The following is a 288,358-nucleotide window of genomic DNA, read 5'->3' as shown; positions in this document are numbered from 1 at the left end:
CTGACAGGGGAACACTATACTATGCACGTCAGCCCCCGTTCTGCAGGCGTTGTATGGCCTATGGCCATATCCTGGCCTCGTGCAGCGCCAAGAGGTGTCGATTTTGTGGGTCGGAAGAGCACGAGGCCAAGGAATGTGACGAGCCCAAGGCTTGCCACAGGTGTGGCTCAAGAGCACACCTGTGGCATGATTGCCCGGCTCGTCACAGGTCATACGCGTCTGCAGCTGGGGGGGAGCGGGGGATGGGGGGAGGAAAGAGAGGACACACGCGGATTGTACAGATGGCACAGGGGAAAGGACGGAGAAGGACGAAGAAGGGAAGAAGGAAGAGGCGAAAAGGAGAGAAGATGGTAAGAAGGAAAAAGAAGGAGAGATTAAAAAGAAGGTTGAAGAACGTAGAGGAGCAGAGAAGAGGGAGAAGGGGACAGTGGTACGAGAAGGAGTGGAAGAGGGAACGGGGACAGTGACGGAGAAGGAGGGAGGAGTGGAGGTGGGAGGGGGGGGGGGGGGAAGGAGTGGGGGACAGCCTGCCAGGCTTCCTCGAGGTCGAAATGAGGGATTTGGTGAAGGATTTAGCGGGGATGGGACGTTGTGTCTCCCCGCTACCTCCTTCACCAAAGAAGAAAGGGATGAAGAGGGGGAGCTTGGCAGGAAGTGAGAGGGAGGGGGTGTGGAGGGGAGGGGGGCTAAGAGAGTGGCGGGGGAGGGGAATTTGTCCTCCCGGTTTGCCTCAGCCCCTTGCATTTTAGTGGATGACTCCAGTGAGGGGTCGGTGGGCTGTTTGCTAGAGGGATCCCAACTCCTGTTTGAGGGGATGGGGTCCTCTACATGCAGCCCCGAGGCAAACAGGGAGGGGGGGATGGTGGGTGGGGAGGACCCAACACACTGCCTGGGTCATGGGTTGGGATGGAGGACGGGGGGGCGTCAGGAGTGGAGAGGACGTCCCCGCCGGTGGAGATGGACCAGGGGAGCATCGGGTGAGTCTCCTGGTTTTTTCTTTGGTTTTTGGGGTTTATTTGTTGAAAAATTTTAAATTAATAGTTCTGTTTCTTTTTTTAGTCTAAATGTTAGGGGGTTAAGGGATAATGTTAAAAGGAGGGCGGTGTTTTGTTATTTAGAGGGTGTGGGGTTTGATTTCTGTTTTTTACAGGAGGATCATCTGAGGGATGGTGGGGATGTGTGTAGATTTAGGAGGGAGTGGGATAAGGGGGAATCTTTTTGGGGCATAGGAGGGGTGCACTCAACAGGAGTAGGGATTCTGTGTGGGAACAGAGAGGTTAAGGTAGAGAGCACTTTTGTTATAATGCAGGGTAGAGTATTGGGGATAGATGTCAAGTATAGAGAAGCTAGATATAGGTTAATTGGGGTGTATGGGCCACAGGTGGCGGCAGACAGGAGGGAGATGGTGGACTGTCTGGCGCCCCTGTGTGTTACAAACAGGCACTTGGTGATAGGAGGGGATTTTAATATAGATTTAGGGGTAGGTGGTGATAGCAGTGCAGGCGCCATCACTGGGCTAATGGCTTACCATGGTCTGGTTGATGGTGGCCTGCACACTACTCCGGCAATGGTCGGTCCTACATGGCACAACTCCAGGGGGGTTGCGCGGAGGCTCAACTACATTTTTGTATCCAGGTCTTTGGGTCAGTTGTCTGGGCGGCTGGTGCCTGTTTTCTTCACGGATCACGACGGGGTGTTCCTGCAGGTAGGGTCGCCAGTCTGCCTCTTCGGTAGGGGGTACTGGAAGTTCGGGATATACTGGAGGAGCAGGATTTCGTTGACACGTTTTTTTGTTTCTTTCGGAGGCTTGACGGCCTCTGGTCCATGTGCGAGGGGGTGTTAGAGTGGTGGGATTTAGTTAAGGTGAGGATTAGGGCTTTTATAATAGGATATTGTAGAAGGAAAAAAAGGGAGGAAAGAAGGGAGGTGGATCGTATCCAAAGGTTAATTGAACTCGAGTACGAGGCAGGCAACCTCGGCGGGTTGACTGACTGGGAGAGATCCGCAACCCTAAAGGCGCAGCTCAGGGAGCTGCAAGAGCAGAAGGCTCGAGCTTTCCTGGAGCGTGCGCATAGTGGCTTTCTAGAACATAATGAGACTTGTTCCGCTATGTTCTTTAAGTCGGTTAGGGCCAGGCAGAGTAGGAAAGTAATGCATTGAGTTAGGGAAGAAAATGGTAGTATATTAAGTAAACCAGAGGAAATGGTCAGGGTGACAACTGATCATTTACAAGGTTTATTTAAGGAAAGGGAAATAGATGTAGAGCAGGGAAACGTGTTTTTAGAACACTTGTCCCGGCGGCTGCCAGAGGACATTAGAGACGTGATGGAGGCCCAGATCTCACTAGAAGAGGTTGAGAGTGCTCTTAGAAGGATGGGAAAAGGGAAGGTGCCTGGGTTGGATGGGCTGCCGGCTGAGTTTTACCTCAAGTTTTGGGGTATACTTGGACCAGTGGTTCTCGAAGTCTTGAAGGCCATCCTTGAGACGGGGGTCCCGGGGGGATTAATGGCTGTTGATGTGCTGTCACTTCTTTATAAGAAGGGGGAAGCAACTGACCTTGGCAACTGGCGGCCATTAACCATGCTGTGCGTAGATTACAAGATTCTTGCAAAGGTTTTAGCAGACCGGTTGCGCACAGCCCTTCCCTACGTCGTCCACGAGGATCAGACGTGCGGGATAGAGGGCCGCTCCATAAGATGGAACCTACAGTTGATCAGGGATTCCATCGCTTGGGTTGAAGATAGAGGGCTGCCTTTAATGGTAGCAGCGCTAGATCAGGCGAAAGCTTTTGATCGCGTGAATAGATCTTTTCTATTCAGGGTGTTAGGTAGATTAGGATTTGGGGAGAAGTTTATAGGATGGATTCGTACATTATATGTCGGAGCGGGGTGTCGAGTTAGTGTAAATAGTCACTTAGGTTTTTGACCTCTCGTCTGGGATCAGGCAGGGATGCCCACTCTCGGCTCTCCTCTTCGTTCTGTACATGGAGCCTCTGGGGGCTGCCATTAGGGCAGACACAGGGGTGGAGGGCTTGTTGATCCCTGGGAGCAGTGGGCTGCGTGTTAAGATGACGCAGTACGCCGACGACACTTCCTTGCTGTTGTGCAAGGACTCGTGCCTGACAAGGTCTCTTGCCATCATTGGGGATTTCACCCAAGCGTTGGGGCGGTTCTGAATCATGCAAAGTCTTCTGTTAAGTATTTCGGAAGATGGCGCGGTAGGACGGATGTGCCCGGGAGGTTATCTCTCTGTGAGGGGGCCCTGAGGATTCTCGGGGTCCATCTTGAGACCTCTGGCTCAGCGACGCTGAACTGGAACATGGGTATCGCAGTGGTACAGAAGAAGCTAGCAATGTGGAAGGCTAGGTATTTGTCTTTTATGGGCAAGGTCCTGGTCCTAAAGGTGGAGGTATTGCCATCTCTTTTGTATTTGGCATACATCTACCCATTGCCGACTTGTCTGAGAAGGTCTCTAGTGAGGCTTGTGTTTCAGTTCATGTGGGGTGACAGGTACGAGTGGGTCGCCAGGGCGCACATATTCTGTCCCATCGGGGAGGGAGGTAGGGGGGTACCACATTTCCCCCTCAAGCTGGACGCAATTTTTGTTTCTTTTTTGTTAGCGGAGCTTGCTCAGCCAGTTATACACCCGTCCGGTTACCTCCTGCGGGTGTTCTTCTCGTATCAAGCGAGAAGCGTTATAGTGTGGTCTAACGCGAGTCCTCGGGCGGAACAGCTGCCGTGGCACTTTGGCCATGCGGCCAAGTGGCTGCGTGCGCACCCCGAGGTTGAAGTTGCTCAAGTAGGTTTAGACCACAGGCACCTGTACGAGGAGGTCAGGCAGGCAGGGAGTCCTGCGCCCGTAGCGGGCATCTCGTCAGTGGTCTGGGAGGGAGTGCAGGCGCGGGGCCTGGACAACAGGTTCAAGGACCTGAATTGGTTGAGCCTCCACAAGGGCATAGTTTGTCGCGATCCCCCACCTGTCCAAGATCTGCTTGTGGCAGGGAGGAGACTGTGCGCCATGCCTTCTGGGACTGTGCCTTTGCCGGACTAGTATGGGCTAGGGCACGGGTGTTGCTAGGTGTGGTTAGGAGTGATTTTGTGTTGACAAGGGCTAGGCTAGAGAGAGGCGTAGGGAGAGTGAGGGGAACGGATAGGGACAGGTTTCTGCTCTGGCTTCTCATGAGTCTCTTTAAAAGGGGATTGTGGGAAGCCAGGCAGAATTTAGTCAAGACAGGGAGAGATTGGGGGGGTGGAAGGGATAGGGAGGAGGGTGGAAGTTGATTTGAGGGGGAGGATGAAGAGGGAGGAGAGGAAGTGGGGGCAGCATGCGGCACGGGAGAGGTGGAAGGGGGGATTAGGGCTGGGAGTGTTAGAGTGAGATTTGTAAAGGGATAGATTAGGGCAGGGGAGATAGGGAAAGAGTTAGGTATTGGTTAGGTATGACGGGGAGGGACGATGCTCCCCTGAGGTTTGTTTTTGTTTGATGTTTTTGTAAATAGAATTAATTAAGAATGAATGAGAATTATGATTTTGTAAAGTATGAATGGTATAGATGGTAATAAATTATTTTTTTCAATGTCTTTTGTTTGCCTCTTCTTGGGCAGATTTAGTGGGTCTCATGGTGGGTGTCTTTTAGGTTCCAGTTGTTATTACTAGTCAACTTTCAGTGCCCCTCCTAAAAAACAAAGTTACAGTTTGGGTTGCATATTGCATCTGATTTAATAGTTTAAATCAATGGCATTTCCTTAGAATGCTCATTCTTTCAGTTGTTTGTCTTCTGTTTGTTGTGTACTAAGTATTTCTGTTTTTTTCATTTTTTTTTTCTTCCTGTGAAGCCACTGTGTTGCATCCTTGTCTGAAATGTGCTGTATAAATTAAGCTTGATTTGATTTCATCCAATGACTGACCAATCAACAAACTCTTGGTCCATCTTAGTATGAAAAACAGTATCAATCCCACTTTTCAAGCCTGCTGAAGGCGTGGTGGAGTGGTAAACACCACCCCCGGCTCTACCAGGGGCTTGAGGTGGTCTCCTGCAGCTCTGCTTATGTCATGTTCTTTGGCCTTGCCGTTACATTTCTTGACTGCCCCTGCAACACCGAAAGAAACACATTTTGTCATATTATATAAAACATTCAAAGTAATGGAGCATCTACGGCCTCAGTTACACCTGGCACCTAAATGTGACTTCTGTCATCTGATCACTCCAAGCTGCATTAGGTTCAGATCTACCAGGATGGGCCTTTGACAAGTCCCAAATGCAGTCAGGCCACTGAATATAAAGAAGCAATGTAAAGATATGGGGTGAATTAGTGGGGTAAAGTACATTCTACACAAATTACCTTCATAATAACAAAGAACAAATGTGTGTGCCTGATGGGAAATTAATTTTCATACAGCCAAAAGGGGTGAGAAATTACACCAATATCAGTGGACAATTTGCACTAATGTAAATAAACATGGATGATGGAACATATTCCCTTTTGCTTACGTGATGAACCACTAGGGGGACATAAATATTTACCATCTAAACCATGTGTGACCTCTCACCTCTCTGTCTGTAGAAGTGTTCTTCCTAACCAGTCCCTCAGCAGCTCTCTGACTGAGCTCCACCCTTACTGGGTCTTCAGAGGAGAGGAAGGCTGAGGAGGAATGGAAGGATGAATGGATCAGTCAGTCAATAAAGTGTAGAGCTGCTGTCTGACAAAATCACAATTTTAGTCGTTCATTAAAGTAAATGAGGCTTTATTACTACTGAATACCAACTATCAATCACTTTGATTGTGTATTTTCAGGTAGCGATACATCATTGGGACTTCCCTAGCCCATTGAAGTTGACATTTACATGGTTAAGTTAGGGGTCAGGGTTTAGGGTAGGGACGACCCAAGAATTCCAGATAGCATTGACCATTGTGCATTTGTAACCGATGTGAAATGGCTAGCTAGTTAGCGGGGTACGCGCTAATAGCGATGGTAACGATGTTTCGTGCGAGGCAGTTGATGTGTGCAGAGTCCCTGGTTCGAGCCCAGGTAGGGGCGAGGAGTGGGACGGAAGCTATACTGTTACACATTATTCTGTCTTTTTTACGTAGCAGGTGTAAAAGACAAGACAAGTAGGTGCGCAAGTCATTATGTTCATTGTAGTTAAAGAAAATTGTGCCTAATTATGCCAATCTGTGTGTGGGGTTGTTAGAGAAGAATGTGATTGTCAGCTCTAACAGTCCATTCTCGCACCTCATCAGGCTCTGAAAAAGTCTTCATCGATGACGTGTTCCTTCTATTCCATGGGACAGCAGAGGAACTTCATCGATTCCACTCCTTCATCAATACAAGCATCAATACAATACTGAAATTAATCTTCACCATTCCGATCGTTGGACGATACTTCTCTCGTCAATCATTTTAAATACTATACTTAAAAACTGGAAATCAACCAATCCTCCATTAACGCAATAGAAAGGTCAAATGCTTTATTATCTAAAAATGTAAAGTGCTGGGCGACGGTGAGAAATAAAATGGTGCAGTTTGAGGCCATGTGAAGGACAGTGATGCAGGAGCTGGAGAATGAGGTGTGTTCTAGTGGGTCTGGGCAGGTGTGATGCAGTTAATGGTGATGGGGGTGTGATCTAGTGGGTCTGAGCAGGTGTGATGTAGTTAATGGAGATGGAGGTGTGTTCTAATGGGTCTGGGCAGGTGTGATGTAGTTAATGGAGAAGGAGGTGTGTTCTAGTGGGTCTGGGCAGGTATGATGTAGTTAATGGAGAAGGAGGTGTGTTCTAGCGGGTCTGGGCAGGTGTGATGAAGTTAATGAAGATGCAGGTGTGTTCTAGTGGGTCTGGGCAGGTATGATGCAGTTAATGTTTGTATGTTTTGTATTGTTTATAAAATATTTAAAAATTTCCATTGCAAAGTTACACCTCACTGTTCTATTTTTTTTAGTTATTACATAAAACCGATGAGAATTCAGAAGAATGATAAAGTCAGGTGTTATTAAGTAATATGGAGGACCAGCCTATTCCCTATGATGTCAATTACAACAGAAATAACTTCAAATGTAGAACTTTAAATTAATCCAATTATTTGCGCTCATGACTTGGGTGATTAAAGTAAACCACAGTTTTGGAAATACATAATGCCAACTAACCAAATATCAAAGAATGTTAGCTATATGCAGTTATCTTAGCCAGCCAGCTAACGTTATTTATTTAGCCAACTAGCTATTAGGCTAAACAGCGTAGCCAACCAGCGCGGTTATGGTCAGTGAGACCAACTACCGGAGACAAGTTAGAACCCAACTAACAGTAAGCCAAGGTGGAAAACGTTACAAAACTCCTGTAGTCTAATTCACAGAAAACATTCTGAAAAGTAGTGATGGGGAAGTAGTGAAGCTTCCTGCGGCATTGGCTCTTTCCAGCCAATTGTGTAAAAAAAAGGTTAATTACTCAAGGCTTTGAGCAACACAGCATTTAGAACAGCCACATTTTTATAGATGAAGTCCACCGTAGCCTTCGTGTCTTCTATTAAACCACTGGCCGTGTCGAGAGCATCAAATCCATGCTGCGTTGTGGGTGACTGGCTGACTGATTTATATATAATAATGAGTAGTTATTTATGATGCAAGGGGATTTGTAAATTAGTCAGTCAGCAGTCACCTGCACTGTCGGCTGCAATGTCGAACGAGCCCAAATGAATCAATACAAAATCAGGTGTTCGACAAAATTATTCTTCAGACGTCATTGATCACGTGGTGCTGATAAAGTGACACTGCTTTGAATTATACTTAGCAACTTCATTACATGCCTCATAGCTCCAGTCTCAAACTGAACCCCGTTCCTGCTGAAGAAGAGGAGGTCTGCTGGATGGAGAAAGCTCTCGTGAAAGAGGAGGAGGAAGAGGAGGCTGTTACAATACAAAAAGAAGTCGAGGTTGAGGCTGTTCCCGTGAAAGAAGAGGAGAAAGACGTCTCAGTTAAAGAAGAGGAGAAAGACGTCTCAGTTAAAGAAGAGGAAGACTCGTTCAGACTTAAACAGGAGGAGGTCGACGACGACGTTTCAGTGAAAGAAGAAGAGGAGGGGGAGGTGACTGTCACATCGAACAATGAAGAAGAGGAGGAAACTGGATATCTGGGCCCGGTTTCCCAAACGCATCTTAAGGCATCCGATGGTTCTAACGATGAACGGGCCCTGATTAACACTAGTAAGTACTGTCTTAAACAGAAGCACAAACTCTGCGGTTGTTGAACTGATGTGTGGTGTTAAAGGAATTTTGCAATTGCCACATCCATATTTTGACTTTTAAATGATTTATTTATAGGCATTGATTCTTGTATATAAGGCGTGCCTCAAGCACTTGGTTCCCCTGTTGTACCCCATCAGAACCCCAAATAAGCTTTTTTTTTTACTCCAATGTTTAGAAACAATGTAAACAAACACTGTATAGCCTCAACATGGTTAACTATAATGCTGATATCATGGATGGTCAGTCCTTGCATCCATAGGTCTGTCTATGAATTTGAGAGTAGTTACATTTCTCCAGCCCCATCCATCATTTTATTACCAAAACAGTGGTGTAATTACAGCTTTGTTATTGGTTGAACTGCAGATTGGTTAATTGTTGTGTGGATTTCTTAAAGGGGCAATCTAGTTTTTAAACAAACAAACAAAATGGCTCTCCTGAGCTGTGTTGGAACACAACTAGTACGGTTAGTATGAGTTATGTTAATTGAGTATATAGTATGCTTATTGGTATGATGTGGCTTCACTGCAGACTGTGGGACATGAACTACCTTCTCTCTACTCCTTCAGCTATTTTCACTGCCTCCACATAGGACACCTGCTGGATGGGCCTGATCATCCTAGCTACTGTGACATCCTTCATCTGTACAGGGCACTTCAGGAACCTGATTCCCATCACGAATACAACATGCTTCAGCTGACGACAGATTTATTCCTTCGACAAACACTTGCCACATGTCCAAACTTTTTTACAATTGTAACACTGCAGCGGCTTCTATATATCTTTTTACATAAGATGGGAGAACCACTTCACCAAACCACAGTAAGACCTTCCGTCTAACATTGATTTTAATCAATGTGCATCTGCCCAAAATGTTTAACCTAAACCACACAAAGCTTTCTCCTTTTGCACTGTTGACACACAATCATTATCATACCTTTCCTGGACACTCAAACTGATTCCACTTTACCCAATTCATCCTTCACCATCTTTGAGACCGTTAAACAGGTCGCCCACAAACATCCTTGCTGATGATTCCCACTCTGACCCTAAACTGCTGTTCATTACCAACTTTAGCCCTTTTCACTCCAATGTTATTCACCATCCTCCACTCAGTCTCAACAACTGTCAATGTGGGGCACCGGTTAGTTGAGGTAATATGTACATGTAGGTAGAGTTAAAGTGCCTGTTCTTCACCATCCTCCAAGCAGTCTCAACCGTACTCACGCCAAGAGAATTCCACAATGCTGCCTCATTGCTCCTCCAGTCTTCCCCTGGACTCCCTCACTCTGTGCTGTGAAAGATGTGATAGTTTGTGTTCTCAAAGTAGCACCTATATTGTTCTCATTCCAGCACATCTGTTGCTTCACCAATGTGTTATCTCTTTCGTCTGCACGACTTGCTGTCATTTTCCCTTCCTGATTTCCTTCTCTTGGAGGTCTCCACCAAGCTCCTACTGTCTGTAATTCCTCCCTGGTTTCTTAATTGATAGTCAAACAACAATATATTCAAGGTGCTGCACATTCTATTCCAAATCTAGAATTAGAATCGTCATTGTGTTTCCATGATTTCAACAGTTAACTAAGCCTATAATGTGGATACCAAGCTCTCAATCTGCTACACTACAATCCCTTCGATGAGAATGGGGGCGTGCTCAGTGTTTAGTCCCAGGGTCCTTCACTTCATGATGAGCTTTGAGGGACCATGGTGTTGGAGTCTGAGCTGTAGTCGATTAACAGCATTCTCACATAGGTGTTCCTTTTGTCCAGGTGGGAAAGGGCAGTGTGGAGTGCAATAGAGATTGCATCATCTGTGGCTCTGTTGGGGCGGTATGCAAATTGGAGTGGGTCTATGGTTTCTGGTATAATGTTGTTGATGTGTGCCACGACCAGCGTTTCAAACACTTCATGGCTACAGACGTGAGTGCTACGGGTCGGTAGTCATTTAAGCAGGTTAACTTAGTGTTCTTGGGCACAGGGACTATGGTGGTTTGCTTGAAACATCTTGGTATTACAGGCTCAGACAGGAGATGGAAATGTCAGTGAAGACCCTTGCCAGTTGGTCAGCGCATGCTTGGAGTACACATTGTGGTAATCCGTCTGGCCCTGCAGCCTTGTGAATGTTAACCTGTTTAAAGGTCTTACTCACATGGGCTGCGGAGAGCATGATCACAAAGTCGTCCAGAACAGCTGATGCTCTCATGCATGTTTCAGTATTACTTTCCTCGACGCGAGCACAGAAGTTTATTTAGCTTATCTTGTGTCACTGGCCAGCTATCGGCTGTGCTTCCCTTTGTTGTCTGTAATAGTTTGCAAGTCCTGCCACATCCGATGAGGGTCGGTGCCGGTGTTCCAGGGGTATATCAATCTCCCCAGGGTAGCAGTAATACGTTGAGAGATTTGTTCACAAAGGGTTACCCCTCCCATAGGTGGCTCATTATTGGGATTCATTGCTGATTCCTACCTGTAGCTCACTATGAAGTGTCTCGTGATACAGATAAAGGGCCCTTTTGGAGATGGGTGGTTGGTAGCGGAGTTGAGGGAACAAGCAGGGTTGGACACGGCCATGTTATTATCCCACACAGTCTCTGTGGTTCATATGAACCCCATTCCTGGGAATTAGATTTGATTACAAATCGTCCCAGTCTGTTACCACAGAAGGGGTCCGTTTGTCCCATTTCCAGCAAGGTTACGAGGTGCTTTGTCATTTCCAGAGTCAGTTTATATTGGTACTGTCCATATGTAGCTTGTTTTTGGTCACAGAATGGCTGAATAAGTGCAACATTTTACCTGGAACTAACTATGCAGAGCATAGCGCATGTCAAATGACTTTAGCTTCCCTCCAGGCCTGAGGGCACACACTCTCTAGTTGGCTTAAATTAAAGATATGGAAAATAGGAGTGGCAATATCGTCCGCTATTATCCTCAGTAATTTTCCATTTAGATTGTCAGACCCTGGTGGCTTGTCATTGTTGATAGACTACAATAATTGTTTCACCTCTTCCACACTGACTTTACGGAGTTCTAAATTACAATGCTTGTCTTTCATAATTTGGTCAGATATACTTGGAAGTGTAGTGTCAGCATTTGTTGCTGGTATGACATCCCTATGTTTGCTAATCTTGCCAATGAAAAAATCATAAAAGTAGTGGGCTTTGATAAATGATCCTTCTGATTCAGTTAATGATGGAGCAGAGTTTGCCTTTTTTTCCAAAATTGTAAGGTTCTCTAAAGCTTTTTACTATCATTCTTTGTAATTTATCTTTTTCATTATCTTTTTCTTCAGTTTAGTCACATGATTTCTCAATTTGCAGGATGTTTGCCAATAGGTTGAACAGCCAGACTTATTTGCCATTCCTTTTGCCTCATCCTTTTCAACCATACCATTTTTCAATTCCTCATCATTCCACTGGGATTTGACAGCTTTTACAGTCATTTTCTTAATGGGTGCATGCTTATTAGTAACTAACTGGAATAAGCAATTTCATAAATGTGTGCAGTGTCTGGTTGCTCCTCATTACATACCACAGAGCAGGAAATATTCTTTACATCCTTAACATAGTAGTCACCTGTTTTTATTAAATAATTGAGACACACAAATGACTCGAGGGAACCAGAGATCAAGATAGCCAAACCATAAGAAAAAAACTCTTCCTCCTCCCGCTGCTGCTGACCTTTGTAAATTCTGACGTTATGGTCCTGAAGTTTCCAGTAATAGGCTACAACAGCAGGCGTAAACCTTTTCCATTTGGTGCCAATTTATCTGACCATTTCTACTGATCTGGTGCCAGTTGTGATTTTCATATTCACATTTTACTGGAACAGTTTAATTTCATTTGTAATATTAATTATAATAGAAAATGATTTTGAGATAGACTATGATTAATCTACATTCATCTAAATTAAAATTATACAAATCTAAACTTTTACTGCCATTGCCAACTATGTAAAAATAGCCTACATAAAGCCAACAAATAAAAGCAGGTAGAAAATATCCAGATAAAAATAAATCACATTGGCTGTGCATTGCCTGTCTACATAGTTGATACTGTTTCAAGTTTTATCACCTAGGTTATCCGAAAATTGACACAAAATATTCAGGGCCCCCAGTTTCCCCGCGCCAGTGAGTTTGGGACAGACACAGCTGTAGGATATTTGTGTAAGGGATAAGAAGTACTCAGGTATTTTATGACCTTTCCACTGGACCAGAGCATTACATTTTTCCCATTCATGTCAAGTGGTTATCAAGAGTGAGAGCTGGAAATATTTTACAAATACTTTGAGCAACTTTTGTCATTCACCAATTAGATTTTAATAAGACTTTGTTTACTTGCTGTTTTGAGGTTAAGAAAAAAAATACTTTGAGAAAGTCCACAAATCATTAGTGGTGGTGCATAAGTACGATCAGACATCCCAAAATAGGTGCATCACTCTCTGTTTGCTAAAACGCAATTTGGTTGCAGAAGCTCCTCCATGCTACTGCGTAAATCCCTGGTTATTACAATACCATAGACCTACTGTAGGACCCATAACTTCACCTAACAACAACATAGACCTACAGAAAGGTGCCTATATTGGAGACCAAAAGTTGTCTGGCACACTGCTTAGGATTTCAACAACTTTAAAAACGTATTTCTAGCATACAATCGTCGATGTTACTACTAATGGGAAAACAAGACAAAATATAACTTCTTGTTCACTTGACTGTCTTAAGACAAATGTCAAATAATTAACATTCATTAGACGTCATTGTTTGTACAACATAATGGCTATGCTGTTGGCATCACCTTTTTTACAGTGTATTTTGCTGTTGTTGGCCTTAAACGACCTGTCTGTCTTTTTGTTCACACAGGAGAGAGACGGGACTATCGTGGATCCTCTGGGGGGCCTCAACAACATCATGATCATGATGCTGATGAAGCAGGGAAGAGTCCCTCCATGTCAAAACTCCTCAAGAAACACCAGCAGAGACCCACAGGGAAGAAATCTCATTGCTGCTCTGACTGTGGGAAAGGTTTCAAATCCTCATCAGAACTTAAAGTACACCAGAGAACACACACAGGAGAGAAACCTTATAGCTGTGATCAATGTGGGAGGAGTTTTACTGCATCTAGTGGTCTGACAGTACACCAAAGAACACACACAGAAGAGAAACCTTATAGCTGTGGTCAATGTGGGAGGGGTTTTACTACATCTAGTGGTCTGACAGTACACCAGAGAACACACACAGAAGAGAAACCTTATAGCTGTGATCAATGTGGGAGGAGTTTTACTACATCTAGTGGTCTGACAGTACACCAAAGAACACACACAGAAGAGAAACCTTATAGCTGTGGTCAATGTGGGAGGGGTTTTACTACATCTAGTGGTCTGACAGTACACCAGAGAACACACACAGAAGATAAACCTTATAGCTGTGATCAATGTGTGATGAGTTTTACTGCATCAAGCAATCTGATAAGACACCAGAGAACACACACAGGAGAGAAGCCTTATAGCTGTGAGCAATGTGGGAAGAGTTCCGGTTGGAGCGAGTGGTCGCATCTGCACGTCGCTCCAACGGGTAGTATAACTTTTTCATTATATTTCATTATATCACAACGGTTTGATTTGTCTTATCTTAGCAATTTCTTCTCAGCTAGGTACATAGCCACACAGGAGAGAAACTCTTATAGTCTTTGTATCAAAGATAATTGCGTAATTATCGTATTTCGCCGTCCTAACGTAGTCTTCACTAGCCAGCTAGCTAACGTCCACTGATTAGCTGCACTGGAGAAACTATTACACTCAACTGAACGACTTGATTAGTTTAGTGTTAGCTAGCTACATAGCTGTCTTTGCTGTCTTCGTATCATCGTATCCAAGATAATTGTGTTGTTTAGGTTTAGAGTGTGTAGTCTTAGAGTGATTATCTTAATTTACCGAGGTTAGCTAGCCAGCTATTTGTCGTCCTTAACGTAGGTGACTCTGCTAGCTAGCCAACAGCTAGCCAACGCTAGCCAACGTCTTCTGTATAGAACTCAACTACCCGGTCGCACTCACAGGTAGTATCACATTTCCACTTCATTTCATTACAGTACAACGGTTTGATTTGTTTGATCGTAGCTAGCTACTTAGCTAGCTACATAGCCGTCTTTGTATCAAAGACAATTATCTGTATCAAAGATAATTGTGTAGTCTAGAGCGATTTTCTAGGTTCGCTAGCCATCTATTGTCGTTCTTTTAACGCAACGTAACGTAAACAACACTGCTAGCTAGCCTGCTAGCCCCCGAATAGCAACACTGCAGAAACTATTACACTCAACGGAACGACTTGATTAGTGTAGTGTCAACAACGCACCCACTGCCAGCTGGCCTACTTCAGCAGTACTGTATCATTTTAATCATTTTAGTCAATAAGATTCTTGCTACGTAGCTTAACTTTCTGAACATTCGAGACGTGTAGTCCACTTGTCATTCCAATCTCCTTTGCATTAGCGTAGCCTCTTCTGTAGCCTGTCAACTATGTGTCTGTTTATCCCTGTTCTCTCCTCTCTGCACAGACCATACAAACGCTCCTCACCGCGTGGCCGCGGCCACCCTACTCTGGTGGTCCCAGCGCGCACGACCCACGTGGAGTTCCAGGTCTCCGGTAGCCTCTGGAACTGCCAATCTGCGGTCAACAAGGCAGAGTTCATCTCAGCCTATGCCTCCCTCCAGTCCCTCGACTTCTTGGCACTGACGGAAACATGGATCACCACAGACAACACTGCTACTCCTACTGCTCTCTCTTCGTCCGCCCACGTGTTCTCGCACACCCCGAGAGCGTCTGGTCAGCGGGGTGGTGGCACCGGGATCCTCATCTCTCCCAAGTGGTCATTCTCTCTTTCTCCCCTTACCCATCTGTCTATCGCCTCCTTTGAATTCCATGCTGTCACAGTTACTAGCCCTTTCAAGCTTAACATCCTTATCATTTATCGCCCTCCAGGTTCCCTCGGAGAGTTCATCAATGAGCTTGATGCCTTGATAAGCTCCTTTCCTGAGGACGGCTCACCTCTCACAGTTCTGGGCGACTTTAACCTCCCCACGTCTACCTTTGACTCTTTCCTCTCTGCCTCCTTCTTTCCACTCCTCTCCTCTTTTGACCTCACCCTCTCACCTTCCCCCTACTCACAAGGCAGGCAATACGCTCGACCTCATCTTTACTAGATGCTGTTCTTCCACTAACCTCATTGCAACTCCCCTCCAAGTCTCCGACCACTGCCTTGTATCCTTTTCCCTCTCGCTCTCATCCAACACCTCCCACACTGCCCCTACTCGGATGGTATCGCGCCGTCCCAACCTTCGCTCTCTCTCCCCAGCTACTCTCTCCTCTTCCATCCTATCATCTCTTCCCTCCGCTCAAACCTTCTCCCACCTATCTCCTGATTCTGCCTCCTCAACCCTCCTCTCCTCCCTCTCTGCATCCCTTGACTCTCTATGTCCCCTATCCTCCAGGCCGGCTCGGTCCTCCCCTCCCGCTCCGTGGCTCGATGACTCATTGCGAGCTCACAGAACAGGGCTCCGGGCAGCCGAGCGGAAATGGAGGAAAACTCGCCTCCCTGCGGACCTGGCATCCTTTCACTCCCTCCTCTCTACATTTTCCTCCTCTGTCTCTGCTGCTAAAGCCACTTTCTACCACGCTAAATTCCAAGCATCTGCCTCTAACCCTAGGAAGCTCTTTGCCACCTTCTCCTCCCTCCTGAATCCTCCGCCCCCTCCCCCTCCTCCCTCTCTGCAGATGACTTCGTCAACCATTTTGAAAAGAAGGTCGACGACATCCGATCCTCGTTTGCTAAGTCAAACGACACCGCTGGTTCTGCTCACACTGCCCTACCCTGTGCTCTGACCTCTTTCTCCCCTCTCTCTCCAGATGAAATCTCGCGTCTTGTGACGGCCGGCCGCCCAACAACCTGCCCGCTTGACCCTATCCCCTCCTCTCTTCTCCAGACCATTTCCGGAGACCTTCTCCCTTACCTCACCTCGCTCATCAACTCATCCCTGACCGCTGGCTACGTCCCTTCCGTCTTCAAGAGAGCGAGAGTTGCACCCCTTCTGAAAAAACCTACACTCGATCCCTCCGATGTCAACAATTACAGACCAGTATCCCTTCTTTCTTTTCTCTCCAAAACTCTTGAACGTGCCGTCCTTGGCCAGCTCTCCCGCTATCTCTCTCTGAATGACCTTCTTGATCCAAATCAGTCAGGTTTCAAGACTAGTCATTCAACTGAGACTGCTCTCCTCTGTATCACGGAGGCGCTCCGCACTGCTAAAGCTAACTCTCTCTCCTCTGCTCTCATCCTTCTAGATCTATCGGCTGCCTTCGATACTGTGAACCATCAGATCCTCCTCTCCACCCTCTCCGAGTTGGGCATCTCCGGCGCGGCCCACGCTTGGATTGCGTCCTACCTGACAGGTCGCTCCTACCAGGTGGCGTGGCGAGAATCTGTCTCCTCACCACGCGCTCTCACCACTGGTGTCCCCCAGGGCTCTGTTCTTGGCCCTCTCCTATTCTCGCTATACACCAAGTCACTTGGCTCTGTCATAACCTCACATGGTCTCTCTCATCATTGCTATGCAGACGACACACAATTAATCTTCTCCTTTCCCCCTTCTGATGACCAGGTGGCGAATCGCATCTCTGCATGTCTGGCAGACATATCAGTGTGGATGACGGATCACCACCTCAAGCTGAACCTCGGCAAGACGGAGCTGCTCTTCCTCCCGGGGAAGGACTGCCCGTTCCATGATCTCGCCATCACGGTTGACAACTCCATTGTGTCCTCCTCCCAGAGCGCCAAGAACCTTGGCGTGATCCTGGACAACACCCTGTCGTTCTCAACTAACATCAAGGCGGTGGCCCGTTCCTGTAGGTTCATGCTCTACAACATCCGCAGAGTACGACCCTGCCTCACACAGGAAGCGGCGCAGGTCCTAATCCAGGCACTTGTCATCTCCCGTCTGGATTACTGCAACTCGCTGTTGGCTGGGCTCCCTGCCTGTGCCATTAAACCCCTTCAACTCATCCAGAACGCCGCAGCCCGTCTGGTGTTCAACCTTCCCAAGTTCTCTCACGTCACCCCGCTCCTCCGTTCTCTCCACTGGCTTCCAGTTGAAGCTCGCATCCGCTACAAGACCATGGTGCTTGCCTATGGAGCTGTGAGGGGAACGGCACCTCAGTACCTCCAGGCTCTGATCAGGCCCTACACCCAAACAAGGGCACTGTGTTCATCCACCTCTGGCCTGCTCGCCTCCCTACCACTGAGGAAGTACAGCTCCCGCTCAGCCCAGTCAAAACTGTTCGCTGCCCTGGCCCCCCAATGGTGGAACAAACTCCCTCACGACGCCAGGACAGCGGAGTCAATCACCACCTTCCGGAGACACCTGAAACCCCACCTCTTTAAGGAATACCTAGGATAGGTTAAGTAATCCCTCTCACCCCACCCCCCCCTAAGTTTTAGATGCACTATTGTTAAGTGACTGTCCCACTGGATGTCATAAGGTGAATGCACCAATTTGTAAGTCGCTCTGGATAAGAGCGTCTGCTAAATGACTTAAATGTAATGTAAATGTAAATGTTTTCCTACATCTAGCCAGCTGACTTCACACCAGAGAACACACACTGGAGAGAAACCTTTTTTCTGTGATCAATGTGGGATGAGTTTTACTGGATCAAGCAATCTGATAAGACACCAGAGAACACACACAGGAGAGAAGCCTTATAGCTGTGATCAATGTGGGAAGAGTTTTTCTACATCTAGCCAGATGACTTCACACCAGAGAACACACACAGGAGAGAAACCTCATAGCTGTGATAAATGTGACGAGATACTCTGATAAACGATCTCTGATCAAACATCAGAAAATACATATATGAAGAAGTTGTTTCATGATATCAATCAAATAATGTCACAATGTAGAATGTTTTAATATTGTAGTAAGAGTATTTTAATGATGTCACAATGTAGAATGTTTTAATATTGTAGTAGGACTATTTTAATGATCGTTTGCCCTGTTCAATTGATTGCAGCATGATATGGATATTAGCCTCAGGGGAAATCCAGGCTCTGAATTGAAAGAGTATTATTTAACAGAAAGTGACTAACAAAAAAAGAGCTGTGTTACACTTACTGCATTGGTGACCCACTTTAATCAAAATGCAGCACTTCAACATGTAGCTAGCTGTTTTCGACAAGTTGAAAAAGCTGCTTGTTTAATTAAAAAAATATATGTAATATGATAATTGTTGCAGATGTTTGTGTATATATATACACACACACACATGAAAGCAGTATAATAAATTGTTAATTATAGACCAATCTGACATCACTCCAGTATTTCTTTACAATATTCAAATGCTAATTGTCTTTATTCTACTACTGAAGAAGCATGACTCAAATCACCTACTCATATTTCAAACATTCAGCCTGGCAAAAGATGCATGTTTTATTATTCCATGCCTCATCTTTAAGTGAACTATTGCCAATACATATTAACAATGGGGTGAACATTTGGTTTTGATTTTCATGTTTACAATTTATGTAACAGTTATTAATCAATTATTTATGCAACCAGCGGACAATTGTTGGGTACAATTGTATTGACAATGTTGCCCTGCTATTAGAACATCAGGATTAATTCTCAGATGTGCCAACCCAAATGCATGACATTGGGGACTGGGCCCGATCGACTCCCTTTGAAAACGGACAATGTGGCATCAAACATTTTATTATAGTGTAAAAATACTACAAAGTGTAGCATACCACCCTGCATACCACTGCTGGCTTGCTTCTGAAGCAAAGCAGGGTTGGTCCTGGTCAGTCCCTGGATGGGAGACCAGATGCTGCTGGAAGTGGTGTTGGAGGGCCAGTAGGAGGCACTCTTTCCTCTGGTCTAAAAAAATATCCCAATGCCCCAGGGCAGTGATTGGGGACACTGCCCTGTGAAGGGTGCCATCTTTCGGATGAGCCATTAAACGGGTATCTTGATTCTCCGAGGTCATTAAGGATCCCATGGCACTTATTGTAAAAGTAGGGGTGTTAACCCCCGTGTCCTGGCTAAAATCCCAATCTGGCCCTCAAACCATCACGGTCACCAAATAATCCCCAGTTTACAATTGGCTCATTCATCCCCCTCCTCTCCCTTGTAACTATTCCCCAGGTCTTTGCTGCAAATGAGAATGTGTTCCCAGTCAACTTACCTGGTAAAATAACAGATAAATAAAAAATACTAACGCAGCACGTGATGTCAATGGACGTCGAATTATGGGCCAAATCAGGTCTGTGTGTCTTCCTCTAAGAACCTTTTGGGGTTAATTTTTTAACTCTCTGTCCACTCTCACTCCATTATAAAAACATATATTGACAATATTGAATTAATTAATTGTTTATTTAGTGGCACCACAAATGTGAATTAATATTTAAAAAACAATTAACCAAACAAAACACATTACAAAATTGCAACATTTCTGCAGACATGTCAGACCATAATAAATAATAAAATTACTTTGTAAAGTGCTATTCATGACATTTAAAATAATGATGTACAAAAACAACATAAATTAAAAATGAATCATAGGAAAACTAACAACATCGTAGACTTGATGCTAAATACAGATTTTTCAGCTTTAGTGTGTATATCGTATCCACTTAGTTATGTTAGGAAGTTTGCCATTTTATGACCGGCCCTGGTAACTTCACCCCAACTTCTCTTATCCCCAGAACACAGTAACTTAACAACATAAGTCTTTTTCTGACATTTTTGGGAACTTTAAGGGAAAAAAAAATACAGCCCTAGCATAGCCCCAAGTCCTATGGAGACGTCCTCGAGGGCGTGGATGTTCTCCCCATCAAAGGCCAGCGGGATTTCACTCTCATGGTGAAATGGATTTCCGCCGATGTGCAGTGAAGAGCGGTGAAATCTGTGTCAACAAAAGTAAGAAAAGATTAATACACATACAGTTAAAGAACATAACAAATGTTCAGCTGTAGTTTTATATAAGCATGCACACCTATGTTTATGAAGAAACAGATTATTGGTGCATAGGCATACCTTGACACGGACATAAAGGCCACTCGGGTCCTCATTGAAGAGGTTGGGCAAGAGCAGAATCGCTGCTGTGGTCTCCAGTCCAAGTGAAGTAAAGCAATGATCTTACAACAATTTTATTACGAAATACATTAGAGAAAGGGAAGGAATAAGAGCAAGTACCTCTTCTGTATTGTCCTTCAGGGACTGTCAAAATAGCAGGATGATGTCCTCACCCCTGCCTCACTTCTCTAACTCTGATAGTCCTTGAATTATATTTTTTGTCTATATCCATTCCATGGACTTGATTTTTTCTGAGAAGATCTGAAAAGATCATTTGCACACATTTTTATGCTAATAGATTTCAATTTGTATTGACTGCTATGTAGGTTAAATGTACACTTCAAATGCAGCTGTCCTACAACATATCTGTTCCTTCTTCTTGATCCCAATTGCATTGTGTCCATGTTCTGTCTTATAAGAATTTCAAAGGAAGAGAAAATGTGTCAAAGAATAGTCTTACAAGCATTAACACACACATATAAAGATAAATGGCATCGACATACAATTGAATGAACATATTGGAGAAAGCACTAGCCAATACAGTACTGCCATACAGTAACAGAACTGCCCAATTTTATCTGGCTGACTTGAAAGATTATACTCAACATTTTGCTGTGTGGCAATACTGTGTTTGGATTCTGAAGGGCATTTATACAAAAGAGGTAGTCTAGACAATGTATTAATACCATTATGCATTTGAATCCCATCTACAGCTACCACCTAAGATACTAATTTCCCTCCACAAGGGGGAGTACATGTAACGTTTCCAAAATGGGATAGTATTGTACATTTAACGTTTTCAAAATGGGATAGTATTGTACATGTAACGTTATGCCCCCTTGTGAGTTAATAGTATTACATGCTGTAGCAGGCTAAATGAAGAGGAAGACCTCCACTGACGATTCAGTTCATTGTAACATCTCGTCTGGACAGGTCACCGTTGTTAGTTAGTTAGTTAGTTAGTTAGTTAGTTAGTTAGTTAGTTAGTTAGTTAGTTAGTTAACGTTAGCTAGTTCATTATCACAATAGTTAGAACTGCTCTAGATTGGTAACTTACGTGAATGAGTGTAAAGCCATGTTGGCTTTATGGAAACGATATGCAATATACGGGAAAGAATAAAGTTGAGGGAAATAATCCAAACCTTGTTGTGCCTAGTTAGGACATAACGGCATCTAGCTAGATAACGGTACTGTACTGTAGCTCATACAACGCCGACAGTCAAACCCGGCTTTCTAATATTTACCATAAGTAACTATAGTAAGGTTATGGAAGATATTCACAGAAAACCATCATTGTCTTCGTTATTCATTATTATTATGTTATATTATTATTATAAATAATTTCGATACATATTCAAAGCCAAAAATCAACCAAAACGTAATATGTTTAACTTGTTGTCGCATTCAAACTTGTCACCATTGTTTTCGGTTGTAATTGCGAAGTTCCCGGAAGAAGTCCAGCAACAACGGAGGTTCCTCGATGAACCCACCTTCTAACAAGTTATTTGAATAACATTTTGGGACTGTTTTTCATTGACCAAGAACCCTACGGTTCTTTGGGATCTGAGAACAACTCCATTTGAACCCTTCATTTTTAGAGTTGTAGTCGGCTCTATTTACTCTCAGATTCAAAACATGATGATTCGTATCAACGATCAAGTCAGCTGCTGCTGCTCCAATACAGTATGAGGTGCGACGGTGAACTGTCAGTGAACTGGGCATGTCAGCTGCTGCTGCTCCAATACAGTATGAGGTGAGACTTTGAACTGATGTTGAACTGGGAAGTCAGTCATTCATTCTGAGTACCCCTGAGGGGCCTCTGTGTTGAGGATCAGCGTGGCGGATGTGTTGTTACCTACCCTTAAAAAACATGAGCTGGCGCACATCCAGAAAAAAATAGTTTGTGTGGAGGTGCTGACTAACGGGCGAATAAACTATAAACTATCAAAATAAATAAAGTCTCTCCATGTATAAACTCCCAGCAATTCAATGGGTTTTTACCAACGTTTCCGCATCACTTCAGGGTGATGTCATGAATACTTGAACCAGGTTATGTGAACAGGCAGTGCAATTAGTGTCACCAATGACAATAGTGAGGGGTGTGTCATAATGATTAAGTTAATGAAAATTAATTTGGGAAACTGTTAAAAAATAGTATATGGCATATTAAATATATTAGGCTATTTTTTTCATATAGAAACATAATGGAATATTGTACATCATCTTAGCATCAACATACATTATTGTTACATTCAATTTCACATAATAAGGATATTTCATATTTTCAAGTTCAGAAGTCAGAACCCATCACCTGCTATGTAAAAGAGACAGAAGAATCCACAATGGTCAATGCTATCCGGGATGCTTGGGACATCCCTACCCTAAACCCTAACCTTAACCATTGTAAATGTCAACTTCAACGGGCTAGGGACGTCCCAAGGATGTATCTTTACCTGAAAATACATGATCTAAGTGACTGATAGTTGATGTTCAGCAGTCATAAAGCCTTATTTACTATAATGAACTACTAAAATTGTGATTTTGTCAGACAGCAGCTCTACACTTTATCGACTCATCGATCCATTCATCCTTCCATCCCTCCTCAGCCTTCCTCTCCTCTGAGGACCCAGTGAGGGTGGAGCTCAGTTAGAGAGCTGTTGAGGGACTGGTTAGGAAGAACACTTCTATAGCCAGAGAGGTGAGACGTCACACATGGTTTAGATGGTAAATATTTATGTCCCCTTAGCAGTTCCTCACGTAAGCAAAAGGGAATATGTTCCATTATCTATGTTTATTTACATTAGTGCCACTGTCTGACGAGTCAAAGAACAGTGAAGTGAACATATGTGGTACAAACCGGCGACGGCCGGGTGATTAAATCATTGATGAGATATCAGTAAGGGGATAGCTAATTACTATTCATTAAATCTGACGCCGAGGGGATAAATTGTAATTTTGTCCCGTGACCCGGTCAGCGCAGTCTGATAGCTTTCAATGATGAGGGATCACTTTTGAGGCCTGGATTAGTTCCGATAGGGGTCAGGGATAGAGATCAGTAAGGGAATAGCTAATTACTATTCATTAAACCTGGCGCCGAGGGGAAAAAATTGTAATTTTGTCCCACGACTCGGTCGAAGACCAGTCTGATGAAGTCCATTGATAGGGATCGGACAATCGGACAATGTGTATTAATTCTGATAGGGATCAGCACGGTAGAGATTAGGGATAGATATCAGTAAGGGGATAGCTAATTACTATTCATTAAACCTGGCGCCGAGGGGAAAAATTGTAATTTTGTCCCGCGACTCGGTTAAAAATGGACACTTGGGCTATCGAAGAGACACGCAGGGTACAACTGAATATATATTTCAATTGGTCAAAATATACATATATATTTACTAAAACATACAATACATGACAAATGGTGACCCCGACGTGATCTGGTAAAAAGATATCGCTGGACATTGGTGTGCCAGCCGATTGGCCAGTACTGTCGTCGGACGGTGTGTCTCACAAATCCTGACCGGTCAACTAAAAAGGGTAAGCAGACACCTGTTGTGAAAAACTAAAGTTCTGCACATTGGAGTTATCCAAATTTAGTTTTGTGAGACACCTGTTTGATGTAAGTTACTAAATTTAAACTATTATGATGTGTGAGATTGGAAAATAGTTGAGAAAGTAATATCTCCATTGGCAACTGCAATTTTATTATTGATCAACCATACTTAATGGTGCATTGTGTATGGGATGTACTAGTGTGCCTGGTTGGTAGGTGGTAACAGAGATCACTTACCACGTGTATGAATGATGGGTAACGGGTGGCCACCAAAGCTTGAATGGATAGTCTGGGTCTACATGTATGAGTGGTGAGTAACGAGTGATCACCAAAGTGCGAATAGAAAGTCGTATGATGCGAACGTGATGCATTAGGCAGGGCCAAGTGTGAATGACGGATATTTCAATTGAATACTCGGACTTGAGACCGATTTAGCCTTCGAGAAAGGGTCTCTCTAAGGTCCTAACAAAGCATAAGTGTGTGTGAAGTACATTGGGTAGTGAAGTAAAGGTGATAATCTGGGGGACACTAGACTTCTGAATACCCTAGGGGACCCACAGTGCATAATTGAGTTCTTACTTTAGACCTAATTGGGGGCCGAGTGGAGGAAACTGGGTGAGAAGCTGTACAGAGTATGGACAGAAGGTGGGGCTATTGCATCTCCTACTGGTCTGCTTGCTGGGGAGAATGAAGATTTGTGTGTGTCTGGTGTAAATTGAAGTTTACTGGCGTAAATGAAGATTTGTGAGACTCAAATCGTGTGCATGAAATACGCTTGATATTCAGTCGGGGACTAATATCGGTATGAATGAGGTCGGTGACCAAGCGAGTGTGGTACATTAGGTATTTCAGTTGGAGCTGGTACCGGTGAGAATGTTGAAAAAGTCGCAGGCTTGCTGATGAGAGTAATATCATAGAATATTGAGGGGGTGTGCATGACTGTTGGAAAAGGTGTTAAACTCTATTAACGTAAAATTTTGTGTGTAGAGTTATATTATGAGGTTTGAACTATACTAATATTGTGGAATTACATAATCAACATCTGAACATACTTACGATAAACATTAATTGAGCCACTGAGTAATAGATAAGATATACACTAGGTACGGGGCGACGGGTGTGGTCGATGTAAGACGGGAGTGGTGTTCTAACCAAGTGCTGAGAAATAAGGTAGATTTATTTTGTTCTTTTAATTAATTTACACAAGTACTCCCCGGTTATTGATTTTGGTTTGATTGTTCAGATAACACCACTGAAATTAAACAGGAGGTTAAGGTAGACTAACATTAGAATCTGTTTTCATTATGGGGAACAATGAAAGGCCCGCAGAGGGGATTGCAGGCTGAGGTTTTTATGTTAAAGGGACAGTGCACATTTATCACAGTTGTGTGTGTGTCTAATGGCTGGGGATTTAAGAAGTATTTTTGGGGAGACAATTTGGAGAAACACGAATAAAACATGAAACACAGAGACAAATTATTTGAGTTTGAGGGGATTATCATAATTATTAGGTTTTGTTTTTGTAGTAAACTTTTGGGTTAAGGGGATTTTCACGTTCCCAGAGACATGGTATTTTACAGCTGGGGGAAAAGGCAGACGGAGGGGCCCTCCCCCGCACTGCAGAAACCTTGAAAGTTGGAGAGAAGAGAGGAGAGGTTTTTGGAAAGGGGGGGGCAGGACAGGCAAAGATAGCAGTTGCTGAGTGGAGACAGGTGGGAGAGTTGGACATGTGGAAAATGTAGGGGGCGCTCCTACAGGATAATGTCAGAACATAAGGATACTATACTAATCTTACCTAAGTCATTATTTAGAGTAGGTAAGGTTGATACCTGGGCAGAGCCAGGTATCAAAAGGGGGATGGGTAAATTGTGGTCTAGGATAGGATGGGGACTATTGGATAAGAAACTAATAATTAAAAAAATGTAAGCTAACAATTGGGCATAGAAGTTAAAGATATAATCAGATAAAACATATGAGAAATTTATTGTTAACCAAGCCTGTATGTCCAGGATTTTATGCATTACAGGTGAACTACAGGTGAAGTCACTCAATCCAGTCCCAGAGGCTTGGGGACCATAGAAGACCCCTGGTGACAGCTAGTTGAAAGAGCTACCCAGATTCATATCGCACGGCGGATGGGTAAGACACTTTTTCACTGTCGGACAATAAACAGAGTTCGGGAGAAGAACTGGAATTAACAGAATTCCGGGGGCCAACTCTCGAATGAAGTAAACCCTACCTGTCCTATCACCCCTGTTTTTGTTCATAGAAGTGAGGATGTGTCTGGCTCTGGCTAAGTGATGTGTATTTTGTTCCAAAATAAGCATAAGAGATCCCTAGATCTGGGTATTTGTGAGTCGCTCTGGATGGGAGCGTCTGCTAAATGACTTAAATGTAAATGTTGACAAGAAGTTAGAGTAGAGATTACATGATAACCGACTTCGGGGGGGATCCCACAAGGGTGGATAGGTTTTCCATGATATGGGGGAAACCTGGGAGCAATGTTGAACTTTGTAAAGGTGATGTAATCCTACTAACCATCAAAACTATTAAGCTCTCTGATGCAGGCACTCACACCCTCGGACTACAAAGGATGAGGATAGACATGATGGGTGTGTTTTCTATTAAGGTACTGCCAAGACCAGAGGTAACCGGACACACTCCTCTACCACCACTGTGTTAAAACATACCATTCAGGTAATTAATGTTAGAGACTATTTGGCTATTGATCAATTAGGAACTGGGACTGGTTTTGATGGTAGGGACAATTTGTGGCTGTCTTATATGAGGTACACAGCTAAATCCCTGAGAAGAAAGGACTGCATTATTTGTAGTCATGCTAGACCTGTTCTGGCTACACACCCATTTGGTGTTGGGGCATTGGGGGCAATTACAGTTGCATCACGGGTACAGGTAATGGCATTGATTATGGGAGATTGCCTGAAGCTGATTGCAGTAGTAACATAACCATTAATTCCACTTGTGGATGATGTGTGGAGCCAAAAGAGTGCTGAGATCCATTCTTAGAGGAGAATGGCAAGGTACGTGTGGTCTGACCAGTTTGATAATTCCACTGACCATTGTTGATGTTACTGCTGAACAGCTGTTGGGTTCTGTATCCAGGGGACCTGAAAACATTCCATCCAATGGGAGACATAGACGTAGTGCTCCATGGACAGAGGATGTAGTTCACATACACTAACCTGTTGGGAGTGCCAGTGGGGGTTCCTCATGAGTTTCAGGCCTTGGGTAGGAATGATGGACTCTGGCACTTACTACCTATTATGGGTCCAGCCATAGTGGATGCTAGACAGACTGCATGGATTAATTATATCTACTATAATCAACAGCGTTTGGTGAATTACTCCCGTGATGCACTCACTGGTATGTCTGAACAGCTTGAGGCCACATTTGGGGTTTCCAGACAGAATAGACTTGCCTTGGATATGCTTCTTGACAGTCAGGGGGACGTCTGCAAGATGTTCAGTAAACAATGTTGTACGTATATTCCTAATAATACCAGTCCAGATGGTGGTATATCTAAGGCGGGCTTGATACACTATCTGCTAAGATGAGGTCCACGGGGGGGGGAGGAGTCTGTTCTCTTGGCCTGGTCTGGTAAGTACACTGGTATGATGGTTACTGGATTTCTGACCCTAATTCTTGTATTATTTGTTATTGATGTGATGTGCTGCTTGCATCATACTGTGTTTTAAGAAGTTTGTTACAGATGTGATGAAGGCTTCAGGGAGGATGGGACTGACTGAGGATGACACATGGTATGCTGGGTGAGGTAGTAGAATGATTTTACACCACCACAGTTCCTTGTTATACATTTTTATGATAGGTTTTCTTTCCAGTATGTTTGTTCTCCCTGTTGTGAAGGTTTGGCGTTCCTGGGTGGGCGAGGAGCCCACCTGGTACAGGATAGGAATAGGAGTAGCTGAGAGGACCAGATGGTTTCTAATAATTCTTTACTCTGTTTTCCATGACCAAAGTTTTATCCTACATCTTACATGTCAATAACAATAAAGTTTTATCCTGTTTTTGATAAGTGACACCCTTCTGGGTGACAAAAGGGGGAAACAAAAGCATACAACAAAGGCATATATCACTTGTTATTTATAATAAACTTTTTATTATTTTCATGTAATGCTATGACTACTGAAATAAAGGATAATGAGTGACACCCTAGCAGGTGTCAAAAGGGGGGCTTAAATTTCACACTATTTTCTTTTATTTTACATTATAGCCATTACCATATATAAGATTGAATATTATCTGCTGTTGCCTTGTGTGGAGGTATGTATGTGTTATGCTACCTAGCTGATTTGAAACATTGTTAAAAGTATCAGGGCCATGGAACTGTCTCATGCTGGAAAAATACAGAAGGGAGGGCACATTCAGAGCGTGGGTTGCGAGAACAAGCGGTCTTTTTGTTAGATAACAGGAGCCAGGTGCGAGATAACGGTATGGAGCATGAGACCCATCTTTCAGTTTTTGCAGCCATTTTGGGAGGGGGATCCAGTTGCTTTTATTGATTAAGCTTCTCCATTGTATGTCGTGTCCCATCTGGGATGGGAAGAGGGGGAAATTATTTTTCTTTGTGGGCCATTTCCGTATAGACTTACCTAGTATGGGCTATTTTTCCTTTTTGGATTATGTTTTCGTTTTTGCTTGGAGTAATGTATCTGGACTGTATCACATCTCTTAGGAGATGTGAAGAGAGGGAATCACAGCGTTTTCCCGCTGGAAAAAGTTGGCATATGTGGACAATCATTTTACTTTTATTTTGAGCGGTTCTCCGCTCTGTTAAATGAGGGTTGTAAGTTCCTAGGTGGCTGGTAGCCAACTTAGTACATAGTGGGATTGAGTGGAGAACATGATGGTAATACATATGTCTATTTCTGTTTAATACCGTGCCTTATTTCATAGTCCCTTTGGGAGAAGTTTCTCTTTGTGTCTGGATATAGTTAGGTTGTGTCACGTCTCTGGTGAGACGTGAAGAGAGGGTTTTGTAAAGAATTGCTGTTCTCTTATGCAAGTGATCAGCCTACTGCTAAATACATGGCTACAACTCACAGTAAAGCCTGTGGGGTCCCCTACAGGATAGCTCCCACATTACACACTGACTGCCAAACCAGCGCACACACACAGTCTCCTTTAGCTGAACGGATGTGACGGCGGGATTCTAGAGTGACGGACGGCCCAGCTGAGCCAATGGCGGAAGACTACAGACTACACCCCAGCTGAACCAATCCAAAGATCCGATCTCCCAGGATCAACCTACTTTCTGTTTTGTATAAATTGTATTGTAACGGTTCACTCTTTCTCTTTTCCTGCTGTTCTGTGCGAGCGAATGGGAGAGCCGTATTTACGTGTACCAGATATTCTCACTCTGAATAAACTGTCGCTTGTAGTACAATTTTACCACCTTGTCTGAATCGATCCTTAACCGGCTCACCCTTCTAATATCCTTTTATCAACACTAGCTTCTAGAACTCTCGTCTTCCTAAAACGTACGAGCTTCTAGAACTGTCGTCCCCTTGGAACGAGACCAAACAAAACTCATCTCCAATACGGAAATTCAAAATCATTTGTGATCCCTGGAACGCACTGCACTGGCTAAACACAAAACACAAATCTTTTTGACTGCCCAACCTTGAGACGATCAGAAACCAAGTTGTCCTCACCATGGACACAAGCACTAAAAACCCTGTTGTTTTGACAAGTAGCAATAAATCACTGATATCGATTAGGGGGGAGATCAGGTTGTACTTGCTGTTGAAACTAACACCCAAAAAAACACATGGAAATGGGAGATATCTTTTAGATCACTGGTTAGAGGACAACCTGCAGAAGACAGTCAGCTACATTTTGGAGAGATGCATGTAAATGTAGGGGTCGCTAAACAAAGGAACGCAATACTTATTTGCCATAAAATTTGGGGCGGCAGGGTAGCCTAGTGGTTAGAGTGTTGGACTATTCACCGAAAGGCTGCAAGTTCAAATCCCTGAGCTGACAAGGTACAAATCTGTGGTCCTGCCCCTGAACAAGGCAGTTAACCCACTGTGCCAAGGCCGTCATTGAAATTAAGAATTTGTTTTTCACTGACGGTTAAATAAAGGTAATATCTCATTGATATCATGTTAAAATCAATTGTGGGAGATGAGGTTGCACGCCCTGTTAAAACTAACAGCTCAAAAACCACACGGAATCTGGGAGTAATGTGTACATCCCTGGTTAGAGGACAATGAGTAGAAAACAGCTCGCAATATTTTGAGTTGTTGCATTTTGATTCAAGTGGGTCCACAACATGGTACGTGTTACACAGCTCTTTTTGTGTTAGTCACTTTTTGTTAAGTCACATAAATAACACTCTTCCATTTCAGAGCCTGGATTCTCCCCCAGAGGCTGATATCCATATCATGTTGAAATCAAATGATAAGGGGGCAAAAGTTTAGGCTTCTACATTTTGACATTATTAAAAAACTCCTACTACAAAGTGTTAACATCCAACATTGATATCATGAAACAACTCCTTCATGTATTTTCTGATGTTTGATCAGACACCTTTTATCAGAGTATCTCTTGTCACATTGATTACAGCTATAAGGATTCTCTCCTGTGTGTGTTCTCTGGTGTAAATTCAGCTGGGCAGATATAGCAAAACTCTTCCCACATTGATCACAGCTATATACGGTCTCTCTCCCGTGTGTGTTCTCCGGTGTGATATCAGGCTGCTTAGGTGAGTAAAACTCTTCCCACATTGATTACAGCTATATGGTTTATCTCTTGTCTGTGTTCTCTGGTGTGATATCAGGCTGGTTGAATGTGTAAAACTCTTCCCACATTGAGTACAGCCATAAGGTTTCTCTACTGTGTGGATTCTCTGATTAATTTTAATGCCTGCTGAGGAGGTGAATCTCTTCCCACCATCAGAGCAGCAGTGAAGTCTCCTCCATGTGGGTCTCTGCTGGTGTTTCTTGAGTTGTTCTGATGTGGAGAGACTCTTCTCTGCCTCATGAGGTTGTTGAGGCTCTCCAGAGAAACCACAGTAGTCCCGTCTCAACAGCGGAAATCCACTGTAAAAAGTGATGCCAACAGCATAGCCATGAAGCTGTACAACAAACAATTGACTTTCAGTAATGCATGTAATGATTATTTGACATTTGTCTTAAAATGAGCAATAACAGTCTTGTTTTCACATGGGTAGTAACATCTAAGCTTGTAGACTACAAATAAGTTATTAATGTTGTTGAAACTGTAAGCAGTGTGCCAGACGACTTTTGGTCTCCAATATAGGCCCCTTTCTATGTTTAATAAAATTGTGGCACGAGTGCGATGCAAATGCAATATGTGTTATGCAGGTGAATGAGGACCCAAAAGCGACTTGGCGAAAACAGAGTCTTTATTCCAGTAAAGGAAATAGGCAATACTCCTAGACAAATCAGAGCAGAAAACAAAACATAAAAAACTAATTCCACTCGTAGTGACGAGGACAGACTGGAGACTCGACCATAAACTGTAGGTTGCCTCGGGAAGGCACCGACCGTAGCAGACTCAGACACCTGCTCACACGTAGCATCTGAGGGAAACAAGACACAGCACGGCGAACAATATACAAGGATCCGACAGGACAGAAACGGAAGACAAGGGGAGAAATAGGGACTCTAATCAGAGGGCAAGATACGGAACAGGTGTGAAAAGAATAGAAGATTGATTAGGGGAATAGGATCAGCTGGGAGCAGGAACGGAACGATAGAGAGAAGAGAGAGAGGGAGGGAGAGAGAAAAAAGGGAACGAACCTAAAAAGACCAGCAGGGGGGAAAACGAACAGAAGGGAAAGCAAAATGACAAGACAATATAAGACAAAACATGACAGTACCCCCCCCACTCACCGAGCGCCTCCTGGCGCACTCGAGGAGGAACACTGGCGGCAACGGAGGAAATCATAGATCACAAACGGTCCAGCACGTCCCGAGAAAGAACCCAACTCCTCTCCTCAGGACCGTAACGGAAAATGAAAAAAGGGGAAACTAGGGTACTACTCTAAAAAAAAAATGAGACACGGGTAGAGAACTGAAAGCTTTAGAGCAAACAGGACCAAACAGGCCAGGAGAGTAACAACTAGGGACAGACTGAGACACAGCAAGGGCAGGAACAAGAACAGGAGAGATGCGGTGGCAGGGAACAGACTGAGACCCAGCAAGACCAGGAGCAGAAGCAGAAAAAAAATTACCAGACTTATTCTGCGCGCAGTCCGAACACGCAGCCACGAAACGGCGCGTGTCACGCTCCTGAGTAGGCCACCAAAAGCGCTGGCGAATAGAAGCAAGAGTACCTCGAACGCCGGGATGGCCAGCTAACTTGGCAGAGTGAGCCCACTGAAGAACAGCCAGACGAGTAGAAACAGGAACGAAAAGAAGGTTACTAGGACAAGCGCGCGGCGACGCAGTGTGCGTGAGTGCTTGCTTAACCTGTCTCTCAATTCCCCAGACAGTCAACCCGACAACACGCCCAACAGGAAGGATCCCCTCGGGAACAGTAGAAGCCACAGAAGAACTAAAGAGACGGGATAAAGCATGAGGCTTGGTGTTCTTAGTACCCGGGCAATAAGAAATAACGAACTCGAAACGAGCGAAAAACAACGCCCAACGAGCATGACGCGCATTCAGTCGTTTGGCAGAACGGATGTACTCAAGGTTCCTTTGGTCAGTCCAAACGACAAAAGGAACGGTCGCCCCCTCCAACCACTGTCGCCATTTGCCTAGGGCTAAACGGATGGCGAGCAGTTCACGGTTAGCCACATCATAGTTACGTTCCGACGGTGACAGGCGATGAGAAAAATACGCGCAAGGGTGGACCCCATCGTCAGTATCGGAGCGCTGGGACAGAATGGCTCCCACGCCCACCCCGACGCGTCAACCTCGACAATAAACTGTTTAGTGACGTCAGGTGCAACAAGGATAGGAGCGGATGCAAAACGCTTCTTGAGGAGATCAGAACAACAATCATACGACCGGTGAGGAGGAAGGGAGTTGGTTCTGGACCGACTGAAGACCGTGCGCAGACCATGATATTCCTCCGGCACTCCTGTCAAATCACCAGGTTCCTCCTGTGAAGAGGGAGCAGAACAAACAGGAGAAATAGCAGACATTAAACACTTCACATGACAAGAAACGTTCCAGGAAAGGATAGAATTACTAGACCAATCAAAAGAAGGATTATGACACACAAGCCAGGGATGACCCAAAACAACAGGTGTAAAAGGTGAACAAAAAATCAAAAAAGAAATGGTCTCACTATGGTTACCAGATACAGTGAGGGTTAAAGGTAGTGTTTCACATAATATACTGGGGAGAGGACTACCATCCAAGGCAAACATGACCGTGGGCTCCCCTAACTGTCTGAGAGGAATGTCATGTTCCCGAGCCCAGGCTTCATCCATAAAACAGCCCTCCGCCCCAGAGTCTATTAATGCACTGCAGGAAGCTGCCGATCCGGTCCAGCGTAGATGGACCGGTAAGGTAGTACAGGTACTTGACGGAGAGGACCGTCTAGTTGCGCTTATCAGTCGCCCTCCGCTTACTGATGAGCTCTGGCCTTTAACTGGACATGAAATGACAAAATGACCAGCGGAACCGCAATAGAGACAGAGGCGGTTGGTGATTCTCCGTTCCCTCTCCTTAGTCGAAATGCGAATACCCCCCAGCTGCATGGGCTCAACACCTGAGTCAGTGGGGAAAGATGGTAGTGTCGGAGAGAGGGGAGACACAGTTAACGCGAGCTCTCCTCTATGAGCTCGGTGACGAAGATCTACCCGTTGTTCAATGCGAATAGCGAGTTCAATCAAAGAATCCACGCTGGATGGAACCTCCCGAGAGAGAATCTCATCCTTAACCTTAGCATGGAGTCCCTCCAGAAAACGAGCGAGCAACGCCGGCTCGTTCCAGTTACTGGAGGCAGCAAGAGTGCGAAACTCTATAGAGTAATCCGTTATGGATCAATTACCTTGACATAGGGAAGACAGGGACCAGGAAGCTTCTTTCCCAAAAACTGAACGATCAAAAACCCTTTATCATCTCCTCTTTAAAGTTCAGATAATTGTTAGTACACTCAGCGCTTGCCTCCCAGATAGCTGTGCCCCACTGCCGAGCCCGACCAGTAAGGAGTGATATGACATAGGCAATCCGAGCTCTCTCTCTTGAGTATGTGTTGGGTTGGAGAGAGAACACTATATCACACTGGGTGAGAAAGGAGCGGCACTCAGTGGGCTGCCCAGAATAAGATGGTGGGTTATTAACCCTAGGTTCCGGAGGCTCGGAAGACCCGGAAGTAGCTGGTGGCACGAGACGAAGACTCTGATACTGTCCTGAGAGGTCGGAGACCTGAGCGGCCAGGGTCTCAACGGCATGCCGAGCAGCAGACAATTCCTGCTCGTGTCTGCCGAGCATCGCTCCCTGGAACTCGAGAGTAGAGTAGAGAGAATCCATAGTCGCTGGGTCCATTCTTGGTCGGATCCTTCTGTTATGCAGGTGAATGAGGACCCAAAAGCGACTTGGCGAAAACAGAGTCTTTATTCCAGTAAAGGAAATAGGCAATACTCCTAGACAAATCAGAGCAGAAAACAAAACATAAAAAACTAATTCCACTCGTAGTGACGAGGACAGACTGGAGACTCGACCATAAACTGTAGGTTGCCTCGGGAAGGCACCGACCGTAGCAGACTCAGACACCTGCTCACACGTAGCATCTGAGGGAAACAAGACACAGCACGGCGAACAATATACAAGGATCCGACAGGACAGAAACGGAAGACAAGGGGAGAAATAGGGACTCTAATCAGAGGGCAAGATACGGAACAGGTGTGAAAAGAATAGAAGATTGATTAGGGGAATAGGATCAGCTGGGAGCAGGAACGGAACGATAGAGAGAAGAGAGAGAGGGAGGGAGAGAGAAAAAAGGGAACGAACCTAAAAAGACCAGCAGGGGGAAAACGAACAGAAGGGAAAGCAAAATGACAAGACAATATAAGACAAAACATGACAATATGGTTGTAGAAACTCCTCCCTGCTAATAAGGAAACCGGTAGTTATGGATGTAGTATATCTGCTAATGAGGAAACCACTAGTTATGGATGTAGTATATCTGGTAATGAGGAAACCGCTAGTTACGGATGTCGTAAATCTGCCTGAGGAAAAAATGGTGAGCAAAGATTTTAGTTTTCACGATGTATTCTGAATGTGAATATGGGAAAACTCAGGGGAGTAACCTCCATTTCCAGGTTGCGTATGAGTGCATTTCACACTACTTTGGATTATAATTGTAAGGCTCGGTTGAATGTCCTGCTTAATATAATGTTTGTGTCATCATCGCAAATCAACCGCTTTGTAGTTAAAAAACCCGTCAACCAGTAAAATCCTCTTTGGCTTTTCCATCAGCCTGACAATGAGGGTTTGTACACTGTTTGTCAAATTGGCCCATAACTTCACCTAACAAATATAGGAAAATTGCTCTGTGTGTTGTACAATAGCCTATCCATCAAGGAACAGTTCTCTACACATTATGTGTCCAAACACGAGACACTATAGTAAATCAAGCAGACAATAACACACTATAATTTGTTAGGGATGTTGGATCCAACGTGGAGCACGGCATAACTGTCTTTACCAGAGTAATGAATGAAGAAGCACTTTGGTTGTTGTTGCATGTCGTGAAGTGTGTCATGTGACTGTCATTCAGAAAATGATTTCCTGGATCAGCTGATGATAGTTTAACATGTGACTGTAACTAAACAGCTACAGTATTAAGAATTATGTGTATAACTATTGAAGAACCACGTTAATGACAGTATACATTTGGGTGTTGTCAATAAAGTTAAGGTGACTCTCGGTTAGAACCATTGGATTTTGAATACTCTGAAATTATTTAGAATTTCTTTGAGCATGAAAACTGTTTTCCCAACTTAATATAAGGAGACACTAAATGTTACGTAGGTAGAGTGCATTTCAGACATATGAATACAAAAAACTGTCCTAAGAAGACAATAACCTAAACCACAAGGCCAAATCTACACTCGAGGAGCTTACGAAGATGACTTTGAATGCTCCTGAGTGGCCGAGTTACAGTTTGGACTTAAATCGTCTTGAAAGTCTATGGCAAGGCTTTAAAATGGCTTTCTAGCAATGATCAACAACCAACTTGACAGAACAGGAAGGATTTTAAAAAGAATAAGGAATATTCACATGAAGATCTGTCTCCTATTGGATGACATCACGACTTCCCATCAAGCCAAATCCTTAAATGCCTTACGATGACATCACTCACTCCTTCAAGTTTGCAGTTCTCTAAAAAAACACTATTTTGCCCAAAACATTTATTTGTTTCCCTTTAATGTGTTTATACTTTACTGTATTTATATCACTTTTCAACAGGAAAATTAAATTTCACTGGAGGACATCATCAACAATTCATACATTTTTTTTCTCACCTTTATTTAACCAGCTGAGAACAAGTTCTCATTTACAAATGCTACCTGGCAAATAGAGTACAGAGGCAATAAAGGCAATAAGGCAATAAATAGGCCATAGTAACAAAGTAATTACATTTTAGCATTAACACTGGAGTGATAGATGTGCAGATGATGATGTGCAAGTAGAAATACTGGTGTGAGCAAAAAATGTAAATAAAAACATGGGAATAAGGTAGGCAGTTGGATGGGCTATTTACAGATGGGCTGTGTACAGCTGCAGCAATCGGTGAGCTGCTCAGATAGCAGATGCTTAAAATTAGTGAGGGAGATATAAGTCTCCAACTTAAGCGATTTTTGCTATTCGTTCCAGTCCAGAGAACTGGAAGGAAAGGCGGCCAAAGTAGGTGTTGGCTTTGGGGATGACCAGTGATATATACCTCCTGGAGCGCGTGCTATGGGTGTGTGTTGCTTTGGTGACCAATGAACTGAGTTAAGGCGGCCTAGCAAAGACTTATAGATGACCTGGAGCCAGTGGGTTTGGAGACGACTATGTAGCGAGGGCCAGCCGACGAGAGCAGTGGTATATGGGGATATGGTGACAAAATGGATGGCACTGTGATAGACTGCATCCAGTTTACTGAGTAGAGTGTTGGAGGCTATTTTATGGATGACATCACCGAAGTCGAGGATCAATGGGATGGTCAGTTTTACATGGGTATGTTTGGCAGCATAAATTAAGGATGCTTTGTTGCCGATTCTAGATTTAATTTAGGATTGGAGATGCTTAATGTGAGTCTGGAAGGAGAGTTTACAGTCTAACCAGACACCTAGGTATTTGTAGTTGTCCACGTATTCTAAGTCAGAGCCGTCCAGAGTAGTGATGCTGGACGGGCGAGCAGGTAAGGGCAGTGATCAGTTGAATAGCATGAATTTAGTTTTACTTGCGTTTAAGAGCAGTTGGAGGCCACGGAAGCTCGTCTGGAGGTTAATTAACACAGTGTCCAAAGAAGGGCCAGAAGTATACAGAATGATGTCGTCTGCGTTGAGGTGTATCAGAGAATTACCAGCAGCAAGAGCAACATCATGGATGTATACAGAGAAGAGAGTCGGCCCTCTGATTTGACACACCCACCTGTAACACGCGCTCCAGCAGGTATATCTCTCTGGTCACCCCCAAAACAATTCCCACTTTGTCTGCCTCTCCTTCCAGTTCTCTGCTGCCAATGACTGGAACGAACTACAAAAATCTCTGAAACTGGAAACACTTATCTCCCTCACTAGCTTTAAGCACCAGCTGTCATAGCAGCTCACAGATTACTGCACCTGTACATAGTCCATCTATAATATAGCCCAAACAACTACCTCTTCCCCTACTGTATTTATTTATTTTGCTCCTTTGCACCCCATTATTTCTATTTCTACTTTGCACATTCTTCCACTGCAAATCTACCATTCCAGTGTTTTACTTGCTATATTGTATTTAATACGCCACCATTGCCTTTTTTTGCCTTCACCTCCCTTATCTCACCTCCTTTGCTCACATTGTATATAGACTTATTTTGCTACTGTATTATTGACTGTATGTTTGTTACACTCCATGTGTAACTCTGTGTTGTTGTTCGTGTTGAACTGCTTTGCTTTATCTTGGCCAGGTCGCAGTTGAAAATGAGAACTTGTTCTCAACTTGCCTACCTGGTTAAATAAAGCTGAAATAAATAAATAAAATAGATCAGCAATGGTGGCTTGCAAACAGTGGATAGTAAGTAGCCCACCTTTGGAATAACTATGTATAGTTAGAACTGTAGTATTCTGTACAACTGTAGTATCCTGTATAACTATGTATAGTTATAACTGTAGTATCCTGTATAGCTGTAGTATCCAGTATAGCTGTAGTATAGTGTATAACTGTAGTACCCTGAATAACTGTGGTATCCTGTATAACTGTAGTATCCTGTATAGCTGTAGTATCGTGTATAACTGTAGTATCCTGTATAACTATGTATAGTTATAACTGTAGTATCCTGTATAGCTGTAGTATAGTGTATAACTGTAGTATCATGTATAACTGTAGTATCCTGTATAACTGTAGTATCCTGTATAACTATGTATAGTTATAACTGTAGTATCCTGTATAGCTGTAGTATCCAGTATAGCTGTAGTATAGTTATAACTGTAGTATCCAGTATAACTGTAGTATCCAGTATAACTAATATCCTGTAGAGCTGTAGTATCCAGTATAACTGTAGTATCCTGTGTAACTGTAGTATCCTGTATAACTGTAGCATCCTGTATAACTGTAGCATCCTGTATAACTGTAGTATCCAGTATAGTCTGGGAGGAGGTGAAACCACTCAGGCTTATTTGATGTGATCTAATGTTTTGATCATCTAGTTTGCCCTGCAAGCATTCAGTCACCAAAGGGGGTCGTTCCTTTGTTTATATACTGTCTCATTGACAAAATGAGTATATTTAGAATTTAAAAAATATGTAGAATTATTTGTTTACAGAATTCCTTTGTCTCAACCCAGTACACAGTAAACATACCAAGGCTACACATTTGATTATTTATTTACAGTTTGGAGGGTGTGGGATTCTGTGTTTTACATTATAGCCATTACTATATATACACTGCTCAAAAAAATAAAGGGAACACTTAAACAACACAAATGTAACTCCAAGTCAATCACACTTCTGTGAAATCAAACTGTCCACTTAGGAAGCAACACTGATTGACAATAAATTTCACATGCTGTTGTGCAAATGGAATAGACAACAGGTGGAAATGATAGGCAATTAGCAAGACACCCCCAATAAAGGAGTGGTTCTGCAGGTGGGGACCACAGACAACTTCTCAGTTCCTATGCTTCCTGGCTGATGTTTTGGTCACTTTTGAATGCTGGCGGTGCTTTCACTCTAGTGGTAGCATGAGACGGAGTGGAGTCTTACAACCCACACAAGTGGCTCAGGTAGTGCAGCTCATCCAGGATGGCACATCAATGTGAGCTGTGGCAAGAAGGTTTGCTGTGTCTGTCAGCGTAGCGTCCAGAGCATGGAGGCGCTACCAGGAGACAGGCCAGCACATCAGGAGACGTGGAGGAGGCCGTAGGAAGGCAACAACCCAGCAGCAGGACCGCTACCTCCGCCTTTGTGCAAGGAGGGGCACTGCCAGAGCCCTGCAAAATGACCTCCAGCAGGCCACAAATGTGCATGTGTCTGCTCAAACGGTCAGAAACAGACTGAAGGTGGTATGAGGGCCCGATGTCCACAGGTGGGGGTTGTGCTTACAGCCCAACACCGTGCAGGATGTTTGGCATTTGCCAGAGAACACCAAGATTGGCAAATTCGCCACTGGCGCCCTGTGCTCTTCACAGATAAAAGCAGGTTCACACTGAGCACGTGACAGACGTGACAGAGTCTGGAGACGCAGTGGAGAACGTTCTGCTACCTGCAACATCCTCCAGCATGACCAGTTTGGCGGTGGGTCAGTCATGGTGTGGGGTGGCATTTCTTTGGGGGGGGGGGACAACCCTCCATGTGCTCGCCAGAGGTAGCCTGACTGCCAATAGGTACCGAGATGAGATCCTCAGACCCCTTGGGAGACCATATGCTGGTGCGTTTGGCCCTGGGTGCCTCCTAATGCCAGACAATGTTAGACCTCATGTTGCTGGAGTATGTCAGCAGTTCCTGCAAGAGGAAGGCATTGATGCTATGGACTGGCCCGCCCATTCCCCAGACCTGAATCCAATTGAGCACATCTGGGACATCATGTATCGCTCCCTCCACCAACGCCACTATGCACCACAGACTGTCCTGGAGTTTAGTCCAGTTCTGGGAGGAGATCCCTCAGGAGACCATCCACCACCTCATCAGGAGCATGCCCAGGCATTGTAGGGAGGTCATACAGGCATATGGAGGCCACACACACTACTGAGCCTCATTTTGACTTGTTTTAAGGATATTACATCAAAGTTGGATCAGCCTGTAGTGTGGTTTTCCACTTTAATTTTGAGTGTGACTCCAAATCCAGACCTCCATGGGTTGATAAATTTGATAATTTCCATTGATAATTTGTGTGATTTTGTTGTCAGCACATTCAAATGTAAAGAAAAGTATTTAATAATAATATTTAATTAATTCAGATCTAGGATGTGTTATTTTAGTGTCCCCTTTATTCTTTGAACCGTGTATATATGAGTAAATATTATCTGATGTTGGCTGTGTGAAGTATCTGCATTTGTGCACTTGAGCATCATCATGAGATTAAACAACTGCTTGCTACATCTACTTGCCTGTCGGTGTGTGTGACAAGAACTGAGTAACATGGTGTGACCTGCATGTTGCAAAACTGTAGATAACAGCCCAGCAGATGCTTTGTCCTTGCGTTTGTATGTATCAATATTGAGCACATGGTGTGACTTGCTGTATCTTACAAAAGTTGTGGTTAATTAGGTATAGGGAGGGAGCGCCTGCGATAGGCTGAGCAAGTCTAAACCACGCTCAGCCTCTACTGTGATAGACATTGTTCCAACCCGTCTGTTGGCCTATCACAGTATAAGAACAACTGTTTACGTACATCCTGTCAGTTCCCTGTTCTGCCCTGCATGGTATCACAGTGAGCCAGTATATATGAAAGTTGCATTTGCCATTTATTGCTTAGTTAATAAAAAATACATAGTATACAATCGGTGACTCATTGTCATATTTATCCTGATACCAGATTCGAATTTACACAACTCTAACAAGGGTTGGGGGTCTGACATCCAGGAGACACATTTTAGTTCTAAATGGTGCCGTTCTGTTATTCTTTTCAGCTTCTTTTTCCAAGCATCTTACATTACTCTGAGACTAGTTATCCTGGGACCTAACATTACTCTGAGACTAGTTATCCTGGGATCTAACATTACTCTGAGACTAGTTATCCTGGGGAATAGTTTCAATACATTTGCAAAAAACCTAAACCTGTTTTTGCTTTGGCATTATGGGGTATTGTGATGTCATTATGGGGTATTGTGATGTCATTGTGGGGTATTGTGATACATTTTAGAATAAAGGGATGCACCGATATGACATTTTTGGCCAATACTGATATCCAATATTTTCCTTGCCCCCCAAAAATTATACCGATAACTGATATTTAACATTTTAGAGGCCTTTTAAGCATTATAGTACAGCATTCTAATAGTTAACACACACACGGACGCAGCGGTCTAAGCCACTGCATCTCAGTGCAAGAGGTGTCACTACAGTCCCTGGTTCGAATCCAGGCTGTATCACATCCGGCCGTGATTGGGAGTCCTACAGTAGTTGTCTGTTATTGGTGTAGAGTGGACAACAAAGGAGAGGGATCCCACATGTGGATAGGAAGATACAAATTATCATTATAATGGAAAATATTCATTTAAAATCCAGGAATTTTACAACTTTAGCTCTCTAGGTCAAGCCAGTAGGCTACAGTAGGTTGTATCTCTCTAGGTCATGCCAGTAGGTTACAGTAGGTTGTATCTCTCTAGGTCATGCCAGTAGGCTACAGTAGGTTGTATCTCTCTAGGTCATGCCAGTAGGCTACAGTAGGTTGTATCCAAGTGGAAACAATTATCAATCCAATGTGGAAAGTGTCAAATTTGGTCAACAACAAAATGAATGGCTTATTTGCTACGTGATGGCCAGAAACAAATAACTTCCATCTAAAACTCGTCAGTCTATTCTTGTTCTGAGAAATGAAGGCTATTCCATTGCCAGAAATTGCCAAAAAACTGAAGATCTCGAACAACGCTGCGTACTACTACCGTCACAGAACAGAGCCAACTTGCTCTAACCAGAATAGAAAGAGGAGTGGGAGGCCCCGGTGCACAACATTGTAGTATCTAGTTTGAGAAACAGATTCCTCACAAGTCCTCAAATGGCAGCTTCATTAAATAGTACCCGCCAAACACCAGCCTCAACGTCAACAGTGAAGAGGCGACTCCGGGATGCTGGCCTTCTAGGCATTGCAAAGAAAAAGCCATCTCAGGCCAAAAAAATAAAAGATTAAAGGTGGGCAAAAAAACACATACACTGGACTAACAAAACCGGGCTAATAAACAGAACAGTATAATATATATTTTACGTCACACTAGAGTCATTGTATTGTCTTATCTCGCAATCAGAGGTTCAGACAACTGCGTTACCCACGCTTCCCGCATGTACAACAGATCTCCAATACAACTAAGTTACTACGTCTTTAACCACAATGTGTTGTTACATTGGTGGGTAAAAACTCATTTTTTCTACCGAATTAATCTTTTGTCTGAAAATTAAATATACATTTACTCAACTGCATTACCCACTCCAGTCAACAGATGTCGTCTGTGACATTAAGGCAATGCTGTTGGTGTGACGTATAATCTAGTGGACGGAACGCTTCTTTCAAAAGCAGCAACAGTTAGTCCGCCACCTCGGTAGCTTGCTCGACAAAATAGCAGAACCAATTAAACTCTTTAGATGCTTTTGTGTGTTTTAGCCACTGTGTTTTAAAAACTCACTTCTGTCGTCTAGTTAGTTATCCAATTGAATATTTACTGTGTTGTTATGAGTCAGCTAGCGGGCTGGTTAAGTTAGCATTAGCCTAGCTAGCTAACATCTCCAACCATGAGGTTACTAAGCTACTCTCCTCCTGCTAAAGAAGAGGTCTGCTGGACGGAGAAAGATGGACTGTGGCTGAATGTTGTCGTGAAAGTAGAGGAGGAAGAAGAGGATGTCTCAGTAAAAGAAGAAGTAGAGGGTGAGGCTGTTACAGTGAAAGAAGAGGAAGATGTGTTCAGAGTGAAAGAGGAAGAGACATTGGGGCTATTCCACAGAGCAAAATGTCATTGAAAAGAAGACCACGTCTAGCATATGTTCTGTTGTAGTTGAAAATATGTATTTTCGGGTCATTTTTTAAATGACTTTAAAACAACATAATTTTAACGTACTTTCAGTAGCCGAGTGGTTAGAGCTTTGGGGCAGTAACCGAAAGGTTGCTGGGTCAAATCCCCGAGCTGACAAGGTAAAAAATATGTTCAGCCCCTGAACAGGGCAGTTAACCCACTTTGTCATTGTCAATAAGAAGTTATTCTTAACTGACTTGCATAGTTAAATAAAAAGTGGACTAGAGTTCTTGAAGCTAGTGAGTGTTTGGATTCTATAAAGAACATTTCGGGATAAAATAATACTATTGTATTTTATTAGTTAAAGTATTTTTTTTTCCTGTCTTCAATTGTTGACAGCCAGTAGACTATATTGTAGAAGGTGGAGCATTGTAGTTGATAATGATAAATGGAAGTTGTTTTATGTTGGTGGTGAGCAAACATCCCCAACAAAAAAATATAGGATATATTTGTTGTCTTAAAGGGGAAGGTTTTACATGCTTTGGTTTTTCCATTTATGTTTTGAGGTTGAACCTTAGCTCGTTAGCACGTCTAGCTCGTTAGCACGTAGGACGCACTGATTGGTGTCACCTCGTTAGTCAGTATGTGTTACACCTGTGCTGGCCTGTCTATCTCGTTAGTGGGAAGGAGTCTGAGCTGGTCCAGGTTCTATTTAAGAGTGTCTGGCCCAGTGCTCCAGTTGTCTTGGTAGATGTGGAGAGTCAACACCTTTTAGTTTCTCCATCTTCGTCCTATTAAAGAAGATGTATTCATTTCAGGTCGAAGGTAGGATAGGAGGGAGAGTTTTTCCATGTTTTTCCATGTTTTGTTTCTATTGGCTTCTGTGTAAAAGAGAGCTTTTTTTGTGAAGATGGCACAGAAAAATCCCCACATAGGGGTACCTGGGATTGGTCTGGTTAATACCGTGAGGTTCTCTTGGACAGATAAGGAGAAGGAGCCCTGGGGGAGAGAGACATTCAGGAGAAATGTTCTGATGGGATGCCTACAGCTGGAAGTAAAAGATGAACATTCGAGACGTGTAGTCCACTTGTCATTCTCCTTTGCATTAGCGTAGCCTCTTCTGTAGCCTGTCAACTATGTGTCTGTTTATCCCTGTTCTCTCCTCTCTGCACAGACCATACAAACGCTCCACACCGCGTGGCCGCGGCCACCCTACTCTGGTGGTCCCAGCGCGCACGACCCACGTGGAGTTCCAGGTCTCCGGTAGCCTCTGGAACTGCCAATCTGCGGTCAACAAGGCAGAGTTCATCTCAGCCTATGCCTCCCTCAGTCCCTCGACTTCTTGGCACTGACGGAAACATGGATCACCACAGACAACACTGCTACTCCTACTGCTCTCTCTTCGTCCGCCCACGTGTTCTCGCACACCCCGAGAGCTTCTGGTCAGCGGGGTGGTGGCACCGGGATCCTCATCTCTCCCAAGTGGTCATTCTCTCTTTCTCCCCTTACCCATCTGTCTATCGCCTCCTTTGAATTCCATGCTGTCACAGTTACCAGCCCTTTCAAGCTTAACATCCTTATCATTTATCGCCCTCCAGGTTCCCTCGGAGAGTTCATCAATGAGCTTGATGCCTTGATAAGCTCCTTTCCTGAGGACGGCTCACCTCTCACAGTTCTGGGCGACTTTAACCTCCCCACGTCTACCTTTGACTCTTTCCTCTCTGCCTCCTTCTTTCCACTCCTCTCCTCTTTTGACCTCACCCTCTCACCTTCCCCCCTACTCACAAGGCAGGCAATACGCTCGACCTCATCTTTACTAGATGCTGTTCTTCCACTAACCTCATTGCAACTCCCCTCCAAGTCTCCGACCACTACCTTGTATCCTTTTCCCTCTCGCTCTCATCCAACACCTCCCACACTGCCCCTACTCGGATGGTATCGCGCCGTCCCAACCTTCGCTCTCTCTCCCCCGCTACTCTCTCCTCTTCCATCCTATCATCTCTTCCCTCCGCTCAAACCTTCTCCAACCTATCTCCTGATTCTGCCTCCTCAACCCTCCTCTCCTCCCTCTCTGCATCCTCTGACTCTCTATGTCCCCTATCCTCCAGGCCGGCTCGGTCCTCCCCTCCCGCTCCGTGGCTCGATGACTCATTGCGAGCTCACAGAACAGGGCTCCGGGCAGCCGAGCGGAAATGGAGGAAAACTCGCCTCCCTGCGGACCTGGCATCCTTTCACTCCCTCCTCTCTACATTTTCCTCCTCTGTCTCTGCTGCTAAAGCCACTTTCTACCACGCTAAATTCCAAGCATCTGCCTCTAACCCTAGGAAGCTCTTTGCCACCTTCTCCTCCCTCCTGAATCCTCCTCCCCCTCCCCCCCTTCCCTCTCTGCAGATGACTTCGTCAACCATTTTGAAAAGAAGGTCGACGACATCCGATCCTCGTTTGCTAAGTCAAACGACACCGCTGGTTCTGCTCACACTGCCCTACCCTGTGCTCTGACCTCTTTCTCCCCTCTCTCTCCAGATGAAATCTCGCGTCTTGTGACGGCCGGCCGCCCAACAACCTGCCCGCTTGACCCTATCCCCTCCTCTCTTCTCCAGACCATTTCCGGAGACCTTCTCCCTTACCTCACCTCGCTCATCAACTCATCCCTGACCGCTGGCTACGTCCCTTCCGTCTTCAAGAGAGCGAGAGTTGCACCCCTTCTGAAAAAACCTACACTCGATCCCTCCGATGTCAACAATTACAGACCAGTATCCCTTCTTTCTTTTCTCTCCAAAACTCTTGAACGTGCCGTCCTTGGCCAGCTCTCCCGCTATCTCTCTCTGAATGACCTTCTTGATCCAAATCAGTCAGGTTTCAAGACTAGTCATTCAACTGAGACTGCTCTCCTCTGTATCACGGAGGCGCTCCGCACTGCTAAAGCTAACTCTCTCTCCTCTGCTCTCATCCTTCTAGATCTATCGGCTGCCTTCGATACTGTGAACCATCAGATCCTCCTCTCCACCCTCTCCGAGTTGGGCATCTCCGGCGCGGCCCACGCTTGGATTGCGTCCTACCTGACAGGTCGCTCCTACCAGGTGGCGTGGCGAGAATCTGTCTCCTCACCACGCGCTCTCACCACTGGTGTCCCCCAGGGCTCTGTTCTTGGCCCTCTCCTATTCTCGCTATACACCAAGTCACTTGGCTCTGTCATAACCTCACATGGTCTCTCCTATCATTGCTATGCAGACGACACACAATTCATCTTCTCCTTTCCCCCTTCTGATGACCAGGTTGCGAATCGCATCTCTGCATGTCTGGCAGACATATCAGTGTGGATGACGGATCACCACCTCAAGCTGAACCTCGGCAAGACGGAGCTGCTCTTCCTCCCGGGGAAGGACTGCCCGTTCCATGATCTCGCCATCACGGTTGACAACTCCATTGTGTCCTCCTCCCAGAGCGCCAAGAACCTTGGCGTGATCCTGGACAACACCCTGTCGTTCTCAACCAACATCAAGGCGGTGGCCCGTTCCTGTAGGTTCATGCTCTACAACATCCGCAGAGTACGACCCTGCCTCACACAGGAAGCGGCGCAGGTCCTAATCCAGGCACTTGTCATCTCCCGTCTGGATTACTGCAACTCGCTGTTGGCTGGGCTCCCTGCCTGTGCCATTAAACCCCTTCAACTCATCCAGAACGCCGCAGCCCGTCTGGTGTTCAACCTTCCCAAGTTCTCTCACGTCACCCCGCTCCTCCGTTCTCTCCACTGGCTTCCAGTTGAAGCTCGCATCCGCTACAAGACCATGGTGCTTGCCTACGGAGCTGTGAGGGGAACGGCACCTCAGTACCTCCAGGCTCTGATCAGGCCCTACACCCAAACAAGGGCACTGCGTTCATCCACCTCTGGCCTGCTCGCCTCCCTACCACTGAGGAAGTACAGCTCCCGCTCAGCCCAGTCAAAACTGTTCACTGCTCTGGCCCCCCAATGGTGGAACAAACTCCCTCACGACGCCAGGACAGCGGAGTCAATCACCACCTTCCGGAGACACCTGAAACCCCACCTCTTTAAGGAATACCTAGGATAGGATAAGTAATCCCTCTCACCCCCCCCCTTAAGATTTAGATGCACTATTGTAAAGTGACTGTTCCACTGGATGTCATAAGGTGAATGCACCAATTTGTAAGTCGCTCTGGATAAGAGCGTCTGCTAAATGACTTAAATGTAATGTAAATGTAAATGTAATGTACTATGCCTTCAAGGGAATCCCATCGAGAAAGGATATGATGTGACGTTACAAGTGGAAGAAAAACACAACGAAGTTACGAAGGAGGTGAGAGAAGGAGAAGGAGCGAAACCCCTGTGCCATTACATGATGACCAGCCTGGCAAGGAACAGCTTCAGGGTGGTCACCGTAACCATGTACAATCCGCACGTGAAGGATGAAGAAGTGAGGGCCTTTCTGGGGAGGTACATGGACAATGTCTCCTCAGCGAAGTACCTCAGGGACTCCCTGGGTTTCTGGAACGGGAGAAGAGGTTTCCAGGCGTTACTCAGGGAGTCCCCGAAGAGTGTGGATGACTACCTCCATCCTCCGGCAATGTTTTCCCTGGGGGCTGACAGGGGGACGCTGTATTATGCCCGTCAGCCCCCGTTCTGCAGGCGTTGTATGGCCTACGGCCATATCCTGGCCTCGTGCAGCTCCAAGAAATGTTGTTTTTGTGGGTCGGAAGAGCACGGCCAAGGAAGGCCAAGGAATGTGACGAGCCCAAGGCTTGCCACGGGTGTGGCTCGAGAGCACACCTGTGGCGTGATTGCCCAGCTCGTCACAGGTCATACGCGTTTGCAGCTGGGTGGGGAGCGGGGGATGGGGGAGGAAAGAAAGGACGCGTGCGGATTGTACGGATGGCACAGGGGAAAAGACGGCAAGAGAAGAGGATGGGAAGAAGGAAGAGGCGAGAAGAAAGAGGAGTGAAGATGGAAAGAAGGAAAAAAGGAGAGAAGAAAAAGAAGGCGGAAGAAGAAGGAGCGGAGAAGAGGGAGAGGGGGACAGTGACTGGGACGGAGGGAGGTGTGAAGATGGGAGGGGAGATGGAGGAAAGGAGTGGGGGACAGCCTGCCAAGTTTCTTTGAGGACGAGACAAGGGAATTGGTGGAGGGGTTAGCGGGGATGGGACGTTGTGTCTCCCCGCTACCTCCTTCACCAAAGAAGGGGAAGAAGAGGGGAAGTTTGGCAGGAAGTGAGAGGGAGGGGGTGTGGAGGGGGAGGGGGGGGCTAAGAGATCGGCGGGGGGGGGGTACATTGGCCTCCCTGTTTGCCTCAGCCCCTTACATCCTAGTGGGGGATGACTCCAGTGAGGGGTCTGTGGGCGGTGTGCTAGAGGGATCCCAACTCCTGTGTGAGGAGTTGGGGTCCCCTACATACGGCCCCGAGGCAAACAGGGAGGGGGGAGGGTGGGTGGTGGTGAGAAACCCAGGGTGCAGGGCACCCTGCCTAACACACTGCCTGCATCCTGGGTTGGAGAGATGCAGGAGGACGGGGGGGCGTCAGGAGTGGAGAGGACGTCCCCGCCGGTGGAGATGGACCAGGGGAGCATCGGGTGAGTCTCCTGGTTTTTCAAAGTCTTCCGTTAAGTATTTCGGAAGATGGCGCGGTAGGACGGATGTGCCCGGGGGGTTATCTCTCTGCCGTGGGCTAGGGCACGGGTGTATGTGCTAGGGCACGGGTGTTGCTAGGTGTGGTTAGGAGTGATTTTGTGTTGACATGGGCTAGGCTAGAGAGAGGCGTAAGGGAGAGTGAGGGGAATGGATAGGGACAGGTTTCTGCTCTGGCTTCTCATGAGTCTCTTTAAAAGGGGACTGTGGGAAGCCAGGCAGAATTTAGTCAAGACAGGGAGAGATTGGGGGGTGGAAGGGATAGTGAGGAGGGTGGAAGGTGATTTGAGGGGGAGGATGAAGAGGGAGGAGAGGAAGTGGGGGCAGCATGCGGCACGGGAGAGGTGGAAGGGGGGATTAGGGCTGGGAGTGTTAGAGTGAGATTTGTAAAGGGATAGATTAGGGAAGGGGAGATAGGGAAAGGGTTAGGTATTGGTTAGGTATGACGGGGAGGGATGATGCTCCCCTGAGGTTTGTTTTTGTTTGATGTTTTTGTAAATAGAATTAATTAAGAATGAATGAGAATTATGATTTTGTAAAGTATGAATGGTATAGATGGTAATAAATTATTTTTTAAATGTTATTTTCTTTGCCTCTTCTTGAGCAGATTTAGTGGGTCTCATGGTGGGTGTCTTTTAGGTTCCAGTTGGTACTAGTCAACTTTCAGTGCCCCTCCTAAAAACCAAAGTTATATTTTGGGTTGGATATTGCATCTGATTTAATAGTTTAAATCAATGGCATTTCCTTAGGATGCTCATTCTTTCAGTTGTTCGTCTTCTGTTTGTTGTGTACTAAATATTTCTGTTTTTTTTCTTCCTGTGAAGCCATTGTGTTGCATCAATGTCTGAAATGTGCTGTATAAATGAAGCTTGATTTGATTTCACCCAATGAATGACCAATCAACAAACTCTTGGTCCATCTTAGTATGAAAAACAGTATCAAGCCTGCTGAAGGCGTGGTGGAGTGGTAAACACCACCCCCGGCTCTACCGGGAGCTTGAGGTGGTCTCCCGCTGCTCTGCTTATGTCATGTTCTGTGGCCGTTGCCGTTCCATTTCTTGACTGCCCCTGCAACACAGAAACACATTCAGTAATATTACATAAAACACTCAAAGTAATGGATATGGAGAATCTATGGCCTCAGTTACCCCTGGCACCTAAATGTGACTTCTGTCATCTGATCACTCCAAGCTGCATTAGGGTTCAGATCTACCAGGATGGGCCTTTGACATAGTCTGGACGCAGTCAGGCCACTGAATATAAATAAGCATTGTAAAGAGATGGGGTGAATTAATGGGGTAAAGTACATTCTACACAAATTACCTTCATAATAACAAAGAACAAATGTGTGTGCCTGATGGGAAATTAATTTTCATACAGCCAAAAGGGGTGAGAAATTACACCAATATCAGTGGAAAATTTGCACTATTGTAAATAAACATGGATGATGGAACATATTCCCTTTTGCTGACGTGATGAACCGCAAAGGGGACATATTTACCATCTAAACCATGTGTGACCTCTGTCTGTAGAAGTGTTCTTCCTAACCAATCCCTCAACAGCTCTCTGACTGAGCTCCACCCTCACTGGGTCTTCAGAGGAGAGGAAGGCTGAGGAGGGATGGAAGGATAAATGGCTCAGTCAGTCAATAAAGTGTAGAGCTGCTGTCTGACAAAATCACTATTTTAGTAGTTCATTAAAGTAAATAAGGCTTTATGACTGCTGAATACCAACTATCAATCACTTCGATCATGTATTTTCAGGTAGAGATACATCCTTGGGACGTCCCTAGCCCATTGAAGTTGACTCTTAAAGGGGTTAAGGTAGGGGTTAAGGTTAGGGTTTAGGGTAGGGATGGCCCAAGGATCCCGGATAGCACTGACCATTGTGCATTCTTCTGTCTCTATCACATAGCAGGTGATGGGATCTGACTTCTGACCTTGAAAATATTACATATCTTTATTATGTGAAATCTAATGAAAAAATAATGTATGTTGATGCTAATATGATGTACAATATTCCATGATGTTTCTATATGATTACAATAGCTTAATATATTTAATATGCCATATACTATTTAACAGTTCACTAATTAACTTTATGATCAAAACCAATGGAAAATGGATCAATGATGGCTAGAAGACCGGTGACGTCGACCGCCGAGAACCGCCCGAACAAGGAGAGGCAACGACTTCGATAGAAGTCGTGACGACCGTAAATATTAGAAAGCCGGGTTTGACCGTCGGCGTTGTATGAGCTACAGTACAGTACCGTTATCTAGCAAGATAACTGTAGTGTCTTAACACTTAGTACTTATTTATGTAATAAGAAAGACTCTGAATACAAGCAATTGAACTGGAGCTTCACATTTACTCAAACTAGTTAGTACCAGAATAACATAGAACAATACTGCACATGACCAAGGGCGCTTCATCCTTAAAGGGGACATCAGTAATTAACAGAACATAACAATAACGTTATGTCCTAATTTGGCACAACTAGGTTTGGATTATTTCCCTCAACTATATTCGTTCCCATATATTGAATATCGTTTCCATAAAGCCAACATGGCTTTACACTCAATAATGTACGTTTCCAATTTAGAGCAGTTCTCAGTTTTGTGGTAATGAACTAGCAAACGTTAACTAAGTAAGGACGGTGACCTGTCCTGACGAGATGTTACAACGAACTGAATCGTCAATGGAGGTCTTCCTCTTTATATAGCCTGCTACAGCATGCAATACTATTAACTCACAAGGGGGCATAACGTTACATGTACAATACTATCCCATTTTGGAAACGTTACATGTACAATAATATCCCATTTTGGAAACGTTACATATACAATAATATCCCATTTTGGAAACGTTACATGTACAATAATATCCCATTTTGGAAACGTTACATGTACAATATTATCCCATTTTGGAAACGTTACATGTACAATAATATCCCATTTTGGAAATGTTACATGTACAATAATATCCCATTTTGGAAACGTTACATGTACAATAATATGTACATGTACGTTACATGTACATTTTGGAAACGTTACATGTACAATAATATACCATTTTGGAAATGTTACATGTACAATAATATCCCAATTTGGAAATGTTACATGTACAATACTATCCCATTTTGGAAACGTTACATATACAATACTATCCCATTTTGGAAACGTCACATGTCCGCTTTATTTATCTTAATTATCTTTTCAGATCTTCTTAGAAATTAATAAAGTCCATGGAATGGATATAGACAAAACGAGATTTCAAGGACTAGCAGAGGTAGAGAGGCAGGGGTGAGGACATCATCCTGCTATTTTGACAGTCCTTTTAGGACAATACAGAAGAGGTATTTGCTCTTATTCCTTCCCTTTCTCTAATGTATTTTGCAATAAAATTAGCAAGTGTAGTAAGATCAATGCTTTTCTAGGACTGGAGACCACAGCAGCGATTCTGCTCTTGCCCAACCTCTTCAAAGAGGAGCCGAGTGGCCTTTATGTCCATGACATGGTATGCCTATGCACCAATCATCTGTTTCTTCATAAACATAAGTGTGCATGCTTATATAAAACTACAGCTGAACATTTGTTATGTTCTTTGTTAATTGTATATGTATTAATCTTTTCTTACTTTTGTTGACACAGATTTCACCGCTCTTCACTCCTTTACTGCACATCGGTGGAAATCCATTTCACCATGAAAGTGAAATCCCGCTGGCCTTTGATGGGGAGAACATCCACCCCCTCAAGGACGTCTCCATGGGACTTGGGGCTCTACTAGGGCTGTATTTTTTATTTTCCCTTAAATTTCCCCCAAAATGTCAGAAAAAAACTTTTGTTAAGTTACTGTCTTCTGGGGAGAAGAGAAGTTGGGGTGAAGTTAACAGGGCCGGTCATAAAGATGGCAAACTTCCTAACATAACTAAGTGAATATGATATACGCAATAAAGCTGAAAATCTGTATTTAGCATCAAGTCTACAATATTGTTAGTTTAACTATGATTCATGTTTAATGTATGTTGTTTTTATTGTACATCATCATTTTAAAATATATGTATATATGTCATAAAAAATAATGTTATTATTTATTATTGTCTGACATTTCTGCAGAAATTTTGCAATTTTATAATGTGTTTTGTTTGGTAAATTGTTTTGTAAATATTAATTCACATTTGTGGTGCCACTTAATAAACCATTTTTTATTTGATTAATATTGTCAATATTATTATAATATGTTTTTATAATGGAGGGAGGGTGGACAGGGAGTTAAAAAATTAACCCCAAAAGGTTCTTTGAGGAACCATGATAAGGGGTTCTTCAAATAACGTATAGGGGTTCCCACAAAATGTTCTTCAAATAACTTTTTTAGCTTTTTGTCTGAAATTATTTTCTTAACTGCGATATCAACTCCAGTCAGCAGATGGCTATGTACGTCTTTCAGGTGATTCTGCCACTGTGACGTATAATCTAGTGGACGGTCAGACACTTTGGTTCACTCTAACTTGTTGGAAAAAAGGTTTATTCAATCAATCTAGCAACTCCTCTCAGTCCTTAAGGGCAGTTTTATTTCAAATGTAGTACCCGGACGAGGAAAATCCAATAACGTTTTATAGTTTCATCCTTAGGGTAATTTTATCCTAAAGTGGACACACTCCGATTAGTTTCTGAAACAACTGCCCAGACTTTGTGGACTGTTTAATAATGCTTAAACCTCATATTTATCAAATGATCCATTAAAGATACCAACTTAAAACCTATATTTGTCTACATATGGGTTGTTTAAATTGTATCTAATTATATTCCCAGTTTTACTTTATCAAATCTCTAGTAATCATAATAAACACATACAATTCATCATATTTTCATATATTCACAGAATCCATATAAAACGTAAGAAATTATTTAGGTACTCACGAAAACCATTCATTTGGCTTTTTCAAGGACTCTCCATAGCTAAGAAGCAGCTCTCCAAACATAATCCCAGCAGAATAAAAAAATAAACTTTTGTTTCCCAGACAATGACCATGGGATCGTCAACGGTTCTCTAAACTCCCAAACACCACGGGAAATTCAAGCCTCCCAGGAACTATAGACCTTCCGCTGCTTTCTAAAATATCATCCCGTTTATTATCCAAATTTCAATCATCTGAGTAAGCATATTTCTATATGTTACTATCCAAACGTCAGATTGACTCATTTCCACATTCACACAACTCTCATCAGTCACACAATGCTATCCCCAAACATAACTAATCAATGAGTTGTTTTTCAACAATATTTTAACCTGCAGGAATATTTTCACATTTCTATACCATGGTTAGTTCCTATGATAATGCAACTCATACATTTACATCTTTCAATACTTCTAAAATGGGGTCCAGGTTTAAAAAAATGACAGGTGCACCTTAATATCTTATACGATATCATAAATGGTCTTAACTAGTAAACACAGATTCTAGTTTTCATCCAGTTCACACAGATAGCTGCCTCCGCCCTGTTTACACCTCCACACAGCAATACACACTCAGAGCCTACTGACTGGGACATGTTTACACCTCCAAGGTGCCCCCCTCACACAGGAATACACAGTCAGAGCCTACGAGAATTTTCTAAAAACTCTACTTTACATGTTTCGCTCGTCTTTTTAAAAACTAAGTTTGAGATGTGGAATCCACTTGTCTCGCTGCCTCTCAGATCAAAGGTGGGACCATCTGCTCCGTTCCCAAAGTGTGGTCTCCCTGAGATCCCATGTATGAGGGATCCCTCGTGCACGATTTACCTGGGTCGTCAGGAGCGGTCACCAAGTGAAGATTAACATCGCCATCGTCAAATGTGGTTCATTTCTTTAATATCAAATTAGACAAACTTATCACACAAGTCAGTTACATTTAAATATTTATTCACTTATTAATAAGAGAGCAGGTCAATACAACGCACAAATATAAAGAAGAAGTTACAGGTCTCTGAAAGCCAGAAATCTTGCTTGTTTGTAGGTGACCAAATACTTTAATATTTTCCACCATAATTTGCAAATAAATTAATTAAAAATCCTACATTGTGATTTTCTGGATTTTTTTTCTCTCATTTTGTCTGTCATAGTTGAAGTGTACCTATGATGAAAATTACAGGCCTCTCTCATCTTTTTAAGTGGGAGAACTTACACAATTGGTGGCTGACTAAATACTTTTTTGCTCCACTGTATTTTTTGTCAGGCTGAATGTTTGAAAGATGTGATTTGAGTCATGCTTATTCGGTAGTGGAATAAAGACAATTAGCATTTGAATGTGGTCAAGAAATACTGGAGTGATGTCAGATTGTTAATAAAATTGATTATAGAACAATTTATTACAGTGCTTTCATGCGTGTATATACACAAACATCTGCAACAATTACAGTGCCTTGCGAAAGTATTCGGCCCCCTTGAACTTTGCGACCTTTTGCCACATTTCAGGCTTCAAACATAAAGATATAAAACTGTATTTTTTTGTGAAGAATCAACAACAAGTGGGACACAATCATGAAGTGGAACGACATTTATTGGATATTTCAAACTTATTTAACAAATCAAAAACTGAAAAATTGGGCGTGCAAAATAATTCAGCTCAGTGAGGTTGGATGGAGAGCATTTGTGAACAGCAGTTTTTAGTTCTTTCCACAGATTCTCGATTGGATTCAGGTCTGGACTTTGACTTGGCCATTCTAACACCTGGATATGTTTATTTTTGAACCATTCCATTGTAGATTTTGCTTTATGTTTTGGATCATTGTCTTGTTGGAAGACAAATCTCCGTCCCAGTCTCAGGTCTTTTGCAGACTCCATCAGGTTTTCTTCCAGAATGGTCCTGTATTTGGCTCCATCCATCTTCCCATCAATTTTAACCATCTTCCCTGTCCCTGCTGAAGAAAAGCAGGCCCAAACCATGATGCTGCCACCACCATGTTTGACAGTGGGGATGGTGTGTTCAGGGTGATGAGCTGTGTTGCTTTTACACCAAACATAACGTTTTGCATTGTTGCCAAAAAGTTCAATTTTGGTTTCATCTGACCAGAGCACCTTCTTCCACATGTTTGGTGTGTCTCCCAGGTGGCTTGTGGCAAACTTTAAACAACACTTTTTATGGATATCTTTAAGAAATGGCTTTCTTCTTGCCACTCTTCCATAAAGGCCAGATTTGTGCAATATACGACTGAATGTTGTCCTATGGACAGAGTGTCCCACCTCAGCTGTAGATCTCTGCAGTTCATCCAGAGTGATCATGGGCCTCTTGGCTGCATTTCTGATCAGTCTTCTCCTTGTATGAGCTGAAAGTTTAGAGGGACGGCCAGGTCTTGGTAGATTTGCAGTGGTCTGATACTCCTTCCATTTCAACATTATCGCTTGCACAGTGCTCCTTGGGATGTTTAAAGCTTGGGAAATCTTTTTGTATCCAAATCCGGCTTTAAACTTCTTCACAACAGTATCTCGGACCTGCCTGGTGTGTTCCTTGTTCTTCATGATGCTCTCTGCGCTTTTAACGGACCTCTGAGACTATCACAGTGCAGGTGCATTTATACAGAGACTTGATTACACACAGGTGCATTGTATTTATCATCATTAATCATTTTGGTCAACATTGGATCATTCAGAGATCCTCACTGAACTTCTGGAGAGAGTTTGCTGCACTGAAAGTAAAGGGGCTGAATAATTTAGCACGCCCAATTTTTCAGTTTTTGATTTGTTAAAAATGTTTGAAATATCCAATAAATGTTGTTCCACTTCATGATTGTGTCCCACTTGTTGTTGATTCTTCACAAAAGAAAATACAGTTTTATATCTTTATGTTTGAAGCCTGAAATGTGGCAAAAGGTCGCAAAGTTCAAGGGGGCCGAATACTTTCGCAAGTCACTGTATCATATTACAAGTCCTTTTTAAACAAGCAGCTGTTTCAACTTGTAGAAGACAGCTAGCTACATTTTGAAGTGCTGCATTTAGATTAAAGTGGGTCACCAACGCAGTAAGTGTAACACAGCTCTTTTTGTTAGTCACTTTTTGTTAAATAATGCTCTTTCAATTCAGAGCCTGGATCTTCCCCTGAGGCTAATATCCATATCATGCTGCAATCAATTGAACAGGGCAAACGATAAGGTAGAACATCATTAAAATACTCCCACTACAATGTTAAAACATTTTACATTGTGACCTCATTAAAATACCCCTACTACAATGTTAAAACATTCTACATTGTGACATGATTTCATTATCATGAAACAACTTCTTCATGTATGTATTTTCTGATGTTTGAGTAGAGATCTTTTATCAGAGTATCTCTTGTCACATTGATCACAGCTTTGAGATTTCTCTCCTGGGTGTGTTCTCTGGTGTCTTATCAGATTGCTTGATACAGTAAAACTCATACCACATTGATCACAGCTATAAGTTTTATCTCCTGTGTGTGTTCTCTGGTGCACTGTCAGATATCTAGATGCAGGAAAACTCCTCCCACATTGATCACAGCTATAAGGTTTCTCTCCTGTGTGTGTTCTCTGGTGTATTTTAAGTTCGGATGAAGATTTCCAACCTTTCCCACAGTCAGAGCAGCAATGAGATTTCTTCCCTGTGGGTCTCTGCTGGTGTTTCTTGAGGTGTTTTGATGTGGAGAGACTCTTCTCTGCCTCGTCAGCATCATGAGGTTGTTGAGGCCCCCCCAGAGGATCCACGATAGTCCCGTCTCTCTCCTGTGTGAACAAAAAGTCGGACAGGTGGTTTAAGGCCCACAACAGCAAGAAATACACTGTAAAAAAGGTGATGGCAACAGCGTAGCCATTATGTTGTACAAACAATGACATCTGTAATGAATGTTAATTATTTGACATTTGTCTTAAGACAGTCAGGTGAACAAGAAGTTATATTTTGTCTTGTTTTCCCATTAGTAGTAACATCGACGATTGTATGCTAGAAATACATTTTTAAAGTTGTTGAAATCCTAAGCAGTGTGCGAGACAACTTTTGGTCTCAAATATAGGCACCTTTCTGTAGGTCTATGTTGTTAGGTGAAGTTATGGGTCCTACAGTAGGTCTATGGTATTGGTATAACTAGCAGTTTCTGCATTAGCATAGAGGAGTTTCTGCAACCAAATTGTGTTTTAGCGAACAGAGGGCAGAGAGCGATGCAGAGAGCAATGCACCTATTTGGGGATGTCTGATAGTATTTACGCACCACCACTAATGATATGTGTAGCTTCTCAAAGTAATGTTTTCTTCACCTCAAACAGAAAGTAAACAATGTCTTACAAATACTTTGAGGAAATATTGATTAGAGTAAAATATTTCCAGCTCTCACTCTTGATAACCACTCAACATGAAAGGGAAAAATGTAATGCTCTGATCCAGTGGAAATGTCATAAAATACCTGATTTCTTCTTATCCCTTTCACAAATAGCTTACAGCTGTGTCTGTCCCAAACTCACTGGCGCAGGAAACTCTGAGGGCCCAGAATATTTTATACAATGTTGCTATCACGTTTCGGACAGACCTAGGGAATAGTTGATACACTGTTTAAAGTTCTATGTAGACAGGTCATGCGCAGCCAATGTGATTTAGTTTTATCTGGATATTTTCTAGATGTTTTTATTTGTTGGCTTTATGTAGGCTATTTTACATAGTTGGCAATGGCAATAAAAGTTATTTAGATTGTATAATTTTCATTTAGATTTATATAGAATGTAGATTAATCACAGACAATGATTTTGAGATACGATTATAAGTTAAATTACTGTTCCAGTAAAATGTGAATATGAAAATCATAACTGGCACCAGATCAGTAGAAATGGTCAGATAAATTGTCACTACAAATGGAAAAGGTTGCCGACTGCTGTTGTAGTCTATTACTGAAAACTTCAGGAGCATAACGTCAGAATTTACAAAGGCCAGCAGCAGCGTGAGGAGGAAGAGTTTTTTTCTTATGGTTAGGCTATCTTGATCTCTGGTTCCCTCAAGTCATTTGTGTGTCTCAATTATTTAATAAAACAGGTAATTCCTATGTTGATGATGTAAAGAATATTTGCTGCTCTGTGGTGTGTAATGAGGAATTGAAAAATGGTATGGTTGAAAAGGATGAGGCAAAAGGAATGGCAAATAAGTCTGGCTGTACAACCGATTGGCAAACGTCCTGCAAATTGAGAAATCATGTGACTAAACTGAATAAAAAGAAGAAAAACGACACAACGAAACAAAGATAAATTACATAAAGAATGATAGTAAAAAGCTTTTGAGAATCTTACATACAATTTTGGGAAAAACGTAACTGAATCAGATGGCTCATTCATCACAAAGCCCACTACTTTTATGATTTTTTCATTGGCAAGATTAGCAAACATAGGGATGTCATACCAGCAACAAACGCTCACACTAAACTTTCAAGTATATCTGACCAAATTATGAAAGACAAGCATTGTAATTTAGAATTCTGTAAAGTCAGCGTGGAAGAGATGAAACAATTATTGTTGTCTATCAACAATGACAAGCCACCGTGGTCTGACAATCTAGATGAAAAATTACTGAGGAAATAGCGGACTATATTGCCATTCTTGTTTTCCGTATCTTTAATTTAAGCCTACTAGAGAGCGTGTGTCCTCAGGCCTGGAAGGAAGCTAAAGTCATTCGACATGCGCTATGCTTGCATAGTTAGCTCCAGGTAAAATGTTGCACTTATTCAGCCATTCTGTGACCAAAAACAAGCTACATATGGACAATACCAAAATAAACTGACTCTGGAAATGACAAAGCGCCTCGTAACCTAGCTGGAAATGGGACAAACGGACCCCTTCTGTGGTAACAGACTGGGACGATTTGTAATCAAATCTAATTCCCAGGAACGGGATTCATATGAACCTACAAGACGAGCTAAATAACTTCTATGCTCGCGTCGAGGTAAGTAACACTGAAACATGCATGAGAGCATCAGCTGTTTCGGACGACTTTGTGATCACGTTCTCCGCAGCCGATGTGAGTAAGACCTTTAAACAGGTCAACATTCACAAGGCCGCAGGGCCAGACGGATTACCATGACGTGTACTCCAAGCATGCTCTGACTAACTGGCAAGGGTCTTCACTGACATTTTCATCCCCTGTCTGAGTCTGTAATACCAAGATGTTTCAAGCAGACTACCATAGTGTTCTTGGGCACAGGGACTAAGGCAACCTACCTAAATTACTACTGACCCTTAGCACTCACGTCTGTAGCCATGAAGTGCTTTTAAAGCTGGTCATGGCTCACATCAACACCATTATCCCAGAAACCCTAGACCCACTCCAATTTGCATACCGCCCCAACAGATCCACAGATGATGAAATCTCTACACCTGGACAAAAGGAACACCTATGTGGGAATGCTGTTCATCGAGTACAGCTCAGCGTCCAACACCATAGTCCTTCAAAGAGCATCACTAAGCGAAGGACCCTGGAACTAAACACTGAGCACGCCCCCATTCTCATCGAAGGGGTTGTAGTGGAGCAGGTTGAGAGATTCAAGGTCCTTGGTATCCATATCCTAGGTGTCCACATTATAGGCTTAGTTAACTCGTGAACTGTTGAAATCATGGAAATGACAATTCTAATTCTATATTTGGAATATAATGTGCAGCACCTTTAATATATTGTTGTTTGACCTGACTACCAATTAATAAACCAGGGAGGAATTACTGACAGAGTAGGAGCATGGAGGAGACATCCAAGAGCGGAAAATCAGGAAGGGAAATGACAGCAAGTAGTGCAGACGAAAGGGATAACAAGTTGGTGAAACAACAGATGTGCTGGAATGAGAACAATATAGGTGCTACTTTGCGAACACAAACACTCACATATTTCACAGCACAGAGCGAGGGAGTCCGGGGGATGACTGGAGGAGCAATGGAGGAAGCAGGGATTATCTTGGTGTGAGTACAGTTGTTGAGACTGAGTGGAGGATGGTGAAGAACAGTGGGGTGAAAAGGGCTAAAGTTGGTAATGAACAGCAGTTTAGGGTTGGAGTGTGAATCATCAGCAAGGATGTTTTTGTGGGAGACCTGTTAACGGTCTCAAAGATGGTGAAGGATGAATTGGGTAAAGTGGAATTGGTTCGAGTGACCAGGAGTGGTATGATGCTGATTGTGTGTCAATAGTGCAAAAGGAGAAAGCTTTGTGTGGTTTAGGTTCAACATTTTTTTTAACCTCTTCAACCTATGGGGGCGCTATGTCATTATTGGATAAAAAAACGTGCCCGTTTTAAGCTCAATATTTTGTCACAAAAAGATGCTCAACTATGCATATAATTTACATTTACATTTAAGTCATTTAGCAGACGCTCTTATCCAGAGCGACTTAGAAATTGGTGCATTCACCTTATGACATCCAGTGGAACAGCCACTTTACAATAGTGCATCTAAATATTTTAAGGGGGGGTGAGAAGGATTACTTTATCCTATCCTAGGTATTCCTTAAAGAGGTGGGGTTTCAGGTGTCTCCGGAAGGTGGTGATTGACTCCGCTGTCCTGGCGTCGTGAGGGAGTTTGTTCCACCATTGGGGAGCCAGAGCAGCGAACAGTTTTGACTGGGCTGAGCGGGAACTGTACTTCCTCAGTGGTAGGGAAGCGAGCAGGCCAGAGGTGGATGAACGCAGTGCCCTTATTTGGGTGTAGGGCCTGATCAGAGCCTGGAGGTACTGAGGTGCCGTTCCCCTCACAGCTCCGTAGGCAAGCACCATGGTCTTGTAGCGGATGCGAGCTTCAACTGGAAGCCAGTGGAGAGAGCGGAGGAGCGGGGTGACGTGAGAGAACTTGGGAAGGTTGAACACTAGACGGGCTGCGGCGTTCTGGATGAGTTGTAGGGGTTTAATGGCACAGGCAGGGAGCCCAGCCAACAGCGAGTTGCAGTAATCCAGACGGGAGATGACAAGTGCCTGGATTAGGACCTGCGCCGCTTCCTGTGTGAGGCAGGGTCGTACTCTGTGGATGTTGTAGAGCATGAACCTACAGGAACGGGCCACCGACTTGATGTTAGTTGAGAACGACAGGGTGTTGTCCAGGATCATGCCAAGGTTCTTAGCGCTCTGGGAGGAGGACACAATGGAGTTGTCAACCGTGATGGCGAGATCATAGAACGGGCAGTCCTTCCCTGGGAGGAAGAGCAGCTCCGTCTTGCCGAAGTTCAGCTTGAGGTGGTGATCCGTCATCCACACTGATATGTCTGCCAGACATGCAGAGATGCGATTCGCCACCTGGTCATCAGAAGGGGGAAAGGAGAAGATTAATTGTGTGTCGTCTGCATAGCAATGATAGGAGAGACCATGTGAGGTTATGACAGAGCCAAGTGACTTGGTGTATAGCGAGAATAGGAGAGGGCCTAGAACAGAGCCCTGGGGGACACCAGTGGTGAGAGCGCGTGGTGAGGAGACAGATTCTCGCCACGCCACCTGGTAGGAGCGACCTGTCAGGTAGGACGCAATCCAAGCGTGGGCCGCGCCGGAGATGCCCAACTCGGAGAGGGTGGAGAGGAGGATCTGATGGTTCACAGTATCTATAATTGGCAGCTTTGGAAAGAAAACACTCTGACGTGAATTTGGTTAGTGTTTATTTTTTATTTTACGTAATTAGTATGATTTGTTAATCCCAAATATTTTGCGTTTTGGTTATTTTTTATAACCCCGTACAGTAGGTGGCAGCAATACACCTGATGGGTGTAGTCTGACTATAAACCTCAGAGAAGACGACATGGTAGGAACCAAAGTGTTGGTCATTGTTTCCAGTTGACCCTAATTAGATGTTACATTACATGTTGTTTTCTTACTTCATGTAGCCGGCTAGCTAGCCAACATCTTCATACTTCGCTTACTCCTCTCTGATAAGATACCGCAGCACAAACATGCTTATCTAGGCCTACACCAGCACCAGGCAGTATTATAGCTAACTACGTTTGCTCTGACTCTTAATACATTTAGCAAGCTAGCTAGCCCGCTAAGCCCGCCTTGCTAAGAAAAGACCATCTTTCGCCTTTAATGTAATGGCATGAAAATAATTGCTAGAATATTATACAATGACTTATCAACAGCTCTAACAATTTGACCCCAACAGGAAATCTACACTGGCAGTTATAGAAAGACCCATTTACTATATAACCATTGATTCCAGTGATTCTTGAAGAATATAACTTATAAATGCCTCAAATGTTTCAACCGTATTACCCCACCAGAAACCAAAATATAAGCTTGTATAACGCCACTGTTTGTAAACTAATACTATGGCTGAGGAGTAGGGTCAATCCAAGCGTTCTGACCTCACAATGACAGTAAAGCACCCAAGCTAACTGGATAACGTTGGATAGCTTGCTAGACACAAATCAGAGAAAACCTCACTCTTACCATTTTACTTGCCCTAGCAGAGCTGGTTGGGCTGTTTTCATGTTATCAATAGCGTTGGTGACTAACTGTGCTGCTGGCAACAAATTATTTTGAGCTTTTTTGCAGATGTTTACTGACACTGGCCATATTCAATGGGTTATTAAATTCATCAGTTATTCTGCTCTCTAATCAAGTCAATAAACATTGGGTAGTTAGTTAGAATATAGTTACTAAACTGGCAAGTTTGATGTATAAGTAGCCAACTAACGTTAGGTAGCTAGTTAGCATACCGATACATACTGCTGTAAAGATATGCTTTGCGTCTTGTCAGTGTAACGGATGTGAAACGGCTAGCTGGTTAGCGGTGGTGCACGCTAAATAGCGTTTCAATGGAGCGATGGCTTTTAGATAATAAAGCATTTTACTATTCTATTGAATTACCAACAGAGGATTGGTTGATTTCCAGGTTTTAAGTATAATATTTAAGATGACTGATTAGAAAAGTATCATCCAACCATCGGGTATCTCACTGCATCCTCATATGCCATGTCTTGAAATATGCAGACAGACATATTTAAAGCTATTTTACATTATAATACTATTCTTCTGACAGAAGGGACCCTTGTCACTACAGCCAATCAGTGAGCAGCTTCCCTTCCCCCACATCTCAGGCAGTTCTGTTAGTCACAACACTTCCCCTGCTTTCCTCAACAATGGAAAAGCCCCCTGAACTAAAGCCTTGCCATTTTTACAATTAGGAAATAATACTTCATGTTTTACTGGTACCTCAGCCAGCATTGTGAATGGTTAGGAAATAATATGTCATGTTTTACTCGTACCTCAGCCAGCATTGTGAATAGTGTCTGAGGCGGTGACATACTAGACCATGGCAGTATATCTAATACTTAGCTGTTTTTAGTTACTCATGAAAGGTCTGTGGTTTTAAGTTCCTGACCTTGGAATACATTTCTGGCAATGCTGGCAGGGTCTGAATCAAACCCAATGTCCACCTGGCACACTGACAGGGTCTGAATCAAACCCAATGTCCACCTGGCACACTGAGAGGGTCTGAATCAAACCCAATGTCCACCTGGCACACTGACAGGGTCTGAATCAAACCCAATGTCCACCTGGCACACTGACAGGGTCTGAATCAAACCCAGCAGTATAGACCTAGTCTGTTCATTATATACATCTACATGATGTATTGTTACACCATGTAGGAGCAGTATAGACCTAGTCTGTTCATTATATACATCTACATGGTGTATTGGGGCGGCAGCGTAGCCTAGTGGTTAGAGCGTTGGACTAGTAACTGGAAGGTTGCGAGTTCAAACCCCCGAGCTGACAAGGTACAAATCAGTTAACCCACTGTTCCCAGGCCGTCATTGAAAATAAGAATTTGTTCTTAACTGACTTGCCTGGTTAAATAAAGGTAAAATAAAAAAAATTGTTACACCATGTAACAGTATAGACCTAGTCTGTTCATTATATACATCTACATGATGTATTGTTACACCATGTAGGAGCAGTATAGACCTACAGTTGCTAGCTACTTATTTAGATGTTGTTTGACTTAATGAATCTGCTTTGAATGTGCTGTAGCAAACATTTTTTTCGCACTAATCAATCAACACATTCAGGTCTTTGTATGTCTCAATACAATAGTATTGTAAATTATTGTAAAATAACCTTTGTCTGAAAATAGAATATGATCCTCAGACGACGCTGCCAGCGTGACGTATAATCTAGTGGACGGTTCATCAGAAACAGGACGGTTCATCAGAAACAGCTCGTCAACCACCTCAGTAGCTTGCTAGACAACATAGCCGAGTGATTCAAGCTATTTATACGCTTTCGGTGTATATTAGCTACTGTGTTTTAGACACACTTCTGTTGTATCTACTTGTTAACCTATTTAATGTAATATTACGGGATTTTGTATTAGTCAGCTATAGTAGCTGGCTGGTTAAGTTAGCACTAGTCTAGTCGCTAATGATAGCTATCTAACATCCCCGAACACGAGCTCCCTAAACTACTCTCCTCCTGTTAAAGAAGAGAAGGTCTGCTGGACGGAGAAAGAAGCTCTGGGGCTGAACGTTGTTGTGAAAGAGGAGGATGTTACAGTAAAACAAGAAGTAGAGGGTGAGATTGTTACAGTGAAAGAAGAGAAAGACGTTTTTGGAATGAAGTATGAAGAGGGGGAGATTATTGTCACATTAGAGGAGGATGAAGAAGAGAAGCCTGGAGATCTGATTGACACCAGTAAATACAGTGAGTACTATCTTATAAAACAGGGATATTGATCTGATTAACACCACTAAATACAGTGAGTACTATCTTATAAAACAGGGGCACAAACTCTGCAGTTGTTGAACTAATGTGTGATTTTTAATAGGGCGTTCTACACTTAAATATGTTTTTGTACTGTATGAATTGTTCATGACGTCCCCCAGGGATTTTTCACATTTTCCTGTTGAAAAGTGACATAAATACAGTATGTTTTGAGCAAAATAGTGTTTTTTCAGACAACTGGAAACTAGAAGGAGTGAGTGATGTCATAGTAAGGTATTCAAGGAGTTGGCTTGATGGGAAGTCGTGATGTCATCCAATAGGCGACTGATCTTGTCATGTTTTGTCTTATATTGTCTTGTCATTTTGCTTTTCCTTCTGTTCGTTTTCCCCCTGCTGGTCTTTTTAGGTTCGTTCCCCTTTTTCTCTCTCCCTCTCTCTCTCTCTTCTCTCTATCGTTCCGTTCCTGCTCCCAGCTGTTCCTATTCCCCTAATCAATCATTTAGTCTTCCCACACCTGTTCCCTATCTTTTCCCCTGATTAGAGTCCCTATTTCTCCCCTTGTTTTCCGTTCCTGTCCTGTCGGATCCTTGTATATTGCTCACCGTGCTGTGTCTTTGTATCGCCCTGTCGTGTCATGTTTCCCTCAGATGCTGCGTGGTGAGCAGGTGTCTGAGTCTGCTACGGTCAAGTGCCTTCCCGAGGCAACCTGCAGTTTATTATCGAGTCTCCAGTCAGTTCTCGTGATTACGAGTGAAATTGTTTTTATGCTTTATTTACCGCTCCGATGTGTCTAGGAGTATTGCTATTTCCTTAAACTGGATTAAAGACTCTGTTTTCGCCAAGTCGCTTTTGGGTCCTCATTCACCTGCATAACAGAAGGATCCGACCAAGAATGGACCCAGCGACTATGGATTCTCTCTACTCTACTCTCGAGTTCCAGGGAGCGATGCTCGGCAGACACGAGCAGGAATTGTCAGCTGCTCGGCATGCCGTTGAGACCCTGGCCGCTCAGGTCTCCGACCTCTCAGGACAGTATCAGAGTCTTCGTCTCGTGCCACCAGCTACTTCCGGGTCTTCCGAGCCTCCGGAACCTAGGGTTAATAACCCACCATGTTATTCTGGGCAGCCCACTGAGTGCCGCTCCTTTCTCACCCAGTGTGATATAGTGTTCTCTCTCCAACCCAACACATACTCAAGAGAGAGAGCTCGGATTGCCTACGTCATATCACTCCTTACTGGTCGGGCTCGGCAGTGGGGCACAGCTATCTGGGAGGCAAGCGCTGAGTGCACTAACGATTATCTGAACTTTAAAGAGGAGATGATAAGGGTTTTTGATCGTTCAGTTTTTGGGAAAGAAGCTTCCTGGTCCCTGTCTTCCCTATGTCAAGGTAATCGATCCATAACGGATTACTCTATAGAGTTTCGCACTCTTGCTGCCTCCAGTAACTGGAACGAGCAGGCGTTGCTCGCTCGTTTTCTGGAGGGACTCCACGCTAAGGTTAAGGATGAGATTCTCTCTCGGGAGGTTCCATCCAGCGTGGATTCTTTGATTGAACTCGCTATTCGCATTGAACGATGGGTAGACCTTCGTCACCGAGCTCATAGAAGAGAGCTTGCGTTAACTGTGTCTCCCCTCTCTCCGACACTACCATCTTTCCCCACTGACTCTGGTGTTGAGCCCATGCAGCTGGGGGGTATTCGCATTTCGACTATGGAGAGGGAACGGAGAATCACCAACCGCCTCTGTCTCTATTGCGGTTCCGCTGGTCATTTTGTCATTTCATGTCCAGTTAAAGGCCAGAGCTCATCAGTAAGCGGAGGGCGACTGATAAGCGCTACTAGACGGTCCTCTCCGTCAAGTACCTGCACTACCTTACCGGTCCATCTACGCTGGACCGGATCGGCAGCTTCCTGCAGTGCATTAATAGACTCTGGGGCGGAGGGCTGTTTTATGGACGAAGCCTGGGCTCGGGAACATGACATTCCTCTCAGACAGTTAGGGAGCCCACGGTCATGTTCGCCTTGGATGGTAGTCCTCTCCCCAGTATATTATGTGAAACACTACCTTTAACCCTCACTGTATCTGGTAACCATAGTGAGACCATTTCTTTTTTGATTTTTTGTTCACCTTTTACACCTGTTGTTTTGGGTCATCCCTGGCTAGTGTGTCATAATCCTTCTTTTGATTGGTCTAGTAATTCTATCCTTTCCTGGAACGTTTCTTGTCATGTGAAGTGTTTAATGTCTGCTATTTCTCCTGTTTGTTCTGTCCCCTCTTCTCAGGAGGAACCTGGTGATTTGACAGGAGTGCCGGAGGAATATCATGGTCTGCGCACGGTCTTCAGTCGGTTCAGAACCAACTCCCTTCCTCCTCACCGGTCGTATGATTGTTGTTCTGATCTCTTCAAGAAGCGTTTTGCATCCGCTCCTATCCTTGTTGCACCTGACGTCACTAAACAGTTTATTGTTGAGGTTGACGCGTCGGGGGTGGGCGTGGGAGCCATTCTGTCCCAGCGCTCCGATACTGACGATGGGGTCCACCCTTGTGCGTATTTTTCTCATCGCCTGTCACCGTCGGAACGTAACTATGATGTGGCTAACCGCGAACTGCTCGCCATCCGTTTAGCCCTAGGCAAATGGCGACAGTGGTTGGAGGGGCGACCGTTCCTTTTGTCGTTTGGACTGACCAAAGGAACCTTGAGTACATCCGTTCTGCCAAACGACTGAATGCGCGTCATGCTCGTTGGGCATTGTTTTTCGCTCGTTTCGAGTTCGTTATTTCTTATTGCCCGGGTACTAAGAACACCAAGCCTCATGCTTTATCCCGTCTCTTTAGTTCTTCTGTGGCTTCTACCGATCCCGAGGGATCCTTCCTGTTGGGCGTGTTGTCGGGTTGACAGTCTGGGGAATTGAAAGACAGGTTAAGCAAGCACTCACGCACACTTCGTCGCCGCGCTTGTCCTAGTAACCTTCTTTTCGTTCCTGTTTCTACTCGTCTGGCTGTTCTTCAGTGGGCTCACTCTGCCAAGTTAGCTGGCCGTCCCAGCGTTCGAGGTACTCTTGCTTCTATTCGCCAGCGGTTTTGGTGGCCTACTCAGGAGCGTGACACGCGCCGTTTCGTGGCTGCGTGTTCGGACTGCGCGCAGAATAAGTCTGGTAATTTTTTTTCTGCTTCTGCTCCTGGTCTTGCTGGGTCTCAGTCTGTTCCCTGCCATCGCATCTCTCCTGTTCTTGTTCCTGCCCTTGCTGTGTCTCAGTCTGTCCCTAGTTGTTACTCTCCTGGCCTGTTTGGTCCTGTTTGCTCTAAAGCTTTCAGTTCTCTACCCGTGTCTCATTTTTTTTTTAGAGTAGTACCCTAGTTTCCCTTTTTATCGTTTTTCGTTACGGTCCTGAGGAGAGGAGTTGGGTTCTTTCTCGGGACGTGCTGGACCGTTTGTGATCTATGATTTCCTCCGTTGCCGCCAGTGTTCCTCCTCGAGAGCGCCAGGAGGCGCTCGGTGAGTGGGGGGGTACTGTCATGTTTTGTCTTATATTGTCTTGTCATTTTGCTTTTCCTTCTGTTCGTTTTCCCCCTGCTGGTCTTTTTAGGTTCGTTCCCCTTTTTCTCTCTCCCTCTCTCTCTCTCTTCTCTCTATCGTTCCGTTCCTGCTCCCAGCTGTTCCTATTCCCCTAATCAATCATTTAGTCTTCCCACACCTGTTCCCTATCTTTTCCCCTGATTAGAGTCCCTATTTCTCCCCTTGTTTTCCGTTCCTGTCCTGTCGGATCCTTTTATATTGTTCACCGTGCTGTGTCTTTGTATCGCCCTATCGTGTCGTGTTTCCCTCAGATGCTGCGTGGTGAGCAGGTGTCTGAGTCTGCTACGGTCAAGTGCCTTCCCGAGGCAACCTGCAGTTTATTATCGAGTCTCCAGTCAGTTCTCGTGATTACGAGTGAAATTGTTTTTATGCTTTATTTACCGCTCCGATGTGTCTAGGAGTATTGCTATTTCCTTAAACTGGATTAAAGACTCTGTTTTCGCCAAGTCGCTTTTGGGTCCTCATTCACCTGCATAACAGATCTTCATGTGAAATTCATTATTCTTTTTTAAGTCCTTCCTGTTCTGTCAAGTTGGTTTTTGATCTAGAAAGCCATTTTCAAGCCTTACCATAGACTTTCAATACGATTTAAGTCTAAACTGTAACTAGGCCACCCAGGAACATTCAATGTCATCTTGGTAAGCTCCACTGTAGATTTGGCCTTGTTGTTTAGGTAATTGTCCCGTTAGGACAGTTTTTTTGTATTCAGATCTCTGAAATGCACTCTAGCTACGTAACATTTAGTGTTCGCCTTATATTATGCTGGGAAAACAGTTTTCATTTAAAATCCTAAATAATTTCAGAGTTTGCTAAATCCAATGGTTCTAACCGAGAGTCACCTTAACTTTGTTGACAACCCCCTCGTCGATACTGTCATTAACGCGGTTCTTCAATAATTACACATTCTTAACACTGTTTAGTTACAGTCAAATGTTCAACTATCATCAGCTGATCCAGGAAATAATTTTCTGAATGACAGTCAAATCAGGGCAGCAGGTAGCCTAGTGGTTAGTGTTGGACTAGTAACCAAAAGGTTGCAAGATTGTAAAAATCTGTTGTTCTGCCCCTGAACAAGGCAGTTAACCCGCTGTTCCTAGACCATCATTGAAAATAAGAAGTTGTTCTTTACTGACTTGCCTAGTTAAATAAAGGTAAAAAATAAATAAATGACAAACATCACGACATGCAACAATAACCAACGTGCTTCTTCATTCATTACTCTGGTAAAGACAATTATGCCGTGCTCCATGTTGGATCCAACATCCCTAACAAATTGATGTTTATAGCGGGGTCTCGTTAGTCTGTTTGGAAACAGATACTTTGCTCATAATGTGTAGAGAACTGTTCCCTGATGGATAGGCTATTGTACAACACACAGAGCTATTTTCTTATTCAGGACATTTAGAATGACAATACGTTACAGAGTAGCCTAGTGGGATTTTTCACAAAATTGTCTGGTTATCAGGTTATGAAATGTCATGACAAAGACATTTTAGTTTCCATGTTTCACCTGAAATATGAAATTATTTATAGTCCTAGGTCTATGTTATTGTTAGGTGAAGTTATGGATCCTACAGTATGGGTATGTTGTTGTTAGGTGAAGTTATGGGTCCTACAGTAGGTCTATGTTGTTGTTAGGTGAAGTTATGGGTCCTACAGTAGGTCTATGTTGTTGTTATGTGAAGTTATGGGTCCTACAGTAGGTCTATGTCGTTGTTATGTGAAGTTATGGGTCCTACAGTAGGTCTATGTTGTTGTTAGGTGAAGTTATGGGTTCTACAGGAGGTCTATGTTGTTAGGTGAAGTTATGGGTCATACAGTAGGTCTGTGTTGTTGTTAGGTGAAGTTATGGGTCATACAGTAGGTCTGTGTTGTTGTTAGGTGAAGTTATGGGTTCTACAGTAGGTCTATGTTATTGTTAGGTGAAGTTATGGGTTCTACAGGAGGTCTATGTTGTTGTTAGGTGAAGTTATGGGTCATACAGTAGGTCTGTGTTGTTGTTAGGTGAAGTTATGGGTCCTACAGTAGGTCTATGTTATTGTTAGGTGAAGATATGGGTTCTACAGAAGGTCTATGTTAGGTGAAGTTATGGGTCCTACAGTAGGTCTATGTTATTGTTAGGTGAAGTTATGGGCCAATTTGTTAAACACTTGTCAGGCTGATGGCAAAGCTAGCCAAAGAACATTTTACTGATTGAAGTATTTTTTAAAAGTATAAATCAGTTGATTTAACAACAATGAAACACATTTTATTAAGCAGGACATTCAAACGACCCTTACAATTATAATCCCAAAATACTGTGAAATACACTCATAAGCAACCTTTAAATGGAGGCTGTTTTTGCATTCAGCCTATGAGATCTCCTCTGAGTTTTCCCCCACGGTGGTGAATTAGTGAAAAGACAGAGAGCTTAATGTGAGTTTCCTTGAGTAGCACTCCTGATCTTGTAATATTCAGAATTCATTGAAAACAAAAATCTTTACTCACCATTTTTGCACCAGGCAGATATACTACATCCATAACAAGCGTTTTCCTTATTGGCATGAAGATTGCAACCAAATTGAGTGTACATCGCCCTTGTGCCACAATTTTAGCAAACAGAGAAAGGGGCCTATATTGGAGACCAAAAGTTGTCCGACACACTGCTTAGGGTTTCAGATACTTTAATAACTTGCTTCTAGTGCACATTCATCGATGTTACTACTAATGTGAAAACAAGACAAAATGTCACTATTGTTGCTCACTTGGCTGTGTTAATTGTCAAATCATTTTAACATTCATTACAGACTTCAATTTTAGGAAACACAGAAAGGAGCCTATATTGGAGACCAAAAGTCGTCTGGCACATTGCTTAGAATTTCAACAACTTTTACTTATTTCTAGCCTACAATCATTGATGTTACAACTAAAATATGACTATTCCTGCTCATTTTAAGACAATTGTCAAATAATATTAACATTCATTACAAACATCAATTGTTGTACAACATCACCTTTTACAGTGGATTTTCACTGTTGTGGGTCTTTAACCATCTGTCTGACTTTGTTGTTCATGCAGGAGAGAGATGGATCGTGGATCCTCTGGGGAGCCTCAACACCCTCATGATGCTGACGAAACAGAGAAGAGTCTCTCCACATCAGAACACCTCAAGAAACACCAGCGGAAACCCACAGGGAAGAAATCTCACCGCTGCTCTGACTGTGGGAAGAGATTCACCTCCTCAGCAGGCATTAAAATTAATCAGAGAATCCACACAGGAGATAAATCATATAGCTGTGATCTATGTGGGAAGAGTTTTACTACATCTATCCATCTGACTACACCAGAGAACACACACAGGAGAGAACTTATAGCTGTGATCAATGTGAGAAGAGTTTTACTACATCTAGTCATCTGGCTGTACACCAGAGAACACACACAGGAGAGAAACCTTTGAACTATAATCAGTGTGTGGAGAGATACTCTCATAAAATAAATCTGATTACACATCAGAAAATACATTGTCAGAATAGAAATGACAAGATGATTTTATAATATTATTGCATCAGAATCGGGGGTTCTTAGAAGGGTTGCTAGATGGGGTTGTTAGATGGGGTCTCTGAAAGAGACACAATGGACAAACAACATACTTTTAAAACTTGTCGCTAAATCTTAAGCTTATCGTTAAAAGATATCTCCAATTTCCATGTGTTTTGTTTAGTTGTGTTAGTTTCAACAACACGTACAACCTGATTTCCCCCCTAATAGATATCAGTGAATTATTGCTACTTGTCAAAACAGCAGTGGTTCTGGTGCTTGTGCAGGTTATAAGGTGCTTGTTTTAAAAAAATACAAGTATTATGATTATTGTGTCAGATGTTTGTGTATATATTACATCTTATGTTTAGGTTTTCAATTTATCACTAACTGTTTCTGCATATTGGTTATTGATTTGGACACGTTAAAACTGTGTTTTGACATTGCGCTATCCCACCCACTATGCCCGATGTCCAATATATATTATAGTTGAAAGTGAAAGTTGAAAATATGTATTTTCGTTTTATTTTTTCAATGACTTGAAAACAACTTAATTTCAATTTACTTGCAGGTAGCCCTGTGGTTAGAGCGTTGGGCTGTCATTAATCAGAATTTGATCTTAACTGATGTCGTGTCTTATGCTATGCCGGATTAAGTGATATGACATGCTATTCTATAAAATAATTTCTCTGTAATTAATATTATCTGACTAAGCTAATCAGGTAAATGTAATTAACTAGAAAGTCGGGGCACCACGAAAGAGTGTTTATAGAGCTGTTATCTTCCGAATAAACTCTTAACGACCAAGTAATATTTTACATCAATAGCAGTCAATATTTAATCCTCACCTTATTCAGTCTTATCTGAAAGTTGTACATTCTTGGTTATCTTCACGAACCCTGGCTAACAAGTTGAATCAGCAATGCAAAATTGTGTTTAATTATTTATTTACTAAATACCTAAATAATCAAACAGAATTACACATACACAGAATAGATCATACATTGAATACTAATTGTTATAAAGGAAAATGTCTCTAGCGGATGGAACAGATGACGGCTGGTTACACAAAGAAAGGGGGTTGGGTTTGAGTGAAAGAGTGGGAAGTGTCGTGGAAATTTCCTTAATTACCAAATGATGAGAGAGCAAATCACACACCAGTCAGAGTTATGCTTAATCTTCACCTTTAACATTTCAGTATCTCTAATTAAAAGTTGAGAGTGGTCAACATAATGGCAACTGGGATCGTTTATACGTTTATAGCAAAGAACCACCCCCCCCCCCTCGTCGACATGACAAGCCACAGGTCTTAGGAACTTACACAAAGAAAGACTTTACTTCAGAGAGGAGTATCCCCTAGCCAGACAGCATTGGCTATAAATTATCATTCAGTTTGGCCTCCTAAACAAAGCTCTTATCTCATTCTTGGTACAAAATGGTACCAATACATTACCCCCACCCAATGATATATATCAATTGTCATTTTAGACCCCCCATCCCAAATACAACCAATTCTGGACAAGCTCACGGAGAGGAAAGTGAGCCTCTAGGTCAAGATAAGGGCAATGAGAGAGGGAACATAGAATGGTTCCAGACACTACCATCCTCCACTCCCCGATGGGAAAAGTAGGGAGTGACTGGCACACAGACATTGTGGACCCAAGAGATAATTGGTTCCCCATCAATCATCTCTTCACATGGTTTAAAATATAAGTTTACACATGACGACAAGCTTGACCTCTCCCCTCTCTGTGGCCAAAGTAACTGAACCCTGACAGAGAACAGATAACTGCAAATGGCCACCACTATAGTACAACAAGATACTTCTCATCAGAATGTAACTCACAAGCATATAATGAAAATAAAACATCTTATCTATGTTACCCAACTAATTCTGATTTATCCCCAACATAAGACTGAGTGACAAAGGGAGAAGCTATGCTATCGTAAATTCACGTAAATTCAGTATCTTATGCATTCTAAGTAACCGCTCATTTGAAAAAGGAAAATGCAATAAATATTTACTCTGAGCTGCGCTTCGGTAGATTGGTCGTAGATAGAAGGCCGGGTTGTCCAGCATGGATCTCTTGTCCTCTGAAGAATGTCTAGCGGTGAAATGGAGCGTGGTAGAATGGGTACTTTGTCTGTCCTCTTCTAGCCCACATTTACAGCTGCTGTTGCTAACGTAACGGCTAGGAGATATCACTTCTTTAGTGAATAAGAGTTCAAAGTTCATACCAAGTTGCCATGCTATATGCTCATGCTATATTCTGGTGGGTATAGTCGAAATTCATCCTGTCAATCGTAATCTTCACGTTGAAATTCAATGGTAATTTCGTTAGGTTATCATCTTAGCCCTTTCAACGTGGGAACCGTCGTCCTGTCGTCCTTGGAACACAAAGTTGAATTTTCGTCAACGGGCTTATATCAGGGTGAAGAGAAGGGGGTAAACACTCCCCAACAGGGATTTTGCTGTTTCATAGTTACATCTTCCTTGTGGTACCTTTACCAGGCATCTTTAGTTCTCAAAGAGTAGACTCTTCAACTCGCCATTGCTCTATAGGATTCCCAAAGACTTGTATCTAGACATAAAACCAAAATCGGTACAACCAATGTCCGTTCTCTCATTTAAGAAGCTAAAATTACATTTAATCTTTTCACAAATAGTTTCATATTTAAACATTTAAATTGCACAACAATTCCATGTGAATCTGTGAATCTGAACTAGAATGTGTCGACTTTCCAAGATACAGTTTATGTTTAATATTATATATTATGTCATCCTGTCATTAGTAGTAATGTCTCGGACAACAACTGATCTGATATTATATTCGTTAAGTACCAACACACATTTTCAACTGGTTGGATTACCGAAAGGAGAAAGGTATTTACGGGGGTCATAAACATCCCCCAACAGGCCAAGGTCATGACACTGACTTATTTACAATGACGGCCTACCCGTTAACTGCCTTGTTCAGGTGCAGAACGACAAGATTTTTACCCTGTCAGCTAGGGATTCAATCCACTAACCTTTCGGTGTCGCGGTAGGGGATTTTGCTATAGGACCGTTAAGGGGGAAGGGGAAGAGAGGAATGCATTGCTCTATAGACAAAGACGATTTAAAACCATAAAATCGATTTAATGCCTACAGCCGTTTCCCAATACTGCTTGAATAATGGCTTTATATACAGCATGAGTTGGCTGTCCATGTAGAAACTAGACTTGTTGCCCTTTGGAGTTTCTACTTTTATTCAATGTTTGCAATTCACACAGTTGTACATGTTATTACAGTTTCTTCTTTGTCCTTAATCTATAAAATCAACAATCATCAAAAAACGTACTACTATTAATGCCTTATATATGTATTACAACAAGCGGTTAATTACCTTAGCACAGGTTGACCTGGTTGGTCCCCAAAGAGTATGTTCTTCCACTCACAGTTTCTCTAGAGGCTTATCCAATCACTCAGTATCTGTTTCTCCTACTAGAAGTATGCGAAAACAAAAGAGGATCTTTAACCTATGTTAGAACCAACCCGGCTATAAATCTGGAGAGATAAGATAAGGACAGGGAGAGCCCCTTCAGGTTTTCAGTATCTGGGGGGGGGGGGGGACTGGAACTGTGCTAAATGGTAAAAAATTGTGGTGAGACTCATGAGAAAATCCCTATGCTGGTGTGAATGTATGTGCGTAGGTTAGGATGGTATAAAAGGAATGTATTTGTGTAAACTGGAGCGCTCTCGAGAATAAATGCTATTGGCTAATTTTGTTAGATTGGTCTCTGACTATTTTATGCACAAAAGGATCTTACAAATTCTTAGAAACAGACAGAGTGATTTCATTTGAATTGGTTAATGAACAAATAATAACACAATTCATCTAACACAGACCAGCTAGATCTACTGTCTCTATTACATTATGGTAGACCTACTAGATCTACTACCTCTACTACATTATGACAGACCAGCTAGATCTACTGACTCTACTATTTTATGACAGACCAGCTAGATCTATATTCTCAATTATATTATGACAGACCATCTAGATCGACTGTCTCTATTATATTATGACATACCAGCTAGATCTACTGTCTTTATTATATTACAACAGACTAACTAGATCTACTGTCTCGAGTATATTACGGCAGACCAGCACGTCTACTGTCTAAATTATTATATGACAGACCAGCAAGACCTACTGTCTCAATTATATTATGGCAGACCAGCTATATCTAGAGTCCATAATATATTATGCCACACCAGCTACATCTAGAATCCATAATATATTATACATTTACATTACATTTAAGTCATTTAGCAGACGCTCTTATCCAGAGCGACTTACAAATTGGTGCATTCACCTTATGACATCCAGTGGAACAGCCACTTTACAATAGTGCATCTAAATATTTTAAGGGGGGGGGTGAGAAGGATTACTTTATCCTATCCTAAGTATTCCTTAAAGAGGTGGGGTTTCAGGTGTCTCCGGAAGGTGGTGATTGACTCCGCTGTCCTGGCGTCGTGAGGGAGTTTGTTCCACCATTGGGGAGCCAGAGCAGCGAACAGTTTTGACTGGGCTGAGCGGGAACTGTACTTCCTCAGTGGTAGGGAGACGAGCAGGCCAGAGGTGGATGAACGCAGTGCCCTTGTTTGGGTGTAGGGCCTGATCAGAGCCTGGAGGTACTGAGGTGCCGTTCCCCTCACAGCTCCGTAGGCAAGCACCATGGTCTTGTAGCGGATGTGAGCTTCAACTGGAAGCCAGTGGAGAGAGCGGAGGAGCGGGGTGACGTGAGAGAACTTGGGAAGGTTGAACACTAGACGGGCTGCGGCGTTCTGGATGAGTTGTAGGGGTTTAATGGCACAGGCAGGGAGCCCAGCCAACAGCGAGTTGCAGTAATCCAGACGGGAGATGACAAGTGCCTGGATTAGGACCTGCGCTGCTTCCTGTGTGAGGCAGGGTCGTACTCTGCGGATGTTGTAGAGCATGAACCTACAGGAACGTGCCACCGTCTTGATGTTAGTTGAGAACGACAGGGTGTTGTCCAGGATCACACCAAGGTTCTTAGCGCTCTGGGAGGAGGACACAATGGAGTTGTCAACCGTGATGGCGAGATCATGGAACGGGCAGTCCTTCCCCGGGAGGAAGAGCAGCTCCGTCTTGCCGAAGTTCAGCTTGAGGTGGTGATCCGTCATCCACACTGATATGTCTGCCAGACATGCAGAGATGCGATTCGCCACCTGGTCATCAGAAGGGGGAAAGGAGAAGATTAATTGTGTGTCGTCTGCATAGCAATGATAGGAGAGACCATGTGAGGTTATGACAGAGCCAAGTGACTTGGTGTATAGCGAGAATAGGAGAGGGCCTAGAACAGAGCCCTGGGGACACCAGTGGTGAGAGCGCGTGGTGAGGAGACAGATTCTCGCCACGCCACCTGGTAGGAGCGACCTGTCAGGTAGGACGCAATCCAAGCGTGGGCCGCGCCAGAGATGCCCAACTCGGAGAGGGTGGAGAGGAGGATCTGATGGTTCACAGTATCGAAGGCAGCCGATAGGTCTAGAAGGATGAGAGCAGAGGAGAGAGAGTTAGCTTTAGCGGTGCGGAGCGCCTCCGTGATACAGAGAAGAGCAGTCTCAGTTGAATGACTAGTCTTGAAACCTGACTGATTTGGATCAAGCAGGTCATTCTGAGAGAGATAGCGGGAGAGCTGACCAAGGACGGCACGTTCAAGAGTTTTGGAGAGAAAAGAAAGAAGGGATACTGGTCTGTAGTTGTTAACATCGGAGGGATCGAGTGTAGGTTTTTTCAGAAGGGGTGCAACTCTCGCTCTCTTGAAGACGGAAGGGACGAAGCCAGCGGTCAGGGATAAGTTGATGAGCGAGGTGAGGTAAGGGAGAAGGTCTCCGGAAATGGTCTGGAGAAGAGAGGAGGGGATAGGGTCGAGCGGGCAGGTTGTTGGGCGGCCGGCCGTCACAAGACGCGAGATTTCATCTGGAGAGAGAGGGAGAAAGAGGTCAGAGCACAGGGTAGGGCAGTGTGAGCAGAACCAGCAGTGTCGTTTGACTTAGCAAACGAGGATCGGATGTCGTCGACCTTCTTTTCAAAATGGTTGACGAAGTCATCTGCAGAGAGGGAGGAGGGGGGAGGGGGAGGAGGATTCAGGAGGGAGGAGAAGGTGGCAAAGAGCTTCCTAGGGATAGAGGCAGATGCTTGAAATTTAGAGTGGTAGAAAGTGGTTTAGCAGCAGAGACAGAGGAGGAAAATGTAGAGAGGAGGGAGCGAAAGGATGCCAGGTCCGCAGGGAGGCGAGTTTTCCTCCATTTCCGCTCGGCTGCCCGGAGCCCTGTTCTGTGAGCTCGCAATGAGTCGTCAAGCCACGGAGCGGGAGGGGAGGACCGAGCCGGCCTGGAAGATAGGGGACATAGAGAGTCAAAGGATGCAGAAAGGGAGGAGAGGAGCGTTGAGGAGGCAGAATCAGGAGATAGGTTGGAGAAGGTTTGAGCAGAGGGAAGAGATGATAGGATGGAAGAGGAGAGAGTAGCGGGGGAGAGAGAGCGAAGGTTGGGACGGCGCGATACCATCCGAGTAGGGGCAGTGTGGGAAGTGTTGGATGAGAGCGAGAGGGAAAAGGATACAAGGTAGTGGTCGGAGACTTGGAGGGGAGTTGCAATGAGGTTAGTGGAAGAACAGCATCTATTATTATTATGACAGACCAGCTACATCTACTGTCTCAATTATATTATGACAGACCAGCTAGATCTACTGTCTCAATTATATTTTGACAGACAAGCTCGATCTACTATCTCAATCATTTTATGGCAGACCATCTAGATCTAATGTCTTATTTGTATTACGAAATACCAGCTTGTCACGCCTTGGTCATTGTATTTTGTGTTTTCGTTACATATTTGTTCAGGCCAGGGTGTGACATGGGTTTATTGTGTTGTCGTATTGGGTTTTTTGTAGGCATTGGGATTGTGGTTGATTAGGGGTGTGTCTCGTTTAGGCTGGGCTGCCTGAGGCGGTTCTCAATCAGAGTCAGGTGATTCTTGTTGTCTCTGATAGGGAACCGTATTTAGGTAGCCGGGGTTTCACTGTGTATTTCGTGGGTGATTGTTCCTGTCTCTGTGTAGTGTTCTAAAAACAACTCTCTTTTTGATTACAGGGTGTCTTTCATTCTCCTTTGTCATTTGAAACCGTTCTGTCTATGGCAAAATGAGATTTAAATGGTTTTTTAGAGTGAAGTACATCAAAAAAAATCAAGAGAAAACTGCAAGACTCAATAGAAGACAAAACAAGGAACAAACCAAAAAGACAGGCTTTTGAAAAATTAACTATTTTTCATAAAATTGTACAGTTATCTTAGCTATCTGAATTGCTAGCAGAATTGTTTACTTGTTGCTAAGCAGTTGCTAGGGACTCTCCTGGAAGAAGCTAGCTAGCTTACAAAGAATAACAACAAAAAATATCTAGTTAACAGAAGAAAGGAAGACAAAATAAGGACAAAAGAAGGACAGAAGAAAAAGGAAAAGAAAGAGGACAACATAGTGAAACAGTCAGCACTTCTATTGCAACTTGTATTTCGTCGTCCTAACGTAGTCTACACTGCTATCTGCCCAGCAGCTAGCCAGCTAGCATACGTCCACCGTCTACCGAATAGCAGCACTGTAAAAACTATTACACTCAACTGAACGACTTGATTAGTGTAGTGTTAGCTAGCTACATAGTTGTCTTTGCTGTCTTCGTATCCAAGATAATTGTGTAGTTTAGAGCGTGTAGTCTTAGAGTGATCATCTTAATTTACTGAGGTTAGCTAGCCAGCTATTTGTCGTCCTTAACGTAGGAGACACTGCTAGCTAGCCAACAGCTAGCCAACGTCTACTGAATAGAACTTCCGCACTCAACAACCCGGTCGCATTCCGCTTCGCTCCACAGGTAGTATCACATTTTTCATTTCATTTCATTACAGCACAACGGTTTGATTTGTTTGGTCGTAGCTAGCTACATAACTAGCTACATAGCCGTCTGTGTATCAAAGATAATTGTTGTCGTTCTTTTAACGCAACGTAACGTAATCAACACTGCTAGCTAGCCAGCTAGCCCCCGAATAGCAGCACTGTAGAAACTATTACACTCAACGGAACAACTTGATTAGTGTAGTGTCAACAACGCAGCCACTGCCAGCTAGCCTACAAAGTCAACAACGCAGCCACTGCCAGCTAGCCTACTTCAGCAGTACTGTATCATTTTAATCATTTTAGTCAATAAGATTCTTGCTACGTAAGCTTAACTTTCTGAACATTTGAGACGTGTAGTCCACTTGTCATTCCAATCTCCTTGCATTAGCGTAGCCTCTTCTGTAGCCTGTCAACTATGTGTCTGTCTATCCCTGTTCTCTCCTCTCTGCACAGACCATACAAACGCTCCACACCGCGTGGCCGCTGCCACCCTAATCTGGTGATCCCAGCGCGCACGACCCACGTGGAGTTCCAGGTCTCCGGTAGCCTCTGGAACTGCCGATCTGCAGCCAACAAGGCAGAGTTCATCTCAGCCTATGCCTCCCTCCAGTCCCTCGACTTCTTGGCACTGACAGAAACATGGATCACCACAGATAACACTGCTACTCCTACTGCTCTCTCTTCGTCCGCCCACGTGTTCTCGCACACCCCGAGAGCTTCTGGTCAGCGGGGTGGTGGCATCGGGATCCTTATCTCTCCCAAGTGGTCATTCTCTCTTTCTCCCCTTACCCATCTGTCTATCGCCTCCTTTGAATTTCATGCTGTCACAGTTACCAGCCCTTTCAAGCTTAACATCCTTATCATTTATCGCCCTCCAGGTCCCCTCGGAGAGTTCATCAATGAGCTTGATGCCTTGATAAACTCCTTTCCTGAGGATGGCTCACCTCTCACAGTTCTGGGCGACTTTAACCTCCCCACGTCTACCTTTGACTCATTCCTCTCTGCCTCCTTCTTTCCACTCCTCTCCTCTTTTGACCTCACCCTCTCACCTTCCCCCCCTACTCACAAGGCAGGCAATACGCTCGACCTCATCTTTACTAGATGCTGTTTTTCCACTAACCTCATTGCAACTCCCCTCCAAGTCTCCGACCACTACCTTGTATCCTTTTCCCTCTCGCTCTCATCCAACACTTCCCACACTGCCCCTACTCGGATGGTATCGCGCCGTCCCAACCTTCGCTCTCTCTCCCCCGCTACTCTCTCCTCTTCCATTCTATCATCTCTTCCCTCTGCTCAAACCTTCTCCAACCTATCTCCTGATTCTGCCTCCTCAACCCTCCTCTCTTCCCTTTCTGCATCCTTTGACTCTCTATGTCCCCTATCTTCCAGGCCGGCTCGGTCCTCCCCTCCCGCTCCGTGGCTTGACGACTCATTGCGAGCTCACAGAACAGGGCTCCGGGCAGCCGAGCGGAAATGGAGGAAAACTCGCCTCCCTGCGGACCTGGCATCCTTTCACTCCCTCCTCTCTACATTTTCCTCCTCTGTCTCTGCTGCTAAAGCCACTTTCTACCACTCTAAATTCCAAGCATCTGCCTCTAACCCTAGGAAGCTCTTTGCCACCTTCTCCTCCCTCCTGAATCCTCCTCCCCCTCCCCCCTCCTCCCTCTCTGCAGATGACTTCGTCAACCATTTTGAAAAGAAGGTCGACGACATCCGATCCTCGTTTGCTAAGTCAAACGACACCGCTGGTTCTGCTCACAGTGCCCTACCCTGTGCTCTGACCTCTTTCTCCCTCTCTCTCCAGATGAAATCTCGCGTCTTGTGACGGCCGGCCGCCCAACAACCTGCCCGCTTGACCCTATCCCCTCCTCTCTTCTCCAGACCATTTCCGGAGACCTTCTCCCTTACCTCACCTCGCTCATCAACTTATCCCTGACCGCTGGCTACGTCCCTTCCGTCTTCAAGAGAGCGAGAGTTGCACCCCTTCTGAAAAAACCTACACTCGATCCCTCCGATGTCAACAACTACAGACCAGTATCCCTTCTTTCTTTTCTCTCCAAAACTCTTGAACGTGCCGTCCTTGGTCAGCTCTCCCGCTATCTCTCTCAGAATGACCTTCTTGATCCAAATCAGTCAGGTTTCAAGACTAGTCATTCAACTGAGACTGCTCTTCTCTGTATCACGGAGGCGCTCCGCACCGCTAAAGCTAACTCTCTCTCCTCTGCTCTCATCCTTCTAGACCTATCGGCTGCCTTCGATACTGTGAACCATCAGATACTCCTCTCCACCCTCTCCGAGTTGGGCATCTCCGGCGTGGCCCACGCTTGGATTGCGTCCTACCTGACAGGTCGCTCCTACCAGGTGGCGTGGCGAGAATCTGTCTCCTCACCATGCGCTCTCACCACTGGTGTCCCCCAGGGCTCTGTTCTAGGCCCTCTCCTATTCTCGCTATACACCAAGTCACTTGGCTCTGTCATAACCTCACATGGTCTCTCCTATCATTGCTATGCAGACGACACACAATTAATCTTCTCCTTTCCCCCTTCTGATGACCAGGTGGCGAATCGCATCTCTGCATGTCTGGCAGGCATATCAGTGTGGATGACGGATCACCACCTCAAGCTGAACTTCGGCAAGACGGAGCTGCTCTTCCTCCCGGGGAAGGACTGCCCGTTCCATGATCTCGCCATCACGGTTGACAACTCCATTGTGTCCTCCTCCCAGAGCGCTAAGAACCTTGGCGTGATCCTGGACAACACCCTGTCGTTCTCAACTAACATCAAGGCGGTGGCCCGTTCCTGTAGGTTCATGCTCTACAACATCCGCAGAGTACGACCCTGCCTCACACAGGAAGCGGCACAGGTCCTAATCCAGGCACTTGTCATCTCCCGTCTGGATTACTGCAACTCGCTGTTGGCTGGGCTCCCTGCCTGTGCCATTAAACCCCTACAACTCATCCAGAACGCCGCAGCCCGTCTGGTGTTCAACCTTCCCAAGTTCTCTCACGTCACCCCGCTCCTCCGCTCTCTCCACTGGCTTCCAGTTGAAGCTCGCATCCGCTACAAGACCATGGTGCTTGCCTACGGAGCTGTGAGGGGAACGGCACCTCAGTACCTCCAGGCTCTGATCAGGCCCTACACCCAAATAAGGGCACTGCGTTCATCCACCTCTGGCCTGCTCGCCTCCCTACCATTGAGGAAGTACAGTTCCCGCTCAGCCCAGTCAAAACTGTTCGCTGCTCTGGCTCCCCAATGGTGGAACAAACTCCCTCACGACGCCAGGACAGCGGAGTCAATCACCACCTTCCGGAGACACCTGAAACCCCACCTCTTTAAGGAATACCTAGGATAGGATAAAGTAATCCTTCTCACCCCCCCCTTAAAATATGTAGATGCACTATTGTAAAGTGGCTGTTCCACTGGATGTCATAAGGTGAATGCACCAATTTGTAAGTCGCTCTGGATAAGAGCGTCTGCTAAATGACTTAAATGTAAATGTAATGTAAATGTTCACCAGATAGGCTGTAATTAGGTTTCACGTTCCGTTTGTTGTTTTGTATTTGTATAAGTTATTTCATGTATCGCGATTGTTTCATTAAAGACATGAGTAACCACCACGCTGCATTTCGGTCCGACTCTCTTTCGACGAACGAAGAACGCCGTTACACAGCTAGTTATACTGTCTCTATTATATTATGACAAACCAGCTAGATCTACTGCGTCTACAATATTATGACAGACCAGCTACATCTACTGTATTTATTATATTACGACAGACCAGCTATATCTATTGTCTATTTTATAGTATGACACATCAGCTATATCTACTGTCTTAATTATATTATGAGAGACCTGCAAGATCTACTGTCTTAATTATATTATGACAGACCTGCTAGATCTACTGTCTTAATTATATTATGACAGACCAGCTAGATCTACCGTCTTTCTTATATTATGACAGACCAGCTACATCTACTGTCTCCATTATATTATGACAGACCAGCTAGATCTACTGTCCCCATTATATTATGGCAGACCAGCTAAATCTACTGTCTCAGTTATATTACTAAAGACCAGCTAGATCTACTGTCTCTATTATATGACAGACCAGCTACATCTAGAGTCTCTAATATATTATGACAGACGAGCTATATCTACTGTCTCAATTATATCATGACAGACCTGCTAGATCTACTGTCTTAATTATATTATGACAGACCAGCTATATCTACCGTATCAATTATATTATGACAGACCAGCTACATCTACTTTCTATATTATATTATGACAGAACCAGCTAAATCTACTGTCTCAATTATATTATGACATACCAGCTACATCTATTTTCTATATTATATTATGACAGACCAGCTAAATCTACTGTCTCAATTATATTATGACAGACCAGCTACATCTACTGTCTCAATTATATTATGACAGACCAGCTACATCTACTTTCTATATTATATTATGACGGACCAGCTATATCTACTGTCTTAATTATATTATGACAGACCAGCTATATCTACTGTCTTAATTATATTATGACAGACCAGCTATATCTACTGTCTCAATTATATTATGACAGACCAGCTAAATCTACTGTCTCAATTATATTATAATAATAATAATAATATATGCCATTTAGCAGACGCTTTTATCCAAAGCGACTTACAGTCATGACAGACCAGCTACATCTACTTTCTATATTATATTATGACAGACCATCTATATCTACTGTCTTAATTATATTATGACAGACCAGCTACATCTACTTTCTATATTATATTATGACAGACCAGCTACATCTACTTTCTATATTATATTATGACAGACCAGCTACATCTACTGTCTTAATTATATTATGACAGACCAGCTATATCTACTGTCTTAATTATATTATGACAGACCAGCTATATCTACCGTATCAATTATATTATGACAGACCAGCTACATCTACTTTCTATATTATATTATGACAGAACCAGCTAAATCTACTGTCTCAATTATATTATGACATACCAGCTACATCTATTTTCTATATTATATTATGACAGACCAGCTAAATCTACTGTCTCAATTATATTATGACAGACCAGCTACATCTACTGTCTCAATTATATTATGACAGACCAGCTACATCTACTTTCTATATTATATTATGACGGACCAGCTATATCTACTGTCTTAATTATATTATGACAGACCAGCTATATCTACTGTCTTAATTATATTATGACAGACCAGCTATATCTACTGTCTCAATTATATTATGACAGACCAGCTAAATCTACTGTCTCAATTATATTATGACAGACCAGCTACATCTACTTTCTATATTATATTATGACAGACCAAATCAAATCAAATCAGATCAAATCAAATCAAATTTATTTATATAGCCCTTCGTACATCAGCTGATATCTCAAAGTGCTGTACAGAAACCCAGCCTAAAACCCCAAACAGCAAACAATGCAGGTGTAAAAGCACAGTGGCTAGGAAAAACTCCCTAGAAAGGCCAAAACCTAGGAAGAAACCTAGAGAGGAACCGGGCTATGTGGGGTGGCCAGTCCTCTTCTGGCTGTGCCGGGTAGAGATTATAACAGAACATGACCAAGATGTTCAAATGTTCATAAATGACCAGCATGGTCAAATAACAATAAGGCAGAACAGTTGAAACTGGAGCAGCAGCACAGTCAGGTGGACTGGGGACAGCAAGGAGCCATCATGTCAGGTAGTCCTGGGGCACGGTCCTAGGGCTCAGGTCAGTTGAAACTGGAGCAGGAGCACTGTCTCAATTATATTATGACAGACCAGCTAGATCTACTGTATCTATTATAGTATGACATTCAAGCTGGATTAACTGTCTCTCTTATATTATGTGAGACCAGCTAGATGTTCTGTCATTTTTATATAATATGACAGACCAGCTAGATTTACTGTCTCTATTATATTATGACAGATCAGCCAGATCTTCTGTATTTATTATATTTTGACAGACCTGCTAGATCTGCCTTCTCTACTATATTATGACAGACCAGCTATATCTACTGTCTCTATTATAATATGACAGAACAGCTAGATCTACTGTCTCTATTATGTTATGACAGAACAGCTATATCTACCGTCTCTAATATATTATGACATACCTGCTAGATCTACTGTCTTAATTATATTATGACATACCTGCTAGATCTACTGTCTTAATTATATTATGACAGACCAGCTATAACTACTGTCTCTATTAAATTACGACAGACCAGCTATATCTATTGTCTATTATATTACGACAGAAAAGCTAGATCTACTGTCTCAATTATACTATGGCAGACCAGCTAAATATACTGTCTCATTTATATCATGAAAGACCAGCTAGATCTACTGTCTCTATTATATTATGATAGACCAGCTACATCTAAAGTCTCTAATATATTATGACAGACCTGCTTGATCTACCGTCTTAATTATATTATAGACTAAATAAATCTATTGACTGTATTATATGACAGACCAGTTTGATCTATTATCTCTTATATTATGACAGTCCAGCTACATTGTCTGTCTCTATTATATTACAACAGACTAGCTACATCTACTGTCTTCATTATATTACAACAGACGAGGCTAGATCTACTATATTTGTTATATTATGACAGACCTGCTAGATCTACTGTCTCAATTATATTATGACAGACCAGCTAGATCTACTGTCTCTATTATATTATGACATACCAGCTAGATAAACTGTCTCTATTATATGACGGCAGACCAGCTAGATCTACTGCATATATTATAGTATGACATACAAGCTGGATTAACAGTCTCTCTTATATTATGTGAGACCAGCTAGATCTTCTGTCATTTTTATATAATATGACAGACCAGCTAGATTTACTGTCTCTGTTATATTATGACAGATCAGCCAGATCTTCTTTATCTATTATATTTTGACAGACCTGCTAGATCTGCCTTCTCTACTATATTATGACAGACCAGCTAGATCTACTGTCTAATTCTGGTTGTTTTAGGGACTCCTGAAATAAACAGCAAACCAGGCTGTCATTTTGTGATACAGTGGATGTATAGAATCTAGCTAGCTGAAGAATTTTCTGCATATTGAATGTACAATTTTGTAAGCTTTCCTTGCTGATATTTGCCATGCAGATAGATTAAATAACTTAGCTAGCTATGGTCTTGCTTATTGTGCAGTGGATGATCAAATACCTGTATGCCCATGGATGTGTAGCTAGATATCCAGCCGATCTGTGTATGGACCCAACCGTTTGGTATACATATTAGTACAGAACCTAGCTATGAACCTCAGCTATCATAACCAGTTGTATCAACTTCAAAAGAGCCTGAATGACAATTGATTGAGTAGAATTTGTTGTACCAAGGATGCAAGATTTATATACATGTTGTTATTACCATGCATGAGATCCCCACATTGTAGCCTGTACATTTAATATATTCACTGATCATGTACTCTATCTTGGTAAATAAAGGTGCACTTTAGGTATGAATGTATTTTTTTCCCCGATCACAACTTGCAGACTTGTTTTCGTGTTGCTGTGCGTTTTGTTGCCAACCTATTTTGCTACCTGACAACTTTACGGTTTTCACTTTTTAATTACCGTTTATATTTTTGTTTTTTCCCTCAACTTTTTCACTTCGGACGTTTTATCTGGACATGGTTCGTCAGGACCTCCAACAGCCGAAGCTAAGTAGTAACATTAACATGATGCCTTCTAATTGCAGTCGCTGCATTCATAATATACAGGAGAACAATCGCCTTACGGCGAGGATAGCTGTGCTTACAAGCCCAGCTTCAGAAGCAATCGTTAGGCAAGGGTAATTTCAGTGTAGGAAAAGATTAAACAGCGTCTGTGCCACCAGTAAGTACAGATAGTAACGTTAGTATAAATCCCCTCGCACGGTCCCCGCAGCCGGACAACTTTCTCACGGTTTCTGGAAGGAAATGCTGTAGGAATGCTCAACCGGTGTCGCTCATTCAGCCAACAGAAACTTTCAACCGGTTTTCCACATTAAGCAGCGAGTAGGAGTCAGAGGCCGAGTCTTCTCTGGTCTCTACTCCTCTCGTTACGGGGTCTGAGACGCCGAAGCTTCCCACCATTAGCTCTGACAAATTGAAAACTCTAGTCATTGGTGACTCCATTACCCGCAGTATTAGACCATTAGATCATCTAGCGATCATACACTGTTTACCAGGGGGCAAGGCTACCGACGTTACGGCTAATCTGAAGATGGTGCTGGCTAAAGCTAAAACTGGCGAGTGTAGAGAGTATAGAGATATTCTTATCCACGTCGGCACCAATGATGTTCGGATGAAACGGTCAGAGATCACCAAGCGCAACATAGCTTCAGCGTGTAAATCAGCTAGAAAGATGTCGGCATCGAGTAATTGTCTCTGGCCCCCTCCAGTTAGGGGGAGTGATACGCTCTACAGCAGAGTCTCACAACTCAATCGCTGGTTGAAAACTGTTTTCTGCCCCTCCCAAAAGATAGAATTTGTAGATAATTGGCCATCTTTCTGGAACTCACCCACAAACAGGACCAAGCCTGACCTGCTGAGGAGTGACACACTCCATCCTAGCTGGAGGGGTGCTCTCATCTTATCTACTAACATAGACAGGGCTCTAACTCCTCTAGCTCCACAATGAAATAGGGTGCAGGCCAGGCAGCAGGAGGTTAGCCAGCCTGCCAGAATAGTGGAGTTTGCCACTAGCACAGTCAGTGTAGTCAGCTCAGCTATCCCCATTGAGACCGTGTCTGTGCCTCGACCTAGGTTGGGCAAAGCTAAACATGGCGGTGTTCGCCTTAGCAATCTCACTAGGATAAAGACCTCCATTCCTGTCATTATTGAAAGAGATCATGATACCTCAAATCTCAAAATAGGACTACTTAATGTTAGATCCCTTACTTCAAAGGCAATTATAGTCAATGAACTAATCACTGATCATAATCTTGATGTGAATGGCCTGACTGAAACATGGCTTAAGCCTGATGAATTTACTGTGTTAAATGAGGCCTCACCTCCCGGCTACACTAGTGACCATATCCCCCTGTGCATCCCGCAAAGGCGGAGGTGTTGCTAACATTTACGATAGCAAATGTCAATTTACAAAAAAAAAATGTTTTCGTCTTTTGGGCTTCTAGTCATGAAATCTATGCAGCCTACTCAATCACTTTTTATAGCTACTGTTTACAGGCCTCCTGGGCCATATACAGCGTTCCTCATTGAGTTCCCTGAATTCCTATCGGACCTTGTAGTCATAGCAGATAATATTCTAATCTTTGGTGACTTTAATATTCACATGGAAAAGTCCACAGACCCACTCCAAAAGGCTTTCGGAGCCATCATCGACTAAGTGGGTTTTGTCCAACATGTCTCTGGACCCACTCACTGTCACAGTCATACTCTGGACCTAGTTTTGTCCCATGGAATAAATGTGGTGGATCTTAATGTTTTTCCTCATAATCCTGGACTATCGGACCACCATTTTATTACGTTTGCAACAAATAACCTCAGACCCCAACCAAGGAACATCAAAAGTCGTGCTATAAATTCACAGAAAACACAAAGATTCCTTGATGTCCTTCCAGATTCCCTCAGTCTACCCAAGGATGTCAGAGGGCAAAAATCCGTTAACCACCTAACCGAGGAACTCAATTTAACCTTGTGCAATACCCTAGATGCAGTTGCACCCCTAAACACATTTATCATAAGAAACTAGCTCCCTGGTACACAGAAAATACCCGAGCTCTGAAGCAAGCTTCCAGAAAATTGGAACGGAAATGGCACCACACCAAACCAAAATGTTGTAAGTTCAAATCCCCAAGCTGACAAGGTACAAATCTGTCATTCTGCCCCTGAACAGGCAGTTAACCCACTGTTCCTAGGCTGTCATTGAAAATAAAAATGTGTTCTTAACTGACTTTCCTAGTTAAATAAAAGGTAAAGACCTTCATCTGCATTGATCTGATAAACACAGGATAGGTGGAGTATTTAATCAAATTAGACTTCATCTCAACCAGTAGAGAATGTGAAACGCTTTATTGAAAAGCTCATTATCCAAGTGTTATAAATACAAGTTCAATCTGTACATCAATGCACAGATGTTGTGCATTATAAAGAAAGAGGTAGCGGGAGAGGTGTAAAAGTCAGAAAGGGAAAGAGGTAAACACATAGGAGCAGGGAAGGCAGCACTGTGGCTCTCACAGTGCAACCTAAATATTCTCTCAGTTCATCACAATTACATAACATTTGGGCCAACTGGAGACACTGCCATCTTAAAAGCAGGTGAGGTGGCGATGATGGGACTGGGGGTTGGCATCCTCTCACATCAAAACATATCTGCAGACGAGACAGATGGAGATAGAGAGCATGTTTAAGCCTTGTGTTTTTATTTTTTATTCTCACATTGTTAGTCATCAATCAGGAGGTGAAATATAAAACTGACCTTGGATCCTTAACTCTGGGACTACTGCATCTCTGTATTTCAATGTAAAGCATCTCTTTAATAATTGTGACGTAGAAGTATGTCACTGGTCGCGGCCAGCATTTGGTTCTTTAACGCACGCACAGATTCATTACTCCTCCCTGCTCCGTTATAAGATAAGTTAACAATGTGGGTCGACACACAAGTTAACTTCTCTGTCTTAGTGCACACATTTCACATCAATGTTCATATTTAATATAAGTAATATGTATTATACTTATCTATGTTGTGGATGAGCGCGTTGTTTGTTTGTTCTGTTCCCTATCTCTGTAGCTTCCGGGTATGCTGGATAAGGACCCAAGCAAAGGAAATTGGGCTGACTTTGTAGTGCCTGTCCCAAATGGCCCAATAATGTAAATGTGCATATTGAAAGACACTGTCTGTAGTGATGTCATTTTGTAAATGTTATGTGGTGATATTGTTTAAAAAACGTGCTGCAATGTATATCCTTTAGTATGTTTAGTTTATGGAAAATGTAGGTTTTTATAGTAGGTAAAATGTAGGTAATTGCTTAATTAATTAGTGTTAATTGTTCTGAGGGGAGGGGCTAGCCCCACAAAAGGAGCCTCTCAGTTCATGGGGAGGCATTTTGGATTGAGCTGTGAATGGGGCAACATTGTTTTTAGCAGTCCCATAAGGTATACCTTTGATGGCAGTACTGTTGTTTTTGTTCTGGAATCACTATGTAAATAAACACCCTTGCACAGAAGGACTTTTGCGGCTCTGCCATATTTTTATTTTGATAGAAGTTAGGTTTTACAGTATAGCCTTCTGGCCTACTCTACTTGACAATAATACTTCCTGTATAATATAAACTGACCTGGGATCATTAACTCTGGGAATACTGCATCTATCTGTATTTCAATGTAAAGCATCTCTTTAATAATAGTTATTGTTGACCTGACCAAGTGACCTCTCACATCTGATCATGCTGTGCCCTCTATGTAGCCAGTTCAGATGCAGCAGGGGTTCACCGACACAGCTGATATAACCTAGAGGATTTAGGGAGAGGGGGATGAAGTGAAGGAGAGAGACTGTTATTGACAAACGAAGATAGTTAAAGTGACAGTGTTCAACAGAAATTTGTGTGTGGCCTCACCTGGTGTCAACACCACACTAAGTGGCTGCAGAGTACTTTATGCTGAAAAACATGAACGGACACTGTCGTGGAGAATTGTCTCAGAAATATAATACTCTTACAAGAACTTGTGAATTCAATAAAGACTTTAATACAAAGTAGCAAAACTGAGCCCTTCCCTATCACAAACATAACAGGGCCGAGCCCCCCCATGGAAAGAGACTAAATTCTCATATTACAGAGTCCTGCCTTTATAGGATTCTGTCTTTGCATAACGTATAGAGTCCCCTCCCTCTATATGAAAATAGCTTCCCTTGACCTTTCTCGATTATTTTCTTTTCATCTCCGAGCTTGCTTGGTCACGCCCACTAACGCTCATATCTGCTTTTGGTTAGGTTATAATGATGGTAGAACCCTTTTCACGGCCTAAAAATAATGTATGCATTGCATGCTTACGCTTCACGTGTTAGTCATCAGTTATCTTGCTTACATTCTTCTTCCTGTATCCTTCTGTCCATAGTACGTCCAGCTGTCATAAATGTACGTATGGTCTTGGTTAATGTACTCTTTCAAAAATAGAGTATAGCCTGAGTGTTATATGGCCTGGGTGAACTTGACATTGGTGTCTGTCTTTAAGCGGCATCTAGTCCATCTGCTGACTGGACGCAGTTGAGTAAATATAAATTAATAAAGACAGACACCAATGTCAAGTTCAGTAGCCTTGTTTATGCATTGTACAAATCCCTACGTGTGGAGTCCGGGGAACAGTCCGGATAGTCAAATAGCTATCAACTAGATTCCGTAACAAAAACCCACATGGAAAACTGAGATTCGGCAAATAACATATAAAGAGTGACTTGTTTGACACCAAACAAAAAACAGTAGTTACTAAAGCATAAATTGCTAATGTAGGATGTAAAAAGTGGATTTTATGATGTAATGTCAACTTTATACTTTTCTATCCCGGGACCATTCAATTTTCAACTCACCCACAGCAATTCTCCATAAATCTGCTGTGGATTACCCAGAATCCCAAAATAAATTATTACATATGTTATAATTCAAAAACATATCTGTTTGTGCTTATAGGGAACCAGATCTTCAATTCAACTAAGTTACTATGTCTTTAACTACACTGTGTTGTTACACTGGTGAGTAAAAACTCAGGCGTCCTGCACCTTGTTGTCTGAAAACAAAATACAATTTTTACTCAACTGCGTTACCCACTCCAGTCAGCTGAGGGCGGTCTAGGAATTTAAGCTTATGCTGTTGGTGTGACGTATATATTATACGTATATTCTAGTGGACGGAACGCTTCTTTCAGCAGCAACAACAGTTAGTCAGCCACCTCGGTAGCCTGCTAGACAAAACAGCCGAACCAATAAAGCTCGTTCGTGTATATTAGCTACTGTGTTTTAAACACACTTCTGTCGTCTACTTAGTTATCCGATTTAATTATATATTTACGGTGTTGTTATTATTCAGCGGGCTGGTTAAGTTAGCATTAGCCTAGCTAGCTAACATCCCCGACCATGCGGTCACTAAGCTTCTCTCCTTCTAAAGAGGAGGAAGATATCACAGTAAAACAAGAAGTAGAGGGTGGGGCTGTTACTGTGAAAGAAGAGGAAGACGCGTTCAGTGTGAAAGAGGAGGAGGATGTTACAGTAAAAGGAGAGGAAGATGCAGTTTATGGCGTGAAAGAGGAGGAGGAGATGACTGTTACACCGAAAAATGAGGAAGAAGAGGAGGAAACTGGATATCTGGGCCCGGTTTCCCAAACGCGTCTTAAGTCATCCAATGGTTCTAACGATGAATTTAGCCATAAGATGGTTTTGAGAAACCGTTCCCTGATTAACACTAGTAAGTACTGTCTTAAAAACAGAGGCAAAAACTCTGCAGTTGTTGGACTGATGTATGGTGTTAAAGTGGAAATCTGCAATTGCTACATCCATATTGTGACTTTTAAATTATTTATAGCCATTGATTCTTGAAGAATATAACACATTCCTCATGAGTTTAGTTCAACTTTTTTACCCGGTCAGTTCACCAAATAAGCTTTTTTTACTCTAATGTTTAGAAACAATGTAAATCAACACTGTATAGCCTCAACATGGTTAAAACTATCATGTTTATATTTTGGATGGTCAGTCCTTGCATCCGTCTGTCTGTAGTTACATTTCTCCAACCCCATAATCATCTTATTACCAAAACAGTGGCGGGATGGCAGATTTGTTACTGTTTGAAGATTTGCAGATTGCTGGGTTGTGTGGGTTTTTTAAACAGCAACAAAATGACTGCCCAGAGACTTGGTTTGGTGAACAGCTGAGGGATAGTGGAAGGAGAAGTGTTACCACTCTCAAATTCAAAGAGAAAGCTATTGTAGCAACCGTAACCCAACACCTATATTATTATTATTATTATTATTATATTAGCGACCATGTCAAGAAGTTCAGAGATCTTGGCGTAACAGTTATAAGGTGTTGGCTTGACAGTCACTGGACCCAGGTTTGAGTTCAGCAAAGGGCAACCCCATGAATTCACTACACTATGAATACAAGGACTGGTCATCCATGATTTCATAATGATTGTTTTAACCAGGTTTCTAGGCTATATAGTATATTCTAGAATTCATCCATGATGTCATAATGATAGTTTAACCAGGTTTCTAGGCTATATATTATATTCTAGAATTCATCCATGAGGTCATAAGAGGTCGACCGATTATGATTTTTCAACACCGATACCGATTATTGGAGGACCAAAAAAGCTGATACCGATTTACTCAGCCGATTTTATTTTTTATGTTGTAATAATGACACTTACAACAATACTAAATGAACACTTATTTTAACTTAATATAATACATCAATAAAATCAATTTAGCCTCAAATAAATGATGAAATATATTCAATTTGGTTTAAATAGTGCAAAACCAAAGTGTTGGAGAAGAAGGTAAAAGTGCAACGTGCTATGTTAGAAAGCTAACATTTAAGTTCCTTGCTGAGAACATATGAACACTGGTGGTTCCTTTTAACATGAGTCTTCAATATTCCCCTGGTAAGAAGTTTTAGGTTGTAGTTATTATCGGAATTATATGACCTTGGCGTGATCCTGGACAACACCCTGTCGTTCTCAACCAACATCAAGGCGGTGGCCCGTTCCTGTAGGTTCATGCTCTACAACATCCGCAGAGTACGACCCTGCCTCACACAGGAAGCGGCGCAGGTCCTAATCCAGGCACTTGTCATCTCCCGTCTGGATTACTGCAACTCGCTGTTGGCTGGGCTCCCTGCCTGTGCCATTAAACCCCTTCAACTCATCCAGAACGCCGCAGCCCGTCTGTTGTTCAACCTTCCCAAGTTCTCTCACGTCACCCCACTCCTCCGTTCTCTCCACTGGCTTCCAGTTGAAGCTCGCATCCGCTACAAGACCATGGTGCTTGCCTACGGAGCTGTGAGGGGAACGGCACCTCAGTACCTCCAGGCTCTGATCAGGCCCTACACCCAAACAAGGGCACTGCGTTCATCCACCTCTGGCCTGCTCGCCTCCCTACCAATGAGGAAGTACAGCTCCCGCTCAGCCCAGTCAAAACTGTTCGCTGCTCTGGCCCCCCAATGGTGGAACAAACTCCCTCACGACGCCAGGACAGCGGAGTCAATCACCACCTTCCGGAGACACCTGAAACCCCACCTCTTTAAGGAATACCTAGGATAGGATAAGTAATCCCTCTCACCCCCCCCCTTTAAGATTTAGATGCACTATTGTAAAGTGACTGTTCCACTCGATGTCATAAGGTGAATGCACCAATTTGTAAGTCGCTCTGGATAAGAGCGTCTGCTAAATGACTTAAATGTAAATGTAATGACCAATTATATGACGCTACCCATCCCTTTTGCGGGATAATTGTCATCAACAACTGCTGAATTGCAGAGTGCCACATTCAAATAATATTACTAAAAATATTTATATTCATGAAATCACAAGTGCAATATTTCAAAACACATCTTAGCATTTTGTTAATCCACCTGTGGTGTCAGATTTATAAAATATGCTTTAGAGCGAAAGCGTTAAGTAAGTTTATCGATCACTTTACAAAACATTATGAACACCTAGCATCAAAGTAGCTTGGTCACGAAAATCAGAAGAGCAATAAAATGAATCGCTTACCTTTGATCATCTTCGGATGTTTTCACTCACGAGACTCCCGGTTACAGAATAAATGTTCCTTTTGTTTCATAAAGAGTATTTTTATATCCAAAATACCTCCGTTTGTTTGGCGCGTTATGTTCAGAAATCCCCAGGCTCGAGTGGTCACGACAAAGCAGATTAAAATTACAAATAGCATCCGTAATGTCCACAGAAACATGTCAAATGTTTTTTATAATCAATCCTCAGGTTGTTTTTAAAATATATGATCGATAATATATCAACCGGCACAGTCTTTTTCAGCAGCGGGAGAGACGATGGCTGCCCAAGCTCTGTTGTGCAAGCAAAACTCATGCGAACACCTGACGCGATGTTATCTTTCTCGCTAATTCTTCAAAATAAAAGCCTGAAACTATGTCTAAAGACTGTTGACACCTTGAGGAAGACTTAGGAAAAGGAATCTGTTTGATATCTCTTTAAATGGAGCAAAGGCAGGCAGGCTATGGAACATGGAGCTTGGAGCCACTACCTGGTTTGATTTTCCTCAGGTTTTCGCCTGCAATATCAGTTCTGTTATACTCACAGACAATATTTTGACATATATTCTAGCATCTGTGCCTGAAAAATAGCCCGTTTACTTTGGGAACGTTATTTTTTCAAACATAAAAATAGTGCCCCCTAGCTGAAAGAGGTTAACCTTTGACCATTGGATGTTCTTATAGGCATTTTAGTTTTGCCAGTGTAACAGTATAGCTTCCATCCCTCTCCTCGCTCCTCCCTGTGCTCGATCCAGGAACACAACGACAACAGCCACCCTTGAAGCAGCGTTACCCATGCAGAGCAAGGGGAACAACTACTCTAAGGCTGTGATGTTTGAAACGCTATTAGCACCCGCTAACTAGCTAGCCATTTCACTTTGGTTACACCAGCCTCATCTCGGGAGTTGATAGGCTTGAAGTCATAAACAGCGCAATGCTTGACGCACAACGAAGTGCTGCTGGCAAAACGCACAAAAGTGCTGTTTGCCTACCACCGCTCAGTCAGATACTTAGATACTCATATGCTTGTATGCTCAGTCAGATTATATGCATCGCAGGACACGCTAGATAATATCTAGTAATATCATCAACCATGTGTAGTTAACTAGTGATTATGATTGATTGTTTTTTATAAGATAAGTTTAATGCTAGCTAGCTACTTACCTTGGCTTACTGAATTCGCAGTGGAGTGCAGCAAGAGAGAGGCAGGTTGTTATTGAGTTGGACTAGTTAACTGTAACGTTGCAAGATTGAATCCCCCGAGCTGACAAGGCGAAAATCTGTCGTTCTGCCCATGAACGAGGCAGTTAACCTACCGTTCCTAGGCCGTCATTGAAAATAAGAATGTGTTCTTAACTGACTTGCCTAGTTAAAAAAAGATTAAATAAAGATGTAAAAAAATATATATATTTTTTTTAATCTAAAAAATCGCTGTCTAAAAATACCGATTTCCTGATTGTTATGAAAATTTGAAATTGGCTCCAATTAATTGGCCATTCCGATTAATCGGTCGATCTCTAGTCATAATGATAGTTTAACCAGGTTTCTAGGCTATATAGTATATTCTAGAATTGCCAGTGAAGATTTCCTGTGGGGCAAATTATTAGAGCTGTTGATAAGTCATTGTATAATACTCAGCCAATTTATTTTCATGACCTTACATTAAAGGCAAGACATACCTAGATTCAATTACATTCATAAATTGGTTTGAAATCTTTGTTTTAAACCCTTCTCAAAGTTGGTGCCTTGACAGATTTGTAAAAAATTGTTTGTCATGAAACACTATTTGATTTTAAATGTAACCTTTATTTAACTAGGCAAGTCAGTTAACCTCTTGAAGCTAGGGGGCACTATTTTTATGTTTGGAAAAATAACGTTCCAAAAGTAAACGGCCTATTTCTCATGACCAGATGCTAGAATATGCATATAATTTACAGATTAGGATAGAAAACACTCTTAAAGTTTCCAAAACTGTCAAAATATTGTCTGTGAGTATAACAGAACTGAAAATTCAATCAGGAAGTGCCTCTTATTTTGAAACCTCTGTTTTCCTATGCATGCATATCCTCCATTTTAAAGGGATATCAACCAGATTCCATTTTTTCTGTGGCTTCCCTAAAGTGTCAACAGTCTTTAGACATAGTTTCAGGCTTTTATTTTGAAAAATAAGCATGAAGGATCACATTGCGTAAGTGGATAGGTGGGGGCTCTGAGTGAGTTTGTGCGCAATTGAGTAAACCGGCCATTGTTCCTCCCACTGTTATGGAAAAAGCTACACACTCGGTTGATATATTATCGAATATATTTTTTTTAAACTACCTGAAGGATGATTATAAAAAACGTTTGACATGTTTCTGTGGACTTTATGAAGACTATTTGGAATTTCCGTCTGTGTTGTCGTGATCGCTCTTTCCTGTGGATTTCTGAACATAACGTGACAAACAAATGTCGGTATTTTGGGTATAAAAATCATCTTTATGGAACAAAAGGAACATTTGCTGTGTAACTGGGAGTCTCGTGAGTGAAAACATCCGAAGATCATCAAAGGGAAACGGTTAATATGATTGCTTTTCTGATTTTCATGACTAAGCTTCCTGATGCTAAGTGTACATAATGCTATGCTAGGCTATCGCTAAACTTAAACAAACGTTTGGATTGCTTTCGCTGTAAAGCATCATTTCAAAATCTGAGACGACAGGGTGATTAACAAAAGGCTAAGCTGTGTTTCAAAATATTGCACTTGTGATTTCATGAATATGAATATTTTCTCGTAATATTATTTAGTAATATTATTTGACTGTTGCGCTATGCTATTCAGTGGTTGCTGACGAAAACTATCCTGCTACAGGGATGGGTAGCGTCAAGAAGTTTTAAGAACAAATTCTTATTTACAATGACTGCCTAACCTGGACGACGCTGGGCAAATTGTGCGCCGCCCTATGGGACTCCCAATCACGGCCGGTTGTGATACAGCCTGGATTTGAACCAGGGTGTCTGTAGTGACACCTCGAGCATCATTAGTCATTTAGGTCATTTAGGTCAACATTGGATCATTCAGAGATCCTCACTGAACTTCTGGAGAGAGTTTGCTGCACTGAAAGTAAAGGGGCTGAATAATTTTGCACGCCCAATTTTTCAGTTTTTGATTTGTTAAAAACGTTTGAAATATCCAATAAATTTCGTTCCACTTCGTGATTGTGTCCCACTTGTTGATTCTTCACAAAAAAATACAGTTTTATATCTTTATGTTTGAAGCTTGAAATGTGGCAAAAGGTCGCAAAGTTCAAGGGGGCCGAATACTTTCGCACGGCACTGTAAGTAGGAAAACCTGCTAAATCGGCAGTGTGTCAAATACTTGTTCTCCCCACTGTATCTGCCTCACTAACTTTAAGCATCAGGTATCTGAGCAGCTTACCGATCGCTGCAGCTTCTCATCTAGCCTACCTGGTTAAATAAAGGTGAAATATATATATATTTTTAAATCTTAGCTTTATTGACAACACTCAAATGGATACTGTCATTAACGCGGTTCTTCAATAATTACACATAATTCTTAATACTGTAGCTGTTTTAGTTACAGTCACATGTTCAACTATCTTCAGCTGATCCAGGAAATAATTTTCTGAATGCCAGTCAAATGACAAATATCACGACATGCAACAACAACCAGAGTGCTTATTCATTCTTCACTCTGGTCAAGACAGTTATGCCGTGCTCCATGTTGGATCCAACATCCCTAACAAATTTATGTTTATAGTGTTATTGTCTGCTTCATTTATAGTAGGGTCTTGTGTCCAAACAGACAAACAGAGATACTTAGCTCATAATGTGTAGAGAACTGTTCCTAGATGGATAGGCTGTTTTACAACACAAAGAGCAGTTTTCCTATATTTGCTGTTAGGTGAAGTTATGAGTCCTACAGTAGGTGTATGGTATAGTTAGGTGGAACAACTTAGCAAACAGTGTACAAACTGTCATTGTCAGGCTGATGAAAAAGCCAAGAAGCATTTTACTGGTTGGTGTTTTTTATGTACAAAGCAGTTGATTTGCAATGATGACACAAACATTATATTAGGCTCAAACGAGCCTTACAGTTAAAATCCAAAGTAGTGTGAAATGCAGTCATTAGCAACCTGGAAATGGAGGTTACTCCCCTGAGTTTCCCCCATTCAGAATACATTGTGAAAAACTAAAATCTTTGCTCACCATTTTTGCTCCAGGCAGATATACTACATACAATTTTAGCAAACACAGAAAGGGGCCTATATTGGAGACCAAAAGTTGTCTGGCACACTGCTAAGAGTTTCAACAACATGAATAACTTATTTCTAGTCTACAATCTTAGATGTTAATACTAATGTGAAAACAAGACAAAATATGACTATTCTTGCTCATTTTAAGACAAATGTCAAATAATCATTACATTCATTACATACGTCAATTGTTGTACAACATCATGGCTACGCTGTTGGCATCACCTTTTACAGTGGAGTTCTGCTGTTGTGAGCCTTTAACCATCTGTATGACTTTGTCGTTCACACAGGAGAGAGACGTGACTATCGTGGACCCTCTGGGGAGCCTCAACAACCTCATGATGCTGACGAGGCAGAGAAGAGTCTCTCCAGATCAGAACTCCTCAAGAAACACCAGCAGAGACCCACGGGGAAGATAAATCACCGCTCTGACTATGGGAAGAGATTCACCTCATCAGCAGGCATTAAAATGCATCAGAGAATCCACCCAGTAGAGAAACGTTATTGCTGTACTCAATGTGGGAAGAGTGTTGATACATCTAGCCATCTTATTGTACACCAAAGAACACACACAGGAGAGAAACCTCACAGCTGTGATCAATGTGGGAAGAGTTTTATTCAGCTAAGCAACCTGATATCACACCAGAGAATACACACGGGAGAGAAACCGTATAGCTGTGATGAATGTGGGAAGAGTTTTACTCACATAGGCACCCTGATATCACACCGGAGAATACACACAGGAGAGAAACCATATAGCTGTGATGAATGTGGGAAGAGTTTTGCTTTTTCGAATAATCTGACTCTTCACCAGAGAACACACACAGGAGAGAAACCTTATAGCTGTACTCAATGTGGGAAGAGTTATACTCATTCAACCAGCCTGATATCACACCAGAGAACACACACGGGAGAGAAACCGTATATCTGTGATCAATGTGGAAAGAGTTTTACTCAGCTAAGAAGCCTGGTAACACACCAGAGAACACACACAGGAGAGAGACCGTATAGCTGTGATGAATGTGGGAAGAGTTTTGCTAGTTCCCGCAATCTGACACTTCACCAGAGAACACACACAGGAGAGAAACCATATAGCTGTACTCAATGTGGGAAGGTTTTTTTTACATCTAGCCTTCTGAAGACACACCAGAGAAGACACACAGGAGAGAAATCTTATAGCTGTACTGTATGTGGGAAGAGTTTTGTTCAATCTGGGGAACTGAAGATTCACCGAAGAACACACACAGGAGAGAAACCGTATAGCTGTACTCAATGTGGGAAGAGTTTTACTCAGCTAAATGGCCTGATATCGCACCAGAGAACACACACAGGAGAGAAACCTTATAGCTGTGATCAATGTGGGAAGAGTTTTGTTCAGTCAAGCTCTCTGAAGATACACCAGAGAACACACACAGGAGAGAAACCTTATAGCTGTGATCAGTGTGACCAGAGATACTCTGAAAAAAGATCTCTGATCAAACATCAGAAAATACATACATGAAAGATTTGTTTCATGGTATCAATGAAATGATTTCACAATGTAGAATGTTTAACATTGTAGTAGGAGTGTTTTAATGATGTCACAATGTAGAACCCTAAACGTTTGCCCCCTGTTCTATTGATTTCAGCATGATGTGGATATTAGCCTCAGGGGGAAAATCCAGTTATGAAATGGAAGACTATTATTTATGAGATTTAAGAAAAAGTGACAAACAAAAAGAGTCGTTACACTTACCACATTGGTGACCCACTTGAGTCAAAATGCAACACTTCAAAATGTGGCAAGCTGTTTTCTACAAATTGTCCTCTAACCAGTGATGTACACATTATTCCCAGATTCCGTGTGGTTTTTGAGCTGTTAGTTTTAACAGGGCGTGCAACTTCATCTCCCTCCTCTCAGCACAATTGTGGAATGTTTTAACATTGTAGAATTAACATTTCAATAATGTCACAATGTAGAACCCTAAACGTTTGACCCCTTATCATTTGATTTCAGCATGATATGGATATTAGCCTCGGGGAAAATCCAGGCTCTGAATTTGAAGAGTACTATTTATGTGATTTAACAAAAAGTGACTAACAAAAAAAGAGCTGAGTTACACTTACCATGTTGGTGACCCACTTAAATCAAAATGCAACACTTCAAAATGTAGCTTGCTGTTTTCTGCAAATTGTCCTCTAACCAGTGATGTACACATTATTCCCAGATTCCGTGTGGTTTTTGAGCTGTTAGTTTTAACAGGGCATGCAACCTCATCACCATCCTCTCGGCACAATTAATTTCAACATGATATCGATGAGTGATGACAAAGTGTTGTGTTCCTTTGTTTAGCGACCCCTACATTGAAATGCATCACTCCCAAATGTAGCTGACTGTCTTCTGCAGGTTGTCCTCTAACCAGTGAGGTGAAAGATATCTCCCATTTCCATGTGTTTTTTTTAGTTGTGTTAGTTTCAACAGCATGTACAACCTGATTTCCTCCCTAATCGATATGATCAGTGATTTATTGCTACTTGTCAAAACAACAGTGTTTCTGGTGCTTGTATAGACCGTCCCCTCGGGAACCAGGGACCCTCTGCACACATCAACAACTGACACCCACGAAGCATCGTTACCCATCGCTCCACAAAAGCCGCGGCCCTTGCACAGCAAGGGGAACTACTATTTCAAGGTCTCAGAGCAAGTGACGTCACTGTTTGAAACACTATTTAGCGCGCACCACCGCTAACTAAGCTAGCGTTTCACATCCGTTACACTTGTGCAGTTTATAAGGAGCTTGTTTTAAAAAATACAAGTAATATGATTATTGTGGCAGATGTTTGTGTAGATAATACATTTTACGTTTAGGTTTTCAATTTATCACAAACTGATTCTGCATTTGGACTATTGATTTGGACACGTTTAAACTGTGACCCGACGTACAATATAAGTTTGGTTTTAGTTGAAAGTTGAAAAGAACTAATTTCAACTTCCTTGCAGCTTATACACATGGACTCAGTATAATAAATTGGTCTATAATCAATTTTATTAACAATCCTAATAAATTGAGTCATAAATATAAAATATATGTGTTGTCCTAAGAGGAAGGAGTCTTTGGTTTTTCTATTTATGTTCTGAGGTTGGACTTTAGCATGTATAGCTCGTTAGCACGCCGAGCTCGTTTGCACGTCTAGCTCGTTAGAACATTGTCATTGTCATTGATTGTCACCTCGTTCGTCAGTATGTGTTACACCTGTGCTGTCTTGTCCATCTCGTTAGTGAGAAGGTGTTTCACATGAGCTGGTCCAGGTTCTATTTAAGAGTGACTGGTCCAGTGCTCCAGTTGTCTTGATAGATGTGGAGAGTCAACACCTTCAGTTGCTTCACCTTTTTGGTTTGCTTCCTGTCTTTACGTTTGGTGTGGGTTTTTCTTTTGTTTGTTGCTTCTTGGGTGAAGTTGATGGGTCTCATGGTGGGTGTCTTTTATGTCCCAGTTGTTGTTACTAGTCAACTTTCAATAGACACCCCCATAGTGTCTTTCAGAGCCCCTCCTATAAAACAAGCTTATATTTTGGGTTGGATATTGCATCCAATTATTAATATTTTAATCAATGACATTTCCATAGGGTGCTCATTAGTCTTTCAGTTGTTATTACTCTGTTTTATTTATCCTCTTATGCTTGTGTACTAAATAGTTGTTTATTTTCATTTTTTTATGTTTTTACCTGTGAAGCCATTGTGTTGCATCCATGTCTGAAATGTGCTGTATAAATAAAGCTTGATTTGACTTGAACATATTGCAAAACAAATTAACCCAAGGACCGACCAATCAACAGACTCTTGGTCCCTTTTATTATCCCCCTTTGTCCCTTTGAACTAGACCAGGTACTGTGATACAGCTGCTCTCTCCTCAATGCCATGAACTAGACCAGGTACAATGTTACAGCTGCTCTCTCCTCCTCAATGCCATGAACTAGACCAGGTACTGTGTTACAGCTGCTCTCTCCTCCTCAATGCCATGAACTAGACCAGGTACTGTGTTACAGCTGCTAAACTCACTGAGATGAGGTCCAAAGCCCACCACTCCTTGGTTTCCCCAACCTAAACTCCCATGTTAAAACATTAGTATTGTGTTGTTTAAAAATTCATATGAACTTACTTTCTTTGCATTATTCGAGGTCTGACAACACTGCATCTTTTTTTGTTATTTTAGCCAGTTGTCATTTTCTGCAAATAAATGCTCGAAATGACAATATTTCCACAACCTAAACTCACTGAGATGAGGTCCAAAGCCCTCTCCTCCGTGTTTTCCCCAACCTAAACTCACTGAGATGAGGTCCAAAGAGGTGACATCTAAGAGGTGGTTTGATGAGTAACTTTGCCTGAAGCCTTGTTAGGTTCCCAAGCACTTTAATTTGTTGTCGATGTTTCATGGAAAGAAACAGCAAAGTTAAGCCCAATGTGTAGCAGGTGGACATTGGATTTGTCCGGTGGTCCTGTAGCTCAGTTGGTAGAGCATGGCGCTTGTAACGCCAGGGAAGTGGGTTCAATCCCCGGGACCACCCATACGTAGAATGTATGCACACATGACTGTAAGTCGCTTTGGATAAAAGCGTCTGCTAAATGGCATATATTATATTATATTATCCAGACCCTGTCAGTGTGCCAGGTGGACATTGGGTTTGATCCAGACCCTGTCAATGTGCCAGGTGGACATTGGGTTTGATTCAGAGCCCGTCAGTGTGCCAGGTGGACATTGGGTTTGATTCAGACCTTGCCAGCATGGCCAGAAATGTATTCCAAGGTCAGTAACTTAACCACAGAACCACCCCAGACCTTTCATGCATGACTAAAAACACCTAAGTATTGGATTTACTGCCATGGTCTAGTATGTCACTGCCTCAGACACCATTCACAATGCTGGCTGAGGCATGACATATTATTTGCTAACCATTCACAATGCTGGCTGGGGTACGAGTAAAACATGGCATATTATTTCCTAACCATTCACAATGCTGGCTGAGGTACAAGTAAAACATTACATATTATTTCCTAATTGTAAAAAATGGCAAGGCTTTAGCTAAGTGGGCTTTTCCATTGTTGATGAAAGCAGGGGAAGTGTTGTGAGTAACAGAACTGCCTGAGATGTGGGGGAAGGGAAACTGCTCACTGATTGGCTGTAGTGACAAGGGTCCCTCCAAAAATCTATCATTATTCATTTACATTACATTTAAGTCATTTAGCAGACGCTCTTATCCAGAGCGACTTACAACTGACATGTCAAATTCTCCCCCCAAATCTACCAGACCCTGTCTTGATCTGACAAACAACAAATCATTTTACATTCAAATATGCAATTTGAAATAGTTAAATTCAATCCAGCTGGGCCTTTTTAACACAGACAGTTGTTCCTGCTGTATATGTTATGTCTTTGTACAGACCTAGGATCAGTTCGTTTTATATGCTCTCTAACACAGACAGTTGTTCCTGCTATAGATGGTATGTCTTTGTACAGATCTAGGATCAGTTCTCCTCCAAAATGCATTCACAGTACCAGTCAATTGTTTGGACACACCTACAAATTCAATGTTTTCTTTATTTTAACTATTGTCTACGTTGTAGAATAATAGTGAAGACAACACAACTATGAAATAACTCATATGGATTCATGTAGTAACCAAAAAAGTGTTAAACAAATCAAAATATATTTTATATTTGAAATTCTTCAAAGTAGCCACCCTTTTCCTTGATGACAGCTTTGCATACTCTTTGCATTCTCTCAACCAGCTTCACCTGGAATGCTTTTCCAACAGTCTTGAAGAAGTTCCCACATATGCTGAGCACTTGTTGCCCGCATTTCTCTCCGTTCCGATTCATCCCAAACCATCTCATAGGCATAGTTGTGTTGTCTTCACAGTTAACTCTAATGAACTTTCTTTCTGCAGCAGAGGTATCTGGGTCTTCCTTTCCTGTGGCAATCCTCATGAGAGCCAGCTTCATCATAGCAATTGACGGTTTTTGCGACTGCACTTGAAGAATCTTTCAAAGTTCTTGAAAGTTTCCACATTGACTGACCTTCATGTGTTAAAGTAATGATGGACTGTCATTTATTTTTGCTTATTTGAGCTGTTCTTGCCATAATATAGACTTGGTCTTTCAGCAAATAAGGCTATCTCCTGTATACCGCCCCTACCTTGTCACAGCACAACTGATTGGCTCAAATGCATTAAGAAAGAAAGAACTTCCGCAAATTAACATTTAACAAGGCACACCTGTAAATTGAGATGCATTCCAGGTGACTACCTCATGATAGATAGATGATAGGAGATAGAACAGATAAAACAGATAAAACAGATGGTCAACAGATAAAAGTCCAAATAAAACATAATAAAAAGTACATTTGAATGACACTAAATGGCAGTGTTTTTACAACTAATGCCGGTTTGCCTGAGGCTGGTGCCGTGCAGTTGTTGGTACACATGCATATACATACACTCACTCACTCAAATAAACACATTCAAGAAGACACACATACATGTAATAGTGCCAGACATGCACACAAACATATACAGTTGGCATTGCTGTTATGGTTTTAGTTGTCATTGATGTCCTTTGTTTTAAATGTATTATTTTGTTGTATTATTTTTTTGCATTGTTGTTTGCTGTTTTCTTCTGTCTTTTCCTTTTTTCTCTTTAGTTCATTCATTTGGTTGTTGGTACATTGGGGCGTTCTTGGGTGTGGCGAATGGAATTAATTGTTTTTTCTTCCTGAGGGGGGACAGTGGGAGGGGTATCGAATGGTTGAGGGACAGCTAGGGGGGTTCACATTTTTTGAGGGTTCACATTTTTTGGCCTGGTGGTAGATCGGTGAGCAGGGCATTGACCCTGGATGCTTCTGTGTGTTGCTCTGAAATGGGAGTCTGTTGGGTGACTGGTGTGATGTAGTTGTTGAGTGGCTTCACTGCAAGTATATTGTATGTTAATAATATTAAATAAAAAAAATTTAATCGAAGAAAAAAAAAAGCTTAAGCTAGATATCGAGCTAGTGTGACCTTCCTGGTCCCGTCTCTCAAGTCAGTGAGTCAACACAGGAAGGAGCAATGGATGGATAGTTCATTTATTTCCAAAGCTGCAATTATGGGACACACACAGTATGGATGAATGATCAGTAGTGACGGAAAATAAATAGCACTCCCACAGCAATTCTACATAAATCTGCCCTATAATATACTAACAAAAAAACAGTTGAAATGTTGATCAAAGTTATTGTGATTGTATAGTGGATGTAACAATTCCTACTAATTCATAATTTACTATATTAAATGAATCAATTGTTTCCATGTGTCTCATATTCACTACATCAGAATCAACTGTCATCCATTTTAGTATCAAAATATATTAAATTAACCTGGAAAATTACCCAATGTCCGAAGAAGTATAATACACCTAAACGAACAAAACCGGGCTAATAAACTGACTGGTGTTCATGTTTTATTTATTTATTTCACATTTATCTAACCAGGTAGGCTAGTTGAGAACAAGTTCTCATTTACAACTGCGACCTGGCCAAGATAAAGCATAGCAGTGTGAACAGACAACAACACAGAGTTACACATGGAGTAAAAGATAAACAAGTCAATAACACAGTAGAAAAAAAGATTGAGTCTATATACATTGTGTGAAAAAGGCATGAGGAGGTAGGTGAATTTAGCAGATTAACACTGGAGTGATAAATGATCAGATGGTCATGTGCAGGTAGAGATACTGGTGTGCAAAAGAGCAGAAAAGTAAATAAATAAAAACAGTATGGGGATGAGGTAGTTAAACTGGGTGGGCTATTTACCGATGGACTATGTACATCTGCAGAAGATCGGTTAGCTGCTCAGATAGCAGATGTTTAAAGTTGGTGAGGGAGATAAAACATATACATTTGTCATAAATTACCAGCATTGACGGGACACACAGTGTGGATGAATGATCAGTGGTCGACAGGGTAAAAATAGCACTCCTAAAGAATATGCATTTTCCAGTTAGATACCAATTTGAAAGAGGGATCTTTAGCATAAAACCCACATGGAAATCTGAGATTTGGCAAATAACATATAAAGAGAGGTTTACTTGACACCAAACCAACAACAGTCGTTACTAAAACATAAATTGCTAATGTATGATTTAAAACGTGGATTTTATGATGTAATGTCAACTTTATACATGTCTATCCCAGGACCACTCAATTTTCAAATTCTCCGCTGTGGATTACACCGAATCCCTTACCTTTATCACTGAGTGTATTTACAACGAGTGTATTTACAACGAGTGTAATGTCAACACACGAGCAGCACAGCGGTCTAAGGTTCGGCATCTCAGTGCAGGAGGTGTCACTACAGGCCCTGGTTCAAATCCAGGCTGTATCATAACAGGCCGTGATTGGGAGTCCATTAGGACAGAGCACAATTGGCCCAGTATCGTCTGTGTTAGGGTTTGGCCGGGGTAGGACGTCAATGTGAATAAGAATTTGTTCTGAACTAACTTGCCTAGTTAAATAAAGGTTAAATATATTTAAAACATCACTACACCGTTACAAACTCAGCAGCACAAAGTAGATAATCCATAATACATTTTCAATCGTGCATTGTGGGTAGTTTAGAAGATTTCCTGAAATAAGTTAATAAATATGTAATTACGCAAAAACATAACTGTGTTTCCTTATAGGTAACCATAAAGTGACTACAACTAGCTCACTAAGTCTTTACACTTGTGAGTAAAAACTAATGCGTCCTACACTTTAACTTGTTGTTTGGAGATAAAATATACATTTTACTCAACTGCGTTACCAACTCCAGTCAGCAGATGGCGGTCTGGGAATTTAAAGTTATGCTGTTATTGTGATGTATGATCTAGTGTACGGAACGCTTCTTTCAGCAGCGGCAACAGTTAGTCAGACACCTAGATAGCTTGCTTGACAAAAAAAAGGCAGAACCAATAAGCTCTTTAGACGCTTTAGTGTTTATTAGCCACTGTTTTAAACCCTCTTCTGCCGTCTAGTTTGTTATCCGATTTAATTTCATATTTACGGTGTTGTTATTAGTCAGCTAGCGGGCTGGTTAAGTTAGCATTAGCCGAGCTAACATCCCCGACCATGCGGTCACTAAGCTACTCCCCCGCAAAAGAAGAGGTGGATATCACAGTAAAACAAGAAGTAGAGGGTGAGGCTGTTACTGTGAAAGAAGAGGAAGACGCGTTCAGAGTGAAAGAGGAGGAGGATGTTACAGTTAAAGGAGAGGATGATGCAGTTTATGGAGTGAAAGAGGAGGGAGAGATGACTGTTACATCGAAAAAGGAGGAGGAGGGAGAAGAGGAGGAACCTGGATATCTGGGCCCGGTTTCTGTAAAGAATTGCTATTCTCTTATGCAAGTGATCAGCCTACTGCTAAATACATGGCTACAACTCACAGTAAAGGATGTGGGGCCCCCTACAGGATAACTCACGCACACACACCCCCATCCAGCACACACACAGTCCCCTTTAGCTGAACGGATGTGACGGCGGGATTCTAGAGTGACGGACGGCCCAGCTGAGCCAATGGCGGAAGACTACAGACGGACGGCCCAGCTGAACCAATCCAAAGATCCGATCTCCCAGGATCAACCTACTTTCTGTTTTGTATAAATTGTATTGTAACGGTTCACTCTTTCTCTTTTCCTGCTGTTCTGTGCGAGCGAATGGGAGAGCCGTATATACGTGTACCAGATATTCTCCCTCTGAATAAACTGTCGCTTGTCGTACAATCTACCACCTTGTCTGAATCGATCCTTAACCGGCTCACCCTTCTACATAACCTTTTATCAACATTTCCCAAACGCATGCAATGGTTCTAACGATGAATTTAGCCATAAGACGGTTTTGAGAAACCGTTCCGTGATTAACACTAGTAAGTACTGTCTTAAAAACAGGCACAAACTCTGCAGTTGTTGATTTGATGTTTGGTGTTAAAGCGGAAATCTGCAATTGCTACATCCATATTGTGACTTTTTAATTATTTATTTCTAGCCATTGATTATTGAAGAATATAACACATGCCTCATGAGCTTATTTCAACTGTTGTACCCCATCAGAACCCAGAAAAACTTTTTTAAACCCAAATGTTTAGAAACGATGTGCATCAACACTGTATAGCCTCAACATGGTTAAAACTATAATGTTGATATCATGGATGGTCAGTCCTTACATCCATATGTCTGTCTATGAATTTTGAAAGTAGTTACATTTCTCCAACCCCATCATCATATTATTACCAAAATAGTGCTGGAATGACAGATTTGTTATTGTTTTAACTGCAGATAGCTGGGTTGTGTGTTTTTTAAACAGCAGCAAAATGGCTGCCCAGAGGCTTGTTTTGGTAAACATGTGAGGGATGGGGGAAGGAGAAGTGTGACCATTCTCACATTCATAGAGAGAGCTATTGTAGCAAGTGTGACCTCACACCTAGCGACCTCATCAAGAAGTTCAGACATCTTGGCTTGACAGTCACTGGACCCAAGTTTGAGTTCAGCTCAGGACTACCCCCTGAATTCACTACACTATGAATACAATGACTAGCCATGCATGAGGTCATAATGATAGTTTAACCAGGTTTCTTGGCTATATAGTATATTCTAGAATTCATCCATGAGGTCAAAATTATAGTTTAACCAGGTTTCTAGGCTATATAGTATATTATAGAATTGCCAGTGAAGATTTCCTGTGGGGGTCAAATTGTTAGAGCTGTTGATAAGTCATTGTATAATATTCAGCCAATTTATTTTCATGCCATTTCGTCAATATAGCCCAACCAGAAAAGAGAGAAACTCTTCCTGAACCACCTTCTCCTGCTGGCCTTCGTAAATTCTGACGTTGCTGGTAATAGGCTACACAAGCAGTCGGCAACCTGCATTTGGAGTGCAAATTATCTTACCTTTTTACCTATCTGCTTGCCAGTTATGGTTGTCATATGCACATTTCCATGGAACAGTTTAATTTCATTGATAATAGTATCTCAAAATCATTGTCTGTAATTAATCTACATTCTATCTAAATTCGAATGAAATCTAAAAGTAACTTTTATTGCCATTGACAACTATGTAAAAATAATCCCTACATAAAGCCTACAAATAAAAACATTGCAAATAAATATCCTATAAATCACATGGCCTGTCTACAACGAACTTGAAACATTGTATAAAATATTCTGGGCCCTCAGGTTCCCGCGCCAGTGTGTTTGGGACAGACACAGTTGTCGGCTATTTGTGTAAGGGATAAGAAGTAATCAGGTATTTTCCACTGGATCAGCGCATTACATTTTTCCCTTTCGTGCCGAGTGGTTATCGAAAGGGCGAGAGCTGGAAATATTTTTCAAATGCTTTATAGATCTATTCTCATTTGCAATTGATTTTGATTAGACTTTGTTTACTTGCTGTTTGAGGTGAAGATAAATTAGCTTTGCGAAGCTCCTCCGCTCATTAGTGGCGGTGCGTTAAGACAATCAGAAATACTATCAGGATCCCCAAATAGGCACATTTATAGGCCTACATTTGCGCTCAGGCCAGGTAGACTAGTCCTACTTCTATATGCCTAGTAGGTCGATGTTGTTGTTAGGTGAAGTTTATGGGTCCTACAGTAGGTCTATGTTGTTGTTAGGGGTCCTACCATAGGTGTATGTTGTTGTTAAGTTTTGTGCCAATTTGGCAAGCACTTAGTGTACAAACCATCATTTAATATTTAACCTTAAACCTAATTAATAATTAACCTTAATAATTTGAATAACTCAGTCATCGATGTTACTACTATGGGCCTTTAACCATCTGTCTGAATTTGTTGTTCACACAGGAGAGAGACGTGACTATCGTGGATCTTCTTTGGAGCCTCAACAACCTCATGATGCTGATGAGGCAGAGAAGAGTCTCTCCACAATAGAACACCTCAAGAAACACCAGCAGAGACCCACAGGGAAGAGAACTCACTGCTGCTCTGACTGTGGGAAGAGATTCACCTCATCAGCGGGCATTAAAATGCATCAGAGAATCCACACAGGAGAGAAACCTTTTAGCTGTACTCAATGTGGGAAGAGTTTTACTCAATCATCCAGCCTTATGTCACACCAGAGAATACACACGGGAGAGAAACCATTTAACTGTGATGAATGTGGGAAAAGTTTTACTCGGTCAACTGGCCTGATGACACACCAGAGAACACACACAGGAGAGAAATCTTATAGCTGTGATGAATGTGGGAAGAGATTTGTTGCATCTAACAGTCTGAGGTGTGAGCAGTGTGACCAGAGATAATGTGATAAAATACCTATGATCAAACATCAGAAAATGCATACATGAAGGAGTTGTTTCATGGTATCAATAAAAAATGTCTCAATGTAGAATGTTTTAACATTGTAGTAGGAGTATTTTAATAATGTCACAATGTTGAACTCTAATCGTTTGCCCCCTGTTCTATTGATTTCAACATGATCTGGATATTAGCCTCAGGGGGGAATCCAGGCTCTGAATTGAAAGATTACTATTTATGTGATGTAACAAAAATTGACTCTCAAAAAAAGAGTTACACTTACCACGTTGGTGACCCACTTGAATCAAAATGCAACTCTTAAATGTAGCTAGCTGTTTTCTTCAAATTGTACTCTAATGAGGGATGTACACATTATTCCCAGATTCCGTATGGTTTTTGAGCTGTTAGTTTTAACAGGACGTGCAACCTCATCTCCCTCCTCTCGCACAAATGATTTTAGTGATGAGTTATGACAAATAAGTGTTGTGTTCCTTTGTTTAGCGACCCCTACATTTAAATGCATCACTCCAAAATGTAGCTGACTGTCTTCTGCGGGTTGTCCTCTAACCAGTGAGGGAAAAGATATCTCCCATTTCCATGTGTTTTGTTTAGCTGTGTTAGTTTCAACAACACGTACAACCTGATTTCCCCCCTAATCGATATCAGTGATTTATTGCTGCTTGTCAAAACAACAGCGTTTCTGGTGCTTGTGCAGTTTATAAAGGAGCTTGTTTAAAAAAATACAAGTAATATGGTTATTGTGTCAGATGTTTGTGTATACAGTACATTTTATGTTTAGGTTTTTAATATATCACAAACTGTTTCTGCATATTGGTTATTGATTAAACTGTACGAAGTGGGTTTTATAGCACATTTTATGTTTAGGTTTTGGTTATTGATTTGGACACGTTAAAACAGTGTTTTGACATTGGGTTATCCCACCTAGCAAAATGTAATTAAAAATAAGACTATACAACCAAATATTTAATATTTACATTTCATGTAACATTTAGTAATCATAATTATTTATGTAACCAACTGACAGTTTTTGGGTACACTTATATTGACATTGTTTCCCTGCTTTTAGAATATCAGCATTCATTCTCAGGTGTGCCAAACCATATGTACGAGAGCATGTGGTAAGGTCAACTTGGTTGCTCATTGTCTCAAGGGTGAGCAGTCAAAATATTTGTGTTGTGCATTTAACCAGTGTGTTACCATGGATCACAATTTATTTTGACACATTTTTCCGTGTTGGAGATGAGTTTTATCTCTTATTCTTATCTGTATTTTATTTTATTTTAATTGCACTGTTGGTTAGGGGCTCTTAAGTTAGCATTTCACTGTTAGGTCTACCTGTTGTATTCGGCGCATGTTACTAATATAATTTGAGTTTTGTTTGAACCAAGTGGACGAGAGTTCTCGAAGCTAGTGAGTTTTAGGATTCTATAGAAAGAAAAAGGAGAAAAAATATATACGATTGTATATTATTATTTAGAAATGTGTTTTTTTATTGTTTTAATTGTTGACAGCCAGTAGACATCATGTTTATATTATAGAAGGTGAAGCATTGTAGTTGATTATGTGAAATGGAAGTTGTTTTCTAGTCAGTTGTTCAACTGAAATGTGTCTTGGTCACACTGGTTGGTGTTACCTCGTTAGTCAGTATGTGCTACACCTGTGCTGGCTTGTCCATCTCATTAGTGGGGGGAAGGAGTGGGGGGACAGCCTGCCAGGCTTCCTCGAGGTCGAAATTAGGGATTTGGTGGAGGATTTAGCGGGGATGGGACGTTGTGTCTCCCCGCTACCTCCTTCACCAAAGAAGAAAGGGATGAAGAGGGGAGCTTGGCAGGAAGTGAGAGGGAGGGGGTGCTAAGAGAGTGGCTGGGGGGTGGAGGTAATTTGTCCTCCCGGTTTGCCTCAGCCCCTTCCATTTTAGTGGATGACTCCAATGAGGGGTAGGTGGGCTATTTGCTAGAGGGATCCCAACTCCTGTTTGAGGAGGTGGGGTCCCCTACATGCAGCCCCGAGGCAAACAGGGAGGGGGGGGTGGTGGGTGGGGAGGGAGGACCCAACACACTGCCTGGGTCATGGGTTGGGATGGAGGACGGGGGGGCGTCAGGAGAGGAGAGGACGTCCCCGCCGGTGGAGATGGACCAGGGGAGCATCGGGTGAGTCTCCTGTTTTTTCTTTGATTTTTTATTTGTTGTTAATAATTAAATGAATAGCTAGATATAGGTTAATTGGGGTGTATGGGCCACAGGTGGCGGCAGACAGGAGGGAGATGGTGGACTGTCTGGCGCCCTGTGTGTTACAAACAGGCACTTGGTGATAGGAGGAGACTTTAATATAGATTTAGGGGTAGGCGGTGATAGCAGTGCAGGTGCCATCTCTGGGCTAATGGCTTGCCATGGTCTGGTTGATGGTGGCCTGCACACTACTCCGGCAATGGTCGGTCCTACATGGCGCAACTCCAGGGGGGTTGCGCGGAGGCTCGACTACATTTTTGTATCCAGGTCTTTGGGTCAGTTGTCTGGGCGGCTGTTGCCTGTTTTCTTCACGGATCACGACGGGGTGTTCCTGCAGGTGGGGTCGCCAGTCTGCCTCTTTGGTAGGGGGTACTGGAAGTTAGATCGGGATATACTGGAGGACACATTTTTTTGTTTCTTTCGGAGGCTTGACGGCCTCCGGTCCATGTGCGAGGGGGTGTTAGAGTGGTGGGATTTAGTTAAGGGGAGGATAAGGGCTTTTATAATAGGATATTGTAGAAGGAAAAAATGGGAGGAAAGGAGGGAGGTGGATCGTATCCAAAGGTTAATTGAACTCGAGTACGAGGCAGGCAACCTCGGCGGGTCGATTGACTGGGAGAGATTCGCAGCCCTAAAGGCGTAGCTCAGGGAGCTGCAGGAGCAGAAGGCTCGAGCTTTCCTGGAGCGTGCGCATAGTGGCTTTCTAGAACATAATGAGACTTGTTCCGCTATGTTCTTTAAGTCGGTTAGGGCCAGGCAGAGTAGGAAGGTAATGCATGGAGTTAGGGAAGAAAATGGTAGTATATTAAGTAAACCAGAGGAAATGGTCAGGGTGACAACTGATCATTTCCAAGGTTTATTTAAGGAAAGGGAAACAGATGTAGAGCAGGGAAACATGTTTTTAGAACACTTGTCCCGGCGGTTGCCAGAGGACATTAGAGACGTGATGGAGGCCCAGATCTCACTAGAAGAGGTTGAGAGCGCTCTTAGGAGGATGGGAAAAGGGAAGGTGCCTGGGATGGATGGGCTGCCGGCTGAGTTTTACCTCAAGTTTTGGGGTATACTTGGACCAGTGGTTCTCGAAGTCTTGAAGGCCATCCTTGAGACGGGGGTCCCGGGGGGATCAATGGCTGTTGGTGTGCTGTCACTTCTTTATAAGAAGGGGGAAGCAACTGACCTTGGCAACTGGCGGCCATTGACCATGCTGTGCGTAGATTACAAGATTCTTGCAAATGTTTTAGCAGACCGGTTGCGCACAGCCCTTCCCTACGTCGTCCACGAGGATCAGACGTGCGGGGTAGAGGGCCGCTCTATAAGATGGAACCTACAGTTGATCAGGGATTCCATCGCTTGGGTTGAAGATAGAGGGCTGCTTTTAATGGTATCAGCGCTAGATCAGGCGAAAGCTTTTGATCGCGTGAATAGATCTTTTCTATTCAGGGTGTTAGGTAGATTAGGATTTGGGGAGAAGTTTATAGGATGGATCCGTACTTTATATGTCGGAGCGGGGTGTCGAGTTAGTGTAAATAGTCACTTAGGTGACGTTTTTGACCTCTCGTCTGGGGTCAGGCAGGGATGCCCACTCTCAGCTCTCCTTTTCGTTCTGTACATGGAGCCTCTGGGGGCTGCCATTAGGGAAGACACAGGGGTGGAAGGCTTGTTGATCCCTGGAAGAGGTGGGCTGCGTGTTAAGATGACGCAGTACGCCGACGACACTTCCTTGCTGTTGTGCAAGGACTCGTGCCTGACAAGGTCCCTTGCCATCTTTGGGGATTTCACCCGAGCGTCGGGAGCAGTTCTGAACCATGCAAAGTCTTCCGTCAAATTTTTCGGAAGATGGCGCGGTAGAACGGATGTGCCTGGGGGGTTATCTGTCTGTGAAGGGGCCCTGAGGATTCTCGGGGTTCATTTTGAGACCTCTGGCTCAGCGACACTAAACTGGAACATGCGTATCGCAGTGGTACAGAGGAAGCTAGCAATGTGGAAGGCTAGGTATTTGTCTTTTATGGGCAAAGTCCTGGTCCTAAAGGTGGATGTGTTGCCATCTCTTTTGTATTTGGCGTACATCTACCCATTGCCGGCTTGTCTGAGGAGGCCTCTAGTGACGCTTGTGTTTCAGTTTATGTGGAGTGGCAGGTGCGAGTGGGTCGCCAGGGCACGCATGATCTGTCCCATCGGGGAGGGAGGTAGGGGGGTACCACATTTCCCCCTCAAGCTGGACTAGGGGATAGATTAGGGAAGGGGAGATAGGGAAAGGGTTAGGTATGACGGGGAGGGACGATGCTCCCGAGGTTTGTTTTTGTTTGATGTTTTTGTTAATAGAATTCATTAAGAATGAATGAGAATTATGATTTTGTAATAGTATGAATGGTATTGATTGTAATAAATTATTTTAACCACCACCTTTTTGGTTTGCTTCCTGTCTTTAAGTTTGCTGTGGGTTTTTATCTAGTTTGACTCTTGGACAGATTTAGTGGGTCTCATGGTGGGTGTCTTTTAGGTCCCAGTTGTTACTTGTCAATTTTCAGTGGACATCCCCATAGTGTCTTTCAGAACCCCTCCTAAAAACAATCTTATATTTTGGGTTGGATGTTGCATCCAATTAATATTGTAATCAATGGCATTTCCTTAGAATGCTCATTAGTCTTTCAGTTATTATTCTGTTTTTTTAATCCTCTTATGTATGTTGTGTACTAAATATTTCTGTTTATTTTGATTGTTTTTTAATGTGAAGCTATTGTGTTGCATCCATGTCTGAAATGTGCTGTATAAATAAAGCTTGATTTGATTTCAACAAATGAACTACCAATCAACAGACTCTTGGTCCCTCTTAGTATGAAAATGATTTGTTGATTTGATGTTTGGTGTTAAAGCGGAAATCTGCAATTGCTACATCCATATTGTGACTTTTTAATTATTTATTTCTAGCCATTGATTATTGAAGAATATAACACATGCCTCATGAGCTTATTTCAACTGTTGTACCCCATCAGAACCCAGAAAAACTTTTTTTAAACCCAAATGTTTAGAAACGATGTGCATCAACACTGTATAGCCTCAACATGGTTAAAACTATAATGTTGATATCATGGATGGTCAGTCCTTACATCCATATGTCTGTCTATGAATTTTGAAAGTAGTTACATTTCTCCAACCCCATCATCATATTATTACCAAAATAGTGCTGGAATGACAGATTTGTTATTGTTTTAACTGCAGATAGCTGGGTTGTGTGTTTTTTAAACAGCAGCAAAATGGCTGCCCAGAGGCTTGTTTTGGTAAACATGTGAGGGATGGGGGAAGGAGAAGTGTGACCATTCTCACATTCATAGAGAGAGCTATTGTAGCAAGTGTGACCTCACACCTAGCGACCTCATCAAGAAGTTCAGACATCTTGGCTTGACAGTCACTGGACCCAAGTTTGAGTTCAGCTCAGGACTACCCCCTGAATTCACTACACTATGAATACAATGACTAGCCATGCATGAGGTCATAATGATAGTTTAACCAGGTTTCTTGGCTATATAGTATATTCTAGAATTCATCCATGAGGTCAAAATTATAGTTTAACCAGGTTTCTAGGCTATATAGTATATTATAGAATTGCCAGTGAAGATTTCCTGTGGGGGTCAAATTGTTAGAGCTGTTGATAAGTCATTGTATAATATTCAGCCAATTTATTTTCATGCCATTTCGTCAATATAGCCCAACCAGAAAAGAGAGAAACTCTTCCTGAACCACCTTCTCCTGCTGGCCTTCGTAAATTCTGACGTTGCTGGTAATAGGCTACACAAGCAGTCGGCAACCTGCATTTGGAGTGCAAATTATCTTACCTTTTTACCTATCTGCTTGCCAGTTATGGTTGTCATATGCACATTTCCATGGAACTGTCATGTTTTGTCTTAGATTGTCTTGTCATTTTGCTTTTCCTTCTGTTTGTTTTCCCCCTGCTGGTCTTTTTAGGTTCGTTCCCCTTTTTCTCTCTCCCTTCCTCTCTCTCTTCTCTCTATCGTTCCGTTCCTGCTCCCAGCTGTTCCTATTCCCCTAATCAATCATTTAGTCTTCCCACACCTGTTCCCTATCTTTTCCCCTGATTAGAGTCCCTATTTCTCCCCTTGTTTTCCATTTCTGCCCTGTCGGATCCTTGTCTATTGTTCACCGTGCTGTGTATCGCCCTGTCGTGTCGTGTTTCCCTCAGATGCTGCGTGGTGAGCAGGTGTCTGAGTCTGCTACGTTCAAGTGCCTTCCCGAGGCAACCTGCAGTTCAAGATCGAGTCTCCAGTCTGTTCTCGTCATTACGAGTGGAATTGTGCTTTATGATTGTATTTTTACTTTACTGGATTAAAGACTCTGTTTTCGCCAAGTCGCTTTTGGGTCCTCATTCACCTGCATAACAGAAGGATCCGACCAAAGAATGGACCCAGCGACTACAGACGCTCGTAACACTGCCGTCGAGATCCAAGGAGCCATGCTCGGCAGACACGAGCAGGAATTGTCTGCTGCTCGCCATGCCGTGGAGAACCTGGCCGCTCAGGTTTCCGACCTCTCTGGACAGTTCCAGAGTCTTCGTCTCGTGCCACCTGTTACTTCCTGGCCTGCCGAGCCTCCGGAACCTAGGGTTAATAACCCACCTTGCTACTCCGGGCAGCCCACGGAGTGCCGCTCCTTTCTCACCCAGTGTGATATTGTGTTCTCTCTCCAACCCAACACATACTCTAGAGAGAGAGCTCGGGTTGCTTACGTCATTTCACTCCTTACTGGCCGGGCTCGAGAGTGGGGCACAGCTATCTGGGAGGCAAGGGCTGATTGCTCTAACAATTACCAGAACTTTAAAGAGGAGATGATTCGGGTTTTTGACCGTTCAGTTTTTGGTAGGGAGGCTTCTAGGGCCCTGGCTTCCCTATGCCAAGGTGATCGATCCATAACGGATTACTCTATTGAGTTTCGCACTCTTGCTGCCTCTAGTGAGTGGAACGAGCCGGCGCTGCTCGCTCGTTTTCTGGAGGGACTCCACGCAGTGGTTAAAGATGAGATTCTCTCCCGGGAGGTTCCTTCAAGTGTGGACTCTTTGATTGCTCTCGCCATCCGCATAGAACGATGGGTAGATCTTCGTCACCAGGCTCGTGGAAGAGAGCTCGCGTCAACGGTGTTTCCCTGCTCCGCATCGCAACCATCTCCCTCCTCTGGCTCAGAGACTGAGCCCATGCAGCTGGGAGGTATTCGCATCTCGACTAAGGAGAGGGAACGGAGGATCACCAACCGCCTGTGCCTCTATTGCGGACTTGCTGGACATTTTGTTAATTCATGTCCAGTAAAAGCCAGAGCTCATCAGTAAGCGGAGGGCTACTGGTGAGCGCTACTACTCAGGTCTCTCCATCTAGATCCTGTACTACTTTGTCGGTCCATCTACGCTGGACCGGTTCGGGTGCTACATGCAGTGCCTTGATAGACTCTGGGGCTGAGGGTTGTTTCATGGACGAAGCATGGGCTCGGAAACATGACATTCCTTTCAGAGAATTAGACAAGCCTACGCCCATGTTCGCCTTAGATGGTAGTCATCTTCCCAGTATCAGATTTGAGACACTACCTTTAACCCTCACAGTATCTGGTAACCACAGTGAGACTATTTCTTTTTTGATTTTTCGTTCACCTTTTACACCTGTTGTTTTGGGTCATCCCTGGCTAGTATGTCATAATCCTTCTATTAATTGGTCTAGTAATTCTATCCTATCCTGGAACGTTTCTTGTCATGTGAAGTGTTTAATGTCTGCCATCCCTCCCGTTTCTTCTGTCCCTACTTCTCAGGAGGAACCTGGCGATTTGACAGGAGTGCCGGAGGAATATCATGATCTGCGCACGGTCTTCAGTCGGTCCCGAGCCAACTCCCTTCCTCCTCACCGGTCGTATGATTGTAGTATTGATCTCCTTCCGGGGACCACTCCTCCTCGGGGTAGACTATACTCTCTGTCAGCTCCCGAACGTAAGGCTCTCGAGGATTATTTGTCTGTGTCTCTTGACGCCGGTACCATAGTATGCCTTCTTCCTCTCCGGCCGGGGCGGGGTTTTTTTTTGTTAAGAAGAAGGACGGTACTCTGCGCCCCTGCGTGGATTATCGAGGGCTGAATGACATAACGGTTAAGAATCGTTATCCGCTTCCCCTTATGTCATCAGCCTTCGAGATTCTGCAGGGAGCCAGGTGCTTTACTAAGTTGGACCTTCGTAACGCTTACCATCTCGTGCGCATCAGAGAGGGGGACGAGTGGAAAACGGCGTTTAACACTCCGTTAGGGCATTTTGAGTACCGGGTTCTGCCGTTTGGTCTCGCCAATGCGCCAGCTGTTTTTCAGGCATTAGTTAATGATGTTCTGAGAGACATGCTGAACATCTTTGTTTTTGTCTATCTTGACGATATCCTGATTTTTTCACCGTCACTCGAGATTCATGTTCAGCACGTTCGACGTGTTCTACAGCGCCTTTTAGAGAATTGTCTCTACGTGAAGGCTGAGAAGTGCTCTTTTCATGTCTCCTCCGTTACTTTCCTCGGTTCCGTTATTTCCGCTGAAGGCATTCAGATGGATTCCGCTAAGGTCCAAGCTGTCAGTGATTGGCCCGTTCCAAGGTCACGTGTCGAGTTGCAGCGCTTTCTAGGTTTCGCTAATTTCTATCGGCGTTTCATTCGTAATTTCGGTCAAGTTGCTGCCCCTCTCACAGCTCTTACTTCTGTCAAGACGTGTTTTAAGTGGTCCGGTTCCGCCCAGGGAGCTTTTGATCTTCTAAAAGAACGTTTTACATCCGCTCCTATCCTCGTTACTCCTGACGTCACTAGACAATTCATTGTCGAGGTTGACGCTTCAGAGGTAGGCGTGGGAGCCATTCTATCCCAGCGCTTCCAGTCTGACGATAAGGTTCATCCTTGCGCTTATTTTTCTCATCGCCTGTCGCCATCTGAACGCAACTATGATGTGGGTAACCGCGAACTGCTCGCCATCCGCTTAGCCCTAGGCGAATGGCGACAGTGGTTGGAGGGGGCGACCGTTCCTTTTGTCGTTTGGACAGACCATAAGAACCTTGAGTACATCCGTTCTGCCAAACGACTTAATGCCCGTCAAGCTCGTTGGGCGTTGTTTTTCGCTCGTTTCGAGTTTGTGATTTCTTACCGTCCGGGTAGCAAGAACACCAAGCCCGATGCCTTATCCCGTCTTTTTAGTTCTTCTGTGGCTCCTACTGATCCCGAGGGGATTCTTCCTTATGGGCGTGTTGTCGGGTTGACAGTCTGGGGAATTGAAAGACAGGTTAAGCAAGCACTCACGCACACTGCGTCGCCGCGCGCTTGTCCTAGTAACCTTCTTTTCGTTCCTGTTTCCACTCGTCTGGCTGTTCTTCAGTGGGCTCACTCTGCCAAGTTAGCTGGTCATCCCGGTGTTCGAGGCACTCTTGCGTCTATTCGCCAGCGCTTTTGGTGGCCGACTCAGGAGCGTGACACGCGCCGTTTCGTGGCTGCTTGTTCGGACTGCGCGCAGACTAAGTCAGGTAACTCTCCTCCTGCCGGTCGTCTCAGACCGCTCCCCATTCCTTCTCGACCATGGTCTCACATCGCCCTAGACTTCATTACCGGTCTGCCTTTGTCTGCGGGGAAGACTGTGATTCTTACGGTTGTCGATAGGTTCTCTAAGGCGGCACATTTCATTCCCCTCGCTAAACTTCCTTCCGCTAAGGAGACGGCACAAATCATCATCGAGAATGTGTTCAGAATTCATGGCCTCCCGTTAGACGCCGTTTCAGACAGAGGCCCGCAATTCACTTCACAGTTTTGGAGGGAGTTCTGTCGTTTGATTGGTGCGTCCGTCAGTCTCTCTTCCGGGTTTCATCCCCAGTCTAACGGTCAAGCAGAGAGGGCCAATCAGACGATTGGGCGCATACTACGCAGCCTTTCTTTCAGAAACCCTGCGTCTTGGGCAGAACAGCTCCCCTGGGCAGAATACGCTCACAACTCGCTTCCTTCGTCTGCTACCGGGTTATCTCCGTTTCAGAGTAGTCTGGGTTACCAGCCTCCTCTGTTCTCATCCCAGCTTGCCGAGTCCAGCGTTCCCTCCGCTCAAGCGTTTGTCCAACGTTGTGAGCGCACCTGGAGGAGGGTGAGGTCTGCACTTTGCCGTTACAGGGCACAGACTGTGAGAGCCGCCAATAAACGTAGGATTAAGAGTCCTAGGTATTGTTGCGGCCAGAGAGTGTGGCTTTCCACTCGCAACCTTCCTCTTACGACAGCTTCTCGTAAGTTGACTCCGAGGTTCATTGGTCCGTTCCGTGTCTCCCAGGTCGTCAATCCTGTCGCTGTGCGACTGCTTCTTCCGCGACATCTTCGTCGCGTCCATCCTGTCTTCCATGTCTCCTGTGTCAAGCCCTTTCTTCGCACCCCCGTTCGTCTTCCCTCCCCCCTCCCGTCCTTGTCGAGAGCGCACCTATTTACAAGGTACGTAGGATCATGGACATGCGTTCTCGGGGACGGGGTCACCAATACTTAGTGGATTGGGAGGGTTACGGTCCTGAGGAGAGGAGTTGGGTTCCGTCTCGGGACGTGCTGGACCGTTCACTTATTGATGATTTCCTCCGTTGCCGCCAGGATTCCTCCTCGAGTGCGCCAGGAGGCGCTCGGTGAGTGGGGGGGTACTGTCATGTTTTGTCTTAGATTGTCTTGTCATTTTGCTTTTCCTTCTGTTCGTTTTCCCCCTGCTGGTCTTTTTAGGTTCGTTCCCCTTTTTCTCTCTCCCTTCCTCTCTCTCTTCTCTCTATCGTTCCGTTCCTGCTCCCAGCTGTTCCTATTCCCCTAATCAATCATTTAGTCTTCCCACACCTGTTCCCTATCTTTTCCCCTGATTAGAGTCCCTATTTCTCCCCTTGTTTTCCGTTTCTGCCCTGTCGGATCCTTGTCTATTGTTCACCGTGCTGTGTCTGTGTATCGCCCTGTCGTGTCGTGTTTCCCTCAGATGCTGCGTGGTGAGCAGGTGTCTGAGTCTGCTACGTTCAAGTGCCTTCCCGAGGCAACCTGCAGTTCAAGATCGAGTCTCCAGTCTGTTCTCGTCATTACGAGTGGAATTGTGCTTTATGATTGTATTTTTACTTTACTGGATTAAAGACTCTGTTTTCGCCAAGTCGCTTTTGGGTCCTCATTCACCTGCATAACAGGAACAGTTTAATTTCATTGATAATAGTATCTCAAAATCATTGTCTGTAATTAATCTACATTCTATCTAAATTCGAATGAAATCTAAAAGTAACTTTTATTGCCATTGACAACTATGTAAAAATAATCCCTACATAAAGCCTACAAATAAAAACATTGCAAATAAATATCCTATAAATCACATGGCCTGTCTACAACGAACTTGAAACATTGTATAAAATATTCTGGGCCATCAGGTTCCCGCGCCAGTGAGTTTGGGACAGACACAGTTGTCGGCTATTTGTGTAAGGGATAAGAAGTAATCAGGTATTTTCCACTGGATCAGCGCATTACATTTTTCCCTTTCGTGCCGAGTGGTTATCGAAAGGGCGAGAGCTGGAAATATTTTTCAAATGCTTTATAGATCTATTCTCATTTGCAATTGATTTTGATTAGACTTTGTTTACTTGCTGTTTGAGGTGAAGATAAATTAGCTTTGCGAAGCTCCTCCGCTCATTAGTGGCGGTGCATTAAGATAATCAGAAATACTATCAGGATTCCCAAATAGGCACATTTATAGGCCTACATTTGCGCTCAGGCCAGGTAGACTAGTCCTACTTCTATATGCCTAGTAGGTCGATGTTGTTGTTAGGTGAAGTTTATGGGTCCTACAGTAGGTCTATGTTGTTGTTAGGGGTCCTACCATAGGTGTATGTTGTTGTTAAGTTTTGTGCCAATTTGGCAAGCACTTAGTGTACAAACCATCATTTAATATTTAACCTTAAACCTAATTAATAATTAACCTTAATAATTTGAATAACTCAGTCATCGATGTTACTACTATGGGCCTTTAACCATCTGTCTGAATTTGTTGTTCACACAGGAGAGAGACGTGACTATCGTGGATCTTCTTTGGAGCCTCAACAACCTCATGATGCTGATGAGGCAGAGAAGAGTCTCTCCACAATAGAACACCTCAAGAAACACCAGCAGAGACCCACAGGGAAGAGAACTCACTGCTGCTCTGACTGTGGGAAGAGATTCACCTCATCAGCGGGCATTAAAATGCATCAGAGAATCCACACAGGAGAGAAACCTTTTAGCTGTACTCAATGTGGGAAGAGTTTTACTCAATCATCCAGCCTGATGTCACACCAGAGAATACATACGGGAGAGAAACCATTTAACTGTGATGAATGTGGGAAAAGTTTTACTCGGTCAACTGGCCTGATGACACACCAGAGAACACACACAGGAGAGAAACCTTATAGCTGTGATGAATGTGGGAAGAGATTTGTTGCATCTAACAGTCTGACTAGACACCGGAAAACACGCACAGGAGAGAAACCATATAGCTGTGCTCAATGTAGGAAGAGCTTTACTGAGTCTAGCAGTCTGACTAAACATCAGAGAACACACACAGGAGAGAAGCCTTATAGCTGTTATGAATGTGGGAAGAGATTTACTGAGTCTGGCCGTCTGGCTAAACACCAGAGAACACACACAGGAGAGAAGCCTTTTAGCTGTAATCACTGTGGGAAGAGTTTTACTCAGTCAACCAGCTTGAAATCACACCGTAGAACGCACAGAGGAGATAAATCTTATAGCTGTGCTCAATGTGGAAAGTGTTTTACTCAGTCAACCAGCCTGATATCACATCAGAGAAAACACACACAGGAGAGGAATCTTATAGCTGTGCTAAATGTGGAAAGTGTTTTACTCAGTCAACCAGCCTGATATCACATCAGAGAAAACACACACAGGAGAGGAATCTTATAGCTGTGCTAAATGCGGGAAGAGTTCTACTTCGTCTAGCAAGCGGACTACACACCATATAACACACACAGGAGAGACATCTCAGGTGTGAGCAGTGTGACCAGAGATAATGTGATAAAATACCTATGATCAAACATCAGAAAATGCATACATGAAGGAGTTGTTTCATGGTATCAATAAAAAATGTCTCAATGTAGAATGTTTTAACATTGTAGTAGGAGTATTTTAATGTCACAATATAGAACTCTAATCGTTTGCCCCCTGTTCTATTGATTTCAACATGATCTGGATATTAGCCTCAGGGGGGAATCCAGGCTCTGAATTGAAAGATTACTATTTATGTGATGTAACAAAAATTGACTCTCAAAAAATAGTTACACTTACCACGTTGGTGACCCACTTGAATCAAAATGCAACACTTAAATGTAGCTAGCTGTTTTCTACAACTTGTACTCTAATGAGGGATGTACACATTATTCCCAGATTCCGTATGGTTTTTGAGCTGTTAGTTTTAACAGGACGTGCAACCTCATCTCCCTCCTCTCGCACAAATGATTTTAGTGATGAGTTATGACAAATAAGTGTTGTGTTCCTTTGTTTAGCGACCCCTACATTTAAATGCATCACTCCAAAATGTAGCTGACTGTCTTCTGCGGGTTGTCCTCTAACCAGTGAGGGAAAAGATATCTCCCATTTCCATGTGTTTTGTTTAGCTGTGTTAGTTTCAACAACACGTACAACCTGATTTCCCCCCTAATCGATATCAGTGATTTATTGCTGCTTGTCAAAACAACAGCGTTTCTGGTGCTTGTGCAGTTTATAAGGAGCTTGTTTAAAAAAATACAAGTAATATGGTTATTGTGTCAGATGTTTGTGTATACAGTACATTTTATGTTTAGGTTTTTAATATATCACAAACTGTTTCTGCATATTGGTTATTGATTAAACTGTGTACAAAGTGGGTTTTATAGCACATTTTATGTTTAGGTTTTGGTTATTGATTTGGACACGTTAAAACAGTGTTTTGACATTGGGCTATCCCACCTAGCAAAATGTAATTAAAAATAAGACTATACAACCAAATATTTAATATTTACATTTCATGTAACATTTAGTAATCATAATTATTTATGTAACCAACTGACAGTTTTTGGGTACACTTATATTGACATTGTTTCCCTGCTTTTAGAATATCAGCATTCATTCTCAGGTGTGCCAAACCATATGTACGAGAGCATGTGGTAAGGACAACTTGGTTGCTCATTGTCTCAAGGGTGAGCAGTCCGAGAGTTCTCGAAGCTAGTGAGTTTTAGGATTCTATAGAAAGAAAAAGGAGAAAAAATATATACGATTGTATATTATTATTTAGAAATGTGTGTTTTTTTATTGTTTTAATTGTTGACAGCCAGTAGACATCATGTTTATATTATAGAAGGTGAAGCATTGTAGTTGATTATGTGAAATGGAAGTTGTTTTCTAGTCAGTTGTTCAACTGAAATGTGTCTTGGGCACACTGGTTGGTGTTACCTCGTTAGTCAGTATGTGCTACACCTGTGCTGGCTTGTCCATCTCATTAGTGGGAAGGTGGTCCAGGTTCTATTTAAGAGTGTCTGGCCAAGTGCTCCAGTCTTGTTGATAGATGTGGAGAGTCAACACCTTTAGTTGCTCCACCGTTTCCTATTAAAGAAGTTTTTCATTTCAGGTTGAAGCTTCTTTCTGAAGAGAGCTTATTTTTTTAATGAATCAATACAAGCAAACAAGATCGTTTCCGGGGATTGGTATGGCAAATACCTTACGATTTGCCTGGACTGAAAAGGAGATGGAGCCGTGGAGTAGAGAGACATTTGGAAGGACCATTTTGATGGGATGCCTCAGTATAGAGGTGAAGGAAGTGCTCTGCCTTCAAGGGAACCCGAATGAGAAGGTTTTCGATGTGATGTTTCACAAAGAAGAAAAACATGACGATGTAATGAAGATGGCAAAGGAAGCGGAGAAAACGGGACCCCTGTGCCATTATGCGGTGACCAGCCTGGCGAAGAACAACTTCAGAGTGGTCACCGTAACCATGTACAATCCGCATGTGAAAGATGAAGAGGTGAGGGCCTTTCTGGGGAGGTACATGGACAATGTCTCCTCAGCGAAGTACCTCAGGGACTCCCTGGGTTTCTGGAATGGAAAGAGAGGTTTCCAGGCGTTATTCAGGGAGTCCCCGAAGAGTGTGGATGGCTACCTCCATCCTCCGGCGATGTTCTCCCTGGGGGCTGACAGGGGAACACTATACTATGCACGTCAGCCCCCGTTCTGCAGGTGTTTTATGGCCTATGGCCATATCCTGGCCTCGTGCAGCGCCAAGATGTCGATTTTGTGGGTCGGAAGAGCACGAGGCCAAGGAATGTGACGAGCCCAAGGCTTGCCACGGGTGTGTCTCCAGAGAACACCTGTGGCGTGATTGCCTGGCTCGTCACAGGTCTTACGCGTCTGCAGCTGGGGGGGGAGCGGGGGATGGGGGGAGAAAAGAAAGGACGCGTGCGGATTGTACGGATGGCACAGGGGAAAGGACGGAGAAGGACGAAGAAGGGAAGAAGGAAGAGGCGAAAAGGAGAGAAGATGGAAAGAAGGAGAGATTAAAAAGAAGGTGGAAGAACGTTGAGGAGTAGAGAAGAGGGAGAAGGGGACAGTGGTACGAGAAGGAGTGGAAGAGGGAACGGGGACAGTGACGGAGAAGGAGGGAGGAGTGGAGGTGGGAGGGGAGGGGGTGGGAGGGGGGGGAGATGGGGGGAAGGAGTGGGGGACAGCCTGCCAGGCTTCCTCGAGGTCGAAATTAGGGATTTGGTGGAGGATTTAGCGGGGATGGGACGTTGTGTCTCCCCGCTACCTCCTTCACCAAAGAAGAAAGGGATGAAGAGGGGGAGCTTGGCAGGAAGTGAGAGGGAGGGGGTGCTAAGAGAGTGGCCGGGGGGTGGAGGTAATTTGTCCTCCCGGTTTGCCTCAGCCCCTTGCATTTTAGTGGATGACTCCAATGAGGGGTCGGTGGGCTATTTGCTAGAGGGATCCCAACTCCTGTTTGAGGAGGTGGGGTCCCCTACATGCAGCCCCGAGGCAAACAGGGGGGGGGGGTGGTGGGTGGGGAGGGAGGACCCAACACACTGCCTGGGTCATGGGTTGGGATGGAGGACGGGGGGGCGTCAGGAGAGGAGAGGACGTCCCCGCCGGTGGAGATGGACCAGGGGAGCATCGGGTGAGTCTCCTGTTTTTTCTTTGATTTTTTTATTTGTTGTTAATAATTAAATGAATAGTTCTGTTAGGGGGTTAAGGAATAATGTTAAAAGGAGGGTGTTTTTTGTTATTTAGAGGGTGTGGGGTTTGATTTCTGTTTTTTACAGGAGGTTCACCTGAGGGATGGTGGGGATGTGTGTAGATTTAAGAGGGGTGCACTCAACAGGAGTAGGGATTTTGTGTGGGCATAGAGAGGTTAAAATAGAGAACACTTTTGTAATAATGTAGGGTAGAGTTTTGGGGATAGATGTTAAGTTTAGAGAAGCTAGATATAGGTTAATTGGGGTGTATGGGCCACAGGTGGCGGCAGACAGGAGGGAGATGGTGGACTGTCTGGCGCCCCTGTGTGTTACAAACAGGCACGTGGTGATGGGAGGGGATTTTAATATAGATTTAGGGGTAGGCGGTGATAGCAGTGCAGGTGCCATCTCTGGGCTAATGGCTTGCCATGGTCTGGTTGATGGTGGCCTGCACACTACTCCGGCAATGGTCGGTCCTACATGGCGCAACTCCAGGGGGGTTGCACGGAGGCTCGACTACATTTTTGTATCCAGGTCTTTGGGTCAGTTGTCTGGGCGGCTGTTGCCTGTTTTCTTCACGGATCACGACGGGGTGTTCCTGCAGGTGGGGTCGCCAGTCTGCCTCTTTGGTAGGGGGTACTGGAAGTTAGATTGGGATATACTGGAGGACACATTTTTTTGTTTCTTTCGGAGGCTTGACGGCCTCCGGTCCATGTGCGAGGGGGTGTTAGAGTGGTGGGATTTAGTTAAGGGGAGGATAAGGGCTTTTATAATAGGATATTGTAGAAGGAAAAAATGGGAGGAAAGGAGGGAGGTGGATCGTATCCAAAGGTTAATTGAACTCGAGTACGAGGCAGGCAACCTCGGTGGGTCGATTGACTGGGAGAGATTCGCAGCCCCAAAGGCGCAGCTCAGGGAGCTGCAGGAGCAGAAGGCTCGAGCTTTCCTGGAGCGTGCGCATAGTGGCTTTCTAGAACATAATGAGACTTGTTCCGCTATGTTCTTTAAGTCGGTTAGGGCCAGGCAGAGTAGGAAGGTAATGCATGGAGTTAGGGAAGAAAATGGTAGTATATTAAGTAAACCAGGGGAAATGGTCAGGGTGACAACTGATCATTTCCAGGGTTTATTTAAGGAAAGGGAAACAGATGTAGAGCAGGGAAACATGTTTTTAGAACACTTGTCCCGGCGGTTGCCAGAGGACATTAGAGACGTGATGGAGGCCCAGATCTCACTAGAAGAGGTTGAGAGCGCTCTTAGGAGGATGGGAAAAGGGAAGGTGCCTGGGATGGATGGGCTGCCGGCTGAGTTTTACCTCAAGTTTTGGGGTATACTTGGACCAGTGGTTCTCGAAGTCTTGAAGGCCATCCTTGAGACGGGGGTCCCGGGGGGATCAATGGCTGTTGGTGTGCTGTCACTTCTTTATAAGAAGGGGGAAGCAACTGACCTTGGCAACTGGCGGCCATTGACCATGCTGTGCGTAGATTACAAGATTCTTGCAAATGTTTTAGCAGACCGGTTGCGCACAGCCCTTCCCTACGTCGTCCACGAGGATCAGACGTGCGGGGTAGAGGGCCGCTCTATAAGATGGAACCTACAGTTGATCAGGGATTCCATCGCTTGGGTTGAAGATAGAGGGCTGCCTTTAATGGTATCAGCGCTAGATCAGGCGAAAGCTTTTGATCGCGTGAATAGATCTTTTCTATTCAGGGTGTTAGGTAGATTAGGATTTGGGGAGAAGTTTATAGGATGGATCCGTACTTTATATGTCGGAGCGGGGTGTCGAGTTAGTGTAAATAGTCACTTAGGTGACGTTTTTGACCTCTCGTCTGGGGTCAGGCAGGGATGCCCACTCTCGGCTCTCCTTTTCGTTCTGTACATGGAGCCTCTGGGGGCTGCCATTAGGGCAGACACAGGGGTGGAAGGCTTGTTGATCCCTGGAAGAGGTGGGCTGCGTGTTAAGATGACGCAGTACGCCGACGACACTTCCTTGCTGTTGTGCAAGGACTCGTGCCTGACAAGGTCCCTTGCCATCTTTGGGGATTTCACCCGAGCGTCGGGAGCAGTTCTGAACCATGCAAAGTCTTCCGTCAAATTTTTCGGAAGATGGCGCGGTAGAACGGATGTGCCTGGGGGGTTATCTGTCTGTGAAGGGGCCCTGAGGATTCTCGGGGTTCATTTTGAGACCTCTGGCTCAGCGACACTAAACTGGAACATGCGTATCGCAGTGGTACAGAGGAAGCTAGCAATGTGGAAGGCTAGGTATTTGTCTTTTATGGGCAAAGTCCTGGTCCTAAAGGTGGATGTGTTGCCGTCTCTTTTGTATTTGGCGTACATCTACCCATTGCCGGCTTGTCTGAGGAGGCCTCTAGTGAGGCTTGTGTTTCAGTTTATGTGGAGTGGCAGGTGCGAGTGGGTCGCCAGGGCACGCATGATCTGTCCCATCGGGGAGGGAGGTAGGGGGGTACCACATTTCCCCCTCAAGCTGGACTCAATTTTTGTTTCTTTCTTGTTAGCGGAGCTTGCTCAGCCAGTTATACACCCGTCCGGTTACCTCCTGCGGGTGTTCTTCTCGTATCAGGCGAGAAGCGTAATGGTGTGGTCTAACGCGGGTCCTCGGGCGGAACAGCTGCCGTGGCACTTTGGCCATGCGGTGCACCCCGAGGTTGAAGTTGCCCGAGTAGGTTTAGATCACAGGCACCTGTACGAAGAGGTCAGGCAGGCAGGGAGTCCTGCGCCTGTAGCGGGCATCTCGTCAGTGGTCTGGGAGGGAGTGCAGGCGCGGGGCCTGGACAACAGGCTCAAGGACCTGAATTGGTTGGGCCTCCATAAGTGCTTGCCGGTACTTTCCATCTTGTACCGGTATAGTGTGGTGTGATCCCCCACCTGTCCAAGATCTGCTTGTGGCAGGGAGGAGACTGTGCGCCATTCCTTCTGGGACTGTGCCTGTGCCGGACTAGTATGGGCTAGGGCACGGGTGATGCTAGGTGTGGTTAGGAGGGATTTTGTTTTGACATGGGCTAGGCTAGAGAGAGGCGTAGGGAGAGCAAAGGGAACGGATAGGGACAGGTTTCTGCTCTGGCTTCTCATGAGTCTCTTTAAAAAGGGACTGTGGGAAGCCAGGCAGAATTTAGTCCATACAGGGAGAGATTGGGGTGGAAGGGATAGTGAGAAGGGTGGAAGGTGATTTGAGGGGAAGGATGAAGAGGGAGGAGAGGAAGTGGGGGAAGCATGCGGCATGGGAGAGGTGGAAAGAGGGCTTAGGGCTGGGAGTGTTAGAGTGAGTTTGGTAAGGGGATAGATTAGGGAAGGGGAGATAGGGAAAGGGTTAGGTATGACGGGGAGGGACGATGCTCCCCTGAGGTTTGTTTTTGTTTGATGTTTTTGTTAATAGAATTCATTAAGAATGAATGAGAATTATGATTTTGTAATAGTATGAATGGTATTGATTGTAATAAATTATTTTAACCACCACCTTTTTGGTTTGCTTCCTGTCTTTAAGTTTGCTGTGGGTTTTTATCTAGTTTGACTCTTGGACAGATTTAGTGGGTCTCATGGTGGGTGTCTTTTAGGTCCCAGTTGTTACTTGTCAATTTTCAGTGGACATCCCCATAGTGTCTTTCAGAACCCCTCCTAAAAACAATCTTATATTTTGGGTTGGATGTTGCATCCAATTAATATTGTAATCAATGGCATTTCCTTAGAATGCTCATTAGTCTTTCAGTTATTATTCTGTTTTTGTAATCCTCTTATGTATGTTGTGTACTAAATATTTCTGTTTATTTTGATTGTTTTTTAATGTGAAGCTATTGTGTTGCATCCATGTCTGAAATGTGCTGTATAAATAAAGCTTGATTTGATTTCAACAAATGAACTACCAATCAACAGACTCTTGGTCCCTCTTAGTATGAAAATCAGTACCAATCCCATGTCAAAGGATTCAACTACTGAAAACAAACAAATGGATCAACCAGATTAATCCCACTTTTCAAGCCTGCTGAAGGAGTGGTAAACACCACCCCCGTCTCTACCAGGGGCTTGAGGTGGTCTTCCATAGCTCTGCTAATGTCATGTTCTGTGGCCTTGCCATTCCATTTCTTGACTGCCCCTGCAACACATTTAGTCATATTATATAAAACTCTCAAAGTAATGGATATGAAGCATCTACAGGCTGTTACACATGGCACATATATGTGACTTCTGTCATCTGATCACTCCAAGCTACATTAGGTCTGGATGCACAAAAGTCACAATGTGCTACATTAGGTTTAGATCTGCCAGGATGGGCATTGTGTTCGGAATTTGAGTCTGGCCACCGAATATGCATAAGCAACGTAAAGAGATGGAGTGAATGAGTGGGGAAAGTACATTTGACACAAATTACCTTCATAATATCAAAGAACATATGTGTGTGCCTGAGGGGAAATTAACTTTCACGGAAAACCATCATTGTCTTCGTTATTCATTATTAGTATGTTATATTATTATTTTATACATTATTTCGAGACATATTCAGAGCCAAACATCAACCCAACTTTTTATTTTTTTATTTACCCCCTTTTTCTCCGCAATTTCGTGGTATCCAATTGTTAGTAGCTACTATCTTGCCTCATCGCTACAACTCCCGTACAGGCTCGGGAGAGACGAAGGTCAAAAGTCCTGCGTCCTCCGATACACAACCCAACCAGCCGCACTGCTTCTTAACACAGCGCGCATCCAACCCGGAAGCCAGCCGCACCAATGTGTCGGAGGAAACACGGCGCACCTGGCAATCTTGGTTAGCGCACACTGCGCCCGGCCCGCCACAGGAGTCGCTGGTGTGCGATGAGACAAGGATATCCCTACCGGCCAAACCCTCCATGACCCGGACGACGCTAGGCCAATTGTGTGTCGCCCCATGCACCTCCCGGTCGCGGCCCGTTACGACAGCCTGGGTGCGAACCCAGAGTCTCTGGTGGCACTTAACCACGGCGCCACCCGGGACATCAAACCAACTTAACCTTTTTAATAACTGTTGTTGCATCCAAACTTGTCACCATCGTTTTCAATTGAAACTGCAAAGTTCCCGGAAGAAGTCCAGCAACAGCCGAAAAGGGGGAGAAATTACACCAATATCAGTGGCCAAATTTACACTAATGTAAATAAACATAGATGATTGAACATATTCTCTTTTGCTTACGTGATGAACCGCTAAGGGGACATAAATATTTACCATCTAAACCATGTGTGACCTCTCACCTCTCTGGCTGTAGAAGTGTTCTTCCTACCCAGTCCCTCAACAGCTCTCTGACTGAGCTCCACCCTCACTGGGTCTTCGGGAAGGATGGAAGGAGGAATGGATCAGTCAGTCAATAAAGTGTAGAGCTGATGTCTATGCTGTCTGACAGAATCACTATTTTAGTAGTTCATTAAAGTAAATAAGGCTTTATGACTGCTGAATACCAACTATCAATCACTTAGATCATGTATTTTCAGGTAGAGATACATCCTTGGGACGTCCCTAGCCCATTGAAGTTGACATTTAAAATGGTTAAGGTTAGGGTTTAGGGTAGGGATCTCCCAAGGATCCCAGAGAGCATTGACCATCATGCATTCTTGTGTCTCTTTTACATAGCAGGTGTAAAATAAACAGACCAGACAAGTAGGCATGCAATGCATTATGGCCATTGTAGTTCAATTATACCAATGGCTGATGAAACATATTCCCTTTTTTTCTTCCTTGATTTAAATTGACAAGTCAGTTAAGAACAAATTCTTATATACAATGATGGCCTAGGAACAGTACCTTCCTAGACAATGTGCTGGACGGTAATTATTTATGTGGCCCTGTGTAACTTTATTTATGTGGCCCTGTGTAACAAGTTACCCTGTGTAACTTTAGTAGAAAAAAAGTAACTTTTCTCCACAGACTGCAGGCGACAGGCTCAGGACACGGTTGATGGGCTGTCAGACAAGATTCCTTACACTGCTAGCTGGTAGGACTGCTTTTCTGGATTATACTATAGCTGAGATCCCAATACCCATGTAAACATAGCTTATTGATAGATCAATGAGGTCAGATCCCAATACCTATGTAGACATAGCTTACTGGCAGTTGTCTGACTATTATAGTATTATTTAATGAAAGAAATGTAAAAATTCACTTTTTGTCTGGAAATAAAATAAACATGTATCCGCTTTACCCACTCCAGTCAACAGAATGCGATGTGCGTCTTTCAGACGATGCTATCAGCGTGACATATGATCTTGGAAAGTCTACACATTCTAGTTATTGTGGAATTCTTGTGCAATTTAAATGTTTAAATATGAAATGTAATTTTTGCTTCTAAATGAGAGAATTGTTTTCATTAAGTGAACTGGGCTCAATCAGTGGCCACGCCCAAGTGAACAGACATTGATTGAGAACTATGAAACACGCCCTTCTCCCCTACTACAAAAGTCAGTTGACGGAAGTCAACCTCATGTTCCAGATGAGGTGTCCATACGTTTAAAAGGGCTAATTTCAACCCTGGCGGTGACGATCACCACGCTGGAAGGATGAATTTCGACTACACCAGCCAGAATATAGTACGAGCTGCGTTGAGGCAACTTGGTAAGAACTTTGAACTCTTATTCACTGAAGAAGAAGTGACATCCTAGATGTCGAGTTATCAGCTGCAGCTGTAAACGTACGTGGCCTAGATAAAGGACAGACAATCTCCTGAGAACGACAGGGTACAACATATCCGTTCTACGACACTACGACCAGACAGATTCTACAAGGGACGAGGGCGATCTCTGCTGGGCAAACCAGTCTTCCATCTTCGACCCGTCATGACACAGGTACAAGAATGTCAATAAACTTGTATAATATTCTACAGGAAGGCCGTCCAGACCAGGTGATTTCCCTGCTTTCATAGATACAATGGCGTCTCTAACCTCCTATCTGATAATCTAGGTAATTCTATACCAGACAAAGTGTCCATATATATGGGGCTGAACAGGAGGCTATATATATACATCTTCATAATAACATTAAAACACGCTGTCAATCTCTTTGGATGAGGTCAACATCTAGTGTCCTTCTCAATGGTTGGAGTTACGTTCCAAGTGTTCTGCATTTCTAGTTGTCTTGCTAGTAGCCTGCCTGTCTTCTCACCTCTCTCATTAAACTGGTTCTAGGTCTAAACAGAGCATATTCTGCCTTTTTTGTTATACGTTTCCTGCATCTGAAATGTGAATTTGCAGGTCGTTTTGAAATGTGCGATCTGTGAAATGTCCAAATCCCTTTCCAGACCACATCTCTGTTTCTAGTCTTTTCACTGCTTCAGACCTTCTCTCTTCTTTCTGGAGGCATGTTATTTCCCCTCTAATACACCAGAGCCATAATACATGTTATAGAGGTTCCCACACTGTTATTTCCCCTCTAATACACCAGAGCCATAATACATGTTATAGAGGCTCCCACACTGTGTTATTTCCCTCTAATAAACCAGAGCCATAATACATGTTATAGAGGTTCCCACACTGTGTTATTTCCCCTCTAATACACCAGAGCCATAATACATGTTATATGTTTACCCTCTAATACACCAGAGCCATAATACATGTTATAGAGGTTCCCACACTGTGTTATTTCCCCTCTAATACACCAGAGCCCACCGTAATACATGCTTTAGAGGTTCCCCACACTGTGGAAATCCTTTCAGGTGAGCCCATCTGCTAGTGACTGGCTAAATATCTCATCTTGTAATAGCATGGTGTTGAGTCTAAATATATGTTTTATCATGTGGAGGTTTCATTCATGTCTCTATTTAATTCAATAATTGGTTTGTTTTTGACCGGATAGAGACCAGACTCTCCTTCTGACAGCAGGAAGAGTCCTTCAGGGGAACCAGACCCTGAAACGTCCAAATCAGAAGGACGACATCACTGTGTGGAAAGAGTTTTACTCAGTTAGGGAGCCTGAGAACACATAAGAAAACACACACTGGAGAGAAGCCTTACCACTGTTCTCAATGTGGAATGATGTTTACCCAGTTAGGGAGCCTGCAAATGCATCAAATCAAATTTATTTGTCACATACACATTGTTAGCAGATGTTAATGCGAGTGTAGCGAAATGCTTGTGCTTCTAGCTCTGACAATGCAGGGGCGGCAGGGTAGCCTAGTGGTTAGAGCATTGGACTAGTAACCGAAAGGTTGCAAGTTCAAATCCCCAAGCTGACAAGGTACAAAATCTGCCCCTGAACAGGCAGTTAACCTAGGCCGTCATTGGTAGTTCCTAGGCCGTCATTGAAAATAAGAATTTGTTCTTAACTGACTTGCCTAGTAAAATAAAGGTAAAATAAAATAACCAACGAGTAATCTGATGGTACAGAGCAGCATAGACACGATGCAGTAGATGGTATCGAGTACAGTATATACATATGAGAAGAGTGATGTAGGGTATGTAAACAAAGTGGCATAGTTTAAAGTGGCTAGTGATACATGTATTACATAAAGATGCAGTAGATGATATAGAGTACAGTATACACATGAGATTATCCAGAGCGACTTACAAATTGGTGCATTCACCTTATGACATCCAGTGGAACAGCCACTTTACAATAGTGCATCTAAATATTTTAAGGGGGGGGGATAATAATAATAATAATGTAGGGTATGTAAACATTATATTAAGTAGCATTGTTTAAAGTGGCTAGTGATATATTTTCCATCAATTTCCATCAATTCCCATTATTAAAGTGGCTGGAGTTGAGTCAGTGTGTTGGCAGCAGCCACTCAATGTTAGTGGTGGCTGTTTAACAGTCTGATGGCCTTGATATAGATGCTGTTTTTCAGTCTCCCGGTCCCAGCATTGATGCACCTGTACTGTCCTTGCCTTCAGGATGATAGCGGGGTGAACAGGCAGTGGCTCGGGTGGTTGTTGTCCTTGATGATCTTTATGGCCTTCCTGTGACATCGGGTGGTGTAGGTGTCCTGGAGGGCAGGTAGTTTGCCCCCGGTGATGCATTGTGCAGACCTCACTACCCTCTGGAGAAGCCTTACGGTTGTGGGCGGAGCATTGCCATACCAGGCGGTGATACAGCCCGACAGGATGCTCTCGATTGTGCAACTGTAGAAATTTGTGAGTGCTTTTGGTGACAAGCCCAATTTCTTCAGCCTCCTGAGGTTGAAGACGCGCTGCTGCGCCTTCTTCACGATGCTGTCCGTGTGGGTGGACCAATTCAGTTTGTCTGTGATGTGTACGCCGAGGAACTTAAAACTTACTACCCTCTCCACTACTGTCCCATCGATGTGGATAGGGGGGTGCTCCCTCTGCTGTTTCCTGAAGTCCACAATCATCTCCTTAGTTTTGTTGACATTGAGTGTGAGATTATTTTCCTGACACCACACTCCGAGGGCCCTCACCTCCTCCGCAGTCATGGGTGAACAGGGAGTACAGGAGAGGGCTCAGAACACACCCTTGTGGGGCCCCAGTTTTGAGGATCAGCGGGGTGGAGATGTTGTTACCTACCCTCACCACCTGGGGGCGGCCCGTCAGGAAGTCCAGTACCCAGTTGCACAGGGCGGGGTCGAGACCCAGGGTCTCGAGCTGGATGACGAGTTTGAAGGGTACTATGGTGTTAAATGCTGAGCTGTTGTCGATGAACAGCATTCTCACATAGGTATTCCTCTTGTCCAGATGGGTAATGGCAGTGTGCAGTATGGTTGAGATTGCATCGTCTGTGGACCATACAGGGGAAAAACTTTTCCAATGTTCCCATTGTGGAAAGAGTTGTACCCAGTTAAGAAACCTGTATGAGAGGACACCCGCACACAGAAAAAAAGACCACTGCTCCCACTGTGGAAAGAGATTTACCCAGTTAAGGTACCTGAAAGAGCATGAAAGAATACATACAAATACGCAGGAGAAGACATACCACTGCTCTCATTGTGGAAAGACATTTTCCCAGTCAGAGGACCTGAAAACACATGAGAGAATAGAGAGGCTGTGTTCTGACTTGTGTTTTTGACTGAGAATGTGTGTATTTGTTTGGGCTGTCAGACTTTGGGCTGTCAGAGATAACTTTGTGTAATGTTAGTGCACTATTTTTTTAATTGAAATTAATCCATTGTCTGAAAACGTTGAAAATACACTGAAAGCATCCAAAATACATCCTATATACCGTTAAAATCTACAATGCTATGTAAAACCAAGATGACATGGAGGTTAAATAAAGTGTGCTTTATCAATGTAACATATTTTGACACGTCCACTGTGGGTCGCTGTAGAGTCATAATATCCATAACAACTTCAGGTCAAACAGGGAAATCGTTCACATCGTTTTTCCACCATTAATTTTTCTCCATGGGGCTGTGTTTTGTTTAGGCTTACCCTGGTGTGACGTTTTATTAACCATGTAAATCTCTATAGGACAAGGTGACTGAGGGCACACCGTGTGTTGTGAATGTCTTTTAATGTTTTTAATATTGTATAACTGCCTTTATTTTGCTGGACCCCAGGAAGAGTAGCTGCTGCCTTGGCAGGAACTAATGGGGATCCTTTATTCACCGATTCGAAAATGCTAATTAGCATCGAAGTAGAGGACATGCAAGACTACAAATAATATTAATAATAACAAACTTCTTCCATTAAGTATGATGGAGGTCACTGTGTTCTTGGGGACCTTCAATGCTGCAGAAATGTTTTGGTACCTGTCCCCAGATCTGTGCCTTGACACAATCCTCTCTTGGAGCTCTACGGACAATTCCTTTGACCTCATGGCTTGGTTACCTGTGGGACCATATGTAGACAGGTGTGTGCCTTTCCAAATCATGTCCAATCAATTGAATTTACCACAGGTGGACTCCAATCAAGTTGTAGAAACATCTCAGGGATGATCAATGGAATCGGGGTGCATGTGAGCTCAATTTCGAGTCATCATAGCAAAGGGTCTGAATATGTGCATAAATGTAAAAAAAAAAAAAGTTTTGGGTTTGTCATTATGAGGTATTGTGATGTCATTATGGGGTATTGTGATGTCATTATGGGGTATTGTGTGTAGATTGATGAGGGGAAAAAATATTCCATTTTAAGAATAAGGCTGTAATGTAACAAAGTGAAAAAAGTGAAGGGGTCTGAATACATTACGAATGCACTGTATACTCCTGGTAGACTTTTCTACCACTGGCAGAGTTTTCTACCATTGATAGTTTTGTACAGTCATGTGATATGTGGTATAGAAAAATCAAATCTTAGGAGAGTACATGGGAGGCACTATACTGTGTGTCTGCAGGTGTCTATCTGGTCAAAACCACTGATACAGGTACCCCTCCACCCTCTGGTGGGATGGATCATGTCTACAGAGAAACCTAGATTTTAATACTTAGATTTGTGTATATTGGGTATATGTTGTGAAATTGTTAGATATTACTTGTTAGATATTACTGCACCGTCAGAGCTAAAACCACAAGCATTTCACAACACCCGCAATAACATGCTAAACATGTGTATGTGCCCAATAAAATGTGATTTTGATTTTAAATTAACATCCTATTTATCAAAGGTGCTTTTGCCTGGGGGTCAAAATGAAAGTCAATATTGATACAGAAACACTGAACCATATTTATATTTATTAAGAACAAGTTGATTGACAAAGTCATGAAAAATTGGAAGAATTGAATAAACCACATGTTGGCTACGATAAAAGATATGCCTCTGGGGTCAATGATCTATGTCAGATGTATGGTTCAATAAAAATATGTAGTGGGTGTAAAGTTGGTTTTAAATTCTCACTAAAACGAATCAACACCTGCTTCTCTTTGAACAACTCAATATAATAATAAACTTTTATGAAATAAATGAAAAATAAACGTTTGGTTGCTCAACTGCGTTGCCCACTCCAGTCAGCAGATGGCGATGTGAGTATTTTAGGTTCAGGCGACGCTGACAGTGTGACGTATAATCTAGTGGACGGGACGCTCCTTCAACAACAACAGCTTGTCAGACACCTCCGTAGCTTTCTAGCAAACACAGCTACAACATTCACGCTCTTTACACTGTTTTTGGTGTATATTAGTCGCTGTGTATTAAACATACTTCTGTCATATGTACTTGTTGACCCATTTAATTATATATTTACGTTGTTTGTCAACTAGCTGGTTTGCTAAGTTATCTTAGAACTAGGCTAGTCGCTAATGCTAGCTGGCTAACATCTCCGACCATGAGTTCACTAAGCTACTCTCTTCCTGATAAAGACGAGGAGGTGTGCTGGACGGAGAAAGAAGCTCTCATCAAAGAGGAGGAGGAAGAGAAATATGTTACTATACAAAAACAAGTAGAGGGGGAGGCTGTTACTGTGAAAGAAGAAGAGAAAGATGTTTCAGTGAAAGAAGAGGAAGACACGTTCAGAGTGAAAGAGGAGGGTGCATTTTTTGGAGTGAAAGAGGAGGAGGGGGAGATTACTGTCACATTGGAGGAAGAAGAGCAGGTTGGAGATCTGTTTAACACCAGTAAGTACCGTCTCTGCAGTCGTTGAACCAATATGCAGTAAAGGGGTTCTACCATTGGTGGGCTGTCAGGGCCAGCAAGGCCTTCTCTAGCTAGCTGGCCTAAACATCAGAATATATATATTTTTTAAAATATATTTTCCCACAAAATGTATTCAATTATTCCCCAGAGTAAGAGTTATACTCTTAATTTCATAGCTTTCCTCTGTGTCGTACTTCTTCCAGCCCCAGGTTGAGATTTGGAGGGCTGGTCTTTATGTTAGATCTTTTATCCAATCATATTCAGCCATCATGTGTTGCCAGGGGTCTAAAATCTGCCCTCAGGCCTTCAGAATCAACAGTGTGGGCGCTTGTAGCTTAAAGTGAATGGAAATTAAAATTTAGTGTCAACCAATCAGCTTTAGAGTTGGCTATTGTACGCCTGCTGGTTGGCTCCAGTGTTACACAGGAGCCAGCTTGCAGGTGTAGTGCGTGCACGTTTTTTGATTGGATTACCAATATTGAGAGGCAGGTCCTATGGGCACCTCAGAACTAGGAAACTGTGTACTACTAAGGAATTTGCGTACTACTAAGCTGTTTTTTCAACCCACAATGGCGGAAGGAGGAGAAGATATCGATTTGGTCGAGGATATAATTATAACGCCATTCTCAAGACTAACTTTTCAAGAAAAGTTGGACATTGTAAGGAGAGGACGCCAATGCTACAAAGCCTGTCACAGGCGGGAAAGGGGTTCGTTCGCCACTTTCAAAGTTCCAACTGTGAGCGCTATCAATGGCTCACAGGCTCCGAGAAGCACTGCAAACGGTACTGCTGGAAATGCCTGATATTTGCAAGTGATCGATTTGGTGTTTGGAGCCACACTGACTTTGCAAACTTGAGTTGTCTAACCAAGGCAGCAATGAGACACCAAAGTACGGCTGGGCACTTACAAGCAATGGTGCTTTTGAAAACTTTTGGGGACACCCGAGTGGATCTACAGCTCAACGAACAAGCGCGGAGGGCAACGGAGCTGCACAATTCTTCACCTTTTCGGTGAAGAAAAATAGGGAAATATTGAAAATACTCATTGATTGTGTCATGTTTTTGGGTAAACAGGAACTTTAATTTAGGGGACAAGTGAAAGTGGAGCTTCTTTCTTTTCTTTCTGAAAGCAATACAGATGTACAATACCACCTGTCCACTAACAAAGTGTTCATTGGGACGTCAGGCAAAATACAAAATGACCTAATTTATGCTATTGCTGAAGTGATGGGAGAAGAGATCAAAATGGAGATTAAAAAAGCTCCCTTTGTTGCTGTTATGGTGGACGAGACAACAGATGTGGGAAATGCAGCACAGCTCTTACTCGTCCTGCGTTATGTGACGGACACAGGAGCCAAGGAGCGATTTATCCGATTTGAAGATCAAGCGGAAAGCGAGCTGATGACATTGCCGCTCTTATTTTCCGTTTCTTGGAGGAAAATGAATGTAGTCTGGATAAAGTTGTGGCACAATGTTTTGATGGCACGGCAGTCATGGCATCTGGACTCAATGGGGTGCAGGCTAAAGTTAAGGAGAGGGCACCGATGGCCTTATTCATTCACTGCTATGCACATCGACTAAATTTACTACTGACTCAAGGAGCCTCAAAGCTTAAAGAATGCAAGGTCTTCTTTGCCAACCTCAATGGCCTTGCAGCATTTTTCTCACGATCCCCTAAGCACACGCAACTGCTGGATGGCATCTGCAAGCGTTGTCTTCCTAAGGTTGCACCAACGAGGTGGCAATATACATCTAGATTGGTCAATGCAGTCTTTGAAAAGAGAGTTGCCCTAAAGGAGCTGTTTAACCACTTACTGGAACATCATGATGACCATGACGGGGATACTGTGCTTATGGCTGATGGATGATTTTGAGTTTTGTTTTTTGCTTGAAATATTCAATTGGATTTTTAATTATTCGGATGGGCTTTTTGGAATTCTACAGAAACAAACTTTGGATGTACAATTCTGCCTGACAAGGGTGAACGAGTTTTGTGACACAATTGAGCGAGAGAGGCGCAGGTTCAGTCAAATCTACGATGACACGGCGCGCATCTCAAGTTCACCCAGCGCACGCAGAGGCCCAGCACAAGGAGACCCTCACACATACTACCAACAACTCCACAGCAATATTCTGGACAACATTCTTTGCCAGATACGAAACATGTTTCAAGACCACGAAAAATGTATGTTTCTCTCCCTCCTGGACCCCAGCACTTTCAGACCTACCGGAAAAAATTCCCGCAAACAGCCTTCTCCAGCTTAACAATAGAGTCACGGAATACTGTTCGACCTATCCAAGCTAAAAACAGAACTGACTGTAATGTATGCTGTGACTGATTTTTGAAGGGAAAAGTCCCTCTGATCTCCTTGATATCCTTAAGCAGAAAAATCTGAATGAGGACATGGGACAACTTTACACATTGGCATGTGTGACAGTGACTATCCCTGTGTCCACGGCTTCTATACAGCGGTCATTCTCGGCTTTAAAGCGAATCAAAACGTATTCCAGAAATGCTACTGGACAGACTCGGCTTTCAGCATTAGCCTCCATGTCGATAGAAAAGGACTTATTGGTGGAACTAAAGCACACAGACTGTACAACAGTCATTGAAGTCTTGAAGAAGAAAGGAGGAAGGCTTTTGTGTTCAAATAATCAGCCTTTGGTGAGTAGGCATAGAATGCATTTTATTTTTTATTAAATGTGTATGTATGTTTCGAATTTTATTTTGTTAATATTAAATAGCCTATATATTAACAAAATAAAATTGCAAATAGCCTATGTTGCAAATTATTTGTTTTCTTTCTTTTATTTTCAGTGAATAGTTATGTCTTTATCATCAGGGTGAAACTGCTTTGGGTGCGACAATGCGCTGTTTACTGAACACACTATTTATTTATTTTTTAACATAAAGCTCAAAGTTTGTGGACCATAAATGGATAGAAGAAGAATATTAATATAACTCTGTTGCACTCGACTATGTTCTTGCCTATTAGTTGAACTGTACTCTTCCCCTGCAATTCTCTGAATAAAAATGTCAATTTCAAGGTGACACAACGCCTGGTTATACTGCGTTTCTGTCTAAATGTATAGTGTCTAGAGCACATATGTCAGAGTCAAGGCCCGCGGGCCACATCCGGCCCGCGAGAAGGTTTTTTACGGCCCCTGGGATGATCTTGATTTATTATTAGAACCGGCCCGCAGACCGCAGCAAGCCGGCAGCCCGCAGATCTTTTACACGCACCAATACTACATTTCCCACAATGCAACGGTGACGCACCGAGCAGTAGGCTGCTTCATTTCAATATTTATTGGCACAGCAGTTGTCAGCATCACAGTAAAATTAACTTTCAGATACCCATCAAAAATGGCAAAACGGAAGGTGGACACTGAGAACCGGGGTTTCAAACAAGGTGGGAGTCGGAGTATTTGTTCACGGAGGTAGCTGGAAAACCTGTGTGTCTTCTGTGTGGAGAAAGTGTGGCGGTACTGAAAGAGTATAATCTGAGACGACATTATGAAACGAAACACGCGGACAAAAACAAGAATATGGACATGGAACAAAGGCTACAAAAGGCAGAGGAATTAAAACGAGGCCTCAAATCTCGACAGGCTCTGTTCAAAAAAGCCAAATCACAAGGCCAGGCTGCTGTCAAGGCCAGTTTTATTTTGGCAGAAGAGATCGCTAAATCAGCCCGGCCATTTACGGAGGGGGATTTCATCAAAAACTGCATGATTAAAGTTTGTGACGAAGTTTGCCCAGAAAAAAGGCAACTCTTTTTAAATGTGAGTCTGAGCAGAAACACCATTGCCGAGAGAGTAGACCAGTTGTCCATCAATCTAAAAGAGCAGCTTGTGAAAAAGGGAAAAGATTTCATTGCATATTCCTTGGCTGTGGATGAGAGCACCGACATTTCTGACATTGCCCAGTTGTCAATTTTCATCCGCGGAGTGGACTCCAGCCTAAGCGTGACAGAGGAGTTTTTGGCTTTACGTCCTATGCATGGCACAACTACGGGGCATGATTTGTATGAAGAGGTGTCAAGATGTGTAAATGAGCTGGAGCTGCCTTGGGAAAAACTCGTGGGTTTGACAACCGACGGAGCACCTGCGATGTGTGGACACAGGAGTGGACTGTTGGAGAAGATACGGGAAAAGATGCAAGAGGAAAACGCGACAGGTGAGCTGACAGCTTATCATTGTATCATACACCAGGAAGCGTTGTGCGGTAAAGCCTTGAAAATGGAGCATGTAATGAGCATCATCACGCGCACAGTTAACTTTATCAGAGCCAAAGGTTTGAATCACCGCCAGTTCAAGGCATTTCTGACGGAGTTAGAAACGGAGCATGGTGATTTGCCTTATCACACAGAGGTGCGATGGCTAAGCCAGGGAAAGGTGCTTCAAAGATGTTTCGAGCTTCGTGAGGAGATTTGTCTGTTCTTGGACAGCAAAGGGAAAGACACAACACAACTCCGAGACGAAATGTTTCTGTGTGAAATGGCTTTTCTGTGTGACATTACGAGTCATCTGAATGCAATGAACTTGCAGCTGCAGGGTCGGGATCGTGTCATCTCTGATATGTACAGTACAGTGAAGGCATTTAAAACCAAACTGACTCTGTGGGAGACGCAGATGCGGAAAGAAAATTTGAGCCACTTTCCCAGCTGCCAGACCATGAAAGAGAAGCTCTCTACCAGTGCGTTCCCGAGCGCACAGTTGGCTGATAAAATAGGTATGCTTGCCGCTGACTTTCGACGCCGATTTGCTGACTTTGAAGCACAAAAAAGCAGGTTGGAACTGCTCGGTAACCCATTTGCTGTTGACGTGGAAAGCTCACCACCAAACCTCCAAATGGAGTTGATTGACCTCCAATGCAATGATGCACTGAGGGCGAAATATGCGGCAGTGGGTGCTGCGGAGTTCGCCCGTTTCCTCCCCGACACAATGCCCCAGCTGCGCATCCAGGCTGCTCAAACGTTGTCTATGTTTGGCAGCACATACCTGTGTGAACAACTGTTTTCTTTGATGAACTTGAACAAAACATCACACAGAAGTCGACTTACTGCTGAACACCTCCACTCAATTCTGAGGATTTCCTCAGCTCAGAGCCTTACCCCGAACATTGATGAACTTGTGGAAAAGATGGGACACCACCAAGTATCACCCTCAACCTCAAACAAGTGAACATTACTGTGCAATCACATATTTAGAGTTTTTACTCAGTTCAAGTTTAAAAGTTAAAGTTTAATATTTGTTTTCACTGCATGTTACTTCTCCTTAAACAAAGTGTTGTTTTTGATTAATAGATTTTTGCACTTTATTTTATTGTATTTCAATCCAATTATATTTTAAAAATATTTCAGTTGAGTGGATGATAGAAAATTGCTATTATTGTTTTTTTCTTTGAAGTAAATTTAGCCCACTTTTGCTAAAATAGAAAATATAGGCTACTGATGGTGCCTTGAATACCGGTTTCTTTCATTTAATGTTCATGTTATGGGGATTTTTATATAAAGGAAATTTGTCTTTTGTGTCTGTTGAAAATTAAAGATTACTGACAGAGCCATAAGAAAATATTGCTTTATTTATCTGATCATATTGGAATATATTTGTTAGGTTTTCAGTAGGTTCAATTAGGTTCACTAGACTATATGCGTCATTTAAAAAATTTTCAATGAACATTCGAACAGTCCGGCCCTCGGCTTGTAGCTAAATTTTTTATTTGGCCCTCCGTCCATTTGACTTTGACACCCCTGGTCTAGAGCCATGGCATCATAATGATGGTAATAAGAGTTGGATTAATTCGGGTGGGACTGTGTAGGACCTCACTGAAGGCCCAGGCCCACGGCACGCCGCTGGGTTCTCCACTTTAATGTTGTTCTGAAGGAATGGCTGAAGCTACACTGAAACGTGTAGAACATCAAGAGTGGACCATCAACAAAACGTAAACAATTGATCAAATGCATCCAATGACAATGCCTGAAATATTGTATTCCTCAATCGCTCCTATTAGCTTAGCCCAAGATGTACTCTTAAAGGTGCAATCAGCAGTTGTTACATCCATTTTGGGACTTATGCATTAATGATATGTACCCATTTGTTTCTTTAAGAATTCACTTCTAAATACATACCTCATGAGCTTAGTTCAGCTGTTGTACACCATCAGAACCCAGAATATAAGACTTTATTTTCTCCAATGTTTGTCAGTAAATATAAACAAACACAGTATATCCTCGAAACATGGTTAAAACTATCATGTTGATATCATGTATGGTTGCATTTCTCCAGCCCCATCCCTCAGCTTTTATCGAAACGGGCGGGGAGTTCGCTTTGTTATTGTGTCTACTGCTGATTCCTGCTCCCGTTACTGCTCAAGGTCCAAAGACTGTATGTTATTTTCAGAGGTAGACTGGCTCTGGCAGCTAAAATAGTCAAATATTCCATCTAAATGTGAATCTATTCTCAATTGCAATATGTTTCTAGTAACATAAATCGCTGTACTTTCATATCACCTCAAAATAATTTCACACAATACTTAAATGTCACATCAAAGTAATTGAAAATAATACTTTCATATCACATCCAAATTATTTCAAATACTTTGACATCAAAGTTGCGATCCCCCAAAAGGTAATCCAAATTTGTTTCTCGTCATTTCTCCTTCCTTCGGGCTTTTTCTTCTTTGGACTTTATATGGCGGTTGGCAACCAACTTTAAGGTGCATTACCACCATAAACTGGACTGGAGTGTGGACCTCAGTTCATCTTTCAATCACCCACGTGGGTATATACCAAGACAGTCGTGAAGAGGGCACAACAAAACCTTTTCCCCCTCAGGAGACTGAAAAGATTTGGCATGGGTCACCAGATCCTCAAAAGGTAATACAGCTGCACCATTGAGAGCATTCTGACCGGTTGCATCACCGCCTGGTATGGCATCTGCTCGGCATCTGACCATAAGGCTCTACAGAGGGTAGTGCGAACAGCCCATTACACCACTGTGGCCAAGCTTCCTGCCATCCAGGACCTATATAGTAGGCTGTGTCAGAGGGAAGCCTTCAATGCAGCATAATTATTTTTGGTACCCTTCCCCAGATCTGTGCCTTGACGCAATCCTGTCTCGGAGCTCTACGGACAATTCTTTCGACCACATTGCTTGGTTTTTGCTCTGACATGCACATGCACTGTCAACTGTGGGACCATATATAGACAGGTGTGTGCCTTCCAAATCATGCCCAATCAATTGAATTTACCACAGGTGGACTCCGAACAAGTTATAGATACATCTCAAGGATGATGGCTGCATCCCTTGTTCTCAATTTCCACCTGAAGACATACCCTAATCTAATTGCCTGTAGCTCAGCCCCAGAGGCAAGGATATGCATATTCTTGGTATCATTTGAATGGAAACATTCTGAAGTTTGTGGAAATGTTAATTGAATGGAGGAGAATATAACACAGTAGATCTGGTGGAAGAAAAGAGAAAGAAAGAGCATACGTTTTCTGTTTTTTATTGTTGTAGTATCATCTTTCACATGTACTAGAATAGCCACACAGTCAGAGAGGATGCTGGAGATCATTTTGATGGATAACACAAGAGGGCAACTGTATGTGTGCAAAGTTTCAGACTAACTTCAGGAATGGGTGAGCTACATGACATTTAGCATGAAGTCACCCAGGTGTCCCACACAAGTTGCCCAAATGTACCCAAGTGGCCAAATTGTTGAAATGACTATAACTATATACAACTGTGCAAATAACTATATACAACATATCAAAAAGCAATTCTAACACACATTGTTTTTCTAAATATGTTTTTTTTAATATTAGAAAAAAATATTTTAAAAAAAACAGACCCTTTGGAAGTCCTCTACACAATATTTTGCTGCCTGTGCGATGTCCCATAGCAGTCTCTTTCTGATGTAAAGCAGAAGCAAACTGAACAAGTGGTGCAGGTCATGCGACACAGAACACAACGACGCCTCCATGCTGTGCCCTTTTCGCACCGAGGCACAGTCATGCCTGCAGTAATGAACTGTGGCATATGAACACCACTGGAGGCAGGAGTAGAGGGGGCAGAGGTAGAGCGGGCAGCTTGGCACCGGGGGCTCCCAATCGAAGTCGCTATCACTGTGAAAGAAAACATTAAAAAATATATTTGTATTGTATGAGCCTTTTATCATCACATTAAATAAACAGATATGTATTGTATAGAGCAGAGGGAACAGTCACAAAGGTGAAGTGCTATTCGATTCAACTCCGGCCATTGTTGCGGGCCTGCACCCAATGGCTATTTCATATGGAAATGGAGAGGAGTAGCAGGCGCAGTGGCCATGTGTGTGTTTGCTGTTCTACTCCATTCCATTTGAATAAAAAAATTAAAATATATATATACAGTGCCTTGCGGAAGTATTCGTCCCCCTTGAACTTTGCAACCTTTTTCCACATTTCAGGCTTCAAACATAAAGAGATAAAACTGTATTTTTTTGTGAAGAATCAACAACAAGTGGGACACAATCATGAAGTGGAACGACATTTATTGGATATTTCAAACTTTTTGAACAAATCAAAAACTGAAAATTGGGCGTGCAAAATTATTCAGCCCCTTTACTTTCAGTGCAGCAAACTCTCTCCAGAAGTTCAGTGAGGATCTCTGAATGATCCAATGTTGACCTAAATGACTAATGATGATAAATACAATCCACCTGTGTGTAATCAAGTCTCCGTATAAATGCACCTGCACTGTGATAGTCTCAGAGGTCCGTTAAAAGCGCAGAGAGCATCATGAAGAACAAGGAACACACCAGGCAGGTCCGAGATACTGTTGTGAAGAAGTTTAAAGCCGGATTTGGATACAAAAATATTTCCCAAGCTTTAAACATCCCAAGGAGCACTGTGCAAGCGATAATATTGAAATGGAAGGAGTATCAGACCACTGCAAATCTACCAAGACCTGGCCGTCCCTCTAAACTTTCAGCTCATACAAGGAGAAGACTGATCAGAGATGCAGCCAAGAGGCCCATGATCACTCTGGATGAACTGCAGAGATCTACAGCTGAGGTGGGAGACTCTGTCCATAGGACAACAATCAGTCGTATATTGCTCAAATCTGGCCTTTATGGAAGAGTGGCAAAAAGAAAGCCATTTCTTAAAGATATCCATAAAAAGTGTCGTTTAAAGTTTGCCACAAGCCACCTGGGAGACACACCAAACATGTGGAAGAAGGCGCTCTGGTCAGATGAAACCAAAATTGAACTTTTTGGCAACAATGCAAAACTTTGTTTGGCGTAAAAGCAACACCGTGAACACACCATCCCCACTGTCAAACATGGTGGTGGCAGCATCATGGTTTGGGGATGGTTTTCTTCAGCAGGGACAGGGAAGATGGTTAAAATTGATGGGAAGATGGATGGAGCCAAATACAGGACCATTATGGAAGAAAACCTGATGGAGTCTGCAAAAGACCTGAGACTGGGACTGAGATTTGTCTTCCAACAAGACAATGATCCAAAACATAAAGCAAAATCTACAATGGAATGGTTCAAAAATAAACATATCCAGGTGTTAGAATGGCCTAGTCAAAGTCCAGACCTGAATCCAATCGAGAATCTCTGGAAAGATCTGAAAACTGCTGTTCACAAATGCTCTCCATCCAACCTCACTGAGCTCGAGCTGTTTTGCAAGGAGGAATGGGAAAAAATTTCAGTCTCTCGATGTGCAAAACTGATAGAGACATACCCCAAGCGACTTACAGCTGTAATCGCAGCTAAAGGTGGCGCTACAAAGTATTAACTTAAGGGGGCTGAATAATTTTGCACGCCCAATTTTTCCGTTTTTGATTTGTTAAAAAAGTTTGAAATATCCAATAAATGTCGTTCCACTTCAGGATTCGGTCCCACTTGTTGTTGATTCTTCACAAAAAAATACAGTTTTATATCTTTATGTTTGAAGCCTGATATGTGGCAAAAGGTCGCAAAGTTCAAGGGGGCTGAATACTTTCGCAAGGCACTGTATATACATACATACATACGTACGTACGTATGTATGTATGTGTGTATGTATGTGTGTGTGTGTCTAAACAAACCAACACACACACCCAAACAAACCAATTGTTTTTTTGCAAAAATATATATTTATATTTCATAAAACGGCATTAGCACTTACCCGTCCAGAAGTACGTCCTGTCCTTGCAGAAACAGCTCCTCAGCTCCTGTTTGAATCCTAACACTTCAAGATTCCTCAAACAAAATATCTGTCTCACTTTCCCGATCAATCTCTTCTATAATCTGGTGTATATCTGTATACTTAGACTTTTGGACTTCGCTTTTCCTGATTTATTCGCCATGATGTCTTCATGATGTCTTCAAATGTCTTCCTTACAAACAAGGAATGGTGGTCCAACCCATAACCTAGATATTCATGAAGATCCGTGGTCATTAGGCAGAAATACAGCCAAATCAACGATGCTTGATTGGTGCGCAAGGAAGTCATTGCACTTTGTCTTCAAAACAGTTGACTTCGGTCAATACTCCCCGCAAAAAAAACACTGACTATTGGCTGTGTTGCAAACATCCAGAGGAATGCACTGAAACCAACCATGACTAGATAAACTATTGTTTACTGTGTGTAATAACGTTGAATGCTCCATAAAAAAAATTGATAATGGAATTCAGGGCACAAATGGTTGACAAAATGTTTCAATTTAGGCTATAAACATGGATTTTATCAAAGAAAACGGCACTTCATTTGATCACTGGGACCCTCAGGAAGAGAAATAAGAGCACGATATCAGAATGTTAGTCATAATTTTACTTTCAGATGTGAATGTGTAAAAACTCATGACGAAAAATGTTTCTGTTGTTGATTGCTCTTCTCAAACAAAAGCGTGGTATTTGTTCTCTGTAATAGCTATTTTAAATTGGAAAGCGTAGTTTGATTACCAAGATTCTAATCTTTTGAAGGGTGTAAGACACTTGCATTTTCAAGAATGTTTAATGTTACGACGTTGTATTTTTAGTTATCACTCTGACATTTCCCCTGATGTTGATCCCTGTACGGGGATCGCAGCCATAAGAGGCTCATGGAAACAGGATGCACCTGAAAGCAATTGTGAGTCTCATAGCAAAGGGTCTGAATACTTAAGTAAATAAGGTATTTCTGTTTTTTACCTGTTTTCACTTTGTCATTCATGTGTGTAGATTAATGAGGATTAAAATAAGTCTGTAACGTAACAAAATGTGGAAAAAGGGAAGGGGTCTGAACTATGTTTTATATTATTGAAAAAAAATGTAACCTTTGTTTAATTCACAATAACAGCCGGTTTGAAACACAGCCTGGACTCGAACCGGGGTGTCTGTAGTGACGCCTCAGGCACTGAGATGCAGTGTCTTAGACCGCTGCATCACTCAGGAGCCCCAAATCATGTTCTAGTGCTGTCCCCACCTAAAATAAGTCTTGGTCAACCAAGAGTCATCTGTTCATTCCACCAATCGATTAGTTGAAATGTTGTTTGTATTTTTCCATATAAAAACACCTTTTAATAAAATCAACTATATGTACAGAACTGGTCTGATGCTTTAAAACTTCTTAGGGCTGCAATCCCGTTAACCTCTTAAGCGCACCCGACACGCAGGCGTGCCATCTAGCCATCTGGAAATGCAAATGCGCTACGCTAAATGCTAATAGCACTCATTAAAACTCAAACGTTCATTAAAACACACATGCAGGGTACTGAATTAAAGCTACACTCGTTGTGAATCCAGCCAACAAGTCAGATTTTTAAAATGCTTTTCGACGAAAGCATGAGAAGCTATTATCTGATAGCATGCAACACCCCGATATACCTGAAGGGGACGTAAACAAAATAATTAGCATAGCTGGCGCTACACAAAACGCAGAAATAAAATATAAAACATTCATTACCTTCGACGAGCTTCTTTGTTGGCACTCCTAGATGTCCCATAAACATCACTATTGGGTCTTTTTTTTTATTAAATCGGTCCATATATACCCTAAATATCGATCTATGAAAAGTGTGTGATCCAGGAAAAAACAGCGTTTTAAAACGCAACGTCATTTTTCAAAATTAAAAAAGTCGACGATAAACTTTCACAAAACACTTCGAAATACTTTTGTAATCCAACTTTAGGTATTAGTAAACGTTAATAATCTATCAAATTGATCACGGGGCGATGTGTATTGAATAGCTCCACGTCTTCAAATCATGTTCTGAAATTTCTCCTCCAAAACATCCTGTCGGAGACCGTAAGGAATGGGCTCTCTTTTACTCGTTTGACCAAGAAACAAAGCCCAGGCAATTGACAAGACTGGCGACATCGTGTGGAAGCTGTAGGACTTGCAATCTCAGCCCCATGTAATTTCGTTTCCCATAGACAATACATGCAAGTGACGGATTGATATTTTTTCCAGATTTTGGTGATCAGTTTTTCTTCTGCTTTTCGATGAAACACACGTTCTGTTATAGTCACAGCCGTGATTTAACCAGTTTTAGAAACGTCAGAGTGTTTTCTATCCACACTTACTAATTATATGCATATACTATACTCCTGGCATGAGTAGCAGGACGCTGAAATGTTGCGCGATTTTTAACAGAATGTTCGAAAAAGTAGGGGGTAGGCTTAAGTGGTTTTAACAGGTTCGATATGACAACAGCCAGTGAAAGTGCAAGGCGCCAAATTCAAAACATCAGAAATCTCAGAATTAAAATTCCTCAAACATAGGATCTTATACCGTTTTAAAAGTTAATCTTGTTGTTAATCCCACCACAGTGTCCGATTTCAAATAGGCTTTACAGCGAAAGCACCACAAACGATTATGTTAGGTCACCACCAAGCCACAGAAAAACATTTTTCCAGCCAAAGAGAGGAGTCACAAAAAGCACAAAGAGAAAATGAATCACTAACCTGTGATGATCTTCATCAGATGACACTCATAGGACTTCATGTTTACACAATACATGTACAGTGAGGGGGGGGGAGTATTTGATCCCCTGCCGATTTTGTACGTTTGCCCACTGACAAAGAAATGATCAGTGTATAATTTTAATGGTAGGTTTATTTGAACAGTGAGAGACAGAATAACACATGGAAGAAACATAAAATAATCTCAATCTCCCTCTGTGTTTGGAGGAGGAGGAATGTTGCCTATGACCCCCAAGAAACCATCCCCACTGTCAAACATGGAGGTGGAAACATTATGCTTTGGGGGTGTTTTTCTGCTAAGGGGACAGGACAACTTCACTGCATCAAAGGGACGATGGGCGGGGCCATGTACCGTCAAATCTTGGGTGAAAATCTTATTCCCTCAGCCAGGGTACTGAAAATGGGTCGTGGATGGGTATTCCAGCATGACAATGACCCAAAACACACGGCCAAGGGAACAAAGGAGTGGCTCAAGAAGAAGCACATTAAGGTCCTGGAGTGGCCTAGCCAGTCTCCAGACCTTAATCCCATAGAAAATCTTTGGAGGGGGCTGAAGGTTCGAGTTGCCAAACGTCAGCCTCAAACCTTAATGACTTGGAGAAGATGAGAGTGGAAGGAGTGGGAAAAAATCCCTCCTGAGATGTGTGCAAACCTGGTGGCCAACTACAAGAAATATCTGACCTCTGTGATTGCCAACAAGGGTTTTGCCACCAAGTACTAAGTCATGTTTTGCAGAGGGGTCAAATACTTATTTTCCTCATTTAAAATGCAAATTTGCATTAAGAACCAGTATATCTTTAATTATATATAAAACGTATCTTTCGTCAAAGTTTATGATGAGTATTTCTGTTATTTGACGTGGCTCTCTGTAATTACTCTGGATATTTTGGAGGCATTTCTGAACATGGCGCCAATGTAAACTGAGATTTGTGGATATAAATATGCATATTATCGAACAAAATATAAATGTATTGTGTAACATGATGATATTATCAAAGATTAGTGATTAATTTTATCTCTAATTCTGCTTTTGTGACTATCTTTGGCTGGGAAAAATGGCTGTGTTTTGGATTTGGTGGTGATCTAACGTAAATATATGTTGTGTTTTTGCTGTAAACCATTTTAAAAATCGGACACAATGGGTAGATTAACAAGATGTTTCTTTCATTTGCTGTATTGTTAATGTGTGAAAGATTGAATATCCCATGCTGCCTTTTCAGCGGAATGTTGGGGGGGGTTTCTTTAGCGGAACCTGTGTCATAGACAGTTTAATAATTACACATAATTCATAATACTGTAGCAAACATATTAAACAGGATATTCAAACGAGCCTTACAATTATAATCCAAAGTAGTGTGAAATGCACTCATAAGCAACCTGGAAATGGAGGTTACTCCCCTGAGTTTTCCCCCATTCACATTCAGAATACATTGTGAAAAACTATAATCTTTACTCGCCATTTTTGCTCCAGGCAGATATAGTACATCCATAACTATCGGTTTCCTCATTAGCAGGGAGGAGTTCCTGCAATCAAATCGCCCTCGTGCCCCAATTTTAGCAAACACAGAAAGGGGCCTATATTGGAGGCCAAAAGTTGTCTGGCACACTGTTTAGGGTTTCAACAACATGAATATCTTATTTTTATCCTACAATCATCGATGGTAATACTAATGTGAAAATAAGACAACCTATGACTATTCTTGCTCATTTTAAGACAATTGTCAAATAATTTTAACATTCATTACAGACATTACAATTGTTGTATAACATCATGGCTACGCTGTTTGCATCAACTTTTACAGGGGATTACCGCTGTTGTGGGCCTTTAATCATCTGTCTGACTTTGTTGTTCACACAGGAGAGAGACGGGACTATCGTGGATCCTCTGGGAAGCCTCAACAACCTTATGATGATGCTGAAGAGGCAGAGAAGAGCCTCTCCAGATCAGAACACCTCAATAAACACCTGCAGAGATCCACAGGGAGGAGAACTCATTGCTGCTCTGACTGTGGGAAGAGATTCACGTCATCAGGCATTAAAATGCACCAGAGAACACACACAGGAGAGAAATCGTATAGCTGTGTTCAATGTGGGAAGAGTTTTGGTGGATCTGGCTCTCTGACAGTGCACCAGAGAACACACACAGGAGAGAACCCTTTCAGCTGTGGTCATTGTGGGAAGGGATGCACTACATCTGGCCATCTAACTATACACCAGAGAACACACACAGGAGAGAAATCTTATAGCTGTGGTCAATGTGGTAAGAGTTTTGGTCAATCTGGAGAGCTCACAGTGCACCAGAGAACACACACAGGAGAGAAACCTTATATCTGTGTTCAATGTGGGAAGAATTTTGGTCGATCTGGCTCTCTGACAGTGCACCAGAGAACACACACAGGAGAGAAACCTTACTGCTGTGATCAATGTGGGAAGAGATGTACTACATCTGGCAATCTAACTCTACACCAGAGAGCACATACAGGAGAGAAACCTTATACCTGTGGTCAATGTGGGAAGAGTTTTGCTGCATCTAGCACTCTGACTCAACACCAGAGAACACACACAGGAGAGAAACCTTTCAGCTGTGTTCAATGTGGGAAGAGTTTTGCTGCATCTAGCACTCTGACTCTACACCAGAGAACACACACAGGAGAGAAATCCTACAGCTGTGTTCAATGTGGGAAGAGTTTTAGTCAATCTTGCCATCTGACTCTACACCAGAGAACACACACTGGAGAGAAACCGTATAGCTGTAATCAATGTGGGAAGAGCTTTACTCAGCTAAACAGCCTGATTTTGCACCAGAGAACACACACAGGAGAGAAACCTTACAGTTGTGTTCAATGTGGGAAGAGTTTTCGTCAATCTTGCCATCTGACTCTACACCAGAAAACGCACACAGGAGAGAACTCATCAGAAAATACATGAAGGAGTTGTTTCATGATATCAGTGAAATAATTTCACAATGAAGAATGTTTTTAACATTGTATTTGGAGTATTTTAAGGTATTTCACAATGTAGAATCCTAAACGTTCGCCCCCTGTTCTATTGATTTCAACATGATATGGATATTAGCCTTGGGAAAAATCCAGGCTCTGAATTGAAAGAGTATTATTTATGTGATTTAACAAAAAGTGACTAACACAAAAAGAGCTGTGTTACACTTCCCGTGTTGGTGACCCACTTGAATCAAAATGTAACACTTCAAAATGTAGCTAGCTGTTTTCTAAAAGTTGTCCTCTAACCAGTGATGTACACATTATTCTCTGATTCTGTGTGGTTTTTGAGCTGTTAGTTTTGACAGGACGTGCAACCTCATCTCCCTCTCGGGCAACAATTGATTTCAACATGATATCGTTGAGTGATGACAAATAAGTGTTGAGTTCCTTTGTTTAGCGACCTCTAAATTTAAATGCATCACTCCAAAATGTAGTTGACTGTCTTCTGCAGGTTGTCCTATAATCAGTGAGGTAAAATATATCTTTCATTTCAATGTGTTCTTTTAGTTGTGTTAGTTTCAACAGCACGTACAACCTGATTTCCCCCCCTAATCGATATCAGTGATTTATTGCTACTTGTCAAAACAAGTGTTTCTGATGCTTGTGCCGTTTATAAGGAGCTTGTTTAAAAAATACAAGTAATGTGGTTATTGTGGCAGATGTTTGTGTTCATAGCACATTTTATGTTTAGGTTTTCAATATATCACAAACTGCATATTGGTTATTGATTTGAACACGTTAAAACTGTGTTTTTACTTTGGGGTTATCCCACCTAGCAAAATGTAATTGAAAAGAAGACAATGCCTGACGTCCAATATTTGTTCGGTTGTAGTTGAAAATATGTATTTTGGGGTTATTTTTTTAATTACTTTAAAACAACGTAATGTCAACGTACTTTCAGTAGCCGAGTGGTTAGAGCGTTTGGCAGTAACCGAAAGGTTGCTGTATCGAATCTCCGAGCTGATAAACATTTTGAAAGGTGGATCTCTCTTCTGGCTCTTCACTGACTCCTTCCATCAGCTTCTCCCAGGATGACTTGCTCCTGGGTGGTGGGGGGCATTGGACAGAATTCCAAACTGGCAATGCTCTGTTGGCGCTCTCAGTTCACTTCCCAAATCCCATCCAAAATATGTTGTTCTCCCCCCAGTTAACCCACTGTTCCTAGGCTGTCACTGTCGATAAGAAGTTGTTCATAACTGACTTGCCTAGTTAAATAAAAAGTGGACGAGAGTTCTATTAGCTAGTGAATTTTTGGGTTCTATTAAAAAAAAATGAAAAAAATAATACTAAAGTATATTATTATTTCGATTTTCTTTTTTGCTGCCTTCAATTGTTGCCAGCCAGCAGACACCATGTTTATATTGTAGAAGGTGAAGCATTGTAGTTGATTACAATGTGAAATGGAAGTTGTTTTCTGTTGGTGGTGAGAAAACTCGTCCATCAAAAATATAGGATATATTTGTTGTCTTAAAGTGGAATGTTTTACAGGCTTTGGTTTTTCGATTTATGTTGTGAGGTTGAACTTTTGCTCATTAGCACGTAGGACACACTGATTGGTGTCACCTCGTTAGTCAGTATGTGTTACACTGGCTTGTCCATCTCGTTAGTGGGAAGGTGTTTCGCCTGAGCTGGTCCAGGTTCTATTTAAGAGTGTCTGGCCTAGTGCTCCAGTTGTCTTGATAGATGTGGAGAGTCAACACCACCTTTAGTTGCGTCCCGTTTTAAGTTTGTTGTATTTTTTAAATTTTGTTTGTCGCTTCTTGGGAAGATTTAGGGGGTCTCATGGTGGGTGTCTTTTAGGTCCCCGTTGTTGTTACTAGTCAACTTTCAGTGGACATTGAGAGCAAAATTGCAAGCTTATGTTATAATATTTTTATTGTATCAAATGGTTGTTTATGCAACAGAATAGAGAGTTCTTAGAACTATAGTGTCTGTGTGTTCTACTGAGGATGGGCCACTGGGTGAAAACACTGACAGGAGATTTACAATGTATTTTAGGTGATAAAACCTAAAGAGACCGCATTCCAGAGCATGAGTTTCTGTTCGATATGGTACCAGGGAGAGATGACCCCAGGGCCAGACCCTGGTCTCTACACAGAGGACTGTTTTTACAGCAGATGCTGTCTGCTGTGAATTATAAGTATATTTCATACAAGTCTTAACCTTGTGACCTGTTCTATACATCTATTGTTTGTCATGTAGATTGAAAGGGGTGTATCTTGCCTGTGAAATACTTTTGTCTCGTGGCTCTCAACGAATCATCATCATCGTAGAGCACTCAATTGATTCACTTTATATGTGTGCGTTGTATTGCCCTGTTCCCATATTAAGTATATAAAGATTTAGTTTAATAATAACTCTGACTTGATATGTTTGTTTCTCCTCATTTGATATTAGAGAAATTAACCACCACATTTGGCAATAGGGATATGAATCCTGACTTGGTGAACGTTCCTGACGACTTGGGTAAATGGTGCACGGGGGATCCCTCAAACTTGCAATCTCAGGGAGACCACACTTCGGGAACGGAGCAGATGAACCAACCTTTGATCTGAGAGGCAGCGAGCGAACCCCTTATCATGGTTCCTCAAAGAACCTTTTGGGGTTCATTTTTTAAACTCCCTGTCCACCCTCCCTCCATTATAAAAACATATTTTAATAACAATATTGATTTAAATAATTATTCATTTAGTGGCACCACACATGTGAATTCATATTTACAAAACAATTTACCAAACACAACACATTACAAAATTGCAACATTTCTGCAGACATGTCACACCACAATAAATAATACATTTACTTTGTTTAGTGCTTTTCATGACATTTAAATAAATAAATATTTTTTAAATAATGATGTACAATATAAACAACATACATTAAAAATGAATCATATGTAAACTAACAATATTGTAGACTTGATGCTAAATACAGATTTGTCAGCTTTAGTGTGTATATCATATTCACTTAGTTATGTTCGGAAGTTTGCCATCTTTATGACCGGCCCTGTTAACTTCACCCCAACTTCTCTTCTCCTCAGAACACAGTAACTTAAGAACATAAGTGTTTTTTTTTTATTTTGGGGAAAATTAATGGAAAATAAAAAATCCAGCCGTAGCAGAGACCCAAGTCCCATGGGGACGTCCTCGAAGGAGTGGATGTTCTCCCCATCAAAGGCCAGTGGGATTTCACTCTAATGGTGAAATGGATTTCCACCGATGTGCAGTAAAGGAATGAAGAGCGGTGAAATCTGTGTCAACAAAAGTAAGAAAATATTAATACACATATAAAGAACATAACAAATGTTCAGCTGTAGTTTTATATAAGCATGCACACTTATGTTTATGAAGAAACAGATGATTGGTGCATAGGCATACCTTGTCACAGACATAAAAGGCCACTCGGGTCCTCATTGAAGAGGTTGGGCAAGAGCAGGATCGCTGCTGTGGTCTCCAGTCCTAGTAAAGTAAAGCAATGATCTTACTACACTTGATAATTTTATTACAAAATACATTCGCGAAAGGGAAGGAATAAGAGCAAATCCATATTTTGTATTGTCCTTTAAGGACAGTCAAAATAGCAGGATGATGTCCTCACCCCTGCCTCGCCTCTCTACCTCTGATAGTCCTTCAATTCCCTTTTTGTCTATATCCATTCCATGGACTTGATTCATTTCTGAGAAGATCTGAAAATATAATTTGCAAACATTTGTATGCTAATAGATGTCCGTTTGTTTTGACTGCTATGAAAGTTGAATGTACACTTCAAATGCAGCTGTACCTTCTTGATTCCAATTGCATTGTGTCCATGTTCTGTCCTATAAGAATATCAAAGGAAGAGAAAATGTGTCAAATAATCGTCTTACAAGCATTAAAAGATATATATTAAAAAAATATTGAAAGATAAATGGCATCAACATACAATTGAATGTAAAACAGAAGAACATGTTGGAGAAAGCACTAGCCAATAGAGTACTGCCACACAGTAACAGTACTGCCATACAGGCCCAATATCACATTTCAAGATATCTTTGTACACAAATTGTTCAATATTTTATCAGGCTGACTTGAAAGATTATACTCAACATTTTGCTGCGTGGCAATACTGTGTTTGGATTCTGAAGGGCATTTATACAAAAGAGGTAGTCTAGACACTGTATTAATACAATTATGTATTTCAATCCCATCTTCAGCTACCATCTAAGATATTAATTTCCCTCCACATGGGGGCAGACATGTAACTTTTCCAAAATGGGATAGTATTGTCCTTGTAACAATTCCAAAATGGGATAGTATTGTACATGTAACGTTTCCAAAAAGGGATAGTATTGTACATGTAACGTCTCCAAAATGGGATAGTATTGTACATGTAACGTCTCCAAAATGGGATAGTATTGTATATGTAACGTCTCCAAAATGGGATAGTATTGTACGTGTGACGTTTCCAAAATGGGATAGTATTGTACATGTAATGTTTCCAAAATGGGGTAGCATTGTCCATGTAACGTTATGCCCCCTTCTGGGTTAATAGTATTGCATGCTGTAGCAGGCTATATAAGGAGGAAGAGATTCAGTTCGTTGTAACATCTCGTCTGGAAAGGTCACCATCCGTAGTTAACGTTAGCTAGTTCATTATCACAATAGTTAGAACTGCTCTAGATTGGAAACGTACGTTAATGAGTGTAAAACTATGTTGGCTTTATGGAAACGATATACAATATATGTGAAAGAATATAGTTGAGGGAAGTAATCCAAACCTAGTTGTGCCTAGTTAGGACATAACGTTACTGTACTGTAGCTCATACAACGCCGACGGTCAAACCCGGCTTGCTAATATTTACGGTAATTAACTATAGTGTAATGACCTGACTAGATCATAAATGAACAATTGTCCAGACAGAGGCTTGAGTTTGCGAATTGACGGTTTATTAAACCAACTTTACACAGGCTACTGTTTGGGCCGTAGCACACGCCAAATAGATGACAGATAACCCACAAGCCAATCGTGACCTTCTCTTGTGAAGCCCAGACGTAAGAGAGAGAGAACAAAGGCTGAACCTGCTCTTAACTTCCAATGCTCCACCCCCCTGCCCAACCCCCCTCCACGCCACTCCGCCAACCACCAGGATGCCCGGCATCAGAACATTCCAGGCATTCCCGTGATTGGCAGATAGCCGGTTGATTGACATGTCGGACCCCGCGAACACCGGGTACTGGTCAGTACAACACAACCACCTCCTAGCCTAACACATAACACACAGCTGTCTGTGCGAGTCGCTACAATAGTAACGTTATGGAAGGTATTCACAGAAAACCATCATTGTCTTCGTTATTCATTATTATGTTATATTATTATTATATAAATTATTTCGATACATATTCAGAGCCAAACATCAACCCAACTTAAACTTTTTAACTTGTTGTCGCATCCAAACGTGTCACCATCGTTTTCATTTGTAATTGCGAAGTTCCCGGAAAAAGTCCAGCAACAACCGAGGTTCCTCGATGAACCCACCTTCTAACAATTTATTTGAAGAACCTTTTGGGGCTGTTTTTCATTGACCAAGAATACTACGGTTCTTAGGGTATCTGAGAACAACTCCAGTTGAACCCTATATTTTTAGAGTTGTATCCGGATCCATTTACTCTCATATTCAAACATGCTGATTAGCATCAACGATCAAGTCAGCTGCTGCTGCTCCAATACAGTATGAGGTGAGACGGTGAACTGATGTTGATCCGGGCATTCAGCTGCTGCTGCTCCAAAACAGTATGAGGTGAGACGGTGAACAGATGTTGAATCATAATGATTAAGTTAATTCAAAGTAATTAGTGAAACTGTTAAAACAATAGTATATGGCATATTAAATATATTAGGCGTAGCCTAGTGGTTAGAGCGTTGGACTAGTAACCGTAAGGTTGCGAGTTCAAACCCCCCGAGCTGACAAGGTACAAATCTGTCGTTCTGCCCCTGAACAGGCAGTTAACCCACTGTTCCCAGGCCGTCATTGAAAATAAGAATATGTTCTTAACTGACTTGCCTGGTTAAATAAAGGTAAAAAAATAAAATAAATATAGAAACATCATGGAATATTGTACATCATATTAGCATCAACATACATTATTGTTTCATTCAATTTCACATAATAAGGATATTTCAAGTTCAGATGTCAGAACCCATCACCTGCTATGTAAAAGAGACAGAAGAATGCACAATGGTCAATGCTATCCGGGATCCTTGGGACATCCCTACCCTAAACCCTTCCATAACCATTTTAAATGTCAACTTCAAGGATCTATCTCTACCTGAAAATACATGATCTAAGTGATTAATAGTTGGTACTCAGCAGTCGGCAGGGTAGCCTAGTGGTTAGAGCGTTGGACTAGTAACCGGAAGGTTGCAAGTTCAAACCCCCGAGCTGACAAGGTACAAATCTGTTGCTCTGCCCCTGAACAGGTAGTTAAACCCACTGTTCCTAGGCCGTCATTGAAAAGAAGAACTTGTTCTTAACTGACTTGCCTGGTTAAATAAAGGTACAAAAATATAAAGCCTTAATTACTTTAATTTACTACTAGAATAGTGATTTTGTCAGACAGCATAGACAGCAGCTCTACACTTTATTGACTGACTGATCCATTCACCCTCCTCAGCCTTCCTCTCCTCTGAAGACCCTGTGAGGGTGGAGCTCAGTCAGAGAGCTGTTGAGGGACTGGTTATGAAGAACACTTCTACAGCCAGAGAGGTGAGAGGTCACAGATGGTAAATATTTATGTCCCCTTAGCGGTTCATCACGTAAGCAAAAGGTAATATCATCTATGTTTATTTACATTAGTGCAAATTGACCACTGGTATTGGTGTAATTTCTCACCCTTTTTGGCTCTATGAAAGTTAATTCCCCTCATACACACATTTGTTATTTGATATTATGAAGGTAATTTGTGTAGAATTGACTTTTTCCCACATCTCTTTACATTGCTTATGCATATTTGGTGGCCTAACTGCGTCCAAGGCCCATCCTGTTAGATCTGAACCTAATGGAGCGATCGGATGACAGAAATCACATGTAGGTGCCAGGTGTAACTGAGGCTCCAAATCAAATTTATTTATATAGCCCTTCGTACATCAGCTGATATCTCAAAGTGCTGTACAGAAACCCAGCCTAAAACCCCAAAAAGCAAGCAATGCAGGTGTAGAAGCACGGTGGCTAGGAAAAACTCCCTAGAAAGGCCAAAACCTAGGAAGAAACCTAGAGAGGAACCAGGCTATGTGGGGTGGCCAGTCCTCTTCTGGCTGTGCCCGGTGGAGATTATAACAGAACATGGCCTAGATGTTCAAATGTTCATAAATGACCAGCATGGTCGAATAATAATAAGGCAGAACAGTTGAAAATGGAGCAGCAGCAAGGAGTCATCATGTCAGGTAGTCCTGGGGCATGGTCCTAGGGCTCAGGTCCTCCGAGAGAGAGAAAGAAAGAGAGAAGGAGAGAATTAGAGAACGCACACTTAGATTCACACAGGACACCGAATAGGACAGGAGAAGTACTCCAGATTTAACAAACTGGCCCTAGATGGGGTCAGGAGACACTGTGGCCCCATCCGAGGACACCCCCGGACAGGCCAAACAGGAAGGATATAACCCCACCCACTTTGCCAAAGCACAGCACCCACACCACTAGAGGGATATCTTCAACCACCAACTTACCATCCTGAGGCAAGGCTGAGTATAGCCCACAAAGATCTCCGCCAAGGCACAACCCAAGGGAGGGGGCGCCAACCCAGACGGGATGACCACATCAGTGAATCAACCCACTCAGGTGACGCACCCCTTCCAGGGACGGCATGAGAGAGCCCCAGTAAGCCAGTGACTCAGCCCCTGTAATAGGGTTAGAGGCAGAGAATCCCAGTGGAAAGAGGGGAACCGGCCAGGCAGAGACAGCAAGGGCGGTTCATTGCTCCAGAGCCTTTCCGTTCACCTTCCCACTCCTGGGCCAGACTACACTCAATCATATGACCCACTGAAGAGATGAGTCTTCAGTAAAGACTTAAAGGTTGAGACCGAGTTTGCGTCTCTGACATGGGTAGGCAGACCGTTCCATAACATTTACATTTACATTTAAGCGACTTACAAATTGGTGCATTCACCTTATGATATCCAGTGGAACAGCCACTTTACAATAGTGCATCTAAATCTTTTAAGGGGGGGGGGTGAGAAGGATTACTTTATCCTATCCTAGGTATTCCTTAAAGAGGTGGGGTTTCAGGTGTCTCCGGAAGGTAGTGATTGACTCCGCTGTCCTGGCGTCGTGAGGGAGTTTGTTCCACCATTGGGGGGCCAGAGCAGCGAACAGTTTTGACTGGGCTGAGCGGGAACTGTACTTCCTCTGTGGTAGGGAGGCGAGCAGGCCAGAGGTGGATGAACGCAGTGCCCTTGTTTGGGTGTAGGGCCTGATCAGAGCCTGGAGGTACTGAGGTGCCTCCATAAAAATGGAGCTCTATAGGAGAAAGCCCTGCCTCCAGCTGTTTGCTTAGAAATTCTAGGGACAATTAGGAGGCCTGCGTCTTGTGACCGTAGCGTACGTGTAGGTATGTACGGCAGGACCAAATCAGAGAGATAGGTAGGAGCAAGCCCATGTAATGCTTTGTAGGTTAGCAGTAAAACCTTGAAATCAGCCCTTGCTTTGACAGGAAGCCAGTGTAGAGAGGCTAGCACTGGAGTAATATGATCAAATTTTTTGGTTCTAGTCAGGATTCTAGCAGCCGTATTTAGCACCAACTGAAGTTTATTTAGTGCTTTATCCGGGTAGCCGGAAAGTAGAGCATTGCAGTAGTCTAACCTAGAAGTGACAAAAGCATGGATTACCTTTAGCCATTACTTTGAGAGTTTTTTTTAAATATGACTAAATATATTTATTTCTGTGTTGCAGGGGCAGTCAAGAAATGGAACGGCAAGGCCACAGAACAAGGCAGAGCTGTGGGAGACCACCTCAAGCCCCTGGAGAGCCGGGGGGTGGTGTTTACCACTCCACCACGCCTTCAGTGGGATTGACCTGCTTCAGTTTTCAGTAGTTGAATCCTTTGATATATTATTGATTTCAACATTTTTCATTTTCAACAAATGCACTGGGTTGGTTGAAAAGTGATACTAAACTAACATACTATGCACTGAATTGATACTGTTTTTCATACTAAGATGGACCATGCACTATAATGACAAGGTAGAAGATAGCATGACAAACAATATAAATTCAGTCTAAGATATGCCTTTACACATATTTGTTCATTGGTTTAGCAAGAGTCTGTTGATTGGTTGGTCACTGGGTTAATATGTTTTGCAATATGATCAGATCAAGCTTTATTTATATATTACATTTCAGACATGGATGCAACACAATGGCTTCACAGGAAGAAAAAAAAACAGAAATATTTAGTACACAACAAACAAACTTAATTGATAGATTGAGCATTTTTAAGGAAATGTCACTGATTAAAATATTAACAATTTGATGCAAAATCCAGTACAAATGATAAACTTGTTTGTCTTCCCACATTGATTACAGCTATAGGATTTCTCTAGTGTGATTTCAGGCTGCTTGACTGAAGTAAAACTCTTCCCACATTGATCACAGCTATAAGATTTCTCTCCTGTGTGTATTCTCTGGTGTATCTTAAGATAGCTAGATGCAGCAAAACTCTTCCCACATTGATGACAGCTATAAGGGTTCTCCCATGTGTGTTCTCTTGTGTATCTTCAGATACACAGATGTTGCAAAAACTTCCCACATTTATTACAGTTATAAGGTTTCTCTCCTGTGATATCAGGCTGCTTGACTGAGTAAAACTCTTCCCACATTGATCACAGCCATAAGGTTTCTCTCCAGTGTGAATTCTCTGATGTATTTTAAGGTCTACTGAAGAGGTGAATCTCTTCCCACAGAAGTGACGTTTCTCTCCAGTGTGTATTCTCAGGTGTAGTTTAAGTGAATCTGATTTTAAGTAACTCTTCCCACAGTCAAAACAGTGGTGAGATTTCTCTCCTGTGTGTACTCGCTGGTGTATTCTCTTGTGTAGTTTAAGTGAATCTGATCTTGAATAGCTCTTCCCTGTGGGTCTCTGCTAGTGTTTCTTGAGGTGTTCTGATATGGAGAGACTTTTGTCTGCCTCGTCAGCATCATGTTGCATCATCCACAATAATCCCATCTCTCTCCTGTGTGAACAACAAAGTCAGACAGATGGTTAAAGGCCCGAAACATCAGAAATCCACTGTTTATTTGAGGTACAAGGTACCTCATGAAGTTGTACAATGTCAATTGTTGTACCCATGAAGTTGTACAACAATTGACATCTGTTAAATAAATTATTATTTAGTCTTAAAACAGTCAAGTGAGTAACAATATTGTTTTGTTTTCACATGAGTATTGAAATAAGTTATTAAAGTTGCTGAAACTCTAAGCAGTGTGCCAGACAACTTTTGGTCTCCAATTTTGGACTGCCCGTTCCATGATCTCGCCATCACGGTTGACAACTCCATTGTGTCCTCCTCCCAGAGCGCTAAGAACCTTGGCGTGATCCTGGACAACAAACTGTCGTTCTCAACTAACATCAAGGCGGTGGCCCGTTCCTGTAGGTTCATGCTCTACAACATCCGCAGAGTACGACCCTGCCTCACACAGGAAGCGGCGCAGGTCCTAATCCAGGCACTTGTCATCTCCCGTCTGGATTACTGCAACTCGCTGTTGGCTGGGCTCCCTGCCTGTGCCATTAAACCCCTACAACTCATCCAGAACGCCGCAGCCCGTCTAGTGTTCAACCTTCCCAAGTTCTCTCACGTCACCCCGCTCCTCCGCTCTCTCCACTGGCTTCCAGTTGAAGCTCGCATCCGCTACAAGACCATGGTGCTTGCCTACGGAGCTGTGAGGGGAACGGCACCTCAGTACCTCCAGGCTCTGATCAGGCCCTACACCCAAATAAGGGCACTGCGTTCATCCACCTCTGGCCTGCTCGCCTCCCTACCACTGAGGAAGTACAGTTCCCGCTCAGCTCAGTCAAAACTGTTCGCTGCTCTGGCTCCCCAATGGTGGAACAAACTCCCTCACGACGCCAGGACAGCGGAGTCAATCACCACCTTCCGGAGACACTTGAAACCCCACCTCTTTAAGGAATACCTAGGATAGGATAAAGTAATCCTTCTCACCCCCTCCCCCCTTAAAATATTTAGATGCACTATTGTAAAGTGGTTGTTCCACTGGATGTCATAAGGTGAATGCACCAATTTGTAAGTCGCTCTGGATAAGAGCGTCTGCTAAATGACTTAAATGTAAATGTAAAATGTAACATCGGCCTCGCACCTCCCACTTCTCTCACCTCGTTCAGGATCTCGTCGTGTTTTTCTTCTGAGTGTAAAGTCACATCATAAGTTCCCTCCAACGGGTAACCTAGGAGGCAAAACACATCCTTCCCTGTCAGTTTAAGGATCCACATTAAGATAGTCCTTACAAAAGTTTCACGTCCGAATGGCTCCATCTCCTTGTCCTTCCACGCAAAGTGAACTGTATTCGCCAGCCCGATCCCAGGGACCGACCTATTTGAAGAATTTTGCGGCATCTCCACTCCCACTCTCTTCCAAAAAAGGAAAAACTGAAAAGAAAAGCAAAAACGGATGAGAATCGTTACCCCCAAAAACGTTTTTACTGCCCTCCGGCCTTCGACTTTCATCTTAGAGCTGAGAGGAACCTCAGTACCCAACTTCAACTTAGCCACACAGGAGAGAAGCCTAATCAGTGTGACAAGAGATACTCTCATTCAAGTGGTCTGATTAAACATCAGAAAATACATGCAGGAGATCCACGAAGTGTGGAATGATTTCCAACACCAGACCTGGGTTGTATAACACAGAGTGTAGAATGATCTCCAACACCAGACCTATATACATCAAATCACATTTTATTTGTCACATACACATGTATAGCAGATGCTATTGTGGGTGTAGCAAAATGCTTGTGTTTCTAGCTCCAACAGTACAATAATATCTAATAAGTAATATCTAATAATACACACACTCTAAAGGAATGGAATTAAGAATATATAAATATTTGGACGAGTGATATCAGAGCGGCATAGACTAAGATACAGTAGAATAGAATACAGTATATACATATGAGATGAGTAATACATAGACAGATACATTAGAATAGGATAGGATACAGTATATACCAGAGGTGGGACCAAGTCACTGTTTTATAAGTCACAAGTAAGTCTCAAGTCTTAGCAGTCAAGTCAAGACAAGCTATGGGACGCAATCGGGCAATGTAGGCTTGTACACAATCGCCCAACACACACACCCTCTCTGTGTGTGGTTACAGTAGGCTAACGTATGTCAATGGTTTTAGGAACAGCAGTAACATCAAGCAGGATTTAGGCTACCAACTGCCAAGCCAGTTGTTGCTCAATCTTGGGTGCAATGTTCACGTTCCCACACTGACTGACTGTGTGGAGTCTCATTGATTTAATGTTACGTTAGCCTACATGCTATACTAGCAAAACAATTAAGTTTATAGCTGTCGGCTATATTAGCCACAACTTACCGTTGTTTGTGCAAATTCAAATGTCGAACAAAGTTGCAAGTTGTTGCGCCTCCGTCTGTAATTTTCTTCCCAGGTGTTTTGCAAGTTGCAATCTGTTTTTTTGTTGATACAGCGTCGTCTTTATATCCGAAAATAATAATTACTTAATTACATCAAGCTTCCCAATGGTAAAACGTTTGATTTAATTACATCAACTGTTCCAATGGTAAAACGTTTGATTTAATAAAATGTCCATAATATCTACATTAATAGTGGAATTATCGTGTTTCACAATATTCCTAAACATAAAAATATATGATTGATCTTCAATTGTGGTATTGACTGAATGTTTGTTCATGTGTAACTCTGTGTTGTTTTGTCACACGGTTTTGCTTTATCTTGGCCAGATCGCAGTTGTAAATGAGAATCATAAAACACGGGACGAGATGTTAAAAACTGTCCATTGTGCCAATAGATGGAATGCACTCGCATGAGATTTGCCGTGATGTTGACAGAGTGGCATGGGAGGTTTATTTCTTAGACTGGGTTAAGATGTCAATTTTGGGACACATCCTCAGTGGTGTGCCTTCGAATCAGTGGGTGTTTCGGCCTTTAATCACTAAACACCCTCATCAAAGGTGGCCAGCTAAAGGGTAATCAAGCCTTAGCTTGTGTCCCATGCCCAATTAAGATGTCCCACGGGACTATGCAAGGCAGGGGCGTCCTCTTCCCTGAGCCAGCCCTACAGCTGACCGCATACCTCATATGCCATCCTCAAGTTGGAGGGATCTGAATTGGGTTCTCAGGTGGGGGTGGGGGGGTCATGAAGTTATGGCCCAGCAAGGGTCCTTCCATTTGATCCAGATCCACTGGCTGCCTCTTTCAGCTGCTTGAGAAACTGCTCTGACGGTCTGCCGCAGAGCCTGTCCATGGATTCCAAGTTCTTTCAGCAACCTGATGGTGGAAGAAGCCACGAATCCTCTGCATCCCACTTCAACTGGCCAGACTTTTGCATTCCAGCCACGCTGAGTTGCGTGTGCTGCCAACTCTGTGTAACGCAGTTTCTTACGCTCGGAGGCCTCTTCAACAGAGTTTTCCCACGGAACTGTGAGCTCTATGATGTGCACAGCCTTTCGTGAAGGGGACCAGAGTACCATGTCTGGCCTAAGGTTGGTAGAAGCAATCTCAGGTGGAAAAATTTGTTGCTGGCCAATATCGACAAGCATCTTCCAGTCACGGGCCATGGCTTGGTGTCCAGTTTCTGGTTTCGTAGGAGGATACTTGGGCCTTTTCTGTCCCTCCCGGGTGAATGTTGTTGTTTTGACGGGATTGCTTGTTTTGGAGATAATGAATTGGTTGCACTCCTCTTGGTCTCAAGTGCTGCAGCCAGGCTCTTGAGGACCTGATTGTGCCTCCAGGTGTAGCGGCCTTGTGAGAGGCTGGTCTTGCAACCTGTCATGATATGCCTGAGAGTCGCTGGAGCTGGGCAGAGGGGGCAGATCGAGTCCTTGCCATACCATTGATGTAGATTTTTTGGTAATGGAATAATGGAAGCACATCATAAACAGCTCTTATGATGAAGCTGATGTTGCTTGCCTCCATTTGCCAAAGCTCACTCCAGTTGATCTTTCTCCTCTCCAGGCCTTCCCACCGCGTCCATTGCCCTTGTTCAGCAAGAGAGACAGCCTTTGCACTTCTTGCAGTCTCCTCCTGTCTGCGCACCTCCTCGACATCCAGCTTCCTGCGTTCAGATGTTGTTGCCTTATGGAACGTTGGTTTGCTTGCTGCCAGGCCAAAGCCTCCTCTTCCATGCTGGATATTCCCCACAATGTCTTGGTGTCTCAGGGCTGATGTTGCTTGCTGCACAGCCTTGGATGATGTCCATTTCCGTCCAGTTTGTAGGGGAGGTGCAGCCTTGCTAATGGTCTGGTCTTTGGAGTCCTTCAATGTCATCTGAAGTCTTACTTTAGAGGACTTGTACTCCTCCGTTAGACTTGTAAGAGGTAGTTCAAGGACCCCTTTGCCATAGAGGCCGATGTTACTCAGGCATCGTGGGACACCCAGCCATTTCTTCACGTATGAGGTAATGGTTCGCTCCATCTTCTCCACTGTTGTTATTGGGACCTCATAGACGGTGAGTGGCCACATTACCCGAGGGGAGAAGTCCAAACTGTAGGCACCAAAGCTTGAGCCTCCCAGGCAGTAGGGTCTTGTTGATGTTCTCAAGAACGTCGGCGATGTCCTGCCTTACTTGCTGCACATATTTATCCCGGAGGCTTTCGTTGTACCATCTACCCAGGCTCTTGATGGGTTGCTCAGACACCGTTGGTATCGGGTCATCTCCAATGCAGAACCTCACATCTTTAAGCTGTCCCTTGACTATGGAGATGCTTCGAGATTTGCTTGGCTTGATTTTCATCCGGGCCCACTTGCAAGTATCCACCTGGTGCATGCTGCAGTGGTGGTCAGTATAGTCATGTCATCCATGTATGCTCGGATAGGTGGGAGACGGAGCCCTTCCTTAGTTCTCTCACCGCCGACCACCCATCTCGATGCCCTGATGATGACTTCCATGGCCATAGTGAAGGCCAGAGGAGAAATTGTACAGCCTGCCATTATGCCTACTTCCAAGTGCTGCCATGTTGTTGTGGTGTTGTGAAACACAATTGCAGGTCTTGGAAATAGGCCTTTACCAGTGTAGTGATGGGTTCTGGTACGTGGAAAATGTTGAAGGATTCCCAGAGGAGTTCATGGGGAACTGAGCCAAAGGTATTGGCCAGGTCGAGGAAGATGACATAGAGGTCTCTCTTGTCCTTCTTAGCTGTTTGGATCTGGTGCCAAATCATACTAGTATGTTCCAGGCAACCAGAGAAACCAGGAATGCCTGCTTTCTGTACAGATGTATCAATGTACTTGTTCCTTTCCAGATAAGTGGACAGACTCTGTGCTATTATACTGAAAAAGATCTTCCCTTCAACGTTGAGAAGGGAGATTGGTCGGAATTGACTGATGTCTGTCACATCCTTCTCTTTCGGGATTAGCACACCACCAGCCCTTCGCCATGCCTTTGGTATTATTTCCTTCTGCCACACTATCCTCATGAGCCTCCAAAGAAAGCGTAGAACATCTGGGACGTTCTTGTAGAGCTTGTATGGTACTCCATTAGGCCCAGGAGCCGAGGCCGCTCTTGCTCTTCGGACAACGTTCTCTACTTCCTTCCATTTTGGAGGGTCAGTGTCCAAATTGAATTCTGGTGGTTGAATAGGTGGGATGTCATGTGGGATGATTACCTGCTCATGCGTTTTTCATGTCCTGGTGTACCTTTTACATATGTTCTTCCAGTTCAGGCTTTAGAGTTTTTAGGATCACGCACTTTTCCTTTGCGAAGAGATCTTAAACAAACAAGAACAAACTTAAAGGGTTTTTTACAGAACCGTGTTCTTGAGTGTTCCTTCTTCCTACGAAGTTTCCTTAAGTTTTCCGCTCTTCGCAAGGTTGCCAGCCGACATTTAATGTCTGCTTGGAATAGCATGAGACCTTCCCTCTCTGCATCAGAGGCCTTCCTCAGCTGCCTTCTCTCTCTGACAAGTATCTCGATCTCCTGCTGCGTCCTCGATTTGGCTGGCGCGGGTGGTGTCTTGCCACTTCTCCTTTCCTTTACTCCAAAGCGCTCTTCTCCGTAGTGGTAGCTAATGTCTCCCATCCTTTCAAGCTTTTTCTCTGCTGTTCCTACCTGTTGTTCCAATATTTTTGTCAGGTCGTTGTTGATTGTTTCCCACTCTCTCTTTTCAACAGCTTTGGGCCACTTCACACTCGGTCTGTGCTCTTTGATCTTTTCCTCTTATAGAGGTCTCTATGGTTGGGTGAGTTAATCCACCAGCATTTCTGTGCTTGTGTTATCCTCCTCGGTTACAGGGGTGCTGAGAACTTGTTCTAAACTGCCTACCTGGTTAAATAAATGTAGGGGAAAAAATGTAGGAGCAGTATAGACCTAGTCTGTTCATTATATACATCTACATGATGTATTGTTACACCATGTAGGAGCAGTATAGACCTAGTATGTTCATTATACACATCTACATGATGTATTGTTCCACCATGTAGGAACAGTACAGACCTAGTCTGTTCATTATATACATCTACATGATGTATTGTTACACCATGTAGGAGCAGTATAGACCTAGTCTGTTCATTATATACATCTACATTATGTATTGTTATACCATGTAGGAGCAGGATAGACCTAGTCTGTTCATTATATACATCTACATGATGTATTGTTACACCATGTAGGAGCAGTATAGACCTAGTCTGTTCATTATATACATCTACATGATGTATTGTTACACCATGTAGGAGCAGGATAGACCTAGTCTGTTCATTATAAACATCTACATGATGTATTGTTCCACCATGTAGGAACAGTACAGACCTAGTCTGTTCATTATATACATCTACATGATGTATTGTTACACCATGTAGGAGCAGTATAGGCGGAAAGTAGCTGGCTACTTATTTAGATTTAGTTTGACTTATATGAAACTGCCTTAAATGTTCTGTAGTAAACGTTTTTTTATTCGCACTAATCAATCAACACATTCTTGTCTTTGTATGTCTCAATATAATAGTATTATTTAATTAAATCCATTTAAAATAATCTTTGTCTGAAAATAAATATGATCCTCAACTGCTGCCAGCGTGACGTATAATCTAGTGGACGGTTCTTCAGAAACAGCTCGTCAACCACCTCCGTAGCTTGCTAGACAACATAGCCGAAAGATTCAAGCTATTTATACGCTTTCGGTGTATATTACCGACTGTGTTTTAGACACACATCTGTCGTATCTACATGTTAACCAATTTAATTTAAGATTACGTTATTTTGTATTAGTCAGCTATAGTAGCTGGCTGGTTAAGTTAGCACTAGTCTAGTCGCTAATGATAGATAACTATCTAACATCCCCGACCATGAGCTCCCTAAACTTCTCCCCTCCTGTTAAAGAAGAAGAGGTCTGCTGGACGGAGAAAGAGGGTCTGGGGCTGAACAAGTCTAGTCGCTAATGATAGATAACTAGCTAACATCCCCGACCATGAGCTCCCTAAACTTCTCCCCTCCTGTTAAAGAAGAAGAGGTCTGCTGGACGGAGAAAGAGGGCCTGGGGCTGAACAATGTCATGGAAGATGCGGATGTTACAGTAAAACAAGTAGAGAAAGAAGTTTCAGTGAAAGAGAAGGAAGACGCGTTCAGAGTGAAAGAGGATGTTACAGTAAAAGAAGAGGAGGAAGAGAAAGAGGACTGGGAGATTACTGTCACATTGAAAGATGAAGAGGTGGGTATAGGAGATCTGATTAACACCAGTAAGTCCCGCCTTAAATTTGTTTTCAACTTTGGATATCTGGAGTTGGCTGGTCAATACCTCTTCAACGGAGGGCCCTGGGATGATGACTCATATGTCTAAAATCATACGACGTAGAGAGCAAGCTACCCCTTGTTTTCTCCGTTCCGTTTCCAAAAAGTGACTTAACATATATATTTGAGAAGGGTCTATCTGCTGACCGCAGACTGGGGGGCACGGCATGTAGTGATTTTCATGTAGTGATGTTTTACTACACACCGTGCCCCCCATAGTGCCATGTGAGAGTTGAGTTGACTACACTAAAGATTAAGCATATACTGACAATATTTCTCTCCGCCCTAACAATTGGAGTCGTTGTCCATAAAGCGGTACTGGTACTTATTATTGTAATCTATTGTTTATATTCTGAGGGTTGTTCATTACATTTACATTACATTTAAGTCATTTAGCAGACGCTCTTATCCAGAGCGACTTACAAATTGGTGCATTCACCTTATGACATCCAGTGGAACAGTCACTTTACAATAGTGCATCTAAATCTTAAGGGGGGTGAGAGGGATTACTTATCCTATCCTAGGTATTCCTTAAAGAGGTGGGGAGAGAGATGCTAAACTACTAGCATGAATATGCATAGCGATCTGGAGACAACTCCTATAGTGTTTTTATCAAAGTTGTCGGTATGTCACGTGTCCACATAACAACTTAATCATTATGAAACTTCTGTCTGATCAAGTAAACATCACGTAGCAAATAAGCCATTAATTTTGTTGTTGACCTAATTTGACACTTTCGATATTGGGTTGATAATTGTTTCTACTTGGATACAACCTACTGTAATCTACTGGCATGACCGAGAGAGTTTACAACCTACTGTAACCTACTGGCATGACCGAGAGAGATACAATCTACTGTAACCTACTGGCATGACCTAGAGAGATACAATCTACTGTAACCTACTGGCATGACTGAGAGAGATACAATCTACTGTAACCTACTGGCATGACCTAGAGAGATACAATCTACTGTAACCTACTGGCATGACCTAGAGAGATACAATCTACTGTAACCTACTGGCATGACCTAGAGAGATACAATCTACTGTAACCTACTGGCATGACCTAGAGAGATACAACCTACTGTAGCCTACTGGCATTACCTAGAGAGTTACAACCTAGTGTAGCCTACTGGCATGACCTAGATAGATTACAACCCACTGTAACCTACTAGCATGTCCTACAGAGTTACAATCTACTGTAGCCTACTGGCATGACCTAGATAGATACAACCTACTGTAGTTTACTGGCATGACCTAGAGAGTTACTACTTACTGTAACCTACTGGCATTACCTAGAGAGATAAAAAAAACACTTGGATGCAACTACTGTAACCTACTGGCATGTCCTAGAGAGATACAACCTACTGTAGCCTACTGGCATGATCTAGATAGATACAACCTACTGTAACCTACTGGCATGACCTAGAGAGATACAACCTACTGTAGTTTACTGACATGACCTAGAGAGATACAACCTACTGTAGTCTACTGGCATGACCGAGAGAGATAAAACACTTGGATGCAACCTACTGTAACCTACTGGCATGTCCTAGAGAGATCCAACCACTGGTATGCAAGCATTTCTAAACTTTCTTCTCACTTTTATGGGGTATTGTGATGTCATTATGGAGATTGATCATTTTAAAAAATGTCACCCATTTTAGAATAAGGCGGTAACGTAACAAAATGTGGAAGGAGTGAGTTTGAGTCTGAATGCGCTATGTTCTAGGGGTGTCCCAGATAAAAAAAATGAAAAAAAAATATATATATAGTATTTTCTTTCTACCAATTGATTGGTTGAAATTTTTCCATATAGACACACCCCATGTGTTTAATCAAATCAACTGTTTGTGCGGATCTTGAACTGAACTGATGCTTCAAGCGTTTGATTAAATAATTAACACAAATGACTTGAGGAAGCCAGAGATCAATATAACCAGAAGAAAATAACCAACCGACCTGCTGCTGGCCTTCCTAACTTCCGACGTTATGCTCATGAAGTTTCCGGTAAAATCTGCAAACTTTTTCCATTTCCATTTAAAGAGCCAATTTATCTGACCATTTCTACCAATCTGCGTGCCAGTTATGAACTAGTTACAACACCTGTTAAGTGGCGGGGAATAAATCTGAGTCTCACGCTCATCACCTGTGGAAGGCTGGGCTTCCAGTGAGGCGTGGATTTAATACTATGTTGTACCTAGTTTCCCTCCTTCAGGGAACAGTAGTTATAGTCATAATGTTAAGCTTGTCATATGATGAACTTCAACTTAAATACTGGATCTTGCTGTGACAGTTTTTTTGCATTCAGATCTCTGAAATGCTCTCTAACTACGTAACATTTAGTGTCTCCTTATGTTACGCTGGGAAAACAGTTTTCATGAGCACAAAAATTATAAATAATTTCAGAGTTTGCTAAATCCAATGGTTTTAACTGTGTCACCTTAACTTTATTGACAACACCCAAATGGATTCTGTCATTAACGCGGTTCTTCAATAGTTGCACATAATACTTAATACTGTAGCTGTTTAGTTACAGTCACATGTTAAACTATCATCAGCTGATCCAGGAAATCATTTTCTGAATGACAGTCAAATGACAAACATCACAACATCAACAACAACCAAAGTGATTCTTAATTCATTACTCTGGTAAAGACAGTTATGCCGTGCTCCATGTTGGATCCAACATCCCTAACAAATTGATGTTTATAATGTGTTATTGTTTGCTTGATTTATAGAAAGGTCTCATTAGTCTGTTTGGACACAGATACTTATCTCATAATGTGTAGAGAACTGTTCCTTGATGGATAGGCTATTGTACAACACACAGAGCTATTTTCCTTTATTCACGACATTTAGAATGACAACACATTACAGAGTAGCCTCGTGGGATTATTCACAAAATTATCTGGTGATCAGGTTATGAAATGTAATGACAAAGACATTTTAGTTTCCATGTTTCACCTGAAATACTAAATGATTTATAGTCCTCGGCCTATGTTGTTGTTAGGTGAATTTATGGGTCGTACAGTAGGTCTATGTTATTGTTAGGTGAAGTTATGGGCCAATTTGACATACACTTAGTGTACAACCTCATTGTCAGTCTGATGTTAAAGCCAGAGTATTTTACTGGTTGAAGTGTTTTTTAAGTATAAAGCAGTTCATTTGCGACAGTAACTGTCATGCAGGTGAATGAGGACCCAAAAGCGACTTGGCGAAAACAGAGTCTTTAATCCAGTAAAGTAATTCTACAATCATAAGACATAATTCCACTCGTAATGACGAGAACAGACTGGAGACTCGATCAAGAACTGCAGGTTGCCTCGGGAAGGCACTTGAACGTAGCAGACTCAGACACCTGCTCACCACGCAGCATCTGAGGGAAACACGACACGACAGGGCGATACACAGACACAGCACGGTGAACAATAGACAAGGATCCGACAGGGCAGAAACGGAAAACAAGGGGAGAAATAGGGACTCTAATCAGGGGGAAAGATAGGGAACAGGTGTGGGAAGACTAAATGATTGATTAGGGGAATAGGAACAGCTGGGAGCAGGAACGGAGCGATAGAGAGAAGAGAGAGAGGGAGGAAGAGAGAAAGAGGGGAACGAACCTAAAAAGACCAGCAGGGGGAAAATGAACAGAGGGAAAAGCAAAATGACAAGACAATCTAAGACAAAACATGACAGTACCCCCCCCACTCACCGAGCGCCTCCTGGCGCACTCGAGGAGGAATCCTGGCGGCAACGGAGGAAATCATCAATAAGTGAACGGTCCAGCACGTCCCGAGACGGAACCCAACTCCTCTCCTCAGGACCGTAACCCTCCCAATCCACTAAGTATTGGTGACCCCGTCCCCGAGAACGCATGTCCATGATCCTACGTACCTTGTAAATAGGTGCGCTCTCGACAAGGACGGGAGGGGGGGGGAGGGAAGACGAACGGGGGTGCGAAGAAAGGGCTTGACACAGGAGACATGGAAGACAGGATGGACGCGACGAAGATGTCGCGGAAGAAGCAGTCGCACAGCGACAGGATTGACGACCTGGGAGACACGGAACGGACCAATGAACCGCGGAGTCAACTTACGAGAAGCTGTCGTAAGAGGAAGGTTGCGAGTGGAAAGCCACACTCTGGCCGCAACAATACCTTGGACTCTTAATCCTACGTTTATTGGCGGCTCTCACAGTCTGTGCCCTGTAACGGCAAAGTGCAGACCTCACCCTCCTCCAGGTGCGCTCACAACGTTGGACAAACGCTTGAGCGGAGGGAACGCTGGACTCGGCAAGCTGGGATGAGAACAGAGGAGGCTGGTAACCCAGACTACTCTGAAACGGAGATAACCCGGTAGCAGACGAAGGAAGCGAGTTGTGAGCGTATTCTGCCCAGGGGAGCTGTTCTGCCCAAGACGCAGGGTTTCTGAAAGAAAGGCTGCGTAGTATGCGACCAATCATCTGATTGGCCCTCTCTGCTTGACCGTTAGACTGGGGATGAAACCCGGAAGAGAGACTGACGGACGCACCAATCAAACGACAGAACTCCCTCAAACTGTGACGTGAATTGCGGGCCTCTGTCTGAAACGGCGTCTAACGGGAGGCCATGAATTCTGAACACATTCTCGATGATGATTTGTGCCGTCTCCTTAGCGGAAGGAAGTTTAGCGAGGGGAATGAAATGTGCCGCCTTAGAGAACCTATCGACAACCGTAAGAATCACAGTCTTCCCCGCAGACAAAGGCAGACCGGTAATGAAGTCTAGGGCGATGTGAGACCATGGTCGAGAAGGAATGGGGAGCGGTCTGAGACAACCGGCAGGAGGAGAGTTACCCGACTTAGTCTGCGCGCAGTCCGAACAAGCAGCCACGAAATGGCGCGTGTCACGCTCCTGAGTCGGCCACCAAAAGCGCTGGCGAATAGACGCAAGAGTGCCTCGAACACCGGGATGACCAGCTAACTTGGCAGAGTGAGCCCACTGAAGAACAGCCAGACGAGTGGAAACAGGAACGAAAAGGAGGTTACTAGGACAAGCGCGCGGCGACGCAGTGTGCGTGAGTGCTTGCTTAACCTGTCTTTCAATTCCCCAGACTGTCAACCCGACAACACGCCCATAAGGAAGAATCCCCTCGGGATCAGTAGAAGCCACAGAAGAACTAAACAGACGGGATAAGGCATCAGGCTTGGTGTTTTTGCTACCCGGACGGTAAGAAATCACAAACTCGAAACGAGCGAAAAACAACGCCCAACGAGCTTGACGGGCATTAAGTCGTTTGGCAGAACGGATGTACTCAAGGTTCTTATGGTCTGTCCAAACGACAAAAGGAACGGTCGCCCCCTCCAACCACTGTCGCCATTCGCCTAGGGCTAAGCGGATGGCGAGCAGTTCGCGGTTACCCACATCATAGTTGCGTTCAGATGGCGACAGGCGATGAGAAAAATAAGCGCAAGGATGAACCTTATCGTCAGACTGGAAGCGCTGGGATAGAATGGCTCCCACGCCTACCTCTGAAGCGTCAACCTCGACAATGAATTGTCTAGTGACGTCAGGAGTAACGAGGATAGGAGCGGACGTAAAACGTTCTTTTAGAAGATCAAAAGCTCCCTGGGCGGAACCGGACCACTTAAAACACGTCTTGACAGAAGTAAGAGCTGTGAGAGGGGCAGCAACTTGACCGAAATTACGAATGAAACGCCGATAGAAATTAGCGAAACCTAGAAAGCGCTGCAACTCGACACGTGACCTTGGAACGGGCCAATCACTGACAGCTTGGACCTTAGCGGAATCCATCTGAATGCCTTCAGCGGAAATAACGGAACCGAGAAAAGTAACGGAGGAGACATGAAAAGAGCACTTCTCAGCCTTCACGTAGAGACAATTCTCTAAAAGGCGCTGTAGAACACGTCGAACGTGCTGAACATGAATCTCGAGTGACGGTGAAAAAATCAGGATATCGTCAAGATAGACAAAAACAAAGATGTTCAGCATGTCTCTCAGAACATCATTAACTAATGCCTGAAAAACAGCTGGCGCATTGGCGAGACCAAACGGCAGAACCCGGTACTCAAAATGCCCTAACGGAGTGTTAAACGCCGTTTTCCACTCGTCCCCCTCTCTGATGCGCACGAGATGGTAAGCGTTACGAAGGTCCAACTTAGTAAAGCACCTGGCTCCCTGCAGAATCTCGAAGGCTGATGACATAAGGGGAAGCGGATAACGATTCTTAACCGTTATGTCATTCAGCCCTCGATAATCCACGCAGGGGCGCAGAGTACCGTCCTTTTTCTTAACAAAAAAAAACCCCGCCCCGGCCGGAGAGGAAGAAGGCACTATGGTACCGGCGTCAAGAGACACAGATAAATAATCCTCGAGAGCCTTACGTTCGGGAGCCGACAGAGAGTATAGTCTACCCCGAGGAGGAGTGGTCCCCGGAAGGAGATCAATACTACAATCATACGACCGGTGAGGAGGAAGGGAGTTGGCTCGGGACCGACTGAAGACCGTGCGCAGATCATGATATTCCTCCGGCACTCCTGTCAAATCGCCAGGTTCCTCCTGAGAAGTGGGGACAGAAGAAATGGGAGGGATGGCAGACATTAAACACTTCACATGACAAGAAACGTTCCAGGATAGGATAGAATTACTAGACCAATTAATAGAAGGATTATGACATACTAGCCAGGGATGACCCAAAACAACAGGTGTAAAAGGTGAACGAAAAATCAAAAAGAAATAGTCTCACTGTGGTTACCAGATACTGTGAGAGTTAAAGGTAGTGTCTCAAATCTGATACTGGGAAGATGACTACCATCTAAGGCAAACATGGGCGTAGGCTTGTCTAACTGTCTGAAAGGAATGTCATGTTTCCGAGCCCATGCTTCGTCCATGAAACAACCCTCAGCCCCAGAGTCAATCAAGGCACTGCATGTAGTAGCACCCGAACCGGTCCAGCGTAGATGGACCGACATAGTAGTACAGGATCTAGATGAAGAGACCTGAGTAGTAGCGCTCACCAGTAGCCCTCCGCTTACTGATGAGCTCTGGCCTTTTACTGGACATGAATTGACAAAATGTCCATCAAATCCGCAATAGAGGCACAGGCGGTTGGTGATCCTCCGTTCCCTCTCCTTAGTCGAGATGCGAATACCTCCCAGCTGCATGGGCTCAGTCTCTGAGCCAGAGGAGGGAGATGGTTGCGATGCGGAGCAGGGAAACACCGTTGACGCGAGCTCTCTTCCACGAGCTTGGTGACGAAGATCTACCCGTCGTTCTATGCGGATGGCGAGAGCAATCAAAGAGTCCACACTGGAAGGAACCTCCCGAGAGAGAATCTCATCTTTGACCACTGCGTGGAGTCCCTCCAGAAAACGAGCGAGCCAGTCACTAGAGGCAGCAAGAGTGCGAAACTCTATAGAGTAATCCGTTATGGATCGATCACCTTGGCATAGGGAAGCCAGGGCCCTAGAAGCCTCCCTACCAAAAACTGAACGGTCAAAAACCCGAATCATCTCCTCTTTAAAGTTCTGGTAATTGTTTGAACAATCAGCCCTTGCCTCCCAGATAGCTGTGCCCCACTCTCGAGCCCGGCCAGTAAGGAGTGAAATGACGTAAGCAACCCGAGCTCTCTCTCTAGAGTATGTGTTGGGTTGGAGAGAGAACACAATATCACACTGGGTGAGAAAGGAGCGGCACTCCGTGGGCTGCCCGGAGTAGCAAGGTGGGTTATTAACCCTAGGTTCCGGAGGCTCGGCAGGCCAGGAAGTAACAGGTGGCACGAGACGAAGACTCTGGAACTGTCCAGAGAGGTCGGAAACCCGAGCGGCCAGGTTCTCCACGGCATGGCGAGCAGCAGACAATTCCTGCTCGTGTCTGCCGAGCATGGCTCCCTGGATCTCGACGGCAGTGTTACGAGCGTCTGTAGTCGCTGGGTCCATTCTTTGGTCGGATCCTTCTGTCATGCAGGTGAATGAGGACCCAAAAGCGACTTGGCGAAAACAGAGTCTTTAATCCAGTAAAGTAATTCTACAATCATAAGACATAATTCCACTCGTAATGACGAGAACAGACTGGAGACTCGATCAAGAACTGCAGGTTGCCTCGGGAAGGCACTTGAACGTAGCAGACTCAGACACCTGCTCACCACGCAGCATCTGAGGGAAACACGACACGACAGGGCGATACACAGACACAGCACGGTGAACAATAGACAAGGATCCGACAGGGCAGAAACGGAAAACAAGGGGAGAAATAGGGACTCTAATCAGGGGGAAAGATAGGGAACAGGTGTGGGAAGACTAAATGATTGATTAGGGGAATAGGAACAGCTGGGAGCAGGAACGGAGCGATAGAGAGAAGAGAGAGAGGGAGGAAGAGAGAAAGAGGGGAACGAACCTAAAAAGACCAGCAGGGGGAAAATGAACAGAGGGAAAAGCAAAATGACAAGACAATCTAAGACAAAACATGACAGTAACACAAACCGGAGATTCAAGCGAGCCTTACAATTATAATCTAAAGGTACTGTAAAATGCAGTCATAAGCAACCTGTAAATGGAGGCTATTTTTGCTGTAAGCCTATGAGAACCCCCTGAGTTTTCCCCCACAGTGGTGAATTAGTGAATAGACACAGAGCTTAATGTGAGTTTCCTTGAGTAGCACTCCTGATCTTGCGCTGATAGTGAGCTGTAATATTCAGAATAGATTGTTAAAAACTAAAATCTTTGCTCAACATTTTTGCTCCAGGCAGATATACTACAACCATAACTAGCAGTTTCCTCATCAGCATGGAGAATTGTCTGCAACCAGATTGTGTGAGCATCGCCCTCGTGCCTCAATTTCAGCAAACCGAAAGTAGTCTGGCACACTGTTTAGGATACCAGCAACTTGGAAAACGTATTTCTAGCCTACAATCATCTGTGTTACTACTCATGTGAAAATAAGACAAAATGTGATTGTTGCTCACTTGACTGTCTTAAAAACCTCTTGATTCTAGCCATCCCGGATCCGGGATCGTGAATACAGCCTCAAGCTCATTAACATAACACAACGTTAACTATTCATGAAAATCGCAAATGAAATGAAATAAATATATTTGCTCTCAAGCTTAGCCTTTTGTTAACAACACTGTCATCTCAGATTTTCAAAATATGCTTTTAAACCATAGCTAAACAAGCATTTGTGTAACAGTATTGATAGCCTAGCATAGCATTAAGCCTGGCATTCAGCATGCAACATTTTCACAAAAACAAGAAAAGCATTCAAATAAAATCATTTACCTTTGAAGAACTTCAGATGTTTTCAATGAGGAGACTCTCAGTTGGATAGCAAATGTTCAGTTTTTACAAAAATATTATTTGTGTAGACAAATCGCTCTGTTTTCTTCATCACGTTTGGGTAAGAAAAAAAACGAAAATTAAGTCATTACAACGCAAACTTGTTTTCCAAATTAACTCCATAATATCGACAGAAACATGGCAAACGTTGTTTAGAATCAATCCTCAATGTGTTTTTCACATATCTAATGATGATAAATCCTTCGTGGCAGTTGACTTTCTCCTCTGAAGAAAATGGACCTGGAGATTACGCAATAATTTCGATTTTGGACACCGGTCGGACACCTGGTAAATGTAGTCTCTTATGGTCAATCTTCCAATGATATGCCTACAAATATGTCACAATGCTGCAGACACCTGGGCAGGCTCATTCCTGGCGCATTCACAGCCATATAAGGAGACATTGGAACACAGCGCCTTCAGAATCTGGGGCATTTCCTGTATGAAATTTCATCTTGGCTTCGCCTGTAGCATTAGTTCTGGGGCACTCACAGATAATATCTTAGCAGTTTTGGAAATGTCAGAGTTTTTTCTTCCCAAAGCTGTCAATTACATGCATAGTCGAGCATCTTTTCGTGACAAAATATATTGTTTAAAACGGGAACGTTTTTTATCCAAAAATTAAAAGAGCACCCCCTATCTCGAAGAAGTTAATTGTCAAATAATTTAACAGATGTCAATTGTTGTACAACTTCATGTGTATGCTCTCACCTTTTACCTCAAACGCTCATCCTGTGGCGTTCTGCATTGGCATCGAAACGTGTCTGAATCCTGGCTTTGGAAGGCAAACATTCTGAAATTTCCATCCCCAACTACAACATTTTCCGTCAAGATAGAACTGCCAAAGGGGGAGGAGTTGCAATCTCCTGCAGAGATGGCCTGCAGAGTTCTGTCATACTTTCCAGGTCCATGCCCAAACACTTCAAGCTTCTAATTTAAAAAATGAATCTCTCCAGAAATAAGTCACTCACTGGTGCTGCCTGTTATAGACCCCACTCAGCTCCCAGCTGTGCCCTGGACACCATATGTGAATCGATTGCCCCCCATCTATCTTTAGAGTTCATTCTGTTAGGTGACCTAAACTGGGATATGCTTAACACCCCGGCCATACGACAAGCCAAGCTAGATGCCCTCAATCTCACACAAATTATCAAGGAACCCACCAGCTACAACCTCTGCTGTTTTCAATCAGGATCTCAGCGATCACTGCCTCATTGGCTGCATCTGTTATGGGTTCGCGGTCAAACGACCACCCCTCATCACTGTTAAACGCTCCCTATAATACTTCAGCGAGCAGGCCTTCCTAATCGACCTGGCCCGGGTGTCCTGGAAGGATATTGCCCTCATCCCACCAGTAGAGGATGTCTGGTTGTTATTTAAAAGTAAAAGTAATTTAAAAGTAATTTCCTCACCATCTTAAATAAGCATGTCCCTTTCAAAAAATGCAGAACTAAGAACAGATATAGCCCTTGGTTCACTCCAGACCTGACTGCCCTCGACCAGCACAAAAACATCCTGTGGCGTACTGCACTAGCATCGAATAGTCCCCGCAATATGCAATTTTTCAGTGAAGTCAGGAACCATTACACACAGTCAGTTAGGAAAGCAAAGGCTATCTTTTTCAAACAGAAATTTGCATCCTGTAGCTCTAACTCCAAAAACTTCTGGCACACTGTAAAGTTCATGGAGAATAAGAGCACCTCCTCCCTGCTGCCCGCTACACTAGGCTAGGAAACACAGTTACCACCGATAAATCCAAGATAATCCAGAATTTCAATAAGCATTTCTCTGCGGCTGGTCATGCTTTCCTCCTGGCTACCCCAACCCCTACCAACAGCTCTGCACCACCCGCAGCTACTTGCCCACAATTAGAATGTGGTGATCGATGGTATCAAAAGCAGCACTAAGGTCTAGGAGCACGAGGACAGATGCAGAACCTCGGTCCGATGCCATTAAAATGTAATTTACCACCTTCACAAGTGCCGTCTCAGTGCTATGATGGGGTCTAAAACCAGACTGAAGCATTTTGTATACATTGTTTGTCTTCAGGAAGGCAGTAAGTTGCTGCGCAACAGCCTTTTCTAAAAGTTTTGAGAGGAATGGAAGATTCGATATAGGCCGATAGTTTTTAAAATATTTTCTGGGTCAAGGTTTGGCTTTTTCAAGAGAGGTTTTATTACTGCCACTTTTAGTGAGTTTGGTACACATCCGGTGGATAGAGAGCCGTTTATTATGTTCAACATAGGAGGGCCAAGCACAGGAAGCAGCTCTTTCAGTAGTTTAGTTGGAATAGGGTCCAGTATGCAGCTTGAAGGTTTAGAGGCCATGATTATTTTCATCATTGTGTCAAGAGATATAGTACTAAAACACTTGAGTGTCTCTCTTGATCCTAGGTCCTGGGAGAGTTGTGCAGACTCAGGACAACTGAGCTTTGAAGGAATACGCAGATTTAAAGAGGAGTCCGTAATTTGCTTTTTAATAATCATAATCTTTTCCTCAAAGAAGTTCATGAATTTATCACTGCTAAAGTGAAAGTCATCCTCTCTTGGGGAATGCTGCTTTTTAGTTAGCTTTGCAACAGTATCAAAAAGGAATTTCGGATTGTTCTTATTTTCCTCAATTTAGTTAGAAAAATAGGATGATCGAGCAGCAGTAAGGGCTCTTCGGTACTGCACGGTACTGTCTTTCCAAGCTAGTCGGAAGCCTTCCAGTTTGGTGTGGCGCCATTTCCGTTCCAATTTTCTGGAAGCTTGCTTCAGAGCTCGGGTATTTTCTGTGTACCAGGGAGCTAGTTTCTTATGAGAAATGTTTTTAGTTTTTAGGGGTGCAACTGCATCTAGGGTAGTTGCACCCCTAAAACCACCTCAGTTAGGTGGTTAACTGATTTTTGTCCTCTGGCGTCCTTGGGTAGACAGAGGGAATCTGGAAGGACATCAAGGAATCTTTGTGTTGTCTGAGAATTTATAGCATGACATTTGATGTTCCTTAGTTGGGGTCTGAGCAGATTATTTGTTGCAATTGCAAACGTAATAAAATAGTGGTCCGATAGTCCAGGATTATGAGGAAAAACATTAAGATCCACAACATTTATTCCATGGGACAAAACTAGGTCCAGCGTATGACTGTGACAGTGAGTGGGTCCAGAGACATGTTGGACAAAACCCACTGAGTCGATGATGGCTCCGAAAGCCTTTTGGCGTGGGTCTGTGGACTTTTCCATGTGAATATTAAAGTCACCAAAGATTAGAATATTATCTGCTATGACTACGAGGTCTGATAGGAATTCAGGGAACTCAGTGAGGAACGCTGTATATGGCCCAGGAGGCCTGTAAACAGTAGCTATAAAAAGTGATTGAGTAGGCTGCATAGATTTCATGACTAGAAGCTCAAAAGACGAAAACGTCATTTTTGTTTTGTAAATTGAAATTTGCTATCGTAAATGTTAGCAACACCTCCGCCTTTGCGGGATGCACGGGGGATATGGTCACTAGTGTAGCCAGGAGGTGAGGCCTCATTTAACACAGTAAATTCATCAGGCTTAAGCCATGTTTCAGTCAGGCCAATCACATCAAGATTATGATCAGTGATGAGTTCATTGACTATAATTGCCTTTGAAGTAAGGGATCTAACATTAAGTAGCCCTATTTTGAGATGTGAGGTATCATGATCTCTTTCAGTAATGACAGGAATGGAGGTGGTCTTTATCCTAGTGAGATTGCTAAGGCGAACACCGCCATGTTTAGTTTTGCCCAACCTAGGTCGAGGCACAGACACGGTCTCAATGGTGATAGCTGAGCTGACCACTGACTGTGCTAGTGGCAAACTCCACTATGCTGGCAGGCTGGCTAACAGCCTGCTGCCTGGCCTGCACCCTATTTCATTGTGGAGCTAGAGGAGTTAGAGCCCTGTCTATGTTGGTAGATAAGATGAGAGCACCCCTCCAGCTAGGATGGTGTCCGTCACTCCTCAGCAGGTCAGGCTTGGTCCTGTTTGTGGGTGAGTCCCAGAAAGAGGGTCAATTATCTACAAATTCTAACTTTTGGGAGGGGCAGAAAACAGTTTTCAACCAGCGATTGAGTTGTGAGACTGCTGTAGAGCTCATCACTCCGCCTAACTGGGAGGGGGCCAGAGACAATTACTCGATGCCGACACATCTTTCTAGCTGATTTACATGCAGAAGCTATGTTGCGCTTGGTGATCTCTGACTGTTTCATCCTAACATCGTTGGTGCCGACGTGGATAACAATATCTCTATACTCTCTACACTCGCCAGTTTTAGCTTTTTCCAGCACCATCTTCAGATTAGCCTTAATGTCGGTAGCCCTGCCCCCTGGTAAACAGTGTATGATCGCTGGATGATTCGTTTTAAGTCTAATACTGCGGGTAATGGAGTCGCCAATGACTAGAGTTTTAAATTTGTCAGAGTTAATGGGGGTAAGCTTCGGCGTCGCAGACCCCGTAATGAGAGGAGTAGAGATCAGAGAAGACTCGGCCTCTGACTCCGACTCGCTGCTTAATGGGGAAAACCGGTTGAAAGTTTCTGTTGGCTGAATGAGCGACACCAGTTGAGCGTTCCTACAGCATTTCCTTCCAGAAACCGTGAGAAAGTTGTCCGGCTGCGGGGACTGTGCCAGGGGATTTATACTACTATCTGTACTTACTGGTGGCATAGACACTGTTTCATCCTTTCCTACACTGAAATGACCCTTGCCTAACGATTGCGTCTGAAGCTGGGCTTGTAGCACAGCTATCCTCGCCGTAAGGCAAGTACAGCGGCTGCAATTAGAAGGCATCATGTTAATGTTACTACTTAGCTTCAGCTGTTGGATGGTCCTGACGAATCGTGTCCAGATAAAGCGTCCGTTTATATATATATATATATATATACAGTGCCTTGCGAAAGTATTCGGCCCCCTTGAACTTTGCGACCTTTTGCCACATTTCAGGCTTCAAACATAAAGATATAAAACTGTATTTTTTTTGTGAAGAATCAACAACAAGTGGGACACAATCATGAAGTGGAACGACATTTATTGGATATTTCAAACTTTTTTAACAAATCAAAAACTGAAAAATTGGGCGTGCAAAATTATTCAGCCCCCTTAAGTTAATACATTGTAGCGCCACCTTTTGCTGCGATTACAGCTGTAAGTCGCTTGGGGTATGTCTCTATCAGTTTTGCACATCGAGAGACTGAATTTTTTTTAAATGATTTTTTAAATCGTAACTTTATTGACAACACCCAAATGCATACTGTCATTAACGCGGTTCTTAATACTGTAGCAAACATATTAAGCAGGACATTCAAACAAGCCTTTACAATCCAAAGTGTGAAATGCACTCCTGGAAATGGAGGTTACTCCTCTGAGTTTTCCCCCTATTCACATTCAGAATACACTGTGAAAAACTAAAATCTTTGCTCACCATTTTTACTCTAGTCAGATATAGTACATCCATAACTATCGGTTTCCTCATTAGCGGGGAGGAGTTTCTACAACCAGATTGCATGTGCATCGCCCTCGTGCCGCAATTTTAGGAAACACAGAAAGGGTCCTATATTGGAGACCAAAAGTCATCTGGCACAGTGCTTAGAGTTTCAACAACATGAATAACTTATTTCTAGCCTACAATCATCGATGTCACTACTAATGTGAAAACAAGACAAATACGACTATGCTTGCTCATTTTAAGACAATTGTCAAATAATCATTGCAGGCGTCAATTGTTGTACAACATCATGGCTACGCTGTTGGCATTACCTTTTACAGCGGATTACTGCTGTTGTGGGCCTTTAATCATCTGTCTGACTGTTGTTCACACAGGAGAGATACGGGACTATCGTGGATCCTCTGGGGAGCCTCAACAACCTCGCAGAGAAGAGTCTCTCCAGATCAGAACACCTCAAGAAACACCTGCAGAGGTCCACAGGGAAGAGAACTCACTGCTGCTCTGACTGGGAAGAAATTCACCTCATCAGGCATTAAAATTCATCAGAGACTCCACACAGGAGAGAAATATTATAGCTGCGGTCAATGTGGGAAGAGGTTTTGTCAATCTAGTGATCTGATAGTGCACCAGAGAACACACACAGGAGAGAAGTCGTATAGCTGTGGTCAATGTGGGAAGAGTTTTACTACTTCTGTCTATCGGACAGTGCACCAGAGAATTCACACAGGAGTTAAACCTTATAGCTGTGGTCAATGTGGGAAGAGTTTTGTTCAATCTTGCTATCTGACAGTGCACCAGAGAACACACACAGGAGAGAAACAGTATAGCTGTAACTATACTATACATACTATTAGAGTTTTGCTCACCGACTCAGCCTGAAAACACACCAGAGAACACACACAGGAGAGAAATCTCATAGCTGTGATCAGTGTGACAAGAGATACTCTGATAAAATATATCTAATCAAACATCAGAAAATACATGAAGCAGTTGTTTCATGATATCAATGAATTAATTTCACAATGTAGAATGTTTAAACATTGTAGTAGGAGTATTTTAATAATGTCATAATGTAGAACCCTAAACGTTTGTCCCGTTCTATTGATTTCAACATGATATGGATGTTAGCCTTGCAAAAGAATCCAGGCTCTGAATTGAAAGTGTACTATTTATGAGATTTAGTAAGTACACATTATTCCCAGATTCCTTGTGGTTTTTGAGCTGTTATTTTTAACAGGACGTGCAACCTCATCTCCCTCCTGTCGCACAAATGATTTTAGCATGATATCGATTAGTTATGACAAATAAGTGTTGCGTTCCTTTGTTGAGCGACCCCTACATTTAAATGCATTCCAACATCACGTACAACCTGATTTCCCCCCTAATTGATATCAGTGATTTATTGCTACTTGTCAAAACAACAGTGTTTCTGGTGCTTGTGCATTTTATAAGGAGCTTGTTTAAAAAAATACAAGAAATATGTAGTAAATAGCACATGTTATGTTTAGGTTTTCAATTTATCCCAAACTGTTTCTGCATATTGGTTATTGATTTGGACACATTAAAACTGTGTTTTGATATTGAGGCTATCCCACCTAGCACAATGTAATTGAAAAGATGTTGAAAATAAGACTTGCAATCAAAAGAAATTTACATTTTTTTTTTATATTATACCATGCCATACCATTAAGTTAATTATAGAATAGCAGGGTTAATTCTCAGATGTGCCAACCCAAATGTACTAGAGCATGACATTGGGGACTGGGCCCCGATCCAACAACATTCCTATCGAGTGAACCCTGAAAAGAGAGAGAAGCTTCGCAGTGAGGTGGAAAGTTATTACAGATATTGCAGGAGTTTCCTCTTGAAATCAGACATGTCCGTGTTAAGGACAACTTGGTTGCTGATTATTGTATCAAGGCTGGGCAGTCATAGTTTTGCGTTTAGCCATTGCGTTGCCATGGATCACAATTTATTTTGACTGCACGTTTTTCTGTATTGGAGATGAGTTTTGTTTGGGCTTGTTCCAAGGGGATGAGAGTTCTAGAAGCTATTGAGTTTTATGAAGGTAAGAGTTCTAGAACCTAGTGTGTTTTAGGATTCTATAGAATGAAAAACGAAGAAAAAAAAATACAATTGGATATTATTATTTAGAAATACGTGTTTGTTCTTGTTTTTAATTGTTGATAGCCAGTAGACATCATGTTTATATTGTAGAAGGTGAAGCATTGTAGTTGATTATAATGTGAAATGGAAGTTGTTTCTGTTGGTGGTGAGCAAACTTGTCCAACAAAAATTATAGGATTTATTTGTTGTCTTAAGGAGAAAGGTATTCCAGGCTTTGGTTTTTCCATTTATGTTTTGAAGTTGGACTTTAGTATAGCTCGTTAGTACGGAGGGCACACTAATTGGTGTCACCTCGTTAGTCAGTATGTGTAACACCAGTTCTTTTGTTTGCTTCTTCTTGGGCAGATTTAGTAGGCCTCATGGTGGGTGACTTTTATGTCCCAGTTGTTGTTACTAGTCAACTTTCAATGAACACCGAGAGCAAAACTGCAACATTATGTTCTAATACTTTTATTGCATCCAATGGTTGTATTATGCAACAGAATAGAGGGTTTTTAGAATTATTGTGTCTGTGTGTTCTACTGACAGGAGATTTACAATGTCTTTTGGGTGATATAACCTAAAGAGACCGCATTCCAGTGTATGAGTTAATGTTTCTGTTCTCTATGGTACCAGGGAGAGATGACCCCAGGGCCAGAGTTGTTTTTACAGCAGATACTTATAATTCTCAGCAGACAGTATCTTTCATACAAATCTTTACCCTGTGACCCATTCTATACATCTGTTGTTTGTCATGTAGGTTGAAAGGGGGCATCTTGGCTATTAAAGACCACTGTACTTTTGTATCGGGGCTCTCAACGAATCATCTGGGGGTGATTCGTCGACCAGCCATCATTTAGAGCACTCAATTGATTCACTTTATATGTGTGCGTTGTCTTGCCCTGCTCCCTTATTATTAAGAGAATAAAGATTTAGTTAAAGTATAACTTTGACTGTGTGATACGTTTGTTACCTCATTTGATATTAAAGAAATCAACAACCACATTTGGCAATGGGGACGTGAATCTTGACTTGGTGACTGACGACCTGGGTAAATGACCTGGCTCTTGACGACCTGGCTAAATGGTGCACGAGAGATCCCTCTAACTTGGGATCTCAGGGAGACCACACCTCGGGAAAGGAGCAGATGAACCCACCTTTGATCTGAGTGCATACCACAACTCAAACCTAGTTTTTTTTAAATAAAGAGGTGAGTGAAACACGCAAAGTGTAGTTTTTAGAAAAGCCTCATAGGCTCTGAATGTGTATTCCTGTGTGGAGGTGTTAACAGGGCCCAGTCAGGAGGCTTTGAGGCAGAGTCTGCTATCGGTGTGAACTGGATGAAAACTAGAATCTGTGTTTACTAGTTAAGACCATTTATGATACCTGTAATTATTTGAAAAATGTACCCCATTTTAGAAGTATTAAAAGATGTAAATGTATGAGTTGCATTATCCTAGGAACTAACCATGACATAGAAATGTGAAAATATTACTGCAGGTTAAAATATTGTTGAAAAACAACTAATTGATTAGGTATGTTTGGGAATAGCATTGTGTGACTTGACATGAGAGTTGTGAATGTGGAAATGAGTCTTAATCTGATGTTTGGATAGTAACATAAATAGAAATATGCTTAATCAGATGATTGAAATTTGGATAATAAACGGGATGATATTTTAGAAAGCAGCGGAAGGTCTATAGTTCCTGGGAGGCTTGATTTTGCTGTGGTCTCTGGGAAGTTAGAAAACCGTTGACGATCCCATGGTCATTGTCCGGGAAACAAAAGTTTATTTTTGGTTCTGCTGAGAGTATGTTTGGAGAGCTGCTTCATAGCTATGGAGATTCCTTGAAAACGCAAATGGAATGGTTTTCATGAGTACCTCAGAATTTCTTATACTTTTTATGGATTTTGTGAATATTTGAAAATATGATGAATTGTATGTGTGTATAATGATTACTAGACATTTGATGAAATAATACTGGGAATATAATTAGATACAATTTAAACAACCCATATGTAGACGAACGTAGGTTTTGATAAAGATGAGGTTTAAGCATTACTAAACAGTCTACAAAGTCTGGGCAGTTGTCTCAGAAACTGGTGGGAGTGTGGGTAAGTGGGTAAGTTACCCTAATGATGTAACTATAAAACGCTTATTGGGTTTTCTCGGTCCGGGTACTACATTTGAATAAAATAAATGCCCTTAAGACCTGGGGGGTTGAGAGGAGAGGAGTTGCTAGATTTATTGAATAAAACTTTCCATGAAGTTAGTGAGCCAAGTTGGCTGACTAGCTGTTGATGTTGAAGAAGCGTCCCGTCCACAAGATTATACATCACAGTGGCAGAATCACCTGAAAGATGTACATCGCCATCTGTTGACTGGAGTTGGTATCACAGTTGAGAACTGGGGGAACCCCTAAAAGTTATTTGAAGACCCTTTTGGGGTTCGTTTTTTAAACTCCCTGTCCACCCTCCATTATAAAGACATATTTTAATAATAATAATAATCACAATATTGATTTAAATAATTCATTGTTTATTTAGTGGCACCCCAAATGTGAATTAATATTTACAATACAACTTACCAAACAAAACACATTACAAAATTGCAACATTTCTGCAGACATGTCAGACCATAATCAATAATACATTTACTTTGTACAGTGCTTTTCATGACATTTAAAAAGTACAAATAATGATGTAAAATAAAAACATACATAAAAATGAATCATAGGTAAACTAACAATATTGTAGACTTGAAGCAAAATACAGATTTTTCAGCTTTAGTGTGTATATCATATCCATTTAGTTATGTTAGGAAGTTTGCCATCTTTATGACCGGCCCTGGTAACTTCCCCCTAACTTCTCTTCTCCCCAGAACACGGTTAAATAACAACATAATTGTTTTTCTGACATTTTGGGCAAATTTAAGGGAAAATAAAAAATTCAGCCGTAGCAGAGCCCCATGTCCCATGGGGACGTCCTCGAGGGCGTGGATGTTCTCCCCATCAAAGGCCAGCGGGAATTCACTCTCATAGTGAAATGGATTTCCACCGATGTGCAGTAAAGGAGTGAAGAGCGGTGAAATCTGTGTCAACAAAAGTAAGAAAAGATTAATACACATACAATTAACAAAAAACAGAACAAAGGTTCAGCTGCAGTTTTATATCAGCATGCACACTTATGTTTATGAAGAAACATATGATTGGTGCATAGGCATACCTTGTCACGGACATAAAGGCCACTCGAGTCCTCATTGAAGCGGTTGGGCAAGAGCAGGATCGCTGCTGTGGTCTCCAGTCCTCGTAAAGCAATGATCTCACTACACTTGCAAATTTTATTACAAAATACATTAGAGAAAGGGAAGGAATAAGAGCTAGTACCTCTTCTGTATTGTCCTTCGGGGACTGTCAATATAGCAGGATGATGTCCTCACCCCTACCTCGCCTCTCTACCTCTGATAGTCCTTGAGTTATCTTTGTGTCTATATCCATTCCATGGACTTGATTAATTTCTGAGAAGATCTGAAAAGATCATTTGCAAACATTTGTATGCTAATAGATTTCAGTTTGTTTTGACTGCTATGCAGGTTAAATGTACACTTCAAATGCAGCTGTCCTACAACATATCTGTTCCTTCTTCTTGATCCTAATTGCATTGTGTCCATGTTCTGTCCTATACGAATTTCAAAGGAAGAGAAAATGTGTCAAAGAATAGTCTTAAAGCATTAATATATATATATATATATACACTGCTATAAAAATAAAGGGAACACTTAAACCACACAATGTAACTTCAAGTCAATCACACTTCTGTGAAATCAAACTGTCCACTTCGGAAGCAACCACTGATTGACAATACATTTCACATGCTGTTGAGCAAATAGAATAGACAACAGGTGGAGATTATAGGCAATTAGCAAGACACCCCCAATAAAGGAGTGGTTCTGCAGGTGGTGACCACAGACCACTTCTCAGTTCCTATGCTTCCTGGCTGATGTTTTGGTCACTTTTGAATGATGGCAGTGCTTTCACTCTAGTGGTAGCATGAGACGGAGTCTACAACCCACACAAGTGGCTCAGGTAGTGCAGCTCATCCAGGATGGCACATCAATGCGAGCTGTGGCAAGAACGTTTGCTGTGTCTGTCAGCGTAGTGTCCAGAGCATGGAGGCGCTACCAGGAGACAGGCCAGCACATCAGGAGACGTGGAGGAGGACGTAGGAGGGCAACAACTCAGCAGCAGGACCGCTACCTCCGCCTTTGTGCAAAGAGGAGCAGGAGGAGCACTGCCAGAGCCCTGCAAAATGACCTCCAACAGGCCACAAATGTGCATGTTTCTGCTCAAACATTCAGAAACAGAATCCATGAGGGTGGTAATAAGGGCCCGACGTCCACAGGTGGGGGTTGTGCTTACAGCCCAACACCGTGCAGGACGTTTGGCATTTGCCAGAGAACACCAAGATTGGCAAATTCACCATTGGCGCCCTGTGCTATTCACAGATGAAAGCAGGTTCACACTGAGCACGTGACAGATTTGACAGAGTCTGGAGACGCCATGGAGAATGTTCTGCTGCCTGTAACATCCTCCAGCATGACCGGTTTGGCGGTGGGTCAGTCATGGTGTGGGGTGGTATTTCTTTGGGGGGCCGCACAGCCCTCAAAGTGCACACCAGAGGTAGCCTGACTGCCATTCGGTACCGAGAGGAGATCCTCAGACCCCTTGTGAGACCATATGCTGTGTGGTAGGCCCTGGGTTCCTCCAAATGCAAGACAATGCTAGACCTCATGTGGCTGGAGTGTGTCAGCAGTTCCTGCAAGAGGAAGGCATTGATGCTATGGACTGGCCCGCCCGTTCCCCAGACCTGAATCCAATTGAGCACATCTGGGACATTTTTTTATTTCACCTTTATTTAACCAGGTAGGCAAGTTGAGAACAAGTTCTCATTTACAATTGCGACCTGGCCAAGATAAAGCAAAGCAGTTCGACAGATACAACGACACAGAGTTACACATGGAGTAAAACAAACACAGTCAATAATACAGTATAAACAAGTCTATATACAATGTGAGCAAATGAGGTGAGAAGGGAGGTAAAGGCAAAAAAGGCCATGGTCTCAAAGTAAATACAATGTAGCAAGTAAAACAATGGAATGGTAGTTTTGCAATGGAAGAATGTGCAAAGTAGAAATAAAAATAATGGGGTGCAAAGGAGCAAAATAAATAAATAAATTAAATACAGTTGGGAAAGAGGTAGTTGTTTGGGCTAAATTATAGGTGGGCTATGTACAGGTGCAGTAATCTGTAAGATGCTCTGACAGTTGGTGCTTAAAGCTAGTGAGGGAGATAAGTGTTTCCAGTTTCAGAGATTTTTGCAGTTCATTCCAGTCACTGGCAGCAGAGAACTGGAAGGAGAGGCGGCCAAAGAAAGAATTGGTTTTGGGGGTGACCAGAGAGATATACCTGCTGGAGCGTGTGCTACGGGTGGGAGATGCTATAGTGACCAGCGAGCTGAGATAAGGGGGGACTTTACCTAGCAGGGTCTTGTAGATGACATGGAGCCAGTGGGTTTGGCGACGAGTATGAAGCGAGGGCCAGCCAACGAGAGCGTACAGGTCGCAATGGTGGGTAGTATATGGGGCTTTGGTGACAAAACGGATTGCACTGACTGCATCCAATTTGTTGAGTAGGGTATTGGAGGCTATTTTGTAAATGACATCGCCAAAGTCGAGGATTGGTAGGATGGTCAGTTTTACAAGGGTATGTTTGGCAGCATGAGTGAAGGATGCTTTGTTGCGAAATAGGAAGCAAATTCTAGATTTAACTTTGGATTGGAGATGTTTGATATGGGTCTGGAAGGAGAGTTTACAGTCTAACCAGACACCTAAGTATTTGTAGTTGTCCACGTATTCTAAGTCAGAGCCGTCCAGAGTAGTGATGTTGGACAGGCGGGCAGGTGCAGGTAGCGATCGGTTGAAGAGCATGGATTTAGTTTTACTTGTATTTAAGAGCAATTGGAGGCCACGGAGGGAGAGTTGTATGGCATTGAAGCTTGCCTGGAGGGTTGTTAACACAGTGTCCAAAGAAGGGCCAGAAGTATACAGAATGGTGTCGTCTGCGTAGAGGTGGATCAGGGACTCACCAGCAGCAAGAGCGACCTCATTGATGTATACAGAGAAGAGAGTTGGGAGAAGGAGAAATGGGGAAGGCTTGGGCGAGTTGCTGTTGGGGGTGCAGTGCTGTTGACCGGGGTAGGAGTAGCCAGGTGGAAAGCATGGCCAGCCGTAGAAAAATGCTTATTGAAATTCTCAATTATGGTGGATTTATCAGTGGTGACAGTGTTTCCTATCTTCAGTGCAGTGGGCAGCTGGGAGGAGGTGTTCTTATTCTCCATGGACTTTACAGTGTCCCAGAACTTTTTTGAGTTAGTGTTGCAGGAAGCAAATTTCTGCTTGAAAAAGCTAGCCTTGGCTTTTCTAACTGCCTGTGTATAACGGTTTCTAGCTTCCCTGAATAGCTGCATATCACGGGGGCTGTTCGATGCTAATGCAGAACGCCATAGGATGTTTTTGTGTTGGTTAAGGGCAGTCAGGTCTGGGGAGAACCAAGGGCTATATCTGTTCCTGGTTCTAAATTTCTTGAATGGGGCATGTTTATTTAAGATGGTTAGGAAGGCATTTAAAAAAAATATCCAGGCATCCTCTACTGACGGGATGAGATCAATATCCTTCCAGGATACCCCGGCCAGGTCGATTAGAAAGGCCTGCTCGCTGAAGTGTTTCAGGGAGCGTTTTACAGTGATGAGTGGAGGTCGTTTGACCGCTGACCCATTACGGATGCAGGCAATGAGGCAGTGATCGCTGAGATCTTGGTTGAAGACAGCAGAGGTGTATTTAGAGGGGAAGTTGGTTAGGATGATATCTATGAGGGTGCCCGTGTTTAAGGCTTTGGGGGGGTACCTGGTAGGTTCATTGATAATTTGAGTGAGATTGAGGAATATGGAATATGGAATATTGGAATATGGAATATTATACATCATATTAAATATATTATTACTCTATTGTTATCATATAGAAACATCATGGAATATTGTACAGCAAAATGGAATATGTTCCATCATACATGTTTATTCACATTAGTGCAAATTGTCCACTGCTTTTGGTGTAATATCTCACCCCTTTTGGCAAAATGAAAGTTATTTTCCCCTCAGGCACACACATTTGTTCTTTGATATTATGAAGGTAATTTGTGTAGAATGTACTTTACCCCACATTTCTTTACATTGCTTATTCATATTTGGTGGCCTGACTGTGTCCAGACTATGTCAAACGCCCATCCTGGTAGATCTGAACCTAATGCAGCTTGGAGAGATCTGATAAAAGAAGTCACATTTAGGTGTCAGGTGTTACCGAGGTCATAGATGCTCCATATCCATTACTTTTGAGTGTTTTATATAATATGACTAAATGTGTTTCTCTCTGTGTTGCAGGGGCAGTCAACAAATGGAACGGCAAGGCCACAGAACATGTGTCCTCCTCCCAGAGCGCTAAGAACCTTGGCGTGATCCTGGACAACACCCTGTCGTTCTCAACTAACATCAAGGCGGTGGCCCGTTCCTGTAGGTTCATGCTCTACAACATCCGCAGAGTACGACCCTGCCTCACACAGGAAGCGGCGCAGGTCCTAATCCAGGCACTTGTCATCTCCCGTCTGGATTACTGCAACTCGCTGTTGGCTGGGCTCCCTGCCTGTGCCATTAAACCCCTTCAACTCATCCAGAACGCCGCAGCCCGTCTGGTGTTCAACCTTCCCAAGTTCTCTCACGTCACCCCGCTCCTCCGTTCTCTCCACTGGCTTCCAGTTGAAGCTCGCATCCGCTACAAGACCATGGTGCTTGCCTACGGAGCTGTGAGGGGAACGGCACCTCAGTACCTCCAGGCTCTGATCAGGCCCTACACCCAAACAAGGGCACTGCGTTCATCCACCTCTGGCCTGCTCGCCTCCCTACCACTGAGGAAGTACAGCTCCCGCTCAGCCCAGTCAAAACTGTTCGCTGCCCTGGCCCCCCCAATGGTGGAACAAACTCCCTCACGACGCCAGGACAGCGGAGTCAATCACCACCTTCCGGAGACACCTGAAACCCCACCTCTTTAAGGAATACCTAGGATAGGATAAGTAATCCCTCTCACCCCCCCCCCCCTTAAGATTTAGATGCACTATTGTAAAGTGACTGTTCCACTGGATGTCATAAGGTGAATGCACCAATTTGTAAGTCGCTCTGGATAAGAGCGTCTGCTAAATGACTTAAATGTAAATGTAAATGTAAAAGTCAATGCAAACTCTTTGAAGTAAACACCTTATTTTAACTATTAAGGGTTAATACCACACGGTCAAGGTTAGGCTTGCACGGATCAGGAGGACCTTAGGAACGTACCTGAGGTCGAATTGTGCTTCTCACCCTAACGGTTCTCTCACTGTCACCCAAAAGCAAATGACGTTGTGGGGCAGGCTTCATTTTGGGCCTACTTTTCTAATGGTCGCTGCGCTCAGACCGAGCGAGCTACGGTCAAGCGGGATATCTCGTTGAACTCGGCACGGCCTAGAGATTATTATGTTTATGCCATTGCCTGCTCTCTGTGTCTTTGAGAACCGCACTTTTCACTCCATCCTTGCTGTGTGTGCGTGTGAGAGATTTTCTTTGACATCTGCTGGGTGAAATGACTGATTTACAGTTTAGGAGGGTTACCTGGTCACACATATGAAGTTTTGGAGAGATGTGACTTTTCTAACCCTTCAAGACAGACAGTGTGATCCAATTAAAGGCACTTCCGGTTGGCACAGGAAGCTATAAATAAACTCATATCATGATTGGGGTATGCCTTAACAGAATCCTGAGTTTTAAGTCTTTACGTTAAGAACTGAGTTATTTACGGAGGGTTTAGTGAGTGTGTGTTATTTCAGAAAATCATAGAAAATCACAGAAATCTCGCAGAGCTCCGCAGCACACTTTAAAAAGATTCGTAAGAACACCCTGCAACTGAATCTGTAACCGTTGAAAAAAAAACACCTATCCGTGAACATCACCAAGGTGTCGTTGTACGATTTCTCTTAAATGACGATAGATAAATGGCTGGTTCTTTTTTTATTGACACCGGAGGCTCCTTGACTTTGACGTGAAGTGGAAAAATAATTTCTCTATTTTCATTTTGGACCTTTAATCCCAGATAAATGGCCATAACTCAAAAACCGTTGAGGCCTAGACGCCATCTTGTTCGGGGCCAACTGCCCATTATGCCGCCCGTACGCTCACCGAGTTTCGGCTTCTAAATATTTTCAGTTTTCGAGATAAGGCCCCGTCGTGAATCGTGATGTTTTGTCCAATAGCAATATGATTGCTTATGCCCTCTTGTGGGAATTTCCGGGACATCGGAAAAATGACCTAAATCTTATTATTTTTGTAAAACGGAACCCGAATGTCCGACAAAGTTCATTTGATGACTTCCTGGTAGGTCCGGCCCTGCCGCTCGGCCCGACGCCGTCCGCGAATTTTACAAACGATTTCGGACGTCTAGTAAGGGACCGTACATTTGCAATATGGACTTTCTCACTAACCATACAGGTACTGCCGAAATCTTCCCTTAAGGTATGTAAGGGCTGTGAGAGGAGCTGCCACTTGACCGAAATTACGAATGAAACGCCGATAGAAATTCGCGAAACCGAGAAAGCGCTGCAACTCGACACGTGACTTAGGGACGGGCCAATCGCTGACAGCATGGACCTTAGCGGGATCCATCTGAATGCCTTCAGCGGAAATAACAGAACCGAGAAATGTGACGGAGGAGACATGAAAAGCGCACTTCTCAGCCTTCACATAAAGACAATTCTCTAAAAGGCGCTGGAGAACACGTCGAACGTGCTGAACATGAATCTGGAGTGACGGTGAAAAAATCAGGATATCATCAAGGTAAACAAAAACAAAGATGTTCAGCATGTCTCTCAGTACATCATTCACTAATGCCTGAAAGACAGCTGGAGCATTAGCGAGACCGAACGGCAGAACCCGGTATTCAAAATGCCCTAACGGAGTGTTAAACGCCGTTTTCCACTCATCCCCCTCCCTGATGCGCACGAGATGGTAAGCGTTACGAAGGTCCAACTTAGTAAAGAACCTGGCTCCCTGCAGAATCTCGAAGGCTGACGACATAAGGGGAAGCGGATAACGATTCTTAACCGTTATGTCATTCAGCCCTCGATAATCCACGCAGGGGCGCAGGGTACCGTCCCTTTTCTTAACAAAAAAAACCCCCGCTCCGGCGGGAGAGGAAGAAGGCACAACGGTACCGGCGTCGAGAGCAACAGACAGATAATCTTCGAGAGCCTTACGTTCAGGAGCCGACAGAGAGTATAGTCTACCCCGGGGGGGAGTGGTCCCCGGAAGGAGATCAATACTACAATCATACGACCGGTGAGGAGGAAGGGAGGTGGCTCTGGACCGACTGAAGACCGTGCGCAGATCATGATATTCCTCCGGCACTCCCTGTCAAATCACTAGGTTCCTCCTGTGAAGAGGGGACAGAAGAAACAGGAGGGATAGCAGACATTGAACACTTCACATGACAAGAAACGTTCCAGGATAGGATAGAATTACTAGACCAATTAATAGAAGGATTATGACACACTAGCCAGGGATGACCCAAAACAACAGGTGTAAAAGGTGAACGAAAAATCAAAAAAGAAATGGTCTCACTATGGTTACCAGATACTGTGAGGGTTAAAGGTAGTGTTTCACATAATATACTGGGGAGAGGACTACCATCCAAGGCGAACATGGCCGTGGGCTCCCCTAACTGGGTGAGAGGAATGTCATGTTCCCGAGCCCATGCTTCGTCCATAAAACAGCCCTCAGCCCCAGAGTTCTATGTCGATGGCGAGTTCAATCAAAGAATCCACGCTGGAAGGAACCTCCCGGGAGAGAATCTCATCCTTAACCTCAGCGTGGAGTCCCTCCAGAAAACGAGCGAGCAACGCCAGCTCGTTCCAGTCACTGGAGGCAGCAAGAGTGCGAAACTCTATAGAGCAATCTGTTATGGATCGATCACCTTGACATAGGGAAGCCAGGGCCCTGGAAGCCTCCTTCCCAAAAACTGAACGATCAAAAACCCGTATCATCTCCTCTTTAAAGTTCTGATACTCGTTAGTACACTCAGCCCTTGCCTCCCAGATTGCCGTGCCCCACTCACGAGCCCGTCCAGTAAGGAGAGATATGACGTAGGCGATACGAGCTCTACCCCTTGATTATGTGTTGGGCTGGAGAGAGAACACAATATCACACTGGGTGAGAAACGAGCGGCATTCAGTGGGCTGCCCAGACTAACACGGTGGGTTATTAATTCTGGGTTCCGGAGACTCGGAAGCCCAGGAAGTAGCTGGTGGATCGAGACGGAGATTGTGAAACTGTCTTGAGAGGTCGGAGACCTGAGCGGCCAGGGTCTCAACGGCATGACGAGCAGCAGACAATTCCTGCTCGTGTCTGCCGAGCATCGCTCCCTGGATCTCGACGGCTGAGTTGCGAGGATCCGTAGTCGCTGGGTCCATTCTTGGTCGGATCCTTCTGTTATGCAGGTGAGTGAGGACCCAAAAGCGACTTAACAGAAACTGAGTTTATTCAAGTCCAAACAGAAAATAACAAATCCTGAATCCTTAACAGGAAATGTCCAAACGGGGATAACAGAAATCCTCTAGTTTGTAGAGGGGAATAACAGGATAAGCGGCCACAGACTGCAGGTCCCTTCGGGTAGGCGCAGGCCGTAGCTGACAGAGACACCTGCTCACACACAGCATCTGATGAAGGCAAAACACGACAGGACGGAACAAGAACACAGCACAGCAAACAAGGATCCGACAAGGACAGAAGCAGAAACAGAGAGAGAAATAGAGACTTAATCAGAGGGCAAAATAGGGGACAGGTGTGAAAGAGTAAACGAGGTCGTTAGGAGAATGAGGAACAGCTGGGAGCAGGAACGGAACGATAGAGAGAGAGAGGGATAGAGAGAGGGAAAGAAACCTAATAAGACCAGCAGGGGGAAACGAATAGAAGAGAAAGCACAGGGACAAGACATGACAATATATGACAATACATGACAGGTGGCCTGAATTGGTTCCCAATCAGAGGCAGCTGTTTATTGTTGTCTCTGATTGGAGACCATATTTAGGTAACAATATTCCTTGGGTATTTTGTGGGTTCTTGGTCTATGTTTAGTTGCCTGTCTGCACCACCACCATATTAGCTTCACGGTTTGTTTTGATAGTTTGTTCAGTGTCCTTTTATTTAATTAAAATATTATATATACGCTTACCACGCTGCGCCTTGGTATCTTCCATACAACGACCGTGACAGAAGAACCCACCATAAAAGGACCAAGCAGCGTGTTCAGGAGGAGCAGTCAGTATGGACATGGGAGGAAATACTGCAGCATTCCCCAAGAGAGGATGACTTGCACTTTAGCAGTGATAAATTCATGAACTTCTTTGAGGAAAAGATTATGATTATTAGAAAGCAAATTACGGACTCCTCTTTAAACCTGCGTATTCCTCCAAACCTCAGTTGTCCTGAGTCTGCACAACTCTGCCAGGACCTAGGATCAAGAGAGACGCTCAAGTGTTTTAGTACTATATCTCTTGACACAATGATGAAAATAATCATGGCCTCTAAACCTTCAAGCTGTATACTGGACCCTATTCCAACTAAACTACTGAAAGAGCTGCTTCCTGTGCTTGGCCCTCCTATGTTGAACATAATAAACGGCTCTCTATCCACTGGATGTGTACCAAACTCACTAAAAGTGGCAGTAATAAAGCCTCTCTTGAAAAAGCCAAACCTTGACCCAGAAAATATAAAAAACTATCGGCCTATATCGAATCTTCCATTCCTCTCAAAGATTTTAGAGAAGGCTGTTGCGCAGCAACTCACTGCCTTCCTGAAGACAAACAATGCATACGAAATGCTTGAGTCTGGTTTTAGACCCCATCATAGCACTGAGACGGCACTTGTGAAGGTGGTAAATGACATTTTGATGGCATCGGACCGAGGCTCTGCATCTGTCCTCGTGCTCCTAGACCTTAGTGCTGCTTTTGATACCATCGATCACCACATTCTTTTGGAGAGATTGGAAACCCAAATTGGTCTACACGGACATGTTCTGGCCTGGTTTAGGTCTTATCTGTCGGAAAGATATCAGTTTGTCTCTGTGAATGGTTTGTCCTCTGACAAATCAACTGTACATTTCGGTGTTCCTCAAGGTTCTGTTTTAGGACCACTATTGTTTTCACTATATATTTTACCTCTTGGGGATGTTATTCAAAAACATAATGTAAACTTTCACTGCTATGCGGATGACACACAGCTGTACATTTCAATGAAACATGGTGAAGCCCCAAAATTGCCCTCGCTAGAAGCATGTGTTTCAGACATAAGGAAGTGGATGGCTGCAAACTTTCTACTATTAAACTCGGACAAAACAGAGATGCTTGTTCTAGGTCCCAAGAAACAAAGAGATCTTCTGTTGAATCTGACAATTAATCTTAATGGTTGTACAGTCGTCTCAAATAAAACTGTGAAGGACCTCGGCGTTACTCTGGACCCTGATCTCTCTTTTGAAGAACATATCAAGACCATTTCGAGGACAGCTTTTTTCCATCTACGTAACATTGCAAAAATCAGAAACTTTCTGTCCAAAAATGATGCAGAAAAATTAATCCATGCTTTTGTCACTTCTAGGTTAGACTACTGCAATGCTCTATTTTCCGGCTACCCGGATAAAGCACTAAATAAACTTCAGTTAGTGCTAAATACGGCTGCTAGAATCCTGACTAGAACCAAAAAAATTGATCATATTACTCCAGTGCTAGCCTCTCTACACTGGCTTCCTGTCAAAGCAAGGGCTGATTTCAAGGTTTTACTGCTAACCTACAAAGCATTACATGGGCTTGCTCCTACCTACCTCTCTGATTTGGTCCTGCCGTACATACCTACACGTACGCTACGGTCACAAGACGCAGGCCTCCTAATTGTCCCTAGAATTTCTAAGCAAACAGCTGGAGGCAGGGCTTTCTCCTATAGAGCTCCAATTTTATGGAACGGTCTGCCTACCCATGTCAGAGACGCAAACTTGGTCTCAACCTTTAAGTCTTTACTGAAGACTCATCTCTTCAGTGGGTCATATGATTGAGTGTAGTCTGGCCCAGGAGTGGGAAGGTGAACGGAAAGGCTCTGGAGCAACGAACCGCCCTTGCTGTCTCTGCCTGGCCGGTTCCCCTTTTCCACTGGGATTCTCTGCCTCTAACCCTGTTACGGGGCTGAGTCACTGGCTTGCTGGGGCTCTCTCGTGCCGTCCCTGGGGGGGTGCGTCACCTGGGTGGGTTGATTCACTGTTGTGGTCGGCCTGTCTGGGTTTCCTCCCCCCTTGGGTTGTACCGTGTCGGAGATCTTTGTGGGCTATACTCGGCCTTGTCTCAGGATGGTAAGTTGGTGGTTGAAGATTTCCCTCTAGTGGTGTGGGGGCTGTGCTTTGGCAAAGTGGGTGGGGTTATATCCTTCCTGTTTGGCCCTGTCCGGGGGTGTCCTCGGATGGGGCCACAGTGTCTCCTGACCCCTCCTGTCTCAGCCTCCAGTATTTATGCTGCAGTAGTTTATGTGTCGGGGGGCTAGGGTCAGTTTGTTTATCTGGAGTACTTCTCCTGTCCTATTCGGTGTCCTGTGTGAATCTAAGTGTGCGTTCTCTAATTCTCTCCTTCTCTCTTTCTTTCTCCCTCTCGGAGGACCTGAGCCCCAGGACTACCTGACATGATGACTCCTTGCTGTCCCCAGTCCACCTGGCCATGCTGCTGCTCCAGTTTCAACTGGCCTGGGCCCTAGGACCATGTCCCAGGACTACCTGACATGAGGACTCCTTGCTGTCCCCAGTCCACCTGGCCATGCTCCTGCTCCAGTTTCAACTGTTCTGCCTTACTATTATTCAACCATGCTGGTCATTTATGAACATTTGAACATCTTGGCCACGTTCTGTTATAATCTCCACCCGGCACAGCCAGAAGAGGACTGGCCACCCCACATATGCTCTCTCTAATTCTCTCTTTCTTTCTCTCTCTCGGAGGACCTGAGCCCTAGGACCGTGCCCCAGGACTACCTGACATGATGGCTCCTTGCTGTCCCCAGTCCACCTGACTGTGCTGCTGCTCCAGTTTCAACTGTTCTGCCTTATTATTATTTGACCATGCTGGTCATTTATGAACATTTGAACATCTTGGTCATGTTCTGTTATAATCTCTACCCGGCACAGCCAGAAGAGGACTGGCCACCCCACATAGCCCGGTTCCTCTCTAGGTTTCTTCCTAGGTTTTGGCCTTTCTAGGGAGTTTTTCCTAGCCACCGTGCTTTTACACCTGCATTGTTTGCTGTTTGGGGTTTTAGGCTGGGTTTCTGTACAGCACTTTGAGATATCAGCTGATGTACGAAGGGCTATATAAATAAATTTGATTTGATTTGATTTACTGGAGGGAGCAGGACCCTGGACGCAGCCGGGGGAGTATCGCCTTTCTAAGGAGGAGATAGAGGCAGTGAAAGCGGAATGGCGATACTAAGAGGAGAAGTACCGAGGGGACAGGACTCTGCCATGGAAAAAGGTAGAAACAGCGCAGCAGGAATGACAACGATATAAGGGGACAGGGCTAGCACGGAAGCCCGAGAGGCAGCCCCAAGAAATGTTTTGGGGGGTGCACACGAGGAAATTGGCTGAGTCAGGTTGGAGACCTGAGCCAACTCCTTGTGCTTACTGTGGGGCGCGTGTTACTGGTCAGGCACCGTGTTATGCAGAGATGCGCACAGTGTCTCCAGTTCGCATTCATAGCCCGAATTGCTCTATTCCAGCTCCTCGCATTTGCCAGGCTAGAATGGGCATACAGCCAGGACGTATTGAGCCAGCTCTACGTCCCAGATCTCCAATGCGTCTCCACGTATCCTGTGCCTGCTTCCCACACTCGCCCTGGGGTGCGTGTCACCAGCCCGGTACGGCACCACGCACCAGGTATCCAGTGCGACTCGGCAGTCCAGAGCTTCCGGCGACAGTACCTAGTCCAGAGCTTCCAGAGACAGTACCTAGTCCAGAGCTTCCGGCGACAGTACCCAGTCCATTTCCTCATTACAACACCATGTCCTTGTTAGAACACAATTTCCTCGTTAGAACACCATCTTTACTCTGTTCAGCAGTCAGATGCTTCATATAAACATCTTTACACTGTTCTAGAGGTCGACTGATTAATCGGAATGGCTGATTAATTAGGGACGATTTTCAAGTTTTCATAACAATCGGAAATTGGTATTTTTGGACGCGGATTTGCCGATTTTTCTTTTATATATTTTTTTAATTTGTATTTTCTATATATATTTTTTATACCTTTTATTTAACTAGGCAAGTCAGTTAAGAACACATTCTTATTTTCAATGAGGGACTAGGAAAGGTGGGTTAACTGCCTTGTTCAGGGGCAGAACGACGGATTTTCACCTTGTTAGCTCGGGGGATCCAACTTGCAACCTTACAGTTAACTAGTTCAACGCAATAACGACCTGCCTCTCTCTCGTTGCACTCCACAAGGAGACTGCCTGTTACGCGAATGCAGTAAGCCAAGGTAAGTAGCTAGCTAGCATTAAACTTATCTTATAAAAAACAATCAATCATAATCACTAGTTAACTACACATGGTTGATGATATTACTAGATATTATCTAGCGTGCCCTGCGTTGCATATAATCTGACTGAGCATACAAGCATACAAGTATCTAAGTATATGACTCAGCGGTGGTAGGCAGAAGCAGGCGAGTAAACATTCATTCAAACAGCACTTTTGTGCGTTTTGCCAGCCGCTCTTCGTTGTGCATCAAGCATTGCGCTATTTATGACTTCAAGCCTAACACCTCCCAAGATGAGGCTGGTGTAACCGAAGTGAAATGACTAGCTAGTTAGCGCGCGCTAATAGCATTTCAAAAGTCACTCGCTCTGAGCCTTGGGGTGGTTGTTTCCCTTGTTCTGCATGGGTAATGCTGCTTTGAGGGTGGCTGTTGTCGATGTGTTCCTGGTTCGAACCCAGGGAGGAGCGAGGAGAGGGACGGAAGCTATACTGTTACATTGGCAATACTAAAGTACCTATAAGAACATCCAATAGTCAAAGGTTAATGAAATACAAATGGTATAGAGGGAAATATCAAGCTTCCCTCTCTGACCCCCTCCACCCTGGGGTTGCCGTATTATTTGCACTACAAGCTCGAGGGTCCGATCTGCTCTGACTGCTAAATTTGACTGAACAAGGCATTCCAGCATTGCGATAAATTGTTCAAGATCTGCTTCGCCATTGGGTAAAACAAGAGACACCGTGTGATGCAGGCTATCTCCACAAATTTCCAACTGTAAGACATCACGTGGTTCACCATAATCTCTTGCCGTCTAACCGATCGTTCAGAGTGTCCAATATCATTACGTAAAACAAAGCATAGTCAAGATTCTGATTCACCCATATGAATTTGAAAAACTGTCGAATCTCTGTATTGTTGAATTTATTTCGGTACACAACCAGGACACTTCTATCAATACCATCTCCCGCCTAATTTATTAGACAATTTTCCAATTCCCCAAAAACATTGTGTTGCGTTTCAGACTATACGGACATGGGCTTTAACGGTTGGGATGTCGAAGATGGTGTGTGGGATGTCGAAGATGTCTGGCTCTTGTTCATCTGATTAATTAGGGATATGAGGGCTTCGGGAATCTGTGATAACAGGTTTTCATCGGGCGTCCCTGACTCGTTCATACGATTAATAATTTCTAGGAGTTAGGCTGGAATCTGTGATAATATGCTTTCATCTATCGGTATTATGTCTGTTACCCCCGCCTCGTTCATACGATTAATAATTTCTAGGAGTTCTGGCGGTATCTGTGATAAGAGGCTTTCAACTGTTTCAACTTGGTGTTATGCAGGTGAATGAGGACCCAAAAGCGACTTGGCGAAAACAGTCTTTATTCCAGTAAAGGAAATAGGCAATACTCCTAGACAAATCGGAGCAGAAAACAAAACATAAAAAACTAATTCCACTCGTAGTGACGAGGACAGACTGGAGACTCGACCATAAACTGTAGGTTGCCTCGGGAAGGCACCGACCGTAGCAGACTCAGACACCTGCTCACACGCAGCATCTGAGGGAAACAAGACACGACAGGGCGAGACAAAGACACAGCACGGTGAACAATATACAAGGATCCGACAGGACAGAAACGGAAAACAAGGGGAGAAATAGGGACTCTAATCAGAGGGCAAGATACGGAACAGGTGTGAAAAGATTAGATGATTGAGTAGGGGAATAGGAACAGCTGGGGGCAGGGACGGAACGATAGAGAGAGGAGAGAGAGGGAGGGAGAGAGAAAAAAGGGAACGAACCTAATAAGACCAGCAGGGGGAAAACGAACAGAAGGGAAAGCAAAATGACAAGACAATATAAGACAAAACATGACAGTACCCCCCCACTCACCGAGCGCCTCCTGGCGCTCTCGAGGAGGAACACTGGCGGCAACGGAGGAAATCATAGATCACAAACGGTCCAGCACGTCCCGAGAAAGAACCCAACTCCTCTCCTCAGGACCGTAACGGAAAACGATAAAAAGGGAAACTAGGGTACTACTCTAAAAAAAAAATGAGACACGGGTAGAGAACTGAAAGCTTTAGAGCAAACAGGACCAAACAGGCCAGGAGAGTAACAACTAGGGACAGACTGAGACACAGCAAGGGCAGGAACAAGAACAGGAGAGATGCGATGGCAGGGAACAGACTGAGACCCAGCAAGACCAGGAGCAGAAGCAGAAAAAAAATTACCAGACTTATTCTGCGCGCAGTCCGAACACGCAGCCACGAAACGGCGCGTGTCATGCTCCTGAGTAGGCCACCAAAACCGCTGGCGAATAGAAGCAAGCGTACCCCGAACGCCGGGGTGGCCAGCTAACTTGGCAGAGTGCGCCCACTGAAGAACAGCCAGACGAGTAGAGACAGGAACGAAAAGAAGGTTACTAGGACAAGCGCGCGGCGACGGAGTGTGAGTGAGTGCTTGCTTAACCTGTCTCTCAATTCCCCAGACAGTCAACCCGACAACACGCCCAACAGGAAGGATCCCCTCGGGAACAGTAGAAGCCACAGAAGAACTAAAGAGACGGGATAAAGCATGAGGCTTGGTGTTCTTAGTACCCGGGCAATAAGAAATAACGAACTCGAAACGAGCGAAAAACAACGCCCAACGAGCATGACGCGCATTCAGTCGTTTGGCAGAACGGATGTACTCAAGGTTCCTTTGGTCAGTCCAAACGACAAAAGGAACGGTCGCCCCCTCCAACCACTGTCGCCATTTGCCTAGGGCTAAACGGATGGCGAGCAGTTCACGGTTAGCCACATCATAGTTACGTTCCGACGGTGACAGGCGATGAGAAAATACGCGCAAGGGTGGACCCCATCGTCAGTATCGGAGCGCTGGGACAGAATGGCTCCCACGCCCACCCCCGACGCGTCAACCTCGACAATAAACTGTTTAGTGACGTCAGGTGCAACAAGGATAGGAGCGGATGCAAAACGCTTCTTGAGGAGATCAGAACAACAATCATACGACCGGTGAGGAGGAAGGGAGTTGGTTCTGGACCGACTGAAGACCGTGCGCAGACCATGATATTCCTCCGGCACTCCTGTCAAATCACCAGGTTCCTCCTGTGAAGAGGGAGCGGAACAAACAGGAGGAATAGCAGACATTAAACACTTCACATGACAAGAAACGTTCCAGGAAAGGATAGAATTACTAGACCAATCAAAAGAAGGATTATGACACACTAGCCAGGGATGACCCAAAACAACAGGTGTAAAAGGTGAACGAAAAATCAAAAAGAAATGGTCTCACTATGGTTACCAGATACAGTGAGGGTTAAAGGTAGTGTTTCACATAATATACTGGGGAGAGGACTACCATCCAAGGCGAACATGACCGTGGGCTCCCCTAACTGTCTGAGAGGAATGTCATGTTCCCGAGCCCAGGCTTCGTCCATAAAACAGCCCTCCGCCCCAGAGTCTATTAATGCACTGCAGGAAGCTGCCGATCCGGTCCAGCGTAGATGGACCGGTAAGGTAGTACAGGTACTTGACGGAGAGGACCGTCTAGTAGCGCTTATCAGTCGCCCTCCGCCTACTGATGAGCTCTGGCCTTTAACTGGACATGAAATGACAAAATGACCAGCGGAACCGCAATAGAGACAGAGGCGGTTGGTGATTCTCCGTTCCCTCTCCTTAGTCGAAATGCGAATACCCCCCAGCTGCATGGGCTCAACGCCAGAGTCAGTGGGGAAAGATGGTAGTGTCGGAGAGAGGGGAGACACAGTTAACGCGAGCTCTCTTCTATGAGCTCGGTGACGAAGATCTACCCGTCGTTCAATGCGAATAGCGAGTTCAATCAAAGAATCCACGCTGGATGGAACCTCCCGAGAGAGAATCTCATCCTTAACCTTAGCGTGGAGTCCCTCCAGAAAACGAGCGAGCAACGCCGGCTCGTTCCAGTTACTGGAGGCAGCAAGAGTGCGAAACTCTATAGAGTAATCCGTTATGGATCGATTACCTTGACATAGGGAAGACAGGGACCAGGAAGCTTCTTTCCCAAAAACTGAACGATCAAAAACCCTTATCATCTCCTCTTTAAAGTTCAGATAATTGTTAGTACACTCAGCGCTTGCCTACCAGATAGTTGTGCCCCACTGCCGAGCCCGACCAGTAAGGAGTGATATGACGTAGGCAATCCGAGCTCTCTCTCTTGAGTATGTGTTGGGTTGGAGAGAGAACACTATATCACACTGGGTGAGAAAGGAGCGGCACTCAGTGGGCTGCCCAGAATAACATGGTGGGTTATTAACCCTAGGTTCCGGAGGCTCGGAAGACCCGGAAGTAGCTGGTGGCACGAGACGAAGACTCTGATACTGTCCTGAGAGGTCGGAGACCTGAGCGGCCAGGGTCTCAACGGCATGCCGAGCAGCAGACAATTCCTGCTCGTGTCTGCCGAGCATCGCTCCCTGGAACTCGAGAGTAGAGTAGAGAGAATCCATAGTCGCTGGGTCCATTCTTGGTCGGATCCTTCTGTTATGCAGGTGAATGAGGACCCAAAAGCGACTTGGCGAAAACAGAGTCTTTATTCCAGTAAAGGAAATAGGCAATACTCCTAGACAAATCGGAGCAGAAAACAAAACATAAAAAACTAATTCCACTCGTAGTGACGAGGACAGACTGGAGACTCGACCATAAACTGTAGGTTGCCTCGGGAAGGCACCGACCGTAGCAGACTCAGACACCTGCTCACACGCAGCATCTGAGGGAAACAAGACACGACAGGGCGAGACAAAGACACAGCACGGTGAACAATATACAAGGATCCGACAGGACAGAAACGGAAAACAAGGGGAGAAATAGGGACTCTAATCAGAGGGCAAGATACGGAACAGGTGTGAAAAGATTAGATGATTGAGTAGGGGAATAGGAACAGCTGGGGGCAGGGACGGAACGATAGAGAGAGGAGAGAGAGGGAGGGAGAGAGAAAAAAGGGAACGAACCTAATAAGACCAGCAGGGGGAAAACGAACAGAAGGGAAAGCAAAATGACAAGACAATATAAGACAAAACATGACACTTGGTCTGGTGGCTCTGCCATTTGGATAATTAAGGATGTGCGTTCTTGGGTAATTCTGGAATGATCCGTGTTACATATATGATTTTAGCGCCTGTATTAGCGTTTTTTAATCGGTTTGCTGTTTAACATGCGTGGAATTGTTCTATGCCAGAATGAGAGATCGTCTCGGTACTGTCTCTCAAGTAAAACCCTCAGTCGTTTGTGTAGAAAAACCTTCCTCGATTTCAAAGCCCTGGAAAAGACTGAAAAACCTTGCTTGTTCTATTTCAGATCCGGATGTTGCCACCATAGAATTGGCTAGAAGGTTGGCTGCATCACATAATAGCCGATCGTCTGCCTCTGAAATTTCCTTCTAAACAGGGATATCTTCCGCTTTGGATGTTTCATTGGGAATGTTCGGTGAGCCGGAATCCCCCTGCCTGGTGTATAACGGCCTTCTGTGCTGTTATACACCGGGGAGGAGTCTGATAGAAAATAATACATACAAAATAGGTTATTAAATATAAAAATATGTTAGATACATAAAATATCAAATACATTTCAAGTATAATACTATATATTAACAATACATAGTTATAATACCTCGTCTTTTTTGGTGCGGGCTGTTCTGAAGAATCGCAGAAACGTGTGTGTGATTTTTTTCATCAAGCATTCCCGATTCTGCAGGGCCGGTCTCGTGGGAGTCTGAAAAAACATTATTTGTCCTTGTTTTAACATATTCAAGCCTAAAAAAATGATAAATAATAAAACTATGTATAACTAATAATATATATATATATATAATGACTTCATACCGTGTCCATGGAGCGCCTGATTGTGTCCCTAACTAGAGATAGTAAGGAATGAGTTTACATGCCGTGGTGACATTTTTCCGGGCGATATCCTGTATGTCATAAAATGGGGCTGGAGTACCCCCCAGAATGTTTTAGAGAACAAAAGGCAGTGAATTCAAACAACATGAGGGGATGTTCGAGACATTTTGTATGCATGTACTGCCTTTTTGATTTAGACCGGGGCGGGGGCACCGGGCGCTGATTAGAAATAACATTGTTTAACCCCGGGGTCGGTCTAGACATACTGTATTCTTTCTGGGGTGTTTGAATTTAAATTCAGATTTGAAAGACCTGTGTGTTAATGAATCGAAAGTGCCCATTTTAAGAGACGCCGTCACACTTTTTGATGCGGGGTAAGGCAGATATCTGGACATACTGTATGCATGATAGTGCAAACCTTGGTTTCAAACGATCCCCTACAGAGAGAAAGGGCCTTGAGTGCATATGCCTGGGCATTGTTGAACACACACCCCTTTTTTATTTAAACACACACACCTCCAGGCTCGGCACACGCACACCCACGCTGGCACCCTGCTTTTCCATGTCTTTTTCTCCTGGGTCATGCTTGGTGATGATGTAAAATACATTTTCCTATCGTTAAAGGGTGAGAGACTGTTTTAAATTCCTTTTATTCAATTCCAAAATATTTAGTACAAACTTTTTAAAGACATGTTAGAATTAATTACCCAATTTTACTACGCAATATTTAAACATGTACGAGTAATTTATGTAAAACCATTGGCGGCCTACAGTTGTACATCATTACAAACTTTAATAACCTGTAATGTTTATAACATACCATTGTAAGGAAAGACTATAAAATAATACATTGTTTTTTTAAAGACATTGCATTTCTCCACGACAGACAGTGAGAGACAGTGAGAGAAAACGAGATATCCCCTTTCGTTAAAGGGTGAGATACAATTTTAAGACCATTGATTTAATTCCAAAATATTTAGTACATACATTTTAACACACATTATAATTCAACCTTTTTACTATTCCTTTCTTACAGGTATATGTCCTGGTTAGCCCTGACCATTATCCGTTTCCAATTCACCATCGCCAAGACACTTGCACGCTCCATCAAAGCTTCGTACGTTTTCACTCCAGGGAAAGATCTGCCTTCTGGCCTGTGAGTCCTGTGTTTGTCTCAACGATAACCACGGCCATCGCCGATTTTGGAAAAGACTGTCCAGCTTATTCATAAGTGTTATGAAGATATTATAATCACGCCATTTAAAACTGAAAACAGCCATAAAAAAGTTTACATCCTTGCATGTTTGGAAAATGCATATCAACTGACAGATTTCGTCGCATTTGCACTATCAAATTGTTCACATGCTAAAATTGTCACTTTGAAGTCAGAGGTATACGCCATTGAAGTGATTCTTAGGATCACTGCGTCCGCAGACCAGTTCCTCCAGGGTTTATCCGGGCAGAGTTGTACCGCTCAGGGCCTGTTCAATTTGACAGAGCGCGAGTCCTATCTTAAGCCATTCTCTCATCTGTAGCGCAGGAGAAACTCCCGGTTTTTGCCTGATAAAGGGGTTTTGGGCCGCTGTCTGTGAATATCTTAACCGTAGATTCCTCAGGTTGGAATATGTAAGACATATGTCCCTCACTCGTAACCAAAACTCCTTTAAAACATTCTGGGGTCTCACACAAAACATCCTCCAGGCTTTTGTCATTGGGTTCATGACATGAGCCGCATAGCACCCCTAAATTCTTGTTTACTGTTCTGGGGCTGCATGTCTTGTTCTGGGCTTTATTTATAATGCGTCTGCCACACCCAATACCCCGGACATTCCTGTTTCATAGACAACAGCCCTAAGGTCAATAAAACAGGGGGTTGGGGGGGGCATACTCTTTGAGTGCTTCCGGTTCCGGTCGGAGCGAGTGGTCGCATCTGCACGTCGCTCCAACGGGTAGTATAACTTTTTCATTATATTTCATTATATCACAACGGTTTGATTTGTCTTATCTTAGCAATTTCTTCTCAGCTAGCTACATAGCCGTCTTTGTATCAAAGATAATTGCGTAATTATCGTATTTCGCCGTCCTAACGTAGTCTTCACTAGCCAGCTAGCTAACGTCCACTGATTAGCTGCACTGAGAAACTATTACACTCAACTGAACGACTTGATTAGTTTAGTGTTAGCTACCTACATAGCTGTCTTTGCTGTCTTCGTATCATCGTATCATCGTATCCAAGATAATTGTGTTGTTTAGGTTTAGAGTGTGTAGTCTTAGAGTGATTATCTTAATTTACCGAGGTTAGCTAGCCAGCTATTTGTCGTCCTTAACGTAGGTGACTCTGCTAGCTAGCCAACTCTGCTAGCTAGCCAACAGCTAGCCAACGCTAGCCAACGTCTTCTGTATAGAACTCAACTACCCGGTCGCATTCACAGGTTGTATCACATTTTCACTTCATTTCATTACAGTACAACGGTTTGATTTGTTTGATCGTAGCTAGCTACTTAGCTAGCTACATAGCCGTCTTTGTATCAAAGATAATTGTGTAGTCTAGAGCGATTTTCTAGGTTCGCTAGCCATCTATTGTCGTTCTTTTAACGCAACGTAACGTAAACAACACTGCTAGCTAGCCTGCTAGCCCCCGAATAGCAACACTGCAGAAACTATTACACTCAACGGAACGACTTGATTAGTGTAGTGTCAACAACGCACCCACTGCCAGCTGGCCTACTTCAGCAGTACTGTATCATTTTAATCATTTTAGTCAATAAGATTCTTGCTACGTAGCTTAACTTTCTGAACATTCGAGACGTGTAGTCCACTTGTCATTCCAATCTCCTTTGCATTAGCGTAGCCTCTTCTGTAGCCTGTCAACTATGTGTCTGTTTATCCCTGTTCTCTCCTCTCTGCACAGACCATACAAACGCTCCACACCGCGTGGCCGCGGCCACCCTACTCTGGTGGTCCCAGCGCGCACGACCCACGTGGAGTTCCAGGTCTCCGGTAGCCTCTGGAACTGCCAATCTGCGGTCAACAAGGCAGAGTTCATCTCAGCCTATGCCTCCCTCCAGTCCCTCGACTTCTTGGCACTGACGGAAACATGGATCACCACAGACAACACTGCTACTCCTACTGCTCTCTCTTCGTCCGCCCACGTGTTCTCGCACACCCCGAGAGCGTCTGGTCAGCGGGGTGGTGGCACCGGGATCCTCATCTCTCCCAAGTGGTCATTCTCTCTTTCTCCCCTTACCCATCTGTCTATCGCCTCCTTTGAATTCCATGCTGTCACAGTTACTAGCCCTTTCAAGCTTAACATCCTTATCATTTATCGCCCTCCAGGTTCCCTCGGAGAGTTCATCAATGAGCTTGATGCCTTGATAAGCTCCTTTCCTGAGGACGGCTCACCTCTCACAGTTCTGGGCGACTTTAACCTCCCCACGTCTACCTTTGACTCTTTCCTCTCTGCCTCCTTCTTTCCACTCCTCTCCTCTTTTGACCTCACCCTCTCACCTTCCCCCTACTCACAAGGCAGGCAATACGCTCAACCTCATCTTTACTAGATGCTGTTCTTCCACTAACCTCACTGCAACTCCCCTCCAAGTCTCCGACCACTGCCTTGTATCCTTTTCCCTCTCGCTCTCATCCAACACCTCCCACACTGCCCCTACTCGGATGGTATCGCGCCGTCCCAACCTTCGCTCTCTCTCCCCCGCTACTCTCTCCTCTTCCATCCTATCATCTCTTCCCTCCGCTCAAACCTTCTCCCACCTATCTCCTGATTCTGCCTCCTCAACCCTCCTCTCCTCCCTCTCTGCATCCCTTGACTCTCTATGTCCCCTATCCTCCAGGCCGGCTCGGTCCTCCCCTCCCGCTCCGTGGCTCGATGACTCATTGCGAGCTCACAGAACAGGGCTCCGGGCAGCCGAGCGGAAATGGAGGAAAACTCGCCTCCCTGCGGACCTGGCATCCTTTCACTCCCTCCTCTCTACATTTTCCTCCTCTGTCTCTGCTGCTAAAGCCACTTTCTACCACGCTAAATTCCAAGCATCTGCCTCTAACCCTAGGAAGCTCTTTGCCACCTTCTCCTCCCTCCTGAATCCTCCGCCCCCCCCCCCTCCTCCCTCTCTGCAGATGACTTCGTCAACCATTTTGAAAAGAAGGTCGACGACATCCGATCCTCGTTTGCTAAGTCAAACGACACCGCTGGTTCTGCTCACACTGCCCTACCCTGTGCTCTGACCTCTTTCTCCCCTCTCTCTCCAGATGAAATCTCGCGTCTTGTGACGGCCGGCCGCCCAACAACCTGCCCGCTTGACCCTATCCCCTCCTCTCTTCTCCAGACCATTTCCGGAGACCTTCTCCCTTACCTCACCTCGCTCATCAACTCATCCCTGACCGTTGGCTACGTCCCTTCCGTCTTCAAGAGAGCGAGAGTTGCACCCCTTCTGAAAAAACCTACACTCGATCCCTCCGATGTCAACAATTACAGACCAGTATCCCTTCTTTCTTTTCTCTCCAAAACTCTTGAACGTGCCGTCCTTGGCCAGCTCTCCCGCTATCTCTCTCTGAATGACCTTCTTGATCCAAATCAGTCAGGTTTCAAGACTAGTCATTCAACTGAGACTGCTCTCCTCTGTATCACGGAGGCGCTCCGCACTGCTAAAGCTAACTCTCTCTCCTCTGCTCTCATCCTTCTAGATCTATCGGCTGCCTTCGATACTGTGAACCATCAGATCCTCCTCTCCACCCTCTCCGAGTTGGGCATCTCCGGCGCGGCCCACGCTTGGATTGCGTCCTACCTGACAGGTCGCTCCTACCAGGTGGCGTGGCGAGAATCTGTCTCCTCACCACGCGCTCTCACCACTGGTGTCCCCCAGGGCTCTGTTCTTGGCCCTCTCCTATTCTCGCTATACACCAAGTCACTTGGCTCTGTCATAACCTCACATGGTCTCTCTTATCATTGCTATGCAGACGACACACAATTAATCTTCTCCTTTCCCCCTTCTGATGACCAGGTGGCGAATCGCATCTCTGCATGTCTGGCAGACATATCAGTGTGGATGACGGATCACCACCTCAAGCTGAACCTCGGCAAGACGGAGCTGCTCTTCCTCCCGGGGAAGGACTGCCCGTTCCATGATCTCGCCATCACGGTCGACAACTCCATTGTGTCCTCCTCCCAGAGCGCCAAGAACCTTGGCGTGATCCTGGACAACACCCTGTCGTTCTCAACTAACATCAAGGCGGTGGCCCGTTCCTGTAGGTTCATGCTCTACAACATCCGCAGAGTACGACCCTGCCTCACACAGGAAGCGGCGCAGGTCCTAATCCAGGCACTTGTCATCTCCCGTCTGGATTACTGCAACTCGCTGTTGGCTGGGCTCCCTGCCTGTGCCATTAAACCCCTTCAACTCATCCAGAACGCCGCAGCCCGTCTGGTGTTCAACCTTCCCAAGTTCTCTCACGTCACCCCGCTCCTCCGTTCTCTCCACTGGCTTCCAGTTGAAGCTCGCATCCGCTACAAGACCATGGTGCTTGCCTACGGAGCTGTGAGGGGAACGGCACCTCAGTACCTCCAGGCTCTGATCAGGCCCTACACCCAAACAAGGGCACTGCGTTCATCCACCTCTGGCCTGCTCGCCTCCCTACCACTGAGGAAGTACAGCTCCCGCTCAGCCCAGTCAAAACTGTTCGCTGCCCTGGCCCCCCCAATGGTGGAACAAACTCCCTCACGACGCCAGGACAGCGGAGTCAATCACCACCTTCCGGAGACACCTGAAACCCCACCTCTTTAAGGAATACCTAGGATAGGTTAAGTAATCCCTCTCACCCCACCCCCCCCCTAAGTTTTAGATGCACTATTGTTAAGTGACTGTCCCACTGGATGTCATAAGGTGAATGCACCAATTTGTAAGTCGCTCTGGATAAGAGCGTCTGCTAAATGACTTAAATGTAAATGTAAATGTGAAATGTTCAAACACATCCCCCAGTTCAAAGAGGTCCCTAGACATCAATCATCAACTTCAAAGGAATCGATACAATATATGCATAAATTAGCACACCCTCTAACCAGGATGCTCATATATGAGCATAAGCACGTGATCAGTTCCCGCCAGGATGCCCAAATATGGGTCATAAATCAAATGTTTGACGCGTGCAGTCTACTTTATTCTCTCCCCTGGGATCTAACATTACTCTGAGACTAGTTATCCTGGTATCTTACATTACTCTTAGACTAGTTAGAAAATGAATCACTAACCTTTGATCATCTCCATCAGATGACACTCATAGGACATCATGTTACACAATGCATTTATGTTTTGTTCGATAATATGCATATTTATATCCACAAATCTCGGTTTACATTGGCGCCATGTTCAGAAACGCCTCCAAAATATCCAGAGTAATTACAGAGAGCTACGTCAAATAACAGAAATACTCATCATAAACTTTGACGAAAGATACATGTTTTACATATAATTAAAAGATACACTTGTTCTTAATGCAACCGCTGTGTCAGATTTTTTTAAAACTTATGAAAAAAGCATACAATGCAATAATCTGAGACACGGTCAGAAATACACATTTTTTCGCCATGTTGGAGTCAACAGAAATACGAAATTACATCATAAATATTCCCTTACCTTTGATAATCTTTCATCAGAATGCAGGGCCAGCATTCCTAGTTCTGCAATAAATCGTTGTTTTGTTCGATAATGTCCAATTATCGACTTTTTCTAGCACATTTAGCTCACATGCCCAAAAGCAGGCGCCGGTCCTGACGAACCCGGACGAAAACTTAAAAGAGTTATATTCCAGGTCGAATAAACTGGTCAAACTTAGTAGAGAATCAATCTTCAGGATGTTATTATCATATATATCCAATAACATTCCAACCGGAGCATTCATTTTTGTCTACAGAGTAATGGAATGGCCATATCAAGAGTAATGCACTTAACCAGGAACTGGCATTCTGCCAGACCACTGACTAATTTCCCTCCCATCCGGTCCCACATCACACTAGAGGCTTCATTCCACGTTCTACTGACGGTTGACATCTAGTGGAAGGCGTAGGAAGTGCGAACAGATCCATGTCTTACTGGGATGTGAATAGGCGATGAAAATCAACCAGCCCCAGAATTTCCAATTCCTGTTTGGAAATGTGCCTGCCCTATGAGTTCTGTTTTTCTCACAGACATCATTCACAAAGTTCTAGTAAATTCAGAGTGTTTTCCATCCAATACTACTAATAATATGCATATATTAGCATCTGGGACAGAGTAGGAGGCAGTTCACTATGGGCACGCAATTCATCCAAAGTGAAAATGCTGCCCACTATCCCTAAAAGGTTAACACGTCCAATACAACAAATGAAAGATAAACATCTTGTTAATCTACCCGTCGTGTCCGATTAAAAAAAAAATGCTTTACAGCGAACGCACAACATATTAGGTCATAGCCAAGTCAAAAAAACACAGCCATTTTTCCAGCCAAATATAGGAGTCACAAAAAGCAGAAATATAGATAAAATTAATCTCTAACCTTTGATGATCTTCATGAGATGACACTCATAGAACATCATGTTACACAATGTTTTGTTCGATAATGTGCATATTTATATAAAAGATACAACTGTTATTCACAGAATTAAAGACTGACTTCTCCATAATGAAACCGCTGTGTCAGATTTCAAAAAAAGTTTATGGAAAAAGCATAATCTGAGAATGATGCTCAGAACCCAAAACAGCCAGAGGAATATCTGCCATTTTTGGAGTCAACAGACTAGTTAACATTCACTTACCTTTGATCTTCATCACAAGGCACTCCCAGGAATTCCAGTTCGACAATAAATGACTGATTTGTTCCATAAATTTCCATAAAGTCCATAATTTATGTCCCAATAGCCACTTGTTGTTAGCGTGTTCAGCCCAGTAATCCACCTTCATGAGGCGCAGGCACTTCGTCCAGACAAAAACTCGAGAAGTTCCGTTACATCGTTTGACATGTTTCTAAAGGACTGTATGGAATCAATCTTTAGGATATTTTTAATTAACATAAAACATCAATAATGTTCCAACCGGAGAATTCCTTTGTCTGAAGAAAAGCACTGGAACGAGAGGTAAATCCGTCGGGAGCACGCGTCATGAGACCAAGGCACTCTGCCAGATCACTGACTCAAAGAGGTCTCATGACGCCCCTCCTTTATAGTAGAAGCCTCATTCAAGTTTCTGAAGATGATTGACATCTAGTGGAAGCCTTAGGAAGTGCAACTTTATCCATATCTCAATGTGTATTCGGTAAGCCAAGATTTAAAAAACTACAATCCTCAGATGTCCAACTTCCTGGTTGGATTTTTCTTAGGTTTTTGCCTGCCATGTGAGTTCTGTTGTACTCAGACATCATTCAAACAGTTTTAGAAACTTCAGAGTGGTTTCTTGTCCAATACTAATAATAATATGCATATATTAGCATCTGGGACAGAGTAGGAGGCAGTTCACTCTGGGCACGCTATTCATCCAAAAGTGAAAATTCTGCCCCCTATCCCAAAAAGGTTAACAAACCTCCAAACGAGCTTCAATGCCATAAAACACTCCTTCAGTGGCCTCCAACTGCTCTTAAACGCTAGTAAAACTAAATGTATGCTCTTCAACCGATCACTGACGGTACCCTCCCATCCAGCATCACTAATCTGGATGGTTCTGACTTAGAATATGTGGACAACTATAAATACCTAGGTGTCTTGCTAGACTGTAAACTCTCCTTCCAGACTAAATTGGCTTCCTATTTTGCAGCAAAGCCTCCTCCATTCACGCTGCCGAACATACCCTCGTAAAACTGACTATCCTACCGATCCTTGACTTCAGTGACGTAATTTTCAAAAAAGCCTCCAACACTCTACACAGCAAAAAGGATGCAGTCTATCACAGTGCCATCCGTTTTGTCACCAAAGTTTCATATACCACTGCTCTCGTCGGCTGGCCCTCGCTACATATTAATCTCCAAGCCCACTGGCTCCAGGTCATCAAAAAGTATTTGCTAGGCCGCCTTAACTCAGCTCACTGGTCACCATAGCAACACCCACCCATAGCATGTGCTCTAGCAAGTATATCTCACTGGTCATCCCCAAAGCCAACACCGACTTTGGCCGCCTTTCATTCCACTTCTCTGCTGCCAATGACTGGAACGAAATGTAAAAATCACTGAAGCTGGAGACTCTCCCTCACTATCTTTAAGCATCAGCTGTCTGAGCAGTTTACCGATCCCTGCAGCTGAACACAACCCAACTGTAAATAGCCCATCCAACTGCCTACCTCATCCCCATGTTTTTATTTACTTTTTTTGCTCTATTGCACACAAGTATTTCTACTTGCACATCATCATCTGCACATCCATCATTCCAGTGTTAATTTGTAATTACTTCGCTACTATGGCCTATTTATTGCCTTACCTCCTTACTCCATTTGCACACACTGTATATAGACTTTCTATTGTGTTATTGACTACGTTTGTTTATCCCAAGTGTATGTAACTCTGTTGTTTTTTTGTCACACTGCTTTATCTTGGCCAGGTCGCAGTTGTAAATGAGAACTTGTTCTCGATTGGCCTACCTGGTTAAATAAAGGTGAAATACAAAAATAAATCATAACTTTATTAGCAACACCCAAATATATTCTGTCATTAGCGCGGTTCTTCAATAATTACACATAATTCTTAATACTGTAGCAAACATAATATTAAGTAGGACATTCAAACGAGCCTTACAAGTATAATCCAAAGTAGTGTGAAATGTACTCATATGCAACCTGGAAATGGAGGTTACTCTCCTGAGTTTTCCCCCATTCACATTCAGAATACATTGTGAAAAACTAAAATCTTTGCTCACCATTTTTGCTCCAGGCAGATATACTACATCCATAACTATCAGTTTCCTCATTAGCAGGGAGGTGTTTCTGCAATCCTATTGTGTGCGCTTCCGCATCACCCTCGTGCCGCAATTATATTAAACACAGAAAAGGGCCTTTATTGGAGACCAAAAGTCGTCTGGCACACTGCTTAAAGTTTCAACAAAATGAATATCTTATTTCTAGTCTACAATCATCAATGTTACTACTAATGTGAAAACAAGGCAAATTTGACTATTCTTGCTCATTTTAAGACAATTGTCAAATAATTGTAACATTCATTACAGATATCAATTGTTGTACAACATCATGGCTACTCTGTTGGCCTCACCTTTCTTTTCCAGTGGTTTTCCGCTGTTGTGGGCCTTTTAATCATCTGACTTTGTTGTTCACACAGGAGAGACACGGGACTATCGTGGATCCTCTGGGGAGCCTCAACAACCTCATGATGCTGACGAGGCAGAGAAGAGTCTCTCCAGATCAAAACACCTCACGGAACACCTGCAGAGATCCACAGGGAAGAGAACTCGCTGCTGCTCTGACTGTGGGAAGAGATTAAACTCATCAGGCATTAAAATTCATCAGGGAACACACACAGGAGAGAAGCCTTATAGCTGTGGTCAATGTGGGAGGAGTTTTACTTCATCTGGCGGTCTGACAGTACACCAGAGAAAACACACAGGAGAGAGACCTTATAGCTGTGGTCAATGTGGGAAGACTTTTCATACATCTAGGCAGCTGACTTCAAACCAGAGAACACACACTGGGGAGAAACCTTATAGCTGTGATAAATGTGGGATGAGTTTTGTTCAAGCTAGCAATCTGATTCGACACCAGAGAACACATACAGGAGAGAAGCCTTATATCTGTGATCAATGTGGGAAGAGTTTTCCAACATATAGCCAGATGACTTCACACCAGAGAACACACACAGGAGAGAAACCTCATAGCTGTGATCAATATGACAAGAGATACTCTGATAAAAGATCTCTGATCAAACATAAGAAAATACATACATGAAGAAGTTGTTTCATGATATCAATGAAATAATGTCACAATGTAGAATGTTTTAACATTGTAGTAGGAGTATTTTAATGAGGTCACAATGTAGAATGTTTTAACATTGTAGGAGTATTTTAATGATGTCACAATGTAGAATGTTTTAACATTGTAGTAGGAGTATTTAATGATGTTCTACCTTATCTTTTGCCCTGTTCAATTGATTGCAGCATGATATGGATATTAGCCTCATGGGAAAATCCAGGCTCTGAATTGAAAGAGTATTATTTAACAAAAAGTGAGTAACAAAAAAAGAGCTGTGTTACACTTACTGCATTGGTGACCCACTTTAATCTAAATGCAGCACTTCAACATGTAGCTAGCTGTTTTCTAGAAGTTGAAAAAGCTGCTTGTTTAAAAAATACATGTAATATGATAATTGTTGCAGATGTTTGTGTATATACACACATGAAAGCAGTATAATAAATTGGTCTATAATCAATTTGATTAACAATCTGACATCACTCCAGTATTTCTTGACAACATTCAAATGCTAATTGTTTTTATTCCACTACTGAAGAAGCATGACTCAAATCACCTCATAGTGGTGTACATTTGGTTTTGATTTTCATATTTACAATTTATGTAACATTTAGTAATCCTAATTATTTATGCAACCAGCTGACCATATTTGGGTACAATTATATTGACAATGTTGCCCTGCTTTTAGAATATCAGGATTCATTCTCAGATGTGCTAACCCAAATGCATGACATTGGGGACTGGGCCCGATCCAACAACATGCCTATCGAGTGAACCCTGAAAAGAGGTGGATGTGGAAGTAAGGTGGAAAGTTACTACGGATATTGCAGGAGTTGGTTGCTGATTGTCTCAAGGGTCGGCAGTCAACAAGTTTTGCGTTTAGCCAGTGCGTTGCCATGGATCAATTGATTTTGACTGCACGTTTTTCCGTATTGGAGATGAGTTTTGTTTGGGCTTGTTCCAAGGGGACGAGAGTTCTAGAAGCTAGTGGGTTTTAGGATTCTATTGAAAGAAAAATTATTTTAAAAATAACACTATTGTATATAGAAATTGTTTTTTTCTTCCTGTTTTTAATTGTTGACAGCCAGTAGACACTATGTTTATATTGTAGTTGATTATGTGAAATGGAAGTTGTTTTCTGTTGGGGGTGAGCAAACATGTCCAACAAAAATATAGGACATATTTGTTGTCTACAGGGGGAAGGTGTTACAGGCTTTGGTCTTTCCATTTATGTTTTGAGGTATAGCTCGTTAGCAGGTATAGCTCGTTGGTGGGTATAGCTCTTTAGCAAGTAGGGTGCACTGATTGGTGTCACCTCGTAAGTCAGTATGTGTTACACCTGTGCTGGCTTGTCCATCTCGTTAGTGGGAAGGTGTTTCACCTGAGCTGGTCCAGGTTCTATTTAAGAGTGTCTGGCCCAGTGCTCCAGTTGTCTTGATAGATTTAGTCGATCCACCTTTTTGGTTTGCGTCCTGTTTTTAAGTTTGGTCTGGGTTTTTTCTTTTGTTTCCCTCTTCTTGGGCAGATTTAGTGGGTCTCATGGTGGGTGTCTTTTTGGTCCCAGTTGTTGTTCCTAGTCAACTTTCAGTGGACACTGAGAGCAAAACTTCAACATTATGTTACAATACTTTTATTGCATCAAATGGTGGTTTTATGCAACAGAATAGAGGGTTCTTAGAACTATTGTGTCTGTGTTCCATGGGCCTCTGGGAGATGACACTGACAGGAGATTTACAATGTCTTTTGGGTGATAAAACCTAAAGAGACCGCATTCCAGAGCATGAGTTAATGCTTCTGTTCTATATGGTACCAGGGAGAGATTACCTCAGGGCCAGACCCTGGTCTCTACACAAAGAGTATTGTTTTAACAGCAGATACTGTCTTCTGGGAATTATAACTATCTTTCATACAAATCTTAACCTTGTGACCCATTCTATACATCTGTTGTTGGTCATGTAGGTTGAAAGGGGTCTATCTTGGCTGTGAAAGACCTTTGTACTTTAGTGTCATTGCTCTCAACGAATCATCTGGGGGGGATTTGTCGACCAGCCATCATTATCGTAGAGCACTTAATTGATTAACTTCATATTTGTGCTTTGTATTGACCTGCTCCCTTATTAATAAGTGAATAAATATTTACATTTAACTCTGACTTGTGTGATAAGTTTGTTTCATTTGATATTAAATAAATTAACCACATTTGGCGATGTTAATCTTCACTTGGGGACTGCTCCTGACGACCTGGGTAAATGGTGCACGAGGGATCCCTCAAACATGGGATCTCAGGGAGACCACACTTTGGGAATGGAGCAGATGGTCCCACCTTTGATCTGAGAGGCAGCGAGCCAAGTGGATACCACATCTAAAAGTAGTAAAAAAATAAAGACTAGCGAAATACGTAAAGTGGAGTTTTTAGAAAATCCTCGTAGGCTCCGAGTGTATTCCTGTGTGAGGGGCGCACCTTGGAGGTGTAAACAGGGCGGAGGCAGCTATCTGTGAACTGGATGAAAACTAGAATCTGTGTTTCCGAGTTAAGACCATTTATGATATAGTATAAGATAGTAAGGTGCACCTGTAATTTTTTAAAACCTGTACCCCATTTTAGAAGTATTGAAAGATGTAAATGTATGAGTTGCATTATCCTAGGAACTAACCATGAGATAGAAATGTGAAAATATTCCTGCAGGTTAAAATATTGTTCAAAAACAACTATTTGATTAGGTATGTTTTGGAATAGCATTGTGTGACTGATATGAGACTTGTGTGAATGTGGAAATTAGTCTTCATCTGACGTTTGGATAGTAACATATAGAAACATGCTTACTCAGATTATTGAAATTTGGATAATAAACGGGATGATTTTTTTGAAAGCAGCGGAAGATCTATTGTTCCTGGGAGGCTTGATTTTGCCGTGGTCTCTGGGAGGTTAGAGAACAGTTGACGATCCCATAGTCATTGTCTGGGAAACAAAAGTTTATTTTTTTATTCTGCTGGGAGTATGTTTGGAGAGCTGCTTCTTAGCTATGGAGAGTCCTTGAAAAAGCAAATGGAATGGTTTTCGTGAGTACCTAAGAATTTCTTACGTTTTATATGGATTCTGTGAATATATGAAAATATTATGAATTGTATGTGTGTATAATGATTACTAGAGATTTGATAAAGTAAAACTGGGAATATAATTAGATACAATTTAAACAACCCATATGTAGACAAACGTAGGTTTTAAGTTGGTATCTTTAATGGATAATTTGATAAAGAAGAAGTTTAAGCATTATTAAACAGTCTACAAAGTCTGGGCAGTTGTCTCAGAAACTGATGGGAGTGTGTCCATTTTAGAGTAAATTACCCTAAGGATGAAACTATAAAACGCTTATTGGATTTTCTCCGTCCGGGTACTACATTTGAAATAAAACTGCCCTTAAGGCCTGTGGGGGTCTTCCCAGTATGAGAGAAGTTGCTAGATTTATTGAATAAACCTTTTTCCATGAACTTAGAGTGAACCAAAGTGTCTGACTTACTGTTGATGTTGAAGGAGCTACTAGATTATACGTCACAGTGGCAGAATCACTTTAAGACAACAAGCTAAAAAAGTTATTTGAAGAACCTTTTGTGGGAACCCCTCATAAGTTATTTGAAGAACCCGTTAATATGGTTCCATAAAGAACCTTTTGGGGTTCATTTTTTAAAACTCCCTGTCCACCCTCCCTCCATTATAAAAACATATTTTAATAATATTGACAATATTCACTTAAATAATGAATTTTATTTTTAGTGGCACCACAAATGTGAATTAATATTTACAAAACAATTTACCAAACAAAACACATTACAAAATTGCAACATTTCTGCAGACATGTCAGACTATAATAAATAAATAAAAATCTAAAATAATGATGTACAATAAAATCAATATACATTAAAAATGAATCATAGGTAAACTAACAATATTGTAGACTTGATGCTAAATACAGATTTTTCAGCTTTAGTGTGTATATCATATTCACTTAGTTATTTTAGGGAGTTTGCCATCTTTATGACCGGCCCTGGTAACTTCACCCAACTTCTCTTCTCCCCAGAACACAGTAACTTAACAACATAAGTGTTTTTCTGACATTTTGGGGGAAATTTAAGGGAAAATAAAAAATACAGCCCTAGTAGAGCCCCAAGTCCCATGGAGACGTCCTCGAGGGGGTGGATGTTCTCCCCATCAAAGGCCAGCGGGATTTCACTTTCATGGTGAAATGGATTTCCACCGATGTGCAGTAAAGGAGTGAAGAGCGGTGAAATCTGTGTCAACAAAAGTAAGAAAAGATTAATACACATACAATTAACAAAGAACATAACAAATGTTCAGCTGTAGTTTTATATAAGCATGCACACTTATGTTTATGAAGAAACAGATGATTGGTGCATAGGCATACCTTGTCACGGACATAAAGGCCACTCGGCTCCTCTTTGAAGAGGTTGGGCAAGAGCAGAATCGCTGCTGTGGTCTCCAGTCCTAGAAAAGCATTGATCTTACTACACTTGCTAATTTTATTGCAAAATACATTAGAGAAAGGGAAGGAATAAGAGCAAATACCTCTTCTGTATTGTCCTAAAAGGACTGTCAAAATAGCAGGATGATGTCCTCACCCCTGCCTCTCTACCTCTGCTCTGCTAGTCCTTGAAATCTCGTTTTGTCTATATCCATTCCCATGGACTTTATTAATTTCTAAGATCTGAAAAGATAATTAAGATAATTAAAGCGGACATGTGACGTTTCCAAAATGGGATATTATTGTACATGTAACATTTCCAAAATGGTATATTATTGTACATGTAACGTTTCCAAAATGGGATAGTATTGTACATGTAACGTTTCCAAAATGGGATATTATTGTACATGTAACATTTCCAAAATGGGATATTATTGTACATGTAACATTTCCAAAATGGGATAGTATTGTAGATGTAACGATTCAGTTCGTTGTAACATCTCGTCAGGACAGGTCACCGTCCTTACTTAGTTAACGTTTGCTAATTCATTACCACAAAACTGAGAACTGCTCTAAATTGGAAACGTACATTATTGAGTGTAAAGCAATGTTGGCTGTATGGAAACGATATTCAATATGGGAACGAATATAGTTGAGGGAAATAATCCAAACCTAGTTGTGCCAAGTTAGGACATCTTGCTAGATAACGGTACTGTACTGTATAGCTCATACAACGTCGACGGTCAAACCCGGCTTTCTAATATTTACGGTCGTCACGACTTCTATCGAAGTCGTTGCCTCTCCTTGTTCGGGCGGTGCTCGGCGGTCGACGTCACCGGTCTTCTAGCCTCATTGATCCATTTTCCATTGGTTTTGTCTTGTCTTCCCACACACCTGTTTTTAATCCCATTCATTACCTGTTGTGTATTTAACCCTCTGTTTCCCCTCATGTCTTTGTTAGAGATTGTTTTGTTGTCAGTGTAGTTTTATGTTGTACAGGTGCGCGGGTCCTCGTACCCATGTTTTTTTATGGCTGTACATTTTAGTGTTATGGAGCATGTTACGTGTACATTTATTAAAAGACTCAATTTACACTCCATTTTGACTCTCCTACGCCTGACTTCCCTGCCACCTGTACACACGACGCTGACAACGGTAATTAACTATAGTAACGTTACGGAAGACATTCACAGAAAACCATAATTGACTTCGTTATTCATTATTAGTATGTTATATTATTATATAAATTATTTCTAGACATATTCAGAGCCAAACATTAACCCAATTGAACCTTTTTAACGTATTGTCGCATCCATACTGGTCACCATCGTTTTCAGTTGTAATTGCGAAGTTCCCGGAAGAAGTCCAGCAACAACGGAGGTACCTCGATGAACCCACCTTCTAACAAGTTCTTTGAATAACCTTTTGGGGCTGTTTTTCATTGACCAAGAACCCCACGGCTCTTAGGGGATCTGAGAACAACTCCAGTTGAACCCTTCATTTTTAGAGTTGTAGTCGGCTCTATTTACTCTCAGATTCAAAACATGATGATTAGCATCAACGATCAAGTCAGCTGCTGCTGCTCCAATACAGTATGAGGTGAGACGGTGAACCGATGTTGAATTGGGCAGTCAGCTGCTGCTGCTCCAATACAGTATGAGGTGAGACGTGAACTGATGTTGAATCATAATGATCATAAAGTTAATTAGTGAACTGTTAAATAGTATATGGCATATAAAATATATTAAGCTATTGTAATCATATAGAAACATCATGGAATATTGTACATCATATTAGCATCAACATACATTATTGTTTCATTAGATTTCACATAATAAAGATATGTAATATTTTCAAGGTCAGATCCCATCACCTGTGTCATATATACACATATTCATACACATAGCTCATATATTATAGAGCGCCAAACTAATCCGCCTGACTCAAGTCATTGCACGTACCCCTGCCAAAACACGAACACACACACCCGGCCATTAACTGCCCCTCTCAGTTTCCCTTATCTCACGACTCCTTGACACACAGAGATTTCATCGCAAGAACACACACACCTCACTCTCCTCGCAACTGGTCGGGTGCACCAATGGGGCTCCTGCTCTGGCTAGAGCAGGTCCGCCTCCAACCCTTCGGGACCATTCAGAAGACGAGACGACAAGACTCCACCTACATTATTCCATGTATAATATTTGCTGCAACCTCTGTCTAATGCCTTTTTTGTTGACTCATTGTTGACTTTTTTGTTGAGTCATATGACTAGGTCTGTGCACGTTAAAACTGCAGGACAAGATATCTTTTGACTCAATAAACTACCATTTTGTTACAACTGAAATCCACTCTGTCCAGCATCCATGATTTGGTCTCAAATCTCCAGTATTTGAACACCTACACCTGCTATGTAAAAGAGACAGAAGAATGCACAATGGTCAGTGCTATCCGGGATCCTTGGGACATCCCTACCCTAAATCCTAACCTTAACCCCTACCTTAACCCCTTTAAAGGTCAACTTCAATGGCCTAGGGACGTCCCAAGGATGTATCTCTACCTGAAAATACATGATCGAAGTGATTGATAGTTGGTATTCAGCAGTCATAAACACTTATTGACTTTAATGAACTACTAAAATAGTGATTTTGTCAGACAGCAGCTCTACACTTTGACTGACTGAGCCATTTATCCTTCCATCCCTCCTCAGCCTTCCTCTCCTCTGAAGACCCAGTGAGGGTGGAGCTCAGTCAGAGAGCTGTTGAGGGACTGGTTAGGAAGAACACTTCTACAGAGGTCACACATGGTTTAGATGGTAAATATGTCCCATTTGCGGTTCATCACGTCAGCAAAATGGAATATTGATAGAGGAAAATATAGTTTAGATGATCAATTATGTATACTTTAATGATTAGAACCATTCATGCTAATACTATTCTGTTATGATTTGAAAAGTATGGGTTCTTAATTGTACTGTTACTGAAAATGTAAGCAGAAATTAATTGTGTCTGTGTCTCCTGGGAAAGTTTGAAGAAGGAGGGATAAGATAGATTTTCAAACAGATAAGAATGTTTTGGTTGGATTCCATTAGGGGAGAAGTTATCCTTTAGACAGGTTGGAATGTAGTTTATGAGGGGAGTGAAACTATCTCCAGGACCGAATACTACGCCATTGTAAGGCTGGGAGAGGGTGTGAAACTGATGACGTCATTTTATGTCTTCTTTCTTTAAAATGTAATGTTCTTTGTATTTTGGGTCAGTACTCACTTGAATTAAACGCTATTTACCTGGTTAGAAAGACTGGTCTCAATCTATTTCATGCATAATTAATGAACTTACAATTCATTAATGAATTAGATATGAGTGTTAATTGGTTTCGGCAATTAAAGCAAACAGGAATTTAGAATTCCTCTATCAATTATGTTCCATCATCCATGTTTATTTACAATAGTGCAAATTTTCCACTGATAATGGTGTAATTTCTCACCCCTTTTGGCTGTATGAAAATTAATTTCCCATCAGGCACACACATTTGTTCTTTGTTATTATGAAGGTAATTTGTGTAGAATGTACTTTACCCCACTAATTCACCCCATCTCTTTACAATGCTTATTTATATTCAGTGACCTGACTGCGTCCAGACTATGTCAAAGGCCCATCCTGGTAGATCTGAACCTAATGCAGCTTGGAGTGATCAGATGACAGAAGTCACATCTAGGTGCCAGGGGTAACTGAGGCCGTAGATTCTCCATATCCATTACTTTGAGTGTTTTATGTAATATTACTGAATGTGTTTCTGTGTTGCAGGGGCAGTCAAGAAATGGAACGGCAAGGCCACAGAACATGACATAAGCAGAGCTGCGGGAGACCACCTCAAGCTCCCGGTAGAGCCGGGGGTGTTGTTTACCACTCCACCACGCCTTCAGCAGGCTTGATACTGTTTTTCATAGTAAGATGGACCAAGAGTTTGTTGATTGGTCATTCATTGGGTGAAATCAAATCAAGCTTCATTTATACAGCACATTTCAGACATTGATGCAACACAATGGCTTCACAGGAAGAAAAAAAATTTAAATGGAGAAAAAAAAACATATTTAGTACACAACAAACAGAAGACGAACAACTGAAAGAATGAGCATCCTAAGGAAATGCCATTGATTAAAACTATTAAATCAGATGCAATATCCAACCCAAAATATAACTTTGTTTTTTAGGAGGGGCACTGAAAGTTGACTAGTAACAACTGGAACCTAAAAGACACCCACCATGAGACCCACTAAATCTGCTCAAGAAGAGGCAAACAAAAGAAAAGAACATTGAAAAAAATAATTTATTACCATCTATACCATTCATACTTTACAAAATCATAATTCTCATTCATTCTTAATTAATTCTATTTACAAAAACATCAAACAAAAACAAACCTCAGGGGAGCATCGTCCCTCCCCGTCATACCTAACCAATACCTAACCCTTTCCCTATCTCCCCTTACAAATCTCACTCTAACACTCCCAGCCCTAATCCCCCCTTCCACCTCTCCCGTGCCGCATGCTGCCCCCACTTCCTCTCCTCCCTCTTCATCCTCCCCCTCAAATCACATTCCACCCTCCTCACTATCCCTTCCACCCCCCCAATCTCTCCCTGTCTTGACTAAATTCTGCCTGTCCCCTTTTAAAGAGACTCATGAGAAGCCAGAGCAGAAACCTGTCCCTATCCGTTCCCCTCACTCTCCCTACGCCTCTCTCTAGCCTAGCCCATGTCAACACAAAATCACTCCTAACCACACCTAGCAACACCTGTGCCCTAGCACATACTAGTCCGGCAAAGGCACAGTCCCAGAAGGCATGGCGCACAGTCTCCTCCCTGCCACAAGCAGATCTTGGACAGGTGGGGGATCGTGACAAACTATGCCGGTACATGATGGAATGTACCGGCAAGCACTTGTGGAGGCTCAATCAATTCAGGTCCTTGAGCCTGTTGTCCAGGCCCCGTGCCTGCACTCCCTCCCAGACCACTGACGAGATGCCTGCTACGGGAGCAGGACTCCCTGCCTGCCTGACCTCCTCGTACAGGTGCCTCTGGTCTAAACCTACTCGGGCAACTTCAACCTCGGGGGTGCGCACGCAGCCAGCTGTTCCGCCCGAGGACCCGCATTAGACCACACCATTACGCTTTTCGCTTGATACGAGAAGAACACCCGCAGGAGGTAACCTGACGAGTGTATAACTGGCTGAGCAAGCTCCGCTAACAAAAAAGAAACAAAAATTGCGTCCAGCTTGAGGGGGAAATGTGGTACACCCCTACCTCCCTCCCCGATTGGGACAGAGCATGCGCGTCCTGGCGACCCACTCGTACCTGCCACCCCACATGAACTGAAACACAAGCCTCACTAGAGACCTTCTCAGACAAGTCGGCAATGGGTAGATGTATGCCAAATACAAAAGAGATGTCAATACCTCCACCTTTAGGACCAGGACCTTGCCCATAAAAGACAAATACCTAGCCTTCCACATTGCTAGCTTCTTCTGTACCACTGCGATACCCATGTTCCAGTTCAGCGTCGCTGAGCCAGAGAGAGAACCCCCCGGGCACATCCGTCATACCGCGCCATCTTCCGAAATACTTAACGGAAGACTTTGCATGATTCAGAACCGCCCCCGACGCTTGGGTGAAATCCACAATGATGGCAAGAGACCTTGTCAGGCACGAGTCCTTGCACAACAGCAAGGAAGTGTGGTCGGCGTACTGCGTCATCTTAACACGCAGCCCACTACTCCCAGGGATCAACAAGCCCTCCACCCCTGTGTCTGCCCTAATGGCAGCCCCCAGAGGCTCCATGTACAGAACGAAGAGGAGAGCCGAGAGTGGGCATCCCTGCCTGACCCCAGACGAGAGGTCAAAAATGTCACCTAAGTGACTATTTACACTAACACGACACCCCGCTCCGACATATAATGTACGAATCCATCCTATAAACTTCTCCCCAAATCCTAATCTACCTAACACCCTGAATAGAAAAGATCTATTCACGCGATCAAAAGCTTTCGCCTGATCTAGCGCTGCTACCATTAAAGGCAGCCCTCTATCTTCAACCCAAGCGATGGAATCCCTGATCAACTGTAGGTTCCATCTTATAGAGCGGCCCTCTACCCCGCACGTCTGATCCTCGTGGACGACGTAGGGAAGGGCTGTGCGCAACCGGTCTGCTAAAACCTTTGCAAGAATCTTGTAATCTACGCACAGCATGGTCAATGGCCGCCAGTTGCCAAGGTCAGTTGCTTCCCCCTTCTTATAAAGAAGTGACTGCACACCAACAGCCATTGATCCCCCCCGGGACCCCCGTCTCAAGGATGGCCTTCAAGACTTCGAGAACCACTGGTCCAAGTATACCCCAAAACTTGAGGTAAAACTCAGCCGGCAGCCCATCCATCCCAGGCACCTTCCCTTTTCCCATCCTCCTAAGAGCGCTCTCAACCTCTTCTAGTGAGATATGGGCCTCCTTCACGTCTCTAATGTCCTCTGGCAACCGCCGGGACAAGTGTTCTAAAAAACACGTTTCCCTGCTCTACATCTATTTCCCTTTCCTTAAATAAACCTTGGAAATGATCAGTTGTCACCCTGACCATTTCCTCTGGTTTACTTACTATACTACCATTTTCTTCCCTAACTCCATGCATTACCTTCCTACTCTGCCTGGCCCTAACCGACTTAAAGAACATAGCGGAACAAGTCTCATTATGTTCTAGAAAGCCACTATGCGCACGCTCCAGGAAAGCTCGAGCCTTCTGCTCCTGCAGCTCCCTGAGCTGCGCCTTTAGGGCTGCGAATCTCTCCCAGTCAATCAACCCGCCGAGGTTGCCTGCCTCGTACTCGAGTTCAATTAACCTTTGGATACGATCCACCTCCCTCCTTTCCTCCCTTTTTTTCCTCTACAATATCCTATTATAAAAGCCCTAATCCTCACCTTAACTAAATCCCACCACTCTAACACCCCCTCGCACATGGACCAGAGGCTGTTAACCCCCCAAAAGAAAAACCCACACCAAACTTAAAGACAGGAAGTAAACCAAAAAGGTGGAGCAACTAAAGTTGTTGACTCTCTTAAATAGAACCTGGACCAGCTCAGGTGAAACACCTTCCCACTAATGAGATGGGCAAGCCTGCACAGGTGTAACACATACCGACTTACGAGGTGACACCAATCAGTGCGTTCTACGTGCTAACGAGCTAGACGTGCTGAAGTCCAACCTCAAAAAATAAATGGAAAACCAAAGCCTGGAACACTTTCCCCCTTAAGACAACAAATATATCCTATATGTTTGTTGGACAAGTTTACTCACCGCCAAAAGAAAACAACTTCCATTTCACATTATAATCAACTACAATGCTTCATCTTCACCAATATAAACATGGTATCCACTGGCTGTCAACAATTAAAAACAAGAAAAAACACAATCCTAAATAATAATAAACAATCGTATTGTTTTTTTCTCCTTTCTATAGAATCCTAAAACTCACTTGGTTCTAGAACTCTCGTCTTCCTAAAACTCACTAGCTTCTAGAACTCTCGTCTTCCTAAAACTCACTAGCTTCTAGAACTCTCGTCTTCCTAAAACTCACTAGCTTCTAGAACTCTCGTCCCCTTGGAACGACCCCAAACAAAACTCAAATCAAATTGTATTAGTCACATGCGCCGAATACAACAGTGAAATGCTTCCTTACGAGGCCCTAACCAACAGTGCCATTTCAATACGGAAAAGAATAAGAGATAAAACTCTAAATAAACACACTGGCTAAACGCAAAACAAATCTTTTTGACCCCAGAGATATTCAGCAATCAAATTGTCCTTACCACTAACTTTCCACCTCACTGCGGAGCTTCTCTCTCTTTTTAGGGTTCACTCGATAGGCATATTGTTGGATCGGGGCCCAGTCCCCAATGTCATGCTCTAGTACATTTGGTTTGGCACATGTGAGAATTAACCCTGATATTCTAAAAACAGGGCAACAATGTCAATATAATTGTACCAAAAAAATTGTCAGTTGGTTGCATGAATAAATATCACTACAAAATGTTGCATGAAATGTAAATACATTTACATTTACATTTAAGTCATTTAGCAGACGCTCTTATCCAGAGCGACTTACAAATTGGTGCATTCACCTTATGACATCCAGTGGAACAGCCACTTTACAATAGTGCATCTAAATCTTTTAAGGGGGGTGAGAAGGATTACTTTATCCTATCCTAGGTATTCCTTAAAGAGGTGGGGTTTCAGGTGTCTCCGGAAGGTGGTGATTGACTCCGCTGTCCTGGAGTCGTGAGGGAGTTTGTTCCACCATTGGGGAGCCAGAGCAGCGAACAGTTTTGACTGGGCTGAGCGGGAACTGTACTTCCTCAGTGGTAGGGAGGCGAGCAGGCCAGAGGTGGATGAACGCAGTGCCCTTATTTGGGTGTAGGGCCTGATCAGAGCCTGGAGGTACTGAGGTGCCGTTCCCCTCACAGCTCCGTAGGCAAGCACCATGGTCTTGTAGCGGATGCAAGCTTCAACTGGAAGCCAGTGGAGAGAGCGGAGGAGCGGGGTGACGTGAGAGAACTTTGGAAGGTTGAACACTAGACGGGCTGCGGCGTTCTGGATGAGTTGTAGGGGTTTAATGGCACAGGCAGGGAGCCCAGCCAACATATATAAATATGAAGTATTTGATTGCATAGTCATATTTTCAACGTCTTTTCAATGACATTTTGCTAAATGGGATAGCACAACACAGTTTTAACTTGTCCAATCAATAACCAATATGCAGAAACAGTTTGGGATAAATTGAAAACCTAACATGTGCTATATACAAAAACATCTGCCACAATATTCATATTCCTTGTATTTTTTTAAACAAGCTCCTTATAAACTGCACAAGCACCAAAAACACTGTTGTTTTGACAAGTACCAATAAATCACTGATATCGATTTGGGGGGAAATTAGGTTGTACTGACACAACAAAAAAAACACATGGAAATGGGAGATGTATTTTACCTCAATTGTTAGAGGACAACCTGCAGAAGAGTCAGCTACATTTGGGAGTGATGCATTTAAATTTAGGGGTCGCTAAACAAGGGAAATGCAACAGTTATTTGTCATCACTCATCAATATCATGCTAAAATCATTTGTGCGAGAGGAGGGAAATGAGGTTGCACGTCCTGTTAAAACTACCCGCTCAAAAACCACGGAATCTGGGAGTAATGTGTACATCCCTGGTTAGAGGACAATTGGTAGAAAATGGATAGCTATATTTTGATTCAAGTGGGTCGCCAACGTGGTAAGTTTAACACAACTCCTAATTGTCCCTAGAATTTCTAGGCAAACAGCTGGAGGCAGGGCTTTCTCCTATAGAACTCAATTTTTATAGAATGGTCTGCCTACCCATGTGAGACGCAGACTCGGCTCAACCTTTAAGTCTTTACTGAGGACTCATCTCTTCAGTTGGTCATATGATTGAGTGTTGTCTGGCCCAGGAGTGTGAAGGTGAACAGAAAGGCTCTGGAGCAACGAACCGCCCTTGCTGTCTCTGCCTGGCCGGTTCCCCTCTCTCCACTGGGATTCTCTGCCTCTAACCCTATTACAGGGGCTGAGTCACTGGCTCAGGAGGGGTGCGTCACTTGAGTGGGTTGAGTCACTGACATGATCTTCGTGCCTGGGTTGGCACCCCCCCCCCTTGGACTGTGCCGTGGCGGAGATCTTTGTGGGCTATACTCAGCCTTGTCTCAGGATGGTAAGTTGGTGGTTGAAGATATCCCTCTAGTGGTATGGGGCTGTGCTTTGGCAAAGTGGGTGGGGTTATATCCTTTCTGTTTGTCCCTGTCCGGGGTCTCATCGGATGGGGCCACAGTGTCTCCTGACCCCTCCTGTCTCAGCCTCCAGTATTTATGCTGCAGTAGTTTGTGTTTCAGGGGGCTAGGGTTAGTGTGTTATATGTGGAGTACTTCTCCTGTCTTATCCGGTGTCCTGTGTGAATTTAAGTATGCTCTCTCTAATTCTCTCTTTCTTTCTCTCGGAGGACCTGAGCCCTAGGACCATGCCTCAGGACTACCTGGCATGATGACTCCTTGCTGTCCCCAGTCCACCTGGCCGTGCTGCTGCTCCAGTTTCAACTGTTCTGCCTGTGGCTATGGAACCCTGACCTGTTCACCCGTTGTGCTACCTGTTCCAGACCTGCTGTTTTCAACTCTCTAGAGACAGCAGGAGAGGTAGAGATACTCTTAATGATCGGCTATCCTGATGTGCTGACCAGTTGCACCCTCGACAACTTCTGTGATTATTATTTGACCATGGGTCATTTATGAACATTTGAACATTTTGGCCATGTTCTGTTATGATCTCCATCCGGCACAGCCAGAAGAGGACTGGCCACCACTCATAGCCTTGTTCCTCGGTTTTGGCATTTCTTGGGAGTTTTTCCTAGCCACCGTGCTTTACAACTGCATTGCTTGCTGTTTGGGGTTTTAGGCTGCGTTTCTGTACAGCACTTTGGTTTCTGAGATATCAGCTGATGTAAGAAGGGGTATATAAATACATTTGATTTGATCTCTTATTTTGTTTGTTTGTCCAATTTTGTTAAATCACATAAATAGTACTCTTCCATTTCAGAACAGTGTGCCAGACAACTTTTGGTCTCTAATATAGGCACCTTTCTTTAGGTCTGTGTTGTTGTTTGGTGAAGTTATGGGTCCTACAGTAGGTCTATGGTATTGGTATAACTAGAGATTTCAGCATTAGCATGGAGGAGTTTCTGCAACCAAATTGCGTTTTAGCCAACAGAGAGCGATGCACCCATTTGGGGATGTCTGATAGTATTTACGCACCACCACTAATGATTTGTTGAGCTTCTCAAAGTCATTTTTTCTTCACCTCAAACAGCAAGTAAACGAAGTCTTAATAAAATCAATTGGCGAATGACAATTGTTCCTCAAAGCATTTGTAAAATATTTCCTCTTGATAACCAAGAGTGAGAGCTGGTTATAATGCCCCGATCCAGTGGAAATGTCATAAAATACCTGATTACTTCTTATCCTTTGCACAAATAGCCGACAGCGGTGTCTGTCCTAAACTCACTGGCTCGGGAACTCTGAGGGCCCAGAATATTTTATACAATGTTGCTGTCACATTTTCGACTGACCTAGGTGAATGAATGATTGAACTTGAAACAGTGTATCAACTATGTAGACAGGCCATGCACAGCCAATGTGATTTATTTTTATCTGGATATTTTCAAGTTGTTTTTATTTGTTGGCTTTATGTAGGTTATTCTTTACATAGTTGGCAATGGCAATAAAAGTTTAGATTTGTATCATTTTCATTTCGATGTATATAGAATATAGATTAAATCACAGATAATGATTGAGATAAAGACTATAATAATTATTACTATTATAAATTAAATGAAACTGTTCCAGTAAAAGGTGAATAAGAAAATCACAACTTTTTATTTTAATTTTATTTCACCTTTATTTAACCAGGTAGGCTAGTTGAGAACAAGTTCTCATTTGCAACTGCGACCTGGCCAAGATAAAGCATAGCAGTGTGAACAGACAACAACACAGAGTTACACATGGAGTAAACAATTAACAAGTCAATAACACAGTAGAAAAAAAGGGAGTCTATATACATTGTGTGCAAAAGGCATGAGGAGGTAGGCGAATAATTACAATTTTGCAGATTAACACTGGAGTGATAAATGATCAGATGGTCATGTACAGGTAGAGATATTGATGTGCAAAAGAGCAGAAAAGTAAATAAATAAAAACAGTATGGGGATGAGGTAGGTAAAAATGGGTGGGCTACTTACCGATAGACTATGTACAGCTGCAGCGATCGGTTAGCTGCTCAGATAGGAGATGTTTGAATTTGGTGAGGGAGATAAAAGTCTCCAACTTCAGCGATTTTTGCAATGCGTTCCAGTCACAGGCAGCAGAGAACTGGAATGAAAGGCGGCCAAATGAGGTGTTGGCTTTAGGGATGATCAGTGAGATACACCTGCTGGAGCGTGTGCTACGGGTGGGTGTTGCCATCATGACCAGTGAACTGAGATAAGGCGGAGCTTTACCTAGCATGGACTTGTAGATGACCTGGAGCCAGTGGGTCTGGCGACAAATATGTAGCGAGGGCCAGCCGACTAGAGCATACAGGTCGCAGTGGTGGGTGGTATAAGGTGCTTTAGTGACAAAACGGATGGCACTGTGATAGACTGCATCCAGTTTGCTGAGTAGAGTGTTGGAAGCAATTTTGTAGATGACATCGCCGAAGTCGAGGATCGGTAGGATAGTCAGTTTTACTAGGGTAAGTTTGGCGGCGTGAGTGAAGGAGGCTTTGTTGCGGAATAGAAAGCCGACTCTAGATTTGATTTCGATTGGAGATGTTTGATATTAGTCTGGAAGGAGAGTTTACAGTCTAGCCAAACACCTAGGTACTTATAGATGTCCACATATTCAAGGTCGGAACCATCCAGGGTGGTGATGCTAGTCAGGCGTGCGGGTGCAGGCAGTGAACGGTTGAAAAGCATGCATTTGGTTTTACTAGCGTTTAAGAGCAGTTGGAGGCCACGGAAGGAGTGTTGTATGGCATTGAAGCTCGTTTTGAGGTTAGATAGCACAGTGTCCAAGGACGGGCCGGAAGTATATAGAATGGTGTCGTCTGCGTAGAGGTGGATCAGGGAATCGCCCGCAGCAAGAGCAACATCATTGATATATACAGAGAAAAGAGTCGGCCCGAGAATTGAACCCTGTGGCACCCCCATAGAGACTGCCAGAGGACCGGACAGCATGCCCTCCGATTTGACACACTGAACTCTGTCTGCAAAGTAGTTGGTGAACCAGGCAATGCAGTCACCCGAAAAACCGAGGCTACTGAGTCTGCCGATAAGAATATGGTGATTGACAGAGTCGAATGCCTTGGCAAGGTCGATGAAGACGGCTGCACAGTACTTTTACAGTCTTTTATTGATGGCGGTTATGATATCGTTTAGTACCTTGAGCGTGGCTGAGGTGCACCCGTGACCGGCTCGGAAACCAGATTGCACAACGGAGAAGGTACGGTGGGATTCGAGATGGTCAGTGACCTGTTTGTTGACTTGGCTTTCGAAGACCTTAGGCAGGGCAGGATGGATATAGGTCTGTAACAGTTTGGGTCCAGGGTGTCTCAACGTACTTGCAGCCTAAACACCTGGACGCAGTATAATTAATTGGTCTATAATCAATTTTATTAACAATCCTACATCACTCCAGTATTTATTGACAACATTCAAGTGCTAAATGTCTTTATACCACTACTGAAGAAGCATGACTCAAATCACCTCAGATTTCAAACATTCAGCCTGACAAAGATACGTTTTATTATTCCATGCCTGTTACGACAAAAGAGTGAGGAGGTGTGGAGTCGGGCGCAGAGAGCAAACGATGTGGGAAAAAACATTTACATTTACATTACATTTAAGTCATTTAGCAGACGCTCTTATCCAGAGCGACTTACAAATTGGTGCATTCACCTTATGACATCCAAACACGCTCTAATGTCTAGGAAAAATAACATGAACTAAAGTAGGAAAACAAATGAACAGAAATATTAACGGACAGCGCGAAACCCAAAATACAAACAAAATACAATCAAACACAGAACAGACGAACAAGCCCACACGAAACAGAAGCGGGCTGAACAAACTATATATAACCCCACCCTAACAACCAAACAAGAAACAGGTGATACCAATCAGACAAAACCAAAGGAACACAGAACAACGGACGACGACCGCCGAGCGCCACCCGAACAAGAAGGGGAGTCACCTTCGGTAATATTCGTGACAGTACCCACCCCCCCCCCCCCCCCCCCCCCCCGACGCGCAGCTCCCGCAGTGCGCCGACGCTGGCCTCGGGGACGACCCGGGGGGCCGAGGTGCCGGGCGATCCGGACGGAGGCGATGGAACTCTCTCAACATAGATGGATCTAGAATATCCCTCACCGGAACCCAGCACCTCTCCTCCGGACCGTACCCCTCCCAGTCAACGAGGTACTGCAAGCCCCTCACCCGGCGTCTCGAGTCCAGAATAGCTCGTATCGTGTACGCCGGGGACCCCTCGATGTCCAGAGGGGGCGGAGGAACCTCCGGAACCTCACCTTCCTGCATGGGACCAGCTACCACCGGCCTGAGAAGAGACACATGAAACGAGGGGTTAATACAATAATACGAAGGAAGTAATAATCGATAACACTCCTCGTTTATTCTCCTCAGGACTTTAAATGGCCCTATACACTGTGGACCCAGCTTCCGGCAGGGCAAGCGGAGGGGCAGGTTTCGGGTCGAGAGCCAGACCCTGTCCCCAGGTGCAAACACGGGGGCCTCACTGCGGTGACGGTCAGCGCTCCTCTTCTGCCTTACACTCACTTGGCGTAATGACTCTTGGACAGCCCTCCAGGTCTCCTTAGAGCGCTGCACCCACTCCTCCACCGCAGGAGCCTCAGTCTGGCTTTGATGCCACGGTGCCAGGACTGGCTGGTACCCCAACACGCACTCAAATGGTGACATGTTGGTAGAGGAGTGGCTTAGTGTGTTCTGGGCTATTTCTGCCCAGGGAATATATCTCGCCCACTCCCCTGGCCGGTCCTGGCAATAAAACCGCAGAAACCTACCCACCTCCTGGTTCACTCTCTCCACCTGCCCATTACTCTCCGGGTGATACCCTGAGGTCAGGCTGACCGAGACCCCCAGACGTTCCATAAATGTCCTCCATACATGGGAGATAAACTGGGGGCCCCGATCAGAAACTATATTCTCGGGCACCCCATAGTGCCGGAAGACATGGGTGAAAAGAGCTTCCGCAGTCTGTAGGGCCGTAGGAAGTCCGGGCAATGCGATAAGATGGCAGGACTTAGAGAACCGATCCACAAATCCACCGATAGATGGGTCCACGGCCGTTGTGGAACGGGAAGAGGTTGTACTTTACCTCGTGGCAGGTGTCTGGGAGCCTTACTCTGGGCGCACACCGAACAGGAGGAGACATTGAATCGCACATCCCTCATCAAAGTGGGCCACCAGTACTTCCTCTGAAGACCTCGCGCTGTCCTAAAAATACCTGGGTGACCCGACGAGGGTAGACAATGAGCCCATCGAATCAATTGATCACGAACAGCAAGCGGCACGTACCTACGACCCTCCGGACACTGTGGAGGCGCAGGTTCCTCCCTTAGCGCCCGCTCGATGTCCGCGTCCAAATCCCATACTACTGGTGCCACCAGCTTAGCTGCCGGAATGATGGGAGTAGGATCGATGGACCTGTCCTCAGTGTCATAGAGTCTTGACAGCGCGTCAGCCTTAGTGTTGAAGGAACCTGGTCTATACGAGATAGTAAACGAAATCTGGTAAAATACATGGCCCACCTTGCCTGACGAGGATTCAGTCTCCTAGCTGATCGGATATACTCCAGGTTACGGTGGTCAGTCCAGATAAGGAAAGGATGCTTAGCCCCCTCAAACCAGTGTCTCCACACCTTCAGGGCCTTAACCATAGCCAACAACTCCCTATCCCCCACATAATTCCGCTCCGCTGGCCCGAGTTTCTTCGAAAAAAAGGCACAGGGGCGGAGCTTCGGTGGCGCACCCGAACGCTGTGAGAGCACCGATCCAACCCCAGCCTCGGATGCGTCCACCTCTACTATAAACGCCAAAGAAGGGTCCGGATGCGCCAACACCGGCGCCTCAGTGAACATCGCCTTCAACTTACGAAAAGCTCCGTCCGCCTCTGCTGACCACTGTAAACGCACCGGTCCCCCCTTCAGCCGTGAGGTAATAGGGGCAGCTACCTGACCAAAACCCCGGATAAACCTCCGGTAGTAATTGGCAAACTCCAAGAACCGCTGCACCTCCTTTACCGTGGTCGGAGTCGGCCAATTACGCACGGCCTTTACACGGTCACCCTCCATTACCAACCCAGAGCTGGAAATGCGATAACCCAGGAAGGAAACTGATCATTTGGAAAACTCACATTTCTCCGCCTTCACATACAGGTCATGCTCCAGCAGTCGTCTAAGAACCTTGCGCACCAGAGATACATGCGCAGTGCGTGTAGCGGAGTAGATCAAAATATCGTCAATACACCACTACACCCTGCCCGTGCAGGTCTCTGAGAATCTCATCCACGAAGGATTGAAATATAGCTGGAGCATTCTTTAAACCGTATGGCATGACGAGGTACTCATAATGGCCAGAAGTAGTGCTAAATGCAGTTTTCCATTCATCTCCATCCCGAATACGCACCAGATTATAAGCACTCCTGAGATCCAGTTTAGTGAAGAACTGCGCTCTGTGAAATTATTCCACTGCCGTAGCAATGAGAAGTGGTTATGATGGAATTTAGACCTCTATAATCAATACACGGACGCAAACCACCGTCTTTTTTCTTCACAAAAAAGAAACTCAAAGAGACAGGTGACATGGAGGGCCGAATGTACCGCTGTCCCAGAGCCTCGGTGATATATGTTTCCATAGCCACCGTCTCCTCCTGGGACAAAGGATACACATGACTCCTGGGGAGTGCAGCGTTACCCTGGAGGTTTATCACGCAATCCCCCTGCCTATGGGGTGGTAATTGGGTCGCCTTCTTTTTACTGAAAGCGATAGCCAAATCGTCATACTCAGCTGGAATGCGCACGGTGGAAACCTGGTCTGGACTCTCCACCGTTGTCGCACCGATGGAAACCCCTACACACCTGCCTAAACACTCATCAGACCACCCCTGGAGAGTTCCCTGTTTCCACAAAATAGTAGGATTATGAATAGCTAGCCACTGGAAACGCAGGTGAATCGATAAGGAACAAATTAATTAGCTCCTTGTGATTCCCCTGCGTAATCATCTCCAACAAAATTGTGGCTTTCCTCACCAGCCCTGACCCTAATGGCCGACTATCTAAAGAGTGCACGGGAAAAGGGGGGTCTACTTTTACTAACGGAATCCTCAACCTCTGAGCGAGTCCGCGATCTATAAAGTTTCCAGCTGCGCCTGAATCTACCAGTGCCTTATGCTGGACAGAAGGAGAATAATTAAGGAAACAAATTAATAAGAACATGTGACCAACAGGAAACTCTGGGAGAGTGTGGTGCCTACTCACCTGGGGTGACCGAGGAGTGTTCTGCCTGCCTTCTTGATTCCCAGATGAATTCCTCCAGCACCGACCAGACGTGTGCCCTCTCTGGCCACAACTGGTACAGGAGGAGCTTCCTCCTCCGATCTCCCTAGACGCGGTCCCTCCTAGCTCCATCGGGATAGGAGCAGGGGGGTCAGGAGGTAGAACTGACAGGACCCTTTCAGAATGTCCGCGAGCAGCTCGCAGATGGTCCAACCAGATCGACAGGTCTATCAGTCCATCCAGGCTAGGTGTAGTGTCCCGACAGGCCAGCTCCCTGCGGACGTCCTCTCTCAGGCTACACCTGTAATGGTCAATCAGGGCCATGTCATTCCACCCTGCTCCAGCGGCCAAGGTCCGGAACTTCAGCGCGAAGTCATGCGCGCTCCTCGTCCCCTGTCTGAGATGGAACAATCTCTCACCCGCCGCTCGACCTTCTGGAGGGTGATTGAACACGGCCCTGAAACTGCAGGTGAACTCCGGGTAATTGTCCTTCGCTGAGTCGGGCCCGTTCCAGACCGCATTAGCCCACTCCAGGGCTCTACCCGTAAGGCATGTGATGAGGACTCACATGCTCTCCTCGTCCGAGGGGGCCGGCCGAACGGTGGCCAGGTAAAGGTCTAGTTGAAGCAGGAATCCCTGGCACCCCGTCGCTGCTCTATCGTACTCCCTCGGAGGCGTAATGTGCAGAGCGCTGGAACCGGATCCAGATGGGGGAGATGGTAGAGTTGCTGGTGGGAGGGTCGGTGGGGTAGTAGAGAGACCATTCCTCTCCCAACGATCCATCCTCTCCATCATTTGATCCATCGCTGATCCTGTGCGATGGAGGATGGACGTGTGATGAAGGACTCTCTCCTCCATTGTGGGAAGAGGAGTGGTCGCTGCTCCTGCTGACTCCATATCGAGGTGCGGGCTTCTGTTACGACAAATGAGTGAGGAGGTGTGGAGTCAGGCGCAGCGAGCAAAAGATGTGGGAAAAAACACGCTTTAATGTCCAGGAAAAATAATATGAACAAAAGTAGGAAAACAAATGAACAGAAATATTAACGGACAGCGCGAAACCCAAAATACAAACAAAATACACTCAAACACAGAACAGACGAACAAGCCCGCACGAAACAGAAGCGGGCTGAACAAACTATATATAACCCCAACCTAACAACCAAACAAGAAACAGGTGATACCAATCAGACAAAACCTGTGACAATACAGAGGCGGATGCAAGATGCAAGCAACGATGGTTTAATGAATACAATTTACAGCAGCAACAGGACAGACAGACTGTACTCAGAAGGAATCCGACCCAGGGACTATGGCGCTTCTTCCGGTGATAGCGTGCTGAGAAATCGAGGGGAGTGTGTCCGGATGTGTAGGAAGGAGTACAGCAGATAATCCACACAAGGGCGGCGAGAGATAAGCACGGACACACGACACAACCTCAGGGAAGTAACAACACAACCTCAGGGAAGTAACAACGATCTGACAACAAGAAACACTGGTTACAGAACATATAAAGGGAAGATAAGTGGTTCCAGCTGGCGCAGACAATCAGGCCGAGATTGGGAACCACGCCCACACGAGAGAGAGAGAGAGAGAGAGAGAGAGAGAGAGAGAGAGAGAGAGAGAGAGAGAGAGAGAGAGAGAGAGAGAGAGAGAGAGAGAGAGAGAGAGAGAGAGAGAGAGAGAGAGAGAGAGAGAGAGAGAGAGAGAGAGAGAGAGAGAGGCAGTGGATTCATGAACCGTGACAAAACCAAAGGAACACAGAACAACGGATCGGTGATAGCTAGTAGACCGGCGACGACGACCGCCGAGCGCCACCCGAACAATGCCTCACCAATCACATTTGCTTTTGATATTTTTACAATTCATGTAACATTTAGTTTGACTTTAGTTTTTTGATTTTCTTGATGGAGAACGTAACAACAAACAATGGAGTAAAACAAGTTTATAATTTGTATTGGATCCAATTGTTAATATTTTAATCAATGACATTTCCTTAAAATGCTCAGTCTTTCAGTTAAGTTTCTGTTTGTTGTGTACTAAATATTCTTAGTTTGTTTGATGTTCGGCACCTCAGTACCTCCAGGCTCTGATCAGGCCCTACACCCAAATAAGGGCACTGCGTTCATCCACCTCTGGCCTGCTCGCCTCCCTACCACTGAGGAAGTACAGTTCCCGCTCAGCCCAGTCAAAACTGTTCGCTGCTCTGGCTCCCCAATGGTGGAACAAACTCCCTCACGACGCCAGGACAGCGGAGTCAATCACCACCTTCCGGAGACACCTGAAACCCCACCTCTTTAAGGAATACCTAGGATAGGCTAAAGTAATCCTTCTCACCCCCTCCCCCCTTAAAATATGTAGATGCACTATTGTAAAGTGGCTGTTCCACTGGATGTCATAAGGTGAATGCACCAATTTGTAAGTCGCTCTGGATAAGAGCGTCTGCTAAATGACTTAAATGTAAATGTAAATGTATGTTCTGCCCCTGAACAGGCATTTAACCCACTATTCCTAGGCTGTCATTGAAAATAAGAATATATTCTTAACTGACTTGCCTAGTTAAATAAAGTTAAAATATAAATAAATAAAATAAAATTTAAAAAATGTAAGAATATATAAATATATATATATAAATATATATAATATATATATATACATTTTATTTTAATTTAATCCCATGTTTTTATTTACTTTTTTGCTCATTTGCACACCTTATACATCATCTGCTCATCTATCACTCCAGTGTTAATTTGCTAAATTGTAATTACATCGCTACTATAGCCTATTTATTGCCTTCCCTCTGTACTCCATTTGCACACACTGTATGTAGATTTTTCTATTGTGTTATTGACTGTACGTTTGTTTTTCCCACGTGTAACTCTGTTATTTTTTTCGCACTGCTTTGCTTTATCTTGGCCAGGTCACAGTTGTAAATGAGAACTTGTTCTCAACTGGCTTACCTGGTTAAATAAAGGTGAAATACAAAAAGTGTTAACTTTATTGACAACACCCAAATGGATGCTGGTTCTTCAATAATTACACATAATTCTTAATACTGTAGCAAACATTATATTAAACTGGACATTCAAACGAGCCTTACAATTATAATCCAAAGTAGTGTGAAATGTGCTCATAAGCAACCTGGAAATGGACATTACTCCCCTGAGTTTCCCCCTATTCACATTCAGAATATATTGTGAAAAACTAAAATCTTTGCTCACCATTTTTGCTCCAGGCAGGTATAGTACATCCAGAACTATGAGGGGAAAAAAACATAACTATCTGTTTCCTCATTAGCAGGGAGGAGTTACTGCAATCAAATTGTACATTCTACACAAATGACCTTAATAGCAAAGAACAAATGTGTGTGCCTGAGAGGAATTAACTTTCATACAGCGAAAAGGGGTGAGAAATTACACCAATATCAGTGGACAATTTGCACTAATGTAAATAAACATAGATGATGGAACATACTCCCTTTTGCTGACGTGATGAACCACTAAGGTGACATAAATATTTACCATCTAAACCACGTGTGACCTCTCTCGCTGTAGAAGTGTTCTTCCTAACCAGTCCCTCAACAGCTCTCTGACTGAGCTCCACCTTCACTGGGTCTTCAGAGGAGAGGAAGGCTGAGGAGGGATGGAAGGATGAATGGATCAGTCAGTCAATAAAGTGTAGAGCTGCTGTCTGACAAAATCACTATTATAGTAGTTCATTAAAGTAAATAAGGCTTTATGACTGCTGAATACCAACTCTCAATCACTTAGATTGTGTAATTTCAGGTAGCGATACATCCTTGGGACGTCCCTAGCCCATTGAAGTTTACATGTGGTTAAATTAGGGGTTAAGGTTAGGGTTTAGGGTAGGGATATCCCAAGAATCCCAGATAGCATTGACCATTGTGCATTTGTAACCGATGTGAAATGGCTAGCTAGTTAGCGGGGTGTGCGCTAATAGCGATGTTAACGATGGTTCGTAGGTGTCAGTTGTTGATGTGTGCAGAGGGTCCCTGGTTCGAGCCCAGATAGGGTCGAGGAGAGGGACGGAAGCTATACTGTTACACATTCTTCAGTCTCTTTTATGTAGCAGGTGTAAAAGAAACACAGACATGATAAGTAGGCGCTCAGGTCATTATGGTCATTGTAGTTAACGAAAAAAATAGCATCTAATTATGCGTAACTGTATGTGAGGTTGTTAGAGAAGAATGTGATTGTCAGCCCTAACATCCGTTCGAGCACCTCATCAGGTTCAGAAAAAGTCTTAATTGATGACGTGTTCCTTCTATTCCAGGGGACAGCAGAGGAACTTCATCGATTCCACTCCATTATCAATACAAGCAGTGAACATCTGAAAATCACCCTCACCTTTGATGCGCATGAAACAAGTTATCTGGACATTTCGATTAAGAGGGAGGGGTGTGGCTTTAGCACAGACCTATACAGGAAGCCGACTAACAGGAATTCCCTGTTTTGCGGAGACAGCTTCCACCCTACACCCCTAAAAAAACAATTGTAATACTTGAGTAAAGAAAACATTTAAAATGTAAATTTGTCATTTTAATTTTGTAAATTTATAACAAAATCATAGCTGTTTGAACATTTAGGTAACCAGATCATGGCTACAACTAGCTTACTAAGTCTTTAACCACACTGTGTTGTTACACTAGTTCTCATTTACAATTGCGACCTGGCCAAGATAAAGCAAAGCAGTTCGACACATACAACGACACATAGTTACACATGGAGTAAAACAAACATACAGTCAATAATACAGTATAAACAAGTCTATATACGATGTGAGCAAATGAGGTGAGATAAGGGAGGTAAAGGCAAAAAAAGGCCATGGTGGCAAAGTAAATACAATACAGCAAGTAAAACACTGGAATGGTAGATTTGCAATGGAAGAATGTGCAAAATAGAAATAAAAATAATGGGGTGCAAAGGAGCAAAATAAATAAATAAAATACAGTAGGGAAAGAGGTAGTTGTTTGGGCTAAATTATAGGTGGGCTATGTACAGGTGCAGTAATCTGTGAGCTGCTCTGACAGTTGGTGCTTAAAGCGAGTGAGGGAGATAAGTGTTTCAGGTTTCAGAGATTTTTGTAGTTCGTTCCAGTCATTGGCAGCAGAGAACTGGAAGGAGAGGCGGCCAAAGAAAGAATTGGTTTTGGGGGTGACTCGAGAGATATACCTGCTGGAGCGTGTGCTACAGGTGGGAGATTCTATGGTGACCAGCGAGCTGAGATAAGGGGGGACTTTACCTAGCAGGGTCTTGTAGATGACATGGAGCCAGTGGGTTTGGCGACGAGTATGAAGCGAGGGCCAGCCAACGAGAGCGTACAGGTCGCAATGGTGGGTAGTATATGGGGTTTTGGTGACAAAACGGATTGCACTGTGATAGACTGCATCCAATTGGTTGAGTAGGGTATTGGAGGCTATTTTGTAAATGACATCGCCAAAGTCGAGAATTGGTAGGATGGTCAGTTTTACAAGAGTATGTTTGGCAGCATGAGTGAAGAATGCTTTGTTGCGAAATAGGAAGCCAATTCTAGATTTAACTTTGGATTGGAGATGTTTAATATGGGTCTGGAAGGAGAGTTTACAGTCTAACCAGACACCTAAGTATTTGTAGTTGTCCACATATTCTAAGTTAGAGCCGTCCGGAGTAGTGATGTTGGACAGGCGGACAGGTGCAGGTAGCGATCGGTTGAAGAGCATGCATTTAGTTTTACTTGTATTTAAGAGCAGTTGGAGGCCACGGAAGGAGAGTTGTATGACATTGAAGCTTGCCTGGAGGGTTGTTAACACAGTGTCCAAAGAAGGGCCAGAAGTATACAGAATGGTGTCGTCTGCCTAGAGGTGGATCAGAGACTCAACAGCAGCAAGAGCGACCTCATTGATGTATACAGAGAAGAGAGTCGGTCCAAGAATTGAACCCTGTGGCACCCCCATAGAGACTGCCAGAGGTCCGGACATCAGACCCTCCGATTTGACACACTGAACTCTATCAGAGAAGTAATTGGCGAACCAGGCGAGGCAATCATTTGAGAAACCAAGGCTGTCGAATCTGCCGATGAGGATGTGGTGATTGACAGAGTCGAAAGCCTTAGGCAGATCAATGAATACGGCTGCACAGTAATGTTTCTTATCGATGGCGGTTAAGATATCGTTTAGGACCTTGAGCGTGGCTGAGGTGCACCCATGACCGGCTCTGAAACCAGATTGCATAGCAGAGAAGGTATGGTGAGATTCGAAATGGTCGGTAATCTGTTTGTTGACTTGGCTTTCGAAGACCTTAGAAAGGCATGGTAGGATAGATATAGGTCTGTAGCAGTTTGGGTCAAGAGTGTCCCCCCCTTTGAAGAGGGGGATGACCACAGCTGCTTTCCAATCTTTGGGAATCTCAGACGACACGAAAGAGAGGTTGAACAGGCTAGTAATAGGGGTGGCAACAATTTCGCCAGATAATTTTAGAAAGAAAGGGTCCAGATTGTCTAGCCCGGCTGATTTGTAGGGGTCCAGATTTTGCAGCTCTTTCAGAACATCAGCTGAACGGATTTGGGAGAAGAAGAAATGGGGAAGGCTTGGGCGAGTTGCTGTGGGGGGTACAGTGCTGTTGGCCGGGACAGGAGTAGCCAGGTGGAAAGCATGGCCAGCCATAGACAAATGCTTATTGAAATTCTCAATAGCAATAGTATAGAATAGAATAGAATAGAAGTTCAATAGTAATATCCTCTAAAACGCTCTGGTGATGAACTTTGCTGCCCTGTTTCCAGTTGTCCACATGGCTGGGAGAACCTATTCAAGTAAGTAAGTAAATAGATTTTGGAAATGAAAAAAAAGTAGTATTATCTAACTAGCAACAGTCCCTGCTAACTCAAATGAGCTGCTAAATGAGCTAGCTAGACAACTTCACATTCTGTGTAGATAGAGAACTAAGTGAATTAAATATCACCAGCTACCGAACTTCATATTAGCTAGCTATCTATTTATCACTGTAAAAACTCCAAATGTATTTGTAGGTAGCAAGCTAACAGCCATGGAGGAGGGTGAAAGGATAGCAGCCCCAACTGACAGTGAGAGAGGAGGCTATTCAGGATAGGGAAGGTACTTTTGTGTTGCTCCTGTCCCTAGAAGTGAGGACGGAGATAATAGTAACATAATATTCAGTGTGGGTTCATTTGACTATAATGAAGTCTGTTTCTTGTGAGGTTTTCTGTCCTCAGATAAAGAGCGCTATGAAAGCCAGTCTACATATGAAGAGGTCGCAATGCAGAGCAGTGGTTCACAGTTCTGGGGACTCAAATAGGCACATTGTTGTTTTTTCCTCAGCACTGCACAGCTGATTCAAATGATCAACTCATCATCAAGCTTCAAGTGGTATTTATGTATTCATTTGTGATGCCATCCTTGATATGATCCTGTCATTGTCACATGCTACACATGTACATATGTGTGCCCATGCATCTATCAATTCAATGTTATCATGATTTGTTATCAGGGATATTGTACTTTAGTAATCCACAATGACCTGGTGATGTAACAGTCTAATAATTACATTGTCTTCCATATTCCTACAGATACCTTGAAACTGGAGATTCCTTCAAAACGATTGCCTACAGTTACCGTGTAGGGCACTGCAATGTTGGGTGACCAGGGTCATCTGGGACTGCCTCCTGAAATAATTCCTGTTGTGTGAAGGCTACCTGTGTCCTGCATAACTTCATGAGGATGGACACGAGGACCAGGAGAGGATCTGCAGCTCGCCGCCGTGTCCCAGAGAGGTCTGCTGCTCTGCAGGATGTTTCAAGGATGGGGTCCAACAACGCAGCAAGAGAGGCAATCCGTGTGCAGGAGATCTTCACCTCCTACTTCTTCAAAGAGGGTGCTGTTCCCTTTGGTATGCACAACCAAAGGCTCTTTTAAGAGCCATTCACATTGCAATAAGAATATTCTTCCATTTACTTAGCTATGGCAACTGCAGTTATTCCATACCCAGTTTCTCTCCCTTTGATTTCTACTTCTCAGGTGAGGGTGCTGTTTAAGTAAGGGTGTGATGTCTGTGCAAAAAAAACAAAACAGGCTATTTTAAATCACCCATATTGATTTTTTTAGAACAATTAGACACCCTATAACCCACACCTACACTCATGTATCAATCTGATTGTTAGATTGTGTTGTGCAGTAAGCAGGTTCAGGTGTATAACTGTGGCTCCTTCCACCTTCAAAGAATAGGCAAGAGAGCCAACCATGGAGAATAGTAAGACACTTCATTATTTCTATAACTACGCTATATTGTTTGTCCGTTCATGTTTTTCAGCATAAAGTCCTCTGCAGCCACTTAGTGTGGTGTGGACACCAGGTGAGGCCACACACACAGATTCCTGTTGAACACAGGGTCAGTTTTAACTACCTTATTTCCTCAATAACAGTCTCTCTCCTTCACTTCATCCCTCTCTCCCCTTCTCCCCAAATCCTCTAGGTTATATCAGCTGTGTCGGTGAACCCCTCCTGCATCTGAACTGGCTACATAGAGGACACAGCATGATCAGAGGTGAGAGGTCACTTGGTCAGGTCAACAGTGTTATTAAAGAGATGCTTTACATTGAAATACAGATAGATGCAGTAGTCCCAGAGTTAATGATCCAAGGTCAGTTTTGCATTTCACCTAAAAACACAAGGCTTAAACATGCTCTCTCTAGCCTCCCGGGTGGTGTAGTGGTTAAGGGTGCTGTACTGCAGCGCCAGCTGTGCCATCAGAGACTAAGGGTTCGCGCCCAGGCTCTGTCGTAACCGGCCGTAACCGGCCGCAACCGGGAGGTCCCTTTCTGTATTTTACACCTCTTTCTTCCTCTGTTTTTATAATTCACAACAGATGTGCATTGAAGTACAGATTAAACAGATTACACTTGTGTTTATAAAAATTGGATAATGGGCTTTTCAATAAAGTGTTTCACATTCTTTACTGGTTGAAATGAAGTGTAATGTTTATCAGATCAATGCAGATGAAGGGCATTAAGATATGAGATGAACCGGTGTTAGAGTATTTACATGATGCATAGGAAGTGTCGTGTACTGTTTTTTAACATTATATTTCTGTATATATGAAGTAACTAGTTGAATCCTGTTTATAGTCTATTAGTTACGATATGTAACCATTGATGTCCCAGGACCAAGGTTGGTAAACACTGTTGAAGTGTATAATTGTAATACATACATGCAGACACAGCATCATTCAAAGACTGGAATTTGATACTCCTGGTATTGGATATGACTGAAAAATAATCTCAAAGACATTCATACCTAAATTGCACCTTTATTTGCCAAGGTAGAGTACATGATCGGTGAATATATTAAATGTACAGGCTACAATGTGGGGATCTCATGCATGGTAATAACTACATGTACAGTGGCTTGCGAAAGTATACGGAGACTTGATTACACACAGGTGGATTTTATTTATCATCATTAGTCATTTAGGTCAACATTGGATCATTCAGAAATCCTCACTGAACTTCTGGAGAGAGTTTGCTGCACTGAAAGTAAAGGTTTTTTTTCAGTTTTTGATTTGTTAAAAAAGTTTGAAATATCCAATAAATGTCGTTCCACTTCATGATTGTGTCCCACTTGTTGTTGATTCTTCACAAAAAAAATACAGTTTTAAATCTTTATGTTTGAAGCCTGAAATGTGGCAAAAGGTCGCAAAGTTCAAGGGGGCCGAATACTTTCGCAAGGCACTGTATATACGGATTTCATCATTGGCACAACATGATATTATATTCTACTCAATCCATAGGCTTCATTAATGTCATTCGGGCTGTTTTGACGTTGATACAACTGGCTATGATAGCTAGGTTCTGAACTAATATGTATACCAAACGTTTGGGTCCATACACAGATCGGCTAGATAGCTAGCTACACATCCATGGGCATACAGGAATTTTAATCATCCACTGCACAATAAGCAAGAACGTAGCTAGCTAGCTACGTTATTTAATCTATCTGCATGGCAAATATCCGCAAGGCAAGCTTACACAGTTGTACATTCAATTTGCAGTAAATTCTTCAGCTAGATTCTATACCATCTACTGTTAAACAAAACGACAGCCTGGTTTGCTGGTTGTTTCGTGAGTCCCTAAAACAACCAGAATTACAATTTCATACTCATGTCAAAACACCCATAAAGGTAGCCCAGTTAGCTGGCTAATGTCAACTAGCTGGCTAAATCACGATTTTCGTAAATGAACATTATGATTTTAAAAATGCAAAATCGTTTACTAAATCATTAACTAACATTCCTGTCAACTGTACATGGTTTTTGCATGATTCGTTATGAAGTTATAATCCCTCACATTTGCTTCCATCCTAGTATTTCTGTCCGCTATCTTTGCTCATGAAATTCTAACAGTCACGAGTGCAGCAGCAGCCTCCCCAAGCCTCTCCAAGTGCCGGACAGAAAAAAATATATTGACTGATATTTATTTATTTAGGGGGGGCCTAATGAATATTTTAGTTCTAGTGGCGTTTGAAAATAAAATAAACATTTTACTCAACTGCGTTACCCACTCCAGTCAGCAGATGGCGGTCTGGGAATATAAGGTTATGCTGTTATTGTGACGTATAATATAGTGTACGGAACGCTTCTTTCAACAGCAGCAACAGTTAGTCAGACACCTCGGTAGCTTGTTTGACAAAATAGACGAACCGATAAAGCTCTTTATACGCTTTATTATATATTAGCCACTGTGTTTTAAACCCACTATTGTCGTCTAGTTAGTTATCCGATTTATTTTCATATTTACGGTGTTGTTATTAGTCAGTTAGCCGACTGGTTTAGTTAGCATTAGCCTAGCTAGCTAATATCTCCGACCATGAGTTCACTAAGTTACTCTTTTCCTGCTAAAGAAGGGGGAGGTCTGCTGGACGAAGAAAGAAGCTCCCGTGAAAGAGGAGGACGAAGAGGTGGATATCTCAGTAAAACAAGAAGGAGAGGAGGAGGCCGTTACTGTGAAAGAAGAGGAAGACGCGTTCAGAGTGAAAGAGGAGGAGGATGCAGTTTATGGAGTGAAAGTGGAGAAGGAAACTGGATATCTGGGCCCGGTTTCTCAAACGCATCTTAATAAGGCATCCAGTGGTTCTAACGATGAATTTAGCCATAAGACAAGAGGAATACCTATGTGAGAATGCTGTTCATCGACTACAGCTCGGCATTCAACACCATAGTACCCTCCAAGCTCGTCATCAAGCTCGAGACCCTGGGTCTCGACCCCGCCCTGTGCAACTGGGTACTGGACTTCCTGACGGGCCGCCCCCAGGTGGTGAGGGTAGGCAACAACATCTCCTCCCCGCTGATCCTCAACACGGGGGCCCCACAAGGGTGCGTTCTGAGCCCTCTCCTGTACTCCCTGTTCACCCACGACTGCGTGGCCATGCACGCCTCCAACTCAATCATCAAGTTTGCGGACGACACAACAGTGGTAGGCTTGATTACCAACAACGACGAGACGGCCTACAGGGAGGAGGTGAGGGCCCTCGGAGTGTGGTGTCAGGAAAATAACCTCACACTCAACGTCAACAAAACTAAGGAGATGATTGTGGACTTCAGGAAACAGCAGAGGGAACACCCCCCCTATCCACATCGATGGAACAGTAGTGGAGAGGGTAGCTAGTTTTAAATTCCTCGGCATACACATCACAGACAAACTGAATTGGTCCACTCACACTGACAGCGTCGTGAAGAAGGCGCAGAAGCGCCTATTCAACCTCAGGAGGCTGAAGAAATTCGGCTTGTCACCAAAAGCACTCACAAACTTCTACAGATGCACAATCGAGAGCATCCTGTCGGGCTGTATCACCGCCTGGTACGGCAACTGCTCCGCCCTCAACCGTAAAGCTCTCCAGAGGGTAGTGAGGACTGCACAACGCATCACCGGGGGCAAACTACCTGCCCTCCAGGACACCTACACCACCCGTTGTTACAGGAAGGCCATAAAGATCATCAAGGACATCAACCACCCGAACCACTGCCTGTTCACCCCGCTATCTTCCAGAAGGCGAGGTCAGTACAGGTGCATCAAAGCTGGGACCGAGAGACTGAAAAACAGCTTCAACTCCAGCCATTTTAATAATGGGAATTGATGGGAAATGATGTAAATATATCACTAGCCACTTTAAACAATCATTACATTTACATTTAAGTCATTTAGCAGACGCTCTTATCCAGAGCGACTTACAAATTGGTGCATTCACCTTAAGACATCCAGTGGAACAGCCACTTTACAATAGTGCATCTAAATATTTTAAGGGGGGGGGGTGAGAAGGATTACTTTATCCTATCCTAGGTATTCCTTAAAGAGGTGGGGTTTCAGGTGTCTCCGGAAGGTGGTGATTGACTCCGCTGTCCTGGCGTCGTGAGGGAGTTTGTTCCACCATTGGGGAGCCAGAGCAGCGAACAGTTTTGACTGGGCTGAGCGGGAAACAATGCTACCTTATATAATGTTACTTACCCTACATTATTCATCTCATATGCATATGTATATACTGTACTCTACATCATCGACTGCATCCTTATGTAACACATGTATCACTAGCCACTTTGTTTACTTTATCTACACACTCATCTCATATGTATATACTGTACTCGATACCATCTACTGTATGCTGCTCTGTACCATCACTCATTCATATATCCTTATGTACATGTTCCTTATCCCCTTACACTGTGTATAAGACAGTAGTTTTGGAATTGTTAGTTAGATTACTTGTTGGTTATCACTGCATTGTCGGAACTAGAAGCACAAGCATTTCGCTACACTCGCATTTAACATCTGCTAACCATGTGTATGTGACAAATAAAATGTGATTTGATTTAAATCCAGAAAAACGCATGTCGAAAATGTTATAAATGTATTTTAATGAGGGAAATAAGTATTTGACCCCCTCTTAATCAGGAAGATTTCTGGCTCCCAGGTGTCTTTTATACAGATAACAAACTGAGATTAGGAGCACACTCTAATCTCAGTTTGTTACCTGTATAGAAGACACCTGTCCACAGAAGCAATCAATCAGATTCCAAACTCTCCACCATGGCCAAGACCAAAGAGCTCTCCAAGGATGTCAGGGACAAGATTGTAGACCTACACAAGTTGGTGCGATTATTCACAAATGGAAGAAACAAAAGAACTGTCAATCTCCCTCTGCCTGGGGCTCCATGCAAGATCTCACCTCGTGGAGTTGTAACCACGGTCATGAGAACGGTGAAGAATCAGCCCAGAACTACACGTGAGGATCTTGTCAATGATCTCAGGGCAGCTGGGACCATGGTCACCAAGAACACACTACGCCGTGAAGGACTGAAATCCTGCAGCGTCCGCAAGGTCCCCCTGCTCAGGAAAGCACATATTAATGCCAGTATGAAGTTTTCCAATAAACATCTGAATGATTCAGAGGATAACTGGGTGAAAGTGTTGTGGTCAGATGAGACCAAAATGGAGCTTTTGGCATCAACTCAACTCGCTGTGTTTGGAGGAGGAGGAATGCTGCCCATGACCCCAATAACACCATCCCCACTGGATGGAGGTGGAAACATTATGCTTTGGGGGTGTATTTCTGCTAAGGGGACAGGGCAACTTCACCGCGTCAAAGGGACGATGGACGGGGCAATGTACCGTCAAATCTTGGGAGAGAACCTGAAAATGGGTCGTGGATGGGTATTCCAGCATGACAAGGACCCAAAACTCACGGCCAAGGCAACAAAGGAGTGGCTGAAGAAGAAGTGGCCTCCAGTCTCCAGACCTTAATCCCATATAAAATCTGTGGAGGGAGCCGAAGGTTCGAGTTGCCAAACGTCAGTCTCGAAACCTTCATGACTTGGAGAAGATCTGCAAAGGGGAATGGGACAAAATCCCTCCTGAGATGTGTGCAAACCTGGTGGCCCAAGTACAAGAAACGTCTGACCTCTGTGATGGCCAACAAGGGTTTTGCCACCTAGTACAAAGTAATGTTTTGCAGATGGGTCAAATACTTATTTCCCTCATTAAAATGCAAATCAAATTGTGACAGCTGTTGATAAGTGATTGTATAATATTCAGCCAATTTATTTTCATGCCGTTACGTTAAAGGCGAAACATACCTAGATTCAATTACATTCATGAATTGGTTTGAAACCTTTGTTTTAAAACCTTCTCAAAGTTGGTGCCTTGACGGATTTGTAGAAAATGGTTTGTCATAACTTTATTTATTTATTTAAATTTAACCTTTATTTAACTAGGCAAGTCAGTTAAGAACAAATTCTTATTTTCAATGACTGCCTACCCCGGACGACGCTGGGCCAATTGTGCGCCGCCCTATGGGACTCCCAATCACGGCCGGTTGTGATCCAGCCTGGATTTTATCCTGGGTGTCTGTAGTGACGCCTCCAAGCACTGAGATGCAGTGTCCTCTGCGCCACTCGGGAGCCCCAAAATCATGTTCTAGTGCTGTCCCCAACTAAAATACATCTTGGTCAACCAAGAGTCATCTGTTGTTTCTACCAATCACCCCATGTGTTTTTATCAAATCAAATATACGTACTGAACTTGTCTGATGCTTTAAGCATTCTGTTTGATCAAATAATTAAGACACACAAATGACACGAAGTCATAACTAGAGAGAGCCGCTCGTCAACACAACCTGGCCAGAGGGAGCCGCTCGTCAACACAACCTGGCCAGAGGGAGCCGCTCGTCAACACAACCTGGCCAGAGGGAGCCGCTCGTCAACACAACCTGGCCAGAGGGAGCCGCTCGTCAACACAACCTGGCCAGAGGGAGCCGCTCGTCAACACAACCTGGCCAGAGGGAGCCGCTCGTCAACACAACCTGGCCAGAGGGAGCCGCTCGTCAACACAACCTGGCCAGAGGGAGCCGCTCGTCAACACAACCTGGCCAGAGGGAGCCGCTCGTCAACACAACCTGGCCAGAGGGAGCCGCTCGTCAACACAACCTGGCCAGAGGGAGCCGCTCGTCAACACAACCTGGCCAGATGGAGCCCCCCCTCCGCTGCTGGACTTCGTAAATTCTGCCGTTCTGCTCCTGAAGTTTGCAGTAATAGACTAATGGACTACAGATAGATAGACTAATAGGCTAGTAATAGACTACACCAGCAGTCTGCAACCTTTTCCAGTTGGAGTGCCAATTTATCTGACCATTTCTGCTAATCTGTGTTCCAGTTATGATTTTCATATGCACATTTTTGTGGAACAGTTTCATTTAATTTATAATAGTATCTCAAAATTATTGTCTGTGATTAATCTACATTCTATCTACATCTTAATGAAAATTATATAAATCTAAAAGTAACTTTTATTGCCATTGCCAACTTTGTAAAAAAAATAGCCTACATAAAGCCAACAAATAAAAACATTGCATTCTGCAGGTAGAAAATATCCTGATAGAAATAAATATCCAATAAATCACATTGGCTGCAAATGGCCTGTCTACAACAAACTTGACACATTGTATCAACTATCAACTGGGTCAGGAAACTCCGATAGCAAGCTTGCAACATTGCATAACATTTTATAGGCCCCCAGTTTCCTGCTCCAGTGAGTTCTGGACAGACACAGCTGTAGGTTATTTGTGCAAATAATAAGAAGTAATCAGGTATTTTATGACATTTCCACTGGATCAGAGCATTACATTTTTCCCTTTTATGCCAAGTGGTTATTGAAAGGGCGAGAGCTGGAAATATTTAACAAAAATACTTTGAGGAACTATTGTCATTTGCAATTGATTTTGATTAGACTTTGTTTACTTGCTGTTTGGAGGTGAAGAATAAATTACTTTAAGAAGCTCCACAACTCATTAGTGGTTCAGCGTTAAGACAATGAGAAATACTATCAGACATCTTCAAATGGACACATTTATAGGCCTACATTTGTGTGCAGGCCAGATAGATTAATCCTACTTCTATATGGGTAATCAGGTGTGCGTCCTTACTCAACATTGACAGGAGTGTTACAAACAAAAGACAATGAATAAATGGACAAAACTGACGCATCTTGTAGGGTCAGGTCTGGATTGTCTGCAGGGGGCAGTTTCATTTATAGTATCCTTTTGGGTCGGCTGAGGAATGATTTTATTTCCCCATAGTATGTTGTTCCGAAGTTGACTGACTGAAAGGGAGTGTAACTTTGATTATAATTACACTTCCCTGAAGGAGGGAAACGAGGAACAACACCTGTTTGTTCATGGCCTTTCTTGGGTCGGTGAAGAGCAGTAATTAAATTTAAGGAATAAATCCAAGCCTCACGCTCATCACCTGTGGAAGGCGGGGCTTCCAGCGAGGCGTGGATTTGATACTATGTTGTACCTAGTTTCCCTCCTTCAGGGAACAGTAGTTATAGTCAATTTTACGCTTGTCATACGATGACCTTCAACTAAAATAATGATCTTGCTGTCGGACAGTTTTTTTTGTATTCTGAAATGCACTCGAACTATGTATCATTTAGTGGCTCCTTATGTTACTCTGGGAAAACAGTTTTCATGGGCACAGAAATACTAAATAATTTCAGTTTGCTAAATCCAATGGTTTTTAAGAGTCATCTTGTAATCCACGATGGCATAGCATTAAGACCTGTTTGTTTTAAATGTTATTTCTTTCGAAATATATTGCAATATATACAATCTTTTTCCATGTATAAATTAAATATACCTTCCGGCAACCCACCTCACCCAATGTGATACGGATATGCAATTTTTTTTGGACCTTACAGCTGGAACCTCCATCAGAAGCTAACCAGCTAATTAGCTACTAGCTTTATAGTCATTGTTAGCCACTGCTAGCGGCCTTTACCTTTTTAGCTCAGACGCTTTTAGCCTGGATAATACCTGCCAGTCTGCACAGCGCGATATCAATCGTGAGCATATCGGACTGTTTTTCTCCACTATATCACCGTATTCCTGCCGTAAGCTCTGGACCATTACACCGGATAATCGCAGCTAGCGAGCTGCTACCGAGTGGCCCAGCCCCAAAGCTAGCCTTGAGCCAGGCCCATCTCCCGGCCTGCTCAGTGGACCCTATGAACACTCGGCTACACAGCTGATGCCTCCGAGACTCTTCACTAAGACGACTAGAAGCCTAGTGGTTAGAGCGTTGGACTAGTAACCGGAAGGTTGCGAGTTCAAACCCCCGAGCTGACAAGGTACAAATCTGTCGTTCTGCCCCTGAACAGGCAGTTAACCCACTGTTCCCAGGCCGTCGTTGAAAATAAGAATGTGTTCTTAACTGACTTGCCTGGTTAAATAAAGGTAAAATAAAAAATAAAAATTACCGGGTAATGCCCTTGTCCCGAAGCTAGCACCAGTTAGCCTCGAGCCAGGTGCATCTCCCTGCTAGAAAACAAAATTACTCCAGCTACAATATCTCTTGCTAATTGGCCTGGACCCTTTGTCGACACGAAGCCCCGCCAATCCATCACGACTGGTCTGCCGACATAATTTTGTCAGATGTGCCCTCAACCGGCCTTTGCCGGACGTCGGTGACCCCCTTGTCCCGGCGCTATCACGAGTTAGCTTCGAGCCAGGCGCATCTCCTGGCTAGTGTAGTAATGACTACCTAACGGCTTCCCTGGTTCACATATTGCTGTTCACTGGACCCTATGATCACTTGGCTGCATAGCTGATACCTACTGGACTGTTCATTAATCACGGTACTCCAGTGTTTTGGTTTAACTGTTGGCCTCAAACTCAGGCCCTGTGTGTCTTTAACTGACCCTCTCTGCCCATTCATTGCCATTGTACCTGTTGTTGTTGTCTTACCAATTGTTGTCTTAGCTAGCTCTCCCAATCAACACCTGTGATTGCTTTATGCCTTGCTTTGTCTCTAATGTCAATTTTTGCTCCAGGCAGATATACTACATACAATTTTAGCAAACACACAAAGGGGCTATATTGGAGACCAAAAATCGCCTGGCACACTGCTTAGAGTTTCAACAACATGAATAACTTATTTCTAGTCTACAATCTTAGCTGTTACTACTAATGTGAAAACAAGAAAACATATGACTATTGTTGCTCATTTTAAGAAAAATGTCAAATAATTATTACATTCATTACAGACGTCAATTGTTGTACAACATCATGGCTACGCTGTTGGCATCACCTTTTACAGTGGATTTCTGCTGTTGTGGGCCTTTAATCATCTGTCTTGACTTTGTTGTTCACACAGGAGAGAGACGTGACTATCGTGGATCCTCTGGGGAACCTCAACAACCTCATGATAATGACGAGGCAGAGAAGAGTCTCTCCAGATCAGAACTCCTCAAGAAACACCTGCAGAGACCCACAGGGAAGATAATTCACCGCTCTGACTGTGGGAAGAGATTCACCTCATCAGCAGGCATTAGAATTCAGCAGAGAATCCACACAGTAGAGAAATCTTATTGCTGTACTCAGTGTGGGAAGAGTTTTAAAACATCTAGCCATCTTATTGTACATCAGAGAATACACACAGGAGAGAAAGCTTATAGCTGTGATCAATGTGGGAAGGGTTTTATTCAGCTAAGCAACCTGATACCACACCAGAGAATACACACAGGAGAGAAACGTTATAGCTGTGATCAATGTGGGAAGACTTTTACTCACGTAAGCACCCTGATATCACACCGGAGAATACACACAGGAGCGAAACCATATAGCTGTGATGAATGTGGGAAGAGTTTTGCTAGGTCGAGCCATCTGACTCTTCACCAGAGAACACACACAGGAGAGAAACCTTATAGCTGTACTCAATGTGGGAAGAGTTTTACTCATTCAACCAGCCTGATATTACACCAGAGAACACACACAGGAGAGAAACCTTATATCTGTGATCAATGTGGGAAGTGTTTTACTCAGCTAAGCAGCCTGACATCACACCAGAGAACACACACAGGAGAGAAACCATATAGCTGTGATGAATGTGGGAAGAGTTTTACTGAGTTGAGCAGTCTGACTGTACACCAGAGAATACACACAGGAGAGAAACCCTTTAGCTGTACTCAATGTGGGAAGTTTTTTTTTACATCTAGCCATCTGAAGATACACCATAGAAGACACACAGGAGATAAATCTTATAGCTGTACTGTATGTGGGAAGAGTTTTGTTCAATCTGGGGGACTGAAGGTACATCAGAGAACACACACAGGAGAGAAACCTTATAGCTGTAATCAATGTGGGAAGAGTTTTGTTCGATCTGGGGAACTGAATATACATCAGAGAACACACACAGGAGAGAAACCCTATAGCTGTACTCAATGTGGGAAGAGTTTTGTTCAATCTAACCAACTGAAGATACACCAGAGAACACACACAGGAGAGAAACCTTATAGCTGTGATCAATGTGACCAGAGATACTCTGATAAAAGATATCTTATTAAACATCAGAAAATACATGCATGAAGGAGTTTTTTTCATGATATCAAACATTGTAGAAGGAGTATTTTAATGTCACAATGTAGAATGTTTTAACATTGTCGGAGTATTTGGTTGCTGATTGTCTCAAGGGTGGGCAGTCAAATAGTTTTGTGTTTAGCCAGTGCATCACTATTTATTTTGACTGCAATTTTTTACGTATTGGAGATTGAGTTTTGTTTGGGCTCCTTCCAAGGGGACGAGAGTTCTAGAAGCAAGTGGAGTTTTAGGATTCTATAGAAAGAAAAAGAAAAGATACGATTGTATATTATTATTTAGAAATACATGTTTTTTATTGTTTTTAATTGTTGACAGCCAGTAGAAACCATATTTATATTAGGAGGAGGTGAAACATTGTAGTTGGATATAAAGTGAAATCCAAATTCTGTTGGTGGTGCAAACATTTCCAACAACTGTTATAGGATATATGTGTTGTCTTAAGGGGGGAAAGTGTTACTGGCTTTGGTTTTTCCATTTATGTTTTGAGGTTGGATTTCAGCACGTCTAGCTTGTTAGTACGTATAGCTTGTTAGTACGTAGGGCGCACTGATTTGTGTCACCTCGTTTATCAGTTATTTTGTTTGCCTCCTCTTGGGCTGATTTAGTGGTTCTCATCTCATGGTGGGTGACTTTTATGTCCCAGTTGTTGTTACTCGTCAGTGGACACTGTGAGAGCAAAATTGCAAGATTATGTTATAATACTTTTATTGCATCAAATGGTTGTTTTAAGCAACATAATAGAGGGTTCTTAGAACTATAGTGTCTGTGTGTTCTACCGATGATGGGCCTCTGGGACAAAACAATGACAGTATTTTGGGTGATATAACCTAAAGTGACCGCATTCCAGAGCATGAGTTAATATTTATGTTGTCTGTGGTACCAGGGAGAGATGACCCCAGGGCAAGATCCTGGTCAACACAAAGTTTTTACTGTTTTTACAGTAGATACTGTCTGCTGAGAATTATAACTATCTTTGATAGAAATCTAAACCTTGTGACCCGTTCTATACATCTGTTAGTCGTCATGTAAGTTGAAAGGGGTGTATCTTGGCTGCAAAAGACCTTTGTACTTTTGTATCGTGGCTCTCAATTAATCATCTGGGGGTGATTTGTCCACCAGCCATCATTATCGTAGAGCACTCAATTGATTCACTTTATGTGTGCATTGTATTGACCTGCTCCCTTATTATTAAGTGAATAAAGATTTACATTAAGAATAACTCATGTGAGAAGTTTGTCTCCTCAATTGATATTAAAGACATTAACAAACACATTTGGCGATGGGGATGTGAATCCTGATTTGGTGACTGCTCCTGATGACCTGGGTAAATGGTGCACGAGGGATCCCTTTAACATGGGAGCTCAGGGAGACCAGACTTGGGGAACGGAGCAGATTAACCCACCTTTGATCCGAGAGAGAGCGAGCTGAGTGGATACCACATCTCCAACCTAGTTTTTTTTTTCCAAAGAGAAAGGTGAGCAAAACACTTTAAAGTGGAGTTTTTATAAAAGCCTTGTAGACTCTTGTGTGTATTCCTGTGTGAGGGGGGCACCTTGGAGGTGTGATCAGGGCCGAGTCAGGAGGCTCTGGATGAAAATTATAATCTGTGTATACTAGTTAAGACAATTTATGATATAGATAGTAAGGTACACCTGTAATTGTTTTAAACCCGTAATTGTTTTAAACCAGGACCCCATTTTAGAAGTATTGAAAGATGTAATTGTATGTACAAATGTGAAAATATTCCTGCAGGTTAAAATATTGTTCAAAAACAACTAATTGTGATTAGGTATGTTTGGGAATAGCATTGTGTGACTGTGGTATGAGAGTTGCGTGACTGATATGAGAGATGTGTGACTGAGTCTTAATCAGAAGTTTGGATAGTAACATAGAGATCTATAGGTCCTCACAGAGATCTATAGGTCCTCAAGGAGATAGATATATTGATCCTCACAGAGATCTATAGTACCTCTTATAAAAATATACTTAATCAGATGATTGACATGTGGATAATAAGCTTTAATATAACGTTGTCTTGGAGTTCCGTTACTTCACTGCCCATCAGAGTATCATGGAGTGGTAATTGAGAGCGGAATAATATTTTAGAAAGCAGCGGAAGGTCTATAGTTCCTGGGAGGCTTGATTTTGCCGTGGTTTCTGGGAGGTTCGAGAACCGTTGAATTCCGGTCATTGTCCGGGAAACAAACACATATATTTTTTGGTTCCGTTTTTTGGGGGGGGGAGTATGTTTGGAGAGCTGCTTCGTAGCTGCGGAGAGTCCTTCGAAAAAGCAAATGGAATGGTTGTCGTGGGTACCTGAGAATTTCTTACGTTTTATATGGATTCTGTGAAAATATGATTAATTGTATGTGTGTATCATGATTACTAGAGATTTGATAAAGTAATACTGGGAATATAATTAGATACAATTTAAACAACCCATATGTAGACGAACGTAGGTTTTGAGTTGGTATCTTTAATGGATAATTCGATAAAGATGAGTGGAGCCATTATGAGGCATTATTAAACAGTCTACAGAGTCTGGAGGGGGGGGGGGGTTGCTATATTTCTTAAATAAAGCTTTTTCCATAAAGTTAGAGTGAACCCCACCAAAGAAGTTATTTGAAGAACCTTTTGGGGCTGTTTTTCATTGTCAAGAACCCTACGGTTCTTAGGGGATCTGAGAACAACTCCAGTTGAACCCTTCATTTTTAGAGTTGTAGTCGGCTCTATTTACTCTCAGATTCAAACATGATGATTAGCATCAACGATCAAGTCAGCTGCTGCTGCTCCAATACAGTATGAGGTGAGACGGTGAACTGATGTTGAACTGGGCAGTCAGTCATTCATTCTGTACTATTTCATTCATCAATCATTTCACTGTTCTATCAAATCAAATTGTATTAGTCACATGCGCCGAATACAACAGGTGTAGTAGTGAAATGCTTACAGTGAATCCTTACAGTGAAATGCTGACTTACAAGCCACTGACCAACAATGCAGTTTTAAAAAGTACAAATAAGAATAAGAAATAAAAGGAACAAGTCATTAAAGAGCAGAAGTTAAATATCAATAGCTCGACCATATACAGAGGGTATCGGTACAGAGTCAATGTGGAGGCTATATACAGGGGGTAACGGTACAGAGTCAATGTGGAGACTATATACAGGGGGTACCGGTACAGAGTCAATGTGGAGACTATATACAGGGGGTACCGGTACAGAGTCAATGTGCGGGGGCACCGGTTAGTCGAGGCAATTGAGGTAATATATACAGTGCCTTGCGAAAGTATTCGGCCCCCTTGAACTTTGCGAACTTTTGCCACATTTCAGGCTTCAAACATAAAGATATAAAACTGTATTTTTTTGTGAAGAATCAACAACAAGTGGTACACAATCATGAAGTGGAACGACATTTATTGGTTATTTCAAACTTTTTGAACAAATCAAAAACTGAAAAATTGGGCGTGCAAAATTATTCAGCCCCTTTACTTTCAGTGCAGCAAACTCTCTCCAGAAGTTCAGTGAGGATCTCTGAATGATCCAATGTTGACCTAAATGACTAATGATGATAAATACAATCCACCTGTGTGTAATCAAGTCTCCGTATAAATGCACCTGCACTGTGATAGTCTCAGAGGTCCGTTAAAAGCGCAGAGAGCATCATGAAAAACAAGGAACACACCAGGCAGGTCCGAGATACTGTTGTGAAGAAGTTTAAAGCCGGATTTGGATACAAAAAGATTTCCCAAGCTTTAAACATCCCAAAGAGCACTGTGCAAGCGATAATATTGAAATGGAAGGAGTATCAGACCACTGCAAATCTACCAAGACCTGGCCGTCCCTCTAAACTTTCAGCTCATACAAGGAGAAGACTGATCAGAGATGCAGCCAAAAGGCCCAAGATCACCCTAGATGAGCTGCAGAGATCAACAGCTGAGGTGGGAGACTCTGTCCATAGGACAACAATCAGTCGTATATTGCACAAATCTGGCCTTTATGGAAGAGTGGCAAGAAGAAAGCCATTTCTTAAAGATATCCATAAAAAGTGTTGTTTAAAGTTTGCCACAAGCCACCTGGGAGACACACCAAACATGTGGAAGAAGGTGCTCTGGTCAGATGAAACCAAAATTGAACTTTTTGGCAACAATGTAAAACGTTATGTTTGGCGTAAAAGCAACACCGTGAACACACCATCCCCACTGTCAAACATGGTGGTGGCAGCATCATGGTTTGAGCCTGCTTTTCTTCAGCAGGGACAGGGAAGATGGTTAAAATTGATGGGAAGATGGATGGAGCCAAATACAGGACCATTCTGGAAGAAAACCTGATGGAGTCTGCAAAAGACCTGAAACTGGGACGGAGATTTGTCTTCCAACAAGACAATGATCCAAAACATAAAGCAAAATCTACAATGGAATGGTTCAAAAAGTAAACATATCCAGATGTTAGAATGGCCAAGTCAAAGTCCAGACCTGAATCCAATCGAGAATCTGTGGAAAGAACTGAAAACTGCTGTTCACAAATGCTCTCCATCCAACCTCACTGAGCTCGAGCTGTTTTGCAAGGAGGAATGGGAAAAAAATTCAGTCTCTCGATGTGCAAAACTGATAGAGACATACCCCAAGCGACTTACAGCTGTAATCGCAGCAAAAGGTGGCGCTACAAAGTATTAACTTAAGGGGGCTGAATAATTTTGCACGCCCAATTTTTCAGTTTTTGATTTGTTAAAAAAGTTTGAAATATCCAATAAATGTCGTTCCACTTCATGATTGTGTCCCACTTGTTGTTGATTCTTCACAAAAAAATACAGTTTTATATCTTTATGTTTGAAGCCTGAAATGTGGCAAAAGGTCGCAAAGTTCAAGGGGGCCGAATACTTTCGCAAGGCACTGTATCTAGCCATACTAGAAGGGTTCATTCAGATTGTTGGTAGAGAGGTAGTTCTGTCGTATCTAGCCAGACTGGAAGGGTTCATGGAGATTGTTGGTAGAAAGGTAGTATCTAGCCAGACTGGAAGGGTTCATGAAGATTGTTGGTAGAGAGGTAGTTCTGTAGTATCTAGCCAGACTGGAAGGGTTCATGCAGATTGTTGGTTGAGATGTAGAATTGAATAAACCACGTTTTGGCTATGATAAAAGATATGCCTCTGGGGTCAAAATGATCCGTGTCAGAAGTATGGTTCAATGCAAATATGTAGTGGTGTGTAAAGTTTGTTTTAAATGCTCACTCATTAAACACAAATCAATCCAACACATGCTTCTCTTTTAACGACTTAATATAATATTTACCTTTTATGAAATAAAGGGAGTTGCCCACTCCAGTCAGCTGATGGCGATGTGCGTCTTTTAGGTTCCGGCGATGCTGCCAGTGTGGTGTATAATCTAGTGGACGTGACGCTCCTTCAACAACAACAGCTAGTCAGACACCTCCGTAGCTTTCAAGCAAACACAGCTACAACATTCACGCTCTTTACACTGTTTTGGTGTATATTAGTCGCTGTGTATTCAACACACTTCTGTCGTATGTACTTGTTGACCCATTTAATTATATATTTACATTGTCGGATAGCTTGTGGCGAAATCTGCTCGGAGCCTTCACCGTGCGCTGCCACTTTAAGAGCGCATGAGCAGTAAAGGAAGGAGGAAATAAAGAGCGCTCGTTCAGCTCTTTGGGGAGGAACTCTTGGGTGGCGTGACAGTTTGATTGTGTGTGCTGCATAAATTTGGTTTGTTTTCAGCGTTTGTAGTTTATAAAGTATTTAACTCAATCATCGGTGTGATCGCTTTAGATCGTGGTTGTTTTTGTTTGGGACCGCGCCCGTTATGGATCGCATGGATTAGCAGCAACATTGTTGCGAAGCTTTAACAAACAAACCAACGAACCATCGGACAGTCAGACACCTGCAGGCCTGAAGATCACAGCTAAGATTTATCTTTTTCTCTCTCTTTCTCTTCCCTCTCATTCCAGTGCTTTACCCTGCAACAGACTCTCTATTTTTCAAATGCACTTCCCATTGAAGTTCATTAGAGCTGGACTATTATTTCCCTGCCAGAAGTATTTGGATTGACATTTTAGTAGGTTACTTGCAAGTTGTATATTATGTGAACTGTATTGAGGTGAGGTGTACTAATGACATGTGGCCGAGAAGACTGGACATTTTTAAGGCCTTTGTTGTGTCGATAAACACCCCCCCCCCCCCACACACATTCATACCCTCTGCACTCATCCACTAGAAAATAATACAGATTATTGCAAATCCTATGTTGATGACTGGGTTCGTTCTTGTTTGAAGTTGCTGTTGAATTGCTCTGCCATTATTAGTATTAGTATTATTGTATGAGGTATTCTTGTTTGGGTTACCCCTGTGCTGTGATGTGGGTTTTATATGGTGTGTATTCTCTTTTCTCTTTTCTCTCCACTGGCTATCTGGTAAACAGGCTACACTCTAGGCAGTCTCTTCTGCTGATGTGTGTGGGTCTGGTAGTGGTACTCTCTCTATTCTACTCTTTTCCTTTCGGCATGGTTAATACCTGCCTGGCGCCCAAACAAAATCTTTCTTTACCCCTCTCTAATAAATACCGCTACAAGCTGGTTTGCTAAATTTGCTTAGAACTAGTCTAGTTGCTAATGCTAACTAGCTAGCATCTCTGACCATGAGTTCACTAAGCTACTCTCCTCCTGATAAGGAAGAGGTCTGCTGGACGGAGAAAGAAGCTCTCGTCAAAGAAGAGAAGGATGTTACAATACAAAAACAAGTAGAGGGTGAGGCTGTTACGGTGAAAGAAGAGAGACGTTTCAGTGAGAGAAGAGGAAGAGGCGTTCAGAGTGAAAGAGGAGGATTTTACAGTAAAAGAAGAGGATGCAGTTTTAGTAGTGAAAGAGGAGGGGAGATGACGTTCACATTGAAAGAAGAGGAGGAGGAGGAGGAGGTTGGAGATCTGTTTAACACCAGTAAGTACTGTCTCTGCAGTCTTTTAACCAATATGCAGTAAAGGGGTTCTACACTTTGATGTTCTGTAGGAATGGCTGAAGTTACACTGTAACGTTTAGAACATCAAGAGTGGACCATCAACAAAACGTAAACAATTGATCAAATGGTTCCAATGACAATGCCTGGAATACTGTAGTCCTCAATCTCCTATTAGATTAGCCCAAGATGTACTCTTAAAGGGGCAATCAGCAGTTGTTACATCCATTTTGGGATGTATACATTAATGATATATACCCACTTATAAATGCCTCATGAGCTTAGTTCAACTGTCGTCAGAACCCAAAATATGAGGTTTTTTTTTTACTCCAATGTTTGTTAGCAAATATAAACAAACACTCTATATCCTCAAAAAATGGTTAAAACTATGTTGATATCATGGATGGTTGCATTTCTCCAGCCCTATCCCTCAGCTTTTTACTGAAATGGGCAGGGAGTTCATTTTGTTATTGTTTCTACTGCTGATTGCTGCCCCCGTTACTCCTCAAGGTCCAAGGACTGTATGTTATTTTCAGAGGTAGACTGGCTCTGGCAGCTAAAAAAGTCAAATATATTCCATCAAAATGTGAATCGATTCTCAATTGTGATACGTTTCTAGAAACATAAATTGCTGTACTTTCATATCACATCAAAATATTTCACATAATACTTTTATATCACATCTAAAATAATACTTTCATATCACATCAAAAATAATTTCACACTTACTGCATACAGTTTTAACCAGATTCACCACAGAATGGCCAACTGGGAACACAACTTTAACCCTATTAAGGTGTGTATCAATTTAACCTTTAGTTTAAGAAAATTGTTTCTGGCTGATATGAAAGATTAGGTCCTTATGCTTCCAAAACCGTACCGCAAGCGTGTGTGTAAATGTTCAGACAGAGCGTAGGGGCTCTAAACCCCCCCCCTCGAACAGAAGACGCCTTCGTCCAATGACTCTCCTGTGTATTGTAATGGAACTGAGAGTCATGGTCGGGGACTACTATTAGCCTGATAGGGGTCTGCCCAGCCGTGTGAAAGTGAAATTACATCATACTTCCAGCCAGGGTCCCCTGACCTTTTTGAATTACTTGGTCATTTACATGGTAATTTACGATATACAATCAGGTCCAGTATTATTGGCACCCTGAATAAATGTAAACACTATATAGCCTTTAAATATAACAACCAGCCGAGCCTCTGCCTGTTCATCTTGCTACCATCCAGAAGGCAAGGTCAGTACAGGTGCATCAAAGCAGGGACCGAGAGACTGACAAATAGCTTCTGAAGGCTGTCAGACTGCTAAACAGCCATCACTAACTCAGAGAGGCTTCTGCCTACATAGAGACACACTAGTCACTTTAAACAATGCCACTTTAATGTTTACATATCTTACATTACTCATCTCATATGTATATACTGTATTCTATCCTATTCTACTGTGTCTTAGTCTGTGTATTTGTCACGTTCTTTCAAAATCGAACCCAGAAGCAGACCAGGACAAGGAGAGTAGGAAGAAGGTGAGTATTTATTTACAAGTGAATGTGAATGGGTAGATATATCCAGGTGGCGTAGCGGGCAGCGGTGGTGAGTTGATGGGAGTAAATAGGTGGATCCAATGGGTTAGCGGAATCCTCTGACGACCAGGCGGGAATGGGGTAAATGATCCGGGTGAGTAACTGAAGACAGAACAAACGGAGGTAAGTTTAAGGCAAGCAATACGTAAAAAACAACAAAACAAATTCTATCCAACTTGAGGCTGATACTATGGCACAACATACTGTTCATGGCTAACGATCCGGCAGGGAATGGATGTCAGGTCAGAGCTTTTGAAGGGGAGAGGTGATGATCAGGTCAGGTGTGCAGATTACTGATGGGATACAGGTGCGGGTGAACATCATCTCCCAACAAGCTAATTCGCCCGGCAACCAGACAGGGTGCGTTCCAGGACACCGGAAACACACTCCAGGACAGAAACACAGGCAAACACAGACTCAGGAAGCGGGATCTGTGACAGTATTACTAATCTCATATGTATATACTGTATTCGATCCTATTCTACTGTATCTTAGTCTATGTATTACTCATCTCATATGTATATACTGTAACTTTTACCATCTATTGCACCTTGTCTATGCCGCTCGGCCATGGCTCATCCAAATATTTATATGTACATGTTCTCATTCACCACTTTAGATTTGTGTGTATTAGGTAGTTGTTGTGGTATGGTTAGATTACTTGTTAGATATTGCTGCACTATCGGAACTAGAAGCACAAGCATTTCGCAACAATAACATCTGCTAACCGTGTGTATGTGATCAATAATATTTGATTTGATTACTACCTCAATACCTCACCTTTTTCCTAAAATGTTTTATGAGATTGGAGAACACCGTGGGAGGGATGTTAGGCCATTCCTCCATACAGAATCCTACCAGATGTTTGATGAGTTCTAGAACACATAGTGATCTTAGACCATTCTCCATACAGAGTCCTTCCAGGTCCTTATGGACTGCCCTCTTAAATTCAAACAGGTTTCCAAATGGGGTTAAAGTGTGGGACCTGAGATGGCCCTGCGTTCTCATTCTGACACCAAACCCACTCCTGGTGGGCTTGGCTAAACACCTCTATTCCCCAGTAATCTGACTACAGCACCGCTTTCAATCCAATTACCAATGGTGTTTAGCCAATTATTGTCTCCAGTCATTTCCATGTGTTGGATGACATGAACATAGAGGTCCTTGGTAACACCAGTGGGTTTAGAGTCTAAATTAGAATGCAGAACAGAACCCCCTACTGTCAAATATGGTGCTGGATCTTTGGGCTTCAACTGGTCCTGGAACACTTCAGGCCTCAGCCTATAAACATTATATATTATAGAGCTCTGTTCAGCCTATAAACATTATATATTATAGAGCTCTGCTCAGCCTATAAACATGATATATTATAGAGCTCTGCTCAGCCTATAAACATTATATTATAGAGCTCTGTTCTATTATTATAGAGCTCAGATCAGCCTATATACATGACATTATCTAATATTACCCCCTTTCCCTGTTATAGAGCTCTGCTATAAACATGAGAGCAAGATTAGATTTTATGTTCTACATTATTATGGTTTTTATTAAATGATGGAATGTTCTGAAAACTGACTTCAGGTTTTTTAGGAATCTAGCCTAACAGGAAGACAGTTTTATTTTATGGTGGTTTAATTCATTTTTCTGTTTAGTATTTAACTAGATACTCTGTCTTTGGAATGAGAGGGACCAGACTCTCACAGCGGGGAGACGCCTTCAGGGGAACCAGACCCACAGACGCCCAAACCAGCGAGACAACACCTCTGTTCCCAGTGTGAAAAGAGTTTTAAGGGGTTAAAGAACCTGAAAGTACACGAGAGAACGCATACAGGAGAAAACCCTTATGATTGCTCCCACTGTGGAAAGAGTTTTACCAAGTTAGAGAACCTAAAAGAGCATGAGAGGACACACACACAAGAAAAAGGTGTTTCCAATGTTCCCAGTGTGGAAAGAGGTTTACCCAGTTACGGTACCTGAAACAACATGAAGAAATACACACAGTAGATAGGAAGACCTACCACTGCTCTCAGTGTGGAAAGATATTTACTGGGTTAGGGATCTTGAAAATACATATGAGAATACACTCTGGAGTGAAGCCTTACCACTGTTCCCACTGTGTAAAGAGTTTTACTCAGTTAGGGAGCCTGAAAACACATGAGAGGGGACACACTGGAGAGAAGCCTTCCCACTGTAGAAGGAATTTTAGGTGGTATGCGAGCCTGAAGGAGCATGAGCAGTCCCGGGTTCAAATCCAGGCTGAATCACATCTGGCTGTGATTGGGAGTCCCATAGGGAAGCGCAAAATTGGCCCAGCATCGTCCGGGTTTGGACAGGGTAGGCCGTCATTGTAAATAAGAATTTGTTCAAAACTGACTTGCCTAGTTAAACAAAGGTTAAATAAAAATATATTGGGTACAGGAACAATGGCGGACATCTTAAAGCATGTGGGGACAGTATTTGTTTTTTATTTGTATTTGTTTTTTCTGGTCATTTTGAAAAACCTGCTTTCACTTTGTCATTGTGTTGTGTGTAGATTGATGAGGAATATTTTCTATTTAATCCATTTTAGAATAAAGCTGTAATTAATCCAACAAAATGTGGAAAAAGTCAAGGGGTCTGAATACTTTCTGAATGTAAACTAAAGTTTAAAAAAAGTTAATTAAATACATTTCAAATGAACTTGGTCTGAAAATAAAATATGACCCTCAACTGTGTTTCCCCTCCAGACGGCGATGTGCGTCTTTCAGGCGACGCTGCCAGTGTGAAGTATAATCTAGTGGACGGTTCTTCAGAAACAGCTTGTCAACCACCTCGGTAGCTTGTTAGCCAACATAGCTTCAATCTTTCGGCTATTTATACGCTTTTTGTGTATATTAACTACTGTGTTTTATACACACTTCTGTTGTATCTACTTGTTAACCTATTTAATTGAAAATTACGTTAATATTACGTTATTTTGTATTAGTCAGCTAAAGTAGCTGGCTGGTTAAGTTGGCACTAGTCTAGTCACTAATGATAGCTTGCTAACATCCCCGACCATGAGCTCCCTAAACTTCTCTCCTCCTGTTAAAGAAGAGGTCTGCTGGACGGAGGAAGAGGGTCTGGGGCTGAACGTTGTTGTGAAAGAGAAGGAAGAGGATGATGTTACAGTAAAACAAAAAAAAGAAGTTTGAGTGAAAGAAGAGGAAGATGTGTTCAGAGTGAAAGAGGAGGAGGATGTTACTGTGAAAGAAGAGGAGGATATAGTTGTTGTGAAGGAGGGGGAGATACTGTCACCTTGAAAGATGAAGAGGTGGAGATGGGAGATCTGATTAACACCAGTAAGTTCCGCCTTAAATTTGTTTTTAACTTTGGATATTCGGAGTTGGCTCATCAATACCTCTTCAGCGGAGGGCCCTGGGATGATGACTGATATGTCTGGAATCAGACGACGTAGAGAGCAAGCTACACCTTGTTTTCTCCGTTCCGTTTCCAAAACGTGACTTAACATATATATTTGAGAAGGGTCTATCTGCTGACCGCAGACTGGGGGGCACGGCATGTAGTGATTTTCATGTAGTGACGTTTTACTACACACCGAGCCCCCCAATAGTGCCATGTGAGAGTTGGGTTGGCTACACCAAAGATTATGGATATACTGACAAGATGTCTCTCTGCCCTGACAAGGGGAGGTAGACAACCTGCAGTGCCGCTTTGTGGACATCTCCCGCCTATCATTTCTTTGGATTGGTGGATACTAATTATTATTGTAATCTATTGTTTATATTCTGTGAGGGTTGTTGTCGTCAACCGCCTGTATTAAATGGAGAGCTATGCATATTCACGCTAGTAGCTTAACATATCAATCTGAAGACAACTCCTATAGTGTTTTATTAGAACACACCGTTCTATACAGTCCACCTGGTAGAGGGTCATATCTGACAGAGATGAAAATCTCTCTTATAAACTTAGAAAGAGGGGGAGTTTAAAGCTGCAACAACTAGGATTGTGCCTTTTGGCTTATGGAGAATGAAATAAGGTTGATATGAAAACTAATAGAACAGGAGAGAAATGGCATAGTGGTGGGTCTAATAGAACAGGAGAGAAATGGCATAGTGGTGGGTCCAGTAGAACAGGAAATAAATGGCATAGTGGTTGGTCTAATAGAACAGGAGAGAAATGGCATAGTGGTGGGTCTAATAGAACAGGAGAGAAATGGCATAGTGGTGGGTCTAATAGAACAGGAGAGAAATGGCATAGTGGTGGGTCTAATAGAACAGGAGAGAAATGGCATAGTGGTGGGTCTAATAGAACAGGAAATAAATGGCATAGTGGTGGGTCTAATAGAACAGGAGAGAAATGGCATAGTGGTGGGTCTAATAGAACAGGAGATAAATGACATAGATAAGGTAAATAAATTGAAATAAATTTGCCCAAATGATATGATTACCTCAAATAAAGGATTCCCAAATAATTTCCCAATATGAATGAGACCCTCTTCACCAGTAGACTCGGACTCACTCCAAAGACAATGGAATGAGAAATGTTTTAAGGTTATACCAAGGATAATTTTGCTATCTAATTTTGAATTGTAAGACGTCTTGAAGTATCAACAACAAAAAAACACAAAAAAAACAACATTCACAACATGAAACAACAATAACCATAGTAACAATTTAAAGGAAGATTGTTCTGAGGTGTCTGGCCTGTATCTGAGAGATAGATTAACAAAAAACAAATCTATATGAACGACCAAGAAGATCTAATGTCTCAATTTTATGATGGCAGACCAGCAAAATCTACTGTCTCTAGTATATTATGAAAGACCAGCTAGATCTACTATATTATGACCGACCAGCTACATCTACCATCTCAATTAAACTATGAAAGACCGGCAAGATTTTCTGTCTCTATTATATTATGATAGACCAGCTAGATCTACTGCCTCTTTAACATTATGACAGACCAGCTATATCTGCTGTCTTAATTATATTATGAAAGACCAGCTAGATCTACTGACTCTATTATATTATGGCAGATCACCTAGATCTACTGTGTCAATTATATTACGAACTACCAGCTAGATGTACTGTCTCTAGTATATTATGACAAACCAGCCAGACCTACTTTCTGAATTACATTAGGACAGACCATCTAGATCTACTGTCTCTATTATATTATGACAGACCATCTGGAGCTACTGTTCCTATTATATTATGACAGACCAGCTAAATGTACCGTCTCAATTATATTATGACAGACCAGCAAAATCTACTGACTCTTCTATATTATGACAGACCATCTCGATCTACTGTTCCTATTATATTATGACAGACCAGCAAAATCTACTGTCTCTTCTATATTATGACAGACCATCTCGATCTACTGTTCCTATTATATTATGATAAACCAGCTGTATCTACTGTCTCTAATATATTATGACAAACCTGCTAGATCTACTGTCACTTCTATATTATGACTGATCAGCTAGATCTACTGACTCTATTATATTATGGCAGATCACCTAGATCTACTTTGTCAATTATATTACGAACTACCAGCTAGATGTACTGTCTCTAGTATATTGTGACAAACCAGCCAGACCTACTTTCTGAATTACATTAGGACAGACCATCTAGATCTACTGTCTCTATTATATTATGACAGACCATCTGGAGCTACTGTTCCTATTATATTATGACAGACCAGCTAAATGTACCGTCTCAATTATATTATGACAGACCAGCAAAATCTACTGACTCTTCTATATTATGACAGACCATCTCGATCTACTGTTCCTATTATATTATGACAGACCAGCAAAATCTACTGTCTCTTCTATATTATGACAGACCATCTCGATCTACTGTTCCTATTATATTATGATAGACCAGCTGTATCTACTGTCTCTAATATATTATGACAAACCTGCTAGATCTACTGTCACTTCTATATTATGACTGATCAGCTAGATCTACTGTCTCTATTATATTATGACAGGCCAGCTATATCTACTATTTCAATTAAACTATGAAAGACCGGCTAGATTTTCTGTCTCTATTATATTATGATAGACCAGCTAGATCTACTGCCTCTTTAACATTATGACAGACCAGCTAAATCTGCTGTCTTAATTATATTGTGACAGACCAGCTAGATCTACTCTCTCATTTATATTACGAATGACTATCCAGATCTACTGTCTCAATTATATTATAATAGACCAGCTAAATCAACTGTCTCAGTTATAATACGAAAGACCAGCTAGATCTACTCTTCTATATTATGACAGACCAGCTATATCTACTGTCTCTTCTATATTATGACAGACCATCTCGATCTACTGTTCCTATTATATTATGATAGACCAGCTGTATCTACTGTCTCTAATATATTATGACAAACCTGCTAGATCTACTGTCACTTCTATATTATGACTGATCAGCTAGATCTACTGTCTCTATTATATTATGACAGGCCAGCTATATCTACTATTTCAATTAAACTATGAAAGACCTAGATTTTCTGTCTAGATTTTCTGTCTCTATTATATTATGATAGACCAGCTAGATCTACTGCCTCTTTAACATTATGACAGACCAGCTAAATCTGCTGTCTTAATTATATTATGACAGACCAGCTAGATCTACTCTCTCATTTATATTACGAATGACTATCCAGATCTACTGTCTCAATTATATTATAATAGACCAGCTAAATCTACTGTCTCAGTTATAATACGAAAGACCAGCTAGATCTACTCTAATATATTATGACAGACCAGCTATATCTACTGTCTCAATTATATTATGACAGACCAGCTAAATCTACTGTCTCTTCTATATTATGACAGACCAGCTATATCTACTGTCTCAATAAAATTATGGCAGACCAGCTAGATCTACTGTCTCAATAATATTACGAAAGACCAGCTAGATCTACTGACTGTATTATATTATGACAGACCAGCTAGATCTACTGTCTAAATTATTTTATGACAGACCAGCTAGATCTACTGTCTCTATTATATTATGAGAGACCAGCTAGATCTACTGTGTCATATTATGACAGACCAGCTACATCTATAGTCTCTAATTTATTATGATTGACCTGCTAGATCTACCTTCTCAATTATATTTTGACAGACGAGCTGTATCTACAGTCTCTAATATATTATGACAGACCAGCTAGATCTACTGTCTCATTTATATTATGGCAGATCACCTAGATCTACTGTGTCAATTATATTACGAACTACCAGCTAGATCTACTGTCTCTATTATATTATGACAGACCAGCTAGATATACTGTCTCAATTATATTATGACAGACCAGCTTGATCTACTGACTGTATTATATTATGACAGACCTGCTAGATCTACTGTCTCTATTATATTATGACAGACCAGCTAGATCTACTGTTCCTATTATATTATGACAAACCAGCTAGACCTACAGTCTCAATAATGTTATGGCAGACCAGCTAGATCTACTGTCTCAATTATATTATGAAAGAAAAGCGAGATCTACTGACTGTATTATATAATCACAGACCAGCTACATCTACGGTCTCTTCTATATTATGACAGACCAGCTACATCTTGAGTGTCTAATATATTATGACAGACCAGCTAGATCTCCTGACTGTATTATATTATGACAGACCAGCTAGATCTACTGTCTAAATTATTTTATGACAGACCAGCTAGATCTACTGTCTCTATTATATTATGAGAGACCAGCTAGATCTACTGTGTCATATTATGACAGACCAGCTACATCTATAGTCTCTAATTTATTATGATTGACCTGCTAGATCTACCTTCTCAATTATATTTTGACAGACGAGCTGTATCTACAGTCTCTAATATATTATGACAGACCACCTAGATCTACTGTGTCAATTATATTACGAACTACCAGCTAGATCTACTGTCTCTATTATATTATGACAGACCAGATAGATATACTGTCTCAATTATATTATGACAGACCAGCTTGATCTACTGTCTCTTCTATATTATGACAGACCAGCCCGATCTACTGTCTCTTCTATATTATGACAGACCAGCCCGATCTACTGTCTCTATTATATTATGACAGACCAGATCGATCTACTGTCTCTATTATATTATGACAGACCTGCTAGATCTACTGTCTCTATTATATTATGACAGACCAGCTATATCTACTGTCTCAATTATATTATGACAGACCAGCTAGATCTTCTGTCTCAATTATATTATGGCAGACCTGCTAGATCTACTGTCTCAATTATATTACGAAAGAAAAGCGAGATCTACTGACTGTATTATATTATGACAGACCTGCTCGATCTACTGTCTAAAATATTTTATGACAGACCAGCTAGATATATTGTCTCTTCTATATTATGACAGACCTGCTAGATCTACTATCTTAATTATACTATGACAGACCAGTTAGATATTATCTCTATTATATCATGACGGTCCAGCTTCATCTAGAGTCTCTAATATATTATGACAGACCAGCTAGATCTACAGTCTCAATTATATTATGGCAGACCTGCTAGATCAACTGTCTTAATTATATTATGACAGACCAGCTAGATCTACTGTCTCAGTTATATTATGGTAGACCAGATAGATCTAATGTCTCTGTTTAATGACAGACCAGCTAGTTCTCCCACTTAAAAAGATGAGAGGCCTGTAATTTTCATCATAGGTACACTTCAACTATGACAGACAAAATTAGAAGAAAAAAATCCAGAAAATCACATTGTAGGATTTTTAATGAATTTATTTGCGAATTATGGTGTAAAATAAGTATTTGGTCAATAACAAACAAGCAAGATTTCTTGCTCTCACAGACCTGTAATTTCTTCTTTAAGAGGCTCCTCTGTCCCTCGTTACCTGTATTAATGGCACCTGTTTGAACTTGTTATCAGTATAAAAGACACCTGTCCACAACCTCAAACAGTCACACTCCAAACTCTACTATGGCCAAGACCAAAGAGCTGTCAAAGGACACCAGAAACAAAATTGTAGACCTGCAGCAGGCTGGGAAGACTGAATCTGAAATAGGTAAGCAGCTTGGTTTGAAGAAATCAACTGTGGGAGGACTTATTAGGAAATGGAAGACATACAAGACCACTGATAATCTGATAATCTCCCTTGATCTGGGGCTCCATGCAAGATCTCACCCCGTGGGGTCAAAATTATCACAAGAACGGTGAGCAAAAATCCCAGAACCACACGGGCGACCTAGTAATTTACCTGCAGAGAGCTGGGACCAAAGTAACAAAGCCTACCATTAGTAACACACTACGCTGCCAGGGACTCAAATCCTGCAGTGTCAGACGTGTCCCCCTGCTTAAGCCAGTACATGTCCAGGCCCATCTGAAGTTGGCTAGAGAGCATTTGGATGATCCAGAAGAAGATTCGGAAAATGCCATATGGTCAGATGAAACCAAAATATAACTTTTTGGTAAAAACTCAACTTGTCGTGTTTGGAGGACAAAGAATGCTGAGTTGCATCCAAAGAACACCACACCTCCTGTGAAGCATGGGGGTGGAAACATCATGCTTTGGGGCTGTTTTTCTGCAAAGGGGCCAGGACGACTGATCCGTGTAAAGGAAAGAATGAATGGGGCCATGTATCGTGAGATTTTGAGTGAAAACATCCTTCCATCAGCAAGGGCATTAAAGTTGAAACGTGGTTGGGTCTTTCAGCATGACAATGATCCCAAACACACTGCCCGGGCAACAAAGGAGTGGCTTCATAAGAAGCATTTCAAGGTCCTGGAGTGGCCTAGCCAGTCTCCAGATCTCAACCCCATAGAAAATCTTTGGAGGGAGAAAATGTTTGACCTCTGTCATTGCCAACAAAGGGTATATAACAAAGTATTGAGAAACTTTTGTTATTGACCAAATACTTATTTTACACCGTAATTTGCAAATAAATTCATAAAAAATCCTACAATGTGATTTTCTGGATTTTCTTCCCTACTTTTGTCTGTCATAGTTGAAGTGTACATATGATGAAAATTACAAGCCTCTCATCTTTTTACGTGGGAGAACTTGCACAATTGGTGGCTGACTAAATACTTTTTTGCCCCACTGTATATTATGACAGACCTGCTAGATCTACTGTCTCTATTATTTTTATTTTACGAAAGACCAGCCAGATCTACTGTCCCTATTATATTATGACAGACCAGCTACATCTTCAGTCTCTAATATATTATGACAGACGAGCTATCTGTCTCATTTATATTTTGGCAGATCACCTATATCTACTGTGTCAATTATATTACGAACTGCCAGCTAGATGTACTGTCTCTAGTGTATTATGACAAACCAGCTAGACCTACTGTCTCAATTATATTATGACAGACCAGCGAGATCTACTGTTCCTATTATATTATGACAGACCAGCTCAATCTACTGTCCCAGTTATATTACAAAAGACCAGCTAGATCTACTGTCTCTATTATATTATGATAGACCAGCTAGATCTACGGTCTCAATTATATTATGACAGACCATCTCGATCTACAGTCTCTAATATATTATGACAGACCAGCTAGATCTACTGTCTCTATTATATTATGACAGACCAGCTATATCTACTGTCTCTTCTATATTATGACAGACCAGCTATATCTACAGTCTCTAATATATTATGACAGACCAGCTAGATCTACTAGCTCTATTATATTATGACAGACCAGCTGCATCCAAAGAACACCACACCTACTGTAAAACATGGGGGTGGAAACATCATGCTTTGGGGCTGTTTTTCTGCAAAGGGACCAGGACGACTGATTTGTGGAAAGGAAAGAATGAATGGGGCCATGTATTGTGAGATTTTGAGTGAAAACATCCTTCCATCAGCAAGGGCATTGAAGATGAAACGTGGCTGGCTCATGACAATGATCCCAAAAACACCCTGCCTGGGCAACGGAGTGGCTTCGTAAGAAGCATTTCAAGGTTCTGGAGTGGCCTAGCCAGTCTCCAGATCTCAACCCCATAGAAAATCTTTGGAGGGAGTTGAAAGTCTGTGTTGCCCAGCAACAGCCCCAAAACATCACTGCTCTAGAGGAGATCTGCATGGAGGAATGGGCCAAAATATCAGCAACAGTGTGTGAAATCCTTGAAGACTTACAGAAAACGTTTGACCTCTGTCATTGCCAACAAAGGGTATATAACAAAGTATTGAGATAAACTTTTGTTATTGACCAAATACTTATTTTCCACCATAATTTGCAAATAAATTCATAAAAAATCCTACAATGTGATTTTCTGGATTTTTTTTTCTTCTCATTTAGTCTGTCATAGTTGAAGTGTACCTATGATGAAAATTACAGGCTTCTCTCATCTTCTTAAGTGGGAGAACTTGCACAATTGGTGGCTGACTAAATATTTTTTTGCCCCACTGTATCTACTGTCTCAATTATATTATGACAGACCAGCTTGATCTACTGTCTCTATTATATTATGACATTCCAGCGACATAAAGTGTCTCTTATATTACGGCCGACCAGCTAGATCTACTGTCTCTACTATATTATGACAGCCAAGCTAGATATTTATCTCTGTTATATTATGACAGACCAGCTCAATCTACTGTTTTTATTATATTACAACAGACCAGCTAAAATTACTGTCTCTATTAAATTACTACAGACCAGCTATAGCTATTGTCTCTATTATATTACGACAGAAAAGGTTTATCTACAGTCTCAATTATATTATGGCAGACCAGCTAAATCTACTGTCTCATTTATATCACGAAAGACCAGTTAGATCTACTGCCTCTTCTGTATTATGACAGACCAGCTACATCTAAAGTCTCTAATATATTTTGACAGACCTGCTAGATCTACAGTCTTAATTATATTATAACAGTCAAGCTGGATCTACTGACTCTATTATATTATGATAGACGATCTAGAACTACTGTCTCTACTGTTTTATGACAGACCAGCAAGATCTACTGCCTTTTTTATATTATGAACGACCAAGTAGATCTAATGTCTCATTTACATTATGACAGACCAGCTAGATCTACTGTCTCTATTCTATTATGACATGTAGAAAAGGCCCATGGAGTTGGTAGCTAGATCTACTGTCTCTATTATAATATGACAGACCAGCTAGATCTACTGTCAGACCAGTACTACTGTCTCTATTATAATATGACAGACCAGCTAGATCTACTGTCTCTATTATATTATGACAGACCAGCTAGATCTACTGTCTCTATATATTATGATCTCTATTATATTATGACAGACCAGGTAGATCTATTGTCTCTATTATATTATGACAGACCAGCTCTACTGTCTCTATTGATTATACCAGCTGACAGATTATGACAGACCAGGTAGATAGATCTACTGTCTCTATTATAATATGACAGACCAGCTAGATCTACTGTCTCTGTTCTATTATGACAGACCATCTAGATCTACTGTCTCTATTATATTATGACAGACCAGCTAGATCTACTGTCTCTATTATATTATGACAGACCAGCTAGATCTACTGTCTCTATTATATCTATTATATTATGACAGACCAGCTAGATCTACTGTCTCTATTATATTATGACAGACCAGCT

The 288,358-nt window shown here is 43.1% G+C and overlaps 3 protein-coding genes and 2 long non-coding RNA genes across 6 annotated transcripts; 4 read left to right on the top strand and 1 right to left on the bottom strand.

The window, feature by feature from the left end:
• Positions 1 to 7,769: 7,769 nt before the first annotated feature.
• LOC124032449 (zinc finger protein 239-like) lies at positions 7,770 to 26,194 on the top strand. Its single transcript, XM_046344853.1, has 3 exons — positions 7,770 to 8,195; positions 13,086 to 13,767; positions 26,167 to 26,194. The coding sequence occupies exons 1-3, from the start codon at positions 7,796 to 7,798 to the stop codon at positions 26,192 to 26,194; spliced, it is 1,110 nt and encodes a 369-aa protein (XP_046200809.1). The 5' UTR covers positions 7,770 to 7,795.
• A 25,815-nt stretch (positions 26,195 to 52,009) lies between these two features.
• On the top strand, positions 52,010 to 52,824 carry LOC124024374. Its single transcript, XR_006836980.1, has 3 exons — positions 52,010 to 52,211; positions 52,293 to 52,372; positions 52,507 to 52,824. It is a non-coding gene; the product is annotated as an uncharacterized LOC124024374 (long non-coding RNA).
• A 40,642-nt stretch (positions 52,825 to 93,466) lies between these two features.
• On the top strand, positions 93,467 to 268,429 carry LOC124024305 (gastrula zinc finger protein XlCGF57.1-like). Of its 2 annotated transcripts, none has more exons than XM_046338288.1 (2): positions 93,467 to 94,013; positions 265,999 to 268,429. In XM_046338288.1, the coding sequence occupies exons 1-2, from the start codon at positions 93,686 to 93,688 to the stop codon at positions 267,207 to 267,209; spliced, it is 1,539 nt and encodes a 512-aa protein (XP_046194244.1). In that variant the 5' UTR covers positions 93,467 to 93,685; the 3' UTR covers positions 267,210 to 268,429. The 2 variants fall into 2 exon arrangements, with proteins under 2 accessions (XP_046194244.1, XP_046194243.1); XM_046338287.1 differs by lacking the exon at positions 265,999 to 268,429 and adding an exon at positions 100,881 to 104,363.
• On the top strand, positions 141,322 to 160,152 carry LOC124024331 (zinc finger and SCAN domain-containing protein 2-like). The gene is made up of 2 exons (XM_046338289.1): positions 141,322 to 141,843; positions 156,664 to 160,152. Exons 1-2 carry the CDS (start codon positions 141,555 to 141,557, stop codon positions 157,731 to 157,733), a joined length of 1,359 nt encoding a protein of 452 aa, XP_046194245.1. The 5' UTR covers positions 141,322 to 141,554; the 3' UTR covers positions 157,734 to 160,152.
• On the bottom strand, positions 230,272 to 231,724 carry LOC124024367. Its single transcript, XR_006836979.1, has 4 exons — positions 231,303 to 231,724; positions 230,735 to 230,873; positions 230,574 to 230,653; positions 230,272 to 230,439 (listed from the first exon to the last, which is right to left on the bottom strand). It is a non-coding gene; the product is annotated as an uncharacterized LOC124024367 (long non-coding RNA).
• Positions 268,430 to 288,358: the final 19,929 nt, after the last annotated feature.

The sequence above is a fragment of the Oncorhynchus gorbuscha genome, linkage group LG03, assembly GCF_021184085.1.
Source record: "Oncorhynchus gorbuscha isolate QuinsamMale2020 ecotype Even-year linkage group LG03, OgorEven_v1.0, whole genome shotgun sequence".
NCBI classification, from domain to species: Eukaryota; Metazoa; Chordata; class Actinopteri; order Salmoniformes; family Salmonidae; genus Oncorhynchus; species Oncorhynchus gorbuscha.
Note: the sequence above shows the minus strand (reverse complement) of the source record. Positions and strands in the feature narration are given on the sequence as shown.

Bases quoted from the DNA above. Each gene is read 5' to 3' on its own strand.
- LOC124024305 (XM_046338288.1), top strand. From the start codon at position 93,686: ATGCGGTCACTAAGCTTCTCTCCTTCTAAAGAGGAGGAAGATATCACA. The intron at 94,014-265,998 runs GTAAGTACTGTC...TTGTTCACACAG, and splicing joins CCGTTCCCTGATTAACACTA to GAGAGAGACGTGACTATCGT.
- LOC124032449 (XM_046344853.1), top strand. From the start codon at position 7,796: ATGCCTCATAGCTCCAGTCTCAAACTGAACCCCGTTCCTGCTGAAGAA. The intron at 8,196-13,085 runs GTAAGTACTGTC...TTGTTCACACAG, and splicing joins ACGGGCCCTGATTAACACTA to GAGAGAGACGGGACTATCGT. The intron at 13,768-26,166 runs GTGGTCGCATCT...TTTTGTTCATAG, and splicing joins AAGAGTTCCGGTTGGAGCGA to AAGTGAGGATGTGTCTGGCT.
- LOC124024331 (XM_046338289.1), top strand. From the start codon at position 141,555: ATGAGTTCACTAAGCTACTCTCTTCCTGATAAAGACGAGGAGGTGTGC. The intron at 141,844-156,663 runs GTAAGTACCGTC...TTGTTCACACAG, and splicing joins TGGAGATCTGTTTAACACCA to GAGAGAGACGGGACTATCGT.